The sequence below is a fragment of the Polypterus senegalus genome, chromosome 1 (genome assembly GCF_016835505.1).
Source record: "Polypterus senegalus isolate Bchr_013 chromosome 1, ASM1683550v1, whole genome shotgun sequence".
NCBI classification, from domain to species: domain Eukaryota; kingdom Metazoa; phylum Chordata; class Cladistia; order Polypteriformes; family Polypteridae; genus Polypterus; species Polypterus senegalus.
The window spans coordinates 41,716,612-42,004,969 of record NC_053154.1 but is presented as its reverse complement, the minus strand read 5'-3'; the positions used below and the strand labels follow the sequence as shown (position 1 = coordinate 42,004,969).

Here is a 288,358-nt window from a genome sequence, read left to right as displayed (position 1 = left end):
GTGAAGGGGGGGGGCGGCTGAACACATGCTAAGGAGATGCCGTTGGATCATCTGCTGTCTTTCTGCTGCTGGCGTGCTGCGTGTTCTGCTTGTCGCTTGTCATTGTTTTAAGAGCTGGGAGCAAGTTAAAGTGTCTCTCGCGGGACTTCAAGTTGTCTTCTGAGAAGATCACGTCTCGTCTCCCTAGTCTGCCTTCCCAAGATTTTTTTTATAATAGATATACAGTATATATACAGTATAATCTTCACAGGGACTCAGGGATATTCAGGTGGCATCGCGCTGTAGAGTGTTGGGGATGCAGTTTGTAACAGCTGTCAGGATTATGCAAATGAGCCACTATTTTTTATTTATTATTTTACCATTATTTCAGTGTTGTAATGACCATTGCTATTTTGGGAATTCCTTTTTTGGGTGCTGCTGTTTCACGTATTTCCAATATATAAGGGCATCACCATCTTGTGGAGTATGGTTGCTCTGATGCCCATCTTCTTATATAATACGCTACCGTGGCTGTCCGTTTGTCTGTCCAGGACTTTAAATCACCTGTAGCTTCCAAACCATTTGATCTATTGACCTGACATTTGGTACACATACAGTATACTACGTGACGTCTACTATCCGCTTTTGTGGTGATGGTTGACCTCCAAGGTTATTACTCATTTTATTTTATTGTAGAATCAACTCTTGGCAGCAGCCAGCAGGGTGGCGCATGAGTACGGGTGCCATTCTCATTCCCTACCACCTTTGCCGTCACTTCCCCTACCTCTTCATATCGTAAATCATTCTTGAGGCAGATTGAAGACTTAAGTGCCAGCTTAAGTGAAAAATTAAAGAAAACGTACTAAGTAATTGCAACACAAAAACTAACTTAATCAGTTTTAACGTGAAAAAATGCCAACCATAGAAGAGAAGCAGCGGGCCGCTAGGGTGGAGAAAAGAAGAGCTGCTCAGGAAGTAGCAAGCGCATCAACCTCTGAGCAACCGAAGAGACAGAAAGAGGATGAAAACTAGGAATGCTCAAGTCAAGTGTATTCACTACACGTTATTGTGCAGTACGCCGTTAAATAATGTGTGACGTCATGGTGGCCATGTTATAAAAGATAGATGCGCCTTTTGTAACATGTCCAAACTTTTTTGCAAGGTAAGGGAATGACTTACCAAGGCAAAGGAGTATTTGACTGTAGGAATGACTTACTACGGTAACTTAGCATCTGAGTGCACTTCTGCTTCAGGATCTTTTGGGTACAATTTTGTTACTGACTGATTTCCCTTAAATCTTGACAAATGATCCACTGACTTTTAAAGACTCCACTGTAGCTATGTTTCTGCCATTCAAGTATAGACTTTGGCTGTCTGGACTTTTCTTAAAGCTCCTGTTTTTTTTTGATTTTGACAGCTCAAATGACATCAAACATGTAAACAGGTGTAAGTAAGGAGCTTCTGCAATCCAGAAACGCCACTTTAAATTACAGATCATAAAATGCACAGATTGTTGTCATACATACGTTACCATCAATGTGCCTTTGCATGATACGAGTTCTCGGCTTGAAGTTTTTATTATTGCTACAGTGAGCATACATATTGACAATCTCACATCAAAAATGTGTGTAATATAACTCAAAGCATGCCTCCTTTAAAAGTAAATTACATGTAAAATGTCTTTTTCAGAACTGTATTGTGACTTAAGGATGCAAGTAACAGCAATCTGATATTCAAACCAAAACCAAGACATGGACGTGTAATTCAGAGGTGTGTTTCCATGACAATACTGTCAAAAATGTGTTCTTCTCCTCACAAGACTTTGAATGACCCAGAAAAGCCTATGTGAGGCTGTGAGCTGCGACTTCCTCTTGAGGCTGCCCACTCTTCCTCAACGCCTCAGTGAAATATGGGCTCGGAACACCAGGAAATGATGATGTCACACTTTGATCAGAAGCTTAGGGTGATGGCCCAAATTGTACGGCTCTTAACTGGGTCAGAGTTCATCATTTCCACTATGGCTACAAGCTGAAGTCTTTCTGGTCTACAGGTCTTACCTACAGGTTCTTGAGCAGCTCGGCCTTGCTACCTTCCACCTCTCTGATGAATCACAGTGACAATCAAGTCACCTCTGCAAGGTGTCCCCACCAGTCAATGCTGAAATAGAGAGCAGTGTAGGCCTGAAGGGCCTGGAGAAAGTCTGCTTGACCCTTCAGTCCTGCCATATCTCCAGTCAGAGCAACCACTTTCACCACTGTCACTGACAGATAGATAGATAGATAGATAGATAGATAGATAGATAGATAGATAGATAGATACTTTATTAATCCCAAGGGGAAATTCACAACTTTATTATAACTTTCATAATGAGAATAATCCCTATTCTAGTGTTCTCGCTCTTGCTTTGTATTTTACGATTGTTTCTGGGGCGGAGGAGACGTTTTTATTTAACTCTTTAAGGGTTAATTATTTTTTCTTCCTTTTGTCCCAGGGCTAAATATTTTTCCAAAAAACTCAGTTTTCTAAAAAGCACACAAAGCAATGGTTTCACTCATAAATCAACATTGTCACTCTGTTTTATGTTCCAGGAGCCCCTAAGGTATGCATATTAACATACTTATTATATATGTAATACTTTCTGGTATAAAAAACAGCTTGAAGTAGTCAAGTGGCTGCTAATCCGTAGTGTTCACCAGCAGGACACATCGTTTGGTGAAGTCCAGTTGCTCCCGCAGATCGATGTCTGTGTAGTCCTCCCAGGGCAAACGTTTTCATTGGCGTGTCCACTGCACGAGCGTGTCCAGCACTATGATCAGCTGATGCAAGCACCTGACTTTCATTTTCAATATCCACATCACTTGTATTAAAATCAGGGCAATATTCAGCAATAATATGCAAAAAATAAATAAAGAAAGAAATGATATGCACTGAGTATTTTGCTTTAGGAAGGCTGCATTAGGAGTGGGCAGGAGGAGGAGTATAGGAAGCTAATCAAGGACTTTGTTAAATGGTGCGACTCAAACCACTTACACCTGAACACCAGCAAGACCAAGGAACTGGTGGTGGATTTTAGGAGGCCCAGGCCCCTGATGGACCCCGTGATCATCAGAGGTGACTGTGCGCAGAGGCTGCAGACCTATAAATACCTGGGAGTGCAGCTGGATGATAAATTGGACTGGACTGCCAATACTGATGCTCTGTGTAATAAAGGTCAGAACAGACTATACTTTCTTAGAAGACTGGCGTCCTTCAGTATCTGCAATAAGATACTGCAGATGTTCTACCAGACAGTTGTGGCGAGTGCCCTCTTCTACGCGGTGGTGTGCAGGGGAGGCAGCATAAAGATGTAGGATGCCTCACACCTGGACAAACTGGTGAGGAAGGCAGGCTCTATTGTAGGAATGAAGCTGGACAGTTTAACATCTGTGGCAGAGCAACAGGCACTAAGCAGGCTCCTGTCAATCATGGAGAATCCACTGAACAGTGTCATCTCCTGGCAGAAGAGCAGCTTCAATGACAGACTGTTGTCACTGTCCTGCTCCACTGACAGACTGAGGAGATCATTCCTCCCCCACACTATGCGACTCTTTATTTACACCCTTCGGGTAAACACTAACATTATTCAAAGTTATTGTCTGTTTTTACATGCATTTTTATTACTCTTTAATTTAATATTGATTTTTTTTGTATCAGTATACTGCTGCTGGATTATGTGAATTTCCCCTTGGGATTAATAAAGTATCAATCTGTCTCTCACCCAACGTCGATGCCATTCTAGACATTGCTTACTCTATGCTACTCACAAACACACAGGGTTTCATCGTCAAATCAACGAGTCTAATTGTTCTCCGAGCAAAGAGGGTCTACCTATAATGTAACGGTGAGTTTTATCAACATTTACAGCTTTCTTTTGCCCTCTGCCCCATATATCCATCCTCAACCCCTTGTGTCGACAAAAGTCGACATCCTCCCTAAAGAGTTAAGGAAGGAGTGATTGATGATACAAAAATTATGACAGCACAACGGTGAGCATACATGCAACAAACCTTTACTTGACACAGTATCTCACTTTCAAAAAAGCACACGCTGCACTGAGGCAGACAGAGGACGCACTGTCACAAGGCTGTAAATTCTGTAAACTTGTCACAGATTCTCATCTGCTGTCTAAAACATTTAGGAGTTGCAATTAGGACAGCAATAGTGCCATCTCAAAAAACATAAAAAAAGAAGAAAAATATGTCACAAATCTTAATAAAGATGTAATTTACCCTTTCCACACTTCCTACTTTCTTCTTCTTCTTCTTCTTCCTCTTCATCTTTTCTTATTTCAATATGAGGTCGATGTGCTTGATCAACCTTCTCCAAATAGTTTGGTCCTACACCTCCCCGCCAGTCAAGCCCTTTTCCTTCAGGTCTTCTTTTACTCCGCTTTGGCCTCCCTCACCTTCTCTTCCCCACTACTTCTATTCCCATCACTCTTTTGCCCTCATCACATGTCAAAACCACCTCATTTTTCTTAGAAATTTCTCCCACTTTTGTTTTACCTCTGATTGTCTTATTACTTATTCTGTCCTTTTTTTAGTAACTCCACACAATCATCTCAACATTGTCATTTCTAATTACACTGTAACTACTATGTAATTACCTGTATAAGTACAGTGTAACTATGAGTTATTACTCCATACTTACTGTGTAATACAAAGTAACGTTATAGTTAATTACTCAGTTGTCATTGTTATTCCACAGTTTATATAATTACAATGTAACAATTTATCACTGATCCAAAAACAAGTGTACTTACATAGTTACGATGTATCTGTACTTTCAAATTGTAATAAATCATCAGAGTATGTAACTACAACTATGTGACAAATGCTTGTGTAAGCAAAACATGTCAAGGAGGTGCCTCTCTAGATTTTGGGAAAAAGCGTTAACCATTTTGCAAAGGTGTTTTCACCATTTACAAAAGATCTTGAAATATCATCGAAAACCTGTGCAGCTATCACTGCAATTCTCTATTACAATTGCCCAGACCATGGAACATCTATTACATAGTTGTAGTTACATACTCTGATGATTTATTACAATTTGAAAGTACAGATACATCGTAACTATGCAAGTACACTTGTTTTTGGATCAGTGATAAATTGTTACACTGTATTTATATAAACTGTGGAATGACAACAACAACCGAGTAATTAGCTTTGTATTTCACAGCAAGTACGGAGTAATAACTGATAGTTACACTCTACAGGGTGGTCCAAATCTAATTATGCAGATCCAGATCATCTGGATGACTTTGATTTATGCGGGGACGATTCCAGTTTGGCGTGAAAACGATTCTTTATGTCATCAGTTTGCAAACTTCTCGATGGTCCGGAATTTTTCGGGTGATTTTCTATATAATAAACTTAATAACTTATAGCGTAATGATAATTGCATAATTAGATCTGGACCACCCTGTACTTATAGGTATAGGTAGTTACATAGTAGTTACAGTGTAATTATGGACACTTAATGTAAAGTGTTACCAGTTCTTCTCCTGCGCTCCCTTTACTGCCCATATCTCAGCTCCATACATCATTGCTGGTCTTATTACTGTCTTAAAACCTTTACCTTTAACCTTTGCCTTAATTCTTCGATCACACAATACTCCTGATGCTTTCTTCCAATTGTTCCATCCTCACTCAACTTAATGGGTTATTTCTGCCTCTAGGTTTCCATGTCAGGCTACCGCTGATACTAGATATTTAAATTCATTCATACTTTTCAATACCTCTCCCTGCAGGCTAACTTAAGGATCCTGATCACCGGTATTCTGTCTTCTTCCTATTTATCTTCAGTCCTCTAGTGTGGTGCTGAGGTATCACCTGTTGCATGGCTGCACTCGGGTCCGAATCTGGATCCTGAGTTGGTTTGTCGTGTGGTGGGTGCGGCAATGCACTGTATCAGTGTGTGCTCCTAACCTCATCCTCTATCTTTCAAAGCCTTTCTGTATTCTTCCATCTTTCGCTCCACTTCCGTTTTTCTGGCACTACACAACACAATGTCATCATCAATCAGATATCAATGGGTAAGTGTGTTGTGGGTACCCAAATTCAAAAGTAGTGTTACAGATCTCAAGCACTCAATTAAATCTTTAGAGGAGGAATGGAATTCACCCATTTGCTAAGCATGCCATAATTATACAAAAAATGTTAATCACACATATCTCATTGAAATTTGCCTAAAATGTAGACAGGGCAAGATGTAACCTGTGAATGCCTGCACCGTTAGGTCACGTGTTTTGGGAATGTTTTACCTTAGAACCATTAAGTATTTGCATACTGTATCTCTCAGATAGATTGGATTTAAAATCACTGCTAACATTATAACAGCAATGTGTGGAGTAATACCAGATGGGATGACCTTGAATCAGTTCTTCTGTCCTACTGGATACCACACTATCAGCATGAAGTCAGGAACAACCCCACTCCATTCACAATAACTCAGAGGGGAAGGGATGTTCCGTGTTATCTCCAATGTAAAAAAAAATGTAATTCTCTTTAAAAGGACCTGTTCAGCATTTTATCCAGAAGTTGTCAAGAACTCATTAATATAATTCTAAAGTAAATATGCTATGACTCCTCTTAACCTTTTTATTTTATTCACTGTTTTATTTTTGGCATGACAATATGGCCAATTGTGTTAGCTAATCTCAATCAGAAAAAGCATCCAGCAGCCGGCACAAAGACAAATTTGACAACAACATAAAGCCGTATTTCTCTAATGAACAAATTACACCGAGCCTTGGATGGAAAATTGGAAATTGCTTAAGAGATCAAAGTTGATGGTTGTGATTAACATTTTCATAATAAATTATTAGGGTAGCTCGTTACTTATTTGGCACATCTGAAGGTGCTGCCCCTGACTGGCCTTTGATGCAGAAATACCTTCTGGTTTTACTTCATTTTGGAAGGGGCTTGCATTCCAAATTTCATAGATTGTCTTTGGATCATACTACTCTACCGGCTATGTGATTTTCATTTGCTTGATTGGGTTGTGTTTTATGTTCTGTTTCCTAAATAATGGATAATAATAAATATGTCTTATATACCAAGACCTACTGCAGTGTTCAAATTGCAAACACAAAAGGTCACATCTAAGTTTCTACTGTTATTCAAGAACAGTGAGGCTAAGGTGACAAGACCTAAATGATCTTTATTGTTATACTGTGAACGGCGCTATATAGGCGCCCAACCTGACACAGACTGACAACGGAGGCATGTGTAAAATTAACACAAAGTGATTTATTTGTCTTCACCTGTAGGGCACATCTTCCCCGGGTACCACAGGTACAACACAGTCCCGCACAAGCACACAAACCCAAAATCAAAGCACCAAAATACTCAAGTTCTTCCTCCACTCCTCACAGGCAGCTTCATCCTCCTCCTCCCGACTCTGGCACCTTGATTGGTGGCTGTAGGCTTCTTTTATAGCCCACCCAGAAGTGCTCCAGGTGGTAATTGGCCTAATTTGGCTGCACTTCCTGCCCACACAGGCTTCCCCTGGTGGTGGCCACGGAGCTCCACAGGGATGAGCTCCAGTATAACATAATTGTGGCCCCGATGCAACCCAGAGGGGCTGCCACCAAGTGTTCTGGGAGACGTAATGTGCATCCCATGGCTGTTCCCCAAAATCCAATGCCAAAGGGACATCCTGGCTGGGCATGGGTCCCGGCCGTCTGCCACATATACATTATGGCAATACAGTATGTAGAGTATATGTGATCAGCACTTTAGAATAATCGACTGAAGGCTGGGTCTTCCCTTGGCCATTTTTGTGCATAAGCCTTTGCCACTTTTTGAGTGGGTGAATGTTTGGTCTGGAGTCAGTGTTCACAGACAGCATTGGCCTTAGTCCTGGTACTGCAGACTTTGAGTGTATATACGGGCAATACTTCTCCAGGTCAGTTGGTCTCTCGCAGTACGCCACATTTCTTTTGAACAAAATAAATCAGATACCCACTGCTAGTTTACCATTTAGTCAATACACCCTTGTAATGTGCTCAATTAACATTTTTGTTTAATTTTCTATTTTTTTTTCAGATAATGTTAGGAGTATTTTTAATGTCTCTAAAACAAATGCGCTTTATATGAGCTACTCACAGTATTTATATTGGAAAATGCAGAGTATTGATGTAGAATTGCAATTGTAGTATCACACTAGGTCTTCACCATGCTGTATATACAGTACTTCTATCGATGGAAGTTCATAATTTTGGATTTTATATAATAACAAATAACACAAGAGTTGAGAAGACATGAAAATGAACGGTCTGTTTGCCTGACTGTTACTTTGCCTTCAAATGTTCATGAAACAAAACCAACCACAATATCATGAAAAAATGAATAAGGTATACGTTTTAAAATAAAGATATGAATAAATAAAATGTGTTTAGTTCAAATGCTTATTTCACTATGTCCTGCAAATTATATCATGATGATACAAATAGAAATTTCCTACAAAGATTTTTTTTTATAAATCTTATGCATTCTTTTCTGTGTGTCCCTGGTAGATGCAGAAGTAAGAGGATCGGGTTACGTGCAAAGGAGAGTTACTGCTGTGTAGATAGAAGCATCATTTTCAGTAAAAAACAAAAAAAGACATGAAATCATTGATGATTAAATTGGAAATATTTCTCAGTATTCATCATATTTGGAGTTGATTGACCACTGGTGATGATCTGTGCTAATGATGACATTTTGATGTTAATGCAAAAGTAACAAAAAATCTGAATGAAAAGGAAAAAAAAAAAACATGAACTGTCCGCTACATCATAGCCAGAGAGAGTCAAGGGCTGAAAACAACAGAAGAAGAATTCTCGTAGCAGTGAATAATTATCCTATTTAAATAGCGACTAATTTCAGAGTAATGTCTTTTTAATGTGTCAGAGGCATTGTTAAAGTAGGTGATGTTAAAAACCAAGAACCCCCCCCCACCATAATCTAATCATTTAGGAAATGAATACATGATAATCCATGTTAAAAGCTACCTTGATCTGAAAATATGATTTTTCTTCAGAATGTTTGATCATTACGTAAATAAATGAAAAATAAAAAATCATATACCTGTCCAAATACCACTTTCATTTGTGAAAAGGGGACCCCATGGCAGCATTTCAGCTCAGAATGTTTGCTTTATTTCACTAACACACTGAAGCTACCTCAGACAGTGAGAAGGAGAGGCTTTGATGATGCTTAAAGTTCACCTTTACATGTAGCCAAGAAATTCCGACAGTCTTGAATAAATGTTTTTTACTCCTTCAAACAGCGTTACATAGAGCGTGCATTGTCTGGATGTTCTTTTTTATGGTTCAAAAGTTGTACGAATTAAGTGATTGAACTTTTTACGTGTGGGGCACTGCATACTTTCCGTCCCTCAAGCTACAGGCTTATTTCCCTTTTTCCTCTAGAAAACATAAGTGCAGAACTCCACTTCTGTTCACTGGTTTGCATGATGTATTTACAAATACCAAGCTCCAAAACAGATTTACTGTAGGTGCAAATCATTGTAATTGTAGTATCACACTAGGTCTTCACCTCATGAGTATTTGCTGTTTTTACCAATTGCATAATAGCAAAGGGCTTCTTTGAAATATTAGGAGACAACAGTCAGTAGTGGTATTGTTTAAAGAGTTGATTGGAAAACAGAAAGACATAAACATATGGCCAGACAAACAAATGTGAGCATTTGAATCAAAAAACTGAAAACAAGCATTTTACAATGAAACAGGCAAGAAACAATCAAACAGAATATTAAAAGCATGACCTATGGTTAAAAAACTAACGAGTATAGATAGATAGATAGGAAAGGCACTATATATCATAGATATATAGATGTGAAAGGCACTACATGATAGATAGATAGATAAAAGGTACTACATGATAGATAGATAGATAGATAGATAGATAGATAGATAGATAGATAGATAGATAGATAGATAGATAGATAGATAGATAGATAGATAGATTTTACTGAACACTGAATGTAAATTTACTTGCCCCAATAAACAATCAGAACATAAAGTCAAATCATTTAAAAACAAAGTACAAATTACTATGTACATACAAGACCACGAGTTGTACATGCAATATAAAACTATAGAAACCATATAATAATAATATAGCAATATCACAAATGTTGTCCCAATCCCAAGGTGTCTGCTATAGCTGATTAATGTTAGAAGGAACAAGATCAGAGAAGGAATTAAGAGCTCAGAGAAGATGAGAGAAGAGCTCCAGCACCTCCTCTTAGCACACGACAGTGGACTCACTTGGAGGCTAAAGTGCTCCAGGACAAAACATCGAGTAGAGGATTAGAGAATGGACAGCATTAGCCAGGATGACCTCTAATTTGGCATCATCCCACTCTTGCCATTGCCTCTGTGAGTTCCACGTCAGTCCTAAAATTGTGTCAGGCCTACCTGATCAGTTCATTCCTGGGCTGATTGTAATCCTCTGCAGTTTACTGCATGGAACATTTCATTGGCCATTGGTGGGGTAACTCAGTAACAGACTGTCTGAAGAATGCAAACATCCCATTTAAGTACTATAATTGCTTAGGGCAAAACAAATATTGAAAGATGGGTCACTAACTGTCCAATATGGTACATGGATATTAGTGTATGCATGTATTGTATAGATTGACTACTCCTGCTGAAGAGGCCTTCTGCTTTGCTCTTACTCACTTATCTTTACAAATGTCAATCCCAGTATACTTCAGTGTCTATGATCAAATCAAAACTTTTTAAATTATATATAAGATACAAAAAGGTTGAATGGGTTAAATGGCAGTAGTATCCCTTCACTCTAGGTCATCCAGCTTAATCTTTTATCAATGGAACACATATGAAGAGTCACTAGTACAGGCTTGAACAAAAATGTCAAGATGAATTTCAGGTGACCAAAGTAAAGATGTTTTATTACTTGAAAACACAAATTATGAATAAACAAAAAAGGAGATAATAATATGCATAGTACAAAATAGTGACACAAGACAAAATACTGTCTGTCTGCACAATTGGTACTGACTGAAGAAAAGACAGCAAAAAATTAGAAAATTGGATTGGGAGAAAAGACAAGGCAAAAAAGCAGGCAGTGTCCCATACCAAAGGAGAGCTGATCAATTGTGAAAATAATGTTAATCTAAAATTTGAAGACTAAAGGCAGAAAATGGCTTACTGTTTTTTGATAAAAACCCCCAATAAGTCAGCCATAGAAAATAGCTAAATGAAATCAAATAAAAAAAATATCTGATGCTTTGGAAACCTTTGAGTGGACCTTTATGCCGGCAGTCCAAATGACGTTGTGCATTGCACTCTCCCAGGTGCTGGTGGTATGGACCAATGTAGCAACAACCAGCACTAACTCAACAAATAGCTGGCACCCAATAAACAAAAAATATGGTGTCACTATGATGATGTGGGTTCTCTACCATGCTCTCCTCATCTGTTCGGAAACCCTGAACCCAACACCGTTGATAATGTCACCGAGATGAGCTGACAAATAGGGACAAATCTCTCAAGGCCAGGGGATATTCCATAAAGTACTTTTATTTAAAACAATAATCAAATCAAAAAGTGCAAAAGTGCAGTGTCAAAGTTCAATAAATAAATCCATAAAATCAAGTGTCCAGTGGGGTTAAAACCAACAATAAATAAATCCTTTAAAACGCAAGGTTAATATATGAAGCAATTAAAACGTAGTCTCTTTCTCCTCGTTTACTCTCCAGCCCACCTCCGTCTCTTTCTCCCCAGCTTACCATTACTCGCGGCCAACGGAGACCAACAACCACGAGCTCCTTCAGTTAACCTCCGTCTTGGCCTCCATCAGGAAGTCACTGCCAGACCACCGAGGTCAACTCTCCTCCCTCGATCCTTCGCGCACCCACAGTCGCTCCTCAGATCCTTCGGGAGGGCACCTCTCCTGCTCACCCCACTCACTGGTACATTCAGTGGGGTGAGCTAGCCCCCAGAGCGCAACAGAATAACGCTCCTTCACGGGACCCCAGCTCATGGCACTTCCACCTTCCAGGTGGCCGGATTGTCACCACCTGACTGCTGTTTTCAGCCCTCTTACTGCATCTCTTTTCTCTCTCCATCAACCTTTCACCTTTCTCTCTCTTCCTCTCCGATTTCTCTTATCTTTTTCCACGATTTATCCCTCCCCCTCTGGTGTACCTTCGTTTATAAATACACATATACACCTCTGCCTCCGTGGGCACAGCGTCTTAATTACACACCGCAGGAAGCCAATGAGGCAAACAAGAACGACCGCACCCACACGTGCAAGTGCAACTCGCTCCAATCACCTCATTAACTCCCCGAGGTCGTGCAATTGCGCCCACGGAGAACGACACGGCTATACGGACTTTAAAATACCTGACTTTTTTTCGGAAGCCGCGGACCTGCTATACCACAGTCACAATAAGATGTATTAAAGTTTAAACTTTTTAACTATTGCAAATTCTGAAAATAAGGAAAGTAATAATCAGCCCGGACCAAGTGGGATTGAAAACTTCATAGGTCCAATCGAGGTCAGAAATAAAAGATTTCATAAAGACGTTCAAAAACGTTGGCGCGATACACATGCATAGCAGGTTACAGATTCTGAAAGCAGTAGAATTCGAAAGGCTCAAAAAAAGAAAGTAATCATAATAATACATTTTGTTTATATAGCGCCTTTCCCATTCTCAAGGCACTTACAGAATATAAGAAAGAACGGCAGGGTATACAGTATATAGTAAAGTTCACATTAGCACAAACGGAAATTATTACTCGGTGAAATAACGGAATAGAAAAAAGAGATTGAATATATGGATATAGGTGATATGACAGAAGTATGTAGATATTGTTCAGCTTTAAAGTTCAAGTCGGAGACTTATAGATCGTCTAATTTGTGTTGCCATCAGGGAAAAGTAGTGTTACCTCCCACTGAAGTGGCATATCTGCAAGAATTAAACGATTTGTCAGTGGTGAAAGTAAAAACCATGAACACTACAGGCAAAAAATCAGAGTCAACAATAATCACATTCGCATCATTCAGTTCTCAAAACGTAGATTTACATGATTCAGGACCATACGCTATGAAAATCTGAGGTCCCGCAATAATTAAAGCTACGACAAGTTTAATTTCGAAGAAACCACAATTCGGTCGGGTATTTGAAATTCAAAACCCCAGAATCCATGTAAAACATGCATCCAGCATCATAGAAAAAGCAGGAAAAATAAACAGATATAATAGATTAAGCAAGTCCGTTCCTACTGACCAGCCAGATTTGATGGCACATTCTACTAACTACAACAGCCATCTGTTTTCCATCAAATTACCTTCCATCACCTGCTTTCAGTTACTGGCCCCTTTGATGCCATGCAAGAAAGCCTTTTTTCCAAAATTATATTAGACTCTCCACTTAATTTGGTAATGGCAGGATGGAGTTATTAATGCCCCAGTCCAGGGTAACTTTAAGATCATCCATGAACTCACTCCTGCTGCCCCTAAAGAAATTAGACTCCTGTTTTACTATCATCAGCAGTCCAGATGTCCTCTAACTGGATTGCCATCTAGCTTCTCCCTAGCCTACAACAGCATCACTCCTGTTCTGTGTGTCTCTAGAAAACTGTCTTCTGGAACTCCTTCAGACAATCCAGAGCCGCTCTATCTACAACACTATCTTGCGGAGAAGGTCCTGCTTTTCACTTTGGTTTTCTGTCTTTTTCCAGCAGGTTCCACTAGTATCACAGTACCTTTGTTGCCCCTAACGGCTTCTTCCAACCATACATCATTTGATCAATCTGTCCATTGTCTGGACACACTTAATCTTGTTGGGTTACAGATTCCATAGTCTACTTCAGAAGCTACAGACAAAAGGCTGGAACCAACAGAGCACAGTCAGCTCTTTTATATGCATTATTTTTCCATAGGCATATCATTGTTTAAATCCTATGTACAAATGCATTTCATAACAGTAAATACAAGTATAATTTAATAAACTCTAACGTTTATTTAAAAATTATTACATTGATACAGTTGGCTTTTAGATGTAATTAAAACTATTTTTAAGCATTTGTGAGACAATTTCAAACATGTGCAAATATAGAAATCGGACAAGCAGCAGATCGAATAAATGGTTAACTTCCTAGTTACTTATTAAAACCAGGCCAAAATTGTTATTAACATTTTCCTTTTAAAACAAAAAAAGGACATGCATTACTTACTCATCCCCTTTGAGCAGAACATTCAGATTGTGTATTATAAAATAAAGAATGTAAAAATCCAAGAGAGGCTGAAAACTTTGCTTGGCCATAGTAAATGGTCAAGTCTGTGCCAGTTATGAGAGTTCATTATTAAGATGCCAGTGTTTATTCCCAATACTCAGTATGAATATTTATGTCAGGCCTTCAGTGAAATTAAAACTACTCACAAAAGCAAGAAAACAGTCATTTCTTAATGCAGTTTTCATTAAATATTCCACTCATGCTATTAAAACCTTAATCAAGCCTTCCTTTATGATATGAAAACTGCTAGGACAAACATGGCACTCTGCCTTACATAACTGATATCAGTATTGAAAGAATTGCTTTGTTTAAGAAATCACAGAATCTTTCGATGGCAACAGAAGAAAAAACAAAACCAGTAGCTTCAACAACAGTGTTAAATCAGAGCTAGAATGGAGGCCATCCAGTCGGAAGGGACATAAGGAAAACAAAACTGTATTTTCTAGATGGGGTCCAACAGGTAGCAGGCACAGGTCTCACTTGAGGAAGTGACCCGTAAAGATCCTGGTGATCTTTACTGTGATTGAGCACTTTGTAGTATACAGGCATTAAATATCAACAGTTTGTTGAAGAGAAATAGCTCATTTGTCAGTGGACCTATTATTATGGCCCAAAAAGTACAAAATAAGTCACTCTTCTGCAAACAAATACAAAATGGAAATGATGATGAAGTGATGCAAGAAATTTCTGATTACGGCACAAATTAGATGCCATCTTGTCAGAAAAACGGAAGCGTGGGAAACTACTGGAACACAGTGATCATTGCACATGAGCCTGGAAATCCAAATTGCAGAAGTGGGGAGCACTTTATCGCATACTTCATCACGTTCTGCAGAGACAGCCGCTGCAAAATATCAAGCAATTCAAAAAAATGAGCAGCCCACCCCGCCATTCGTCCTAAACCATCAATAGTGGAGTGGAACACAATCCTGCAAACTAATAAGCGTAAATGACTTTAACCAGATCATCATGAAACCTTGCACACTATACTAGAGTCGCATCAGTTTATTGATTGCTTTCTTTTGCTTACAAAAAAAAACCAGTAAAGTGCAGTGAAAGATCATTAACATGAGCATATAACTCATAACAGAACACAAAGAAATCAACAATTTCATGCCACCTTACAATGTGAACATCTTTTAAAATGAGTCATTGTTATGTGCAGTGTTTCAGGCAGGAAAAGAAGCATCACAGCTGAGGACCACAGCAGGAACATGCAAAGAAGAGCTAGAGGAGACTAGGCATATTAAAAAAGGAAAAAGAAGCACCTTTTACGTCTCAAAATAGTACTAGCTAATCCACTTGTCAGATCAAAAGTCTGGCCTAATGCATAAAGCCATATTCAGTTATTGAATGCAGAGAATGAAGAATCAGCTTTAAATTGTTCTTCTCAGATCTGCCAAAATAAAAATCTGGATAGAATCTTTGTACTTACCTGAACTTAACCCAAAACATTCTGAACCAACCTAATTCATAACTTTTGAAGCATACTGTTACATATAAGTCAAGGTAGGACTAGGGTGTTGTACCTTGTTAGCCACTATGAATGTAATAAGAAATCAAGCAAAATGACCCCTTTTATTGGCTAACTAAAAAGATAGATAGATAGATAGATAGATAGATAGATAGATAGATAGATAGATAGATAGATAGATAGATAGATAGATAGATAGATAGATAGATAGATAGATACTTTATTAATCCCAAGGGGAAATTCACATACTCCAGCAGCAATATACTGATGAAGAACAATATTAAAATCAAAGAGTGATAACAATGAAGGTATGACAGACAGACAATAATTTTGTATAATGTTAACGTTTAAATGGGTGGAATTGAAGAGTCGCATAGTGTGGAGGAGGAACGATCTCCTCAGTCTGTCAGTGGAGCAGGACGGAGACAGCAGTCTGTTGCTGAAGCTGCTCCTCTGTCTGGAGATGATACTTACTGTTCAGTGGATGCAGTGGATTCTCTATGATTGACAGAAGCCTGCTCAGTGCTCGTCGATCTGCCACAGATGTAAATCTGTCCAGCTCCGTGTCTACAATAGAGCCTGCCTTCCTCACCAGTTTGTCCAGGCTTGAGGCATCCCTCTTCTTTATGCTGCCTCCCCAGCACAACACCGCATAGAAGAGGGCGCTTGCCACAACTGTCTGATAGAACATCTGCAGCATTTTATTGCAGATGTTGAAAGACGCCACCCTTCTAAGGAAGTATAGTCGGCTCTGTCCTTTCTTACACAGAGCATCAGTATTGGCAGTCCAGTCCAATTTATCATCCAGCTGCACTCCCAGGTATTTATAGGTCTGCAGCCTCTGCACACAGTCACCTCTGATAATCACGGGGTCCAGGAGGGGCCTGGGCCTCCTAAAATCCACCACCAGATCCTTGGTTGGTTTTGCTGGTGTTCAGTTCATATATTACAATATGCAAGCTTTCAAGGCAACTCAGGCCCCTTCTTCAGGCAAGATGTAATACAGAAACAGAAGTTCCCTGTGTTTATATACACTCTAGGACAAGACACAACATTGGTAAAGCTTTAAATGAGAAATCTTAAATGTAAAAAATGAATAGACCTCTTCAGGCTAAGATTCATTTAACAAGAGAGAAGAACAATGTATGGTCAAGATCTATGGATAAGATAACTGTCCAACAACTTCTCACTCTAAGTCAAAGTAAATCCAATGAATGATTTAGTGATTTATCTGATTTGATAAGCTTCATTAGTGGTTTCTTCTTTAATGGTAACTGAAGGCACTGAAATCCTGGAGTGACTGACACTGACTCCAAAGGTTTAAAATGGCACTTCAAAGGCAGAGTGACCCTTAACACATGTCAAATGCTTGTCTACATAAACCAAGTTCAATCCAGTGTAGCAAGAAAATGAGTTTACTACTTCATAAGAGGTTTGCCCAGAGTGCTACAATGATTCTCAAAAACATAAAATGTTTTGTTCACATATAAGCATTCTGACTGAATAAACAGCACATGCAAACATGCAGAATATGAACAAAGCCAGACAACAAATGAACGGAGAAAGGCAACAAGCCTGTCATTATGCACATTTTGCAGAAAATAAATCCATGGTCTTCACTGAACATAAAGTACTGGCTAGCACAAAACAGCTGGCCACCCACACTGTCCTTCATCACTCTTATATCTCTGAAACTTGACCCCTTGTTGATCACGGAGTAACTAAAGATAGATAGATAGGTAGAAAGGGTGTAAGTTACTCTCACAGTAATATTATGTTTTTAGAAACCCCCCGGTCTGATTTACAGAGTGTTTAGAACCTGCTGCCAATTTCACTGTTGCTTTTAGATAACATGTCTGGTTAGCAGCCTTGTAGCTTCTTCACAAACTGCGTTTTTGGTTCTGAATCAATGTTTTCAACAACAGCTACACTGCGATTTCCTGGTGTGCATGAACTAATTAAGCCTTTTACTTACACCTCTGTTTGCTCCTCTGAATATATTATTGTATGGCATCAACACAAATATGCATCCATCTATTCATTCACAATACCAAGTTAATGCAGTGAGGTCATGGAGAGATAAAGCCTATTCTTCCTGTATTGCAAAAAGCAATAAGCAAAAAGCAGCTCTGAATGAGCACCAGACAACATCGAAATAAGGAATAATACATTTACAATGGCAAGAAAAAAGTATGTGAACCCTTTGGAAAGACTTGGTTTTCTGCATTAAAGTGGTCATAAAATGTGATCTGATCCTCATGTAAGTCACAAGTATAGACAAACACAATATGCTTAAGCCAATAACACACAAACAACTATAATCTTTTATGGCTTTATTGAACAAACCCATAAAATGTGGATAAGTACGTGAACCCATGGATTTAATAACTGATCCAACCTTCTTTAGCAGCAATAACCTCAAACAATCACTTCCAGTGCCTGCGCAACATTCAGGAAGAATTTTGGACTATTCTTCCTTATGGAACGGTTCCATGTCAGCCATATTCCTTAGCTTTCTAGAGTGAATAGCTCTCTTGAGGTCCTTCCACCCCATCTCCATTTTGTTAAGGTTTGGTTTCTGTCTCTCCCATTCCAAATGTCGGATTTTCTTTTTTTACAGCCATTCTGTTGTAGATTTACTTTGATGTTTAGGGTCATTGTCTTGCTGCATTACCTGTTTAATGTCAAGTGTATTGTAGATTCAGTAACAAAGATGTTAACCTGTTCCAATGATCCCTTCAAGTCTTTAACTGTTACTCTAGGGTTTCCCTTTTTTAATTCATTGAGCGTTCAGCATTTCGTGCCATCTTGGCTGGCGTCCGCTTCTTAGGAAAGCACCTACAGTACTAAATGGTCAACATTTAGACACATTCTGTTTAACTGTAGACTAATGGAGATCCATACATTTGAAAATTGCTTTGTAAAACCTTCCTAGCTTTATGCAACACCACAATTCTTGATTATCAATCTTCTGACATCCTTTTTTTGCAAGGTATGCTTCGCATCAGCAGATGCTTCACGTGAATAGCAAACTCAGAACTTTTGATTCTTTTTTTTATTGGTCAAAGAAGCCTTAAGCCACACCTTCAATCCCTTTTCATTGGATGGACTCCAGGTTGGCCATCTCCTGAATCCAATCATCTTTTGACATGTACCTAGGGGTTCACACACGTTTTCCAACCTACAACTTTGCATGTCTGAACGATGTATTTGTTATGTACAAGAACAATACAATAATTTGAGCATTTTTAATTAAAATAGATTGTGGTTGTTCATTATTGAAACTTAGGTGAAGATCAGACCATATTGGATAGTAAATTTATATTTAAATGTGATAATTTCTAAAAGGTTTACATACCTTTCTTGCCACTGTGTATATTACTGTTACTTAAGCTATTACTTGGTAGACGATAATAATTGGCATCGTCACATTCAATACCTGAACAAAGTAAGGCATCTCTGAACATCAGTCACTGCCACACTCAGTGCCACCCACAGTGCCCTTTACCTCGATTCACTCTGCATGTAATTGTGAATATCATTTGTGCAGTGCATGCTAAATTTTACCTCAGGTGCTTATGACTTTCTCCTTTGGTAAACCTGTATGGTTTGCATGTACAAAACATTTTGGTTACGTTCGGTTTAATTTCTCAGGCCTGAATTTGTGAAACTTTACAGCAGGCATGTGTTTTTTTTTCTTGTTTTTAGTGAGAGAGAAGTCAAGCAAAATGCCACCTTTTACTGGCTAACTAAAAAGACTCTTTATACATTCTACATTCATAATGGCTACCACGGTACAACACCCTAGTTTTCTTGTTTTGAATCATCTCTACAGATAAGTTGCACAGGCCTTATATTCAATAGTATCCAATCTTTACTTTTTCCTAATTACATCCAGCTACAAATGTTTGATTTATGTTGCTGTGACAGCTACTAATTCCACGAATAACAACTCTCCCTCTTGCTTTCTCTTCTTCTCCTCCTTCCTCTTTTAGGACCTCTCACTTTTGACCTTTGATATCTGTCTTCTCATTTTCTCGCTCACTGATCGACAAAGTTTTCATTATGCGGTTGAGCTACGCCTTCGAGTCAGAGAGGCTCATCCACAGTGTCCTATTATCATTGTGGGTAATAAGAGTGACCTGGTGAGGTCACGAGAAGTCACTTATGAAGGTATGTGTCATGCTCTCTTCTGCATAGCATTAGTTAATTTGACGAGTCAAATATCAATTCATCCATCCATCCTCTTCTGCTTATCCGAGGTCGGGTCGCGGGGGCAGCAGCTTGAGCAGAGATGCCCAGACTTCCCTCTCCCCAGCCACTTCTTCCAGCTCTTCCGGGGGAATCCTGAGGCGTTCCCAGGCCAGCCGGGAGACATAGTCCCTCTAGCGTGTCCTGGGTTTTCCCCGGGGCCTCCTCCCGGTTGGACATGCCAGGAACACCTCACCAGGGAGGCATCCAGGAGGCATCCTGATCAGATGCCCAAACCACCTCATCTGACTCCTCTCGATGCAGAGGAGCAGCGGCTCTACTCTGAGCCCCTCCCGGATGACTGAGCTTCTCACCCTATCTTTAAGGGAAAGCCCAGACAACCTGCGGAGGAAACTCGTTTCGGCTGCTAGTATTTGCGATCTCGTTCTTTCAGTCACTACCCATAGCTCATGACCATAGGTGAGGGCAGGAACGTAGATCGACTGGTAAATTGAGAGCTTTGCCTTAAGGCTCAGCTCCTTTTTCACCACAACAGACTGATGCAGAGCCCGCATCACTGCGGACGCCACACCGATCCGCCTGTCGATCTCACGCTCCATTCTTCCCTCACTCGTGAACAAGACCCCGAGATACTTGAACTTCTCCACTTGGGGTAGGATCTCGCTCCCAACCCTGAGAGGGTACTCCACCCTTTTCCGGCTGAGGACCATGGTCTCGGATTTGGAGGTCAAATATATACATATTTTGTATCCGTTTGCTGTAACTGTAGATTCCTGTAAGTCTGCAGGTTTAACTTTTAAAGTAAATTCCAATTACACAGAAAGATTTGAAATGTTTAAGTTAATATTACCCTAAACGGGAATAGATGTTCATCATTAATTCCACCTGCACATAAATCCAATTTCTTTCTAGATGCCAGTGCCAATGCCACCCTTTTCCAGTGCCAATACTTTGAAACGTCAGCCGCACTTGACCACAATACATTTCAGCTGCTTGAAGAGGTAGTCAAGAGAATCAGGAGCACAGAAAGGATGGGTCTTATTTCTTCACCGCATCGCCGTCGAGGGAGACGCCGAGAAAGCATTACCCGGAAGGCCCGCCGTTTTCTACAGAGTCTTGTGCCAAGGAATACTGCCACTGGAGGAAGGTTCTTCCGTCAGAAATCTCGGTCCTGTCATGATCTGACTGCTATTTAGAAATCTGTACGCAGCATTATAGTTTCAAGTATAAAATGTTTCTGCTATCTAGAGTGGACAGGAAAAGGAAGAGGCCATCCTCTTCAGTATATTTTGAGTTGGAGATGAAAGGAAATGGGTGTCTGTTTTCATTCCTTAAATGAAGCAACACGAACAGCAGCTACTTTTAGTGTTTTTTATTATGTCAAATCAGGAATTGGACTGTAAACAGCATGCATATATCACGACAGATGGACTTTTTTGTCTGCGTGCCCAGCTTTGCTTGGGTCCAGGCAGCATGTCACACCTGCTAGCTGAAGTTGTCTATAAAGTGAATTTAGGCTGACTGATTTAATAACAGCAGGCATATGTGTTGTCTTATGTTTACAGTGGATTGTCATTTGAATATTATTCAGCCATCTTAATCAGATCATTTTTAACCAAATAATGTTAAACGTTGTGTTTAACTCTGATGTTATACGTGTGCCACACGAGCAAAGGAATAAGGAAGGAAAACAAATGCTGGTCATATTATTTATGAGAACCAGCCTGAAATTCTCCCTTGCATTAATTTAAAAGCAGCAGATCTTAAAAGCATGGTTGTAGACTTTTATTGTCATGGAGACTAAAATAAATAAATAAATAAATACATACACACCAAACCAGGTTGAATGTGTGCTTACTGTTTATGGTATAAAATGGGCTGCTTAGACTGGGATGTAACATGGACTGAACATCCCAGACTATACGGTGGGACCTGCGGACAGACCTGCTCATAATGACCTCAGCAATGCATGAAAATGTCCTCACCATATAATCCAAGGCACCTTTAAATCCTACGTTTTCATAATTGGCAGATGAGAAGAGTTATGAGGAGAAAAGCAAATGTAATTGTTGTTTCCTTGACAACGGTTGCCAGGTAACTCTTTCTTTCCAGCAGCTCACCTTTGAGATGACAAATGAAACGGCAGTAACGGCTCTCATCTGAGTGTGAAACAAGAGGGTACTCGATGCATCAAAAGAAATTGGGCATTTGCTGAAATGAATATGAAAGTAAATTAAGAGTGTAGGTTTTTAATGCATTTATTAATTCAAAAATATTGCCTCCCTATATTTTCTATGTTCAAAGACCTTAATCCGTCTCCTGAACAGTAGTCCTCAGCGCTCATCTGATAGGCACAGCTTGGACTTGCACACAGTGACAGGAGAGGACTGCTTGAACTTTTCTTTTACACAGTTTGATGTCTACATAAGAGAGATTGCCCTGTTCTCAGGCTGTAACAATGATGATGGCTGTGTGTGTGTGTGTGTGCGTGTGTGGAATATGTCATTAGTTACACCTGGACATTTCTCGCCCGTGTATGGAGTTAGTTTGATTATTTGGTGCTAGAAGGTTTCTCCGTAGATAGCAGTATGTTGCAAGCACTTAGTGAAATGAACGTAATGTCACCATGTCAAGTAAATTTACTGTTATAAAACAAAAAACTAAAGGATGGAGGATAACAGAATACTGTTACACATATGGATGTCATATTCCTAAATAATTTTAACAAAATATAGCATGATCAATATAACTGATTCTATCCAGCAGGGGGCACCAACTCTCTGGTTGGAATAAGTTCTTTTGTAATTGCGGCATGTTACATAACCCGAAACTATATACTGTAGATATAATATTAAAAGTGATACGGCAGTAAGGAATCACATAGGAGAAATAACTTACCTGTCTTTAATGACGGTTTACGCTGCATAACAGACGGGAAGCCATGACAAGACCTTGTATAGAGTCTGCCATTTTCGTTGCTGCGTTGGAATGGTTTTCCGGATCGGATGACGGTATCTCCCATCCGTCTGTTAGCTTTAAAGGTGTGCCGGGCAATGTTCCAAGGCTTTATACTCATGTGCAGGCCCCCACTTAGGTCAATCATACCATTCCAAACAAGGCACAAAGGGGATAGATACAATGTCACGCTGACTCTGACACACAGAAATAGTGCACGTTGCTCATTTCGCAGTTGTTCTTAGCTTGTCTTGTCTTCTAATGCTTGCCTAGCAGTTCTCAATAATGAGCCCCTGTGTGCTAAATCTGGATTTGTGTTAGCTGTACATGTAAGAAGAAAAGAAAAGCAGATTTAAAATATTTGCACAGAGCACAGTGACATATTAAACTTATATTCTGATGACACTGATAAAGCATACCCTATTACCGTAACATATTTGTTCCATCTTTCAAAGTCCTAAAAAAATGTTTTCTTCATTTCTCCTGAAACCTTTCATATGCTCTCCAGCTTCCCCTAATCAGTTTCACACTTCTCGTCACCTCTTCATAAATGGAGCTCAAATGTTCTTTTTGTTTCCTTCCTTCAGTTCTCTGTAATATTGTCCCAGCTAACTCTTTGGAGACAAATGACCACCATCTTAAATTCGGCCTTTCCAAGACTGATATGGTCTCCCCCCCCCCATCTTTAGATCTTCCTCTCAGAACTCCAGTGTATGTATGCATTCAAGAGCTGCGTTGTGACCAAACCAGGACGGCTCACAAATTAATTTATTTACTGTTCTCACTTTGTCTCTTCGTTTGGATTAGTGTTGCTTTCTCAGAGGCAGGAATCCCAACACCTCCTCTCTTGTCCAATATTCTATTGCTCTTCAGGAGTTTTCTTTCTCTTAATTTGTTCACTTTGCTGCTTTGCTTGTTGTGTTGGTTCTCCATTTCTACTATGATTCCCGTCAAAATAGATGATGTACAACATGCATCTGCTTCTCACTACCTCCAGCCGGTTTCTCTTCTGTATGTTTCTCCTCAAAACTTCTGTTTTTAAATTTTTTGCTTGCCATTTTACTGTATGTCCTCTCAATTTACTCTTTCTCACTCATTACTCCCAAGATATTTAATGAGCTTCCTCGTCATCAGAGATGGGTTGTTTACTCAAAGACAGCAATCTATTACACATTACTAATTATTTCGTTCAAATTGCAATATGATTACTTTACTCATTACCTCTTGTAAAAGATAATTACATTGCTAATTACTTTACCTTTATGCTACTTTCTCATTTGGAAAGTACAAGGATAACATCCACATGTCCATTCAGTGTTTAACTCTTTGAGGGCTGAATTATTTTTCCAAAAAACTCAAGTTTTCTGTAAAGCACACAAAGCAACAGTTTCACACACAAATCAACATAAAACATCTGTCGCTATGTGCTGTGGCTGCTGTTGGCGCCTGTTTGACATCACAGCAGGAGGGTAGCGGTAGTGGTATCAGTGTGACACAATCTGGTTTGTACCTCTTGTCATCATAAGTGGTGGTCCCCCCAGGCAAATGCTGCTGCAGGGGACCAATCAGATGATGCCAATACCTCACTTTTGTTTTTGATATCCATCTCCAGATCACTTGCATCAAACTCGGAGTCTGACAGTTAAGAGTCCTATTCTACGAAATTACATAAAACAGTATTTTGCTTTGCACATCTGCTTTGGACTCTCGCTAGATGTTGATGCCATTTTAGAGGTTGTTTGCTCTTTGCTACTGCTGCACGCGTAGGGAATCAAGGTTAAATCAGCAAAGCCATGTAACTCTCCTTCTAGCAAAGAGAGTCGAACTTAAATGTAAGGGTGAGTTTTGTCATAGTTTACAGCTGCTTACCGTCCTCTGCCCCTGAATTTTGGCAAAAGTCGACATCAGCCGTAAAAGAGTTAAACAATGAGGATATGGGCCAATAACAGTGAACATGCCCTCAGCAGTTAAACAAGTAACCTACACTGATCAACTCCAACATTAAAACCACCTGTCTAATTTTGTGTAGTTCTCCCTCATGCCACCAAACAGCTCTGACCCAATGAGCCATGGACTCCACAAGACCTCTGAAGGTGTCCTTTGGTATCTGGCACCAAGACGTTAGCAGTAGGCCTCCATGGATCAGACTTGTTTCTCTAGCACAGCCCACAAAAGCTTCATCAGATTGGGATCTGGTGGACTTATAAGCTAAGTCAATGCCTTGAACTCTTTGTCATGTTGCTCAAACCATTCCTGGACAATTTTTGCAGTGTGGCAGTGAGCATTATCCTTCTCTGGTCTCTGCCATCAGGAAATACCTTTGCCATGAAGTGGTGTACAGTATGTGGTCTGTCACAATTTTTGGGTAGGTGATATGTGTCAAAGTAACATCCACATGATGGTTTCCCAGCAGAAGACTGCTTAGAGCATCACAATACCTCTGCTGGTTTGCCTTGTTCTCATAATTCATCAGTGCAATCTCTTCTCCAGGTAAACGATGCACATGTGCTGGGCCAGCTACATGATCTGAAAGGAAATGTGATTCATCAGACCAGGAAAATATCTTCCATCGCTGTAGATCTGATGCTCAAATGCTCATTGTAGCCACTTTTAGAGGTGGACAGGGGTCAGTATGGGCACTCTGACCAGTCTGTGGTGACGTAGCCCCTTATACAGCAAGTTGCGCAGCTCTGTGTGTTCAGACACCTTTCTGTCATGGCCAGCATTAAGCTTTTCAGCAAGTTGTGCTACAACAACTCTTTTGTGGGAATCAGACCAGGTGGGCTAGTCTTCTCTCCTCATAGACATTAATGAGCTATGGGCACCAATGACTCTGTTGCCAGTTTACTGGTTGTCATTCCTGTTGGTAGGTATTAACCATTGTGAACAGCGCACAAGACGTGCCATTCAGGAGATGCTATGACCCAGTCATCTAGTCTTCACAACTCGGCCTTTGTCAAAGTTGTTCAGATTCTTATGATTGTTGACTTGCTGCCCAATATATCCCACCTCTTGACAGGTGCCGTTGAAATGAGACAATCAATGTCATTCACTTCATGTGTCAGTGGTTTTAATCTTGCGGTTGATTGGTGTACATGACTAAATTAGCATGGTGCCATTTCAATCATATGAACTGGCCAAACGAGGTCTTTATCTCACAAAAAGAATTCTTAATAAAAACAAATGGACTCATACAGAATCAGTAAACATTAAAATCATTGGTAGCATGAGTGGGGAGGGCCAGCCACTGGTGTACTTCTGTGTAAATGATGAATGAGACAATGTCTCTGGGACTCTCCCATCTCAGTGCTAGTTACACAATTAAGAATTTTCATTTTTTTAAATAACTCTCTTAACATTCCCTAACAATTAAGATAAAAGATTCAGTTACAACACCTTTACCCAGATTTCCAAAGTTTTGTAGAAGGTTCATGCATTTTGGAACATGGTGATACATTTGATAGCACATGACACTTAAGGTGTTTTCATTTCATTCAATATCAAAGACTTTTGTAAATCCAATTCCTTATGAGCTCTTTATTCAAGAGGCTGTATATTACACCAAATCCAAATTTTATTGTAGCTTATTTGTAAAGTTCTTGAATACACAATGAGGTTCACATTGCTCATCCTTCTTTAAACTATCCATCCATCCATGCATTATACAACCCACTATATCCTAACTACAGGGTCATGGGGGTCTGCTGGAGCCAATCCCAGCCAACACAGGGTGCAAGGCAGGAAACAAACCCCGGGCAGGGCGCCAGCCCACCGCCGGCCACACACACCCACACACCAAGCACATACTAGGGGCAATTTAGAATCACCAGTGCACCTAACCTGCATGTATTTGGACTGTGGGAGGAAACCGGAGCACACGGAGGAGAACATGCAGACTCCACGCAGGGAGGACCCAGGAAGTGAACCTGCAAGTTTCCTAACTGCGAGGCAGCAACGCTACCCATTGCACCACCGTGTCGCCCTTCTTTAAACTAGTTATTATCATATCTTTCAAATTAAAACACAAAATCTCGAGTTTTAGCGTTATTCCCCTTTTTGTTTTTATTTTATTTTATTGTAGAATCAACTCTCGGCAGTGGCTAGCAGGGCGGCCGTGCAACGGATGTGCATGGGCGCCGTTCTCATCCCTACCACCTTCACCGTCACTTCCCCAACCACTTCATATCTTAAATCATTCTTGAGGCAGAATGAAGACTTAAGTGCCAGCTTAAGTGAAAAATTAAGGAAAACATACTAAGTAATTGCAACACAAAAGCTAACTTAATCAGTTTTAACACAAAAAGATGAAGACGAAAGAAGAAAAGCAGTGGGCCACTAGGGTGGAGAAAAGAAGAGCTGCTCAGGAAGCAGCAAGCACATCAACCTCTGAGCAAACAACAACAACATTTATTTATATAGCATAATTTCATTAAAAATAATGTAGCTCAAAGTGCTTTACGTGATGAAGAAAAGAGAACAAAAAAGACAGTAAGAATTAAAATAAGACAACACTAATTAAAACGAATGCTAAACGTACAGAGAAAGAGGATGAAAACTATGAATGCTCAAGTCAGGTGTATTCACTGCACGTTATTGTGCAGTCCGCCGTTACTAACATAACATAGATATCAAAATTCTAGTTAAGTCAAAAAATGTAGATTATTAGCATTAACAGCATCATCAACATCAGAGCTCCCAGCTTAATAACCTATGGGCAACTCTTGAAGGAACATCTCTTCACATGTTATCTTGAAACTACTTCAATTTTGTGCAATTTTCTGCTACTCCAGAATTCGAACAGCTTTTCCCAACCCACTTCACATACCAAGGCTTACTATGACCACATTTATGTCAGACTTCTCTGTCATTTCACCCTGTACTAGATGCAATACTACACTTTTCAGAATTTAAACGTAACAAGCACAAGAGGTTCTGTTCTGCCGGTACGTCTTTTTATGTGTAGTAAGTTTTGTACTATCTGTCATTCCTGGATGTTTATTTTCAGCTGAGCTGTCGCTTGCAGAGACATCCTTCTTTTTTTGAAAGCTAGAAATGTGGAGTGGGAGGTGGAGCCTGAAGTTAGAGTGAGAAGGAGGCAAACACAGGAAGCTCATCTGTTTTCTGCTGGGAGTGAAGTGCTGTTTTCCATCTAATGATTCTCTGTTTGATTATTGGTACATCACGCAGAAACTTTGGGAGGCTAATGCATTGCTGTGTCACTGCTGCAGCTGTCACTGGGACATGCGTCTCACAGCTCAAAACATAGGGCTTTTCCGGAGAATGTGACAGTGTGATATGACTAATCTGCTTTAAATAATCAGGCAGGGTGGCTTCCACAGTTTATCATCTGTCATTATACATTTATTGTTCCTTTTCTTGCAATTTGATCAGTTTAATTGACTCTTTTGAGAATAGTGTTCTGGATTTTTGCTTGGGGAACATATTGTATGATTAGGATTTGTGAATTTTTTGTTAAGAAGTGCTTGATATTTGACAATACATACTTGTTTTTATGATCATGTCTCTTCAGTATAGCATCCAGACTGGACAGGCACAAATGGCATTGGAAGGGCATGTCAGTGGAGCCTCAAATTTACCTTCATTCCCAGACTGATGAAGACCCATCACTCATTAAGATCATAAGTCCTTGTCATCTTGTCACCAGTTCTTAGGCTGGATTAACCTTTAAAATGTATTTGGTGCTTGTTCACTGTGAAGATTACTTTCTTCTTGGAACAGGCAGAGTCAGTTCTCAGGTTAAATCTTATGAGCCAAAGTAAACCCCTGGGGCTGACTGGGGCCACTCTGTCTGGAGCAGTCTGGGACTTGGGGAATGCAACCAAGAAAACGTTGAAGACTAGGCCTTTTTTTGTTATATTTCTACCAACTTAATGTCGTACTAGGATGTTGTACCATGTTAGTCATTATGAATGTAGTGAGAAGTCAAGCAAAATGACACCTTTTATTGGCTAACTAAAAAGATTACAATATGCAAGCTTTCGAGGCAACTCGGGCCCCTTCTTCAGGCAAGATGTGGAAGATGAAGAAGGGGCCTGAGTTGCCTTGAAAGCTTGCATATTGTAATCTTTTTAGTTAGCCAATAAAAGGTGCCATTTTGCTTGACTTCTCACTACCATCTTACTGCAAAGCAGACCTTGAAAATAAGATCCACTTGATGGATCAAGCCCCTTTGCTGTCTATCAGAGATTTTGCCTTGGCATTACACGCTCTTTGTTTGAGATAGAACCTCTCCCAAAAAACCAGGAAGAAATTTTATACAAAAGTTTGAATACCTGAAAAATGCTGAAAGCTGAGCAGAGGAGATTGTGTCCACTATTTATACCATTTTGGGCATGGTGGAAGAAAGGGAGAGGGTTTTCTGTGAAAAATAACATGCTCAAGTCCAACCAAGCAGAGCCAATATCAGGCTCTAGAAAGAGGAGAGGAAAGAAGGGAGAAGTTCATGTGATTTAGTTGCTAATCATTCCTGTGAGGCTTAGAGCACTGTCAGAGGATGCAGTCCTTAATACTTATTGGTTTCTCGTTAAGCCTCATGCAGCACAAACTGTGTTATAAGATGAAGAAAAAATGCCTAGAAGAGGATCCTGACCACATATTCATGCTGGCAGATGGAAGAGTATGAAACTGTAGGTAAGAGGTTTCTCATCTTTCTCTTGTATCACACTTCATGAAATACAGTAATCTACATCTTGAATGCTCCTGGGCCGGGATTTCACAGAGGTAACCAAACTTACGATCAAGGTGCCTCAGAATGCATGTGACATACCTACAGGTGGATTTTACCTGTTTAGGGGGTAATTAAAGGACTGCAGAAGAAGATGACTAATCTGATTTTTGTTGTCTGAACCTTTAAGGCACCATTTCTAGAAGTCAGCCTTTTCCATCAATCAATGGAGCTTTAGTAAATCTTGAAAAGCTTCCTTGATGTATGAATCACTAAAAGGTTATGACGAATATATTGAAACCAAAGTAAGGACAAGGCACTGGTCTAACAGTATGCCTACATTAAATAGCCACTCAAGAGAGATGGCATTGAATAACATCTGTGAAGGATATTTGCAGAGGACATCATTGAGGCATCCAATTCAATCTGGGGTGGTCTCACTCTCTTGGCATCAAATGTAATCTGTCCCTTTCTCTTTGTTAGAATTGAGTAAATGCCAAAACACACCTTGAAGAACAAGTTACTATTCAAAGAGCTTCAATTTTCAACTCTCAGGACCTACAGTAAGGATATCGGTAGTTGAAGATAGTGGCAGACATAAAGAGAAAACTGCTCATCTCATCAGCTTTCAGGTAATGCCTTTTGGGCTTTGCAGTACTGAAGTTGCTATTCTGTACTTTATGCAAAGAGCCCTTGCAGAGCTGAGAGGTTAGGCTTGATAGGTTTATATTTGTGCCTTTTCACCTAGCATCAAATAATAAAAGAAGAATCTGGAAACCGTATTCTACAAAATTCTCCAGCCTCAGTTAACCTCAAACTGTCACCTCAGACAGACCCAGTCTTTCCTTCTGGGGAAGGTGTCTAATAGAGGTAGGCTGGTGGTGGACCCAGAAAAGTTCAAGTCTACTGTGGACTAGTTTAATGTACCTAATGGTCTACTAATTCTGCAAAAGGTCTTGGAAATGATTGCACTGTGTCATATGTTAATCCCATAGTTTGAGGACATTGTTCCTTCTCTTAACATCTTAAGAAAGAAAGCCAATATGTAAAAATGGGCTGGAATTTGGCAGTAACTTTTGAAACTTTGAAGGAGGAGTTTCATAGACTGATCCTTGGCCAGAGACCTTGGGTCACTGCGCATCATAGGAGAGAGAAGGAGAAGAACCATCAGCAAAGACAATGAAAGGGTTGTGAAACCCTCCAGAAGGCTGTGGCTCAAGAGATGAGAACCATGGGGCTGAAGTAGCATACTGTATTTACTATCTGGTCACAAGCTGAGCTGGGTCCCCTGGAGGAGAGTGTAGGATTTTGAAAGATCCAAAACACTTCTAGAAAAGAGTAACATCGCTAAATATGTGACAAAAAGTATCCCAACATGTAATTTACTCACTCACCTACCATATCCATAGTAAATTCAATAACATCAGATTTGGTCCTGAAAAGCAGTGATTCTTAAGATCAGTCCTGGTGGACCCAGGTTTTCCTCACCAGCAATTTCCTCTTTTAATTAAGTAAACTATTACTTCCTGCAATGAGTTGTTTTTTTTTTTAAATCAACCCAGAAAATTACCAAATGGGATTTAGCTGTACAGTATAAGAATTCGTTTTTGGTTTTTAGTGTTTTGTTCATTTTGATATTCTAGTTATTTTATGCCATTATTTACTAATAAGCACACAAATAGGCAAGACCAAAATACAGTAGCTGCCCTTTAGCAGTCAGTGTCACTCTCCTGCGGCCTCATGTATAAATGGTGCGTATGTACAGAAATGTTGCGTAAGAACGTTTCCACGTTCAAATCACGATGTATAAAACGGTACCTCATACCTTGTCGTACGCAAGTTCTGCGCTCGGTTTTGCAGACTGGTGGAACCAAGCGTCAAAGCAGTGCTACTGTTCCTGTGTGATTTATGTTCCTTTTTTAAATCAACATCCCTGACACGGCTTTATAAATATATTGAAATTAACCGCATATTGTTTATTAGTTTAATGCATCTGATTGTAATTAACCTGTAACAATATAATGGTCCATGGAATGGTCAAACTATTCCAAATACCATAGCTGCTTTAGCATTGTTACTCTGACTGCACCATCTTCTTCTTTCAGCTGCTTCCGTTAAGGGTTGCCACAGCGGATCATCTTTTTCCATATTACTCTCACTGCACCACTCTGAGTATTTATATCATTGTATCTGAGTGGGGAATCACAGCAGCAGCTGATCGGAAAGACAATTATCGGTATACGGCATCAAGCACACAGCCAATCATCAGCCACGGCAAAACGTTTCAAAGCCTTTCCTGTCCAGACCTCGTGGTTCAGAAACAGTTTCATCCCAAGAACTATAAACACACTCAATCAATTGCTCCTTGTAGAACTGTTTGTACTTATAAGTACAATTACCCTACTGTAAACTTGCACTACAGTTATAATATTGCACAACCTGTGCCACTTCATAAAGCGCATATTTACATATGATGATGATAACATTTTTGAGATGAAATGCTGTAAAATATGTTGATTATATTATACAGATAAAACTTTAACTTCATTTAAATAATCTGTATTGTTAATAATTAAACATGTGAGGACACGGTGCCACAGAGCTAGCAAGTTCCTGCCTCGCACTGTATATTTACTGAGGCTGACATGACACTGGAAGGATAGACAGATAGAATAATTAAACATGTACTATGAAGATATTTCAATGTTCCTTAAAAGTTTTGAAGAATTGTCGTTGTAAGCTTACAGATGGTTTAACGTCTGTTACAGAGCTGATTGTGTGGCGATTGGGTACTTGGAGAAAGAAAAGGAAGGACAGGAATTGGAGGTTAGTACGTTTGAAAGAGACAGTACTGCTACAATAAATTATTTCATTGAAGGTCGCACACGGCGCAGCACATCTTGTGTGAGACATGAACAATCACTGCGCCATCCTGTTCCCATGTTTAATAACATGCTTTCATTCCAATCATCATGAAAATGATATCAAGTATACATCTCAGTATTTTAATTATTCAGAGAGCTGTAATATCACAAATGTAATGGATTCTGTGCCCTGTTGGAGAAAGAGAAAGAACGGAAACATGTAGTGATTCACACACATAGAGCATCAAATACAAAACAAAGCATTTAACGTGCCACTTTAGTTACGATGGCATTTGAGAAACTAGTAAATTAAATGATTTTAAGATGAAGTTTATGATGTTCTACTTTAATGACAAAATAAACTGCGTGATTAAAGTGGAAATTTTGAGATTAAAGTTGACATTTCGTGCTTTTTCCCCCCACTGTGTGCCTATTTTTTTTCTCTGTACCCTAATAAGCTTTCATATGACACTCAGATGGTGGGCTACAACTTGCCTTTTCACGGCAACTTTGATATGTGACTTCTTTTTTATTTTGGCACTGTGCGACTTTGTGAACTTGAGCTTTTCGAGTTTTTCCGACACACCATGTCACTCGATCAACTTTTCCTTTTGTTAACAGTAATAGTATGTTTTTCCTTTGCCTCCACTTTGTATTCGCTGAAATTCTTATATTTTTCCCCCGTGCTTTTCCCATTGTCTTTTCACAGAACGTTGAGCTTAAGGGCTATTTATATTGATTTGCATATTCAAAGAGGCGTAATTCTAGGAGGAATTGGGGCGGGACATCAGGTGCGTGCAAGTGCGTTACTTTTCACGTTGACCCGGATTTATGTAGTGGAAGAACGTGGAAGTTGGAGTACGCACAGATTCCTGCATCAGGATTTTTCTGTGCGTAAGCATATTTCGGTTTTTGTGCTTACGTCATGCTATAGTGCGAATTCTACACACGGCGTTATGCATGAGGCCTGGTGTCTACCAAGCCTATCATTAATTGTCAGTGTTCAGATATTATTATGAGAGCAAAGTACATTTAAAAAGTCAATGAAAAAGACAATAACAAAGAATGCATTGAAAAATTTGGCAAAAATACAGACATCCCTGAATTCCCCAGAAATGTAAATTTCACACTAAAGCACTTTTCTGAATACAAAATAACAGAAGAAATAAAAAGGGCAGCAAATTAAATAATGAGATCAACTAAATTTTAAAAATGACTCAAGGACTATGAAACTGGCTAGAAGAAACTTCTTCAGCCACAGGGAGCTCCATGACTGAACTTGTGGACTTCTGCTATGGAGTATACCTGTGTTAAACTGAAATATCCTGCTTCAGAGAAGAAGTGCCTGCCCATCTTGCTGGAATGAGTCTGATGTATGGTTAAGACAAACCCTCAACATATTCCTTGGCTTTTTCATTGAAGAAACAATCACCAACACTCATTCAGCCAAAATGTTAAACTTTACACTTTCAAGGCGAGGTACAGAAAAGGATGCTGCAATATGATATGACTGTCAAGTAACTCTCACATGTAAAGAAGACCATGGAGCGGCTGCTGCTTCACCACATGAGGCCACAGGTCTGCCACGCCCTCAACCCTCTGCAATTCGCAGACCAGGAGAAAGTGGGGGCGGAGGATGCCATCATCTACATGCTACACTGATCCCTCTTCCACTTGGACAGAGGCAGTGGTGCGGTAAGAATTATGCTTCTGGACTTCTCCAGCACCATCAACACCAAACAACCTCTGCTCCTTAGGGACAAGCTGACAGAGATGGACGTAGATTCATACCTGGTGGCATTGTGGATTGTGGATAATTTTACAGACAGACCTCAGTATGTGCGTCTCGAGAACTGCAGGTCTGACATTGTGGTCAGCAGCACAGGAGCGCCGCAGGGAAAGTACTTTCTCTGGTCCTGTTCAGCCTATATACATCGGACTTCCAATACAACTCGGAGTCCTGCCACATGCAAAAGTTTGCTGACGACACTGCTATCGTGGGCTGCATCAGGAGTGGGCAGGAGGAGGAGTATAGGAACCTAATCAAGGACTTTGTTAAATGGTGCAACTCAAACCACCTACAACTGAACACCAGCAAAACCAAGGAGCTGGTGGTGGATTTGAGGAGGACCAGGCCCCTCATAGACCCGTGATCATCAGAGTTGACTGTGTGCAGTGAGTGCAGACCTATAAATACCTGGGAGTGCAGCTGAATGATAAATTGGACTGGACTGCCAATACTGATGCTCTGTGCAAGAGAGGACAGAGCAGACTATACTTCCTTAGAAGGGTGGCGTCTTTCAACATGGTGTGCTGGGGAGACAGCATAAAGAAGGACGCCTATTGCCTGGACAAACTGATGAGGAAGGCAGGCTCTATTGTAGGCATGGAGCTGGACAGTTTGATATCCGTGGCAGAGCGACGGGCGCTGAGCAGTATCCTGTCAATCCACTGCATCCACTGAACAGTTTCATCTCCAGACAGAGGAGCAGCCTCAGCAACAGATTGCTGTCACCGTCCTGCTCCACTGACAGACTGAGGAGATCGTTCCTCCTCCACACTATGCGACTCTTCAATTCCACCCGGGGAGTGGGGGGGTAAAACGTTAACATTATACAAAATTATTGTCTGCTATACCTGCCTTGCACTCTCCACCTTGCATTTTACTTGCACTGCATTTTTATCACTCTTTAATTAATATTGTTTTTATCAGTATGCTGCTGCGGGAGTATGTGAATTTCTCCTTGGGGATTAATAAAGTATCTATCTATCTAAAACCAGAAAGATCCAGCCTATCTTGGGGCTACAAGGAGTCTTTCATCCAGCAAGGTGTTCTATATGCCAAGGGATTAGGGAGGACTTGAAAAAACAAAGACAAAAGTCTGGACAAGTCATTTAAGGAGATCTAATGCTAATGTATCCCTTAGAAAATGGAGAGAACCAAGCAACAATTTGTCATCCCTGGACAGATGCAGTTAGGATGATGCACCTACAAATAGACCTTTTGCAAGTCATCTTGGGAAAATAAAGTTCCTCAGATATCTCCTACATTTTCAACGATCTTCTTAAAGTATTAAAATCCACAACGTTGACCCACAGAACTGACTGTTAAGGAGCCTAGAAAAATATGATGTGGATTTATTTGGGTAATGCAAAAAAACTACGTGCCATAACAGCCTTGTTTGGGTAGTAGCAAATTATTACACAAAGAGTGGGTAGAGTTGTATTCTCTGAGAGATGCCAAGGCTCACATCTACTCCATCTTGCGTATTTACATTGTTATCTAATGCAACATCAGAGTGATGTCAGTATTACAAAGATAGCCTTAGAATGATTCATAGCATAAATAGGAAAGACACATGAAGACAGGATAGAACTTTCTGTACTTGTTACATATTAACAACCGCTCCTCTCAGCTGAATGCTAACTTTGAACCCTCAACCTAAATACACAAACATATTAGCACTTGAAATACAAAATATTGGACGTCACTGCAACTTGCAACAATTACATTATACATACAGTAAATTATCACTTGTCATACCAGATAATCATGATGTGCTGCACATACAGCATGCAATATACTGTACATTATACATAAAGAACGTCTCAAAATATGGAGTATAAAGGACGCCATATACTGTAGTATTGCAATATTCAAGTAAAAGAAATTATACCTCATGAAATGTGTTTAACTTATGTGGACATATCAAGATCTGAATTTGATTTACAGCATATATATAGATCAAGAAGATGTAATTGGGGAAAAAAGAGAAAATCTGGCTTATTTACCCAATGGAAAAAAATTTCTGTTTGAGGGATGTCTTACATGTGCAGCCCATTTCAAAACCCACAAAGCATTTTGATGGGATTCAAATCTGAGCTTTGCCATTTCAAAGCCTTCCATTTTTTTTTCCTTCACAGCTATTCCTTGTTGGATTTACTGGTATGTTTAGGGTCACTATTTTGTGGCAAGGTCCACATTCAGTTAAGCTTCAATTTTCTGATGAATGGTCTCACATTACCCTCAAGCACTCTCTAATGCAATGAAGAACTATAATGGATTTTTGAAGGCCCTGATGCAACAAAGCAGTTCTAAACCATAATATTTTCACCATCATGCTTTACAGTTAGTATCAGGTTCTTCTGGTCAAATGCTGTCTTTGGTTTTCACTAAATGTGTCTTTCATTACAGCTGTAAAGTAACTCTATCTGCCTTATCTATCCAGAGAATACATTTCAGAAAGTCCTGGTCTTTGCCTAGATGTTCATCGGGAAGCTTAAATTTTGTCATGATGTTCTTTCTGGACAGAAAAGGTTTCCTAATGGTACACCTCCAATGTAGACATAATTTGTGCAGCCTCTTTTTTATGGTAGACTTTTGCTCTTTGATATCAACAGTGGCAAGAGCAACATGTAGGTCTTGTGACAAAATTCTGAGGTTCTTGGAGACTTTATTCAGCATCTTGCAATGTTCTCGAGGGATGAAGCTGACAGTTGTTTGAAATGTCCTGTATTTGTTGATGATCTCCCGGACAGTGAAGTGGATTATTGGGAAATCTTTCGAAATCCCTTCCCAGACTCATAGGCATCTACAGTATAACCTGCTGACTGAAAACCTTAGTAAGCATGTTCAATCCTGGCATGATGAGAACACAAACTCGAAAGACAAAGAGAAAACCAAACTAAATGTATGAGATTTAAATAAGACAGATGCCTTCTCTAATGATGATCTAAACCAGGTGTCCTCAATCACAGTCCTGGAGGGCTGCAGGTTTTTGTTCTAAGCCGGTTGCTTAATTAGAAAGCCATTCTTGTCAATAATTTAATGTCATGGCTTGTTAGTGCTTTAACTCTGCTATGTCAGGTCATTCTCATATCCTAGATTTTCTTCCCCTTTCTAAGGATATCATCCAAATGATTTGAAGGCTAAAATGGAAGAGTAATTCTCAGTCCTTCACATTTTCTCTTTACATTCCTTCCAAGCAATTAATTAAACCCAACAGTGCATGATAAATACACACAGGAGTAAATGGTAACAAGCTAAATGGAAAACTGCTGCTCTCTTTTATCATTTGCCTCTTATTGCTAATTAGGAGCAACTAAAAATTGAGACTAGAGCTGTTTAAGACTAAAATAAGCAATAAGGGTTCAAAATCGTAAAAAGTGAGACAACTAAAGTGAAGCAGAAGTGTTACTTGAGCAATAAGTGCTTTTTATTAAGCAATTGGGTTGGAGCAAAAACCTGCAGCCACTGCGGCCCTCCAGGACAGTGATTGAGGACCCCTGCTCTAAACTTTTGCACCTAATCTGGTGCACCCAAATTTTAGAAATGTCAGGCAGTAATAAATGTAGGTGTGTACTTACTTTTTCCAGTTGTGAAATTTGCACTTATCTTCCTTTAAATTATACAATGAACAACAAAATGTAAATATGGCATGATGTTTGTTTACTCATTGATACCATTTAAATGAAAATCAAATCCTGATATGCCCATATTGTCTCTCTATTATATAAAAAAATCCTGGAGAGAAACACTAGGGCGTTGAGACTGTCGTGAAGATCACAGAAGACACTTAAAAGAAACCGCGAGATGAAAAAGATTGGCCACAGACCGTCTTACGGGGCACTTAAACATGTGACTTTGTGCCAAGAGATTGACCCAGGACCGTCTCGTGATGACGTGGAACATGAGATTTTTGCAAGAAACGCCCTACATACAATCAGTATCAAATAAGCCCAAACACTCAGTCGTGTAAAGGAGGCTTTGAGCACACACAGATCCAGGGCGTTCAGCATATATAAAGCGTACAAGGACAATATGTTATAAATGAAACGTAGACGACTAAGCTAAGAAGAAAGCAGCGCGGAGAAAAGAGACTCAAAAGCGTTGGAGAGAAAAAAAGAAAAAGAAAAACTTATGTGCAAATTCAGAAAATAAATTATCAGCCCAGAACAAGTGGAACTGAAAAAAAAGCATGTCCAATTTGGCTCAGAATTAAAAGACAGAGAGTAAAAGACAAAGTAGAACTTCATAAATACGTTCACAAACGTTGGTGCTATACACATGCAGAGCAGGTTAGAGATTATGAAAGTAGTGGAATTCGAAAGGCTCAAAAAAAAAAAAAAAAAAAATGCTGGTGTGATACACATGTGGAGAAAGTTAAAGAATATGAAAGTAGGAAAACTAGAAAGTACCAAAAAAGAAAAGAAAGTAAAGATTGCAGTAGCGCAAACAAACGGAAATTATTACTCGAAAAAAGGAAAATAATCACCACGGACCAGGTGTCATTGGAAAAAAAAAGCAGGATAAAGCGAGGTCAAAAATAAAAGACAGAGTAGAAAACAAAGTAAAACATCATAAAGAGGTTAAAAAAAACAAGGGGGCCAAACACATGCAGAACAGGTTAGAGATAATGAAAACTGGAATTCAAGAGACTCAAAAAAAACGTAGGCATGAAACACATGCAGAGCAAGATACAGAATATGAAAGCAGAAAAAAAGACAGTTTCAAAAAATGAATGTAAACATCGTATCACCGCAAAGAGAGATAATTACTCGGAGAAATAACTAAAAGGCGAATAGAGATCGAATATATGGACACAGGTGATATGTCAGAAGTATGTAAATATTGTAAGGCTTTGAAGTTCAAGTCAGAGAATTTCAAAAACGTGGTTTACCTCACATGCATTTATTGGTTACTTTGCAAAAAAAATTATTAACTACTGATGATGTGAATCGTTTTGTCTTTGCTGAAATTCCAAGCAGAGAAACCTATCCTGAATTATGGTACAAAGTCATTAAACACAAGTCTCACTGACCTCATTTAAAAGATTCAGCATATTGGGATTTGAAAGATTCCAAATATTGTTTTTACAGAAGTTCTGAAATAAAAGTGAAACCAAAGAAATAGCAACAATTCAAAGAAATGAAAAAATCTTAAAAGTGTGTATCCGGAAAACCAAACATGGGGATTGGTGAGTGAAGCGAGCAGGGTGCAAAGCCCCCTAGTATGTTAAAAAAAAAAAAAAACATTTCATAGTTTATAAAGGCTGAAATCAAAACAAAGCATGTCAGGCTTTTTTCGCCTTTAATAAGTTCCATGAAACAATTATGCTGAAATAAAAAAAAACAACTCTTATTTTTAGAATAAAAGATAAAAAAATAAAACCACCGTCAATACTTGCACAACATAAGCTTTCACACACTGAAACATTTCATATAAACACTTTTAATTGCAAAAATTAGTAGGTTTGATTACGTCTCTTTGGATTTCTCTATAACATGATTTTACAATTTAGTTCGCTGTGCTTTTCAGACAAATTCAACCAGTCCTCCTGCAGACAGCCCTTAGGTGGGTTCACAGACTTTTCTTTAGGATTGAGATTCACGCTCTGAATAGGTCATATTCAGACAAGTACCTTTCTTTTCTAAGCCATTCCTTGGTTCAATTGGCCATGTGTTTCAGATATATGTTTGTTGAAAGGGGAAATTCTTCTTTAACATGTCTTCAGACAGCAGCCAGTTTTGTCCTAATATATTTTGATATTTATAGCCATGGATATTCTCTTCCATCCTGACCAGAGTTTCTCACCTTGCTGAAGGGAAGCAAGTCAATTGTTTGAGGCTGCCATCACCACCACCATGCTTATCAGTAGGTCTTGTGTTCTTTAGATGTTGAGATGCATTTAAAGTCAAATATATCTTTTTGGAAAGGCCAAAAATTTTAATCAATCAGACCTTAAAACATTTTCCTTTGCTGTTCTAGGAGACTAAATATGTTTTCTTGCAAAATTTTAACAGACATGTGAGAAATGGCTTTTATTTTATCACCCAATCCTGAGCTTAGACTTTGAAATTGTTGTTATGTGCAAGGAATGAACAGTTATTATAATAAATTCCTTATTTTTTTGCCATGTCAGATTTCCCTCACTTCTTAGTGGTGGTCTTCACAGAATTGCATCGTAAAATGTTACACCTTTAAAATATTCCTCACCTAATCTGAATATTTCAGAAATAAGATATTGCAGATCTTTATACTCAACTCCCTGTTGTTGCACTATGTATCCCAGAAAACCTAATTCCACAGAAACAGCTGATTTTTACTGTTCAATCAGAATCACTTCAGTTGAGGTCAGGTGGGAGCAATTACTTCTGATGTGGAATGTCATTAAATCTGAACAAAATTATCACTCCCATTATGAAGGGTGTGCACACTTATGCAACCAAAGTAATATAATTCAGGATCTTAGTGTGGCGATTATCCTAGCAGGACTATGCAAAATGTATGAAACAGCCCTAGACAGGGCACCAGTCCATTAAAGGGTTCACAAATGCTCTTGTTCACACTTTGTGATTATGGAATCACTGGCTCACCTAACTTGCAGTTCTTTGGGGGTGTGAGATGAAAAACAGAAGTACCAGAGAGAGATGGGGGAAAAAAAAAAACAAAAAAAACACAAATGCATGGGGAGAATGCACAAGACCCACAACTAGGACAGTGACTCCAGGATATTAGATCCAGAATGTGGCAGCTTTACCCTTCACCACTGTGACTACTTAGATTTTATTTTTAAACTTTTTTTTCCTAAAAAGGATCAATTTGTTTATCACTTAATTTTTGTTGCCTACTAGGTCTTATTAAATGAGAAAAGTTCGAACAAGATTTACCATGATGTCAGCATTTACATCAACAAAAAAAACTGAATTTCAATAAGAACATGGACATTTTTCATATACACTGCTATGTCACATTCTGTATATTAAGATTAGCACCATAACATATCTAAAGCATGTCATACACACACTAGGATAGCAAGGTTACAAAGTGGTTAGCACTGCCGCCTCATAAGTTCATGATACTGGGCTAAAACTTTGGCATGGTTACATCCTATGAGATGTAAAACTGAGGTCTGGGCACTCTGTGTTCATAAAATATTGCCAGACATCTTTCAAACAGTAGGGTGTACCCTGCTGTCCTGGCTAAATTATTCACCATGGCCTGGTTCTTCTGACCCCCCTAATAATCCTGTGGCAAACTCTCTCAGTCACTTCATCATCACCTAATAACAAATGTGCAGTGTTCGTAGTGACACACATTTGGCTGCTGTTGCATCATTCAGGTGGATGGAACACATTGGTGGTGTTTGAAGCAATTCCCCATTGTCAACGTAAAGCGCTTTGAGTAAGTTATAAAAATGCTGTATAAATTAAATGAATGACCTCAGTCCCCCAGTTTGCCTTCTCGTTTGGATGCTATGTATTTGGTTAATTAGCAACTCTAAACTGGCCCACTGAGTAACTGAGTGTTTACAGTGTGCAACTGTGATGGACTGACATCACATAAAGGACAATTTCCTAACATTTAAAATGATGCAGGCCAAAATGACTAAGCCACCTACCGTATTATCCCAGGACTCAGCTGGAATAAACAGGGCATAATAATATACATATAGATGCCACAATCATTGATTCATTCACACATTTACCATGTATTTTCCATTGTAAACTGGAAAGGACTAGGTCTATTTGACCAGAAAATTGAGAATATACTTTTGTTTATATATAAAAAAAATTAAAACATTATTAAATATGGCATATAAAGTCAGTTATAACAGGAGGCGAGTTTAAATGTTGCAGCATTCTGTTAATAAGTGCTAAGGTGAACGAATAAACAAAATTAAAAAGTGCTGTTTTAGGGAAATAATTGCATAATTTTAAATTAGTACAGCACTCACCAATAGGAGATGAAAGAAACTGTGCAGTGCTAGTTGGCAACAATTCAGTTAGTGCCTTGGAAACCTCAACGAAGAGCTGAGGGTAAAAGCAGCTCTTTATTTGACTGATGAAATTGACGCCATGGTAGAATTTGCAGTGGTGCGCCGGTCAGTGAAAGGGAAGCTTCAAGTAAGGACACGGAAAAGAAGAGTATTGAAGATCGAAACAAACAAATCTGCTCACAGCATTCCAACCAATCAGAGTGCAGCATACACTACACTTGCGCACACAAATTACAGGCAAAGCTTCCCGCAGCTGATGTTGAGCACGTATCCACTGCTGTGCTAGAATAATCTTTATTGGACAGGGATGATGGTAAGTGACTAATATGTAAGCTGATGTGCCCTTTGATGTTTTTAAGTTTACCAAACTTGGTCTGTTTTACTTCTAAGAGGACCAACAAACAGGAAACTGACGCACTTTTAGGTTAGCAATGGAAATGATGGTACTCATATTTTGACTTAATTGCATTGGTAGCTTAACCTGAAGACTAAGGTTGGAGAGTGTGGATGCACGAGTTGTGGAGTTATTAGTTTTATCAATTTCAAAGTTAACATGAACTACACACACACACACTTTGGCGTACACACGTGTACCTAATTCACGACTTGCACTGCATCCGTTGTGGGTGCAGTTTAATATCAGAGAAGGAAGGCAGAAAGGGATGCACAAACCATGTAGTGAGCAACAGCAAAGCGGTGCTTGGGTGAAAACCACGGGCCCCTTCATGGACACACTGTGTGTGTATATGTATATGTATATTTAATAATATTAATAGAGCACAGAATCTTAATGTATAGTGAACACTTCACAGTACATAATATAAATATTCATCATACGAGTATATAGAAATCAACAGCCTAGCCTGAAGACTGTCAACCATGTTTATATAAATTAATCCAAAATACTGTAGGCAAAAATCAGTTGTTTCCTGGTTCTCTCTATGGCTTTCATCAACCTGAGAAAAGAAACTGGTGTTGCGCTCCCTTTCAGAATTCTCTGCACAGCAGACACTGGACAATGCCAGCTGGAAGACAACAGCAGCTGGGCCCAGTTCCAAACTTGGTGGAGGCTGGGGTACCAAAATAGGTATGCTAGTTAGAGACCCAAAAAAAAAAAAAAAAAAATGGCTCTGCCAACAGCTTTTTAGTAATGAAACTAATTGTATGCAAGGATATACATTGGCCCAACCATCCCTTAACTGGGGAAAAAAAAATCAATAAGAAAATACAATCTCATTATTACATCAACTTCAATATTATAGTAAATGTGCACATTTCATAAAATTCTACAGTAAAATTGCATACAAAGTATATAACTTAACATTCTCACGCGTGTCTGATCAAATTCAAAGTCATGGAGATCTGTGAGCATCAGGCACAAGGCCAGTATCACTCACCTAGGTTAATAAGCTATTCTGAATAGGCCGTAAAACACATCTTAGGAGGAAGACCTGCCACAAATAAGGAAGACTGGCAGACTCCATTCAATGAATCAAATCCAGGACACAGGATCTATGAATCAGCAGTAGAGTCTGAGTTACCACAAAGGACATTAACAAATACACAGCATACTTTGAATGAGAAGCATGTTCAGGGTATACAGTGCACTCTTTGCTGCTGCCCATTTGTTCATAATGCAATATACAGGGTTACATGGAAAATAAGGCACATAACTATACTCATGAGTCTAATTTATGAGTTGTCTGTCTAATCCAATCAAGTACAGGACTATATCTACTGTACAATGGAATGAAGTCCCCTACCATGGTGTGCTTACACTTCCCAACTATAAAATGCACCCTATGCCATGCCCTATACATTGCTTGGTCTTTTATTATATATTTTAAAACCCCTGCAATGGCTATACTGGCATTGCCATGTCAATCTCAATCTTTATATTGTAGATGTGGTTGCTCAATCCAGTGTTGCTGTAAATGAAAGATGTGCGTCACTAACACTTTTGAAACACTTTATGTAAATTGTGATTTGGTATCTTTTCCTCCCTGTTCACTGGCACTCTTGTGCAGCCCTGCGGTTTCACCATGTAGTCATCACTGACTTGATCAGCTCCCAGTGCTTAAGGAAAATGGAACTTGCAGACCTTTTGGGCTAGACACAACCTTGACCAGATTTAATTACCTCTTGTGTGTATATTATGCATGACAGATGGAAAGGCAAGCAAAAGGCTTTTGAAACTCAAAAACAATTTCACTTGATGTTATTTTTAAATTCTCCACCTGCTTGCAAAAGGGTATTAAATATGTATTTTTCTGTAATGTTCAAAGGAAAAGAACTCTAAAATATTTAATACAAAACATACAATAATAACCGCTTTAACTGTAATTTCTTTCTTTATAAAGCTCTTTATCAATGGCCAAATTTTTAAGCATTTAATTTTAAGATGAGATTTTCTCAGTTATTTGCACTTAAAACATTTGTACCCTATTTTAAAATACATTATTTAAAGGAATCAAAAATGAAATCCTTTTTAAAATAACTAAAATTGAACAGGATTTTTTAAATATTTGTATTTACTTGCATCACAGGAAGTGGTCAAATGTTACATTTTCTTTATTGTTAAATACTTTAGATTCCAAGGAAGTACTGAACTAATGTATAATAGACTTCAGTAAAGGTTTTTTTTTTTTTAAATAAGATTCAATAATCTAAAACGTGCTTTAAACATAAGTAATTTATATTCAGTGTTGGAAGCATATTAAAAAAAAAACCTGCCAACCTTCATGAAACATAAAAACATACATGTCAAATACAGTATAGAAAAGATGTTACTTGTGACATAGGCTCCATTTCATGGAGTTTCACAGTATGATGGTAACAAGTTGGGCCAGTTCTTCACAGCCTTGTGCGGTAGAAGGAAACAGAATTAAGAAGATCAGAGACCAATGGTATATGAGCGACCGGCTGGATTGTGAATTGCAGAGCACACAGGTGAGGTCACACCCCACTCGTACCAGACTTTCTTGCCATTGTTGCAACGCCAAAATCTGACACAGACATCTGTCCCTTTTGAAAGGGGAATTGGTTGCTGAAAAACAAAATTTAAATTAGATTTATTAATGTATTATCTCATAAAAATCTTATAAAGGGAAAAAACACCTCAACCTCACAATTTTGGTAAAAACAGAGAAAGACTGAAAAGGTCTGCATACTTGAAATTTGTTTACCCAATTTAGTACTTTAGGAGCATCCATCCATGCTTAACTATATGGGTGTAGGAGGTTGAAATCTATTCCAGCATAACCTGGCATATGACATTAATAAACCTGGACAGGACACCAATTCTCCACAGGCACAGTCAAAGGCACACCACAACCATGCCAACTTAAAAATAAAATGATGGACAATGTACTTGGATGTTAATGTTAACGGTGTGGTTACAGTGAGGCATTATAAAGCCATATTGTCGTATCTATGAAGGAGCCCCAGCAGCATTTCTTGACACACTTCAGAAAAATTTGTTGGGGTAAAATTAATTAATGCTAGCACGTCATAGTAAGGTTGTGTAGCCATCCATTTTGTCTTCATTCTCTTCTTTGCTATTACCTCCAAAGAGTGCATCCTAAAACCATGTCTACTTTCTAAAATAAAGGGCTTTTTGTACATTCATTTATATTAGAGCACATAAATTCCAAAAAATTTATACAAAATGGCTGCTCTCCTGCAAACAAAATAAAAGTTTAATAAGGCAGTGTGTTGCCTTGTTTTTCTGACAAGGTTAGACAGGCTGCTTACTTGATTACTAATAATATTCTGGTTTCACAAATTACACCGCAAAGATGTAAAACCTGTTCTATTATACGTGATAACTCAAGTAATATTCACAGAATAATGATTTATAAAAAGAACTGGTAGCTAAAAGTGACAACTAAATACCAGTAGATTTGAGATTCAACAAAAGCCTGTTAGTACAAATTTTCTAATCTTTTAGGACCACAGAATAGTTAAAATATTTGATTAAGCATTCTAAAGTGTATACAAATAGTATACTTTTAAATAAAAAAACATTTTAGCATTTTATGTACAAGACCAAGCACACATTCCTTAAACTAGTCATGTATAATATCTAATATTGCCTAAAAAATGTTATTAATGCAAAAACACCCTAGTTAAAAAAAAGAAGAAAAAAAAAAGTGTTTTCAAATTCATTCCACTCTTCCTGGAGTTCTGGTTATTTAAGCCTTTATTTTCTAAAATGCATGCTTGTAGATATGACATGGAAGCAGTTGCTGCATCTATTGTCATTTGCCCTGGTGTTGTTAACTGCCATAATTAGACTACATTTAAAAGTCTGCAGGGAAAAAAAAATAGGGAAACTAAGTTACATATTTAAAAAGTTATGGCAAACATACAAATACTTCTGTTTCTTCCAAATGTAAATCTTGCACTACTGCAATTTGGTAAATAAAAAAAAATCAGAAAAAAGTTAATAAACAATGAAATCAAGTTAAAATGTCCCAGTAATTGTGAAGGAGGCTGGAACAAAAACCTGCATCCTTAAGCCAGTGTCACATTATGTAACTTTTTTGCTAATGCTAGTACGCCAGAAGTGCTGACTGCAGTCACTGATCTCGTTGCTGCTCCATGAAAATTACAAGACTGAAAATCACAGCCCACGTCACATTTACCAATCTTCCAGCACAGTCATGCTCACTCCTTTTTCTGTCAGCCAGTAGCTTGCTGCCTGATGGAATCTGTGCTGTTCAAAGTCATTTCTTTTTTCCATTTTGTTACGGTATGTAAAATATGTGACATTAGACAGACAAGCAGCTTCTCTTCTACTTATGAGGTCCATAGCCCCTGAGCTGCCTGATAGAGTCAACGCAGTATGAAGGATTTATAGCAGCGATGTGCTCAACTGCAGTCTCTGCCCTTTTTCAAACTGCCATCCTCTTTTAATATGTAAAACACCATACATCAGACAGACAAGCTTCTCTGTTTGTGAGGTTCAAAACATGTTGTCTCTACATTCCATGCATTGTATTTCCAGATGAACATTCATTGGTTGTCAATTCTCCTGCACACAAATCCTGCTCATCCGACTCAACATAAAATCATCCCTATCTGATTTTATCACAGCAAGTCGCAGACTAGTTGGTCTCAGTTGCTGGCTATAGTGGGAGTGTGCCATCAACTGCCTCAAACCTTTTCAGAGTACATAAATGAAGGCTATGACTGAAAATCCCCTGAAATGTCATAATGTGACAACAGGTTTTAGGTGTCTCCAGGACTAAACTTGGAAACAGTTCCATTAATGACATAAAAACATAGGCGGGGGTGTATGCATGCAGGAGTCAAGACAAATCTGTCAAGCACTGGCACTGGTACTCTGCAGCTGCCTTCAATTTTGGAAGGACCGTGGACACTCCATCTTGTGACTAGACCCACTGTGTCTAATTTTCTATAGTAGTGTATCATAGTAATTAACTACTTTAGCACACGCACTTCTAATATAATGCCCAATGTGAGCTGGGAGTTCTTTTGGCTTTAGAAACAAAGGTGGGTTGGTTTGGATTTCATTTTGTTTATTTAATGTAGGTCTATTTTTTCTTTTAACTTTTTGTGACACACTTTGAGCTACATGTTTTCTATGAAAATTTGTTGTAGAAAAACTGTTTTTGATCTAAGTGTGTTTTAAATGGAGATTTGAACTATGATGCATATTACTGAAGGATTTACTACACCATAGTTTAAATGTTCACCTTCAATTAATCTCAATTAGTGCCCATTTCAGACATTTCAATATATTTTAAAAAGTGTAATTGTACTGTGATTCATACAATTATCCTTGAAGTGCATGATCCTGCAATGTAGATGGGCTGCAGGCTGACAGTAGTTTTAGTAATTACTACAGGAAATATACTGGTACTTCAGAAGATTAGACCATAGTTAATAAAATACAATAAGTTAGCAGCGACAATTTTGGCAGCAGTGTATTTCAATGACGTAAGATTTGTGCACTCTTAAGCATGCTGTTTTGATTTTCATTAATTATTTTAATGGATATCATCAATTGCCAGGGGGAATTTTTTCCCAGACTTTCCTTAGCACCTGACAAAAAAAACCCCAAAAAACCTCAATTTCCCAGCCACGTGTACTAGAATATTTACAAAACCTGTAAAGGTATCATCTGCGAAAGCACTATATTAATTGTTTCAAACTGTATTTTTGTGTGTTTTTAATGTGCCTTATAATATTAGCTCAATGAAAGGAGGAAAGTTTCATTGATTTCTAGACTTAAGTTATAAAAGGAGATCTGTATCATTATAGCACACACTGCCACAATGTTAGAGTGGGTTTCTTACCACATTTAGCAACATGAGGGGCTAATTTCAGATTTCCACCTTGCAACAAGTGCTGATGAAACAAGTTTCACCTTATGCTACAAGAGTGGTTTTTGTTGAGGTTTTTCCTCTAAGCAATTGAATTTGGGAGGTTGCCAGATGAAGAGAGAGAAAGAGGAGTCGCCCTTTGTTCATACACAATTTTTAGTACACAAAAAAGTAAAAAAACTACTTTGTAAAATATTGCATGTGCCAGTTTAATTTCAGACTACACACTTGTCCCCCCTCCCCCCCAAAATAACAAACCATTTCTAAAATTTTCTCTTAAACTAAAAGTCAAATTTATACCAGGCAATGTCTGTAGTTGGAAGAACACCTAGTTACTCATTAAGACAATGTGCACTATAAATCCTTCTTATTAACAGAATCTCTATATTGCTAGTGCAAGGGCTTGTATTATTACCAACACAGAATGAAACAGGAAAATAGGAATTGCACTGTATATGTCAGTTAAACTATAACTATGATGTCAATTTATCGTTTAATTGGAAACTACTTTTTTAAAGGATTTGCTATATGTTTTTGCACCTTAAATAGGTAGTACTGCAACATAGTAATGTAATGACATACAATTAATTTTCTTGCACTCAAGCTTAATTATGTTAATATCCTTACAATTTTATATCTTACCTTTATTGGGAAAAGAATAGGAAACCAAGAAAACATCCCAGGAGAGTGAGTTTGTGGACGAATACCTAAGAGTGAACAAAGAGAGAGATTTTGCAGCATCTAAAAAAAACCAAACTCATATGCATTTTTCTTTTAAACCCAATAGTGATGCTTGTGCTTCCAAAAAAAACATTTTTGTATTTCATTTAATTGATACCCTGTCCAGTGGTGTTCCTGCCATGTATTCAGCGATGCTGGGAAAGATACAGGCTCCCCCACATCCACTGAGTACACAGATTTGAAAAAGAATGGATGGATGAAAGACTATTCAAAATTACAAACAATGACTTCTTGACAACAGTGATATTTCCTTAAAAAAACAAAATAGCAACACAGTCATGGATATCAAGACCTCTTTATTAACAGACTAGCTGATGCTCTGCAGCCATTAGCTAGCCAAATATGACTGATGAATTGTCTGGTCAAATTTCCTTTGTATATGTTCTTATAGCAAGACCTAGTGCTAAAGACAACTATAACAAGAAAACAGTGCATTACAATATGGAACTAGCTATAGGGTTAGCTTTGAAGAATCACATATGCCACTAGAGGTGGAAGAAAAACAGGATATTGCAAGACATTTCAACAAGTAGTAAGTTTCTCCCCTCTTTTTCCACCATGCATAGATGTAGCAATCCCTGTAGCAGTGTTTTTGTGCCCCTTCATCTGTGGGAATGCAGAAACAATACTTGTACTGTCATACATGCCCATGCACTGCAAATGTCACCACTGCTGCAGTGATCCCAAATGTACTGTCTTTATTTAAGTAGATTGCTGACATTCATTTTGTTTATGAACAACTGCACAGAAGGAAATGTTTAATGTGGAATATGTAGTTTAATACTGAATATATAATTCTGTATAGTCACAAACCCGTGTAAGTAACCTCTGCAAAAACCACTCATGTTCAGCTGCAGTGTCTACAAGCTCCTGTGTACACTTAGTTTATTCCATTCTGATTCTTCAAAATAGAGCCATAGGCTAATGCTCCAAATAGACAAACTATAAGGAGGGAATGCAAAGCAAAACACAATTTTTTTTTATTTGATGTATATCTAGCCTGAAAATGTATTGGTGTTTGATAATCAAATAGTGTTTAAGAGTAGAAAATTTGTTTTCTAACTTGTATGTTCATTTACACCCTAAAATGAGTATAATTTGATCATATTATAAAGTTGGTTAGTTTAAGTTGCTCTCTGCCTGTTATTTCTTATATATGTCTTTATAACTTCAGGAATTTTCTGCTGTAGTCAGAACAGCCAAGCTTCTCACCTAAAGTTTGCTTGCTTTCCCTCCAGCTGTAATAAAATAAATGTGGATGGAGATAGGTATCAGAGATAACAGGTTTTAACTTAGGCTTGTACCTTTGCCTTTTATGCATTGAAATTCCTCAAGATTTCTTGAATTGTTTAAGGATATTATGTACTGTAGAGGGACAAATATGCAAATCCCTTCCAATGTTTCTGTGAGGAACATTGTCAATAAATGCGTGAGAAAATTATTGAAATGTTTAAAAACAAACTGTTGATCCTTTGCCCATCTTTGCTCCTTAAAGACTCAGACTTTTGTGGATACTGCTTGTGTACCAAATCATGATTACAATCACCTGTTTGAAATCACATCATTAATTATTTTACTTCATTACTGGCCCTAGCTTTTTTTGGTAATGTTTTACAAGCCTAAAAATGCAGGAATGGATGCATATTAACAAATAAAATGAAGTTGATCAGACAAAACATGAAATATCTTGGGTTCATACTGTCTGCAATGAAATAAAAGTCAAAGTATCACTTTTTTAATTTGCATTTTACATACCGTACCAACTTCTTCAGATTTGGGGTTGTGAATAAAACTAAACCTGAGGTTTTATCCATCACAAAACCTAAATAATTCAAACTATAGTTGCCAGAGTTGGAGTCTAAACCAGCAGTAACAATACAAGGAGAGAATCAATACATTGTACAGTGATCAGGAAAAAAAAAAAAAACATTAGTAGATGGGTGCTAAAACCCTTTATACAATGAGAGCCACATCTTTCTGACAAGTGTTTGCAGATTTTGTTAAAAATTGAAGCGTCTTGAAGGTTGCTTAAACCATTAAGTTTAAAACCACTTAAGGGTCTATCAAACTTTTGAACAAATTTGTAATGGCATGTACCTATGTTATGTTCAAGTCAAATTAGTACCAATCATTAAATACAAGAAAATAGTAAAAATGTTTTTTCTTGGTCCACTTACTCAGTGTGACATCCTTGTACAAACATGTTTCAAAATAGCCAGCAAAACCATGAAGAACTGTGTTGCACTGCACTGGAAACTTGAGAACACAGTATCTGTTGTTATCAATGATTGGGTCTGAGGAGACAAGGAAATAGTATGACATGACACATAACACATTATATATTTCAAACAAATTAGAAGACAGAAAGGTTACAGCAAAAACCATTAAAAATCTTACTTTAAAATAAAAGTGTGTAATTTACATCTCACTTACAATATTTACTACTACTTGGGAGTTAAACAATGTTAAAATGCAGTAAAATTTAAGCATGTTGATTCATACCTACTTAATTAGGATAGCTCAACTTTCCATGTGTCAAAATGGAACATAAATTCAGATTAAAGAAACGTCCTCATTAATATTTATCACTGTTTACTGGTTAATTTCTTTATCACATTTTGTTGCCTCTAGGGCTATTTGGATAAATGAACAAGTTTTGTTGTAAACAAATGGATCACTTTCTCTCTTCTTCAAATCATCAATTCAACAACTGCAGGCATCTAAGCCAAAGATTCAAAAGCAGTTTATATATGGAACAACATTTCTAGGTTTATTCTGTAATATCAGATCATATTGAAGAAGGTGTTTTTTGTTTGCATTTTGTGAAATTTGTGATTCAACCTTAGTATGTACTTAAACACGTTTTCAATCAAATCATCAGGTCTAGGTGCTGGGGAACAGATCGGCACAATTTTTAAAAAGCACTCCAAACACACACCACATAAATATCTCAAAATACTCAGTTACTTATTACCACAATGGACAATATTATGCTATCCTACATTTTTAGTTTTTCTGGAAGAATTGTGCTCTCAAGTACAAACTGCATTAAATTAACTACTGAAGTATTTGCAAAGCCAGTTGTACTGAAATACATAAAGGGCTTTTATGAAAATCATGCTCACATCACTAAGGACTGGTGCAAGGGCGGCGAGGGCCTAAAGAGGATCCAATTCAATTCTGAATTGAATATTTTTCCTCTAGGCTCATTCCCACCTCCTTTCCAATTACATTCTACATTGTGTCACAAGGCAACTTAAAGGCATGCGGCTGACAGTACACGAGGCAGCTGTGCTATAAGAAAAGAAAAAAAAAAAAGATGAACAACAAAATAAAAACAAGTGAAGGATGGATATTTCACAGGCTAAATTAAACAGACATCTGGAAATTATATGTATTAAAAACTATAGCCCCTAAAACAGGTAACAAAGGCCTTATACAGTCAAGCTCCCAGAATGACCCAGTCTGTGGATTTTGAACAGATCCAGTTCATATCAGTTTGTGAACTTGATGGCAAAAACTTGTTTATCAGCCCTTTGATTCACTATTTTCTGAACCTGCCTTTTCTATGACAGGGTTATAGAGATTCTTAATTCATAAATCAAGAAAATTATGGATTTTCCCATGATTTGGGAAACAGCAGGAATAAAAGCCTACAGCAGGGATCTCCAGGGCCAAGTCTATGAACCAGAGAAGTGTATTATTGCTGCATCTCTTAAAAGCGAACTATGTACATTAGTCTGGCATATGATTAGCACAGAAACAAATGCAATCCAGACTCCCCTAACCACAGTAAATGCCTCCAGGTACCTCTGGGGAATTCTCCATGTCTAAACACCCGCACTGGGATGCACTCGGTAAAATTCTCTTTAAGATGTCTAAACCACCTAAATTGGCTGCTCTCAAAGCACTGGATCACTTTCTCTACTATATTGTTTTAATAACAAAATGAAAGACATAAAACCCTAAGCACGGATATAATTTTAGCTGCTTGTACACCCTTTCACAAAGCTTATGACCTGTAAGAATGAGGATGCGCAGTGAGTTTTAAAATTAAAAGAATTATAAAAAGACATTATAGCAACTTTATCATCATACTGTAATATGTAAACAAATGACACATTTATATATTAGGGTTCTGTTAAAAAAATGAGTTTAATTGTATAATTCAATAAAAATATGTACAAGAAAGGACTATATATCAATTAAATCTATATATCTTCGTTTGCCTCTCTGCAAAAGTGTGAAGACCCCCTTACAGTTTGCTCCATTTGTCTGACAACTGCTGCCTAGATAGCCTTATTAGTGCTGATTTCAAATACGATAATTTATAACGCCAAACTAAATGTATTCTAATAGTGAAAGAGAGAGAACTACCCTGCTGTTATTTTCAATTCGATACAAATATAGACATATAGAATGAGGCTACGTGTTGGCGTACTGCAGAATGATCTTTTTCTTCAGGACATCTGTGTTATGATATACTAAGGAGCTTTTGGAACATCTGCTGGCACAGTAGAACTGATGGTTTCTTCTGCTGAAAAAATAAAAATGAAAAATGCACATTTCTTAACCTCCCAAAAGACAGTTAAAAGTTATTGATTTTGTCTCCTGTGTGGTGTTATATGATGCCATTCTATTTGCTGTCATTTAATATCTAGATGAAAGTAATGAAACCAGTTTTGCTTGTGTCTCAATGCAGTGAAGAAAGTTGACCCCTTCAACAGTAGAGCATTATTGCATTTATTAGAAAACATTTGAAAAATTTTGCGTTTTTCTTTCAATAAGTGTATCGGCCAGCAAGCAAAAACACAAACATTCAGATATCCAATCTCCACTGCCATTTCTAGGATTGTCATACATTGCAAGTTCTTTTGTAGAAACTGTTCACAGACATCCAAATAAAAAAAGTAATCAGCAATGTCTGGGTCCTCATATTTAAACTGCTATGCTTGACATCTGATATTGCCAACACACATGCAAACATATCCATACTCCCAATGGATTTATCTGAACATTAGCCACAGAGATTTCTTCCTTCATAAAAAAAAAAAAAACAGTACAAAAAAAATGGAATGTCCTTGTCATCTATTTTCTCACACTAGTCTATTAAAGGATAAGTTTGGTATTTTTCAAAAACTGTTATATTCATATGCTTTAGAAACATGTGTTCTAAAGTAGAGAATTATAAATTAAAAAGAAAAAAAAAGCACTTCTCCTCCGACAGATTACAAAGGCAGCTCAGAAAAAAAAGCAAGAAACAAAGGCCTTAATACTTACTTAATATGCCCACTTTAAAGCAGAAAAGGGTTTAATTACAGCACACATACTTCCATGTTTATGAGGTATGTCTATGATATTTTTCAGATTCCTTGCACTTTTTCCTCACAGAAAAACACTCAAGTTTGGGTGGAGTTTTCATGTAAACTGAGGTATGGTCCAAATCAGAAGGACTAGAAAATCTTATCATATAAATAAATGCATGTATATGTAACTGTTTAGTAAGACAGTACCTTCCAGGTAAATTGGCTTGTAAATGTATAGAACCTTGAGGTAAAAGAAAAAAATTATAACCAAGGGAAAACTGACACACAAAGGAAAATGTGCAAACTCCTTACAGTCCCTTGGAAATTTGAAGCTTCAACACTAAGCAATGTGCCACATCAGACAGCAAAATCAATAAATCTACTCTATTAAAGCTGTTAATTTTGCCCTTTGCAGCTTTTATCGCTTCTTTCACTTTAATTTTGGAAAATGGAAAAATGTCTTCTGAGCTCTTTGATTGATGATGGCTAGAAAAACATCCCCATCAATTAACACAAAATGGCAGCCTCGTGAAAAAATGTGGGCTTACTCCTTGACTTGTCTTAGTTTTCCTGAGGTAGTAGCAGTAAGAGAAGTGGTGTGCCATAAATGATAACTCAAGCGATACAATCTATGTATAGCTAATCAAAAACTCGTTATGTCTTGTAAAAGTAACACAGAGCAATTTGTATTCAATATTGCTCACAGTCAATGTCATTAAAAATGATAACAGCAGCTAATGCGATTACATGGAGTTGGCCTAGCCTTTGTAAAAGCAACTTCAAAGATTGCTTCAGTAACTAAGAAGTGGTAATAAGAATACAGAGTGGTCTTGAGTAAAAACGAATATAAACAAATGTAAACAAGATAGAAAGGATGGTCTGCAATAAAATCAAGTGACAAGTTAGAATTGTGGATAAATATAGCACCCTACTGAAATAAGTGGACCATTTAAAATAACTGGTGTCTATTATAACAGCAACTATTGGATGTGTAAAAAAAAAAAAAAAAAAATAAAAAATAAAAAAAAAATCAAGAATCAAATCCAGGTGGAATAAATGGAAGGACCTGTCTGGTGAAATGCATGAAAATAAATTTACATTAAATTTAAACTCCAAGGTGTATAAAGTAATGATTCGACCTGTGATGCTGGTCTGGACTGAAGCATGGACAATGAGGAGACACGAAGAACAACGTTGAAAAAACAGAGATGTGAATGTGGTGGGTTATTGAGAGACAGAAAAAAGAAAAAGCAGCAGCATGCATAAATGATAAACTCAGAATACACTAAGGTGGTTCAAATATATGTGGAGAATGGATGAACAATATGTGGAGTTGAGGATGTGGCATATTACAGTTTCTGGACGAGCACAAGACCAGAAAGGAAGATATGATGTGTAGTCTAGGAGAGATGATGAAAGTCTAGGACTATGATCAAATATGGCAGAAAGTGGTCATTTCTGGGGACTGAGAATTCAACCCTGATGAGAGATGATAGCAGCAAATCTCACTCTGCAGTAAGACACTAGACACTATATTATTTTCCCATTGTGCACCCGCTATTAGTAGTTGTCCTGAATCTTGCTGTAGCTACAGGCACTCACTCTGCAGTAAGACACTAGACACTATATTATTTTCCCATTGTGCACCCGCTATTAGTAGTTGTCCTGAATCTTGCTGTAGCTACAGGCTGTAAGTATTCCTCAGTCATTACATTTCTGTCTATTCATTGGTGTATTTTTGCTGCCAAAGATGAAGTTCGTCAATAAAGCTAAATATTTTGCCATCTTCATAGATACATCCATGGTTTAAAATGCATGTTTATTTGTCTAAATTATTTTAAACAATACATTTTCACAAATAAAAAAAACATTCTGAGGGGACAAATCTCTATCCAAAGTATGAATGCAACTGTGCCATCCATTAAATACCCTTCTCAATATGTTCATGGGAAGCAGCAATAACCATTACTTGAATATGATCACCTATTCAGCAGAACATGCAATAATGTTAGGAATTGACAATTGTTTTTTTAAATTTAGATACATTACAAAGCTGCACTGTGTGTGTGCAGTGGGGGAGGGAATTACATGGTTGCAGCTAGCTGAAAAGCTATAAAATAATATTGCTGGTCGGGTGACTCTCGGCTTCTAGTTATGTTGGTTTCCTCATTTCGAGCAGAGAAGCATCCAAATGCCACAGTTATCTCGAAGGCTTTTTCAGCAGTGTAATGCTCATTGCTAAAAGGCTAGAAAAGTCCAAGTATGGCTCTAGAACAGTGGCTGCAGTTTAACAAAATTGCAACCCTATAGAATATACTGTATGTACATAACACTCAAATGTGGTATTTGAAGTAGATATTCACCACCAGGTACTTTGAAACAACTGTGGGGCACATAGGGACAGTACCTTTCTTTCTCAGTTTCAACACCTTGTCTATGCACGGACTGATGCTGTATTCAGCTGTACCTAATAAACTTGTGACAAAATGTAACTGTAAGCTGATAGTTACATTTAGAGATAAACATTATATCGCTTCAGAATCCATTTGTTAAAATGTGGTACATAGGACAGTGTAAGCCAAAAATATCCTTAAAGCATACAAAATGCAGGGAAACTGACCTTTGTTGGGATGATGAAAGGTGAAGCATGGTTCTGGCTCAGCAAGCTCATGGAAGTTGTGCAAACGAACAACAAAGGGCATCTCAAACTGTGCCTCTGGGTCCCGGTCCTTTTCACGACATGTCCGCACCTCATTGTACAATTTGGAAGATGAGATTGGTGCCAGATATGAGGTATAAGAACAGGGTATACTCACTCCGTCCTCTGGAAAAGAACAATGTAATTAGGAATCTAATGTCATAAATTAAATATTCTTCTAAAATATAATGGAAACTAAAGGCTAATTTGCAGCTAAACAATCACATTTTTGTCTACTTAATTGAGACCAGGTTAATAGTCTAGACCTTGTGTATTACAACAGTAATTACAGGTATATAGTAAGATGACATAAAAGCATCACTGTTCTAGAGTTTGGCTTGTTAGTACTAATACTTTGTTTTTCAAATCTACTTTGTAAACTGAAGAAAATGGTTAGAGATTAAGAACTTTCAAAATGTGTCAACTTTTTAGTTGTGATATATTAACTTACTGTCTTCAGCCATATGTTCTAAATCGTTCACCTATCACCAACCATCATGTTTTCATTATACAAGCCAATTCTCACGTTGTTGAGAATGGATCAATAGCCAGAGCAAAGCTAGGAAGCTATCCAACCAGCACAGCACTCTCTCTTCCTCTTGGGTGGGGGTTGAATTGAATTTAGTTTTGTTAAGTCTGACTTGTTCATATGGAATGTTATTTGCTTTTAATCAATTCAATTAAAAAAAAAATGGAAAAAAAAAAAAAAAAACCAGTGCAGCACTACTAAGTAGGTGAAATGCAGCTCTTAAGTGCAAAACATATCTTTATTCAGACAATGCAATCTTGATTTAACCAATCAATAGTTCTATAATGTTTCCTGAGGTCTTTTCTCATTAATTTTACTAACTGCCTGTGCCACAACAGAAGAGCTTAAACAAAAAAAAAGTACGGGCTGCCAATTATAAAAAAAAAAAAAAACACATTCTGAAATTAATATAGTACATTCTTCATTAAGGAAGTTGGTATAGAAACAGAAAAGAGTTCTAGTACAATTTATTTTCAGTGATGTGAAATTTAAATAAAAACTATTATGCATATAAATATTTCTCCATACCTTTAAGCAAGTGTTGAGCACCATCAAGACATTCTGGAGATAGCTCATTATCACCAAATGATCCTAAAAGCTCACTAACAATAATGTCAGCTTTTTCAGGTGCTTCCCACTCACGCATGTCACATGATACAACTGTTACCTGATCACCCCACTCCTCAAAACGCCAATTCTCCAGCCTGCATGAAGACAAACAGAAGTCACCAATATATATTGTTTCTGTAATAGTACCACTCTGTTTTCTCAACCGGACACTTCTCACATATATTAAAAAAGAAAGATGCAATACTTGTCAGATGGAATTCTGAACCAGTTTATAGCAGGGTGATTGCAGAACTCTATGGAAGCCTCACTGTTAAGACAGTGGCCCCATGCTATATCAAGCTAAGTTTAAATTTTTTTTCTTAAAGCCTAAGGAATCTTAAGACATATACCAGCATCTATGCAATTCTTTAGTCTCATCCCAAAAAATGTTAATGCAAAGTCACACATAACTTACGTTACTACAGCATTTGGGTTTTTCTCCACAGCGTACACTTTAATCTTACGATCAGCTTGCTTAGCAGCTCTTAGAGAGGCATTAACTAATGGTCCTCTGCCAGCGCCCAGTACCATTAGTACCCTACAAAATAACCAATCAGTTTTGAAATGCATACAGGCCCAAAAAGCTCAAAGTAAATATTAGCTGTCTCACTACTCACTGTGTAACACTGTCCTTTTGTTCTTCAGGTACCCTGTCAAGCAGACACTTGTAAACAGCCTGCAAAATCAATAAACCACATTTTATAACATGCACACACATTGATAGTATTGGTAATTTTTTTCACCAAATGTTTTTGTGGGAAAGCACAGTTTTGGTCTGCGACAAATATAGTTAACACTGAAATAAGGGAAATTTACCTGTTGGTATTGTGAGTACTTTATAGGGTCCTTCTCAAATACTTCATAGGTTTGAGATTCTAGATTATCCATAAGAGGCTAAAATATTAATGCAAAAGAAAGGCATTCAAAAGGTGAAGGAAAAATTAATCTTACATACATAGTATTAACAGTATATGGATAATTTAAGATTTTTTAAAAAACAGATATGCTCCTGAACCTATGTTTACTAGCACAGCAGCATATTCCAAAAGTCCAGGATGAGTTTCAAGCCCGTTTCAAAGAATCTTACAAATATCTTGCCATGTACAGTTTCATAAGGAGTCAGCATGTCTTTGGATTATGAGTAGGGGAAAAAACAACGTCTCCAAAGGAAAGCCATGTAAACAAAGTACACAAATGCAAAAAAGCTATGCTGAAACAACCTGTATTATTTACATATCCTTCTATAATGGAAACAGAAATAGCTTGTACAAATTATAAAGATTTAGTAATTGCATAGTATAAAAAGGAATGCATTCTACAAATATCGGACAATTTTCAGATACAAGCATAACACATTGATATGTCATTGGGGTCCTTTGATCATACTGATAAGTAGCAGGGCCTCCAAACTCAGTTCAAGCATAAAGAAACTGTTAAAACGTTTCATTACAAAATTGGTAAAATACAGTTTATAACTGAGGACATGATAACTTCTAATGGCTGTTCTTTAATTTTGTTAGCAAATAATTCATAAGCAGTTTCATTAAATGGAAAAAACTGTAACAGATTAGTTACAGTTTAATACAAAGCAGCACCGTGCATACAAATGTAAATACATACATTTATATAAAAATATTAATATTAAAAATACATTTAATTCTTCACAATTATCAAAATTAAAAAAGTAAAAATTTGTACTGCTACATTGTAAAAAGGTTTGTTAAAATGAATAAATAACAAGTTTCAAATAAAATTGATTACTTTCCTAACAAAGTGATGTTAACGTGTATTCTGTTAAAACCGGGCCTGTAATAATTTGTTATACATAATGAAACATAACATAATGAAAAGTAAAATCTCAGGTAATAAATCTAAGAAAATGGATTACATAAATTGAAAACTATTGTTTAAAAAGATGCAGCTTTATTATTTTTACTTTTTTTTAACAGCATTTTATTTTATTAAGGTCACTCTATCCTATAAGTCTCAGAAAGAGAAGAGAGGAAAAGAAATAGGAGCACCTTTATTTTCAAAGCATTAAAACATTTATTATGATGGACTAGTGTAAATCAGTAGAAGACACTTAAACATGGGACAAATGTTACTGGTGTGATGTATCTATCCTTCCCATTAACTGACTGTAAAACAGCAGTAACCATAAGGACAAAATGATCAAGCACTTTGTACTACAATATAATAAAAATGTTGATTTTTCTTTTATTAAAATTATCAGTATGCATTATTATAAGAACTGAGTATATACAGACAGCAGCCTACTTTGTCACAGGTAGTGTGACATGCGGAGCAGTGATAATGATCCCAGCTGGGACTTCCACTTCCACTAGACAAGATTACAGGTCTAAGTCCAAGAGGGAACTGACTTACAGTAGGGAAAACCTGCTATATTTCAAATATAATGGGGTTTGGGGTCGGGAGAGAGAGAGAGATGTAAGTAGTACAAGTTGTTGTTATAGCACTTGTTACATGTACAAAATTGTGAAATGTTAAATTGTTACTGGCATTTCCAACCAACATGAATCACATCTCCATTAGTTCTTCCATCATGTACAACAGACTCCAGTTAAAATTTATTCCAACATGTCTAATGCAATTTATGGATCTACTGTGCTATTTTTAAAACATCATAGCCAAAGTAGCAATTATAATTTTTAATGACAATATTCATTAATAATTTATAAAGGATGATTTTTTTTTATTCTTATATATTAGAATAAAAAATGCCTTTCAACAATCTCAACAAAGGATTGTATTTGCAATAATATCTATCTATCTAATATAAAATATATATAATTTCTTTAATTGATTAAAATTATACATACCTGAAGTGGAGACTGCAAGTAATCTTCATAACCTTTGGAGAAAAGCTCATAAGAATTGGGGGCTGGTCGATTCTGGTTTAGGTACTCCAGGTATTGCAAGTATGAGCGGAATTCCTTATCTGAATGCCTGTTTGTACCCGTAAAAATAAACTGAGTCTCTAACTAAACACAAGAAAAAAAAATATATAAAATATTGTATGGATTAATGTTTACAATACCTTTGAATTTAATGACATGCAATAAATGAATGAGAAACAGTTTTGTACCAAATGTCTAAGGCCTTTAAAAATTCTAAACACAGTTTCTATAAGGAATAGCCTATTCAGAATAGGCAAATATCTTCCAGTTTCTAGTATTCAAACATTTTTCTGGTTTCCAATATAAACCTGGGGAATTATGTTCTAAGTCCAAGGACCACCACCCTTCAATTAAAAAAAACATTCTGATATGGCTTATATTTGCTTTTAATTGAAATTACTGGTAACTTTTCTACTGTCATGTTGCAAACGTATTTCAATTGAAAAGAGTGTTGTAAATTTTTAAACATGACTCACCTTAAATAACCTGAAGATAATTTTCTGGTGAGATTTGGATAATACAGGAAATCCCTTTTTATTGGTCAGAAAAATGTTGGTAGACAAGACAGCAGCTTTTATTGGTTCCCCAAGCCACTTGTCAATCACAGTATCTGAAGGCAGATCAGGACCAATCTCTATTGCTAAAAAAAAAAAAAAAAAACACTTTGAAAATTAGTTTATATCACACAGCTGTCTTTAGTTTAAACAAAAAATCTGAACAAATTCTAGATCTATGGTCAATGCAGAGGAACAAAAAGTGCAGGTACAGCAGCTGTTTCACTCTTAGGTAGCAGGAGTGTAATGTTACTGACTTTTGTCTGTTCAACAGTAAACAACAAAAGCATCAGTGTTATGGTGTGTGTACATACTGCCCAATTTTATGCCAAAACTTGGAAGAAACAACTTTCACACAGGATATACAATAACAGACTAGAATTTTTATATAGTAAATTACTGTTTGTCGCATCAAATATATGCTAGATATTTACAAAGGTTTTGAAATTCAGCCCCTTTCCACATGACTTTAATTGATCTAATTAATTGATCCAACTGATCTAATCTGGAAGGAACAGGTTTGTGATTGAACTCACCATTCTTACTTGCATGGACAGAACATCCCATTTCAAACCACACCAGGGCTTTGGATTTAAAAGTAACTATCCATTCATCCATCCATTATCCAACCCGCTATATCTTAACTACAGGGTCACAGGTGTCTGCTGGAGCCAATCCCAGACAATACAGGGCGCAAGGCAGGAAACAAACCCTGGGCAGGGTGCACACATACCCACACACCAGGGACAATTTAGGATCACCAATGCAACCAAACCTGCATGACTTTGGACTGTGAGAGGAAACTGGAGCACCCGGAGGAAACCCAGTCACGCGGAGAACATGCATACTCCATGCACGGAGGACCCATGAAACAAACCCTGAAAGTAACTATTCAAATATAATTCACATTTATTAAAAAGGGTCTTATATGAAGGTGACACTATTGTAAAAGAACAAATCGTTTTACCTGCACTAATTCTGACATTGACTAGATGTGTTAAAAACAAATCTTTCAACAAGAAAAAAAAAAAAAATGTATAACAGAAGTAGGTAAATACCAACATACATAGAGTAGAAAAGGTATGTCTAGTGTCCACTGCTGTATTTCTAGATTTAGTATATGTCATTTGTGCAATACATTTTGAAACACCAACATATGGCCCAATGTTGCAATCGGGACAGTTGACTGTTACTTTGTGCACTGTTTTTATATTTTTTTCACTTGCTTGCACACACGGGTAGAATGTCAGTGCCAGATTACAGGCTAACACAGTGCCAGGTTCAGTGACTTCCACATTTCCCCTGACACGAACATTGAAGGTGCCGTATTGTGAACGATACGTAGAGGGTGAAGCTTTACGTGACAGAATTCAGTGGGCATATCATAGTAGTTTGGTCACATACAGCTGTATCATGCATCAGTTTCATTTTCTGTGTCAATGTCTGATGACTAATTCACTTCGACATTGCCACTGTTTGATTCAAGCAAGAGTTCAGTTTTAGCTCATTCTAAAACTGCTTTGATGGCTTTTTGATTGCCAATGTGTTTGTTGGAGGTTCCGCCCCCTTAAATATTCATGAGCTACCACAGTGGCAAAACACATAGAAATATCCATGTTGTTTTGCACCATGATGTTATTTCATCCTCTACATCGCAGCAGAATTCTGTCCTGAGTGTTATTTGGGCTTAGAAATGTAAAGCAGATCACTACACATCAACCTGAGTGTGACTCATGGTTAACTATAACTGCACAGAATTCTAAGCCCAAGTCACACTTGGGGGGTTAAAGCCAAAGAGATTAAAGCTAAGATGTTCTCATTAAAGCAAATGGGAAATGACTGTTATAATTCTGATTTTTCTATTATTGCACAAATTTAAAATGCCTATTTTAAAGAGTCTACATGCTACAAATAGTCCCAAAAAAATAGTACCCATTTTAAGTGGCTGCTGGTTTGACACATAATGCCAAAAACGATGACGTTAAAAAAAAATTATATATATATATATATAAATAAATAAATAAATAAATAAATATAAAATATATATATAAATAAATATATATATATATATATATAAATATAAATAAATATATATATATATATATTTTTTTTTAGGCCGCCTTTATTAAAATACTGCTGCATTTGAAAAGGAGAAAAAAAAAAAAAGTTGTCAGATTGTGCGGCCCATGACTTGATACTGTGATGCTTTTCCGGGTGAGTCCATAGGGGTCAACTGGCTTTTTACTCTGAATGCTGCAAGATAAATGGCACTCAGCCATCCAAAACACAAGTCCACTTTCTATATGCTTGCCTCTTGCCTGCTCTTTTATTCGCTCACTATTCTCAGTGTCATGTAATTGGAATATTTAAGCCATATTTTTTGGTTAATTTGGCAGCCCTAGGCAGTACTGCAAACAAAGAAATTTGCTGCGGATGTTAGACCACCCTTTGTAAATTAAGATTAAGAAAGTATTATCTTTGCAAAGAGAAGCAATGTCATATCCACACAAGAGGGGTTCATAAATGTTTTTTTAGATGTTCACATTGCAGCAACACATAAATCAATTATTAAGAAATATGTTTACCCTGTCAAATCCAAATCCAAACCATTGTCCAGGTTAAATAATCTTACTCCCCTTGCTTAGTTTTTTTCAAGTTTATTGCCTATATTTATGTACAGACAGTCCCCGGGTTATGTACAAGATAGGGACAGTAGGTTTGTTCTTAAGTTGAATTTGTATGCAAGTCGGAACAGGTACATTATTTTAATAAATTCTATTGCTGACCGACTGTAATCAAGTGCTCTGCAAATGAATGATGGAGTTTCACCTCTCTCTGAACTTATTATTTCTACTTTATTTTCCATGGTGATGGTTTTTCTCTTCTTTAGTGTATCACCAGCACTTGCATCATATTTGTGTTTCAGAGACATTGTTGAAGACAAAAGGTTAAGATGAGCTCTTCTATACAGCACTGTACACGCTATGTAATTGTTTTGTGACTGTTATGAGTGTTGCTGTCATCAAGGATTTGATTACCATTATTTCTTTCAATCAGGTTCGTATTTGGAGGATGTGTTGCGTTCAAGTTACATTCCGTGTTTGTCAGCCATTGTAAGAATAATAGGTTTCATTCATCAAAGTGTTCACTACCCAAATCGGTACTCGTGAATCTAAGATGTTTAACAGGCATTCCCGATATTAAGTTGTGGATTTGACTGAGAATATTTAGCAGCAGCGTGTCTATGAACTTAATTTAAACTTAAGCTTTACACCTTGCTTTCCTATTGATATGTCTACAAAGGCTTGTTCAGCTTCAGAGGGTTGTTCCTTTCTTACTGCATAAATAAACAGCTCGTCTTCCTCTTTATCTGAGACATGAAACACTGCATGCACGGGTTTACCTTTCCCAGTCCTGCAAATTTTAGTGAAGTGGTTCAATTTACCACATTTTTTACACTGTCTTCCTTTGGCTGGACATTGACTTTTTCCACCGCATGCTTTGTTTCCGCAGTAGCTGCACTTATGAATATGCTTGTATGCGTCACACGCTTCATATTCTTTTGCTGCTTTCTCAATTGTGTAATGCGTTTTTTGTTCAGCGCTCTTTGGAGCTCTTGCTTGTTGTCTGCGTACTGCATTCACAGTCAGTTCACGTGTGCTGCTCGGAGTACATGCATCGAAGGTTCTCTGCTGTGCTTGTGCTATCTCGTGCTATCTTGTGATGTCCACAGCTTTATTTAATGTTAGCTCAGACCCGGCACTTAAAAGTTTCTCTCGCACTTTCGCGGAGTTTGTGCCAAACACTATTCTATCCCTGACCATCTCATCTTCATTTGCATAAGCACAGTCCTTCACCAGCAATTTTAACTCTGTTACAAAGTGATCAAAAGTCTCGTTTATACCCTGCGTCTTCTCATTAAATTGTATCTCGCGAATATCTCGTGCGATCTTGCAATGTACACGGCTTTATTTAATGTTAGCTCAGACCCGGCACTTAAAAGTTTCTCTCGCTCTTTCGCGATGGACGGCCTTATAAGGGCAGGCACTCGATTACGTGGGAGGCGTGGGTAAGGGGAACGTAATATAGGCAGGCAGCCAACTACATGAGAGGCCTGGTGATAGGTGACGCAACTCCGCCTCACATGGTGACCGAGCTGCATATGGCTATATGTATGTAAGTGGGATTCAGTTATGACTATTACACGTAGAATTACCTGCTTAACTTTTGTACGTAAGCTGCAAGGAATGAGCCTGCCAAATTTCAGCCTTCTATCTACGTGAGAAGTTGGAGAATTAGTGATGAGTCAGTGAGTCAGTCAGTGAGGGCTTTGCCTTTTATTAGTATAGATAACTACATTCCACCTCCTTTTTGATTGATATTATACTGCTAAAATACAGAGAGTTTTTTCTTTGGGTCATCACTTGCATTTTCTGCAATATTTCTCTCCAACTACCTTTTAACTTTCCTAATATTCTTTTCAATGATTAGGCCCATGCATTCATAAGACCTATGGTTAGCACTAAAGGTATCTGATTTGGAAGCATTATACAGCTGGATTTTCTTTATAACTATTTAGCTACTTATTTATCCTCAGTAAAGTTCTATTTAATTTGTTACTGTTTGTTAATGTCCAGATAAATTTGTCCTGAATTAAATGGAAAATGCCACTGTCTCAACACTTCAAAACTTGCCCAGTTTTATCCTTATTAGACACTGGCACATCTGTTCAACATCTGATCTGTTAATGTTAACAACAACTACATATGAATGCTCACTTCAGTATTTTTTTGCCAGACACCTGACTGATTGGTATTAAAAAACCCCCATATGTGATATACATTTCATTTTGACATGTAGCTATGCAAAACTTCAAGCTTTTTGTGAATTACTCCTATTTCTTGCCCTCTAGCCCTGAAATCATTTGTTGGCCATTTTGGACCATACTTTTGTAGGAAATTAAACCCTTATAATTGTAATTTTAATATGTGCAGGTACTTATGTTTTAATCTTGATATTTCTACTATTAAGGCAGGTCATTTTTAATGTATTACATTTTGTCTTTGGCATATTAAAATTTCAAAATTATTGTATGCGGTAGTGGAGAAGAATAATGTCACCGAGATCTACAATTTAATAAGCTCATATAAAGACCTGAATATGAAATGTTTTTACATATACAATACATATTTTATCTCCGCTTATTTTTATCATTACGCTAAAGTGCTTGCTTTTTCTTTTTATTATGGGCTCTTGTTTTGTTTTTATCATCGTGCTAAATACCCGTAAGTCTATGAGAAAAGATTTTATTTGGGCTGTTAGTAAGAGACCTAGAAAAGGATGTGGTGAAACACCAATTAGTTTATTGTACCAGAACAGTATTATCTTAAAGTTTCTTCTTCTTTCGGCTGCTCCCGTTAGGGGTCACCACAGCGGATCATCTTCTTCCATATCTTTCTTTACTCTGCATCTTGTTCTGTTACACTCATCACCTGTATGTCCTCTTTCAGCACATCCATAAACCTTCTCTTAGGCCTTCCTCTTTTTCCCTTACCTGGTAGCTCTATCCTTAGCATCCTTCTCCTAATATACTCAGCATCTCTCCTCTGCACATGTCCAAACCAATGCAATCTCACCTCTTGACTGAGCTGACCCTCTAATGTACTCATTTCTAATCCTATCCATCCTCGTCACACCTAGTGCAAATCATAGCATCTTTAACTGTGCTACCTTTAGCTCTGTCTCCTGCTTTCTGGTCAGTGCCACCATCTCCAGCCCATATACCATAGCTGGTCTCAGTACCATCCTGTAGACCTTCCCTTTCACTCTTGCTGATATCCGACTGTCCAAATTACTCCTGACACTCTTCTCCACCCATTCCACCCTGCCTGCACTCTTTTTTTCACCTCTCTTCCACAATCCCCATTACTCTGAACTGTTGATAAGTTAAACAGTAAATGTTCTAAATATGTATTTTTCGAACTCTTCACATGTCTGGAAATGGATAACCTTCCAGTGGTACCAGAGACTAGTAAGGAGGTACTGAATGATTTAGAAATTGTAAAGCTTGTTGGTTACAGTCAAACACATCACCAGAATTAGATACTATTTGAGTGCTTAAGGAGGTTAGTTAGCATATGTTAGTGCACTGGGGAGACTCTGAAGGACTGGAAAACAGCAAACATTATTCTGTTATATACAAAAGGTGATTGGGCAGATCCAAGTAACTACAGGCCATTAAGCTTAATATGCACCACTTGTAACTTACAGACTGAATTATTAAGGAAAATACTGAGCAACAAGTGGCAAGAATGGGAGTTTTACTGAAGAGTGAGCAAGATGAACAAGAGCAGACAATCAGATTGTTGCATGTATTATGTATCTCGACTTTTAAAAAGCATTCAACAAGTTACCAAATGAGAGGTTGAGCATCAAACTAGTAGAAGTGGGAGTTCAGGGTGTAGTATGTTAAGGGGTACAGAATGGGCTACAACAGTTCTCTCAGTTACTACCTGCAGCTTGTGACCATAGGTGAGGGTAGGAACGCAGATTGACTGGTAAACTGGGAGCTTTGTCTTTACTCAGCTGTTTTCACAATGATTGACCGGTACAATGTTTGCGAACTGCTTGCGACCTTGCTCCAATCTGCCAGTCTTCCACTTCCTTCTTCCCTCGGTCATGAACAAGACCCCAAGATACTTAAACTCCTCTGACTGTGGCATCAATTCATCCCCAACCTAGAGAGGACACATAAGCCTTTTCCTACTGAGAACCATGATTTAGAGGTGCTGATCATAATCTCAGCTATGTCACGCTCAGCTGCTGACCACCCCACTGAGAGTATAAGGTCACAGCTCGATGAAGCCAACAGGACCACATCATCTACAAAAAGCAGAGATGTGATCCTGAAGTCACTTAACTGGACATCCTACCCTCCTTTGCCATGCCTAGAAATTCTGTCCATAAAAATTATGAATAGAATCAGTGACAAAGTGCAGCTTTGGTGGAGTCCAACCTATCAAGAATGAGTCTAATTTATTGCTGTCAATGTTAACCAAGCTTTCGCTCCAGTTGTACTGGGACCAAACTGCCCATAAGAGCATGTCCGGCACCCCATATAGGACACCCTAAGGGATGTGGTCATATGACTAAGTCCACAAAACACATGAAGACTAGATAGATATACTCCCATGAACCCACCAGAATCCTTAAAGGTAAAAAGCTGGTACAGTGTTCCATGACCGGGATGAAATCAGCATTGTTTCTTCTGAATCTGAGGCTCGATCAACATGAGAATCTTCCTTTGCAGAACTCTGGCATAGGCCTTCTCTGGGAGGTGGAGATCCCCCTAAAGTTGGAATAAACTCTCTTGTCCTCCTTTCTTAAAAGATGGGGACCACTACCCAGTTTGCCAAAACAATCCAACAACATCCAGAGCCTTTAAGAATTCAGGAAGACTCTTATCCACCTCCACAGCCTTGCCAATAAGGAGTGTGCCCACTCCAACATACTGTCACCTTCCAAGTCTCTTTGCATGTTGGTGGACTTCAGAAGGTCCTCAAACTGCTCCTTCCACCTATTTATTCAGGTGAGGTCAGCAGCACTTTATTCCTACTATAAACCACATGTGTGAAGCACTGCTTCTTCCTTCCGAGTTGTCTGACAGCTTGGCAGAATTACTTCAAGGCCAAGAGAAAGTAATTTTTCTTGGCCTCACCAAACTTCTTCCACATCCAAATTTTTGCTTTTGCAACAGCTATTAGCGCTATCAGTTTGGCCCATTAGTATCTGTCAACTGCCTGTAAAGTCCCACAAATTAGTCAGGTTCAAAAGGCCTCCTTCTTCAGTCTGATTGCTCCTTTTATGGCTGGAGTCCATCACTGAGTTCAGGGATTACCACTGCAACAGGGAGCAACAACTTTACGGCCACAGCTCTGCGCAGCAATGGAGGCACAGAAGATGGCCCATTCGGGTTTGATGTACCCTGCTTCTCTCGTAATGCAAGAGAACTCATTTGGAGGTGCAAGTTGAAGACCTCCTGGACGAGGGGATGATGCAGAAGAATTTGTTTAATTAAACAGAAAATCACAAACTTGAGCATATGAGTGTACATTAAAGGGAAGTGCATTTAAGACTGAGGCCACAAGGCACTTCTCTTCACACAAACTGAGGCAGAACTTTTAAAAAATGTCTGGGTGAGACATTGAGGCAGCTTAGCTATTAACTAACCAAACAAGCTTGATGGACTATATGGTTTTATTTTATATAAATTTCAACACACAAAATATGCATTGAAATGTAAACTTGATATTATTTGCAATATCAAATACCTCAAATAACAATGATCATTTCTGCTAGAATTGTGGACTGTGTTCATTTCACTTTTACCAGAAAATTAAAAAAATCATTACATACTACTTACCCAAGCAGATGCGCTTGTTATAATCACACAAGGTTCGAAAAGAGTGCCACCTGAAAGAAAACAAAGTAATCAATGTCTCGATCAAATTTAAAAAATTTAAATCTGGCACCTACTTTTCACCAAAGAAAAAAATTAAAAAATGAGGACACTCGAAGCAGAAAAGCTAAAGAAACCCTGCCTGGTTAATGCAAACAATTTGGCAAATACAATCATAGTACCAGAATCTGACCAGAACTATTTTGGCTCTACAAAGCATCAGCAAGCACAGTGTTTGTTGTTAACAGTACAAGAACTTTGTTTAGTTTTAAGCCAGATCTCATACTAATAAACAAAGGGCAGTTGCCTCTCAGGAGTAGACACAGACACAGCTTTACAGTCATATGAAAAAGTTTGGGAACCCCTCTCAGCCTGCATAGTAATTTACTCTGCTTTCAACAAAAAAGATAAATAGTGGTATGTCTTTCATTTCCTAGGAATATCTAAGTACTGGGGTGTTTTCCGAACAAAGATTTTTAGTGAAGCAGTATTTACTTGTATGGAAATAAATCAAATGTGAAAAACTGGCTGTGCAAAAACTTGGGTGCTCTTATAATTTTGCTGATGTGAATGCATGTAACTGCTCAATACTGATTACTTGTAACTCCAAATTGGTTGGATTAGCTCATTTAGGCCTTGAACTTCATAGACAGGTGTGTCCAATCATGAGAAAAGGTATTTAAGGTGGTCAATTGCAAGTTGTGCTTCCCTTTGACTCTCCTTTGAAAAGTGACAGCATGGGATCCTCAAAACAACTCCCAAAGTATCATGGATTAGGGGAAGGCTGCAAAAAGATATCTCAGATGTTTAAATTGTCAGCTTCAACTGTAAGGAATGTAATCAGGAAATGGAAGGCCACAGGCAAAGTTGCTGTTAAACCCAGGTCTGGCAGGCCAAGAAAAATACAGGAGCGGCAAATGCGCAGGATTGTGAGAATGGTTACAGACAACCCACAGATCACCTCCAACGACCTGCAAGAACATCTTGCTGCAGATGGTGTATCTGTAAATCATTCTACAATTCAGCACAATTTGCTCAAAGAACATCTCTATGGCAGGGTGATGAGAAAGAAGCCCTTTCTGCACTCACGCCACAAACAAAGTCGCTTGTTGTATGCAAATGCTCATTTAGACAAGCCAGATTCATTTTGGAACAAAGTGCTTTGGACTGATGAGACAAAAATTGAGTTATTTGGTCATAACAAAAAGTGCTTTGCAAGGCTGAAGAACACCGCATTCCAAGAAAAAAACCTGCAACATACTGTCAAATTTGGTGGAGGTTCCATCATGCTGTGGGGCTGTGTGGCTACTTCAGGGACTGGGGCCCTTGTTAAAGTCTAGGGTCGGATGAATTCAACCCAATACCAAATTCTTCAAGATAATGTTCAAGCATCAGTCATATAGTTGAAGTTAATGCAGGGGCTGGATATCCCAACAAGACAATGACCCAAAACACAGTTCGAAATCTACAAAGGCATTCTTGCAGAGGGAGAAGTACAATGTTCTGGAATGGCCGTCACAGTCCCCTGACTTGAATATTATCACAAATCTATGGGATGATTTGAAGCAGGATGTCCATGCTCGGGAGCCATCAAATTTAACTGAACTGGAAACATTTTGTACGGAAGAATGGTCAAAAATACCTCCATCCAGACACTCATCAAAGGCTATTGAAGGCGCCTAGAGGCTGTCATATTTGCAAAAGGAGGCTCAAGTAAGTATTGATGTAATATCTCTGTTGGGGTGCCCAAATTTATGCACCTGTCTAATTTTGTTGTGATGCATATTTTCTGTTAATCTAATAAATTTAATGTCACTGCTGAAATACTACTGTTTCCATAAGGCATGTCATGCATGAAAAGGACGTTGCTACTTTGAAAGCTCAGCCAATGATAAACAAAAAATCCAAAGAATTAAGAGGGGTTCCCAAACTTTTTCATATGACTGTATTTGATTGGGCTTATACATCACACTGCAATGAGTAAAATATGTTGAATTTGAAACACTTAGGGCCAGTTTATACTTCACATTCAGAAGACGTATGAGCATGCATCACGGCTATCACACGTTCCCAGCGATCATTTGATGTTTCCCCTGAGCATGTCCTCAGAAATTAAATTAATGAGAAGCATGTATGAGTTGCAGTACCAGCAAAATAACTGGGAGGCGCAGTGTATTCAGCTTTATCCTTAGCATCCTTCTCCCAATATACCCAGCATCTCTCCTCTGCACATGTCCAAACCAACACTATCTCGCCTCTCTGACTTTGTCTCCCAACCATCCAACCTGAGCTGACCCTCTAATGTACTCATTTCTAATCCTATCCATCCTCGCCACACCCAGTGCAAATCTTAGCATCTTTAACTCTGCTACCTCCAGTTCTGTCTCCTGCTTTCTGGTCAGTGCCATTTCCAACCCATATAATATAGCTGGTCTCTCTACCGTCCTGTAGACCTTCCCTTTCACTGTTGCTGATACCTGTCACAAATTACTCCTGACACTCTTCTCCACCCATTCCACCCTGCACGCACTCTTTTTCACCTCTCTTCCACAATCCCCATTACTCTGTACTGTTGATCCCAAGTATTGAAACTCATCCACCTTTGCCAACTCTACTCCCTGCATCCTCACCATTCCACTGACCTCCCTCTCATTTACACACATGTATTTTGTCTTGTTCCTACTGACCTTTATTCCTCTCCAGGGTCTTCTCAACCTGCTCCCTATGATCACAATGTCATCAGCAAACATCATAGTCCACAGACCTTGTCTGTCAAGCTGAACATCACCATTACAAATAAGAAAGTGATCAGTGCCGATCCCTGATGTAATCCCACCTCCAGCTTGAATGCATCTGTGACTCTTACCGCAGACCTCATCATTGTCACACTTCCCTTGTACATATCCTGTACAACTCTTACGTACTTCTCTGCCACTCCCGACTTCCTCATACAATACCACAGCTCCTCTCGAGGCACCCTGTCATATGCTTCCTCCAGGTTCACAAAGACTTAATGCAACTCCTTCTGACCTTCTCTAAACTTCTCCATCAACATCCTCAGAGCAAACATTGCATCTGTGGTGCTCTTTCTTGGCATGAAACCACACTGCTGCTCACTAATCATCACCTCACTTCTTAACCTAGCTTCCACTACTCTTTCCCATAACTTCATGCTGTGGCTCATCAATTTTATTCCCCTGTAGTTACTGCAGTCCTGCACATCCCCCTTATTCTTAAATATCTGCTCCAGTACACTTCTCCACACCTCAGGCATCCTCTCACTTTCCAAGATTCCATTAAACAATCTGGTTAAAAACTCCCCTGCCACCTCTCCTAAACACCTCCATGCTTCCATAGGTATGTCACCTGGACCAACGGCCTTTGCATTTTTCATTCTGTTCATAGCGGTCCTTACTTCCTCCTTGCTAATCTGTTGCAAATTCCACATCATCCAACCTCTTCTCTCTCTCGTTCTCTTCATTCATCAGCCTCTCAAAGTACTCTTGCCATCTGCTCAACACACTCTCCTTACTTGTGAGTACATTTCCATCTTTATCCTTTATCACCTTAACCTGCTGCACATTTTTCCCAGCTCGGTCCCTCTGTCTTGCCAATCAGGTCCTTTTCTCCCTCCTTAGTGTCCAACCTCTCATACAGCTCATCATATGCCTTTTCTTTAGCCTTCGCCACCTCTCTCTTCACCTTGCACCTTATCTCCTTGTACTCTTGTCTACTTTCTGCATCTCTCTGACTATCCCACTTCTTCTTTGCCATCCTCTTCCTCTGTATACTCTCCTGTATTTCCTCATTCCACCACCAGGTTTCCTTTTCCTCCTTCCTCTTTCCAGATCTCACGCCAAGCACCCTTCTTGCTGTCACCCTTACTACATCTGCTGTAGTTTCCCAGCTGTCTGGTAACTCTTCACTGCCACCCAGTGCCTGTCTCACTTCCTCCCTAAACTCAACCTTGCAGTCTTCCTTTTTCAACTTCCACCATTTGATCCTTGGCTCTGCCCTCACGTTCTTCCTCTTCTTGATCGCCAACGTCATCCTACAGACCACCATCCTATGCTGCTTAATTACACTTTCCCCTGCCACCACTTTACAGTCTTCAATCTCCTTCAGATCAATTCTTCTGCAGAGGATGTAATCTACCTCTATGCATCTTCCTCCACTCTTGTATGTAACCCTATGTTCCTCCCTCTGCTTAAAATACGTATTCACCACAGCCATGTCCATCCTTTTGGCAAAATCCACTATCCTCTGACCTTCTTCACTCCTCTCCTTAACACCATACCTACCTCCTCGTCTCCACTGTTCCCTTCACCAACATGCCCATTGAAATCCATTCCACTCACCACTTTCTGTCCCTTGGGTACACTGTTCATCATTTCATCCAACTCACTCCAAAAATCTTCTCTCTCACCCATTGCATACCCAACTTGCGGTGCACATGCACTAACAACATTCATCATCACATCTCCAATTTCCAGCTTCATAATCATTACTCTGCCTGACACTCTTTTCACCTCCAAAACACTCGACATACTGTTCCTTCAGAATAACTCCTACCCCATTTCTCCTCCCATCAACACCATGATAGAACAATTTGAATCCACCTAGCCTTACTCCCCTTCCATTTAGTCTCTTGCACACACAATATATCAACGTTCCTTCTCTCCATCATATCTGCTAATTCTCTCCCCTTACCAGTCATACTGCCAACATTCAAAGTTCCTACCCCCAGTTCAAAACTCTTTACTTTCCTCCTCTCGTCCTGCCTCTGGACAAGTCTCCCCCCTCTTCTTCTTATTAATAATGTTAATAATCGCACATGTGGGGGTGCAGCACGGTGACAAAGAGGCAGCGCTTCTGCCTCGTAAGGAATCATGTCCCTGGTGTTATCTGCTTGGAATTTGCATGTTTTCCTGGGAGCTTTCCACAGTCTTCTCCGGTTTCCTTCTAAGGAAGTGCAAGTTTGGGGATTTGGTGATGCTAAAATGATGCTACTGTATGCGTGCACTTGTATTCATTCACCTTGCGATAAGCTGATGCTGCGTCCAGGGATCGTTTCTGTCTCGCACCTGTTGCTTGCTGGAACGGGTGCATTTCTGGATTGATGGATGTAATCATTAACCATCTTTTTCAGAGATATTGCAGCAATGTGTCCTGATAATTTAATGGATGTTTCAGGCAATTCATAACACAGCGAAGCTGAACATTACTTTCTTACTGTGATGATATTTCACCCTACCACCTGGTGAAATCTTCCAGATTTATGTGAAGTACACAAAAGTATAAACAGTACACCACTTGTGTAGCAGTAGACCACGTGTTGTGTCATGTTAAGAATAAACCTGGCCTAAACTGCTTTTAAATAACACAAGGCTTTACTTTTCCAGTGAATTATGGAAGATGGGTTTCATTTCCTCCAGAGTAAGATGACATGAACGACGAGCAATGAAGTGTTGAAATGCAAGTTACCTTAAATTGCAAACACCAGTAACTCAACATTAGCAAGACAAAAGAACTGGTGGATGGACTTCTGGCATGCCAAAGGGCTTCTGAGACCACTCACCACTTGGGGGAGGATGTGGAACTGATGCATAGCTACAAGTCCGGGGGTTCACATTAACAGCAAATGGTCTTTCTCCAACAACACAGAGGTGCGTTATGAGAAGACTAAACTTCCTAAGGAGACGCTGGTGTTTTGATGTATGCAGCAAGCTGCTGGAAATGTTCTATCAATCCAAAGTTGCCAATGAATTGTTATAAGCTGTGGTCTTCTGGGGAAGCAACTTGATGCACAATGCCTGAACAAACTTATCAGAAAATTCTAAGGTTCTACTCCATCACAGTGCTAAGACTGGTCACACTTGAAGTGGCTGTGAAAAGGAAGATGATTGCAAAATTGGATGCCATCATGAAAAATCTCCTCCATCCCCTCCAGGGAGAGCCCTCTTGAAGCACCTTTAGCTAAGGACTCATTCCACCATGATATGCCAAGAAGCAACTCTGTTTATCTAATCTATTTTTTGTTTCATCATGTTATTCTACCCACAGAAGAGTTCAATTTACCACCAACACATGGAAAAACAGCCATAGGCAGGGACGGTACTTATCATTTACTGCCAATTGGGTCACCCTCCTAGGTGCAGAGGAGGGTGCCATTATGGGGGCACCATTAGAACTGGTGGTACCACTGGGGGGAAATCAGGTGGAGACTACACCCAATCCCCTCCTCTGCCACCTACCTCCTACTTCTGCATATCTACCTCCAACCCAGACACAAGCTGCACTGAGCCATCCACCAAACACCCCTGCACTATTCTAGGGTACTGCTCAGCAGGTGTCCGGCTGTGTTGAAGCTGATGTATTTTGGTGAGAGAAGCCATACTGGGCCTGCAATCCTGGCTGCCAACCAGGGTCTGGTCCCGAGATGGATGACGCATGGCAGCTCCAGGCGGGCAGTGTAGTGTCAGACAACGGCACCAACCTCCTAGTCGCCTTTCAACACAGCAAAAAAAATGGCGGGTCTGCAGCCATTTACCCTAATGCCAGCATGGTGCTTGCAAAAATGCAGCAGCACCACCACCACAACAGAACTCCACCCTGTAAATGGTGGAGCAGCCGTGGGAACAGTGACCCACTGACTGGTGGAGCAGAGTACCATGGGCCAAGCACTGGCAATGGAATATTTTACTGGAGACCAGCAGCAGCCGATGTGGCAACTCTGCAAAGTGACGACTCCTTCCAAGCAGGCCTTTAAGTTTGTCAGCCGTGAGAATGCTGCCCAGTAGGGAGCCCGGCAGGGCAGGGACACAGCAGTAGGAAAAGCAGAAGGCGGCATGTGGCTCACAGCAAGAGGATGAGCAGGTACAGAGGGCAGTGCATATTGTCAGGGGATTAAGGGACGCTGAGCAGCAGGAGGAAGATGATAGGTAGTGGTGGACAGACGGCACCTCTACAATATGGCTGCTCGTTTGCTGCAATGCCTTAGGAGGGACCACTGGATTAAAGCTATAAAACAGAGGAACGATTACTGGGTAACCACCCTACTAGGCCCCAAGTACGAAGCCAAGATCAGGAACTTTATGGAGCTCAACCAGCAGGAATGGAGAATGATTAACCTTCATTCTGTTCTTACCAGCAAGCTGCTCAAGTCATACCTCCACCCTTGCCTCCCTGCTACCTCTTCACACGTCTGTCAGAGCTGTCAGTAGCAGCAACAGCAGCAGCAGGTGTGGTGGTGGAAATCTGATGGATGTGTGGAGAGACTTTTTCCAGCCTCAACGACCCACTCTGACACAGGGCGACAATAGCAGCAGTCCCTGCCAGTGGCTGGACAGCATGATAAGTGACTACCTGGAGTGCGTCAGTGCAAATGATTCTATGAGCACTAATGAGCCCATGGAGTTCTGGGTGATGAGGCTGGATTTAATCCGGAAGCTTACTCAGTATGCACTGGAAGTGCTTTGTTGTCTGGATTCCAGTTTACTGTCTGAGTGGATATTCATTGTTGCAGGTAGGGTGATCACAGACAAGGGGTTGGTTGTTTAAAGATTCTATTGACAGACAGACCTTTAAAAAAAAAAAACAAACTAATGAGTCCTGGATTAGCAACAATTTTCAGCAACCTTCTTCTGATTCTAGGGACTAGATGGGTTCTTTGACTATCGCTTTCCTTCTGTTTTTTGTAAATCTTACACTGGGCTTGTGGGGTCCACACCTCTGTGAATTCATGCTACCTGCTCCTGTTGTCACTGCCTACTACTACTGTTGCTGCCTCACAGCTCAGGTCACCTTTTTGGCCAAAATACTTGGTCCAGCATATTTGGGACACTTTATATAAATAATATAAAAAACAAAAAACAAAAAAAAAAACACTGAGATTCGAACTCCAATTCTGCATTTTCTCATTGTTTACTTAAAACATAGGATTGCTTTCTGTTTACGAGGCTTGCGCATATCTCACAATATTCTTTCTTCTTTGTTCTCATGGAGGCATGCAGTGAGTGGCACTATGAAGGGCGCACGATCGTACTCAAAGTTAGTATCTAGTCTACTGGCTGACACACTGCAGATTTGAACACTGGGAGAAACTCGAGGTTAGCAGAGAAAACTCGTGCAGATATAAACAGAGCATGCAGACTTCATGGAAACCAAAGATGCTAAGGCAGCTGGTGAACTACTATAGCATGAGTATTCATACCAGTCTTTTACTTTTTCCATAAAAACAAACGCTATAAAATGTAAAGCCATAAAGGCACATTAATACTGTATATAGCATGTGAACTCAACTTAAGAAGCAGATTAGTAAATAACACAGGTTCTTAAATTTTATTTTTATGAAACAAATAACAGCATAAATATCTCTGCTTGTTGCCAAATGTGCAAGTCGATCTTCGAGTTCCATGCCAATAGAAGGAGGAGGAGGTGCGTGCCCTATGCATGCATAACTAGCCACATGGCGAGTGAAAACAAACCATGAAGGAGCCTGATGTCACCCACCCTCCCTTATCAAAACAGGAGAATCTATGAAATAACGACGATAGATTTATTACTATTTACAAGATGTGTTTATCTTTTTGACAGAGTAAAAAGTGCAAAGCATCAGCACAGACAGTTTGGTAGAGCCTTCTGCACGACTTCAAAAAATAAGACGAGCCAGTGGCTTCAATCATACGGCACTTTGAATTTTCTGCATTTAACATTTTTAGGGCTGATTTGTTTTTCTTTTTTCCTATGCTCCCAGGGCTGAATATATTAATCAAAAAACTCAGTTTTCTGAAATAACAAAGCAATAGTGTCTCAAATAAATTCAAATAAAACATCTGTTGCTGCATGCAACCATCTCTTGCTGCATGCAACCATCTCTTGCTGCGCAGTGGCAGTGTAGTAGGGACAGGGGCAGAAAAGCACACAAAGCAACAGTTTATCACATAAATCAACATAAAATGACATTTTTTTTCAGACTTTTGACTACGATTTCATCATTTCCACTTTGTTTTGATAAAATCCATGTTTGTGCGTTACTAACTGCGTTCTTTCTTCTTTGATCTCACAGAGGCATGGTAGTCAAGTGGTACTCAGGTCACCTTTTTGACCACAATAATCAGTCCAGTACAGTTTGGCAGACATTTCCCTAGCCCTTAGGGACACTTTAAAGATGACTGCACCATTATAATCCAATCAATTCTAGTTCAGTTAGTCCTTCTCCATTAACTTCAGTGCATTTTGCAGAGCTCTGCAATATTAGCAAAAACACTTCCGTGATTTCTACAAACTCGAGGCAAAGCGAACACCTTGGAGTTTGCTTGTCACTATTCATAATTTTTGAGGTGGAATTATAAATACTTGTTTCTTATCAAAAAATATGCTGTATGACACACAGAAACAAATAATAAACAGTATAAATCTTTAAAAAAGCCAAAAATGTATCAAATGTTCCCAAGTTGTTTATCAAGAAGACACAAGACTAATATGCAGAACAGGTTTATAAGCAAGACACATTTTGCTATTAAGGTAACATTTTTCTATTTCAAATTAAAAATGTAACTAAATTCTAGCTATCTAAAATAAAAAGGTCTGAATTTATTAAAGAAGCTTTTCTTGCTATTTGCCTAATTGCATAGGTGGACTCCTCCAATTCCCTTTTCTCAGTTTATTACTCCGCTTTCTTTAAAGTAAAGTATAATATTCCAATCATCTCTCGCAAAACAAGCCTCAACTTGATGCTCTTTGTTTACACCACAGGAAACTTGCTGCAAAAAAAAAATGCTGGCTCAACTGACATAATATTTGGCATAAATGAGCACTGTAACTAAATTACTGTAAAGCTTAGAAAAAACAGGGGCTGAAAAGATAGTTTTTTTTTACATCGACCAATGTACCGTTCAAATCTTTTTTAATGTGAAAATCAGCCAATTTAGTAGGGATCACAACATCCCTACTTCTTGTATATAAATGTGCTATAATCAAATGTTTTAAAATTCATGCGAGTTGTGTGTGTGTGTGAAAGTATGTGTAACCTTCAATATCAATTCTCAGCTAAGACCATATAGCAGCAGCTAATAGTATTATATGAAGTGCACTTTTTGTCAGCCTTCATGGAAAAGACAGAAAAGAATCAGATGGGATTGGTCTCAAAAGGGATTTCTCTTGCATGGACCTTTATCACGAAATTTTCAAGTTTAATGATAAAAGCCCTCAAGAAGCAGAATGTTTCATTGTTTCAAGGTCCAGGTTTTCAATCATCCTATCTGATCTAACGTGTTGGTGCTGACACATCTGCCATGTTTTCCATAATCTTATTATAATTACTATTCATTACTCACTGGTCCAGTGTATCAACACACTTCAATTCTCACAAAAAAAGTGTACGAAAAGAATCTGCCGTTTCCAACAACATGTCATGTCACCACAGAGTTAATCTATACCATAAAGCATGGCCCATATCCCCCAGAATTGATTAAGTTATACAACTACACATTAATTTTAACCTTACTCAATATAGTTCAGTTGTAGGCATTGATATTTCAATTTTCATCTCAAAATGGTCAATCTGCCATTTCCAAGACTTTTCAATTATAGCTTTTCAAAGACATACAACATTGCCCTGTGCATTCAACAGCACCTGTGCAACAATGACGCATGGTTTGTATAGTTTTCACATTAGAGGAAGCCCTAGTATGTTTATTTATGTCAATATCAGGCATTCAATGGTTTTTTTTTAGACCATCAAGAAATGAAATACTCTGGTTTTTAACACTTCAGATAATAAAGACAAATGAGTCATTTTGAAATCCAACCTGAGGCTGTGCCAGGGTGTCCAAGCCAGGTTATATGCTGTGGCTGCATCAGTTCCAGGTTTTGCCTATACTTTATCCAGTCATATACTGACAAGAGTTTGATATATCAGAAAGTAAAGGCTAAATTAAATCATAACTTCATCAATTTATTTTAAAAGTTTAAAAAACAGACTTCACGTGTTTAGATTAATACCACACTGGATACAATTGTGCATGCGGTTAGTTCTTTTTAACTTAATTTGCTTGCTAAACTAAAGACATCTGGTCTGTTCTAAGGTTTAAGGTATGGCATGCAGTTTTTAAATGTGTCATTAAATTAGTTCTCCATAAAAGAGCATAACAAAATTAATCTGAATAAAAAAAAAATATTTTAAAGGTATGAGCAATGAGATTAAAGGGAATATGTGACTAAAACAAACTACACAGATGATTGAGTTGAAATACACTGTAAAAGATGCTGGCATAGCAGCAGTATGGAAAGTATGAGCTAGGACAAATTCTGTAAAAAGCTTAAAAGAATCAGACATAATATGGGGTAGTTGGCAATGGAGTGGTCTACCAAAACTAATTGCTTCAGTTGTTCATTCTAAGTGAGGCCACGCAAAATAGTGACATATTTTAAAAACCACAACCTATTCTTGTTACTTTTAATTTATCAATGTTTGTGTTTATTCTAATGCTATATAGTATTTTCAGAACCAAATAGATTACTATCTATAAAAAGATAGTAGGTTGGCTTAATATTTTTGCACAGTACTGTATTTTATATGACATTTCTGACTATTAGTCCTCCTAAGATATAGAAGATGGTCATATTACTGCCCAATAAGGGTAACACGTTGACAAATTATTTAAAAACAGAGTTAAAATGGCAGTTATTCGTACTGGGCAACAGTAACCATCATTGCTATTCAAACTGAATCTATAAAAGCAGAGCTGGGTACTTTGCATAACTTACCACATCCATGTTTTCTCCTCATCCACTGTGTTGTCCTTAGAAGATATAGGATCATTTTCAATAACATCATCACGTACATCTTCTGATGCCATCAAAGGAACACGAACCCAGAACTTCAAAAGGAAAAAATAAATAAATAAAACATAGTGTGAAAGTAAAACAATTTCTGCCATGGTTAACATGACTAATCACAAAGAAACAATAAAAAACGAAAAAAAGGCATCTTATTTGCATCAGTTTAAAAGACATTCTTACTTACATAGCTTAAACTATATAAAAATAATTCAGGTGCACTCTGAATGGAGTTGAAATGATAGCTTTGGCAAAAAGCTACATTATAGAAAAGTATAGTAGGTGATCACTTCATTACAAACAAACTACTCAGCAAAAACATGCACAGATGGGAAACATTTTAGAATGTAAGGAAAGCAGATTTACTTCAATGACCCATGGCTGCACAGAATAATCACTTTGGTTCTATAGTTTTTAGTTCAAGTTGGGGCTTGTAAAGATTAAATGTATTAACTTTGATTTTTAACTTGACTTGAAGGTATGCTTTCTACAATATATAAATTGCTGCTATATTGAGGGATATCCTTATGGGAAAGGGAGAAAGCATGTGCGATTACTGTGCTACAGCATCATTTTCAGGATGTAAAACTGTCTTATGCTGACTATTCTAACGAACATGGTGTGGGAATATGTGTGTGTGTGTGCACAAATCTATCTATCTACACACACATATATACATACAACCGGTTAAAAGTTTTAGAACACTTCAGTTTTTCTATTTTTTCTTTAAATTTAATCAGTTGAAACACAATGAATGACCTAATGAAACTGACAGAGGTTTAAACTTAAAAAGGTTAGGACAACAAAAACTAAAAAAAGGCCATATCAGATTACAAACAGGCGTTCTTCAGGGAACAACTAATAGGTTACAACCTACAGATGTTCTGCAACAATTAAAATAAATTAAGTCTTACAAGTTGAAGCAAACAATTTTCACAGGTGTCCAAACTTCTGTTGATTACTTTAAAACTGTCTTAAAGAAGAGTTGGAACAGACTGTGTTACTATACCCTCTGAATTACTACTTGGACAATATTCCAGTGATAATGGTAAGAAAATGGCAATTAGCAAATGAAACGAGACAGACCATTAATACCCTTATATGTGTAGGTTAGTAAGTATGGTGTACTACACAATCCAAAAGGTAATTGGAAAGTGGAAGAAGCTATGATAAGAAGAGATCTGGCAGACTTAAAGTCACAATCCGGCCATGGGAAAAGTTATTACATAGCTTGTGTAATATGTACAAAGTATATTATAAATACAACAAAACATTTATGTATGCCCAAACATGTGAGATGGACTGATTAGCAAACATTCCAATGCTATACGATTTTCACTCATATTTGCCCTGACATACAAGCATCAAACAAGTGTTTCCAATATTTCTTCATTTTCTACCACTATCATTATATAGTTAGCTCATGTTGCAGAATGTGAATAAGCTTGTCAGCTCATTGCTCAACAAGCTATGGCATTTAATTTTCACTTAATCGGTGGTTAGATAGTTAGCCAATAAAATAATTTATGGTATATAACCTTTTTAGCTTGTCAGGCTGTTTGTTAACTTTAATAACATTTGGCACAACATTCACATGATACATTGTCAGCCAGTACTAGTTGTATCCCTTCAAGAATTAGAGGAAATTGAAATTATTCATCTTATTACTCCAACCAAAGTACTAAAATCGTAAAAACATTTTTCCCTTAGCTGCTGTGTAAATCCGAGTCACTGCTTATGAGGTTCTATTCATGGCATAGACATTGTATGCCAGTGCAGCAGTTAATGAGTATGCAGACACACTCCTCTCTCTTTAGGAAAACTATATTAAGTTATTATTTGCCTACATATTGGCAAAAAATGATCAGGCAGATGACTTATCAATTTGTTTAAAATATTAACTATGCATATACAGTATTATTGCCTAGCATATTCTGATGTAGTTTTTATAAAGCTTAACTGATCTATTATAAGCATTATCATATACATAATATTCACAAGCACAATTAATCCAGTTCAGGATTGCAAATGGCTGGACCCTATCCTGACAGCACTAGGCATAAAGAAGGAAACAGACCTGGAGAAGCAGCCCATCACAGGTCCACTCATGCACAGAGCTGCCATGGCACAAACTGTTTCATTGCAGGGTGATGAAATCTGTGTGCTACTAACATAGCTACATCATTAACTAAAAATTTGAAAACAAATTGTACCAGTCAGTCATTCAAAGAGAAGCCTGCATATATAGAGTTAAAAAAAAACACATTACAGCTAGGGATTGAAATAGTCAGCAGCAATACTAATATGGCAAATAAAGCTTTGAAAATGGATACAACAGATTCATTATTCTAAACTCTCTATACGCAGCAGGAAATTCTCTATAACTCTATGAGGAACTCCTCTATAAACATGCACAGTACCCCCAATTTGGAAGTTAATACAAAAAACATATCCCTTACACTTTATGCTATCCACAAACATTTGAATAATAAAAACTACTGTGCCGGACTCCTGTTTATAGATTATACAGTAACTCCACAATTAAAACTGTTGTACCAGCAAAACTGAACACCAAACTCCTTAACTTGGGAATTAGTGCCACCCTATAGAACTGGATTTTGGACTTCCTTTCTGGCAAATGACAGCAATGTACAGACCAGCAGCATCACATCTCCACAGTGACTCAACACAGGCACTCCACAGGGAAATGTGCTGAGCCTCCATCTATACTCCTTGTTCACTTATGACTGTAGATTCAGGGACATATTCTATGCATATGCTTTAAGGTTATTAAATATATAAATCAAATATTATGTGTGTTTTTACAAGTGAACTTACAAAACAGCTATTATGTAAAAATATATTTTTATATTTGAATGTATGTATGTACTCAGTGTCTTATTTTGGGACTAAATTACTGTCACTGTTCTGCAAATACATGCAATTAAGAATTTTATTGTACTGTGGACAAGTGACAAAAAACCTGAACTATAGCCTCAGCCAAGATATTCTGTGGGGAAATGGTTCATAGACAAACACAGACAGACAAAATTCTGCATGAAGTACCTAATAGTAGAGGCAAGACTTAAATGAATAGGAATGATGAGGCTATCAGATTGTACTAAGACTGGACTAAAAGTGATGTATGCTAGGTGCATGCAAAACTCTCCTCTTCTATTTACTGCCCTGTACCAACACCTTCATGAGATGATTATGCCTGGATTATGGAAGGTACAGTGAACAAGAGTAAATACACTTGTTAAATCAGTACCAGATTTTAAAACTGCTCATGAGAATGGTTGCAACAATTTTTACAAATGATGCCTCAACAGGGAGAAAATACAGACTTGGTCTGGACCCACTACTTGAAAAAATGTAAATGTTAAGGGTAAAATGTAAAACGATTAGTCATTTCCAGACACTTACACATGAAGTAGGCAAAATGATGTAGCAGATTTATCCCAAAGAAAATTGACTGGGGAAAGGCTAAATATAAGTATACAAAGAGGGAGGGAGGAATACTGGGACAGACTGAAAACAGATTTTAAAATAATTCCAGAATAAAAAGTTTTGTTGATTTGTTATTTGTAAATAGTTGAGAGAGCAAACAGAAATGGATGGAAAAAGAAAGAGAGTGATAGGACTTTATATGTCCCCAGGGCAAAATGTGGCCTTTTACAGAAGCTTTTTAACCTCCTTATCGTCAGACCCAAATATCACTTGGACTGTAAAAACAGTGCTAAATGCGTTAGTCCTGGGAGTTATTTGGGCAACAGTATAGACACATCTCATGTAAGATCCAAGGTTTACTAAGACTGTAAAAGTGCCAAAAGTATTAGTGCCGAGCATTACTTGGGCAACGGTATAGGCCAGAGGTGGGCAATGTCGGTCCTGGAGGGCTGCAGTGGCTATATGTTTTCATTCCAACCCAACTGCTTAATTAGAAACCAATCCTTGCCAGTCTTGCACATTATTTAATTTTATGGTTTGTTAGTCTGCGTAATGTAAGGTTCTTATATAGTAGATTTTTTCCTCTCCAAGAATATCATCCAAATTATTTGAAGTCTAAAACAGATAATTTTCAGTCTGTCACATTTTCTATTAAGTGTTTTATTAAATCAAACAGTGCATGATGAACACACACAGATGTAAATGAAAACAAACTGGATGCAGAACTGCTGGTTGCTTTGCCACTTACATTTTATTGCTAATCAGGAGCCATTAAAAAACTGCATGCTGCTGTTTAAGACTGAAATAAGCAATCAAGGGAGCAGAACCTTAACAACTGAGACCACTAAAATGAAGCATCAAAATGTCACTTAAGCAATAAGTGTTTCATCAGCAATAATTGTTTTCTCATTAAGAAACTGGGTTGGAACAAAAACCTGAAGCCACTGCGACCCTCCAGGACCGATATTGCCCACCCCTTGTATAGGCATATCTCACGTAAGTATCAGACCAAAGTGTTACCTGGGTAACAATGCAAATGCATGTTCTCCTAGCCTCATAATGGTGTTTTGTAAGAAATGCCTCTCATCGCAGTGATGAAGTGAAACTGTCTTCATGCAGAGAAATTGAAACAGACAGTAAAACCAAAAGTGATTCTGTGCCTCCAAAAGTGACACTCGTGTCACTCGCACGTGTGTAGTGTGCCGTTTATATTATCTGTATAATAATTATACTTTCTACGCTTCGGACTCTGTGTTTTGCAATTTTTAAAGTAGATGATGTAATTTTTCAAGTCAAAAAATACAACTCTTTTTACATGTTTTTTAAGAAAACATGCAACACTAAGGAGGCGACATAAATAAATACATAAATAGGTAGATAAAATATATTTAAATTTAAATATATATAAAAATAAAAAGTAATAAATAAATATACATACACTCTTTGGTCTGAGCACACAACAGAATGACTACAAAGCAAAAAAATTAAAAACAACAAAAAGGTCTGACTTGGCTGTCACAGACACAGTGAGGGCATTATGCAGACATATTGCTGTTGGTATAAAAGAGCCTCAGTAGTGTTTCTTGTCACACTCCGAGTGAATAATTTGTTGCCTGAAAGTACTCAGGGAGTCAGAAAGAGGATGTGAAGCACTGTTCCTTAAGACACTCAGTTTTGTTTTAATCCTCTCCTTTGCTACTACCTCCAGGGGGTCCAGAGTTTGTCCTACAACTGAGCTTGCCCTTTTAATTAGCTTGTTGATTCAGTGGGCCTCCCTTGAAGTCATGTTACCAGCCCAGAACACCACAGAGTAGAAAAATTCCACTGGTCATCAGAGAATTATAAAAGATTTGAAGGATGTCACTTAGAGAACATCAGTCTGCTCTGCCCCTTCTTATACTGTACTAGCTGTTCCCTGCGGCTCCAACGTAGTAGTGAAACAGGACCAACTTTAAAAATCAATATAAAAAATTTAATTTGTATTGAGAAGAATTTATTTTGATAGCTTTCCTATCACAGGGCCTGATGATATACAATAGTTTAGATTTTGCTATCAGAGCAAGGAGATATAAGTTTCTTGGGGAACTAACCCAGGAGAAAGTGACGTAAAAGTGAACATGCGAAAAGCCTGGTGAGCCAAGATCAACTCCTGCCAACTCGAATATCTGTCCCTGGACCCTGTTAATTGACATTGCAAACCAAAGCTTCACCAGGAACTGTAATCTCTTCAATTGAAAGGGCATGTCCATTGTAATTAGAGGAATGCAAGGGATTAAAACCCTTTCGCCAATGCCACATCCTGTGATGATTTATCACTTTCTATGATGTTGCTCTGAAGCGGACAGACCTGGAGACAGGTACCATTGCAAAGTTTGGGTGGGCTCAGGTTTCTCAAAAAGAAAATCGGTTCTCCTACTTTCAAAGGTAAGTTATGGGATGGCATGCCAAGAGAATTAATGGAATTTAAAAATTCTGTAGGATAATGAACTGAATTTGCGGTCTTCTGAAACTGTATTTATTGAAGTGTATGTCCGAGATAGCATGTCAAATAATTTGAGCATCAATTGATTAATTATATCAACAGCGTCATTTCTTAGAGCGAGGATAGAACGTTCCCCAAACTAAGAAAGAAGACGATCTAGAATCGAAGGCATGTCCGGGTATACTGCAGTAATAAGTTTGTTCAAATCTTGAACTGAGGTGTACAAATCGTCATTATTTATTGCAATAGCTGTCTCTAATCTGTAAGGAACCATTCCCCACTTCCAGTAGTAGCTAGGGCAATGTTGTGGTTCCATCCCAAAACTAACAGGTACACATATTGACGATCAGTAACAGCTTGGCAACTTCAATCCACATAAATTAGCACTCATGGCACACATCCACCTCGTCAGCGTGAGTTTGTCTTTGGATGACGGACAAAGCCTGACAGAAGTCTCCTGCAAAGAGAACTATATAAAAACACATGTAGCTCTGATCTCGCTCTCAAAAAAGTCAAACGTTACTCCTTAATCTCCAGATGGTAATGTCTGCTGAACAAACACGTATCGATAGCTAAGTGGAGGCAAGGTATGCTCCAACGTGTGCAGAGAGGTAGATCAACTCGAACTGAGTCTGCTGCATGAGTGAGGAGGGCCCCATCCTGCTCCCCACTCCTGAGGCCCTGCATCCCCCTCCCCTTGGCTCACAGCCTCTCTCTCGGATTCAAGCAAATAAATCACTACCAAAAGCAAACTATGGTACTTAGCACAATGAGAGAAGTCGCAAAACCAACCGGAATGTTCAAGCAAATCTATACTAATAAAAGGCAAAGCCCTCACTGACTCACTCACTCATCACTAATTCTCCAACTTGCCGTGTAGGTAGAAGGCTGAAATTTGGCAGGCTTATTCCTTACAGCTTACTTACAAAAGTTAAGCTAGTTTCATTTCGAAATTCTACACGTAACGGTCATAACGGTCGACAACGTCCGCCATGTTGAACTTTCTTATTTATGGCCCCATCTTCATGAAATTTGGTAGGTGGCTTCCCTGCGCTAACCGAAACCGATGTACGTACTTATTTCAGTGGTATGACGCCACTGTCGGCCACCATATTGAATTTTCCAACGTCACTAATTTTCCAACTTCCTGTGTAGGTAGAAGGCTGAAATTTGGCACGCTCATTCCTTACCGCTTATTTACAAAAGTTAAGCAGGTTTCATTTTGAAATTCTATGCTTAACGGTCATAACGGTCAACAACGTCCGCCATGTTGAACTTTCTTATTTATGGCCCCATCTTCACGAAATTTGGTAGGCGGCTTCCCTGCGCTAACCGAAACCAATGTACGTACTTATTTAGGTGGTATGACGCCACTGTCAGCCGCCATATTGAACTTTTCAACGTCACTAATTCTCCAAATTCCCGTGTAGATAGAAGGCTGAAATTTGGTACTTATTTCGGTGGTATGATGCCACTGTCGGCCGCCATATTGAACATTTCAACAGTCTGTTACTTATGGGCCCATCTTCAAGAAATATGGTACGCGGGTTCCCAACGCTAACCGAATCCTACTTACGTACATATATACGTCCATAGCCTGCAGCTCAGTTACCGTGTGAGGCGGCATTGGGTCCCCCATCCCAACACCTCCCACGTTGTTGGTTGGCTGCCTGCCTATATAAGGCCGTCCGTCGCTCCAGTCTCTACATTCCCTTCCTTGCTTCGCCAAGGGATTCACGTCTCCCTGCTGATAACTACAGCCTTTTTATTTAATCCACGGCTTCTCCGCTGTTTTATTGGTTATTTATTATGATTATAGTTATTGTGTAGGTATTTTAGACTTACTTTACATTGTTCGGGTACCCATTTCCTTTATCATTCCAACCGTACCCGCATTAACATATCTATCGAGGTGATCACCATCGATCAAAGAACTGTCACTTACCAAGTGGTTTCCATGCCCGGAGATGGCACCTATCTTTTCCATTCTCTTTGTTACATATTGCACGGCCATATCAGGCTCACTCTTGATATCTGGAGAAACATTGTGTCTTATGTATTGAATGACTGGGACAGGTTCAAGGTGTAGACTGATGATGGTACAGGAGATAATTATACTACACAGGAGCACTATAAGAGTGAAATGCTTAAGCCCTTCACCTATGCATCTGAATGTGAGTTGATGGCTACCGCTAAATTGTTCGGTTGTCGCTTTCAAGTGTACCGAAATGGCAAAATATTTTACACCTTTGGACAACTGCCAATGCCTCTTAAACATCTTAGATTCACAGGTGACGATTTCAGTAGTGGACACTTTGATGTTTGTGAATGTTTAAACTCTCAAAAGCTGGATGTGAAGTTATCGATGAAACCGGTTGTATGCTTACAATGCTTGACAGATGCCGAATGTCACTTCAACACAAGTCCTACAAATACGGTCGTATTACTATTACTACTCGTAATTGAAACAAACCATGAAACTCAAACCAATTATGACAACAGCAATCCAAGCTGTGAGATTTGAAACAAGATTACTGTTCACATGTATGTTGTACATGCTGTACGTTGCATACTTAAGAGTAAGCTCAGCGCATAGCTTGGTCATATTACAACCGGAGGGCCGAACTCACAATGTGATATACAAAGAGATCCTTAACAAATAATTATTGGTATATTTTCCCTCAGTTTAAAAAGGTTTAATTTTCTTCTTAATAAAACTTTTAAGGCAGTACTTCGCCGCTGTGAAGCGCGGATATACTGTATATATAATGTGTGTGTGTGTGTATATTATATATTTTTAAATATATTAGTTTTAAAATGTGATATTGAATCAAGCTGACGAATATGATAGGGAAGAGAATTCCAGAGTTGAGGAGCATTATGAGAGACGCTCGAGCTCCCATAGAACTGAGTTTGATGTGTGGTACAGAAAGTAGAGCTGCAGATGAGGATCTGAGTGAGCGAGAGGAGTGTAAGTCTGAAGGAGATCAGTGAGGTAGGGGGGAGCAAGGTCATGGAGAGCTTTAAAGGTTAAGAGCAGTATTTTGTATTGTATTCTGTAGTTAACAGGGACCCAGTGAAGTTGAGAGAGAATGGTTGTAATATGTTCAGTGGATTTATAACATGTTATTATCCTGGCAGCAGAATTTTGAATAAGTTGTAAGTGATGGATAAGTTTTTGTGGGATGCCAGATATAGATTACTGTAATGCTATTCTATGTGAGGTGACTTGGGCATTTACCAATACTTCAGCACTATGTTGGGTGAGAACAGGATGAAGTGTAGATATGTTTCGGAGATGGACGAAGGCAGTCCGAGAAACATTACTTATATAGGAAGAAAAAGAGAGAGTACTGTCAAGAATAACACCCAGGCTCTTCACCTGGGTAAAGATGTTTGTGTTAATATTGTTAATTAAAATAGAAGACTGGTTAACCTTAACAAGTGTGGATTTAGAACTAATGAGGAGCACCTCAGTTTTATTGCTCTTTAGTCTTTATGTCTTGGAGACATGCCATAAGAGTATCTGGAGGGAAAACCGAATTGATTTATTGGATAGATATAGCTGTATGTCATCAGTGTAACAGTGAAATTTAATACCATGGTGTCGAAAGATATTACCTATTGGAAAGATATAAATGAGAAAAAGAAGTGGCCCCAAAACAGAACCCTGGGGGAATTCCCGGAGTAACGACTGAATTCTCAGATTTAAAGCCCTTTATTTGAACAAATTGCCTCCTATCAGTGAGGTAGGAAGAAAACCATTGGAGGACAAGGCCACAGACTCCAAAACTAGCTAGTTGCTTCAAAAGTATCTGATGGGATATGGTAAATGCGGAGCAGAGGTCAAGATGCACAAGAATTGATAAAATTCCCATATAAGCTGCCCGGAATAGGTCATTTGTGATTTTGACCAGGGAAGTTTCTGTGCTGTGTTTAGGATGAAACCCAGATTGAGACTGTTCAAAAAAGTAATTTTTTTGAAAGATGGGACTGGAGTTGGGAGGCAACTATCTTTTCGAGACCTTTAGATATGAATTGAACATCTGAAATAGGCTGATTATTGTTAAGGATATTTGGGTCTAAACCAGGTTTTTTCAGAATTGGAGTAATTGAGGCTGTTTTTAGTGAGGGGGGACCATGCCTGTAGTAAGGGAAGAGTTAACTATAGTAGTTATCATGGGGGAAATATGTGACAGACAGGACTTAAAGCTTGTAAGTACTGGATCTAATTGGCAAGTGGAAGAATTAGATTTCGTTATAAGCTCCGAGATATTTTTAGCTGATAAACTGAAATCTGAGAATAGGGTGGCTGGTGAGGGAATATGGGTGATAGTGGAGAGCATGTCATTTTATGCAGAGATAGAGAAAGCAAGTTGCTGGTGGATTTTTTTCAATTTTTAGTTGAAGAAATCCAAAAATATGCAGCAGTATTTAACAGAGAGGTTATGGTGAGTGACATTTTCTGGTGGTGTAATTAGCCTTTTCATTTAGAAAAAAGACCTCTAGTATTTTTCCCTCCTGTATTGATAATGTTAGAATAGTATACAGTTTAAGCAGCAGAGAGAGCATTTTGTATTTTAACATATGATCTGAATACATTTCCTTGAGTACAACAAGACCCTTCTTTTTAGCTGGACGCTCCAGCTGTCGGCACATGGCTTTGAGCTGACAGAGATCAGATGTAAACCAGGGAGCAGTGAGAATAAAACAGTCAGTGTTTTTAAGGGAGCTAGTGTATCAAAGGCAAAGGACAGAACAGCATTGTAAAAGGTCTACTAATTCTGATGGTGTGGTAGCAGAAGGAGAAACAGGCTAGGACTGCAATAAATCTATAAGGGTCTCTGGGTTTACATGCTTGACATTACGAAATGAGATTACACACTGAACCTTTAATTTACTGAGAGGTAAGATAACATCAAATGTGATCTGAGATAGGTAATTCAATAGGAATACGATTGTGTGGTATGATACCAGAGCAGCAAACCAAGTCTAAAATATGACCTTTGTTAGGAGTCAAAAAGTTGACATATTGAATTAAATTAAAACAGTCAAGGATTTCATTAAAATCATATGTCAGTGCATCAGTTGGCACGTCAACGTGTATGTTAAAATCACCCATGAGGATGACATTAGTAGACATTGCACACAAAGTTATTAAAACAGTAAAAAGTTCTGCAATAAAAACACTTGATAGTTTAGGAGGTCTATATAAAACAGCAATTATAATAGACAGAGTTTGCCAGCTAACAATTCCAAGGATGGATACGGTGGAAGATGTATTGGTGATAATTTTAGGTCTTTGCAGTGTATTATTGCGAGACCGCCTCCCCTCCCCGAACGACGGGATTTCGAGATGCAAGCAAACTCTGGAGGGAGAGCTTGATTTAGATGAAAATAATCACCCAGTTGCTGCCAAGTCTTTTTAAGACATAAACAGTTCATCTTAGTGTCTACGATAAAATCACCAATCAGCAGAGCTTTGTTAGAGATTGATCGAGTATTAAATAATCCAAAATTAAAGCGTCTATGGACAGATATTCTGGTGATTTTACCAGAGGAATCAGTACATTATGATCAACACATCGCTCAAAAATATGTGGACAAGTGCATCCTTCCGACCAAAATGAAGGAATAGACCTCCTGCTACGCCTGTTGATACAAAAATGACGACGAGAACCCCGGACGTCGAAGAATGCTGCGGTGCAGCAGGAGATCAGCAGGCAATTCATAGTTTGTTTGAAGTCGATACAATTCATCTGGTGAATATTTTAGTTTTATAGATGTGACTGCATTAGATAGCAAAGTAGACATAGTAATCCATGACAACCAATTGAGGTTTATCATAGTAGATTTCCAGAAATCACCCAAGCAAATTCCAGACTGGAAGCAAAGCAACATACCCCTTGTGCACCTACTCGGCCCAATTAAATTAACACATCAGCCAGTAGACTGTCATCACTGGGATTTCCACAAGTACTCTGCAATTGAAAAGGGGCAGTTTCAACCACCTATTCATCAAAGCTAGTTACTTGAGCAGAGAATCAGTGAGAAAGTTTTCACTTACCCACACAGGTTGCAGCCAGCAAAGAACAGTTCTATGAGGGCTCGTGTTAAGGCAGAAGGAGGCAAGCGACGCAAATGTGTGTTATCAGTTTACTAGTTAACTAGTAAAAGTACACAAACAGAGCGCTGGCAAGCAGCGGCAGACAGAAACGCCAGAGTTCACTTGCGGAGTAGATCGATAATTTCATTCTCCACTCCAATTTGTGTCTGATATAGGCTGTGGCAGTGTACTATTACAAACAAAACAAAAAGTAAAGGAATAACATAAATTGTTTTTAACTAAATAAACCCAGTAATTCACACCACAGCCTAAGGGCCTACATACAGATTTTTAAGAGCGGTGTATGGGTCAGGGATGCATGCTGGCCTCAATTATATTTTAGAGCACAAAACCCAGAAACAGACCCAGTTTTATTTGTGGAGAGATGGAACAAATTAAATATGACATCTTTCATCAGCGCTTCTTCGTTTGCTAATCTCTTCTGTTTTCTCTGTTTCTGTGTGACTGTATTCGTTTCAGGGAAACCTGGTAGACTGACTGACACTAGAAAACTTGCTCAGACTGAAACCATCAGAACTGTCATACGTTCTATTATTTTTGACTTGCAGAGGTAGAAGGAATACGCACCTGTGTCCCAGAGACTGTCCAACAACAATACTCAGATAGAAAAGAATGGTTGTACTCTAGCAGTTCTGTTTTCAACAGGAATTTCACTAAGTCCTTGGACCAGATCTCCTATTAAAATAAGGATGTCAACCACAGTATGTTGCTGAAGGAGTAATCACCCAAGCAACTGAGGCTGGTAGAGTATCTTTCTGGCTTATTTTGTCCTTAGGAGAATATTGCTCTAGTAATTTAGAAGTAGTTACTTTAATGTGAGAAGTGTTGTGATGATCTATGCTGAGCACTAAGCAGCATCTTTTCCCAACTAAAGGTAAGCAAGCATGTGCCTCATAACCACAATTCAGCTGAAGGTATTGCCAAACTTACATGTTACTGTCAATGTGTGTCTGTTTGATTTTGTGGTTGTCATCCTCCTTTCAAGTCCACATGCAGTTGTTGCTGCTTATTTGGCATATCAGTCTGCCCAGGGTTTAACTCCTTCTCACTCGGCCATATCACTAATCCCTCATTCTAAGGATGTTGTTCTTACATTTTTCACTACTCAGCATTTCATCAAATCTTACCAGGCCAAATAGAAAATTCCCCTTTAAGTATTCAATTCTAAATTTCCATAAAGAGAGACCTCCAACAATGACCAGTCAGGGTCGGAACTGGCAGAGACCTCTGCAATTCAATATTGTGATTTATGACCAAGTTTTTTTTTGTAATTGAAAACAGAATCTCTTTCTAACTTGATAAGTTCAAGTCATTGAGGGTAATATACAACAGTGTTTCAATTAAGTCAAGAAGTAAACGTCATAACTGTATCCATTATAATAGAAATATATGGAATTAAGAAATTTCACACTGGCAGTATACCATGTGTACTGTTCCACCAGGCTGGCATACTGGTAATCTGCCTGTGCTGTGCAAGATCCAAGAATTTCTGCATTTGCTACAAAGCTTGAAGGCCTTGAGTGCTTTTGTTAAAAAACTCTTTGATGCATCTTACTCTTCTTTGTGGCCAGTAATTTGAGTGTGAGCTGAACTGTCAAGTTTAATGTGTGGGCACAGTAGCACTTAACGTGAGGAAAGCCAACCACCTGAGCTGCAACAAGCATGTTTGCCGCATGGTCAGTGACAAACACTGGCTCTTTTTCTTCAATTCCTCATTCCTGCGACATTGAGAAGTAGTTCAGACATATTGGCACTGGTATGACTTTCATGTACGACTACGGTTGGTAGGACATATGAGGGTAAGCACCATTCATCAGTTACAGTATATATGTGATGTTAATGTAACATAACACTGTGTGTTTCTCGAAGTCCATGAATCACATGTTAGGGCAACTCTTTCCGCCTTACAGAGTAACTGTATTAATTCCAGTTTAGCATCATTGTGTACAGCTGGAACTACTATTATCTGAGAGAAAGAACTGCAACGGAATAATGTACCTCGGCTTGACAGTATGAAACATGTTGTGGAATCCTGCATTCTCAAATAGAATTTATGGATGAAAATCCTTGCAAATAAATATATGCAATATAGTTTGTTATCCATTTTGCCTTACCAAAACTGCTGGGCAATTTATTTAAAGTTGTGTCCAGAGTATGCTACTTATTTGGCATAACTGTGTGCATGGTGCCAGAGTTTATCTTAGGGTGATGTTAAGTGATATGTGCACAAATATTGGTGATATTACCACAATACATGACTTTATCATGGTAAACTTTGCATATGGCCGTAGTCACCCCAAATAGGCCGGTTTACCTACTACTGGACCTGTAATCTTATCTGGTCTGGCTGCCAATTGCTCACAACTGCCAGACTTTACACAACATATTTGCAAAAAGATGCGAGACGGGCCAATTAGTTGATACATTTAAAACATGCGCCGACAGCCTTTCCCAAGCCATGAGGATCATTTGTACATTCTGTCCAATCAACTAAGCAAATGCAGTAGTATTGTTTGGGGTATGTAAATGGAAACAGTAAATGAAGACAGGCCTTCCCCTGCAGGAGAGCCAAAGCAGAGACTGAGGGTAAATAAACTCTGTGCTAGCTATGTGAAAGAGGTACACATTTTGTTAATAAAATACTTCAAGGTGTGTGCAAGGGGTACAAATCTGCCAGCAACTTCATTATGCTTATTATCCAAAACCCACAAGCATGGTAGAATAAACAAATGCTGCTCTGAAAAGTAAACTGGCAAAATTCTGAAATGAGCCAGTACTAAGTCTTGCCAGTCAGGATGACATTTTTCTGAGCTCTATGCACCTACAGGTTAAAGGAACATTTCAACCAAAGCATTTTTTTTTGTTAAAAAAAAATTCTCATGTTTTCTCATGACCAGAGAGAAAGTTTCTGCTATAGCACAAGCCAAAGGTGACCAACTGTGGAAAAGCAAACAACATCAAAACCATTCACAAAAAAATTCACATTCCTTTTGTAACATAATTCACAAGTCAAGTCATCCAGCTGTATGCATACACTGGCCTATACGCATGCATTTTTACTAAAACATTGTTAAATGAACCAATTCTGGAAAATGCTCTTGTGAATAAGAATGGAACATGCTCAAACAGGAATGAGTACTCGAATTGTAGATCCGTTGTACTGGTCCATGGTGGAAAAATGGGAGGCGAGTTTAAAGACAAAGCCCTCAGTAAACTGGTGGACGTACAGGCCTTGTACTCGGCTGTGGTCATGACCTATAAGTAATGACTGAAAGAACGAGATTGTGAATTCAAGCAGCAGAAATGTGATTTCTTTGCAAGGCCACTAGGCTGACACTCTTTTATAGGATGAGTCGCTCAGCAATTCAGGAGATACTCAGAGTAGAGTTGCTGTTGCTATAGATCTAGAGGAGTCAGTTGATTAGTTAAAGTGGTTTGGATGGGTTGTAAGGATACTCCTTACCAGCTCCCACTGGAGCTGCTCTAGGAATCTCCTAGTGGATGGAGACCACACAGCAAATCCAGGACACATTGGAGGGATTAAATGTAGTGGATGACCTGGGAACATGTGGAAATTGCCCAAGAAGAGTTGGAATCTGTAGCTGCCAACAGGGAGCTTTAGGCTTACTTACTGCAGCCCTGACCATTCTGCCTGCTGATCTGTGCGCTGTCATACTGGTGGGACCCTGCATTTTTGTCAGTTAATAAATGTATTTATAAGAGACTGATAGTGACACTGCCTTAAGTTTTATTGTCAACTACAAACAAACCTTACATTCTCTTTGGAAAAGGGCAGCTTCAAAATTTCCCGTTTGTATTTTTTATATCAATAAATTACTTTTCATTAAAGATGTTAATGACTCCTGCCTAAGCAGAACATTCTAAATGCAACTCAAACCAGTACCGTCTATGAATCAATCTATACTAATAAAAGGCAAAGCCCTCACTGACTGACTGACTCACTGACTGACTGACTGACTGACTGACTCATCACTAATTCTCCAACTTCCCGTGTAGGTAGAAGGCTGAAATTTGGCAGGCTCATTCCTTACAGGTACAGGTTCCTTACAAAAGTTGGGCAGGTTTCATTTTGAAATTCTACGCATAATGGTCATAACTAGAAGCTATTTTTCTCCATTTACTGTAATGGAGTTGAGCTCGAAAGCCGTGTTTGGGGGTGGGTGGGAGTTTCGGTGTGACATCATCACGCCTCTCACGTAATCATGCATTACGTAGAAAACCAGGAAGAGCTACAAAAAGTGCTGAAGAAAACATGCATTATATAATTAAGAAGACAGCGAAACAATTAGAGGCGAGCGAGTGACATATAAAACCATATTCAGCGGCTCACGTGAACTGACGCAGTGCGCAGACAAAAAGCAACAGTTCCAAAGAGTGCTGAACAAAAACCGAATTACACTGCTACGCTCAAATAGACAAACCACACGCCGTGGCTCAATAGTAGAGCCTTCGCCCGTAGTGCCGACGTCTGAGGTTCGATTCCCGAGAGGGGATGCACTAAGTATGTACGCGCGCTTCTCGATTCATTTTAGCCTCGCATCCACTTGGTTTGAGACGTATGAAAACATATGCGGTTAACGCAGAAAGACAGATCACCAATTGAAGTTTTATGAATAATGGATACTTTATTCGCGATCAATGATTGTTTTGGTAAAGCCATACTCAGTGTATTCATTAGATGAACGGTAAAAAAGTAAGAGCGAGGGGAGGGTAACTTACTGAGGCACACAGGCAAAACCATAGCACGCGGGCTCGATGTACTGTAGTGCGCGTCAACTCGATCTGAATTGTGCGATCACATTCGAAAAAATATTTCTTTTCAAGTTCTATTTAGTCCATATGTGTCAAACTCAAGGCCCACGGGCCACATCCGGCCCGGCGTGCAATTATATCCGGCCTGCGAGATCATTTTATATACTGTATTATTGTTATTAATGGCCCGGGGAAATGAAGCGCTGGTAACACAAACTACACATCCCATAATGCAGCGCTTCAGCTGCCTTGCCGAACACTTACCGCGTTAATCAAGTCTAGCTTATGATGCTGCAAGTTATTGCGAAGCTAGCCCACACGATGCCAAAGAGAAAAGGCGATTCTCAACATAGAGCCTTTAAAAACCGATGGGAGTCTGAGTATATGTTTACTGACATTGCCGGTAAACCAGTGTGTCTCATTTCTGGAGCTAATGTTGCTGTAATTACAAAATTTTATCTAAGACGGCACTATGAGACAAAACATCAAGATAACCTAAAAGACCTGAATGCAATGCACAAGATACAGAAAGCAGAAGAGTTAAAGAAAAATCTGACACTTCAACAGACTTTTTTTATCCGTGCAAAATCACAAAGTGATTTCAAGTGAAGCTACTTTTATGGGAGACACAAATGCACCAGTGCAACTTGCCCCACTTTCCCTGTTGCCAAGTAATGTTGAACCAAGTCGGTACAACAGTGTTCACAAATACGAACTTTACTGATAAACTGAGCGCACTGCACACTGAGTTCGCACGGCGCTTTGGTGGCTTTGAAGAACAAAAAAAGAATTTTGAGTTGTTTCGCAACCCATTTGCCGTTGATGTGGAAACTGCACCTGTGCACAGTTTATTCACTCCATTCCCGCAAAAATGCTCCAGCTCCGTCTACATGCGGCTCGAACCTTGTGCATGTTTGGTACCACATATCTGTGTGTGAAGCTCTTCTCAGTCATGAAGACTAACAAAACAGCACACAGGAGTCGCCTCACTGGTGAGCACCTGCAGTCCATCCTGAGAATCTCCACAACACAGAACCTCATACCAAACATAAACGAACTTGCCAAAAAAAGATGCCACGCGTCCAGCTCTGATAAAATGACATAAGAGCAAAGACAACTGAATGATTTGATTTGTTATTGCTGAAAAGAACAAATTTTATTTATATTTCCAGGTTTTGTTATGCACCATGTTCATATTTTAATTTGTATAATTTTGACAGGATATATTTTTATGGAGAGCAAAATATTATAAGTTATTTAAGGTTTGAGTTGATTTATTCTGGAATAATATTCTGTCGACTAAATAAAAATTCCTTCTATTTAAAATTTAAATAGAACTTGAACAGAAACGATAGTTCATAATATCCACGCAGACTTGCACGCAAGAGCGGGAGTCATCCGTTTTAACAAGCAGCGAATTGCACTGATACGAAATAGCCTGCCCATTTAATTATTTAGGAATGGATAAATAAATTATGATTTTGTACAAATAATGTTTTTCATTTTTCTTCCTTCATGGATTTTGGCACCCCCAGCAACAGTTGCTCGCATCCCAAAGACTGTATATTATATATATATATATATATATATATATATATATATATATATATATATATATATATATATATATATATATACTGCTCAAAAGAATTAAAGGAACACTTTTAATCAGAGTATAGCATAAAGTCAATGAAACTTATGGGATATTAATCTGGTCAGTTAAGTAGCAGAGGGGTTGTTAATCAGTTTCAGCTGCTGTGGTGTTAATGAAATTAACAACAGATGCACTAGAGGGGCAACAATGAGATGACCCCAAAACAGGAATGGTTTAACAGGTGGAGGCCACTGACATTTTCCCTCCTCATCTTTTCTGACTGTTTCTTCACTAGTTTTGCATTTGGCTACAGTCAGTGTCACTACTGGTAGCATGAGGCGATACCTGGACCCTACAGAGGTTGCACAGGTAGTCCAACTTCTCCAGGATGGCACATCAATACGTGTCATTGCCAGAAGGTTTGCTGTGTCTCCTGCACAGTCTCAAGGGCATGGAGGAGATTCTAGGAGACAAGCAGTTACTCTAGGAGAGCTGGAGAGGGCCATAGAAGGTCCATAACCCATCAGCAGGACCAGTATCTGCTCCTTTGGGCAAGGAGGAACAGGATGAGCACTGCCAGAGCCCTACAAAATGACCTCCAGCAGGCCACTGGTGTGAATGTCTCTGACCAAACAACCAGAAAGACTTCATGAGGGTGACCCAAGGGCCCCATGTCCTCTAATGGGCCCTGAGCTCACTGCCCAGCAGCATGCAGCTCGATTGGCATTAGCCATAGAATACCAGAATTGGCAGATGCACCACTGGTGCCCTGTGCTTTTTACAGATGACAGCAGGTTCACCCTGAGCACGTGACAGAAGTGAAAGGGTCTGGAGAAGCCATGGAGAACATTATGCTGCCTGTAACATCATTCAGCATGAGCAGTTTGGTGGTGGGTTAATGATTGTCTGGGGAGGCATATCCATGGAGGGTCACACAGACCGCTACAGGCTTGACAAAGGCACCTTGGCTGCCATTAGGTATCAGGATGAAATCCTTGGACCCATTGTCAGACCCTATGCTGGTACAGTGGCTCCTGGTGCACGACAATTCCTGGCCTCATGTGGTGAGAGTATGCAGGCAGTTCCTGGAGGATGAAGGAATTGATACCATTGACTGGCCACCACACTTTCCTGACCTAAATCCAATAGAACACCTCTGGGACATTATGTTTTGGTTCATCCAATGCCACCAGGTTGCACCTCAGACTATCCAAGAGCTCAGTGATGCCCTGGTCCAGATCTGGGAGGAGATCCCCCACAACACCATCTGTCATCTCATTAGAAGCATGCACCGATGTTGTCAGGCATGTATACAAGAACGCAGGGGCCATACAAAGTGCTGCGTACAATTTTGAGTTGCTGCAATTAAATTTTGGCAAAATGGACTAGCCGGCCACATAATTTTTTCACTCTGATTTTTGGGGCGTCTTTGAATTCAGGGCTCTGTAGGTTGATCATTTTCATTTCCATCAAACGATGTGGCATCCTTCGTTCCTAATACATTACCCAGTCTATATCAGTATAGATATCCAGGAGGATTTCTTTTCCCATTGAGATCTGATGTGTTTTCAAAGTGTTCCTTTAATTTTTTTGAGCAGATAGATTAGATAGATCGATATGACAGAAACACTCATAACAGTGATAAAACAATTACATTGACAATCATGTTACGTTATTTTCAAAATGTTTCCTTTTCTTTTTCATTACTTCTTTAACACACTACTTCTCTGCTGCGAAGCGCGGGTATTTTGCTAGTATCTATATAAAAGCCAAATACCACTGACTCGCTCATCACGAAATCTCCTGAACCATGAGGACTTGGGACTTGAAATTTGGAATGTAGCTTACCCTTGGACCATAGGTGCATGCTAAGAAACGTTTTTAAAAATGGTCCAAGCGCAAAATTTCTTATAGTTTTTTAGACCCGAATGTATGCCTGTCCGCTTTTCATGAGAGAACTACTTAACGGATTTAGATTGGGTTTTTTTCTATAATTTGCTTGAACATTCCGGTTGATTTTGTGACTTCTCTTGTTGTGCTAAGAACCATACACTGTGTGCACAATTATTAGGCAAGTGAGTGTTTTGACCATATCATCATTTTTAATGCGTATATTCCAACTCCAAGCTGTATTAACTTGAATGCTTATTGGATTTAAGCACGTCAGGTGATGTGTATTTGTGTAATGAGGGAGGGTGTGGCCTAAGGAGATCAACACCCTATATCAAGGTGTGCAGAATTATTAGGCAGCTAGTTTTCCTCAGGCAAAATGGACCAAAAAAGAGATTTAACTGACTCTGAAAAGTCAAAAATTGTAAAAAATCTTTCAGAGGGATGCAGCACTTTTGGAATTGCTAAGATATTGGTGTGTGATCACAGAACCATCAAACATTTTGTTGCAAATAGTCAACAGGGTCGCAAGAAACGTGTTGAGAACAAAAGACGCAAATTAGCTGCCAAAGATTTGAGAAGAATCAAACGTGAAGCTACCAGGAACCCATTATCCTCCAGTACTTTCATATTCCAGAGCTGCAACCTACCTGGAGTGCCCAGAAGTACAAGGTGTTCAGTGCTCAAAGACATGGCCAAGGTAAGGAGGGCTGAAACCCAACCACCACTGAACAAGAAACATAAGTTGAAACGTCAAAACTGGGCCAAGAAATATCTGAAGACAGATTTTTTTCAAAGGTTTTATGGACCGATGAGATGAGAGTGACTCTTGATGGACCAGATGGATGGACCTGTGGATCAGTAATGGGCACAGAGCTCCACTCCAACGTGGAGGTGGGGTACTGGTATGAGCTGGTATTTTTAAAGATGAGCTAGTTGGACCTTTTGCATTGAAGATGAACTCAAAATCAACTCCCAAACCTACTGCCAGTTTTTCGAAGACACTTTCTTCAAATAGTGATACAGGAAAAAGACCATGATTTTTATGCAGGCCAATGCTCCATCACTTGCATCGAAGTTCTCCACTGCGTGGCCAGCCAGTAAAGGCCTTAAAGATGAAGGAATAATGACATGGCCCCCTTCCTCATCTGGCCTAAACCCTATCGAGAACTTGTGGGCACTTCTTAAACGCTAGATTTACGGGGAGAAAAACAATACACCTCTCTGAAGAGTGTCTGGGAGGCTGTAGTCACTGCTCCACAAAAAGCTGATCGTCAACAGATCAAGAAACTGACAGACTCCATGAATGGAAAGGCTTATGACTGTTATTGGAAAGAAGGGTGGCTATATTGGTCATTGATTGATTGATTTATTTTTTGAAATGTCAGAGATGTTTATTTGTAAATTTTGAGGTGTTTGTTTATTATTCTCACTATAACAGATGAAAATAAACAAGTGAGATGGGAAAATTTTAATTTTTCCTTTAGTTGCATAATAAATCTGCACACTAATAGTTGCCTAATAATTGTGCGCACATATGTATTCCCCTGATGATGTTCACACTCACATTTCCGTTGTGAAACATTCAGGTTTCAGGTTTATTAACATTTTGGATTGACTGATAGCACTGTGTTTGTTCCATATTAAAATTAATCCTCAAAAATACAACTTGCCTAATAATTCTGCACTCCCTGTAGTTTGCTTGCAGGAGTGATATATTCGTGCTAATCTAAGACAGAGGCTGCGGACTGAGGGGAGGGGGAAGAGTGATGTCAGAAGTAGAGAGCTGGGCGGGTCCCTCCTCACTGTCCTGTTTCATTAATACACAGGCGAAGCTGCGAGGGATGGTGGGTGTTAGAATATGATGCATGGGTTTGGTGCAGCTGGCATCACTACCTTGAACGGAGGACATCGACTAGGCAATGAGGACATACAGTATAACAACAAGATTGGTGTAAATCTGCAAGGTACGTAAATTCACAAAGTGTTCAATAAACAATAATAAATAATTAAACTAATAAATAATCTAACAATAAAACTAAGAACAAAATCATCTGTCCTTTAAAACCATCATGAGCCACAGTACTTTATGTCTCTGCTGCTCACCATAACGAGGTTTGCTCAGCCCTCACAGGAACTAAATAGAAGCATCTTAAGCATGGGGAAGGTGCTATATAAATAAAATTAATTATTATCATTAGAAGCTGAACTACATTTACAAGCTCAGTGGTGTCATTTTTCTTTACAGCTTTTACTGACAGAACAAGTACCAAAAAGCCTTAATGCAAAATAAATTAATGAATAATTTCAGTTATAAATGGCAAAACATGAAACTGAAAAATTCATTTTAACAGCACATAGCAGCGAAAATATCTTCAAATTTGGTTGACAGTATGAATAAAGATTCCTAATCAATGCCTAATTTTAATACTAACATTTTTGGCATAAATCGTTATTAAAAAAACAAGTCTAAGCAGTTGCTACACAATAAAAGAAAAAAAAAAAAAAGCATATGTGTCAACTGTAAAGACAAAGAAAGTCCACATTTTAAAATGTAGTACATGCAGCAGTTATATTAAAAAAAAAAAAAGTTGAAATATATCTAATAAGGAAGAACAGCATGTACCATGGAAGAATGGTGCCCTGTATGAATGTGGTTGAGCAGCAAACGTGCCAGATTGGCATTGTTCTCTTGTCGGAGTGTGATCATAAATGCTGGAAGCCCGAGGTATGCAGCAAAATTTAGCTCCTGGATGAGAGCCTGTCAGACGAAAGGAAACACATTTTACATCTGGAAATTAATACCACAAGTAAAAGAACAAGCAATATTATCATTAAATTAACAGTAGATACATAAAAATATCTAAACTAACAGTAGCAGTTTGAACTGGGTGCATGCGTAAAATCTCTCCAAATACAAACAAGTGTTACTCCAAATGAAAGCCATTGAACACTATACCCAATAGATTGTGTAAAACCATCATTACATGCACAGTTATGCATCATAACAAAAAAGATCCAATAGTTGAGTGTATTTAAAAAGAAATAACTTACAGCTTCAGAGTTCTTCCGTGTGATCTCTATATCTGAATCAACTTCAATCCAATGGGACAGCTTTCCAACGATAAGAGTATTCCAGTCTGTTTCAAAAAGAAGGTCCATGAAAAATAGTTTAAAAAGTATTTGAAAGGTAAAACAAACATATTAAAATAAAACTTACCTCTTCCAGATAAGAGCAAATCAGACCTAGTCTGGGCACCAGGACGAGATTTGCCTGGATTAGCAGTAAACTCCCTCTGAAAACGAGGATGAAATATGGGCATGCAGAGAAAATCAAACCTAAAAAACAAAAAATATATTGACAGTTTAAAATTACAAACAGAATAACTGAAGAAGGGGCCCGAGTTGCCTCGAAAGCTTGCATATTGTAATCTTTTTAGCTAGCCAATAAAAGGTGTAATTTTGCTTGACTTCACACTACAAACAGAATATGCAGAATGTCTCGAAATATGAAACAGTTTTCATTTACTTGGCACCACTGGCCTTTATTGTGAGTACTACCAGCAGATATTTAAATACCAAAAATAACAAGTACTCTGCCTGAATACATCATGAGGAATGCATAAAGCAAAACTATGTTTATTTAATTGAAGAAAAACACCAAAGTGCTGGTTTATTAGAACAATTTCAGGTCACTACCTAGAGGTTTCATTCAGACATCTCAGGGTCTCAAAACAGAAAACTCCACTAATATGAAATGTGTAATATGTTACTCACCCCTGAGTTAACTACTTCTCATTAACACTGCCATATAAGATCAAGAAAGGCAAAATATAAATGTGACACCTTCATCTCCCTTCCAAACAATACACAATAAGCTAATAAACAAATTACATCATTCTATTAAGGGAAACAGGGAGGCTTGGGTAACAAATAATGAATCTGCAAGAATCTAACATTTTCTCAAAATGCCACTGGTAATGAACATGGACAAAGCATAAAATCTCTTAATTGTGTCTGTGAGAGTCTGAGTGAGTGTAAAATGATGAATAGTAAATTGCATACAAGCACAAAGAAATTCGCATTACAAATCAAAAACTGGTGCAAATTCCTTGGTGCAATGTGATGCTGTCTCCAAGGTTACAACTGACAAAAGGTTCCAGAATCTGAAGGCTGCTGAGCAGTATATACTGTACTAATTGTAGAAATTTTCTGAGACACTATAATACAATATTGTAATACTTGGGTTTGACAGATACAGTATTGTGTCCTCCCCCAAAGTATTCGGATTTCATCCTACAAAACTGAAAATGCAATATTCCTGTTTTAAAATAAATTAAGTTAAAGTTCTGATCAACATTAACCATAAGAGTTCACCAAGGTCACTCAAAAAATTCAGTGTAAGTAGATAAAATCTCAGTTGTCACCACTATAAGACTGATATTCATGTATGATACACTAGCTACGTTACCTGATGAAGACAGGTAATAAAATACATACTTAAAAAATGATACCACTTGTCCTATGTGTATCTTCACTGCCTTTCCTCTGCATTCTTGTGTCTGATCCTCTCTTGACTGCCGCTCGCTCTGTGAAGCAAGTTACCGTAAAGACTGCTTTTCAGACACTCATTTCAAAGTGCCTTGCAAGCCCCTGTCTGCTTTTATACTTCTCCATCTTTGAAGGTGACTCTCTGCGTTGCTCCATTGTCTTTACTCTCCCTTGTATGCCTCACACTCGCACTTCCTCTTTTGATTGTGTCACCAAAGCCAAGCTTACCAATCAAATTGCTCAGACGGACTGGACGCAAACACACAGATCTTAGCATTTTATTATATAGTAAAAAGATAGCACAGGCATTTATATATCATCTAAAACATAGTTCTGGGCAATGGATTTTGAGATGAGGCTTTATGTTTGTAATACATTCCTTAACCAAATTTTCCATATTTAAAATTGTGGGCTTCACAAGTGTTACTTATCATAAGAGGTACATTTCCACAATAAATGTGCAGTTTTCACAATAAATTATTACAATTTCATACTCCCAGGTCATGGCAATGTTAGCAAATATGTGCGACATGTTAAACACTGTTTAGATTCTCAAACACTAATAAAACTTCAACATTAACCACTCTCAAAAATGACAAAAAAATACTTTAATGCTGAGCATCAAACTCATTTTTATTATTTTTTTTTATTTAAAGGCATTACTTTTCTTTCCCTTTGCTACATTTACACTTTTTCATAGCTGACAAATCAAGAAAGCAGTGATAAGCACCTATTATGGATGTCATGATACCCAACTTATTCAATACCAATACCAGTAAACTTTTACAATACACAACACCTCTCAATACCACGACAAAAACAGAAACCCATTCAATGGCTTTTTATTAAAGTATTTCCATTTAGGGAACAATATTGGGCTTTTTTTTTCAGTAATACAATATACAATATATAAATATCGGTAACAACAGCTTTAAAAAATTGGTATATCTATCAAATAGTTACTCAACTATCATTTAAGTAAACCAGTATTGACATTCATAAATATCAAAATACAAGGCTTGAATTTTAATGTGTGGCAGAAATGTAGGTTCCCACAGTGTAACAACAAATTGGGTTATAATCTTGGAGGGGATTTCAGCATAGGGTTTATAAACAATGGTAAAATCAAAAACTACCTAATTTATCTTAGCATGTACACATTGTAAATTTATTCTAATATTGTCCAGTAACTGAAACTACTGATTTAAATCCATTTAAAATACTGTATAAAACTTCAAACATTATTATACCTGTACTGTTGAATTAGTAAATTCCAAGTCTGGGAGCATGCACTGGTACAGTGTATTGCCGCACCCACTACACAACGAAACAACTCGGGATCCAGTTGGCAACCCCCCAGGCAGACACACGGTCCAGTCCCACCCTCTGGAAAGGACCCTCTATCTGCTGCAGCTAGGTGTTACGTGGGCAATCCCTTGGCCTGGTCCAGCCACTCGGGTCCCGAACAATGAGGATCCTACGAACTGGATCAACCTCTGGGAAACACACCACATAGCCATAGTGCTGTAACTGACGCTCCCTCACAATGCAGGTAATGTGCCTCATTCAGGACTCCATGAGCAACCTCTCATTTGACACAAAGTTAAACCAACAATACCCAAGGATTTTACGGAGAAACACAGTACCAAAGGAGTCCAGAGTGCATCTCAGGTCACTGAATAGCATCCATGTCTCTCAACCATATAGCAAGACATAGAAGCACTAGGACTCTAAAGACTCAGACCTTCGTCCTTTTGCATAGATATCAGAAGCGCCACACACCACTTTCCAGTGACCTCATGACCCCACATGCTCTCCCAATCCGTCTACTGACTTCAAGACACATGATATCCGATATGGTGTTCCACAAGGCTCTATCCTGGGTCCGCTGCTTTTCTCAATCTATATGCTTCCGTTGGGTCAGATTATCTCAGGTTACAACGTGAGTAGTTACCACAGCTATGCTGATGACACACAGCTGTACTTATCTATAGCACCTGATGACTCTGACTCTTTCGATACACTAACACAATGTCTTACTGGTATATCTGAATGGATGAATAGTCATTTTCCCAAACTAAATAAAGAGAAAACTGAAATTTTAGTAATTGGCAATAATGGATTCAATGAGGTTATCAGAAATAAACTTGATGCACTAGGGTTAAAAGTTAAGACAGAAGTAAAAAATTTAGGGGTAACCGTTGACTGTAATCTGAATTTTAAATCGCATATTCATCAGACCACTAGGACAGCATTTTTTCACTTAAGAAACATAGCAAAAGTTAGACCTCTTATATCTTTGAAAGATGCTGAGAAATTAATTCACACTTTTGTTTTCTGTAGACTAGATTACTGTAACGCACTCCTCTCAGGACGACCCAAAAAAGACATAAATCACTTGCAACGAGTGCAGAATGCAGCTGCTAGAATCCTAACTAGGAAAAGAAAATCCGAACACATTTCTCCAGTTTTGATGTCACTACACTGGTTACCTGTGTCATTCAGGATTGACTTTAAAATTCTGCTTATGGTTTATAAAGCCTTAAATAATCTTGCGCCATCTTATATATCGGAATGCCTGACACCTTATATTCCAAATCGTAACCTTAGATCTTCAAACGAGTGTCTCCTTATAATTCCAAAAGCTAAACTTAAAAGAAGTGGTGAGGCGGCCTTCTGCTGTTATGCACCTAAAATCTGGAATAGCTTGCCAATAGGAATTTGCCAGGCAAATACAGTAGAGCACTTTAAAACACTGCTGAAAACACATTACTTTAACATGGCTTTCTCCTAACTTCACTTTAACTTAATACTGATACTCTGTATGTTCAATTCATCATAATAACTATTCATAACTGCTGATGGCTGTACCCAAGAGGTAATTAAAGGACTGGATTTTGTTTTTTAGCCAGGACACTCGCAAGCCCAGACACTCAGACTCTTCGCTCAGTCTCCAATCAGAGCCTCCATTGACTCCGCAAAGATCACAACATCATCAACAAAGTCAAGATGACCCACAGCTGCTGGACCCCACAACCTTCCCCAACACCCAGTCCATACAAGCATTGAACAGAGTAGGAGCAAGAACACACCCCTAACGAACCCCAGAATCAACTGGGAAAAACACAGAGGTTCGGCCTCCACTCTGTGTGGCACTCACAGCACCAGTGTATAGAACGCTCATGATATCTAGAAACCTCAAGGGGATTCCATGAACCCTCAGGATATCCCACAGGGCAGCTCAATCAGCTGAGTCGAACGCTTTATTAAAATCAACAAAGGCTGCAAAGAAACTCTGCCAATATTCGTGTTTGAATGAATATTCTTGCTGTTAGCTTTTAACCCTTGTAACTGTTAACTCTAAAACTGAATGTCACCCACCAATAGCCGCCCACACATAGTCATCCAGTGAACACCGGCTGGTGACAAAGGGTGGGCTTTCACACAGCATTTGTGGTGACAGAACGAGCTGAATACAGGCATGTAAAGGCTGTGGAATAGAAAGCGATTTATGTGCCACCTTTCTTTGAGCTTTTTGTATATTGAGATGTAATTCAAACGCCTGAAATTGGAATGTGGTAGTCAACAAAAGCTTTACCGTATGGACAGAAAAATCCAGAGTAAGAGTGAGTAACGTTTCAGTTTGTTTCTCAGGTGCCTGCTTTTTGCTTACAGTAATTCACCTGCTACTTCGCACGCAAAGTATAGAGAAAGTATAGTAATCATGGAAAAAAAAAAAAAAAAATCGACCTCAACATTTTGATGAATCTTAACATTTTAGACCTGCCCGAGTCCAAAAATACTGTTTTTTGGAATTGTATGTGTGTGTAAACATGATAATTCAAACTTGCAATGAGATTGATGGATGAAAATTGGCATCTGGTTGTTCCACCACAATTGTAGATCTGTATTAATGTTTGGGCCAAATCCATCAGCCGGAAGTGGTACTTTACCTGAACACATACTCAATTTTTTTTTATTAATGCAGCTGCAGAGTCCAATTTATTCAATTTTACTTTTATAATAATTGTTCAATATATTATTAATTTGATTTGCTGTTGCTGGTTCTTTAATGTACATAATATAATAATCATTGTCATGCGGTTTACTCCTCAAATATCCATCCCCATAACTGAGTACACAAGAAAGTCGAGAGGAGACCACTCCTGATTTATGAAAATAAAATAGCGCTGATTGAGAGACTGACAAGGTCATCGTACAATCACTTTTGCTTTAAAAATATAATTTAAAAACAAAGCAATACAAACCTTGTAAAATTCCCGAGTTGGCAACGTCTCTACTGAACTACAGGTAGGTAGGCGAAGACAGTCTGCCAAGTGATGAAAAGCTAAACATACTAATGTGTTTTTGTATTTATGCTATATTTATTAATCTTTTTTTAATTAATATTCATCATTCTTAACACCTGATATTGTGAAAACAACCCAATAACAGAATTATGTTTAAAAATATCTGACCCCATTTTTGCAATGTTTCTCTCTCTCTCTCTCTCTCTCAAAACAGATAGTTAAAATCATATTTTTTTTTGTTGTTAACATCCACCATATCATACATATTGCATACCAGGGATTTTCCTTGCGTTGTATTAAAAATGATAAAATTGTGCAAAATTGTTCATATTCAGCACCTGATTTTGATCCAAAACCAAATAGTAAAGTATGTTGTGTAGTAAGCTTCCACTAACATTAAACTTGTATCCAAAACCATTAAGTGTACAGTTCTGTCTCAATATGGCACAAAAACTAAACTCCATAGTAGCTCTTCAACCATACCATAATTACTAAAACTAATAGATATAAAATAAGATAGAAATGTAAAATAAAAACTGAAAATACACGATGAAGGAAAACTAAAAATAAACTGAATTTCCAAGTATGGTCAGAAAAAATACAGAAATAAAAACTAATATAAAAAGGCAAAACTATAATAACCTTGATTCACAGTCTCTTTTAAATTGGCATAATCTAAGTTCAGTAATTCTCACAGATTGTGCTGCATTCATGTGTCATAATTAAGTCATATTTATTTGTGTCTTCTAATATCTGAAACACTGAGTTGAAAAAGTACAGAAAATACCATTCCTTTAAATCTGAAATTTCAAGTGATAAATCATAGATTATAATAATATATCAGATTTATAACAGTATGTTACTGGCTGTGTTATCTGGCTTTGCTCAGGAAATTTCCTAAGACAATAGGCCTCAGTCATAGTGTGGCATGGAGTAGGCAAACTGGGAGATCTGGTTCAGGTAAAGAAAATTGCTGCAACATCTCCAAATTCTGTTGGGCTTAGGGTCCTACTGTATTAGTCCTTCTAATGTATAAGAAGTTCAGTGTATCTAATTGAGTACTTTTCTGTATGTAGTACTGGTACTTTTTTTTTTTTTATATATAAACACCAGAAGCTTATTAGTTCACTTATTAGCTCCTTACTCTTGAACACATGATTTTACTGCACAATAGCCTTTAGGTAAAACATTCCTTCCGTTAAGCAATTTGAGCTTTTCCTAGTGACTTGGCTTTTGTTATTGATTATTGCAAAATAGAATTTTAGAGGAAACTGTAGAGTTTTGAATTGAAACAGGTAATTAGCAGGAATAATGAGAACTAAAAATTCTCACAAATAAATGAAATAAAGGTAGAAAATGGAAAATGATGGAAAGCCAAATAAAAACTAGAGCAAATTGAAAACCTAAACTTGCAAAGCCCACTATATGCATATCATAAAACAGTATCAAGCCAGCTGAACTATACTCAACTTCAGATGTGGGTTTTACCTTGTACACTCAAGAATTTGTTTTCGAGTTTATCAGCTGTCATATATTCACTTTTAGAGGATGCAGTAGTATAGTACTACTGTAATTTTTTTTTTTTTTTAAATATTTTATTAATTTGGCTTTGTTCTGAAAGCCAAAGGCAGGCAATAAAGTTCTAACACTAAATCGTGTTTTACTTTAACTTATTAAATACAGCAAAGACATTTACAGGCTGTAAATTTACACGGTCCAGGCAATGAACTGAACGTTTTAAGAATTGTACAGAAGAGGTGAAAAGAAATAATAATCATGAACTTTGTACAGTGTCCACCCCTCTCTCTGTTCTGGCTGTGAGCAATTCATTAACTGAGCTGAAGTGAAGCAACAAAAAAGTTAAACATGTTCCTCGAATGTTATGAATTAAAACAAAATAGAACTTTTGTCTCCCAAGTAGTGTAAAAAAAAAAAAAAAAAAAAATTAAGTGACACTTAAAAAGTAAATAATGGAGAATGAAACTAATTTAATGTTTTATATACTTTGATTATAAAATTTGATGTGTAACAGAAAATGTGTTACTTTTGCATTCATTTTTCTTTTTTGAAAGAAAAGCTACACATTTCACCCTCAAGCATCTATTATTAAATCCCAGCCTATACCTGAATGTTCATGAAAAACAACAAATGAACATTTTGAGTGCAACTGCTTTAAATGTGACCTACCGATTCCTGTCATGTGGCTAAGTTCGACTGCCTGTATTTCATTTAAATATTTGAACAAAAAATCCTCATAACAGTTCTAGGAACAGGAATATTTTTGGATTTGCCTGCTAGTGGATTTTAGAAGACACTCTTCATCACCTACACCTCAAGTTATAAATTGGGTCACTGTGAAAAGATTGTAATCATTTACATTTCTTGAAAACTATCACTCACAAACTGAACTGGGATGAAAATATAACTGCTCTTATCAAAACATCTCAGCAGCATATGTCTTTGCCCATCAACTTAAAAAGTTTAACCTGTTCATATCATTGCTGGTACAGTTTTATTGATCTGTTAGCATCTTCTCACAAACTACAGCGTGCTATTCAAACAAAAAAAGATTGCAGACCTGAAACTGAACTCCATGGAGGACACATCAAGGGTCAGAAAAAGTGTCAGAAATATAATCAGACTACACCCACCCAAACAACCATCTCTTTCAGTTATTAAAAATGAAGAAATGTTAAGTCACTAAAGGCAGGCAGTCACTAGACATTTAAACAGTTTCTATCTCACCACAGTCGCTATGTTTAAACACAATCGAAGATTAATGTCTGTCTTTTCACGATTTTGAATTACCTTTAATCTAAATTTGGTTTACTTTGTGCTTGTTGTTATGAGGACTTACTTGAAATACTACTGGGGAGGAGTGCAATTCTACATTAGTATATTGCTCTATGTTTTTGTGCAAATATTTTTCATTTGTATTGTATATAAAGACATGATGGTGTTGTGCACTGTAATATTGTGTTATATACCATTGTATTGTATTTACCTTGTTATGTGTATGAATGTAACACCAAGAGAAATTTCAAGTAAAGTATGTTGCCTGGCAATTAATAAAGTACATGCCTGCTATCTATGAATAATATTATCCGAGCTCTGTTTATATATATATATATATATATATATATATATATATATATATATATATATATATATATATATATATATATAGTCCAGATTTATGCTGATCTTAAAAACACCTAAACTTCCACTTTTCACTAATATTTAGTCATCCTTCATGTCTCTGGATGCTTACTCACCAAACGGATCTTTAAACGTGTGCTTTCTAGTTCTGGCTACGCTGTAGCATGTCTCCTACACAGCAGCATGAGGTGGGAACCATCAGTGCCCAGGACGGCTGGGAACGGACAATAACGCCAGCCTTTAAGATATAGTGGAAAAACTATCACTAAATCTCGAAAGCATATTGTTAAATAATAAAAATAACTCACCTTACAAGAAGGAATTATTTACAAATCGCTTGAACGTACTGGTTACATCTGCATTTTCAATTAAAATACCTATAAACTGCAATCTGATGTTGCGCAATTAAAATATCTGTCAATATCATGGGGGTATCACTAGACCACTCACTGTGGGGAGTATTTGAACGGTCTTCCTAATACTGTATCTGAAAATGTAATGAAATGCTATAGCTAGCTGAATAAAAACTTATTTTAAGGGCTACATCCTGTGAACTCAGCCTTTTATTACGTGTTGTATCGTTCTCTCAAGTCACAGAGTAACTGCTCCACTGTTGAAAAAAGAGGCAAACTTCAAATAATGAAAATAGAACTATGAACCGAAACGGACATGCTATCGAAAAAAACTACAGGCTAAAATCAAACACCCTAAAAAGTGACAGGCAGAATTAACGAGCACGTGTTGAGCAACCACCCTGTTTGAGAATCGGAATTAGCGTCTAATCTTATATTCCCACCTTCCATAGCCGGCTTGCAAAAGGTCAAAACCGGCATCTGTACAGCCACGTGCGAGAGAAACAAACAGAAAATCACATCCCGTTCGTTGGAGTTAAACCTCTCAGTCTCTTTCTACGGACGCCGCTCACTTACCCAAGGCGTGCAACAGCTCCCAGGGTATCTCCCACTTCAGGAACAGAGCTCAGATCCCGGCCGCTTGACACTCTACTTGACGTTCCAACTGAAGCCATGTTCGCAGACTTTCATCCACAGAGCTCACATACAGGTGTCTATCTGCAGTGTTCGCGGCACACAAAAGTTCGCCTCTCGACTTCCGGTTCCGTAGTGATTTGTGACGTCATTGTTTTGCGCTGTGCACGTGCCGGGCGCGAGCAGGGTAAAGCCCACGTGGGACTTCATTCATTCATAGTCCCAAAGAATAATACTAAAAATTAGATCAAAGAATTCAAAAGACATAAGGGAAAAAATGACTCAAGCGGCTAGATAACACAGGTCTGTAAAATTAAACTCATAAAATCGTTTTAATTGTCAGTAGTTTTTTTTGTTTCGTTCATTAAAAAATAAATGTACTCATTCAAAATAACAATATAAATGTATAATGTTTTCATCACGTCAAATTTCAGTACAAAACTGAAAAGAAATTGAATTAGACAATTACAAGTTATTCATGTACTATATAATTTTGTTCACAATTAATGTATCAATTTAACATATAGTACGTGGGTGTTGTACCGTGTTAACCATGATGGATATAGTGAGAAGTCAAGCATGGCTAAGTAAAAGATTACAATATGCAAGCTTTCGAGGTAACTCAGACCCCTTCTTCAGGCAAGATGATGTAAGGGGCCTGAGTTGCCTCGAAAGCTTGCATATTGTAATGTTTTTACTTAGCCAATAAAGGGTGTCATTTTGCTTGACTTCTTAATTTAACGTGAAAATATTTAGTCGACCTAATATTAATATATATAGAAAGAAGATACATATAAAGAACAATATTCATTAATTTACATATACGTTCTTTAGTTTTTGTCACTTAATAGTTTTTTTGATCCAAAACGCTGTTCGTTGGCCCGTCATTTATGCACTTTTTTGATGTGTCCCTATGAATCATCCTGCAGTAATCCGCCATCATGCAGACATCCCAAAGTCCCTGGTACCTTCTTTCCATTTTCTTGATATTATGATGGAGTCACTCACCCTGCTCTTAACTTACTGCTCCAAGGTTTTCAGGGCGAAATTCCAAATGCAAATCCAAAAAGTGAACTTTGAGACTTAAGGTGCAACCCAATTCATTACACTTTTTTCATAATTTCATAACAATATTTTCATAATTTTTATAATTTGGGTCATTATTATTAACGACAAACTTAGAAATTTCTTTTTTAAAAGATGCCCAAACCTCTCAATTCAGGTCATCCATTGCACCATCAAATTCTGCATCAGAAATCAGCTTTCTAATATCAGGTCTGTCAAAAACGCTCTCTTAGTTTAACCTCAGACAATTCCAGTTATATTCTATTATTGAATAAAGCACCTATTTTAATTTTAATATTACAAAATATATAATTTAAACAAATGATCATGACAATAAAATTTGATATTTAATTAATTGTAGTGCAAAAACAGTAAACAAATCAGTTTATAGCAAAGAAAGTGTTTTGTGAATGTTACATGATGGAAAAGAATGGTTTTCATTTTTTTAACTCAGCACCCAAAAATGTATAAAAATCATGTGAAATAATTTTCAGTGTATAGCTGTGAATGGGCAAGATGTCATAATCTGCAATAAGTATAATAGTTGTTTGGTACTCCCTTGTCATTAAATAATAGTTTTGTAGTAATTAACATTAAGGTATTTAGTTTCATAAACAGCTACCAAAGTATTTACTACAGAGTAATATTACTAATAAGTTATTCTGAAAAACTGTGAAGGTTAATCAAGAATCAGGGTAAATGATACAAATGATGGCTTGCGTCAGTGTAATTACAGTTAGTCAGTCACGGGAGTCTGCTGGAGCCAATCCCAGTCAACACAGGGCGCAAGGCAGGAACAAACCACAGACCAACCGCAGGGCTCACACACACCAAGCACACACTAGGGACAATTTCGGATCGCCAATGCACCTAACCTGCATGTCTTTGGACTGTGGGAGCACCCAGAGGAAACCTGCGCAGACACAAGGAAAACATGCAAACACAATGCAGGGAGGACCCGGGAAGCAAACCCAGATCTCCTTACTGTGAGGCACCAGTGCTACCACTGTGCCACTGTGCCACCCCAGTGTAATTACATATTACACAAATGTTTAATTGATGACACAATTGCTACCTGCAATTGTTATTTGAAGAGGATTAGCAAAAGTTAGAACTCTTATATCATTGAAAGATGCTGAGAAATCAGTTCACGCTTTTGTTTTCAGTCGTCTAGATTACTGTAATGCACTCCTCTCAGGACTATCCAAAAAAGATGTAAATCGTTTGCAACTAGTGCAGAATGCAGCTGCTAGAATCCTAACTAAGAAAAGAAAATCCGAGCACATCTCTCCAGTTTTGATGTCACAACACTGGTTACCTGTGTCATTCAGAATTGACTTTAAAATACTGCTTATTGTTTACAAAGCCTTAAATAATCTCCCTTCTTCTTATATATCGGAATGTCTGACACCTTATATTCCAAATCGTAACCTTAGATCCTCAAATGAATGTCTGCTTAGAATTCCAAGAACAACACTTAAAAGAAGTGGTGAGGCGGCCTTCTGCTGTTATGCACCTAAAATCTGGAATAGCTTGCCAATAGGAATTCACAAGGCTGATACGGTGGAGCACTTTAAAAAAATGCTAAAAACACATTACTTTAACATGGCTTTCTGATATCCTCACTTTCATTTAATCCTGATACTCAGTATATTCAATTCATTATAATAACTATTCATGATGGCTCTAAAATCCGTACTGACCCCTACTCTCTCTTCTGTTTCTTTTCCCAGTTTTCTGTGGTGGCGACCTGCGGCATCACCACCTAATCAAAGCACCGTGATGTCCTACATTGATGAATTAAAAGCCAGAAGTCTACATGATCATCATCATCAAGTCCTTCCAAGAGAACCCTAAATACAAAGAGGACTGTTTTATTTATGTTACGTAAAATGCCCAGAGGGGTCTCATGGCCTGAAATCCCTGCAGATTTTATTTTTTCTCTCCAGCCATCTGGAGTTTTCTTTTTGTTTTTTCTGTCCTCCCTGGCCATCGGACCTAACGCTCTTTCTTTGTTAATTAGTGTTGTCTTATTCTAATTCTTACTTTGTCTTTTATTTCTCTATCTATCTATCTATCTATCTATCTATCTATCTATCTATCTATCTATCTATCTATCTATCTATCTATCTATCTATCTTTTCTTCATTATGTAAAGCACTTTGAGCTACATTATTTGTATGAAAATGTGCTATATAAATAAATTTAGTTGTTATTGTTGTTTTTGTATCCATCCATCTGTATGCCATTCCATTGTTACTATCCTCTAGAGTTTTTTTTTTTTTTTAAATTAGCCTACCTTGTATGATTTAGCTCACACGCCTTAGTTAAAAAAAAAACTAGGTTTAAAAAATTATTTACTTAGCTAGAAAATTTGTGAAAAGGAATGTAGAGAAATTTTCTTATTATGCCATATGCTATAAAACCTCTAGCAGTCAACGCTGACTAGTAACCGTTCCCAACAACTGTTTGATTACTAGCCACTTCATTCATTTCATTGCACATTTAGAGGTTATTTCCAAAAACATCTACAGCCCAGATATTCTGTTTACTATAATATTATTCAAAGTGCAAATTGTTATGGGGCAGGGACAGCACTATCCCCTAGATAACAATGATACTAGTTCTAGCTATACAGGCTACAGAAGATCTTCTTTAGTACAATTGGAGGTCCCTTGTATGTCTAAAGATTGTTTTTTTAACTGAATTTTATGAAAGGGCAAGCAAACAAATGCACAGAACAGAATTGCATCATAACATAACTTAGTCAAATATACAGTAGATTACACATTATCAAAATGGCATTGTCAAGTTAAAGCAATGAGATTATCTCTATTATTATCTATTGATGTTACCCAAAACATTAATTAATTAAAGGGAAAAGTCAAAACATAGAATTTACATAGATCAATAATGCAATCAAACTAAAAAGAGGAGAGTCTTTTATTAGTAACTAGCAAAATACCCGCGCTTCGCAGCGGCGAAGTACTGCCTTAAAATGTTTATTAAGAAGAAAATTAAACCTTTTTAAACTGAGGGAAAATATACCAATAATTATTGTTGAGGATCTCTTCGTATACCACATTGTGAGTCGGCCCTCCGGTTGTAATATGACCAAGCTGTGCGCTGACCTTACTCTTGCGCATGCAACGTACAGTTGGCCATGTGAACAGTAATCTTGTTTCAAATCTCACAGCTTGGATTGCTGCTGTCATAATCGATTTGAGTTTCATGGTTTGTTTCAATTCCGACAGTATTTGTAGGACTTGTGTTGAAGTGACATTCAGCATCTGTCAAGCGTTGTAAGCATACAACCGGTTTCATCGATAACTTCACATCCAGCTTTTGAGAGTTTAAACATTCATAAACATCTAAGTGTCCACTAATGAAATCGTCACCTGTGAATCTAAGATGTTTAAGAGGCATTGGCGGTTGTCGAAAGGTTTAAAATATTTGGCCATTTCGGTACACTTGAAAGCGACAACCGAACAATTCAGTGGCAGCCATCAACTCACATGCAGATGCATAGGTGAAGGGCTTAAACATTTCACTCTTATAGTGCTCCTGTGTAGAATAATTATCTCCTGTACTGTCATCAGTCCACACCTTGAACCTGTCTCAGTCATTCTGTACATAAGACTCAATGTTCCCCCTGGATATCAACAGTGAGCCTGATATGGCCGTGTAATATGTGATGGGGGACCCAACGCCGCTCCACACGGTGATCGAGCTGCAGGCTATGGACTTATATATGTACATAAGTAGGATTCAGTTAGCGTTGGGAACCCGCATACAAAATTTCTTGAAGATGGGCCCATAAGTAACAAAGACTGTTGAAAAGTTCAATATGGCGGCCGACAGTTGCATCATACCACTGAAATAAGTACCAAATTTCAGCCTTCTACCTACACGGGAAGTTGGAGAATTAGTGATGTTGGAAAGTTCAATATGGCGGCTGACAGTAGCGTCATACCACCGAAATAAGTATGTACATTGGTTTCGGTTAGCGCAGGGAAGCCACCTACCAAATTTCGTGAAGATGGGGCCATAAATAAGAAAGTTTAACATGGCGGACGTTATCGACCGTTATGTGTAGAATTTCGAAATGAACCCTGTTTAACTTTAATAAGTAAGCTGTAAGGAATAAGCCTGCCAAATTTCAGCTTTCTACCTACATGGGAAGTTGGAGAATTAGTGATGAGTCAGTGAGTGAGTGAGTGAGTCAGTCAGTGAGGGCTTTGCCTTTTATTAGTACAGATAACATATGCAATTATAATAGCCAAAATAATAAAAATGAAAAACAGCCACACCTTCCAAATCCACTGAATAATAGTCAGTCAGTGACTCACTTAGTCCTGTGCAGGGTCGCAGGGGTCTGCTGGAGTCTATCCCAGCCAGCACAGGGCACAAGACAAGAACATACCCTGGACAAGGGCACAAGTCCATCACAGGGCAAACACAAATGCACACACTCACAGAACCCAACGACACACTACAGCCAATTTAGCACCAGGAATGCACCTAATCTACATGTCTTTGGACTGTGGGGGAAAGTGGAACAGTCTGAGGAAACATATGCAGACACAGAGAGAACATGTAAACTCAGAGCAAGAAGGCAGCAGTGTTACCACTGAATAATTGTTAAAAGTACAGTAACAGAGCCCAGATTAACAGATAACTTGAGCAGGTAATTAAAGTAACATCCTTGTTTAATATATAGGTTTTTATCCCAATATAACTGAGTCATTTCATGTCGAGGGAAGGAGTCATTTTTAATTGCAATAATCTTTTCAAAAGACACGCAAAGGGCTATTTTTCTAAGACCTTAGGAAAGTCTAAAGCAATAGGAGATTTCTAATTCTGTGCTATAACCAGTCTAACTGCAAATAAAGTTTGTAAGATAAGAGTTTGGCATTTATTGTGTGTGGATAACTGTGTACCCCAAACTGAGCACAGTTAACTCAGGAGTTAATTTAACATCTACTATTAAATAAAATGAAAGAAATTTTTGAACCGCTAACCAATAGTGATAAAATGACTTGCAAGACTACCAGATATATACAGTACAAGAGAACAATTTCTACTACTGTATATTGCCTCTAGCATAGAGGAAAAAGGTTTGCATAAACTGTAGCTATTTTCATAAGAGTGAGATACCATCTATAGACCAGCTTTAAACTTAGCTCTATAAGCTTAATACTGTATCTATAAGTAAAATACTGTGTGTAGTCTTGTGTAATGTAGCTAAAGTCAAGAGCCATTGCTAAGCAGAAACAGACATGGTCCAAATCCCTTTCCAACCTTAAGATAGGTTTAAAAAGAACTTCTGTTATCTAAGGATGAATAAAGCACTTTTATTCCTTTAGTTTTATAAGGAGGATCTATAAACCATTGTATGTGAAGTATAAAAGTAGAGCTTTCAATTGGAGAAAGAGATTGTAACTTAATGTATCTGCATACTTGGAGGTATTTATAAACATTCTTACGTGAAACATTAAAGTATTCATGGAGATATTGAAAAGAATAAAGGCTGTTGCTAGAAGAAAATCAAGCTAATGTATTTTGAACCCATGTGTATAGATTTAATTTTGAGAGAAAGTGCAGAAATACTGTTTAGCGAAGTAACTTGAGGGGAAAAGAGAGAAACTTATTTTCATGGTGACAAATACTGCTAAAGAAATTGAAGTTAATAAAAAAGAACATAAATTACACAAAAGTCAAACAAGCCAAAGCAGATACCAGACAATTAATATCTATATAACATCCTTTGAGGGCATTGATAATAATATGCCCAAGCATAATATTGATGGATTTTCCCAACTGTTTTTAAATTGAGCCTTCTCTGAAGTAGTTATACTGAGAGCCTGATATTTTCTTTTATTAATCGTATAATAACAAGCTGCAAACTTAGTCAACACATGTTGAAGTGATTCCAAGGAGCCAATAGGGTCTGTTAATGCAATTAAAATGATATCTGCATAAAGTCCAATTTAATGTACTGCAGGTCAAATTTGAACATCCTGAATCCCCTGATGAGCACTGTATTTGCTCAGGAAAAGACTCCATAGTGAGAGTGAACATTAAACGTGACCCTGTCTAGTTTGATTTAAAATATCTAAGGGGCAGACAACAGCCCCTATGTACAAACTCTAGCTGAAGATTGTGAATACAGAGTCAGAACAGCATTATAAATAGGTCCCTTGAATTAAATTTACTCAAAACTTCAAAGAAATGTAATGAATAAACACAATTGAATGCTTTTTCTGCACCAAGAGCTGAAAAATGAGCAGTGGTAAATTTAGATTCAACATTTTCAATAATATCAGTGAAATGTCTTGTACTGTTTGACACCTGTCCTGCAGGTACTGTATAAAACCAGACTTTCAAGTCACGCCCTCCTCTCAACCATATTCAACCACGCACATGGCCCCCTCACCTCTCAATCATGTGAATGCTTTTGACAGACACTGTTCCTGCTCTCTTAGCTCTTATAAATTTTTATGTTTTCATCACTTTAATTTCCCAATAAAAGAAGACTTATTATGTCCACATCTTATTGAAGAATTTCATCATTCAAGGGTCATCAACAGAAGAAATGAATACACAGGCAATCCTAGCACCGAGAAATGATGAAGTCAAATGAATTAAAACGAAAATTGTCGATCGGTTACATGGCAAATTGGTTAAATGCATATCAATAGTCAATGCTGAAACAGTTGGTGGTGATCATGCGGTAGACGAAAACATCAAATTACAATATCCCGAAGAATATCTACAACCATTAACACTATATGCTCTTCCACCGCCCGAATTTCTGTTGAAAGAAGGATGTATCAAGAAAGGTAATGTAGTACATCTCCCACAGATAACATTAGACACTAAAGGAGATTTTGATATGCCATTCATATTAAAATGCTAATAGTTTCCCATTACAATAGCTTTTGCAAAGACAACTAGCAAATCTCAGAGACAAACATTCGAAAAAGTTGGTTTATTTATTAGAGAGAAAGAAATGATATTCACTCACGGGCAGTTATACGTTGCATTGTCAAAATGTAACTCCAAACACAGAATCAAAATACAAAATGATATTGATGAAAAGTTAACCCCAAATGTTTTTACTGAAGTTTTACAGTAAAAGTGTAAGTTTAAAAAGTATTTGCATGTTAATTTCAAAGCCAAACAGATTAAAATCGTAATATGCAACAAATAACTCTAATGCAATATGAAACATAATTTTCTTTCAAATTTTTACGTTTTACTATTTTTTAATATGGTTAATTATTCACTGTGACGTAAAATAGTTAGTTTTATTATGCATACGTAACAATTCCCATGAAAATAACAATCTGTTGAAATTGTACATCTGCATCCCCATATGCAAGCGACATAAAATGGGGACATTGGATACAGTCACTACAAACATTTTTTAGGAAATCATGCATTTAAAATAGCTTAATTGAAAGTATCACAAAGAGAAGAGACAAACTTGGCTGCATATTTCTTATAATATTCATTAGTAAATCCCTCAACACCAATCAGCACTAAGAACTTTGTTATGTTTAAGTTATTTTATAGTAGAATCAGACTTTCTTAAAAAAAAATAGGCTTTCTGCTCATAACCCTAAAAGCAATACATTGGAGAGAAATTCCTAAATAAAAAAAAATTTGGTTCTGGAATTTAGGGTTTCTGCTTTAAATGATATGATCCTTTATATAGTACGCTACCGTGGCTGTTCGTTTGTCTGTCCAGGATTTTAAATCACCTGTAGCTCTCAAACTGTTTGACCAATTGACCTGAAATTGGGTACACATATACTACGTGACGTCTACTATCCGCTTTTACCTCCAAGGTTATTCCTCTTTATATTTTTATTTTATTGTATTGGAAAATCAACTCTCAGCAGCGGCCAAGAGGACGTAAGCATACGGGCGCCATTCTCATTCCTACCTTCTTCGCCGTCACTTCCCCTACCTCTTCATATCTTAAATCATTCTTGAGGCAGATTGAAGACTTTTAAAGAAAACGTACTAAGTAATTTTAACACAAACACTGACTTAATCAGTTTTAACATGGAAGGATGCCGATGAAAGAAGAGAAGAAGGGGGCTGCTAGGGTGGAGAGAAGAAGAGCTGCTCAGAAAGCAGTAAGCGCGTCAACCTCAGAGCAAACAAATGCTAAACGTACAGAGAAAGAGGATGAAATCTAGGAATGCTAAAGTCAAGTGTATTCACTGCACGTTATCGTGCAGTGCGCTGTTACTGGTTTAGTATAATGTGATCAAAATTCATATGCAATAGCAATCCTCTTGTCCCCATTTCCAGTAATTAAAAGAATTTTAGTTTAAGCCATATGAGATTTAACCATATTAGCTAACATTTTATTAGGTTTTCCATTTTGTGAATATTAAGTAAATTTTACCTACTGCTAGCTAATTTGTATCTATTGAGATTAAACTCATTAAACTGTCTACGCTGCTTTATTTGATTTAATAATGTATGGGGAAAAGACCACCAATATGTGGTACTGCTTAAATCTGGAACAACATTAATATGAAAGAATCTGGTAAGAGATAGTATGAGAATAAGTAGCAGGAAACCTGGAAGAAAACAAAGTCTTTTTTTCCTAAATGTAAACACCTACAAGCAACAATATACAGTACAATGATTAATTAAAACTAAGAAGTCCATGGTAGTTTTCTGTATCTGACTATTAAGTAAACTGCTGTCATTAATGTACAATATATGGTAATAAGAGCCTCAAACTTCTCGGATGCTTAAAAGGACAACATGAAGAAATGTGAATTAGTAAAAGAAATCTGATCAAACAGATGGCAAGGGTTAGAATTGATAGTACAAGACGATAAAGGTCATTCAGGATATTCAGCATTGGCATTAACTTTGTGTAACAGTATGAGTATTTAGAAAAGAAACAGAGGTTGAAAAAAGTAACAACAAGTTGAGAATAAAGAGGATGGGGGCCCAATGTGGAATCCCCATTTATTTGTCAGAAAAAAGCAAAAGATCAAGTCTGAATATAAAGACAGTCACGATGCCCTAGTTCCTGTGATGGGTGCTTATATGTGTTGTCAGCTGAGCAAAGTAAATTGAGAGTTGCAGTGTCAGGTTTTGAATTTGTTTCCATTTAAAACCATATCTTTTTTAAATGAACAAATTGTAGTACTGTAGTATGAACATAGCCTTACTCTGAAACTGAAATCACTATATTTTACCAATACAATTAACCAGTAACAATGAAACCTGTTCATAATTGCAGATGAAGACTTTATTCCTTAATGGTTACTTGAATTGATTTTCATAGGGACACATAATATATCCAGATATATCTGTGGGAACACTTAGGGAAAACACTCAAAAAGGGACAAGTCCTTTTTTATGTTTTACACAAAAGCAAACTGAAAGCTAGAAAAATTAGAACCAAAATGTAAAAGTGATCACAGATATGCAAACTCCCTCAGTGATGTGCTCTATAAACATAACGCTGTCTTTACAGACATCACTCAGTATTCTGATTACAAGAGAAACACAGCGACTCATTTTTAATCACATCATTTAAATCATGAAGACAGAGAAAAGGGTACTAATATTTTAACAAAAAACACATAATTGGGAGTCTGAAATGCAATTGTAGAGATTAACATTGCAGTTGCAATAAAAGTTAGTGAACAAAAAGAAATCTATACTAATAAAAGGCAAAGCCCTCACTGACTGACTGACTGGCTGACTGACTCATCACTAATTCTCCAACTTCCCGTGTAGGTAGAAGGCTGGAATTTGGCAGGCTCATTCCTTACAGCTTACTTACAAAAGTTAGGCAGGTTTCATTTTGAAATTCTACACGTAACGGTCATAACTGGAACCTACTTACGTACATATATACAGCCATAGCCTGCAGCTCGGTCGCCGTGTGAGGTGGAGTTGCGTCCCCCATCACCATGCCTCTCACGTAATTGAGTGCCTGCCCATATATTAATAAAGTATCTATCTATCTATCTATCTATCTATCTATCTATCTATCTATCTATCTATCTATCTATCTATCTATCTATCTATCTATCTATCTATCTATCTATAAGGCCGTCTGTCAGCAGCAATCCAATAGACACGCTGCCGCTACGCGGCATTTGTCATGCCTAAGACGAATATGATTTTCGCAACAAACAAATTTAGTGAGAAAACGCAAGGTATAAACGAGACTTTTGATCACTTTGTAATGGAGTTAAAATTGCTGGTGAAGGACTTTGCTTATACAAACGAAGATGAGATGGTCAGGGATAGAATAGTGTTTGGCACAAACTCAGTGAAACTGCGAGAGAAACTTTTAAGTGCCGGGTCTGAGCTAACATTAAATAAAGCCATAGACATTGCAAGATCGCACGAGATAGCACAAGCACAGCTGAGAACCTTCGATGCATGTACTCTGAGCGGCTAACGTGAACTCCAAAGAGCGCTGAACAAAAAACGCATTACACAATTGAGAAGGCAGCAAAAGAATATGAAGCGAGTGACGCATACAAGCATATTCATAAGTGCAGGTACTGCGGAAACAAAGCACACAGTGGAAAAAGTCTATGTCCAGCTAAAGAAAGACAGTGTAAAAAATGTGGTAAATTGAACCACTTCACTAAAGTTTGCAGGACTGGGAAAGGTAAACCCGTGCATGCAGTGTGTGATGTCTCAGATAAAGAGGAAGACGAGCTGTTAAGAATGGAACAACCCTCTGAATCTGAACAAACCTTTGTAGATATATCAATAGGAAAGCAAAGTGTAAAGCTTAAGTTTAAATTAAGTTCATAGACACGCTGCCGCTAAATATTCGCAGTCAAATCCACAACTTATTCACGAGTACCGATTTGGGTAGTGAACACTTCAATGAATGAAACCTGTTATCTTTACAATGGTTGACAAACACGGAATATAACTTGAACACAACACATCCTCCAAATACGAACCTGATTCAAAGAAATAATGATAATCAAATCTTTAATGACAGCAACACTCATAACAGTCACAAAACAATTACATTGACAATCATGTTATGTTATTTTTAAAATGTTTCCATTTCTTTTTCATAACTTCTTTAACACACTACTTCTCCACTGCGAAGCGCAGGTATTTTGCTAGTAACTAATATTTTATGCAAATGTATAAGTGTACAAATCAAATAATAATGAAGGGAAACTTATGACAACAAATTTCTCAATAAATATAAAACTCCCACAGCTTGACACACTATTGAGGCTTGTCAGAATCCACGTAAGTATAAATTCATTAAAAAGCAGGAAAGCTTTGTTGATCCAGGTGAGAACTTAGTGGAATTTTATATAATTAGTTCAGTTAATGTTAGTTATATCTAAGGAAGCTACAGAAGATAATATGCTGCCCCAAACTCTACATCAGACATCAATTACTGTTTTTCCAAAACACATGAAGTGCATTACTTAAGGAAGAGATTCCCTCCTCCATATTCTCTGTATATTCCAGTCCTCTGGAAATGCTATGTCACAGTACACAACTTTTCCAGTCAGGGACACTTGTTGGTGTGCTTTTGTTACTGTTCATGTTCTGCAATAAGGAATAAAGAACATGAGAGTTTTGAACTTTACAAACAAAAGAGAGGCATTCATACAGCACCAGCTCTGTCAGGCAGCACGTTACTTACTGGCTATCAGAATAAAGGACGAGCTTGCAATACTTTGGAAATGTGAAACTGTGCTGGGAAGTTGCCATGGAGTCATGGGATGTAATTTGTCATCCCTGGTGATATTCTAGTACGTGATCTGATCTTCTGAGGGCACAAGATCAGAAACATCAGTCAATAAGTCTGACGTTCCCTTTGACTACAAGTTGTGTAATGTGCCACTGCCTTTAGAGTGTGGGAGATCCATTATCTTAACTGCTCAGACAGTTTCGGACCTTGTGGAAGTAAAAGCCTACTCCTGCGACAACAGGCGCAAGATGTCCTGGATGAGTACATCAGCAAACATTACTACCCACCCCGGCAGTTTAAGGATTCAAATCAATGTGGCTGCAAAGAATGCAAACTTTCAGCGCTGATATTTTTTATTTGCTGCTTTCCATTGTTATTGTGTTGGTATTACTTTACTCATTGGCACCTTTCAGTCCAGAACAGGTTCCAGCTTTCCACACTATTTTATTGAAATAAGCAGGCTTGAAAAATCAACAAATGAATGATTTGATTGTATATTTGTAGTCTTGTTTACTCTTTAAAGTGCTTTGTAATGGTGTAACTTGTTATTGGCAGGGTATCAAGCAAAGGTTATCGATTGATCTATGATGGGCTGGTGGCCCATCCAGGATTTCTTTCTATTTTGCAGCTAGTGCTTCAGGGTAAGTTCCTCCACCTCATTATTATGTACTGAACAAAATAGCTTCAGGAAATGCATATATTAATAAGTGATTAATACATTAATGGGGCAGCTCTGCTCGCAACCAAACAGTGGTGTAAGTGCTGTTCATTGACAGGTCTATTCACTATGTCACGACACTCATAACAATTCATTATTAAATTTACAGAAGTGCTAATGTAGATGTTTACATTCAGATTAACTAAGGATTTCAGTATTTCTTTGTCTCACTACTTTATAGTCAGTGTAGTGAATTCAATTGATTGTACCAGGTTCTGAAAACCAAAAGGAGTTTAATGGGAATTATCCAGCACCTTATAACCCACAGGTTTTCTTGACTGCTGAAAAAATATATATAAAAAAAGATTTTTAAGTGACATGATTTTATTCAAAAATGCACTAAAAAGTAAAAAAAAAAAAATTTGTTGTACTAAGATTTTGTTAGTCATATGTGACTAAAAATAAAATTGTAGTAAGTTCATAAAAGAATTAATTTAATTCAATGAAAATGCATAGATTATTTAAAGTGAAATTTCTAACCAGCTTAACTATGGAAAGAAAATGACACATCATATAAAAGTTGAGTAAAGAATGTAAGATGATTGTGATAAATGGAGGAATTTTCCAACTATAAGAGTTTTTTTTTTGAATAATTTAAAAAATCTATACATTTTAAATTAATTAAGTTAATTCTTTTATGGGCACCCCATGATTTTATTTTTAGTCACGTATGACCAACAAAATATATAACAAAAAAAATTACTTTTTAGTGTATTTTTAATAAAATCGTGTTATTTAAAAATCTTTTTTATATATATATTTTTAGCCACGCTACTGCCACACAGTCCTCAGCATTTTACAAAAATCTTGACTTGGGTGGGAAGGTGATTTGGCAGAAAAGATATTAGCAACAAAGTGGAACTGAACCTACGATCTTAAAGTTAAAAATAAAATTCATTCATGTTTATTTCTCATTTCAGAAAATCCTACCAACAATGAAACCTTACATGTGTGAAATACTAGAAATGTGTGTTTGTCTAAGCCCAACACTTTATCCAGTGAGCCAACATCGCCAAATCACTGAAAGGAATATTTTCTCAAATTTTTACATAAATAATGAATAATTGGTAAAATTAAAAAAAAAATTAGCTGTTTACATTGGTCTCGAACCTTTGACCATTTCATTGAATGTCCAACACGCTAACCACTTGATCAGTACTACGTAACTGTCCTATTGAAGTAATTTGACAAAACTTCAATATCAGTTAATCAAAATGATATATATATATATATATATATATATATATATATATATATTTTTTTTTTTTTTAAATTAATTTGTCTACATTGGTCTTGAACCTTCGACTATTTGATCGAAAGTCCAACACGGTAATCACTTAACCATCACAGTTAATTTTTCATATATATGTGTATTGGGTAAAAGCATCATATATATGTGTAATCACTAAAAGTTTAAGGAAATGATAAATTTAAATTTGACGTAATTAATGTACAGAATAATAATTATAATAATAACAATAATAATAATAGACTTCACAGAAATGCTGGGGAACATTACTTTTAAAAGTAAGTAAGTTACATTACTCATTACTTACAAACAAAAGTAGATAAATAAGTTGCATAGTTACTTATTATAAAATGTAATGCATTCCACACAGTGTATTACTTTTCCTTTACTTTTTCTTCTTTTGAATGAAAAACTGCATATTTTGCTGCATTTGTTATTAAATCCTAAACCCATGAGCCTTTATGAAATTGACCAGAACCACAGGCACATTTGATTATTTTCTTGTTTTTTATAGTACTAGGGTGTTGTACCGTGTTAGCCATTATGAATGTAGTGAAAAGTCAAGCAAAATGACACCTTTTACTGGCTAACTAAAAAGATTACAATATGCAAGCTTCCGAGGCAACTCAGGCCCCTTCTTCAGGCAAGATGTAATCATTTGTGTTTTATAAAAACTGTAGTTCCCCAGGTCTGGATCTAAGAGGGACACACTTCTCAGGTGGCTGAGACCTGTCTGAGGGGCAGGAGTATGTAGAGGAGCTCGCTATAAAAAGCAGCCCCCTTAGCAGTGGTGGGGTGATGGTCACGTGCAGACATAGCACTTAGAGAGCACTTCAGTTGTGTCTCCCAGCTGCTGAAGCCCTTCAGCTTCTTGTCTTACACGCAGTGCTGCTGCGATGATCACTGGCTCCCTGTGACCTTTAATTTTACCCCTGAGCAGGATTAATTTTATACTTATAACTTTTGTTCATTTCTTCTCACTTGATTGCACACTATGCACATACTTAACCTCTTCATCACTTGCTGTCATACACAACACGCCCATACACAATGTTACACAGAGAGCAGCAGGCAGCACATTTGAGGAAAAAAGATTTGTGAAATATTGCCTTAATATTTTATTTGAAATGGCACTATTAGTAGTTCCATACTGATGCAGTAATGCAGGTAATTTTAGTATTGCATTACATCACTCACTACTTTAACAAAACAATTTGACACACATAATGTAACACACATTACTTTTAGCATGTTACCTCCAACACTGCCAAACAAGCATGACAGACTGTGTCCGCTTGGTTATAATTTTATAGGGTCATCATTGACACCTGCACAGAGTAGAGTGAAATTCTTACTTGCTATGGCAGACATCTTGTGTTGCTAAATAAATGGCCACCATTTCCTGCACAATATGGGCCCGGTAGCAAAGAGTATAATTTGAGCCTCCTACTCCATCTTTGTGGGAAAATTACTACAATGGATCCAGAAAATATTCAGACCCTTTTACTTTCTACACACCTTATTGTGTTGTAGATGTAATTTTAAATACTGTAGATAAAGAATCTACTTTGAATAACACATAATGACAAAGTGAAAATATGTTTTCTGAAATGTTTTCAAATTGATTAAAAATCAAAAACAGAATTCTGTCATTCATATAAGTATCCAGACCCTTAATTCAGTCATTTGTAGAATGGTAGCAATTATAGCTTTGAGTCTCCTTGGGTAAGTCTCAAGGCTTTGCACACCTGGATTTGAGTAGTGTATCCCTTTTTTTCCTGGTAAATCCTTTCAACCTCCTTTACATTGGATTGGAAGTGCCTGTTAATTGCCATCTTCAGGTCTCTCCACAAAAGATCCATGTAGATCAAGTCTATACTTTGGCTGGGCCACTCAAGCCCAATCGGAGGTTTGTCCTGAATCCATTACAGCATCATCTTGGCTATATGCTTTGGGTTATTGTCATGCTGGAAGGTGAACTGTTGCCCCAGTTGGAGTTTGCCTTCACCCAGGGGCAGATTTTCTTCAAAGACCTCTCTGCATTTGGTTTGGTTGCATTCATCCTTACCTCAGGTATAACCTGTCCCTGCTGCTAAGAAGTACACCATAGCATGATGCTGTCACCACTGTGCCAAACTGTAGGGATGGTGTTAGGACAGTGGTGAGGAGTGTCTGATCTTTTCCTAATATAGTACTTTGAGTTCTGCTCAAAAACATACTCCTTTGTTGCATCAGACGAGAGTCCTCTAAATGCCATTAGGCAGACTCCATGTGGGCTATCATTTTAATCAAGAGTTGCTTCTCTCTAGCCAAGCTACCTACCATAAGTGCCTGATTGACAGAGTGTTGCTGATATGGTCGTTCCTCTGACAGGTTGTCTCATCTCAGTTGAAGACTCTGCTACAGTGATCATTGTGTTTATGGTCACCTCCCTTACCAAGGCTCTTCTTGCCTGGTTACCTAGTTTGTCCAACTTTAGGAAGAGTCCTGGTGGTTCCATACATCTTCCATTTCATAATTGTGGAGTCTATTATGCTTCTGGGAGCACTCCAAGCTTTCAAAATGGTTTTATCCTCTCTTCCTGATCTATTCCTTACCGCAATTTCACTGTAGAGGTCAACAGAGAGGTCTTTGGACTTCATGACTTGGTTTTTATCCTGATATGAGGTGTAAATCTATATACACAGGTACATGGGTATTCCTTTCTAAACAATATCCCATCAATTCCATTTGCCACAGTTGGACACAGTCAAGTTCTAGCCATATCTCAAGGATAATTAAAGCAAACAGTATACATTGAGCACAGTTTAGAATGCCAGAGCAAAGAGTTTGAATACTTATATGAATGAGGGATTTTCACTTTGAGTTTTAATACATTTCCAAACCTTTCTGAAAAGATGTTTTCACTTGTCATTGGTGATTATCGAGTATAGAGTGATTGGCAAAATAGCAAATGTATCAGTTTAAAATTAAATGTACAACACAATAAAGTATGCAGAAAGTGAAGAAGTCTGAGATCTTTCTGAATTCACTGTACATATTTGAATTCTAACTTATTTGATGCCAATACAAGCATTGTTTTGTTTTTTTGTTTTTGGTAAAATAGTTTAAAGAAGAGTGACTGGAACAAATAGCTCACTTCCTGTAAAATGTCTTATATTATCTAAGTGTGGGCCCCATGGGCTGCTCAGACAGACACAGTGAGAGATGTGCTTTGGCTTGGCATGAGCTATTGGAGAGGTATGCTGGGATGTGCAGGTGCTACCTTCAAAAGATACAGTGAGCTTCATAGCACCTGAACTCAAAACTACAAATAGCCTTTTTAGCTAAGGAAAGTTGCATGATTTTACTTGCTTGTATGTGCCTGTGAAAGGGGCAAAGTAGAAACTGTGCACAGGAATACAGGATAAAATAATCTAACATGAGTGCCCAATATTATGCTTTCCACATTTCAACATTAGTTGAGGGGAGGCGATGGGCACTAATGAGAGCTGTCTGAGATATCACACGCTCCCTTGTTAAGGGCACAAATCGTACATTCTGCTTTAATTTAAGCTTCTTCAGCCTTGAACAGAAGGTATGAGGTTACATATTCTCTTTCACAGAGGAGAGCAAATAAATAGGTTTTAGCTGAAAGATTAAAAGAATTCTGCTATAGAGAGCATGGAAAAATTCAACAAAACCTCCTCAGCATTTCCTGTCTTCAGCAGATTTACTGGTAGTGCTTTCAAAGCATATGCCTGTCTGCTTATCCTCTGTTAGCATGCTGTGTACTTTAAGCCTCTCAAAATGGTTGCACTTTCTAAAATACCTTTAATGCATTTCAAAGCAATGCAACAGGATGTTTTTACTCATTGAGAACAGGAGTGGATTGCAAAGTCCATTTCCAGTATTCAAAAGGGTCTTTCTTTGTTCCTCTGCAGGACATCTGTTCATCCATATACCTCCTAGGTAAGCATCTTTAATCAGCAGGAGTAATTTGCACTTCAGGTTGAGCTCTTTGTGTCAAAATGACACCCCTGGACTTCATTTTTTGTCATGCAGGACTTTTAACTTCTCAGAGCACTAAGCCTTGGATGGCAACTTTCAAATAGGTTTTCAAATTATGAATAAGTATATTAGTATTTACATTTGATTAGAGTTTTTTATTGTCACATACATTGTAATAGCGTAGTGAAATTATGTGCCACAATTGTGTGGAGGGGGATGAAGGGGAAAGGAAGCATGTAAAAGGTAAAATACTTTATGGGAAAACAGTAAGTTAATGATGTATAAATAAATACAATAAATAAATAAGAGTAGTAAAGATGGATAAATCAATAAATAAGAGTAAATAAAAAGTAGATGGCAGTACACATGTAACATACACTACAATTACACATAAGCCAGCAGGTGTTTACAGCGCAGGTTACCTTATGGCCTGGGAGAAGAAGCTGTCATTGAAGAGAGTGAAATGAGTGCTGAGGCTCTGGTAGCACTTTCCAAAAAGGAAAAAGTGAAAATGATGAGCTGGGTGGCTGTCTTCAAGTAAGATATTCATCTCTCCTTAAACATCTGGTTCAGCAGATGGTATGAAGCTGTGAAAGGTCAGCCCCAATGATTTTAGAAGCTGTATGGACAATCCTTTACAAGAGCTTGCAATCCTGGCAAGTCAAGTTTTCAAGCCATACCTCAATGCATCCAGTCAAGATATTTTCATTGGTGCAGTAGTAGAAGTTCAGAGTAGTGTTGTTTGCAAACTTAATGACTCTGTTCCCCTCATGCTTTGCTACACAGTCATAGGTGAACAGACCGTATAGCAGTGGGCTGAGGCAGCAGCCTTGCAGAATGTGGATGCTGGTGAACACCATGGAGGAGTTCTATTTGTCAGTCCTCACTTACTGGGGCCAATTTGTCAGGACGTCAAACACCCAGCCAAGGACTCTGAGCTTCAGCACCAGGCTGAAGGGCACAATGATGTTGAAGGTGGACCCGCTGTCAATGAACAGCATTCTGACATAGGTGTTTTTCACCTATATATGTTCCAGAGCAACGTGCAGGGTGAAGGAGATGGCATCATCCACAGATCTGTTATGCTGGTATACAAAGTGTTGAAAATCCAGTTTAGCAGGACTGGTAGGGTTAATGTGGCTCACAGCCAGTTCAAACAATGGGCTGATGATCATTCAAGTGGGAAACTTGATTTTTTGGCACAGGCAGAATTATGTTTTTCTTGATACCCTGAGGCATTGTACACAAAGACGTGGATGTCAGTGCATACCCAGGCATATGCCTTCAGGACGTGGGGCAGGATGCCATTTGGGCCATTGGTTCTGAGGGTTTAACCTGTTTAAGGGTTTTACACATGTTGGCCTCTGTCACCTGCAGAATGACTCTGCTTGCCAATAGCGTTAAAAACATAGCGACACTCATTCTGAGCTGCAAGGCTCAAAACGAGCTGAGCTATTTGCATATTTTGGCACAAAACCAAATAAAAGTTTAATGTCCTTTAAAATTTGAAAAGCTAAGATCCTTCCCTACTCACACCTGGTACAAAACCCTACTATATATTTGTAGAGATGAGAGATTATTGACTATAAAAGTGAAGGAATATTGACTTTTTTATTTTTTCATGTTGGTAATAAGTAAGAACACTTCACATTTATATAATCAAAACCAGACAAAAAGTTTATTATTTAAGCTTTAAAGTGCAGTAGTAATGTTTTCATTCAGTCTCTATCTGACTCTTGAATGCTTTAAAGAATATGTTAACCCAACATGCCAGTATTAATAAGAACTAGCAAAATACCCGTGCTTCGAAGCAGCGAAGTACTGCCTTAAAATTTTTATTAAGAAGAAAATTAAACCTTTTTAAACTGAGGGAAAATATACCAATAATTATTGTTGAGGATCTCTTCGTATACCACATTGTGAGTTCGGCCCTCCGGTTGTAATATGACCAAGCTATGCGCTGAGCTTACTCTTGAGCATGCAACGTACAGTTGGCCATGTGAACAGTAATCTTGTTTCAAATCTCACAGCTTGGATTGCTGCTGTCATAATCGCTTTGAGTTTCATGGTTTGTTTCAATTACGACAGTATTTGTAGGACTTGTGTTGAAGTGACATTCGGTATCTGTCAAGCGTTGTAAGCATACAAATGGTTTCATCGATAACTTCACATCCAGCTTTTGAGAGTTTAAACATTCATAAACATCAAAGTGTCCACTACTGAAATCGTCACCTGTCAATCTAAGATGTTTAAGAGGAATTGGCAGTTGTCGAAAGGTGTAAAATATTTGGCCATTTCGGTACACTTGAAAGCGACAACCGAACAATTCAGCGGCAGCCATCAACTCACATGTAGAACCATAGGTGAAGGGCTTAAGCATTTCACTCTTATAGTGCTCCTGTGTAGTATAATTATCTCCTGTACCGTCATCAGTCCACACCTTGAACCTGTCCCAGTCATTCAATACATAAGACACAATGCTCCTCCGGATATCAAGAGTGAGCCTGATATGGCCGTGCAATATGTAACAAAGAGAATGGAAAAGGTAGGTGCCATCTCCGGGCATGGAAACCACTCGGTAAGTGACAGTTCTTTGATCGATGGTGATCACCTCGATAGACATGTTAATGGAGGTATGGTTGTTAAAGGAAATGGGTACCTGAACAATGTAAAGTAAGTCTAAAATACCTAAACAATAACTATAATCGTAATAAATGAACAATAAAACAGCGAAGAAGCTGTGGATTAAATAAAAAGGCTGTAGTTATCAGCAGGGAGACGTGAATCCCGTGGCGAAGCAAGGAAGGGAATGTAGAGACTGGAGCGACGGACGGCCTTATATAGGCAGGCAGCCAACAACATGGGAGGCGTTGGGATGGGGGACCCAACGCCGACTCACACGGTGACCGAGCTGCAAGCTATGGATGTATATATGTACGTAAGTAGGATTCAGTTAGCGTTGGGAACCCGCGTACCAAATTTCTTGAAGATGGGCCGCTAAGAAACAAAGACCGTTGAAATGTTCAATATGGTGGCCGACAGTGGCATCATATCACCGAAATAAGTACCAAATTTCAGCCTTCTACCTACACGGGAAGTTGGAGAATTAGTGATGTTGGAAAGTTCAATATGGCGGCTGACAGTGGCGTCATACCACCGAAATAAGTACGTACATTGGTTTCGGTTAGCGCAGGGAAGCTGCCTACCAAATTTCGTGAAGATGGGGCCATGAATTAGAAAGTTCAACATGGCAGACGTTGTTGACCGTTATGACCGTTACGTGTAGAATTTCGAAATGAAACCTACTTAACTTTTGTAAGTAAGCTGTAAGGAGTGAGCCTGCCAAATTTCAGCCTTCTACCTACATGGGAAGTTGGAGAATTAGTGATTTTGGAAAGTTCAATATGGCGGCTGACAGTGGCGTCATACCACCGAAATAAGTACATACATTGGTTTTGGTTAGCGCAGGGAAGCCACCTACCAAATTTCGTGAAGATGGGGTCAGCCTTCTATCTACACGCCAAGTTGGAAAATTAGTGACATTGGAAAGTTTAATATGGCGGCCGACAGTGGCGTCATACCATCAAAATAAGTACGTACATCGGTTTCGGTTAGCACAGGGAAGCTGCCTACCAAATTTCGTGAAGATGGGGCCATAAATAAGAAAGTTCAACATGGCAGACGTTGTCGACCGTTATCGACTGTTATGACCGTTACGTGTAGAATTTCGAAATGAACCCTGCTTAACTTTTATAAGTAAGCTGTAAGGAATAAGCCTGCCAAATTTCAGCCTTCTACCTACACAGGAAGTTGGAGAATTAGTAATGAGTGAGTGAGTGAGTGAGTGAGTGAGTGAGTGAGTGAGTGAGTGAGTGAGTGAGTGAGTGAGTAAGTCAGTGAGGGCTTTGCCTTTTATTAGTATAGATGAAGCTATGCCTCTGAAATGCAGAATGAACAGTTGCTCCGGTAGATGTGTGTTTTATTACTTGTAACGTTCATATTAGCAGAAGCTCCATTTGCACCATGGCAGTTTTTTATCTTATTTATTCTGTCCTTACATTTTTAACATCTTGCCTTTTTCCTACCATTTCTACATCTGCTTTTACTTTTATCCTACCTTGTCGTTGTCTGTTGCTGCAACCATTGACAACCCATTGATCGGGTAGCAATTCATGGCATCAGAGTTCTTTGCGAAGTGTGGGAGGGTCAAAACTGTTGGCAGCATTCCTGAAAGATGGAGTTGGATATGGAAAATAAAAAAGACAAATTGGAGAAAAGGTCATGTGAGATGAAGGTCAGTATACCCTGTAACTGAACAAGTGAGAAAAATGAGCAGCAGGGTGTGGGAATGGGAAAAATTATAAAATGAAAGACACAAGCAATGTGTCCAGAGTACAACAAACTGTAAACAGACAAGAAGGTAAGAAAATCTGACCCAAAAAAGTCATGTATTGATATATATGGAAGCTGCTTAAATATTAAAGAAACTAAGATTCACTTTAAGGTCTTGGCCAAGTCATTGTGGCTACCCCAAAATGGCATGAGGGATTGATGACAATAAATGAAAAGCCCGGTTTAGATTTGCTTGAAGGATAGTTAGAAACAATGGCTGTACTCCTCCTCTTTTCTTTCCCTGCTCCTTACAATGATTCTGCAATTCTAAAACAGATCTTATTTAATATTCAACATTAGACAAGGATCAAGGAACCAAAGTGCATTGGTTTGAACCATGGATGCTGACAGACACGATTGCTTTCTATTTTATATTTATCCAACAATGTCTTTTTAGGATCTTGTGATCATTCACTTTTGCATGTAGGTTATATTTCATTGTACTAAAATTTCACAGCTTCTTTGCATTTCAGTGTACTGAGAAATTCCAAGATATCTTTAACTACAACGTGTGTGTGCCACATACAGGATAGTTAATGAACTAGGTGATGAATAATCAGAGACTGGCACACTAAGTAATGGAATGTTAGTGCTTTAAAACTGGCACCGTGCTGCTTACCCAACCACACAACCTTCTCTTTGTGTTTTAACTCAGCAGCCAGCTACATTCTCGCAAGTGCTTACTTCCATCTCTCCTTCCAGTTAATTGGGATGCAGGGGGAAGTGAACATTGACAGTGATTTTTTTTTGTCTTCATAGAGACCTTGTGTTACCAAGTCTTATTACTCACAGACCCTGCTTGCACTTTAATCTTATTTATAGATTCAACTACCCAGTTCTAACAAATCACACATTTAGTTCAAGGGTGCTAGAAGCAGCAGCCTATCTTGACAGCAGCATCTTGGGCACATGGAAAGAAGCATTAGATCAGACAACCATAGCCACATAAACACATACGATAAGCCAGAGCTGCTTACAGTCAACACTTAACCAAGCAGAAGATCTTTTGTAAATTCAGAAAGAACATTAACACTCAGAAGTCACCCTAACCAAGAATCTTTGAACTGGCCAAGCTGATTTCCGTGTCCACACTTGAATACTTTGGCACACTAACCTAGCCAGCTTTGGGCACATTCTTGGTTGTTTTCACATCAGGGCTTTTATCTTTAGATCAGCATCTCATGAAAGAATGTTTCTCATAAAGTGAAGAGTCCAGTTCAGTTGAAAATAACCTGGGATGGGGTTCTGTCATACTGGCTAACAAAAAAATGTGATTTGTGTTCCACCGGTAGTGCCCAGAGGACTTATTATATTATCTTAAACCACACCCATTTTATTTAGTGTATTTGGAAGAAGGTAAAAGTCTTCATATTCCCATGGTTTATCTGCTGCCGTTAGCAGTTTAGGGGCAATGATTCTGGTTTCATTTGCTACAGTAAATTTTACATTTAAGGGTCATGTAAAAACTGGGTGAAATAATGTAATAAAATTACCTAAGAATTCTCTCACTGGTAGACAGCATTTATAAGGGTATTTGATATGAAATCTCTCGAAGCAAGTGAATTCAGCATAAGCCGTATCTCTGAGTTTCTCTGATTTCTCCAGATTGATCTGTCCTGCAATACTGAAGCTAGGCAGAAAGCTGACTTACCTCTGGACATAAGTAATCACATATGCCATGTGATGCCACGCACACTTTGTCTGCTTGTCTCATGTTGTGCCGGCCCTAATGATACTGTTTAATGCTATGACTCTTAAAACATTTTCAATAATTGAGAGTTTATTTTAAGAGAATGCTTGGACCGCTTGTCCCACTCCAAATGAATACCTCTGTGGGTATGTCATAACCTTGCCACAGGAGAACAAATACAAAAACATCCTCAATTCGATTCAACTCAGTTCATTTAACTTTATTCATTGAGTATAGGTTCAGAGTGCTAGTGTGAGAAAACCTGGAAAGGTTATGGCACAAAGGGAAAGAGAACATTAGAAAATAAGATATGGAATACAGTACCTGACATGATATTTGGAAACATGTGGACCAAGATGATATTGGATAAGCCTCTAGATCCCTCATCATGGCCCGGTAAAGAAATCTATACCAGTCAATCTAATATTAAGAGGTTTTTTGTAGTACATGAGACAGTTATGAGTGTCTGGTATAAAATAAACGCATCTATAAAAATTGCAATTTCATTCTGTTCTGGTAGGGGACTTGTGTTATCACACCTAAAAACAATGGGTTGATGAGTAGGTCCAGGATGATTGCCATTGAGCAAACCTCTGCTATCCTTAAATTGGAAGATCTCATGGCAGTGTAACTGTTTCTTAAAAATATTGCAGAAACAACGCATTCCGTTTATTCTTTTACAAACCACACTTCCATCCTGTCCTTATGAGTTGTTCTATCTTTGTCCCACATCTCAGCATTTCCTCTTCTAACTGTCCCTCTTTGTTTCCCCACTTTTCCAGGACCCACAGAGACCTGCCAGCTTTTCAAATTGGGGTCCCCAATCTTCCATTGCATCTCTGTCAGCCTCGACATCTCCATTCACATTATTTACCGCACCTTCACTTTGAGATCCCAGTGAACTCAATGAACCAGCTAGCGAGCCTTGTCCTTCAAATCCATATATCTGTACTGAATCGTATGGTGGCACAGAAGTGTCATTGTCCACCTGTGAAAGTCTGAAATGCAAGAAGCCTTCCACATTAAGGGAAAGCTCGCAGGCTTTTTGGAGGCCATCCCCAAATGCAACGTTAAAAGCATTAGGTGTTCTCTGTAGAAGCACATAGTTACCATGGGCATCAAATCCTTTGCATTTGTTGGGAACTTTCATGGAACCAGTTGGGCCATCTGTAGATTTCACCTGTGATTTGCCATCCTGTTGTGCCAGAAAGTAACCCCCAATGATGCCAACACCAAAACCTTTTTCACCTACTGTAATGTTGGAGGCATTTCTTCCTGTGTAGGGAAATGCAGCTACAGAATGTGGAGTGTAGAGTGGCAACGTTTTACTCCAGCCTCTTTCTTCCTTATGGGGATGAGATATAACATTTGTTTGGTGACTCTGTATGTATTCTACTGAACCAATTCTGCTGCTGTGTTGATGGGCAAGATTCTGTCGATAAACATTTTTCCTTTGTGAGTCTGAGGTTCTAGGTTCGCCTCCAGCACCCCCCGTAAATGAACCTTGGAGATGTAACGGTGACAGATTTTTACGAATTGCTGATTGTGGGGCCTGATCCAAAGAGCTCAGATCATGAGGTGTTCTCACAACATTAGTCCCTTTGGTGGTTTGGCATTGGAGAGAGTTATCCGGTTTCTGTAGGGCAGCTATATCAAAAGCTTCTGTGTCCTCTTCGCCCCCTCCTTCGTCGTCATAGGTAATAATATTTTCCCGAATATCTTCTTCCTCAAATACTGTAAATGAGTCAGTCTTCTGCCGACGAAGGGAGATGAAGAGGGTTGTGATCACTGATGAAAGAAAATAGGGACACAAAACAGAACTATTAGACAAAGGCACAGTATCGTTCAGAAGCTCGTGACAGTTACTGCAAAATTTCCTTCTGCTACCTTCTCTTCAGATGCTAGATATTTATATAGCAAAGGAAGAGAGAGGGAGCTTAATATTTCATCCAAATAAAAGGCCTTAGAAGGAATTGTGACTAGTTTTCTTTCATTGCTTAGCATTATGCAACTACTTTCACTGAGAGAAATGTGCTAATTTTTAAATTATGGACTCTAGTTCATCCATAAGCAGGCGCCATCTTCAGTCTCTGTGCAACCCTAATCAAGAAACAGCGGGTGTGGAAAATTACCAGATTTTTAAATTTGTTTCATCTATGCAGATTCTTTACAGTAACTACTCAGCATTTATAGAACAGAGATGATAATAAAACTGACTAAAGGATATTGAATTGTGATTTCTATTTTTGAATAAAATGTAAAAAAAAATCCAAAGAAAATTTTTGCTTTATAATTAAATGTCTAAATGAAAAACTTGAATTGAGCATCAGTAAACAACAAGGTAAATAACTTCATTAATACATTCTGTTTGAATATTATAATAGCTGCATGATAAGGAGTGTTATTTCCAGACTCAGAGATTTGCATTTTCACATCACTTGCCAAATCCCAGTGGCTTTAGGCACTCGACAGACTCTGATGTACACTTGACATTTTCATGCAGCATGGATGAAAACAAGTATTACTGGATTGTTATGCCTACTTGTACAAATTAAATCAAAAGAAAGAATAATGTTTATATGCAAAACAAGATTTCTAATTATCCATATTATTTAAAACAGTATTTTATTGAACTTCAGCTGTATCTTTAATATGCTGTAATTGACATTTGGGACTTGAGGAATGATTATAAATAGTTGCCAGGCAGCCATATAGAAATACACCAAGATGATATGTGAGATCCTAAAAACCAAAAGAAAAAGAGACAGCATACGGTCAATATGTCTTCATTATACAAAGTGCACCTCATTTAGTCTACATTTTTCTCCTTAAATTGACACTATAAATGCAAATTAAGATTTAGTGTGGAGGCCTTAGGGAAAATGGTGGTTCTGCATTAAGTACTGGTTGGGAGCATGCGCTGACAGCATGCTGCTGCACCTACCACACGACATACCATCTGGATTGGGACCCAAGTGCAGGGTACCAAATGTGAAATAAAAATAACAAGCTTATATCAGTAAGTGAACTTTTTCTTAAAATGTTTATAACAACACACAGCCTTTTTTTCAATTTTATATCCTGAGTTTAAATTTCTTATCTAGGAAAAAACTTGCTTTTCATAACATGTGAAATGTTCATTGATCCAGTCTCCTTTAAAAGACTGCTTTGGTGTTGGGGCTAATTATTGGCTCTGCGGTGTTCTCTGTACCATTGAGTTTGTGTGCATGTTGAACCTTCCAGTTTGGCAGTGGGGTTTTGCTATTGATTCTGCACTAATGGGATGTATCGATATGGGAGATGAGACAGAGTATAGGAGTCAGGTGGAGAATTTTGTTTATTGGTGCAAAGAGAATTGTCTGCAATTTAATATCAGTAAAACCAAGAACTGGCTAACAACTTTCACTGTTCCAAAGAGCCCCTACGCCTAGTCACTATTCAGGGAGTAGATGTGGAGATGGTGCATTGCTACAAGTACTTAGGAGTCCCCATCAATTAACAGACCAGACCAGATGAGTCTGAGGCGGTCTGGCGCCCTGCCCAGGGTTTATTTCCTTCCTTGCGCCCTGTATTGGCTGGGATTGCTTCCGGCGGACCCCCGTGACCCTGTAGTTAGGATGTAGAGGGATGGATAATGGATGGATGGTTGGACTGGATGAGTAACACTCAGGAACTGTGGAACAAAGGGCAAAGCAGACTCTTTTTTTCTGGGACTACATTCCTTTAATGTGGTAGTGGCAGCCTTTACATCTTTGTGATGGCCAATGTGACTTTTTATGCTTTTATATGCTGAGCTGGTTATGTCACTTCAAGAGGGACCTATTGACATCAACAAGCTGATTAAGAAGTCGGGCTCAACTACAGGATGAAGAAGGATAATGCAAAGGAGAAAATGAAGATAAAACTGAGTGCCATTATGAACAATGCTGCTCATCCTCTTTTTGACACACTAACACTGAGGACTTTCAGCCAATGAACAATTCACATCAGAAGAAACCCTACTTGGACTCCTTTATACCAACAGCAACACACTTGTATAACTTACTCAATGTAACTACCCTTGTACCATTAGTCAATTCAGATGGTTATTCTTTTTTTCATAGTTCTTGTGTGTGTTTTGTTGTCGTTGTTTGTTATAACATTTCTATATTTATCAGACTCTGTGATAAATATAGTAGGAGCCAGCTGTCTGTCTCAACTGCATTTGCACAAAATCTGAGCAGATATGCAAGTAAGCATTTCATGATGTTACAAGCCCTTGACAATAAACTTGACTTGACTTTAAGATCTGAACCAGACCTAGATGATACACTAGGCCAAGAGTTCCCAAAGTGGTCGATATCGACCCCCTGGGGTCGATTTGAACTTTCTAGGGGTCGACAGTTTCAACAAAAAAAGTTGGGGGTCGATGACACCAAAAATAGACCCCCTTACTACTGCTATTTGTTTGTTACTTCAAAATATTTATGATTCCAATAGGTACCTAATTAAGAAGTAAAATAATTAAAAAAAACACTTTTTTGATAAAAACACATTACGTAACAAACTTGCGAACGAAAAGGTAAAATGTATCATTAAAAGAGTCACACGTAAGAATGCATGAAAATACATGTAGCACAAACATGTCTGTGCATTGTCTTATCGAACGTATCAAAGCAAGTGCGGACATGAGAAACCGTTGCATGTCCGCGCTTGCTCACGGTGGGACGAGATATTTAATATTAGCAGAATCTATCAGTCTTGTACTATAAATTGGTTTGTTTGATGTGACACGTACTTATTTGTGATTTGAACTTTGAATATAATTATTTATTGAGGAGCAGTACTACAAAATAGAAAATCAGAGAACACAGTTTATTTATTCAAGTTTGAACAAAAATCTTCTGTTTCAAGTAAGTACACACTTTATTGTTTTTTTGTTATCACAGGAGCTGTCGAAATTGTTTGTTAATAAAAGTTTTTATTTCTTCAGATAATAATATGACTGAACCAAAAAAGAAATGCAGACAGTAGAGTCTGGACTATTTGTACTTATTTTGAATTTAGATATTTATTTCATAAATGTCAAAAATGTAAAAAAAACTCTGCTCGTATTTTTTTGCTTTAATTTCCGTTAGTGCAGGTTTCGGTACTAAATGTTGCACAAGATAATGCCATATTCCGTAGTCCTTTTATCTTTTCATTAATTACAAGTGATTAAAATGAAGTTTGATATTTAGTACTGTACAAATTTATTAATATGAGTAAGTAAAGTAAATGACTGGGGGTTGACGGTTTTAAATGTTTTGGTAAAGGGGTCTGCAGCCGAAAGAAGTTTGGGAACTCTTGCACTAGGCTATCACAAGGCATAAGCTATCACTGAATGGCCTTCACTTTTAAAGCTGTCATGGCTCAGTCATGATTCACATTGACATCTTTTACAGCCACCACTCCATCCATGTTACCATGATGGTCCTGTTCAAGGTCACAGGGAGCCAGTACCTATCCCTGCACCATTGGGTGGAAAGCAGGGGCCATTTATGTTGGTAGAAAAGCATACCTACAGTAGAGAGCATTAACATGATAAGATATATAACTGTTGTTTTTAAAGTGACGTCATGAAGGACGCTAACTAAAAGGAATATAAAAGGTGCCTGTTACATGATTGACCCCAGATCCACTTTGTACAAGCCTAAGAAACACTTGAAGTGGCCATTATTAGATAGGCAGCCTTTTAAGACATCCTTTAAACAGCAGCTTGGGACAGGTTATTATTAATATTATTATTATTGTTGAGGAACACAGGATGAAGTATGCATAGATGATGCCCCATTTTACTAAACTGCACTGTTTGCAGAAAGCATAATTGCTCTTCTGCCTCCAGCATCTTGAAGTAGAGTCAATTAATATCACCCACAGCAATACAGTCACCTCTCTAGCTATTTAACCTCAAAAACTGAGCTCAGGGAAACAATGGAGGGATTGAAATAATTAGTTTGTTTATCAAATTAAAAGACTGGTAAGAATGAATGCCTCCAGCCATTATAGTAATCCTGGGAGGAGTAGGCCATTGTCTGTCTGGCACAGAGAGTAAAACATGCTATTTGGTATTCTAGAAATTACTAAGTAAAAATATTGAAAGGTTCATATTTGAATATGGACTTTTTTGCAAAACAATATTAATAAAATACATAAATATTTATATTTTTGTATATTGTCTAAAGGTGTATTTTCCAGGTATAGGTTACATAGATCTGAGCCTATGCCAGCCAGCAATAATAAGTAAAATTATGATGCATAATTGCGGGTGGGCTGCCTCTCGACCGGAGGGCACAGAAGCACATTTATTTATACTAGGCTGACTCCGTGTCACCAGTGGACAGACGACTTGTCTTTAGACTGTGTGAGGAACTCAGAGTTCCACGATGAAACCTGTGCAAGCACAACACAAAGAGAACACGCTTGCTTCACACCACAGGGGACTGAATTGGGATCCATGGAATGTCGTAACCTACTGTTAAACTGAAATAAACACGATGTTTAATTGTTGATAACATTTATTAGAGGCGCTCAGAAGCTTCCTCGCTCCGTCTCATCCCCGAACACCCACAAGCCCCTTGCGTAACCTCCACCCCACCTTCTCCCGGAAGCACATAAGCTGGGTTAAATAGTGCAGGTGAGATGTGATATATTAACACCTACTGCACCGCTTTGCCACCCATTTTATTGTATTATTATTTACACAATCAAATTAGTAACAAACCTTGCAATGTTTCAGGATTGTTATATAGAAATTAGTATGTTAGTGTGTTTTAGGAAAGCATAATGTAAATTTCTAGGAGTTTTGCTTACTTTAGAAATGGATCTCCACAATAAATTTACTCATTCATCTGTACATTACATTATTGTGTACATTTACTGTGGATTTACATGTTTTCACATAGTGTCCAAAGGGACTTACAAAAGAGGTCAACATAACTGAGTAACATCAGTCCACAGGCTGTTTAGGAACAAATGTTACAGGACAAGGGTACCAAATTGATTTCCACAAGTGAAAAGCTCAAAACAAAATATAAACTAGTTACAGTTCCCAGATATACAAAACGTAACAGCTATCCCTTAGAATTTTACCAAACAAGAGAGCCTTCAAATGCTTCTTGAACACATTCAGGGAGTCTGAGTTTCAAATGAAAACGGGAAGCTCACGTCTTAGAACGTAAGAATGTAAGAAATCTGACAAACAAGAGGAGACGATTCAGTCCATCAGACTCACTTGTTTAACTAACAGCTATGCTGTCCCAATACCCCGTCCAGATACCTAATGACATTGTCATACTTTCTGCTTCAGCTATATGTACCAGCAGTTTGTTCTCTGAAGAAAACCTGTCTTTGCAAGTTACTACGGGACCATTTCAAATAGAGCTTAAATACTAATCACCAAGGTAAATACTGAAAAAGATATTGCATCATTTCGTAACAGAATTGTGTTATTCTACAAAAGTATTGTATTGTTTGCCAGAATGATTGTGTTATTTCACAGAAGAACTCCATTATTTTGCAATAATTATTGCACTATTTGCAATGCCTGAAGTGGAAGCAAATAAGTGCCGGTACTCTCTGTTTTTGTCTACTTCTTAGTCCTCCTCTAGATCGGTTGCAACATTAACGCAATGTCTTAATTGAACGAGTGTGAGGGTGAGATTGATTCCCAGTACAGCGCAGTGAAAACTCGAATGCTGATGGTACGCCATACTGCACTGAACCTCTCTTTCTACACATGTGCTCAAAGTTACCGGCATCAGCAGGCAAGATCTTTGAATATTGGAAATGCACCAAGAATACTTCACAATTTTAATAAATAACATCCATCCACTTTTCTCAATTCCCAACATGAGCCCCTTAAGTATTCAAGGTATGAATAGTGGCTTCTGAACCACAAGATCTTCTTCTTCTTCTTCTTCTTCTTCTTTTAGCTGTTTCTGTTAGCAGTTGCCACAGCGGATCATCTTCTTCCATATCTTTCTGTCCTCTGTATCTTGTTCTGTCACACCCATCACCTGCATGTCCTCTCTCACCACATCCATAAATCTTCGCTTAGGCCTTCCTGTTTTCCTCTTTCATGGCAGCTCTATCTTTAACACTGTTTTAAACGGGTAAAGTCATCAGCCAAATAAGAAATCTCTCTATTATAAAAAAAAAATCTTGGACGGCTTGAAAGGAGACAAGACGTGATTTTCTCGGTGACACTTTAACATCCCGCGAGACAAGGCAGTGAGACAAAAGGACAGCTGCTGTACAGGTTTTTAAATGTTCAAAGCGCTGCAAGACATGCAGATCACACAGCACAGCCGCAGCAGCAGCAAGCCAGCAGCTGATCGAGCAAAGAGGAGGTTAAAAAAACTGTACATTGGAATCTCGGGTTACGAACGTCTCGGAACACATACAAATCGGGTTATGACCAAAAAGTTTCACACACACTCAGGTGACGAACAAGCCAGTTTCCCTTCCGGTTCGTACGCGCCAATGATTTCGGCATGTGTTCAGTCTCTCCCTGTGCATTGTTCTCGGTCAGATGTGTGTGCATGCAATGTTAGTTTTCTTGGTTGTTTATGGTTAGTTTTTTTTATACATTAAGGATTTTTCAAATTTTCATTTTTTTCCCAGTGCTTAAAATTCATTAAAAAAAGTGTTTACAGCGAGCGTTTCGTAAGGCTATAGTGTGAACTCCTGCAATGTTAGTTTTCTCTGTTCAAGGTTTTCTCAGTGTTATTCAGCGACACGAGCAGAGGGCAAATCCCCCTAGTAATAATAATAATAATAATAATAAATAACTAGATTAAAACTAAATAATTATGGGCTTTTATTATTGATTTGCAAGCAGAACACTTTTTTCTGATTGGCACAGAAAAAAACTGCCTTGGCATTTTATTTGCTGTCTACATGTGACCCCTTAGAGGGCAGATCTGGGTAAAAGTGGTGGCCATAATGTGATTAGAGTTGGAGGCAAGTCTAACCATGCCCGTTATGATGGCAGTTTAGAAAGAGGGGACCGTCCCTCTCACTCACACAAGCAACAACTCCATTGTCATTAAAAATTTCCAAGTAGGAACCGCCCTACAAAGACTAGGAGCAAGCAATTATCAAACGAGTATACTGCTTATAAAAACATCATCATCAAACCGGGTCTTTTTCCAGGCTCATTCAAATTAGTCAGTGACTCCATTACATGCATTACAATCTCAGAGCAGGTTATTATATGCTTTGGGTTGGCCACTTCCTGTTCTGGGACCACTTTGTTCTGAGAAAGAAAGTCACATAGCCTTAAATTAAGCTATCAGCCATGTACTGACCTGAGTTCCTAAACCTCAGACATGGATGCTGTCATTCCAATAAAACGGATGAGTGATTGTATATAATCATAATAATCTGAATCTTTCAGAACTTTAAACAACAGCCTGGTCAGATCGCTAAATTCCCCAAGTTTACACAGCCTGTTACAACCCAATAATTTATTCTGTTGTTAAACTGATATAATCGATACTACTTCAAAATAAGCTGCAGCTGACTTACCTAAAAGTGTAGCAATGCAGGCCAGAATGGCAAGCAGGGCCCCTGTGCTTAATCCTGCAGCTGAAGAAAGCATTTGTTGTGGCAGACACATCCGTGGATGACTCTCTATGGACCTGTCACTGTGAAGGATATCCCAGCCCTGGCCACAGTGACACACCGAAACTGTCAGCGTACCTGTGCTAGAGAGTGGAGGGTGTTCATTGTCCCATACGAGTACAGGGACTAGTAACAGGTCATAGATAGGCCGATTCCATATCGAAGAGTGAAGAAACACGCTGGCAGTGTTGTCTGTAGAGACATTGGAGGTGTTCTTTAAAATAAGGCACATACTACAAGCAGAACACACACACGCACAAGGAAAAGGAAGCTATGAGAAAGACGGATACAGAGTACAAAGCTTATACATTTGAACAGAACAAAGCACAAATTACACCACTGGATTATAAATACATGCAGAAAGTTGTGAAATAAAGATGATGGTCATCAGCCACATGAATGCGCACAACTAATCATTAAAACTTATCTTGATGAATGCACCTCTGTTATCTGTGACAGTAAAGTTCTGATCCCCCCTAGATTCTGGAGCAAGGCTAAAGTGAACCTGTGTTTCATTACCACGTTCATCACGATCCACGGCTTTGAGGACGTGCACCAACTAGAGAAAGGCAAAAAAAGATATAATGAGGGAAAGAAAAAAAGAATTAATGCTTATTCATCTGACTTTTTTTGCCGATATAAACATAGTCCTACCGTCCCTGGCTGATCAGTATCACAGATGGCTGTCTGGTAGTTGTACTCTAACTCAGGGGGGTTGTCATTTATATCCATGATTCTTATTGACACCACAATACGAGAAGACTGGGCAGGGTTGTCTGCAAGTCAAAAACAAAACACAAAAAGTAATATGAGAGTCTTAGGTGAAGTAAAGTTCTATCTGTTCATGTTCTGCACATGCTTATTGAAGAGCAGGATGGCAGGGGTCTGCACCAACCGGGTGTAAGGCAGGCACTACAGACCACATTTATCCATGTAACCATTTTTACTCACATTGATCTAGTTTACAGCACATAACCTAATGCACCAGAGTTCCCATTTAAAAATGTGGAGAGTATGCTAATTCCAGGCCAAAGAGGACCTAGTCTCACTCTATCGGGGTCAGATGGGAGTCTCAAATGAGAATACACGTCAAAGGATAACTTGTTAAAATGTGTGTAGCTGCATTCCTTGGCTGAGGATGTTCACATACTGTACATACCCAAATGTTATCATTCTGTGCCAGTTTAGAGCCACCACTTAATATAGTTGTGTTGTTTATAAGGCAGTTAACAACAATTTCTGGTGCTTATTTAAAATATTTACAAATGTACTCTTATACATAAATTAGCTGTGCTACCCGGCTTTTAAGTAATCTATATATATATAATTCACTAAGGCAAGACAACCATGGAAAGCACACTGGAAGGGGCGTGGATTCACTGAGCCGCCGACAAGTAAGACACCTATGGCCACCTCCGAGCCACGTTGACTGTTCATAGAGGCATGTTTCTCGCGGAGGTGAATCGCCACATGCAGCGTGTAAAACGGTTTCCGAGGGGTATACCATGGGATCCTTAAAACAATCCTTTACAACTGAGGTTAAAACACAATGAAGTAAGCAGTCTTTAAAAAACGAGTTTTCAGTTACGACGCACGACTGAGTGCACCATAGCAAACTGTTTTACACGCTACATACAGCAATTCGCATCCGCGACAAACATGCGTCTTCTTCACTCACGGTTGTTGCTCTCTCCAGAGTTCCATCTTTTCATTCACTTTCTGTTGTATCCTCAAACCCTCCCTTTTTAGACAACTGTGTCTCTTCAGAAGTGTTCAACCATCAATAAATAATTATGTGGTGTTTGTTATGCCGCGGCTTCACTATTGTGTTGTATTTTGCTCTCTCCAGAGTTCCATCTTTTCATTCACTTACTGTTGTATTCTCACACCAACCCGTTTTAGACAACTGTGTCTTTCCAGAAGTGTTTAGCATTCAATTAATAATTATGCATGACATTGAGCATGTGTCTACCAGGCGCAGACAGGAGTGGGTAAGCTGTTGAACCCCATTCGGGCTGCAAACCATGGAATTCCCACTAAGTGCGACTCATACGCTCCCACTGGTTGTGTCCCTACCCTTTGTGCACACCCCCCTCCCACCTTGCGACTACTGTGGTCGGGTGTCTTGGTGGATCATATATAGAAAGCAGCCAAAACCGCACAGAGCAATGAAACGTCTACGTGAGTCACAGATGCATCTGGACTGTGTAAAGACGACAGCAACTCCAGTGACGAGTTGGAGGTGGGCACATGAGCGAGCAGTGCATACTGAATGAGAAATCAGCAGACTAGCATGACGGAGGGAGCTGAGTGGACGTCCTTCTCCTCTCCTGCCGTTCCACACGCGCCTGAGCGCAGTGCACTCACATCCCTTCGTCTGGCAGAACAAAGCAAGATGGCGGTCCGCCAGTTTTCAGTCATGGACGATTGTGTGTTGGTTCGTTCCGTGCATTGTTACAATGTTGCTTTTCTTGCTGATTTATTACATTACTGATTTTACAAATGTTAATTTTCTCCCTGTGCTTAAAAATCATTAAAAAATCGGCCTGATTATGCGACATATGGTACGCCGTGGGCTGGCTAGTAGTTAATAATAGTTTAAATAATGTGAGATTTGAGAATATATTATTTTCATTTGTTTACGCTGTTCACTCAAGTGCATTATTTATTTTCATGTTTTTTATCAGTTCTTTTAAAGTCCACAGTTGTGAATGTACAATATATTCAAAGCAGTGCTTGAAGTGGATATACATAAGTGCTGATATTTTACACCAATGTGTTAACGTGAACAGCGAGGACTGTGGAGCAGTAGCCTTGAGTGGCTTAGCACAACTTTTGTGGCTTCCCCATTCAAACTTCTAGTGTCACTATCTAAGGACAATGCAGAGGTATTGTACAATTTAAGAGCAAGCTGAGGTCTCCACTGGAGTTTGCAGAACTCCAGTCAAAGATGTCGGCACCCCTTGTAGTTCTCAGTTCTGTGACTGGTGGCTGGAGGTCAACAAAGTGGAATGGATAACCAAGATGAAAGATGGTACGCATCTAAGAGTGCTGCTGGTTAACAGCAAAAAATATTGCCTTTTAACCGTTGAGCTTTACATCTTCCTCGAGCTTCGCCAAATTTTCTTTTTCCATCTCACAATGTGAGCATGTCTCTTTTTTCCTGTCCAGAGCGTTGCCCTGTCTTCAGTCATCTGTTCTCCCTATTGGTTGGTGGTGCTACTCCTGTAGCCTGTCAATCACTTCTGCCGCCTCCTTCATTTGCATAAAGCACACACTCAGTGCAGTGCAGAGCATGTAAGTTACCATAATATTAATACAAATAAAAATGTATCGACAAATAAAAAAAATAATTTTGTTAATTTCATTTTTTCTATAACATCACCAAATTTAATTAGAGTTTAATTAAAGTCAATTAAAGCATTTTTGAGATTTTGGGGTAATTACTCTTTCTATTGGGTGGGGGTTACCCTTAAATATTGATACAGTATATATCGAAATGTCCTTTCTTAGCAGATACCGACTGCCCTCAATGGACCGTCCTACCAAATTTCTGTTTTTTAACTAAACAGGAAATAACATTTTTATTGATAAGTGAGTGAGTCAGTCAACTTTACATTACACACTGTAATAATAGGGATAAGTTGTGAAGAAGTCAAATAGGCATTGAACAAATTGAATAATGGGAAGCCAAATGAAGTAGATGAGATACCAGCTGAAGCATGGAGGAATCTGTGGAAGAAAGGAATAAATATGTTATGGAAGCTGATGTTAAAGATCTTTTGTGAAGAGAAAATGCTGGATCAGAGGATAAATAGCAGATGTCACATGCAAGGAAAATATGGTAAAGTATAAATGATAAAAGGCTGAGAAAAGAAACAACAACAGGAGAAGAATTGTTTTGATTTATGCCAAAAAAGGTACAGCAGATGACATTTTTGTCTTGAGACATATTATGGAGAACTATATAGAGAAACAGAAAGGACTGAACAAGGTATTTAAAGATTTAGAAGAAGTATATGATTTTAACAGCAAGAAATGTGATGTATGAGAGAGTGCAGAATACCAAGGAAGTATGCAAGAAAAGTTAAGGATATGTATGAGGAACATACACACATATAGCGTGTGAATAACAGATGGATTTGCAGGTGAAGTTGGATGACTTCAAAGTTATTGTTTAAAGGAGACTGGAGAAGTGGAGAAGAGCTATGAAGGATAAATACCTTAAGATTAGTAGGAAAAAGACCAAACATCTAAGATTTAGGGGACTAGAACATGATAGAGAAGTAAACCTCCAGGGAGAAAGGCTTAAAAGGGTGGCAAAGTTAAAATATCTCAGATCAAGAATAACAGAAGATGAAGAGTTAAATCTAGAAATAAACCATAGGAATCAACCAGGTTGAGAAAACTGGAAAAATGTATAGATAGATAGATAGATAGATAGATAGATAGATAGATAGATAGATAGATAGATAGATAGATAGATAGATAGATAGATAGATAGATAGATCTTATTTTAATGTCTTTTTTGTGTATTGTATAGAAGTGAAGGGTAAATTGTATAAAACTATGGTCAGACCAACATTATTGTATGGATTGTATGGATCAGAAACCCGGGCAGTTAAAAAAGGCTATGAACAGAAACCACATACTGCAGAAAGGGTGGCTGCGTGGTGTAATAAAGCTTGATAAGATAAGGAATGAGAGAATTAAAGTTAATGTTGGGGAAATCTCAAAGAAAATAAAGGAAAAAAGGTTAAAGTGGTATGGGCGTGTAATGAGAAGAGAGGTAAACAATGTGAGGAAAAGAATCATGGATATGAAGGTGACAGGATGGAGGATAAATGATAAGGACCAACGTCCCACTGAATTATTGTGAGTTTAAGGGTTGCTGGGAGATTGAGAACACTTTGCCAGAGAACAGTCAAAAGGCACGAGCAAGAAGTTAGAAGTCAGAAAGACAGAGAAATACTGAGAAACTGAAGCAAAAAAGGGAGAGCTGAGAGCTTTAAATTGAAAAACAAAAGGAGAGTCAAGAAATCAAAATAGCCAATTGCCTCCTAACTCCCTAATTTTCACACTAAATTCGCCACTAACCAATGAACAAAGGTTTGTTTTTATCCACTGAGGGGTACCGCACATTGCTGGCATGACCATATTTATCCTGGTGGATAACTGGCTTGACATGATGTCACACAGACAATTTCAACAACTCGGGAGCACAAAACACTGAGTTGCCTATGTAACAGGTTATGTGCATGGGTCAGGTTATGTGCCTGTCACTTTTCCGTGCATTTTGCAGTCATGTGACATGTAAACACTGAAAAAAATAAATCAGCCAGTCATTTTCTAACCCATTTAGTCCAGAACAGGTTTGTGGGGGTCTGCTGGAGCCAGTCCCAGCAAGCATAGGGAGCAAGACAAGAACAAACCTTGGACAGGTCACCAGTCCATCACAGGGCCAACACACACATGTCCACATATACACCCAAGCCACACACTAGGCCCAATTCAGGATCACCAATTCACTTAAACTGGATGTTTTTGAACTGTAGGAAGAATCCTGAGCACCCACACAGACATGGAAAGAACATGCAAACTCAACACAGGGAGGACCTGGGACACGAACCCTGGCCTCCTCACTGCGAGGCAGCTGCACTACCACTCCCATCAAAAAGGTAAATAATAAACAAATATTACATTAAAAAACTCGCAGATCATAATAAGAGCAACCAACAAGGCAGTGGATGGACTGTGTGAAAGAGGGTTTTAGGGAGAAAGGAGTATCAGGCGAAGAATTAAACAACAGATAAGAAGAGAGGAGGCTGGTCCAATACAGGAACCTCACATGAAAGTGGGAAAAGCTTTAGAAGAAGATAAATATACAATTTGATTAGTAGCTTATAAGTAGGCTATCATCAAAAGATGGAGGTACAGATCTGATAGACCAGGGGTGGCCAATTCCGACCATGTAGAGCTGCAGTGGCTGCAGGTTTTTGTTCCAAACCAGTTGCTTAATTAGAAGCCAATCCTCACCAGATCTTATTTAATTTCATGGCTTGTTAGTGTTTTAACTCTACCATGTCAGTTCATTCTTAAATCATAGATTTTTTTTCCTTTCTATTGATACACGTGTCATCCAAGTGATTTGAAGCCTAAAACAGATGAGTAATTTTCAGTTATTGATTTTTTCTTCAGTTTCCTTCTGAGTAACTAAGCCAAATAGTGAATGATGAATACACACGGGTGGAAATGGAGACAAGCTAGATGTAGAACTGTTGGTTCCTTTGTCATTTGCAGTTATTGCTAATAAGAAGCAGTTAAAACAATTAATACAGACTAAAATAAGCAATCAAGAGTTCAAAATCTTAATAAGCAAGACAACTAAAATGAAGCAGAAAAATGTCACTTGAGCAATAAGTGCTTCATCAGCGATAAATGATTTTTAGTTAATCAACTGGGTTGGAACAAAAAACCTGACGCCACTGCAGCCCTCTAGGACCGATACTGCTCAGCCCTGATTTAAAGAATCGGAGTCTTAAATAGCAAATAAATTCAATTAAGTTATTTAGTAGAAAAAACTAGTCACTAATTAAGAAAAATATTAGAATGAGAACTTGTAGCCACCATGGCTCTCCAGGATCGCAGTTGGCCACCCTTTTATAGACCAACAGACAAGGTATGTACTAGAGCACTCACTTCCTAAATAAACTTTATTGTTTTAACACTTTTGTCTTAATTTTCACTTAACATGTGTTTTGTGAGAATTTATTACTTCATATGCATGAAAACGTTACCCATGTGCACACATTGCCACAGGCATAGTCTTACAAGGCCAGACGTATGGTATATATGGCTGGAGACAACAGTGAGTACATTTTGCTTAAAACTGGGTTAGTACAATTAGAGGACTCACTATCTCAACATGAATTTTAAGATATCTGGAAATGCATTTTAGATATCTCAAATTGAATTACAGATATCTAAAAATGCATCTATTTTAAGATATCTAAAAAGCATTTTATGATATCTCAAATAAATTTCAAGATATCTTTGAATGATATGCTGTACATTTTGAGGTATCTGAAATGCATTTCGAGATATCTTAAAATAACTTCATGTACATTTCAAGATATCTCAAATACACTTTGACATATCTCGAAATCACATCCTGTAAAATGTCCTATTCTTTCATTGGGACTTCCTGTCTATTTTAAGATATCTCAAAATGTATTTGAGATACCTTGAAATGCACAGGAAGTTATGTTGAGATATCTGAAAATGCATTTCAGATATCTCAAAATGAATTTCAGATTTCTTAAAAATAAGTGGGAAGTTATTTTCAGATATCTCGAAATATAATTAAGATATCTTAAAAAGCATTTAAGATATCTTGAAATTCATTGTTGTTTCAGATATCAGAAATACATTTTTAGATATTTAAAGTTAATTTCATGATATCTTAAAATGTGTCTCTGTTCCATTTCAGATATCTGACAATGTATTTCAAGATATCTCAAATTGTATTTCAAGATATCTAAAATACATTTTAAGATATCTTTAAAAGGACACTCAGTTATAGTATTTCAAGATATCTCAATAGCTTTTTCAGATACTTACAATACAATTTAAGATATCTAAAATACATTCTCAGATATCTCAACATCACTTCCTGCTCATTTCAAGGTATCTCAAATACATTTTAGGATATCTTATAATAAACAAGAAGTCCAATTGAAATAATAGGCAGTTTTACAGGAAATGATTTTGAGATATCTTGAAATGCATTTAAGATATCTTCAAATGCATGAAAGGTCAATTTAAGATATCTGGAAATTCATTTGAGAAATCTTGAAATGCATTTGAGATATCTCAAAATGTATTGCAGATATCTTAAGATGTAAAGGAAATTATTTTAAGATATCTCAAAGCGAGTTTCAGATATCTTAAAAAGTAAATTACATTTTAAGATATCTGAAATTCATTTTGAGATATCTCTAAATGTTAATTTGGCTTGCCATAAATCGAGTGTCTCATGAAAGTGATTTTAAACTGCAGAGCAATGGTGATCTCGCTAACGTGACCCAATAGACAGCAAGCTTCTGATTACAACAGGGTACAGTCGAAAAGTCTCCTAAAAAGTCCCCTATTAAATGTATGTCGCATGGGCAGAGAGAACATCACACAGGTTAAAAATAATCATAACCTGTGGCAAGGGAAAAACCTTTCTATAAACTCAGATTATACATTGACATTCCAAAATATCAATGGACTAGTAAAAGCGAATGATATGTTGTCACAGGTGCTGCGTGCTCTCTGTTGTTCACAGTTCTAATAATAATAATAATAATAATACATTTTACTTATATAGCACCTTTTCCTTGCTCAACAAAATGTTATGACAAAAGGATAGGAGTCGATGTAAGGCTGAAAGAACTGGCAGCTATGTTTGTGGAAATATGAATTGCAAAATATGTAAATGGTGTGTCACATTCTGTGAAAAGGACTGCCATTAAGAGAGCTGATAACGAAGAGCCACAGGAGATGAAGATTTCAGCCCTGAAAACACCCGAATCAACAAATCTGCGTAACAACACCAGTAGATGCACAGATGAAGTTGCACAACATTGACTGCAAATCTAAATGAATATTTAAAGAAATTTAACATTACTGTCCCACTAGAAATGCAAACATACCATGCCAAAATATAGCCATGATGTTTTATCACAAAGTATATCCATAGACCACAATGCTTATCTGAACTTGACTTGCTGTTGTTATGCCATATAGTGATACAATTGTCAAAATGACAGAAACATATCGTAGCAGCAGAGGTGCTTCTGGGACGCATGGAGCCAAATAACTTGCAGTGGTCTACGTGTGCGTGTGTGTGTATGTGTGTGTCTACTCTGTCACAGCGCTCACTACAATGTACAAACTAACCGTTTAGCTTTATTTACCTTGTAGTACTGAGTTTCTGAATTGATAACTGCAACTTTAGCTTTTTTTCTTCTCTCAGGGTCAAGCCTTTTGTGCAGTTTCTTTTGCTGTCTCCTTGACACCTTTGGGGACTAGAGGAACTAGGGGAAGATGAAGAAACCCTGTGGGTGTAGGCTTTGCAGTACAGGATTTTGCTGTGTAGGTGCCCAGAAGGATGGGCAGACATTCTGACCAGGATAAGAGAAGGATTCATATCTGGCCAGGAAGCCATAATGGAAGGATCGGGCAAACTGGCTCTCCAAGATCAGTTCATTCCCCCATACAGCAGGTGGCAGTGTCTTTCAGAGCTAAACCCAATCGGGAAACCACTGGGTGGCATGGGAGTTGGAGTCTGGAGACACAGCCCTGTCGGAATCTTTAGGGACCACCAGAGGGTGCTGTTGGGGGATGACTGCCCTGGTTTCTGCATGACCTGGAAGCACTTCAGTGGATTTGGATAGGAAACCAGAAGCGTTTCTGGGGTCAACTTTAAAAGGAGAGTGTGCTGTCTCACTTAAATTAAGTCATAGTCAAGAGGCAGTGGGCAACGCTCTGTTGGAGGAAGAAGGAAGAATTGTGAATGTTAACAGTATGCAGAAGGCACTTTGTCAAATAAAAATAGTCTATTTGAACCTGGAATTGTGTTGGGTATTGTGGTGTCTGTGGTTTGGGGCTCAGTGGCACCCCCTAGTGGTTACAAACCTTTTAGCAGGTTGTCCACATATGTGTGTTCTTGATTGACAATCACATCTGGCCCCAAGCGACTACTATGAATTGTGTTGCGGAAATTACTTCTTCTGATGACCAGCCACGGGCATTTTGAGAAGCCACTAGTATATAAACACACTGGCTTCCTTGTGCTTTAACTTATTCAAAAAAGAAATAAAATCTGTAACCCTAGAAAGTGGTAATACTATTTCAAAATATTTGTTGACAGGTTTGCTTTAAGTTCATTCTTTGGTAGTTTAGTTTACTAATTCATAATTTTGACACTAACAATCATTTTCTTAGTGAGAAGTCAAGCAAAATGACACCTTTTATTGGCTAACTAAAAAGATTACAATATACAAGCTTTCGAGGTAAGTCAGGCCCCTTCTTTCCTTGAAAGCTTGCATATTGTAATCTTTTTAGTTAGCCAATAAAAGGTGTCATTTTGATTGACTTGTCACTACTTTCATAATGGCTAACACAGTACAACACCCTCATACTCCATAATTAATAATAATAATAATAATAATTAATAATTCAACTCCTGCTCTTCTCCTCCTTGCACATGCATCTGGCCCTAAATAGCTTCATTTTCCTTCAAGAGCATTTTTGTTTGCATTAAAGCCCTGTAGCCTGAATGCAGTTGAGTATTTTACCCACTAAATTAAAATTCACATAGCCTTCTTTTATTAACAAATTACATTATGCAAAGATTCCGGCAGATCTGTATGAACGCATTTTGTATGCACTTTTTATTGCTGCTTACCGTGAACTTTGTCATTTGTTTTCTTTTTTTTCTCTCATTTTCTTTACTTTGCTGGACACAGATTTTCTTCTGCTCCAGTATTATAGTCAAAAGTCATTTAGTTAGCCATATTTCAAATATTTCACACTTTTTTTGCTTATTTCTTCAGATTTTTTTTATTGGCTGCAATGAAAACAAGAGCCTGAAGCTGGAACAGTGGTGTGAAATAACTTGAGTTTGCCTCAGGCTGAGGAGATGAGGGCGCAGAGACAATGTTCAAAGGCCAATGCAGGGAGAATCAAATAAAGTCTTGAGTTAGGAAGCACATGTGGCATCAGCTGGCAAAACCAAGACTTATAAAACTAAAATTCCAATAAAATGCTCTGAACACTTGGTGAAGAATATCTTAATGACACGAATAAAGTCCTTTGAAGATAAACAGCAGTTTCCTTACTGGGCTAACAGAAGTGTGGAAGATGCTCTGCTGCTTATTCTACATCGGATGTTCATGATATGTATAATGCTGTTAAAAAATGACCAGGATTTAACAGTATGCTAAATACAACTCGTAATATTTATTTGTGTCTTTTATTTTAGAATTATTCAGCTAATGGCTCTTAAAGTGTGGGCTCAGGGCTTATGTAAAGCTGACATTCTGTAATCAAAATGTTCTGTAACTGAAATTGCAGGCAGGTACAAATGAGCTCATTAATATTCATGAGGTAGCTTTCCAAGAATGCTGAATTTGGAAGTAGATACAATTTGGGGGTATATGCAAAGCAGACATAAACAGGAATTCTGGGAAAAAAGGCAAAACTTGTTAAAAGAGTGTCATTATTTATTAGAAAGATGTATAAGTTTAAGGTTTGATAAAGTGACCCGTGTGTGTCTGCTTGTACGGATATGTGAAATGGAGGCTTGGAACTTTAAAATGTTTAAAATAAATACCTTGATTATCAATCGACCAGACCATGGGAACATACCAGTTGTTTTTTGATTAATGCAATATCTTGCATATGGCAGCAAGAATGACTCTATCAATTCAAAGGATTTTTAAAAAGTAGCATTATGAGGAGAGAGAGAGGGGGGTGTGAGAAGAAATAACTGAGAAGAACACTTGGTCAGACTTTGCTCCCTGCAGTGGTGAGGTGGCCTTCTGCTGTTATGCACCTTGTGGAATATGGCTGGCCATTCCTCCTGGCCAATACCCCCAGGCCGCCAGGTGGAGCTCTCCCTGCAGCATGGAGGTGCCCCGAAGACCAGCAGGGAATTCTGGACAATGGAGTTTTTATCCACAGCCCTGCTGGATACCGTGGGGGCCACTAGATGACGCTGCAGGGAGGAACGACATTTATTTGCCTTACTCCCTGGAAGTACGTCCGAGTCACATGGACAAGGGGAATGACATGCTTCCGGGGTGAAGAAAAAGGACTTTGTATCTGACCTGGAAGTGTTCCTAGTCACATGGACAGAGAGAGCGAAACACTTCCAGGTCAAGGACTATAAAAGAGACTACAAAACACCAGAGCATCGAGCTGAGCTCGGTGGAAGGGTGGCGACACGTCTGGGAGTGGAGGATTTTATTATTATTGTGTCTTGGTGTAATTTAATGAGTATTGTGGAGGAGAAGGTGCTTTGTGCACTGAGCAGAATAAAAATAGTCTACTTTTGGACTTTTATCTGGTGTCTGATGTCTTGTCCGAGGGTTCAAGGGAGCAATAGCGCCCCCTATCTGTCACAACCTAAAATCTGGAATAGCTTGCCAATAGGAATTCACCAGGCTAATACAGCGGGGCACTTTAAAACACAGCTAAAAACTCCTTATTTTAACATGGCTTTCTCATAACTTCAATTTAGTGTAACTCTGATATTCTGTATATTCAATTAATTATCATTATTATTCAAGGTAGCTCCAAATCCATACTAACCCCTACTTTTTCTGCTGTTCTTTTTCCAGTTTTCTGGGGTGGCGATCTGCATCACGACCACCTGATCAAAGCACCGTGATGTCCTTACATTGCTGGATTAAAGGGCAGAAGTCCACATAACCGTCATCATCAAGTTCTTCCATGTGAACCCTGAATACCATGAGGACTGACTGAGGTCATGTATGTTAGGTAGAATGCCTAGAGGGGGCTGGGTGGTCTCGTGACCTCGGGACCCCTGCAGATTTTATTTTTTTCTTCAGCCATCTGGAGTTTTTTTTTGTTTTTTCTGTTCTGCCTGGCCATCGGACCTTACTTTTATTCTATGTTAGTTACTGTGCCCTAATTCTATTTTCTTATTTATTTTGTCTTTTTTCTCTTTCTTCATTATGCAAAGCACGTTGAGCTACATCATTTGTATGAAAATGTGCTATATTAATAAATGTTGTTGTTGTACAGACCGCCCCTCCGCTGCCAAGCATCACACTCGGTTGAAGAGAACAAAGACGGCAACAACCAAAGCTAACGCCAGCTGACACAAAGCGTGCTGCGTGTCCCCGATTTCAGGTTGTATGTTTTCATGTCTAACATTTGCACCTCGTTTCTCCATCAAACAAACAAAAAAAAAGTCATGACTGAAATAATTTTGAGCTATCTATATCTATATCTATCTATATTTTGAGCTTTGCTGAAGTTGTCCTGCTGTTTACTGACATTTGGTAATGACTGATGATTGTTAATGAGACAAACTGTATCCATTCAGGTTACCTACTGTCAGGGGTAGCGATGAGCTCTTGGCTTCTGCTAAGTTTGTGTAGCTTTTTCAAAGGTAGCCATGGGGGATACAAAAACTCGACAGGAGTAGCGGTTCCTGGCTTTTGCTTGGGTGTTCTGAAGTGTAGCCATTTCAGCAATCTGAAGACAGATGGACACATAAGCGATTCCCAGCAGGGACAACGTGGAGTAGAATGGCTTCAAGCTCCTGCTAAGGTGTCGAAGTTGAGGTTGTTAGCCTCGGCCAGTGTTGGGATATTCTTGTTTGTCTTTGAGCTTATTTGTGCTGAGTGAATGTTCAGTAGATACATTTTGCAGGATGTACGTGCGAATCAAGGCTAGCAGTTTAGGCATTTGCTGTATTAACTTGTCCACCAATATAAAAAGAACCTCAGAGGTTGAAGTGCTTTGCGGACACCTTTACATCACAGATCTGATCGACCTCACATACTGACTGAGAAATTGAACAGCATGAATGCCTGCTCATTTGTAACATTATGAATCCTGGACTTTCTTTTCAATTGTTCATGGATAGTCAAAGTGCAAGGAACTTTTTCAGAAGTCATTTTCTCAGACAAAGATGTCCCTGAAGGCTGCACACTGTCTCCATTACTATTTACACTTTACACAAGTGACCTGAGACAGAACAGTGACCACTGTTCCATTATCAAGTATGATGATGACACCATGCTGACATGACACATATCTGGAGAGGATGAAAGCCATTATCTAAACCAAGTGGACTATTAACAACTATGTTACTCTGAATATCAAAAAGATCAAAGAAACAATATTTGACTTTTAAGAGGGAGAAATCTGCATGTTCACCCATCATTGTTCAAAAGGGAGAAGGTAAAAATAGTAACTAAATATAAATACTTAGGAACTGGTCTAGATAACAATCTTAATTGGAACATTAATAGAAGAAACCATAAGGGCGGAGTGGTGGCTCTGAGGCTAAGGATCTGCTCTGGTATCCCGATGGTTTCTGGTTCGAATCCCCGTCACTGCCAAAAGAGATTATATTTGAGCAAAGCCCTTAACCTTCAATTGCTCCAGGGGTGCTGTACAATGGCTGACCCTGAGCTCTAACCCCAAGAAGTATGTGAAAACTAACAAATTCCTAATACGAGAAATTGTATAAGCTGAAATCAACAACAACAAAACAAAATGACCACAAGGGGGGACAGAGAGCCCCAAACCTCAGACACAATAATACCCAGACAGACTTCCAACTGAAATACAAGCATTTATTTACTGCCAATGCCTTCTTCACAGGAATAACAACAAAGTAAAGCACCAAGCACAATCCTCCTTCCACCTCAAGAGCCCACTGCCTCCCGACTCTGACACCATCCAAATGAGGCAGCCGGATTTCTTTTTACCCTGACCCATGAATTGCTTCTGGGCTCTTGTCCCAGTCATCTGGTGCACTTCTGGGTTGTGTGGAAACCAGGGAAGTCCTCCCACGACAGCGCCCTCTGGTGGCTCCCAAACACCCCAATAGGGTTGCATTTCCAGACTCCATTTACCAAGCAACCCTATGGGTGTCTTAATTCGGCTTAGCCCAGAGGAACGCTGCAACCTGCCATGTGGGGGAATGACCTGCTTCTGGTGAGTCCATTCTCCCAAGCCTTCTGGCCGGGTATGAAAACTTCTGTTTCAAAACACACACTCTAAATGCAACAACCCCTTATTCCTTCTCCTTAAATTCCGACTTTTTAAAGTTGATAAGGACCTCCTGCTATCCAACGTTTGAGTGTGAGCCAGTTTCTTGAGACCTTCTGTTTTATTGTCTGATTTATCAGTCTGAAAAATAAAGGTTAAAAAAAAAATCTCCAGTAATTACAGAAGATGAGCTAACAATACTGGGGTTGACGTAGCTGATTTGCTAAGTGCGTATCAGAGGGCAATGTTAAAAAAACCTGGAAATCATCCCTGCTAATAACAGACAGCCATTACACACAGAGCTCAACTTCAGTAAATCGGGGAGGACAGTCGCTTTAAAGACAAACACAAACCAGTGCAGAAATTCCTGTCTTTCCAGTGCCATCCATCTATTTAATAAGGAATATTGGAGATTATACAAAGTTTTTCATATGCATCATATAACCATTTATGCAAAAACCTGTTATCAAACTGCTACAAGTAGTTAGTAACAAATTTGTTTCCAAATGATGTAAGTATTTTAGAATTCTGCATAAGTTTACACCTGTCTTGCCTTCTTTACTTCATTTTCTGTCTGTTATTGAATGCATCTAAGAAAGCAAATGTCCAGTTTTCTTGTGTAAAATCAAAACCTTAAACCTTGAACTTAGTCGCAGTCAATTTTGAAGCAGGACAAACACTTCTGTTGTCTTTGATAACTAATACTGAAATATATCTAGTAAATGGCCTGTTTTTGTGTAACACATATAAAAACAGTGCATTAGGTAATGCTACTATTGTAAATTTGCAAAATATAAAAGCACATACTTGCCTCACTGTGTTTTTTACGAGTCTGATGGGGAAAAAATAAGGTCTGTAATGGGAAGACAATAATCTAATAAATAAGCTTGGAGCATAAAACATCCATCCATCGATTATGCAACAAGCTATATCCTAACTACAGGGTCTTGGGGGTCTGCTGGAGCCAATTCCAGCCACCACAGAGCACAAGGCAGGAAACAAACCCTGGGCAGGGTGCCAGCCCACCACAGGACACACCAAGCACACACCAGGGACAATTTAGAATCGCCAATGCACCTAACCTGCATGTCTTTGGACTGTGGGAGGAAACCGGAGCACCCGGAAGAAACCCGCGCAGACACGGGGAGAACATGCAAAATTCAGAATTCAAAGAAGATTCGGACACCAAAAGAATCTTAGGAAATCAGCACCAAAATGTTAGACAAAAGTCACAGTCAATTAACAAAACAATTCATTTCCTAAAAATCAGATGAAAACAATCACTAGAACAACAAGACGTCTTTTCTTTGTTGGATCTACAGACCTGCACACCCAGAAAGTGCTGGCCTTTCCGCGTTTGACCCAATGATGTCATACTCCACACACTTCTGCTTGACCTCACCTCGCAGCCGTCAACAGGAAATTTCTAAAAGGCTGGCATTCATAAGATAAACAGCTTGGCACCATGGGAGAACGCATTTCATTGAAGCATCATTAAAAATTCTTTCAAACAAAAAATTAACAAAATCATTAGATATCTTGGCACCCAAACCCCTTGAAAAGATATTTAGAACATTTTTGGTGACCAAGAAATATCTGGAAAAAAATTAAAACTGCCTGATTAGACCATTAGCTAGGCTCTCCCCTGTTGTACACCGTCCTGTCTTTCACTTCTGGAAGCGAACCCATGTCAGTCAATCTCTAATGGTCAGCCAATGGTTCCCCTTGTTCTTTTTTCTACTATAATAAATAGCATCACAGGCTTATTTATTATGTTGGAGCCTTTCAGCATTTTCTTTGTGAAAAATGCTGCCACCTGCTGGCCACCAGTGTGTTCACATTTTTTGAGAACGTCAGCAGGTAAATCTGCTGTTGAAATAATTCCAGTACATTCCCTGTTGGGAGTCGGGACCCTGACCACCTACAATCCTTTGGAATCTCTCAGGGATCCTAAAATTCACCCTCATCTTTTCAGCCTATGGCACTATACAGTGTAAGAAGAACATAACTCATCATTCTAATCACATTTCTAATCATCCTAGGTCAACCAGTTGCTGTGATTGCTGGTTTTCTTTCTCGCCAGTTTCTTAAAGTGAAGTCAGTTGCTGGTAACTGAATGTATTTTTCATTTTTATGGCTTGTTCCAGCAGTCTGTGATCTCAAATAAATAATGCAAGAAGCTCTATGCCAGTGTTTCCCAAACTCGGTCCTAGGGACCCCCTGTTGGCTGCAGGTTTTTGTTCCAACCAGATTCCTAGTCAGTGACAACACCTGATAACACTGAGATCATTTAATTAGTTGGTATTATTTTTTCTTTTATTCAACATTCAGAAAAGCATAGCAGTATGATTTTACATTTATAAGACATTTATAAATATTTCTGCTTTTGCTAGAGATTTAAATGCTTAACTCTCTTTTGTTGATTTCATTATACTTTGCCCTTTCTCTGTGCAGTTTTTCCCCCTTCGTTGTATCTTAATAATGACAATTTAAAACAAGCAGATCAGACACCCAGGCAAACAGCACTTAATAATCAAAGGTTGTAACTACTTTAGCGTCAGACCCACTAATTAGTAAATAATGGATTAATTAAACAATTAGAACACCTTGAAAAGTAGAATGAAAATCAAGATGAAAACACTGTTAAAAAGAAAAAAAACATTATTCCTATATAACTGCTTGGTACATTTTAATATTATTTTTTTAGCAAACTTAGTTTTCTAATTTCTGTATTGTTCCCAAAACACAGAACTTGGGAAATATCAGTTCACTTAATTAGCCCAGGAGTTCAATTAAAAACAGAAGCTGGTTGGAACAAAAGCCTGCAGCCACAAGGGGTCCCCAGGACCGAGTTTGGGAAACACTGCTCTATGCCTTCATGAAATCAGAAATATACTTATTGCTGTCATAACATGTAGTACACTTAAACCTGACTTTTACCAGCCTTTACACTTTCTTTGTTCAGTTTTCATTCCATTCCTTGTTACCTTTCAGAGAATTTCTATTTTTCTACCCAGCTGCCAAAACAAATGACTCACAAGTGCCATCAGTAGTTTTTCAGTATGTTCTGTTAACAGTACAGATTGGCATCTAATAAAGAGAGTGGTTGGAATGAAGACCTGATGGCATGGCAGATCACCAAGGCAAGAATTGCCATCCCCTCTTTGTGCTGCGCTGTATAAAAAGGCAATGCTGACTTCATAGCTTGATACACTCTATTAGAAAAGCAGGGCATACCCACTTCTGTTGCCACCACGGTGATATTATGCCAGAGTGCAGCTTCCCGGTCCAGAGGGGTGGTGGTGCTGATTATTCCATCCTGAGGGCCAATGATGAAGAAACGCTCTGGGTCTGAGCGTGGATCAATGGAGAACCTGAATCACAGAAATGAGAGCAATTAAAGACAATGCATGCTATGTGATTCAAGCAGATTCATTCTGCATTTCTTTACAACCCTTGGACGTGACATTTGGAGATTTCTATTGTCCAGACTACTTCTATATTCTGATGTCAATTCCAGTTTAACAGAGGATGATTCTCCAATGGTTGACACTTCATCTCAAGCTCTGTTTTGGTATCTCTTCTCATGTCTTTCCTGTTTTTTTTCCCTTACAATTCTTTCACCCCGTTGATTTTAATTTTGGATTATCTTTTGGGTTATGTTTTGATATGCTGCTGTCAACTCAATCTCTGTTTCTTTGATTGCGTCTGTGATTTTGAATTCCCTAACTGCTGAGTCATTAGACTAGCTTGTGCAACATGCACACATAAAAGGTTATGTTTGTGTGTTAAAACACAAGTCAATGTAAGAAAATATATAAAATAGCTGAAATATAAACAGAGTAGCCAGTTCATGTCATACATTCCTGTAGTTTCGTTAAGGTTGGCATGTGGGCAGCTTCCCTGGTGGGCAGCCTCCCTTTGTTCTTGAGTCATCAATACTGAAGGGTTACCCTGATCTTTGCTACAGTAAGTTCTGCTGGTGGAATATTTCTCCATGACATAATGATGGTTACCAGTGTTCCATGACATACTGCATGCAGTGCTGTCCAAATTCTTTTCTATTTTGCCCAATCTATACTTTATAACAAATAATTGTAGATATTTAGTTAGCTCCTTGGACACCATGGTGGTCTCTGTACCAGAGTCAGTTTTATTTACAGCTAATCAGAATCACTTCAGTTGAAGTCGGGTAAAGTCAACCTTAACTTTGGAATCTGGACTGTGATCTGCACACTGTTATAAATGCAAAAGTCAACCTACTTAATGCAGTCAAAGCACTGCAAATCTTTAATGATTGTAACCTAAAGAGGTCAGACAGCTGAAACAGTAAGTGACACCACATAGGATTCATGGTTCAAGAATGTGGATATCTGGTGAAAACTCAGCGTGATTTGTGTTTCACTTAAATCAGTTTGAGTATAGCGTCTTGTTAAAGGTGGAAAACGTTTGCATACAGCCACCTCACCCAGGGAATAAATGAGTGCCATTCTTAAACCCAAGGAAAATCTCTAAACTGACTGGGATATCCCCTCTCATCTTGACTGAACGTCTGCAAAAAAGAGTGGGATGAAATTTTAAATCTAGATGTCTCGAGTCGATAAACGTGTGTTGAACACTCAAAGTAGGATGTGCAACCAAAGCATTAAGTTTTTATATTTTAATCAGTTCAGATCAGTTTGCTGTAACTATAATATTGTTAGATTTTATTAAAAACTAAAAAGCTATTGATATCTTTATTTTAGCCTATGTGTCAACAAAAGCAGCAATTTCATGTCAAGCCAAGTGACTTTGTACCATTCATACACAGTACTGCAGCCTACAGTTGCATTAATAACGTCTCCTAAGACTGCAGTGCATCGTATATACAGACAGCAGGGCCGTTTGTGGGTATAGGCTGTCTGGGCAAGGGGCTAGGGCACCCTCTAGTGGCCAGGGCATACTACTGCAGCCCTAGAGGACCTGAGCACAAAGAGACGTTTATATTGTGCGTCTCAGCAGCGCCGCACTGTCTGTCTGCACTTTGCACAGCACAATCTCTTGCCCAGAAACGGCCCTGGGTGACACAACATTTTTTTAAACAATACAGACCTGCACACACTCAGACTCAAAGTAAACGTCCTATTATATTGTTTTTATATTATATTTGCATACTAATGGCGTTCGGTCTTTACGTCTGACGACCTACACAGTCCAACAATAACACAAACAACAACAACAATGATGATGATACCAATGAAAATAATAATCCTCAGATTGTAGCACAGAAGACACAGACATGTGTCAATCAAAATGGCAACAGGACTGTAGCTCTTGAGTGAATTGCTAAAAGCTGATTTAACTCAAACGATGATTGTCATTAAAACTTGCATTAAGACTTAGCAAATATCGTCCTCTGTTGCTTATCACCATTTCTGAATATCACTCGGGGCACGCTGAAGCAGTTGTGTGCAGTCCATCTCTTACTGGAAAAGCTCATGCATTGATTGGATAGGTAGAATGCGTTATTTGCATACAGGAACATACGGTTAGAGGAATTGTGGGAAAAGATGCCTATTTAAAGATAATCATTATATTTTCAGTTTCACTCAATGTTGCTATTATTGTAATATTTACATTAATTTTGTTAATTTAAAGGATATGTATATGCTGCAGTGATGTCTTAGTTAAGAAAAAAAAAACCTTATATCTAGACTGTCACCATCCTCAAAAGGCACACATTTATTTGGTGGGTTAATTAGGGAACTATAGAATCCACAGCCCAATTTTAGTAATTACTTGGGGATGAAAGATTTATTAAATTTTTCTTTGGAGAAATGTCAAAAAGCAATAAATAAAGACTACTAATGCAGTAAGATTCCAAATTAGTTTTTGAAATTGCAACCCTCCAAGAGAGTATTTTACAGTATTAAACAGACGTTGCTATAACTCAACACTGGTCCTAAATACTTCTCTGTACCCAGTTCGATCTCCAGGTCTCAATGTACAGGTATGACGGTGATGGTTCCTCTCAAAGAAATGAGGGTGGCGGGCATCATCTGCAACTTCGCCCAGGGCAGCAAAAATCCTATAACTGACTCTGACATAAACACAGGACAAGTGCGAGACAGGTAAAGAACTATAATACACTATAAATAAATAAATAATGGAGGTAAGTAAATAGATTGTAATCATTTGAAATGTATAGCAGTAAATAAATAAATGATAACAACTATTAAAAAAAAAACTACAGTAGTAACAAGTGTAACAAATGTACTGTACTAGGAGGAGATGTGAGGGCAGGAGGCAGCACAGAGTTCAGAGTCTGGAGCGCCAAGGGGCAGAAGCTGTTGCAGAACCTGGCAGAATGTGGCAGATGCCACAGTTCCTTCTGCCAGGTGATCCTTCACAATACTGTCGCCTTTGCAGATGCAACATATTATAAAGACATCTGCAATTCAGAACAGAGGGTCCCCAGTGATCTTTTCTACTGTGTGAACTATCTATCCATTAGAGCACCTTATAGCCAAAAAGGATGGGTAAACTTTTGACGCCTACAACAGGTTAAAGTCATCAAGGATTGAACCAAGAAGCTGCACTCTGCGTTTGTAGACAAGTAAAGGCTTAACCGACATCATACAGCAGTTCATTGGGACTGTGAGTACAGCGGACAAACAGGCTGTTCAGTTCAGCCAACCCTAGCTCAAGGCGTAGTGCCAGCTGGGTAAAAAAGAAAACATTGAAGGGGCATAGCAGTTGGCTATTGATTTTTAACACCATGAAAACATTTTTTTTTTACTTTAGCCCTTTTTTTGAACAATTTTCTCTATTTACACTTTGGCAATTAAGAACAAGTTGTGAACAGCATTCCACTTTGCTGCATTAATGCCATGTTGATTTAAAAAGGATGAAAAAATCAGTAAGGTCACAACTATTCTGTAATCTAAAATAATACAATCAAGCCTTAAATATGGATTTTGTTTTAAATTTTTTAAGACTTAGTCATCTGACTAACTATTGTAATAAATTGAATTAAACTTTATTGCCAGGCAACGTAGTTGCTAAGAATTTTTCTTGGTGTCACACAAGAAAAGTTAATCAATCAAGTCAGTTGACAGCACAATATACAATACATGACACCATCCCAACATTATATATAGTCTTGGAAAATAATAAGATGTGCGCAAAAACACATTAATAAACAATTTAATGATGCAGGAATTGCATTTATGCCCATTAATATATCAGCAAGCCTTTACTGTATATAGTAAAAATCATTTTGAGATCAGGAAAACACAGACGTGAATCAGAGACTGACTGTGTTTAACCAGAGTGACTACATTAGGAAAGAAACTCTTTAGTGTTATCCTGAAGTATGAAACTGTCATGTTTTGAAACTACAGACTGCTTATATTATTCATTTTGCTCAGTTGAACCAAGACGAACTCTAGGGCAACTTAACTACTGTACAAAGAAATTTACAGGACTCTCCAAGCAACTTCACTACAGGGTGATTTACATTAAGAGTCTCCTCTCTTATACATTTTCCTTGTATTGGATCAGAAATGTATAACTTTAATGCATCTGTGTCAGTAATTTTATAACTTAATGGTAGAGGGAATGGAAACCAATGTGCATGTGCACAAAACCAAAGCCTTTGAGGAGAGCCATCCATCAGAAGGACAGCTAGCCAGTTGATTGTGTGTAATGTGACATCTCCTGGAGTCCCTGTGTGGAATTTCAGCATAAATAATGGCCTGTCTGAGGGACTGGGAAGCAGAATGACATAGGAAGTGACATCAGAGACCAAGAGACATCAATCAATAAGAGAGAGAGTGACAATTCCGTGGAACGTCGGCAAACGTAAACTTGTGTATCACACCGAGTGCTAAATTAAAAAGCCATCAAGGACCACATCTACCCGTGACATTGCTGATTTTTCAGTAAGCCTTTTCTAAAACTATATCCAGACTTTGCCATCCAATTTATTTTCTGGAATACTTTCTTCTGTTGGTATTATTGCACTTCAGTAAATACCACCTTGCTTTTATATTTATATTTATTGCTTTTACAGTTAGGTCCATAAATATTAGGACAGAGACAACTTTTTTCTAATTTTGGTTCTGTACATTACCACAATGAATTTTAAATGAAACAACTCAGATGCAGTTGAAGTGCAGACTTTCAGCTTTAATTCAGTGAGTTGAACAAAAAGATTGCATAAAAATCTGAGGCAACTAAAGCATTTTTTTAACACAATCCCTTTATTTCAGGGGCTCAAAAGTAATTGGACAATTGACTCAAAGGCTATTTCATAGTCAGGTGTGGGCAAGTCCGTCGTTATGTCATTATCAATTAAGCAGATAAAAGGCCTGGAGTTGATTTGAGGTGTGGTGCTTGCATGTATATGCGGTCAAAGGAGCTCTCCATGCAGGTGAAAGAAGCCATCCTTAAGCTGCAAAAACAGAAAAAAACCCATCTGAGAAATTGCTACAATATTACGAGTGGCAAAATGTACAGTTTGGTACATCCTGAGAAAGAAAGCAAGCACTGGTGAACTCAGCAACGCAAAAAGACCTGAACATCCACGGAAGACAACAGTGGTGGATGATCGCAGAATCATTTCCATGGTGAAGAGAAACCCCTTCACAACAGCCAGCCAAGTGAACAACACTCTCCAGGGGTCGGCGTATCGATATCCAAGTCTACCATAAAGAGAAGACTGCATGAAAGTAAATACAGAGGGTGCACTGCAAGGTGCAAGCCATTCATAAGCCTCAAGAGTACAAAAGGCTAGATTGGACTTTGCTAAAGAACATCTAAAAAAGCCAGCACAGTTCTGGAAAAACATTCTTTGGACAGATGAAACCAAGATCAACCTCCACCAGAATGATGGCAAGAAAAAAGTATGGAGAAGGAATGGAACAGCTCATTATTCAAAGCATACCACATCATCTGTAAAACACAGTGGAATCAGGCAGTGTGATGGCTTGGGTGTGCATGGCTGCCAGTGGCACTGGGACAATAGTGTTTATTGATGATGTGACTCAGGACAGAAGCAGCTGAATGAATTCTGAGGTGTTCAGAGACATACTGTCTGCTCAAATCCTGCTAAATGCAGTCAAATTGATTTAGCCGCGTTTCATGATACAGATGGACAATGACCCAAAACATACAGCCAAAGCAACACAGGAGTTTATTAAAGCAAAGAAGTGGAAAATTCTTGAATGGCCAAGTCAGTCACCTGATCTTAACCCAACTGAGCATGCATTTCACTTGTTGAAGACTAAACTTCGGACAGAAAGGCCCACAAACAAACAGCAACTGAAAGCCGCTGCAGTAAAGGCCTGGCAGAGCATTAAAAAGGAGGAAACCCAGCATCTGGTGATGTCTACGAGTTCAAGACTTCAGGCTGTCATTGCCAACAAAGGGGTTTCAACCAAGTATTAGAAATGAACATTTTATTTCCAGTTATTTAATTTGTCCAATTATTTTTGAGCCCCTGAAATAAAGGGATTGTGTTAAAAAATACTTTAATTCCCTCACATTTTTATGCAATCTTTTTGTTCAACCTACTGAATTAAAGTTGAAAGTCTGCACTTCAACTGCATCTGAGTTGTTTAATTTAAAATTCATTGTGGTGATGTACAGAACCAAAATTAGAAAAAAGTTGTCTCTGTCCAAATATTCATCCATCCATTTTCTAACCCGCTGAATCCGAATACAGGGTCACGGGGGTCTGCTGGAGCCAATCCCAGCCAGCACAGGGCACAAGGCAGGAATCTATCCTGGGCAGGGTGCCAACCCACCGCAGGACACACACAAACACACCCACACACCAAGCACACACTAGGGCCAATTTAGAATCACCAGTCCACCTAACCTGCATGTCTTTGGACTGTGGGAGGAAACCGGAGCGCCCGGAGGAAACCCATGCAGACACGGGGAGAACATGCAAACTCCACGCAGGGAGGACCCGGGAAGCGAACCCGGGTCTCCTAACTGTGAGGCAGGTCCAAATATTTATAGACCTAACTGTATATCTGTGACTGAAGTAACAAAGTAAATATTAGGGCACCTAGTGCAGTGGGGATCGCCATTTGCTCATTCTGCAGGGTTAGTCAAGGCTGAGAAGTCACGCCTCAATAGAAGAACAAGTGCGGTAGAAGTAAAACCCCAGTTTGGTAAGTGGCGTATAATCAAAGGGTGTGGACTATTCATGCATACTGGGGGCATACATATGTTTCTTAGTGCTGGTGATCGTGAGTCTGAGTGTGGAGTACTGAAGGGTGACAGGCACGAGGCATCCATCTTATGGGGTTCTGTGTGGAATATTCCAGAGTGACTGGCAGTTTGGCATCAATGTGATTAGGGTTTGTGTGTTAATCTTAAGATGTGAGAGTAGACCAACCTAGTAAACAAACTTGAAAAGTCTCACAGATGATACACACATCTAGTACTTCCTGCTTTTAGTGACCATTAATGCTTCCTTGGTGGTAATAGCTGAAACAGATGGCTAAGTACTGTATATGGTTGTCACCTTTATCCAAGCTGATATACAACATTACAATTCTGATAATAGTTTGGAGTGTTCAATGGAAATGACTGTTTATGTGGGCCATTATTAATGAAAGGAAGGGCAGACCAGCAAAATAAGAAACCCATGCTGATTCCTGCTTGACAGTCAATAATTTGCCCTTAACCTCCTTAGCATTAACTGCAAAAATAGTGCTCAGTGTTAGCCCCAAGCATCACTCGGGAAACTGTATAGATGTGTTTTGCGTAAGCATTAGACCCAACGATTACTCGGGCTCTAAAGGTGCCAACAGCAAACCGATATAGGCGTGTCTTACGTGACCAAAAGGCCTGAGTGTTACCCAGGCAATAGTGCAGGCACGTCTTCTCCTAGCCTCATAATGGTGTCTCATAAGAAACGTTTTTCAGCAGCCCAGGTGTTGCACGCTATTGACAGTGATATGAGCAGTGATGATGAAGTTAATTTGTCTTCAGGCAGTAAAATTGAAATGAACAGTGAAATCAAAAGTGGTTCTGATGAATCCAAAAGTGACACATGTCAAAGTAATTGTTTTGTCACTGTTATGAGTGTTGCTGTCATATATATATATATATATATATATATATATATATATATATATCTACATATACACATATCTATGTGTATATATATACAGTACATATACACATCAACATATATATACACATACATATACATACATACATACACACACACATATACATATATACATACATACAGATAAATATACATATATATACACACATACACATACATACATACATACATACATATATATCTACATATATATATACTGTATATAGCAAAATCCCCGTGCTTCGCAGCGACAAAGAACTGCTTTTAAATTTTTATTAAGAAGAAAAGAAAACCTTTTTAAACTGAAGGAAAATATACCAATAACTATCTGTTAAGAATCTCTTTGTATACCACATTGTCAGTTCAGCAGTCCGGTTGTGATATGACCAAGCCGTGCACTCAGATTACTTTTGAGAATGCAACATATTTGTCCAGGAGGAAAGCAATGTTGCCTCAAATCAATGGCAACCTTTTGTAGGGTGTGTCCCTGAGACTTATTAATTGTCATCGCAAAGCAGAGCCTTACTGGAAATTTGAGGCATTTGAATTGAAATGGGAGATCAGAGGGTATAACGGCGATGCGAAGAATACATTCAGAGTGTTGCGCTCTGCTGTTTTTTTGTGTAGCTGCCTTCACACAGCTTCTCCGCTGCTTTATAAACGAACGCCATATAAGGCCATCGTTTCTCCTTGCTTCGTGGTTCTGTACTGTTTTATTGTTCGTTTATTACAATTGTTATAGTTATTGTGTAGCTATTCGAGACTTACTTTACTGTTCAGGTACCCATTTCCGTTATTTAATCCGTGGCTTCTACGCTATTTTTTGTTCGTTTATTATGATTCTAGATATTTATTGATTCCCTTCTTTAGCTGACTGCATGATCATATAAGACGCTCCGCTGGTTTTTTGTGAAGCAGCCTTACACAGCTTCTCCACTGTTTTATAAACGAATGACATATAAGGCCATCCTTTTTCCTTGCTTTGCCAAGGAAGCTGCCTTTTTATTTAATCCACGGGTTCTCCGCTGTTTTATTGTTCGTTTATTACGATTATTATAGTTCTCTTTATATACCACGTTGTCAGTTCAGCACTCTGGTTGTAATATGACCAAGTTGTGCAAGCTCACTCTTGAGAATGCAACATATAGTTGTCCAGGAGAAAAGCAATCTTACCTGAAATCAATGGCAACCTTTTGTTAGGTCTGTCCCTGAGACTCATTACTTCTCATCGCAAAGCACAGCCTTACTGGAAATTGGAGGCATCTGAATTGAAATGGGAGATCAGAGGGTGTAACGGGGAAACGAGGAATACATTGAGTGTGGAGAAACTCTAGAGACAGCGTGTGTATTAACTTGTGGATTTTTCTGTGAGTATTTGGTGGCAGTGTGATGAAGTTGCTTCCGCACGACCACGTTAGCTGTGGAGCTCAGCTCGGAGCATATTCTTTTCCCACCTTGTCAATTGTGTAATGCATTTTTTGAACAGGTTTGATGCATGGAAGTGATCACTCGTACTGCGTTCAGTCAGTTCACGTGAGCTGCTCTCTTGTGTGATGTTGCAATGTCCACGGCTTTATTTAATGTTAGCTAAGACCCGGCACTTAAAAGTTTCTCGCTAAAGCAATTTTAACTCCGTTACAAAGTGATCCAAAGTCTCGTTTATACCTTGTGTCTTCTCATTAAACTTGTATCGCGCGAATAAAGTATTCGATGTTTTTCTTCAGCGCTCTTTGGGAGCTCTTCCTTCTTTTCTACGTACTGCGGTCACAGTCAGTTCACGTGATTACGTGGGAGGCGTGATGATGTCACACGCAGCTCCGCCCCCCACGGCCATCGACCTAAAGTCCATTACAGTATATGGAGAAAAATAGGTTCCAGTTATGACCATTATGCGTAGAATTTCGAAATGAAATCTGCCCAACTTTTGTAAGCTGTAATTTCAGCCTTCTACCTACACGGGAAGTTGGAGAATTAGTGATGAGTGAGTGAGTGAGTGAGGGCTTTGCCTTTTATTAGTATAGATTACGCCATAGAATGCACAGTGTAATAGTAAACTAATGTAAAAACATTGAATAACACTGACACAAAACACCCAGGCTCCCTGCTCAGCTGCAGGAGCAGGATCGCTCTTTTTCTCTCTCTCAGCAGCACACACCCTCCCCCTCTGTCTCAGCAGCACACACCCTCCCCCTCTCTCTCTTTCTCTCTCACATGCAGGCAGGCAGGCAGGCAGGCAGGCAGGCACGTCTGACTGAGAACAATGCAACACGTGAGGAAATCATCGGCGCGCACAAACCGAAAGGGAAACTGGCTTGTTCGTATACCAAGTGTGTGGTCGTGAACCGAGGCAAAAGTTTGGCAAACTTTTTGGTCGTGAACCGAGTTGAAAGTGTACAGAGACGTTCGTGAACTGAGGTTCCACTGTACCCCACAAACGACACAATTTGACAGTATATACACGATACCAGTAATGGCACACTGCATGATACCGTGCAGTGAATGCACTTGACTTAATACTCTTTCTCTGTACGTTTAGCAATTTTTTGCTCAGAGGTTGATGTGCTGCTTTCTGAGCAGCTCTTCTTTTCTCCACCCTAGCGGCCCACTGCTTCTCTTCTTTCGTCTGCATCTTTTCGTGTTAAAACGGATTAATTCAGTGTTTGTGTTGCAATTACTTAGTTCATTTTCCTTAATTTTTCACTTAAGCTGCCACTTAAGTCTTTAATCTGCCTCAAGAATGATTTAAGATTTGAAGAGGTAGGGGAAGTGACGGCAAAGGTGGTAGGGATGAGAATGGCGCCCGTATGCATGTGCCGCACAACCGCCCTGCTGATCACTGCCGGGAGTTTATTCTACAATAAAATAAAATAAAAATAAAATGAGGAATAACCTTGGAGGTCAATCATCACCCTGAAAGCGGATAGTAGACCCCAAGTAGTATATGTGTACTAAATTACAGGTCAATAGGTCAAACAGTTTGCGAGCTACAGGTGAGTTAAAATCCTGGACAGACAAACAAACAGCCACGGTAGCGTACTATATATAAAGATAAGCATTATTATTATTATTGTTATTATTATTATCATTATTACTATTATTTGTATCATTATTATACATCCTACACTTCTAATTTTGTACTCTTACAGTAAAAAGATGAGATTTAATAAATTTTTATAATTTTTCAAGCCAAAAAATGCAAACACTAAGGATGCTACAAGATAATCAGGAAAAGACATTGGAAGTTGGACAAACTTGACTAAATACTGAAGAGAATAAGAAACCTTTTAAATCTGGACTATGAGCTGTGTGTAACGTGTGTAAGGAAACAGAGAGGACATTTTGAATTATTATTGCTTCATGTTACATCAGAATCAGTTGTTTTTTGTTACTTTGCTATTAGCAGATAAAAATAAGATTAAGGAGATTGCATTTATTGCTCCAGGTGCTAACAAAAAAATTAATTCACATAACTTGTGCCTAAATGAATTAAACATAGGACTACTTAGAAACACTCAGGCCATAGATAAGAAGTCAATTAGTTCTGGTAAAAGTGAATAATTTACCTTACAGCTTGCATTCACTGCATGGCATGTGGGAAAGATTATTTATTTTAAATTAATTCTCGCCGACACCTTATTGTTCTTGATTATCCATGGGCACTTCACCATAAAACATAATCCTAAAATTAATTGGCAAGACAGAGAGATAATTTTATAGGATAAATCTTGTTTTAATAATTGCCTTGAGGTTTAAACCATAATTAATTTTGAATGCTCCTGTTACCACTGAAGGCATTTCTTCTGAGTTTTCTGATGATTTTAGAGAGCAGCAGGCATTAATATGGCACCCTGGCTGAGGCTGAGACTGCCCAATTGATTTGTTGCCAGGAGACTAAAGGATGGTCTCCTGGAGAGAGATATGTGCTCTATCAACTCCTGTAATTGATTCAATATAAAAATGATTCATGACGATATAGATAATGGCTTTTACATTTACTCTATCACCTGTAGGAGTGAGCTTTTTCTCCATTAGAAAGAAAGATGAATCACTTTGGCCTCGTATAGATTACAAGGCTTGAAAAACACTGTAAAGGATAGCCACCTACTCACTTTTATTTATTCCACATCTTGTATGAGTAACACAATCAAACACATTTCAGAAGAGGGCTGCTGAGTAGTGGCAAGACGTGCTGTAAAAAGGGGCTGCAGCTGGACAACCACAGAGACCTACTGTACTGTATAAGACATGCAATTCTAGAAGGACGACCAGGGTGTTAAAACCCACCAGGAAAATAAAACACACAGTTACTCCATTTGGCCAGATATAGATTTTATTTTATCATATTTGTAAAGGTTTAATCTGTTTTTCAACATTTTTTATTAATTTTATCATTATGATAGTGACATCAGCACACTGCCATTTTGTGAATATTTTCTAGCTTGGGCTCCACCATTTTGCATTTGCTGTAATGTGATGCGTTATCACCCTATGCCTATAGAAGTGTTGTGATTCCTGCCACTCCCAAATAGCACAAAAGGGTACAGGCGATCAGACAACAAGCCAAAGCCAGACCTGCCATCCGAGGAGGTAGAACCCCAGGAAACCAAGCCAGAAACTCAAAAGACAGGCTTATGGCTTGCACAGGCCAAGAAAACGGACCTAAGGTTTTTTAAAGCACTCATTTTTAGAATGTCCAGAATGGAGGGGGCTCCTTTATAATTAAAGATGTTATTATTAACAATTCAAAAAGGAATCACAAAAATGCAAGGAGAAAAAAGGAGCAAAGCAGGCTTTTAAAGTCAGATCCTGGAAGGCCACAGTGGCTGCAGAACTTTATTCCAGCCACTTTGTTAATTACTGAATTGCTATTGACAATGAAACCCAGTTCTTTTATCTTAATTGTAGTTGACTTGTTTTTGAGATCTAGAAGTCTTAATTGCTTTTTCCTTAACAAGCAATCAAATAATAATGATATCCAAAGCAAGCCCACACAACAAGCTAACCCGATCCTGTTTGCACTTGTGAGTCCATCGGGTGAAAGTCTAAAAAATATCGATTTGTTTAAGTCCACGAAACATTTTGATGGTGCCCTTAGAAAAAGAAAAATCAACATTATTGAAAATGTTTGGTGTAGCAAAATATGAGCACCAATAAGCTATGGATTTAAATAACTGGTTTCACTAGCAACAAGAATTGGCTTCTAATTATGAAATTGAAATTATAAACTCCTAGTCTATAAAAACAATTAAGAGATCTGAATCTTAACAAGCAAGTCAATTAAAATGAACTAAAAGAAGTCTGTTCAATTAGCAGCAGTAACTGGTTACTAAAGTAGTAAGAAGCTGAAACAAAAAACTGCAGCCTCTGTGGCTCTCCAGGATCTGAGTTTGATACCCCTGGTTTAAAGCAAACACAACCAAAACAAAAGCAGTAGACTGTAGAATGAAGCTGGGACAAAAGTCAGCACACCCAATTATCAAAAAGAAGCAAAAGTCAAAAACTGGAATTGAAAATAAAGACTTATGCCAAAGCCGCTACAAATTTAGCTTGGTCAGTCCTTAAGGCTGCATCATCTGGTGGCCCCACCTCCTTAGGCTCCACATAAAGGGGACATGATCGAAAACATTAAACTAACACATATATTATTAATATAAAAATAATTTTAAAAGAACACAATATAACTAAATATCATAATATACATTAACTTGCATAATGAAACACGGGCTTAATAGTATAATGGTAAGTCCGTCAGTTTTGATTGCATCATGTATTTATGAACCACTGTTTACCAGATTTCCCTTATATCTTTCTTTTGTTGAACGTCTTGTTGCCTTTTATTATTGAATATTCCAGCCCTGTTGTGGACACTGGATGACGTGATGTATGCCACACAGTCTATTATCTAATGCCGCCCTCTTGTGGATGGTGGATAACATTACACCTGGGCACAGGCACAGACACGGGCACAGACACTGGAAGAACGGACATCTTATCACTTTATACAGATTTAATAACATGACATAAAAATATTTCATCTAGGAAAGAGAACCTGGATGAAACATGACAATAAGATGATGGTGCAAAGCAGCTTGTTATCTACTCATTGGATGAAAGATAAACAAACAAAGACGTTTAGTGTTATTATGGGAAAAAAATTTTACTACATCTATGGGGTTCCGCCCCCTGCTCGCTTCGCTTATGTTGGTGTCACAATTTCCCAAAAAGTAAAGGATAATCAGGAAGCTGGGAAGAGAGAGGACATAGCCATTCTAGCAGCTGTAATGGTGTACAACAAACACATGGGAGGTGTTGATCTTTCAGATGCACTGATTTGGTATTACAGAAAACTTAAAAGTGGCAATACTGTAGACTCATTCCTTCAGTTTTCTGGACATTGCCATTGTAAACAGTGTTCTACTACACAAAGAACAAGCAAAGACCAAGCAGCAGCTACGACTTTCCCAAAAGGCATTCAGGGAGCAGCTGATGAATTGGTGGATCTTACTAAACCACAGAGTGAAAACCTGGAGCAGTCAACCATGCACGTGCCATCATTTATTAGGAGGCCACTGCATCAGGAGGCAGGAGAAGATGTGCGAATTGCTACACAAAACCCACAATCTATTGTACAGAATGTAAGGTTTCTCTCAAAATCGTTCAAAGGACTGGCATGAAAAATTATATATATATATATATATATATATATATATATATATATATATATATATATATATATATACTGTATGTGTGTATGGTCTGAACGACTATGTAATTATATGCATGTTGTGTTTCATGGACCGCTACGGGGCTGATGGTTGCAATTCTCCGGCAGACCAGGGGTGGTCGCTGTTGCCTAATGTGTTTTCTTTTCTTCACTCTGCAGAATGTCACTTCTGTCATACTGTATGCCCTCCTGGATCCGCCTGTTTCTGCATGGATCCCATATAAGCTCCTCCTACATCACATCATGACAGTCTGATCTTGGACTCCCATCTGGAAAGACGTTCAAAGCTTTGTACAACTTGTTTTTTTGTTTTGCAAATTATACAGGGGTCATGAAAGTGCCACCACACTTTATGCTTTGTCTTGGTTACAAAAATGTTTACTTGCTGCTTCAGAGTGATATATAATGTGGATATGTGTACAGTGTATATGTACTAACAGCAGGGGCTGGCGATGCTCGGGTAAGTATTTTTAAGGTAGAGCTTTCTAACTTTTGTTTGGCTGCAGAAAACACTTTGCCAATTACAAAGGAGGCATAGTTTTCACCAAAAAATGAATAAATAATAATTAATTCAAAAAGAAATACAGGTAAAATTCTGTTACAGCGAATATCTTTACAATGAAATTTTCATTACAATGAAGTATTTTTATGGTCCCGATAGTTTCCCCATATGACGTGAGTCTATAGAAATCTCATCACTACGAAGTACATTCAGCAGATACTTTCATTACAACGAAGTGCCCAAAAGACCTTGAAATGCCTGAATGAATCATACACAGAGCAGTTAGTTCTGTGGCCGCAGCTCAGTTGTGCACAACGATCCCAAAACAGAAACATTGTAATTTTTTTTTCTTTCTTCGAACTTTCCTTCTGCTGTTTTTTTTTTTTGCCTTTTTTGTTTCCTGCGGTTTTCAGTGATACCTTTTGGTTATTGCTCGTCAACATTTGAAAAACATCCATTGGAATTTAACTCATTGTCACCCTCCTATAGAAACGGCAGACACGAAAAAACGATAACAGTTCATATTAGAAAAAAAAAACTTTTCACTTTTGCGACTCTTGATTGCAGCAAAAAGAAAAAAGACGTTGCCAGTGAATTCGGAATTTTGCCATTGACACTGTCAACTTTCTTGAAAGACCGAGCATAAAAAGAAGAAAAATCTCGGGTTGCAAACGTATGTGAACTGCTGCATTTGAAGACGTCAAAAAGCAGTTTTCTATGGTTCAGTGATGCTCCTTCAAGAAGCATTCCTATTAATGTGGCACTCATTCAAGAAAATGTGAGGTTTGTAAACTCTCTTGGGACCTCTCCAAACTGAACAACACGTCAAAGAGCGTCCCGAAGTCTGGAAGACTATGGAAGACTGTTTATCTGTTGCTGGGGCAACAGCAGGCTCAAAGCTATGCTGCATCTCTCTGCTAAAGCAAACAGAAAAGATCTCAATGGGTGGTGCAAGGTACATTGTAAATGCAGGTAACAGGATTACTTGATCACTGATCGGGCCACTATCCTGCCTGACTGCAGATCCCGCTATAATAAATAAGTGTGCCGTTCCTGCTTCAAGCTGAATAAAGCTGGTTTTGCTAAAGTACTGAGACTCAGCCTTGTGTTTTGGGGTGCAAGACAGGAACTTATAGCACGACCCCGATCTTTTATGATTTGCTTCTGTGTCACTTCACTGAAGTGCTGTGAGCCTGCTATGCCCTGCCCTGGCAAAGAACAAACAATCTTACACAAACGCTGCAATTACACTTCGGGACGCACTTCAGCGAGATGTTCCTGTTTTGGGATGGTCTTAAAAGAGTTCAGAAACCTCACAATATGAAGAAGAAAAGGATGATTAGGCTTCTGATTAAGAACTGTGCTGCACACAACATGCTTCCGCATTTAGATAATGTTCGCGTTGAATGCCTCCAAATTGCACGGCAGTGCTTCAGCCATTGGATTTGGGCATCATTCACACCCTGAAAGTGTATTATCGCAAGGAAAAGCTGAGAGAAATTCTTATCAGCATAACTTTTAGGCAGGAGGAGATTAAAATTAACGCAAAAGAAGCTATTGAAATGATTGCAAATGCCTGGACGCATGTGAAAAAAGTGACAAATACAGAATCTCATTACAACAAAATGTTCGGTACAACAAAATATTTTTTAGGTCCCTGGGAGTTCGTTGTAACGGAATTTTACCTGTATTTTGTTATCATACAATATAATAATATATTATACTGATATAATATAATGGATTTTGAGCTCTAGAATACATTAAATTAATGGCACTGTCCTTAAAACTCACTGTAGTAAAAAGAAACCTCAGGGTCAGACTCTTTGTTGAGATTGGACTAAGGGTGTGGAATTATATAAAGAACAAACACACATTGAGCTCTATATGTAAGATATATATTTGTTTAATATTTATTTTTAACTATACAGTATAGATGGGCCTGTAAACTAATGTGTTGTGTGTTTCTAAAAAGTACAAAAACTGTAACTGCAGCTGCCATACTTGTTTTGAGAGATTATTTACATGTAAGGGGCTAAACTTCTAAAATGGGACACTTTGTGCCAAACAGCATCATTTTTAATATGGTATGAAATCTAAACTTGGTACAACAATGGCTGACAGATAGTGACCCTAAACAAAACTGTGCATCATGAAAAAATCTTGGATAAGTACTGTAAATTGTATTTTAGGATAGAAAGCCCACAAACACCTCTGTTATTATTAAAAGTGTTGTACGTAGTTGATGTCAATATGAAGCGAAAGTTGCTTTCTTTTAAACATTCGGAGTGGTATACTCACTACTCATCAGCCATTTGCAGCTCCTTTATTACATAAGCAGAATAATAACTATTAAAGTTTGAATTTAGGCAATAACCTTTAGGGCGTAATTAAAAAAGAAAAATTAAAATATAAAGTAACATTCAAAATCATAACAGATTATTGTGCAAGTTGTTACGTTACAAATTTTTTTTGCAGGTGTAAGGAGTAAGATTACCGTATGGCAGCAGTGCCTCCGCTGTCGGGATCCTTGGCTGATACGTGCCCCACAATGGCCGGTGCAGCGCTATTCTCCAGTACGTTAAAGGTATATGATGACTCTGAAAACTGGGGCGGCTCATCGGCATCCAACACAGACACTTTCACTGTGGTCACGTCCTTAAAGGGACCTCTGCGAAGGTAATGCGGGTCAATGTGTGTGTTTGTGGCTTCCACACGAAATGTATAAGATTTCCGATGTTCAAAGTCCAGAGGCTAAAAACAAAATAAGAAAATTATAAAGGCATGTGAGATTTTGAGAGTACAGAACAACAAAATGTGTGATAAAGTGAGTCTGCTTGCAAAGAAATGTAGTGAAGAAAGTGATAACTAAAAATTAGTGTGTAAATAAATGGCACATTTATGCATGCAGTTTAAAACCTATACAAAGAAAAGCAATCAAGAAAAAGCTTACTTAAGAATCAAAGTAGAAAACACAGTGTGCTATCTCATTCCGGATATAAAAATACAACAGCCACTCCAACATGTAGCCTCGTTAAAATGCAAATACAAATTCTTTGACTAGACCTAACTTAGTGCTTTCAAATTGATTTATTCCAACTAAATGTCGTGGATAGGACTGGTGGAAAAGGGAGAACAAAGCAGGAATCTGCCCTGAAAGAGAAACCAGTCCACTGCAGGGCCCATTCCACCAAACACAGCTCCTCTAGGGTTACCAACTTACCAAACACAAACGTCTTAGAGATGTAGAAAGAAACCTGCTTTACAAAGATGAAAAGCCAGTCAGCCATGAGGAGAAGATGAAAGCTCCACACCCAGCCGGCTGAATGGATAACACAGTGATGCTAAGCACTGCTCCGTCATGTTGCTCATGAACTATCCTTCTAATGTAAATGTTATCGTTTATATTGATCAGATTTGGTTGACTGAGTATCGCAAGTGGGCAGTTCAAATAAAAATCACTCATTTCTGCCCCAAATAAGAGCTGAAAAATAACTATGCAATAATATGATCTCAGAGTGTGACTTTCATTAAATGATGTTTAGTATTTAGTTAATACTTTTACAGCAATAAACTGTGTAATATTTGCAAACTGGAGCCAAACAGACAAATCTTTCTAGGCAGCCGTGACCCACAGAGGCCTAAAGAAGTTGGTGATTAGAGCAGGTACGCTGTTCCATTTTGACAGAAGAAACAGGTAGCGGACAGAAGAACAAGCATATACAGTAGCTCTCTGAATGTGCTAACCTGCCAGGAACATCAGATCCATGCATAGCCCTGGTCAGTACAAAGTGTTTATTGCTACTTTTAAAAGGAGTGTATATAAATCTGTCAAAGCATCAATAAGCCAGAGGCAAGTTCATCCGATCAGGTCTGCACCTCAGAGAAATGTCTCCCAGCTCCTTTGATGATGGACTTACAGCTGTCAGAGACTCCACTGAAGAACCATAAGACAATTGTGTTGTTCCATGGCTCCTCTTCAACCATATGTATGTATATATATTTAATAGAATATATTGCAACAAAAAATTAGGAGTGAGAGCTGCATTTAAAAAAAAAATTAAATCAGTCCTTGAAATGGGAAAAAAAAGTGGTACTCAGGTTGTTTCTGCATTGTAAACCAAATGGAGATGGATAGATACAGACCAGGAGACACTCCAGGATTCATGGACTTTAGATCTGAAGACCCTTCATAAATTCAGAGCTTCCAAGATACGTGCAATTAATGGCATGAGGAACATGTAGATATTGGCCCGATCACTACATCACCCGGCATTAAACAACTGTACCATTAGAGCACTGGGAGGTTGTGAGTACCAGCTGACCACAACACACTGCTGGTATGTATGTAAAAGCTAATGGTTCTCCAAACAGTAAAATAGAGAAATGCTGGAATGGATGCTGGTTCCTGCTAGCCCAATTCTTGTACTATATTTTCTCTTGTCTTAATGTCTCCTCCACGGCCACTGGAAAGGCATATGTACAGGTTAGGTGAGCTGCACTTCTAGAAGAACAGGAGGCATGTTCCTTGTGGGATACATAAAGTATACAGTATATGAAACTTTACACATATATATATATATGATGTGTGACAGTTTAATTCCTGGAACGGTTGTGTAGTGTCACCCTGGGCCAAAAAAGTTTGGTGAGGATGCTATGAAAAAGTCAAATGTCTTTGAGTGGCACGAGAGGTTCAAGGAGGGGTGAGAAGATGCCCCTCCAATGCCACAAACCTCAATTACTAAATCAGATCCTCCACTCTATGCTCCTTTGTGCTTTCTGGCTCTTCCCAAAAATAAAAACTGCCATTAAAAAAAGGACAAAGATTTTGAGACATTTTTGATTTCTAAAACTCAAGGGTGTTCCAGTAACAGATTTCCAGGTATTTCCAGGTTTCTATCTGTGGGAATGTTGTCTAACTAAATGAATAGCTGCAGCAGGAGATGACTTTGAAGGTGACAGTAGCCACCAGTATGCCAATAGCGTACATATTTTTTCTACAGGTTAATTCCAGGAAATATTGAAAGACAAAAGTGGACAAATTTACAAAATGCATTCCATGCCCCGGGAAGGAGAAGCAGAGGGCAACATCAGAGCCCGGAGAGCAGCAGACTCTAGATTTGCTTACCCTGTTGAGAACGATCAAGCCATCCCCTCGGTATGCAGAGATGTTGAATGAGTCAGAGTGCTCTTCATCCAAAATGGCATATTGCACCTCTGCATTTTCTCCAATGTCGGGATCTTCAGCTCGCACACGACCCACATGGGCCAATGGCTGTGCCAACTCTGATACTGAGAAGGAGTACAAACCTTGAGAGATTTTTAAAAAGAGGACAAAATTAGAGGTTATTCTGTCCTATTTGTTAAGACTGGTGTCATTTTATTTTTTGTTATATACGCTTACCATGTTTACAATGGATTCAGACCCCATCACCTTTAAAACAATTTGTTATGTGGCAGCCTTGTGCTAAAATCATTTAAGTTCATTGTTTCTTCACATCAAGCAACAATGAATACCTCAGAATGAAAAAAAATTAAAACAGTACTATAGACATTTTTGCAAATTTATTAAAAATAAAAAACTGAAATATTACATTGACCCAAGAATTCAGACCATTTGAAATTTGGCTCGGGGTGCGTCCCATTCTATTGATCACCATTGAGATGTTTCTGCACCTCATTTGGTTGGACATGATTAGGAAAGGCCTGTCTATAGAAGGTCTCACAGCTGACAGTGTGTATCAGAGCAAAAACCAAGCCATGAGGACGAAGGAACTGCCTGCAGAGCTTAGAGACAGATTGAGTCAAGGCACAGATCTGGGGAAGGCTACAAAAACAATCCTGTAACACTCCACCGATCTGGGCTTCATGATAGGGAGGCCAAATAGAAGCCTCTCCAAAGTAAAACACACACGGAGCCCTAAAGGACTCTCAGACTGTGCAAACCAAGATTCTCTGGTCTGGTGAAACTAAGATTAGCGTCATGTTTGGAAGAAACCAAGTATCACTCATCACCTGTTCAATGGCATTCCATCGGTGAAACATTGTGGTGGCAACATCATGCTGAGGGGTTGTTATTTTGCAGCAGGGACTGGGAGACTAGACAGAGCGAGGGGAAGCTGAATGGAGCAAAGTAGAGGAATATCCTTAATGAAAACCTGCTCTAGTGAGCTCTAGACCTTAGAATGGCCTGAAGGTTTACCTTCTAAATGAACAATGACCCTAAACACAAAGCAAAGACAACACAGGAGTGGCTTAGGGGTCAGCTCTGGGACTGTACTTGAGTGGCCCAGCCACAACCTGGACATGAACCCAATCAAACATCTCTAAGACTCCTGAAAATAGCTGTCCATTGATGTTCTCCATCCAACCTGACAGAGCCTGAGACGATCTGCATTGGAGAATGGCAGAAAACCCCCATTTCTAGGTGTGGAAGCTTGTCTCATTAGACACATGAAGACTCTAAACCAACTTTTGTCAACGTGATACTTCAGTTTTTTTATTCTTGATTAATCATTAAATAATTTCTAAAATTCTATTTTGATTTTGTCATTCTGGAGTTTTGAATGTTGCTTGATTATAGAAAAAATGAATTGAAATCATTTTAGCCCAAAGTAGCAACAACAAAATGAGAAGAAAGTTGAGGGGTCAGAATACTTTCAGAATCCACTGTAAATTCTGCACTCTTTATTGCTTAAATAATAAGTTAATGGATAGTTTTCCATTCTCTGGTTAACAGTTAGACTAACACAGATATAACAAAAAGGAAACTTATAATTGCTTGTGTCAGTGTTTCCATTCAAGATTACATAAAAGATGTCCCAGCATGAAGGGATTTGCCGTTAGCATAAAGCTGTGGTTGTAGTGACTCTGTGGTGAGTCACCACAAATTCTACATTTCTGGACAACACGCTTCGTAATTCTTGAAAAACAGCCAATGCAGCTTGTCAGAATATAAAGGACAGGGGCAATCCTGTTCCTGGAGGGCCAAAATGGCTGCAGGCTTTTATTCCAACCAGTTACTAAATTAAATGTCAATCCTGTTTTTAACTGAACTCTTCCGTTTATCAGACAGCCTGCTGTAGGCCTCTGTCTATTGACTCAGAAGTAATTAATGATAATATGGCTGTTAATTCTCTTTGATATTCACAAAGATGCTTACCACTTTTTTCCTTTTGTAATCTGCTTTTTATTCACCTTCTTGGGAAGAATTGTACTTTATTATTTAGATTACTAGGGGGCTCTGCCCCCTGCGCGCTTCGCTCGCCAACCCCTGTGTTTGTTTAATTGGATATACAATTTAAAAAGCATTTTTTTTTCTTTGAAATCGTTGCTTTAACTGGTGCGGGACCACAGATTCTCATAGCGTATGGTCCATTGCTGTGTAAATCCACATTTTGTGCATTGAATGATGCGAAGGCGAAAAGACTTTGTTTTCCACTCTTTATTTCTGACCTCGATTTGTCCTGCTATTTTTTCAATTACACCTGGTTCTGATGATGAATCACCTTTTGTTTGTGCCAATGCGATCTTTACTCTGTTTATTTTTGATACTGTGTGACTGACGTAATAAAGTGTCACAAAAGTTCTACTTGAACAATCGCCGACTTCGTAACCCCAAACTCAACTTTCTAGCACCCTCTCCAACCCCTCTTCCCCTGGGTCTCGCACCCACTTACCGCATCAATCAGTACCTCGCTATCAGTCTTCCGTGCTGTACTCCACCCACCCGCAATCGGACGTAACATTCACTTAAAACAAAAAAGGCTTCAACTTGGCTGGGACGCTACAATACTTTCGAATGTTACTGCTTTTACTTTAAAGCTTCACTAAAAACAATATTTGGAATTACCTTCTCTTCAAGGTCGCAGTGAATTTTGATTCCATCTTTGGAGACACATTGTGACAACACACCCTCTCCAACCGCTCCTCCCCCGTGTCTCGACCCCCTTACCACATCAATCAGTATCCCGCTATCAGTCTTCCGTGCTGTAATCTGCCCTCCCTCAATCGGACGTAACAGTGACTCTAAACCAAAAAGGCTTCAACTTGGCTGGGACGCTACAATACAATACTTTCAAATTTTACTGCTTTCATATTCTGTACCTTTCTCTGCATGTGTATCGCGCCATTGTTTGTTTGAGCCTTTCGAATTCCACTGCTTTCATAATCTCTTATCTGCCTTTTTCTCTCTCCAGCGGTTTTGGGTCTGTTTTCTCCGCGCTGCTCTTTCTTCTTTGCTGAGAGCACATGGCTCTTTTTTGATAAGAAGGGCGTGTCATGTAAGAATCTCATGTTCCACGTCCCCGCAAGATGGCCCTGAGACAATCTCTTGGCACCAAGTCTCATGTTTATGTTCCTTGGCCAGTCTTTTTTGTCTCGCGGGTCTTTTAAATGTCTTCTGAGAAATTCCGAGAAGATCACGTATCGTCGCCCTGAAAATGTCCTTTCCAGGATTTTTTTTATATGTACAGAGAAATGAAAGACAGTTAACTCGCAAATAACTCTGGAAACCGCTGTTAATCAACTAAATTGATAACATTTTAATGTGTATATGTGTTCGTCATCAAGTAGCTGTGGTTAATGCAATGTCTGGACAATCAACTGAAAAAATCCTAAAGGATTGGGGGGTTCTAATCCTCTAGTGGCCATTTTGTTGATTTTTTTGGAAAAACAAAACCCAGGCTTGAAAGAATTTTGGAACAGCAGAATGTTCACAGCTACAAGGAACAAAATATCAAATTACATGGCGCATTTCATAAACTAAAAGAACTAATTTGTTTGGAACAGAAGCCAACGTAGCCTTTCAGAATTATGATGGCCACCCTTGAACTGTAAACTATCAATGTACCCTGTGTAAGGTTTAAGTCAGAGTTCCTCCCGTGTCTTATGTTTTAAGTACTTTTTTATGTCTGTTTTGTTCATTTATTACAGTCATTTCTGTTAACATTGCTTATTTTTGTAATTTGTCTAATTATGTATTCCCTGTCAATTTTATTTTCTGTATCTATTTACTTCATTGTGGTTAATGAAGTTTTGTTATGTTCCTAGTATTTTGTGGATGGAACCTCCAGGGACAGGACCTCCTCTTGCATCATTGCCAGGGACCGCCCCCGAGGCCATAAAGAGCAGGCAGGAAAGTGAGTGCCTTGTGGTTCATTGAGTGCATTTACATGGACACACAAAACCAGGGTAAGGTGAAGTAACCCGGTTATAGAAGAAGCTTGGTTTCTTCCGAATACCCACGCTTTTGGCAAAACACTCCAATGTCAGAAAAATGTGATAAAAAAAATTAAACATCATCAACGGCCGCTCTGAATCCAAAAACAAGCATGGAGCTTTTGTTTCTTGAGATTGTCCTGCTGAGCTTAGCACTGTATGTTCAGCTCATCAACATAAATTTAGTTGTTATGTATAGATCTGTATTTTTCTTTAATTTATGTTTTATTGTTGTTTCTGAACTATTATTTATCATATTGTTATGTATTTTCCATTATGTTTAAATGTAGGTACTGTGTCTTTAAATATGATTCCATTCCTTGAGCTTCATGGTTGGGGCCCCAGGAGGCAGGACCACCTTGGCATCCCTCCTTCTGAGGCTTCCCTCTGGCTATTTAAGGACACAGCTGAGGAAGCTTAAATCAAGAGGATATTGTTTGTTTGTCAAGGGGGTTGTAAGTATTGTTATTTGATTTAAATTTTCAGGATTCTTGAATTATGCTGCTTCTGTCTCTGGTTGTTTCTTTAATTGTGGCATTGGACTGGTTTGCTGTAGGATTGCCTTTTTGGCAACTACTTTTTCTCCATTTTTTTAAATAACTTCTCTGTTTATAAACATTCTATTTTGTCCTTTTTGTTTACAAGCCAGAGGCTGACATTGACCCTACGTTTTGTTATTTGTTGTTTTTTTATTTATTATTGCATCAGCTCACCTGGTTTTGATAACTGTTTGCTTTAGTTTATTAGATTTTCTTTTGGATTGTGTTGGGATCTTTCAGGCAGCATCTTTTGCTCTTTTGAGATTTTTCTTGTATTTTGTTCGTTTCTTAACTCTTTCAGGGCTGATGTCAACTTTTGTCAAAATTCAGGAATAGAGGACAGCAATCAGCCGTAAACTGCAACAAATTACATTTTAGTTTGACTCTCTTTGCTAGAAGAAAAGTTATGAAGCTTTGTGTATGTAACCTTGATTCCTTATGCATGCGTGAGTAGCGAAGAGCAAATAACCTCTAAAATGGCACCGACATCTGGTGAGAAACCAAAGAGAATATACGAAGCAAAATGCTCTATGGAAGTTTTACGTAATTTTGTTGAATAGGACTCTGACTTGTCAGACTCCAAGTTTGATGCAAGTGATCTGGAGATGGAGATCAAAAACGAAAGTGAGGTACCAGCATCATCTAATCAGTCCCCAGGTGATCGAGTTGCTGAACACTTTAATGTAGCTGACACCTACAGCAGTGTTTGCCTGGGAGGACCAGCACTTATGATGACAAGAGGTACAAACCAGATTGCGTCACACTTTAACTGCCACTGCAGTTGCCCACCATGCATTCCTGCTGACCATCGAGGTGCCACCAATCCAGCCACTGCCGCCAGAGATGCCCAACCTGCACCAACAGCAGCCACAGCAAATATCCTCTATTATAAAGATTGTTTGCTTTTTCATCTACAAGCCAAGGGTTTATGGTCACCCTTCCTCTTGTAGGGCTTGGGCTATATTTTGGAAAATTTCTGGAACTCCAAAAGCCTGTTTGTCATTTTGAGGCCTAGTCAGGTCTGGAGCCTCCCATTTACCTGAGGTCAGACTTTGTCTTGTGGTGAGACCTGTTTTAGACAAGTTAGGATTCTAGGCTGTTTTTGTGGGTGCTTTGGCCTGGACTCACCATCGTCTGCTATTTTGGTTCTACTATCATAACACCCTGTGTTTAAATTGCTTCACTTCTGTGAACATTTCCCTGTTCCAAGTCTTTGAAAGTGTGCTGATCCAATATGATGGTATAGTCAAATCCTTTGCTGTAACCTATAATTATATATATATATATATATAAAATATTACAAGCCACTGCCTCCCTTGGTGGAACTCCTGTTCTTGCTGTGTGATAGGACTCTCAGAATTTTATTGTACTGTGTATGAACAGGAGAGAGTAGACAGCGGGCATTGTGAAACAGGTTACACTTTAATAGAAGTCAATAAGCGAATCTATGAAATGGAAACTTTACCTATCTTGTTTAATGCAGCAGTTGGTTAATGGAAAATGAGTTTAAGCTGCCTGTCAAATAAGGCACTGGGTATAATAAGGGTAGAACAATAAAATGTGGTATTTTGAGTGGCTTGAATAGAAAACAGATGGATGACGACTGAGTGAATAAACACAACCGTGTTTCCTCCTACCAGTTACTACTAATTGCATCATCTGATGATAAGTAAAAGGATCATTAAAATATTTAATTGAACTGCAGTACTATATTAGACCAACAGATGACAGTATTCTAAAAACAGAACTTAACAACACAGCACGGATTTACTTTATATGACCATTTATAAAGATATGTTTTCTAAAAATACTTAATATTCATAAATGATAGTTTTATTAAGCTTTTATTATTTTAGAGCTAGAAATATTATGAATAGTATAAAGGAGAAATCCTTGAAAACTCAAGCTGATACATCATTTAGGTTCTTTTTAGCAGCCTCTGGCTCAGTTTTTGGACTTAAATCCCTATTGAGAAGAATGAACTGCATCTGGCTTTGGGCTGGTCCAGAGTTTTGGAGAATTCACATCTGTGAATAAGTGTGAACAGGTGTATTACTTATATGATACATATATTCATGCATAAATGCACTTTCTGTACCCCACATGCAATTCAGAGTCAAGTGGTTAAATAATCTAATAAACTCACAAAATGAAAAAGATATTCTATAAAAAAGGAAAAAAGAAACTGGTAGCACATTTCAAAAATGGAGCACACTGAACATACGTCAACAGATTGGAATAGTGAGATACATTTCATGCTAATCAAAGACTACAAACCAACATCTATTCAGGACTCACTCTGTGTGAATTTGGGGGGATTGTCATTTACATCAGTGAGAGTCACTGTGATTGTTGTTGTCCCAGACAATCCACCCATATGACCCCCCATGTCCTTTGCTTGAAGCACCACCACAAAGTGGTCTTGTGTCTCACGGTCCATACTTGGAATAGCTGTTCGGACCACTCCTACAGAATGACAGAAGAGAGGCAAGGACAGACTGACTTCAATTGACAATATTGTTAGCCAAATTTCACATAAATTCAAGAAGAGGGGTGTAAACCTCTAAAATACAGCAGTAGGAGAGTTTGGGAGCATGAAACCAAATGAAAAAATAAATCCCACCAGTTCAATAGCCAATGTCTGGATCTACCCACTTTCTACCACCTTCCATAATTTAGGACATCTCTACTGAAGAAATATTTTCTTTTTTTCCCGCACCACCCTACTCACATATTTTTGGCCTCCCTTTGGTGTTACCTCTTGACCAGCTAGGCCTCACTGGTATATGCTATATACATCCTCAGAGACCTGCCTTTTTCTTCAAACCGTTTTTACACTGCCCTGTATTTTTCTTCTTTCTTTGTATGTGCCAAGTTCTGCTATTTGGCACAAGTCTCAGGAGGATTTTCAATTGCTTGGTCAGTATTCTTTAAAAAAATCAAAGTTAGCTATCACATTTCACTCATTAATATTAGTTTTGATATCTCAGCAGTTGCCTCAGGTTCAAATGATTGTTATTGTAAATGAAGCCCCTGTGCATCTGCTGCAACAACAACAACAACATTTATTTATATAGCACATTTTCATACAAACAGTAGCTCAAAGTGCTTTACATAATAAAGAATAGAAAAATAAAAGACACAATAAGAAAACAAAATAAATCAACATTAAATAACATTGAATAAGAGTAAGGTTCAATGGCCAGGGGGGACAGAAAAAACAAAAAAACTCCAGACGGCTGGAGAAAAAATAAAATCTGTAGGGAGTCCAGACCATGAGACTGTCCAGTCCCCTCTGGGCATTACACTAGAAGATTTTTTATGACATTTTGTTTATTGTTGTTAAAACAGAGAAATATTGTGGAAAAAGTGAAAGATGACCCAACGAGATACTTCCAATATTTTATACGTAAAAGAATGGTCAAGGAGGAGGAGGAGAGTTTTTGTAACTGTAAAGGTGAATTAGAACATAAAGTCATTGAAACAGCAAATGCTTTGAGCTTGCATTGTATTGAACTTTATATGTGTAAAAAAGTCGATAACCTTAACCTAAAAAGTAACAGGGACTACTAAGGAGTCACTTAGTGCTCTGGAAAATGCAGAAAGAGAAGCACTACCTGGATTAAATAGGCTGAAAAGCAAATTATCCCAGAGTGCCTAAGGAAGTTTATGAGTCCATATATGAACCCTTATTTGAAAATCTCTGCACCCTCAGAAAATTCCTAAAGACTCCAGACTAGGAGATGTTATCCCAATGTCTAAAATAAGTGATCAGGCTGATTCAAATTACTACAAGCCAGTAAGCTTAACTTGCATCACAGGTAAATTGAAGGAAGGAAATATTAAGGAAATGCTCCAGCAGAACATCACAATTCAGTTAACAATGTAACACAAAACAGGTAAGAATAAGCTACACTTACAAAAGGAACTAAAAGAAGATAACGAATGATTGTGAAACAGCCAACAGAAAAAAAAATAAACAGAACAACCTAATAAAAGTGAGAAAAACAAAATACAAAATCAGTCAAAAAGTAAAACTGGGGGTCTAGACAAATAGCAGAATACTCCCTTATTTTTAACCAAGAAGTGTCGAGCGAAACAGTTACGTTTTGTGTCACATACAGTTTTGAGAAATTCACACTACAGTTGTTTGTTGCATGCACTTTCACGTACATGAAATATGAAACTCAGCAAAAGGAGGTTTGTGGGTCCGTGTACTGCTTGGTATTTGAAATGTCATTTTAGAAGCAAAAACAAAAAAATGAAAATTAAAGGAATTTTCAGATTTAGATTTTTGATTAAAGAATAAAATGATGGAAAATAAGGTATTTTTAAATTCTATGGTAACAATTAGCAGTCATCAACTTAATATTACACATCCTTTTCTGGATTTATTTGTGATTCAAATAATGAAAGTGTAAAAGCTCAAAAACAACAGACTCATTTTCATTGACTGAAACCAGAAGTACTTCTTCTGTGCAATTTGTAATGATACATGTGAACAGTCCTCCTCACAACACATCGACCGACAGCTTTGAAGTTACACTGCATGGCATCAGCAGAAGATGGACCGTTATGTTGTTTTTCAGAAAAACCCAAATAGCAAATCAGGACAATCTAGTCAAGATAACCATTGTAAGAGTTCTAAAATTAACTGCATCTTCACAGAAACACTTTTAGCTTCTATTAACAATAAAAAGGTTGGAAGTGTTTTTTGTAAGAGATCAAATACTGAAATGCAATGATGGCGGGCTTTCTTATACAGGTAGACCAGGCTGACAGGACGCATCACATGCAATAATAGATACAAAATGGTATTGACGGGGCGGTGGTAGCGCTGCTGCCTCGCAGTTAGGACACCCGGGTTCGCTTCTCGGGTCCTCTCCGTGTGGAGTTTGCCTGTTCTCCCCGTGTCTGCGTGGGTTTCCTCCCACAGTCCAAAGACATGCAGGTTAGGTGCATTGGCGATTCTAAATTGTCCCCAGTGTGTGTGTGTGTGTGCCCTGCGGTGGGCTGGCGCCCTGTCCGGGATTTGTTTCCTGCCTTGCGCCCTGTGTTGGCTGGAATTGGCTCCAGCAGGCCCCCGTGACCCTGTAGTTAGGATATAGCAGGTTGGATGGATGGATGGTATTGACCATCCTAAAACCACAGCCAGAATAAAGATATATAAATACACAAAAATAAATATCTAAAAATTCCAACAACGGCATATAATCACCCCAGCACTTTTGGTATTCCATTAAAACAGTCTTTCATCTTCTCCTAACAAGAACCACACTTATGCCTTTCTGTTCATAATATCTTGCTGTCTTCTCACTTGCCAATTGAGGAAATGTTTAATTTTATAAATAAAAAGTGCATTTGAAATGGTACTTTGCACATACTGTAAATTTTCAATTAAATATGATATTATTTCACAAATGTCTAATTGTCCTCCTTTCTCCAATGCTAATAACTCAAAACGTAGCTCTCTTACCGGTCTGAGGGTCCACCGAGAAGTATGGCTGGCCTTGGAGCACAGTGTACACAAGCTTGGCGCTGTTTCCATATGTTGGGTCATCTGCATCGGTAGCTGTGACTTGAATGACTGACGTGCCTAGAATAATAATAGCGATTTACAGTATAGAGTTACAAGTAGATGTGCCAAAACCACATAAAGAAAATAAATATAAAGTGAAGGAGTACGTCACGTTCAAAAACAATTTAATACTTTGAGGAGTCCAAAGCTGGTGTTTAATAACTGGCAAGTTTGTTGCAGCCAATTAAAAAGTGAGACTTAATGCGTAACAAGAATAAGGCTAAGGTTTGGTCTCTATGGTGGCGCAGTAGTTAGGGCTCTGGATTACAGTTCAGTTCCTAGCTTGCTCTGTATTAGTGTGGACGTTTCAGAGTGTCTGCATGAGTGTGTTTGTCTTGCATCTCAAAGATGAACCTTTTGGGTTGTTTAATAAATCTAAACTGAGCGTGGCCATAATCATTTGGCATCCATCTTGTGTACTTATGGATTAAATTAGGAGAGAAGCTGCTATGAAGCACAAAGTGTAAACTATTCTTGTGCTAATACGAGTGCACTACAAACCTGCCAACAATTTATTCTGTATTTTATTGATATCACTTTTTTTGGAATGTCCTTTATCTCCTGGGTATTCAAGATAGTGAAGGGCGGCTTGAGACACATACATCTTAATAAATGTCCTGGCACAAGCAAATGTCATTAAGTTAAGTGAATGGGCTCAGTGATGGACTGGCACCCCACTCAGGGTAGGACTGACGCTGCTGGGATTGACCTTGGCCTCCTTCGCCATGAGCTGGACCGGGCAGCGTCAGCTATGAATGGGTGGAAAAATCAAAACACGTGGAGAATGTTTTACACCAGCAGACTAGTTTTGCCTAATAGGCACATTTTGCCAGAATCAACTGTTATACTAACTTATTATAAAACTAGCTGTGCTATTTATCTGAGATAGATTGATATCTAAGTACTCTAATTATATAATATACTCGCGGGTAAGTTCTCCTATAGATAAGATAAGAGATAAGGCTTGATTTTATATATAATTCCTGGTATTTTATAATGTCGGTCATATAAGTCAAATGCAGAAAACCCACGCAATTGGTCCAAGAGATTAGGATATACTAACACCCACCTGAGAAAGCAACCATGGAGCACACAGCCTTTTTTTCTATGTATTGCGTGAACACATTGTAAAACCTGAACTATTCCAAAGCGACGATTGCACTGATTTGTGTTATTTGTGTCTCACACCCTCATACACCTTTATCGTAAGAGCATCCCTTATCTACGATGGAGCGTTCAATCAGAAGAAAATATGAAGCTGGTTTTAAATGAAATGTCGTTGAAGTAGCGAAAGAAATTGGTAACTGCACTGCTGCAACAAAATCCGATGTGTCTGAGGTTGAAGATGCATTTTTGAACGGGCGTATAAGTCAGGGTCCGATTTTATGATCGATTTTTCGGATTTCAAGACCTGACTTATACGCGAGTTGTGGCCCGCGGCTGGGGGTGGTACCCAGCCAGGACACCCAGGAGGACCGGAGGAGGGCTTGCGCCTTCTCCAGACCATGAGGGGGCGACCGCCCTGGTTGCTTTGGGGGCCACAGGTGCAGAGCTTTGAAGCTCAACCCTGTAGGGGCCTGAGGTCACCGCCAGGGGGCGCCCCAATGCCTGGAAAGCCCTGGACCTCAAGAGGAGCAGGGACACCCGGAGTGCTTCCGGGGATACAGCTGGCACTTCCGCCACACTGGGGCGTGTCGGTGGAAGATTGCCGGAGCTTATAAAAGAGGCCGCCTCCCTTCATTCAGGACTGGAGTCGGGTGGAAGAGGACGAGGTCTGGATAGAGAGAGAAGGAGGCAGTCTGAAGGAAAGGCATTGTGGACAGAGGCCTGGACTGTTGGGGTGATTGGTGCTGCGGCACTGGGTTTGTGCACTACTTTATTGTGTAAATAAATGTGTGCTGGACTTGAAATGATGTCCGTCTGTCTGTGTCCGGGCTACTTCCCACAGAGTATATACGGTAATCAATGCAGACTCCAATGTTAACATTTGCAGTGCACCTTGCCATGTGTGTGTCTCTCTTATGTGCCATTTGTCATGGGATTCGTAAAAGCACTGTTAATGTTTGTGATGCACCATTTGTTAGAATGACAGAGACATAGTGACTGCACAGACACTTCTCCTTTCATCAGGGTGTTCACTTGTTTCTGCACTTGAACTGTTATAAAGCAGACAGCGATAACCTTTACTTTCTAACAGATGCATGTTCATCACCAGCCAGCTATGCCAATGCTGATGTACAGTAAGTACAACAAATATTTCCTTTATTAAAGTAGCCAGGTTCTAAGGTAAGACATGTTAAAATTATGATTACTATTTGGCTGGCAAAGTTTTCCAAGCTGAATTACACCACCTGAGATACAACTGGTTCCATTTCTTTTGTTTTTCAGGTCAATCTATCTATCTATCTATCTATCTATCTATCTATCTAAAGCACCGCCAGGTGAAGTGATTTGTTTGTGGTCGCAAAGCGTGACTAGTGGGATTTGATCTCACAACCTCAGGGTTTGAGATCCAAAACCTTAACAAGTCCACCACACTGCCTGCCTTAATATGCCGCTTACCTTGACTTGTTAAAAATAATTCTTACTTTAGTGCTAACCCTAACCTATAATTTATTTAAGCAGAACTGTTTTCTGTGTCTTGTGATAGACCACTAGCCCATCCATGGCTGCTTTCTGCTAGGCATTCAGTGTTGTCAGGACAAACACCAGCACTGTGCATCGCAGGACTAGATAAGTTGGTTAATATAAGGATAGATGGGTGGGAGAATGGATGAGATGTCCTCCTTTGTACACAGACAGTGTGACATCTAGTGGCACGAGCTTGTTGGCATAAGAATAACAAGACAAAGTCATACGGTGGGAAGAGGAGAATCATTTGGGTATTTTTTTCACAAAGAATGTTGACGGGTGATTTTTATTTTAATGTAACCTTTGCTAAAAATGTGTTCAAAATTGATACAAAAGTTCATTCGGTTCACTTGTCCATTAAAATGCACTGTGATAGATGGCTGGCCGTTCAGCCCGACTAATACCCTCACGCTGCCAGGTGGAACCCTCCCTGCAGCATGGAGGTGCCCAGAATGCCAGCAGAGAATTATGGACGTTGGAGTTTTCCTTTAAAGCCCTGCTGGATACCATGGGGGCCACTAGAAGGCACTGCAGGGAAGAAGAAGAAGTACATAGGAAGAAGTACATATGAACAAGGGGAATGACGTGCTTCTGGGGTAAAGAAAAAGGATTTTTATTTGACCCGGAAGTGTTCTGTCACGTGGACAGAGAGGGCAAAACACTTCCGGGACAAGGACTATAAAATACTGAGAGAGACACCAGAGCGTTGAGCTGAGCTGGGTGGAAGGGTGGCAACGTGTCTGGGAGTGGAGGATTGTTTATTGTATTTGTGATTTGTGAATTTAATGAGTATTGTGGAGAGGAGGGTGCTTGGTGCACTGTTGTTAATATATATATACAGTAATCCCTCGCTATATCACGCTTCGACTTTCGCAGCTTCACTCTATCGCGGATTTTAAATGTAAGCACATCTAAACATATATCACAGATTTTTCGCTGGTTCGCCGCTTTCTGCGGACAATGGGTCTTTTAATTTAGGTTACATGCTTCCTCAGTTTGATTGCCCAGTTGATTTCATACAAGGGACGCTATTGGCGGATGGCTTAGAAGCTACCCAATCAGAGCACGTATTACATATTAACTAAAACTCCTCAATGCTATAAGATATGCATCCCGCGCTGTGCTTGTTTGCTTCTCTCTATCTTTCTCGCTCTCTCTGCCTGACGGAGGGGGTGTGAGCAGAGGGGCTGTTTGCACAGAGGATAGGGACGCTCCTCTACAAAATGCCGCTTTATCGCGGTGCTTCTGTATACATAAAAGCATGTATTGATTTTTTGATTGTTTGCTTTTCTTAGCTAGCGCTCTCTCTGACATTCTCTGCTCCTGACGCGCTCCTTTATGACGGCTCTCCTTTGAAGATAAGATATGTTTGCTTTCTTTTAATTGTGAGAAAGAACTGTCATCTCTGTCTTGTCATGGAGGACAGTTTAAACGTTTGACTAAAGGGTGTTATTTCAGGTCTAGAGGGCTCTAATAATGTTAACAGGGTGGGAGAGTTTATAAGGGCTTAAAATATATAAAAATAACCATACAAACATATGGTTTCTACTTCGCGGATTTTCACCTATCGTGGGGGGGTCTGGAACGCAACCCCCGCGATCGAGGAGGGATTACTGTAGTCTACTTTTGGACTTTTATCTGGTGTCTGGAGTCTTGGACAGGGGTTCAAGGGAGCAATAGCGCCCCCTATCTGTCACAGCACATTGTCTTCTAATGAAAAATCTTTAGATATAACTTATTCAAAAGTAAAGCCCAATTCAGATTTAAGCACAAACTTTGTTTTTATTTGTATTCTGTTTTAAATTAGTGTATTGTTAATAGAGATACGTAGGTGGTTAGCACTGCTGCCTGCAGGGAGCTCATCTTTGTGCAGTTTGTACATCCTCTCCATTATTTATTTGTTCTTTTAACCCAAAATGTGGAGGGTAAGTTAAATGGCAGCTCTACGTAGAGAAGTTAAGAAGTATTCTGTGCAAGTGTCTGTGACTTTAGGGACTTTTTAAAACTTGACGTGATGTTATTTTGGAGAAATTAAATGGATGGGACTGGTGATCTTTGTTGAGCTTAATGGCCTGTTCTCGTCTAGATTGTTCCAATGAGGTGTGTGTGAGTGTGTGTGTGTGTGTGTGCATCCAGTGGTAAAATTGAATCCCATCCAAGCTAAATATTTTATTTTGTTGGGAGACTGGATTCCTGTAACCCTGAAACGAAAGAACATATTCAGAAATGGCAATTTGTAAAATAAATGGAAATGATGGATTAAATCATATTTTCATCCTTATTCATTAGAAACACAGTGTAATGTCCTAATATTTTGGAAGTTAACAGAATTTCCAAATGCATTTCAGTTTAATTGAAAAGAAAAATCCATCCATCCTTTTTCCTTAGCTTGCCTGGTCCAGTATAAGTGCATGAGGAGGACAAGCCTATCCTGGAAAAACTGGGCAGCTTTAAAGAGCGGACATGCAGATAATGCCCAGGGGACAGCCAGGTTACTCAGATCACTCTTTCCCAGGCTACGGAGGTAACACAACTGGAAGCGATGGTGACGGAGGGACATCAGTGTTCACCCTGATCTTCCAGACCTCTGGGCCTAGCACCTGGTGAGTGGCTTCAGCAGGTTCAGTTATCTCTTATAGGTTCAAAGCCCCTATTGTCGTGTAGTTCAGACCCTACTGTTTTATCTTGGTAGAGTAATATATTGCTCTACTTTCATCTATTGTATTATTAATATGTAGCCTTAGAATGCCTAATCTCACAGACTTACCACTGTTTTTAAGGTAGTATTTTTTATACAGTGTATCCAGAAAGTATTCACAGCACATCACTTTTTCTACATTGTGTTATGTTACAGCCTTATTCCAAAATTGATTAAATTCATTTTTTTCCTCAGAATTCTACACACAACACCCCCATAATGACAACGTGAAAAAATTTTACTTGAGGTTTTTGCAAATTTATTAAAAATAAAAAAAACTGAGAAATCACATGTACATAAGTATTCACAGCCTTTGCTCAGTACTTTGTCGATGCACCTTTGGCAGCAATTACAGCCTCGAGTCTTTTTGAATATGATGCCACAAGCTTGGCACTCCTATCCTTGGCCAGCTTTGCCCATTCCTCTTTGCAGCGCCTCTGAAGCTCCATCAGGTTGGATGGGAAGCGTCGGTGCACAGCCATTTTAAGATCTCTCCAGAGATGTTCAATCAGATTCAAGTCTGGGCTCTAGCTGGGCAACTCAAGGACATTCACAGAGTTGTCCTGAAGCCACTCCTTTGATATCTTGGCTGTGTGCTTAGGGTCGTTGTCCTGCTGAAAGATGAACCGTCGCCCCAGTCTGAGGTCAAGAGCGCTCCGGAGCAGGTTTTCATCCAGGATGTCTCTGTACATTGCTGCAGTCATCTTTCCCTTTATCTTGACTAGTCTCTCAGTTCCTGCTGCTGAAAAACATCTCCACAGCATGATGCTGCCACTTCTGAGGTGTTCAGAGACATACTGTCTGCTCAAATCCAGCTAAATGCAGTCAAATTGATTGGGCGGCGTTTCATGACAAAGATGGACAATGACCCAAAACATACAGCCAAAGCAACACAGGAGTTTATTAAAGCAAAGAAGTGGAAAATTCTTGAATGGCCAAGTCAGTCACCTGATCTTAACCCAACTGAGCAGGCATTTCACTTGTTGAAGACTAAACTTCAGACAGAAAGGTCCACAAACAAACAGCAACTGAAAGCCGCTGCAGTAAAGGCCTGGCAGAGCATTAAAAAGGAGGAAACCCAGCATCTGGTGATGTCCATGAGTTCAAGACTTCAGACTGTCATTGCCAGCAAAGGGTTTTCAACCAAGTATTAGAAATGAACATTTTATTTCCAGTTATTTAATTTGTCTGATTATTTTTGAGCCCCTGAAATAAAGGGATTGTGTTAAAAAATACTGTAGTTGCCTCACATTTTTATGCAATCGTTTTGTTCAACCCACTGAATTAAAGCTGAAAGTCTGCACTTCAACTGCATCTGAGTTGTTTCATTTAAAATTCATTGTGGTAATGTACAGAACCAAAATTAGAAAAAAGTTGTCTCTGTCCAAATATTTATAGACCTAACTGAGTATACTTTATACATAAAATACTTGTTGTTGTACCTTGCATAACTGAATAACCTTTATGGCATAATAACAATTCAATACATTTATGGTCACTACAGTATTTGGATTTAATAATCTTCATGTGGGAAAAGGCTGACTCGCATAAATAAGTAGAGCCGAATAATGCAGTCAAGGAGGTAGCACATTTCCTCGTGTTTGGGTACTTTTCCTCTGTAAGTTCCAATACTCTCCATGATCCCCATACTTTAGCTGAATGTCATCCTGTAGTGTCAAAATCTCATCCTCCACTGTAGAGGAGTTTTAGGTGAAACAGTGTTGCAATTTTTGATGCGGGTGAATCACCCTCAACATCTTCCCTAAATGGATAGCACTTAAATGTAGCGATTGGCTCAAGTACAGCTGAGTCTTGAAACTGTCAAAGTCTGACAGACAATTTTCAATCTGCTCTGCGTAGCGTGTGCTGTCAAGTTGCGCACACGCCTTCCATTACGTCTCCAGCTCTGATGCGAGGTTTTGGATTTTCCCCAAATCAAGGCCCTGTAGCTTTGAGGCCAGATGTTGATTTTTTGTTTGAAAGCATTAACTGAGCTAATCATATTGACCATGGTTTTCTCTTTTCCTTGTTGCTGTAAATTAAGCTTATTCAACATGTTGGTCAGAGCGGAAAAAAATGGCAAGTCTAGCGGCCATTGATCGTTATTAAGTTGCATGTATTCTGCGTGTATAACGACAAGGAGAAACTCCTTTTTCTCCGGCCAAGGGTCTTGAAATCTCAGCAGGAATTTCTCCCTAGCCATCTACCTCAATGAAGGCATCTTTTATCATCTCTCCATCTTGGAAGGACTTCTTATGCTTAATGATCGAGTGACTCACCCGGAACGATGCTTTGGTGTGTCTGCCTTTGCTTTTGAATTCAGCCGAGTGAAAAATGACGGCTGTCCAATTAACTGCGATTTTAGTTCCCTTTCCTTTCTCTTTCTCAGATCGCTTTTTGGAAGGAAGTCAGTTTCATAGTTTTTATGAACAGTTCGAAAGTGCCTTTCCACATTTTCCTTCTTTGGAATAGCAATGATAGATTGACAGATCAGACAAATGCACTTCGATTGTCACATTGTGAGAAAAAAATCCCTCTTCCAATTCCACATCCAGCCCATACCCTCCCCAAATTTTTTTTTCAATCCCTTCTTTAGTCGATATAAATTGGAAGGCTAATTAGATCACAGCCGGAGTTTTGCAGTAGCTCACGCGTTTGATCGTGTATGCAGGATGACCAGTGTGTTAGAAGAGAAGAGATCTCAGACTGGCCGCCCTGTATGTCAATCAAGTGGCAAATGCCATTGGAGGATATATGATAGACTAACGTTTAAAAAAAATGTTTTTTTGAATGCAACGCGATCTACCTGCACTACCTTTGCGATCTACCAGTCGATCTCGATCAACGTATTGGGCACCCCTGCTCTAGGATCCCATGGACAAGATATGGAACCCAAAGTTTTGCCCCTGGGGTCCCAGTGGGTTTTTGTTTTTCCTGTGTGCTGCTTCTATCTACTGTAATATAAAAATGAATATTGTGTGCTTTTGCTGAGGCTTGATTGAAAGTGGAAGTGCAGCACAACGCAAAGGAGAATGAAAGGGTGGTTGTTTAACTCTTGCTTTCTAATGCTTTTCTTCAAATTTTAAGAATTACACACTGTCCACCTTGAACTAAGTGGGCAAATCAAACATGACAGCATTCATGGTTACAACCCAGCAAGCAGTTACTGCAATTCCGGAAACCAATTGGACTAAAAAAAAAAAAATTCTCAACTCACGAGGGCGGAGACAATGATAGAGAGGCAGTGTGGATTACAAATGAGACAGCTAGGAATAACAACAGGTCACTATTTAAAAACACAGAAACCTTTGCTTTATTCCTTTAACCCGTTATACAGATATACCCAGGCAACGGCGGGCACTTCAGCTAGTAGACATATAGGCTGGGAGCATGAACTGCCACACCCATCACATGCTGGACCACCTGGATTGGAACCTGAGTGCAGCACCCCACTGGTACATTGTCAGGTTTTTTACGGTGACTGGAGTGCCAATCCTGCCACCAACTGCCAAGTTTTCCCTGTAAGTTTGAGGCCTGGCTTGCTGGGCTGGGTGCAGATTAACGTCATACCCAGGATGCAGGAATGGCAGGTTAAGGGTCTTGCTCAAGGGAGGCATTTCTGGTGTTTATGGGATTCAAACCAACACCATATGAAACACACAAAAATGACATTTTACAGTATATGATTGTAATACTACATTTTTCTTTATGTCACTGTATCTGGACAGTACTGTTATGAGTTTTATTCACATGTGCATGTTAACTGTGGCACACACGGGCTCAGCAGTTAGAATTGCTGACCAAGCATTGGATTAGATAGCCAAAGACAACTGGAGGCTTGTATAGTCAGTTTAAACACAGGTTAGGGTATTTCTGTCCTCTATCAGCACAAACCTTCTTTCCTTCTTGTGAGAATGAGAATCGACATGTAAGCACTATGATATTTCTGTATTTTGTGGGAGAGGAATTCGGCCCTTGTTTGGAGACGGAGAAGACCAGCAAATGAAGCAAGAACCATATAAAAGGTCTGGACAGTGGCCAGACCCTTCGAGGCTGCGTCGACACAAAGAGTTGTCGAAAAACCTCCCAGCGTAGGGACGGAGAAAATGGCTGACTGTGTTGATCCAGATTCCCACCTGGATAAAGTCTGTCCATATGCCTCCCCGTCTGTAACTGCGTAAAACGTCAGTAAATGTAAGCTAAAAGATATTTTGTCTCATGTGATTCTTGTACCGCCGTAATCACTATGGGAGGGATATCGCCTTTTCTGGTATATTATGATATTGTTTAATTATTTAATAAGCCACAATATTAAAAGAACACATTTCCAAGAGAGCTAATGCCTCTGCAGGAAACAATGATGAAGCTTTTTAATTACATTCCTTATATCCTATCCTAATTTTAGCTATAATTTTCCAAAAGCTTCACGCCTATTATATAACTACTTTAAATGACTTCCATATTCACTGCTTAATTAAATATTTCAAAGTAGACAGCTTCAGTTGTGGCCATTTTTAGCTCAAGAGTTCATTTAAGCTACAACTCACAAAAGAGAAACTTTATTGCTGAGGACTTTCAGAGCTGCTCCACTCATGATAAAACTCTTACTTGTTTCTGTCAATCTTTTGATTATCTCATTGAATTTTTATAAATTCATACATTAACTTTTGCTTTCAGGCGTTGAGTGTCAACGGTTCATTTCTGATTGGTTTTGGCTCTTTAGGCTGAGTGTCTTAATGAGATCTGGCTTGTTTTCTTCACAACCCCTGCACTCATTCCCTCCAGGCCAGGTAGGATTCACCAGCTAAAGAGAAGTGGAATGAAACTGGGACACCAGAAGAACACCCAATCGGTCATCTCTGCGACATGGAGACTCATCACAGATAGTGACTGGGCTGAGAACCAAACCCGGGACCCCAGTGCTGCGACTGCACTCTCACTGAAGACAAATGAGGTTATTGTAAAACTAGCAGTCATTGTTAGTAAAGAAACACATTAAATGAGGTGAAGTGAAGTCAATTGAAGTGAAGTAACATGAAGTGAAGTGAAGTGAAGTGAAGAGATGAAGTGAGGTGAAGTGACGTGAAGTGAAGTGAAGTGAAGAGAGGTGAAGTGAGGTGAAGTGAAGTGATGTGACGTGACGTGAAGTGAAGTGACATGAAGTGAAGTGAAGTGAAGAGAGGTGAAGTGAGGTGAAGTGAAGTGATGTGACGTGAAGTGAAGTGAAGAGAGGTGAAGTGAAGTGACGTGAAGTAAAGTGAAGTGATGTGAAGTGACATGAAGTGAAGTGAAGTGAAGAGAGGTGACGTGAAGTGAAGAGAGGTGAAGTGAAGTGATGTGACGTGAAGTGAAGTGAAGAGAGGTGAAGTGAAGTGACGTGAAGTAAAGTGAAGTGATGTGAAGTGAAATGAGGTGAAGTGACGTGACGTGGCGTGACGTGAAGTGAAGTGATGTAGACTGAAGTGACGTGACATGAAGTGAAGTGAAGAGAGGTGAAGTGACGTGAAGTGAAGTGATCTAGAGTGAAGTGAAGTGACGTGAAGTGAAGTGAAGAGAGGTGAAGTGACGTGAAGTGAAGTGATCTAGAGTGAAGTGAAGTGACGTGAAGTGAAGTGAAGAGAAGTGAAGTGAAGTGAAGTGAAATGAAGTGGCGTGAAGTGAAGTGAAGAGAGGTGAAGTGAGGTGAAGTGAAGTGATGTGACGTGAAGTGACGTGAAGTGACGTGACTTGAAGTGAACTGAAGTGATGTGACATGAAGTGAAGTGAAGAGAGGTGAAGTGAAGTAAAGTGAAGTGATGTGAAGTGAAGTGAAATGCTGGCCATTCTTGTTCCAACCCACTAGGTAAACAGGTGCTGGTCTTTGCATTCAGCTCGACTGCCAGCATCATTAGAGATGATTTGATGTTCATATTGCACATTCAGTGTCCCTGAACACAAACACCCAATTAATACTAAGAAATATGTCAAAGGTTTCAGTGTTTCGCTCAAAAAGAAACCGATTAATGTGTGCTTGCATACTTGTAAAATTTTAGTTTTCCTCTTCTTTTTGACATTTCGCAACAAGTGCGCAGATGCAAATGGAAATTTAAGAGCAGCTCCAGTTCAAGCGAGCCTGCAGTTTGTTGACTTCTGTAATGGATTGGGGGAAACAATTGACAGGAAAATAAATTATAACCACCGGAACAGGAATACAGGGAATGAATGAAGCGCTGTACTGCACAGTCAAATCATTGCCAAGAATACACCGATTGATTTTGCTATACAAGAACTGTTTCTCTTAGTCAAAAGTGTTTACAAGTTCTTATAAACGGTAGTTGCACAATGAGATATGTTTCAAACTATAAAAACAAAAAAGTAAAAATAAAGTATAAAAAACAGCCAGCACAGTAAAACCCAAGCACAGAATTTTAAGTCGTATTTTTTGGATGCTGTGGATGTCTAATCTGTCTTACAGCAGCAGTGTTACCATCGAGTGTACTGTATAAAGCGGTATGTGCTTTCTAAAGGACCAAAATCAACATGATGACATTTAAAAGCAGCAAATGACTCATTGCTCTTACATTCCATACCACAATATTCAAATAAGATGAATATTAAATCTTATCAGCTGAATAGTGGCAGAGTTCACTTGCTATCTTTCTCTAAAAATAAGTTCAGCATTTTTCTAGGTGAAGTTATCCATGACTGTGAAAAATTAGTTTGACTTGGAAAAAATGCTGAACATATCATTTTAGAACTTTCCAAAAGAAACGTCAAGAATATTTGTTAAGATTAAAACACCTGTCACTGTACATAACAAATGTTTAAAGGATAGAACCAAAATAATAGTCATGATAAACCTAATCAATGGATACGTGTCTGTATTGTCCATCCAGTTGCAGTATCTATGTCTTTCCAATAGATGGCGCATGACACACATTTTTAATAATAAAATGTGTTGCATTTGTCATTCCAACAGATGGTGTATCACAAAGATTAATGGTGCTTTTCAAATCCTGTACCAAGTGGCACAAAACACAGATATGTGCACCATGGCGAACTGCAAATGTTAATGCTGAGCTCTACATTGACTATTTACACTTCAGCCCATCTTAGGCGGGTAGCACAGCTAGTCCTTCATACAGCACAAGTGTTTTGCTAGTTGTTCCTTTAATATTCTTACATGTGGACACTGTTTAATGCAAAGGGCCATCTCATATACTGTATCATGGCAGCCTGTATTCATAACCGGTCAGAACAAAGGTTAAATGCTAACTAACGTAATTAGACTTCAGCATGTTCCTGATACATCTCAGCTACTGTGCTGCTAAGTACAATACGTTCAGATGCCTGGTATATCAAAAGCCCAGCAGGGACTTCTCACTCACCCAGATTAGCCATCTCTGGTATAGATGCAGTGTAGGGTCCGTTAAGAAAGACCGGGGGGTTATCATTGATGTCTTGCACTTTGATGATGAACTGTGAAGGAGGCTCCAGCGGACGTAGTGTCTGCCTGTCCACAACTTGTGCTGTTAGCATATACTGGGCCTTCTCCTCTCGATCTAAGCTCTTGGTCACGTGGATATTGCCACTGTACTCATCGATGACAAAGATGGTCCCTGCCCCTTCTCCACTCAGCAGATACTTTGTACGTCCATCCCCTCTGTCCATATCAGTATGGAGCTTAAAAGGCAAGGAAGAAACAAGCAAATTAAGAATGAAAAAAAAAAACCAAATAAGAGCAGAAGTAACTGTAAAACACCTCATCCTAAACAGATCTGGCTACATTAAGCCATTCATATTCCAGGAATTCTTTTTTCTCGGGTGCTTGTTTGACCTCTTAGCCACACCCCTTTTGCACTTGACATTAAGAGGCACCTGAGGCTTCTTTTGTATTTCTGAAGTCCTCCACTGACTGTATAATTAACAGGATATTTAAGCAAGCAGTTTTAACTGATGGACTCTTCACACATTTCTCATTTTCTGATCTTGGTGGCTCTGAGGTTGGGATCTGCACTGGCAATCGCAAGGCTGCCGTTACAAATCCCATAAATGCCAAACGTGACTACTTCATTGGGCCCTTGAGCAAGGCCCTTAACCTGCAATTGCTCCGTCCTGGCTATGACGTTAATCTTCATCCAGCCCTGCATGTAGGCCCTCCAACCTGCAGGGAAAAACCTGGGGGGTGGTGGCAGAATGGACTTACAGAATCAAAAACATGCATTTATATCCAAAGCACACACAGCTCTGATAAAGCAATCAGCTTTGACGACAATGTAACTAAAGCCATGCTAGCAGAGGGTGGAGGAAATTAGATAGAAAAACAAAAATCACTAAAGAAAAGAAGCCAATGGGGATCCTCAGATCTTTGTGGTAAGTTTAAGTGACTTCATCACATCTGAAAAGAGTGCCGCAGCTCTGTAGTCATTCACACAGTCCACTTTTATTTTCTTAGGCACAGAGTTAACTGTCCTTTGGAAGAAGACAGGGACAGCAGATCTTCTCAATCCGATATCAGCCCCATCACTGAAGATGCCCGCTAATTGATTGCTACAGGTTTTTAAAACACGACTTGAAATTTCTTCTGGACTGGATGTCTCGTGGACAACATTAAGTCTGAATGACAAGTGAAACTGAGGTTAATCTGCAGTCGAGAGGAAGTGAGTATTATGTTTTCAGACTGTATCTCCTAAGAGCAGCCACGTTCTGAGCCATGATTGGCACCATGTCTAACTTTAGAATGTAACAATGGAGTATTATCACGTTTTTGTACATATCGTAAATCACACATTTACTGTGACTGATGGCCCAACGTCAATTTTTGTTTCATGTAAATTAGATGTTTGATGATGGGGGTCAATCATTTATTTGCTATTGTGTCAAGTTCTGATTCTGTGAAGTCTAAAACATCGTGAAAAGTTGTTATTCTAAGTCTTAAAATTACAACTGTTGTCAGAATGTTAGGCTTTTTCTTTCTTTTTTTTTTGCATTTTGTAGTGGTCCTGGATGACCACATCCTTCCAAGATATCTGCCCTGAACGCTGCGACCTATGTACGATAACTTCCAAAACTCTGGCTGCACCGTGTTTGTCTTGTCACAGGCTCCGGGCCTATCGAGTTGGGCCCATTTTGGCCCCGTACTCATCCGCATACCCTTCAAAGGCTGTGCCCAATGATAACTGCCATAGAAATTACTTAACTTAACTGAGAGTTTTGCAGTCAGTATGGCAAGGGAGGGCATTTCTGCACAGCCTGAAAGAAGCTAGGGAAGCCAGTGTATCTAGAATTTAGTTTTTATTATATAAAGCAAAGTTTGTAAATAAGAACCCAATATTACACATCTGTATTGCTTATTGAACCTTTTGTACTTTAATCTCCACTATAGGTTTCTGTTTTCCCTGAATCCCTTTGGACTCTGGTACCTCTTGAAAGGCTCGGGTTTACATGCAGCCTTTGTGCTGAAGACACACCACATTCTCACCTATTGCCAGATGTGCCCGATAGTGAACATTAGGTCGGACTTCCTGCCAGACCCCCATGGCGCTGCTGCCTATCAGATGGTCACACATTTCTTGTTTTTGTTGGTCTCACTCCATGCCTGAATAACACACCATATCTATCTATACCCTGTTCTCCTTTCTTCGGCACTGGCACCCTTCCCAAGCATCAAGCCTAAAGGGAGTCTGCCACTTAGAGGGTCTCCAGCTTTCCTACATTTGCATATTCAATCTCTTCTTTCTTATGAAGGCCTCACATAGGTCTTTCATCTGATCTGTGCAATTTTGGTGGTGCCTGTTGTCCACTGGACAGGCCCTAATAATATAAAATATTGTCATTTGCCAAGAATTCAAACCCCATTCCAGTATTTATGATAAGTCCTGCAGTTCTGCAGCTGATTGTATATGATGGAGGTATTGAATGATATACTGCCCTGCACAGGGGAACAGGCAAAACACACAATCCACAAAACAGATTTTCACTAAGCAAATTGAAGCTTATGCTGGGAATCACTTAAAGCATCTCTGCCAGCTTCAAACTTATGATAATCTGACATAACAGGATTCTGAGGATAACTGTCACAAGGTGACATGACTTTGCCATTCCTCACATTGCTGCCAAAGCTTCTAAAACAAATCAGCAGTTATGCTTTGCAATTTCAGAACATCCATAATGCATTCCTGACCTCGCTTTGTCAGATTGTTATTTGTCTGGATCACTCAAAGGTGCTTTCAGAGGCTTTTGTTTTGCTAGCGAACAAGAGCTGAAAGAATCGCTGCATAAATGACTTGCCACCTCCTGAAGAAAATGTTTTTAATATGAGATATGTGAGCTGGACTGGCCATAACCAGCTTGTGCCTAGTGCAGCCCATGACTCTGCCTGAATTGGATAAAGCAGGTATGGAAAAAATTATATGCTATATATATATATATATATATACATACACACATATATATATTGTGGGAAGTGTCTGGGGGTGGCACCCAGCCAGGATGCCCGGAAGGACCGGAGGAGGGATTATGCCTCCTCCAGACCATGAGGTGGTGACCGCCCTGGTGGCATTGGGGACCACGGGAACTGAGCTTGGAAGCTATACCTATACAGGCCCGTGGTCACCGCCAGGGGGTGCCCTGCTGCCTGGAAATCCCTGGTCCTCAGCACTTCCACCTCACCTGGAAGTGCTGTAGGGAAGACGTCCAGGTGCACAGCCGGTACTTCCGCCACATTGGGGAGTGCTGCCGGAAGATTATCGGGAGGCACTTGGAGCACATCCGGGTGATTATAAAAGGGGCCGTCTCCCTCCGTTCAGTGGCTTGAGTCGGCAGCGGAGAAGGGCAGAGCTCAGGAAAAGAGGAAAGGAGGCGGCCTGAAGAAGGAAAAGGCATTGTGTGAGGCCTGGACTTTGGGGGAGTTTTGGGGTTGTGTGTGTCACTTTATTTGTAAATATGTATAATAAGCGTGTGTGAGTGTTTGAACCATCGGTGTCCGCCTGTCTGTGTCCGGCCACCTGCCACTATATATATATATATATATATATATATATATATATATATATACAGTGACCACCAGGATGCTCCAGCCACCCCAAACACCCAAACACACCAGACACAGGCACAAGTGCTGCACAGCATACTCTAATTTCAGTAGGAAATAATTTTTCCATTGCTCCCCACAGCAACACTGCACAAGAAACAAGCACAATTCAGCACTGTCCTTTCTTCTCTTCTCTCTTTTTCTCTTTTCACCGCCACTCCTCCACTGGCACAATTTATCTGTCTTCCTGCCAACATTGGCTACCCGAGTGAAGTGAGGTGGCTCCTTTTATGCTGCTCCTGATAGTGCTCCAGTTGGCTCATTAGCCAGATCTGGAATCACTCTCAAGTGTGGTGGAAGCCCAATGCAGGGCTCTGCAACTCACCCTGGCAGCCCCCACGGAACTCAACAGGGCTGTTCCAAACTCCAACTCCCATGATGCCCTAACTGAATTCATTCAGCCACTGCAACCTGCGGGGCTGCCCTCTATTGCTCCGGTGGAGACAATGTCCTGTGCATATCTGCTCTACCAGGTCCTTCTGGTATATCAGCCTTCCTGACGGGCAAGGACCACAACTGTCCATCACTATATATATCCTATATAATTTGTGCAGCAGGGCAGGGTGTATTATCATGCTGACAAATGCCTCTTCCATTGGGGGATATCACTACCATGAAGGGCTGTACCTGTTCTGCAACAATGTTTAAAGAGGTGGTACACATCAAATTAATGTCCACATAACTCAGGGTTTCCCAACAGGTCATTGCCCAAAGCATCACACTCCTTCCAACAACTGGTCTTCTTCCCACAGTATATGCTGGTACCATGTACATGACATAAATAGGCAGATAACGAAAGTGGGAGTCATCTGACCAGGGTACTTCCTTTCAATGATCCAATTTCAATTATCTTTGATTTGTCTACAGTAGCCCTTCTGATATTTCATGCCAAACTGAATAGTCTTGGTCGACTTCTTCCATCAATGAGTCTTGGTCATCCAACACCCCTGTCTGCAGCTAGCCATCTGGGCATAACAATGTATATACACGATGTATATACACTACATTTACAGTATATGGATAGATAGATAGATAGATAGATAGATAGATAGATAGATAGATAGATAGATAGAGAGTCAGGCAGGCTAGCTTATAGTGTGTCTCACAGCTATGTGGTCTACTTATATTACGGGAAAGGATTTGAATGTAACACCAACTCTAACCAAGTTTCCATTTGCTTTAGAATGGAGAACAACCTGGAAGACCAATAATATCACTCCTGCCAGGAACAACAATGCTCCACCCCTTCCCTTCCAATCCCTACTTAAACCACTTGATCCAGTAATTCCTCATCATGCTTGACCAAACCCTTAAGAAGGACAGATGTCTCTGGAAAATCGAGAGCCAACATTTCAAACTGGTACAACGACTTTTTTATGATTTATTTTTATTAACTTTACGGTGGTGACATCATCACGGTGCCATTTTGAGATGCCTTTTGCCCTGTTCACCACCATTTTGTTGTGCTCTTGATTTGTTCGGCAGCCGTTTTGACAATAATGTCCTTGGTCAAGCATGTGATAAGTGTCAATGCACACATAATGTCTCAGACAGTAAAATGGCAAAGTAAAGGAATTTGTAAAGGACCAGAAGATGGGAGCAGTGAATATCGTGGTTAAAAAAACAAAAGAAACGTGTCAGAAAAGCCAGGAGGTCAAATTTACACTACAGATAGGACCAAAAATTGAACTCTAAGTAAACACATATAAAACCTTTTAGACTTGAAAAATCTTTAAGCAAATCAATTCTAGCAATACAAAGAATCTTTTCACAAATACCCAAAATCTTAGAGACCATAGAGTAGCAGGCCACAGCCTTAAATACCTTCTGGGTAGGCACTGCACGAAATGGCCACCATCATGATAAAACAAAATGTCAGTCGACAAATAATAATAAATGACAAAATTCATTTCAGATCACAAAATGAACAATAATAATGCATTAGAACAATGCCAAAACGAAAATGCCCTCAAACTACTGGAGAAAAATCCTTATAGTGCAATCCTAGATGGGCTGGCATTACACTACGTGACTATTCATCAATTTTCAGACATAGATTTCACTTGCTTAATTTTAGTACATCATGGTTCGTGTTTTAGTACAGCATGTTTATGTCACCCAGTTACAGTATGTAGTGTGACATCACATGTGACTCAATCATGGCACACTGTGACTTGCCACAACAGAATCATAGTAGTTGTGGCAATGGGCTCGCTCCTGTGTGAGTGTGAGAGTTGACAACCAGTGAGCACTCAGGAAGAAGTATAATACTTGTAAGGCGCCTACATTTTGGACATCGCAGACGGACGAGGCTCATCGGTTCAATTTCTCATGCTTGTCATACCAAAGCAGAGCTGAAAATGGAAAAAGACGGAATGAGACTGTGGTCTATGGCCGGCTTGTCATCCTGGCCAATACCCCCAGGCTGCGAGATGGAGCCTTCCCTGCAGCATGGAGGTGTCCCAAAGACCAGCAGGGAATCTTGGACAATGGAGTTTTCATCCACAGCCCTGCTGGATAACCCAGGGGCCGCTAGACGGAGCTGCAGGGAGGAACAATGAATATCATTTGCCCTACGCCCTGGAAGTACGTCCAAGTCACATGGACAAGGGGAATGACATGCTTCTGGGGTGAAGAAAGAGTTTTGATCTGACCTGGAAGTGCAAAGAAGTCACATGGACTGAGGGTTCAGAAGCACTTCCGGGTCACGGACTATAAAAGGACTGTGGCAGCTCCCAGACGGCAAGCTGAGCTGGGTGGAAGGGTGGCAACGCGTCTGGGAGTGGAGGATTGATTTATTGTAGTGTATTGTTTAATTAATGAGTATAGTGGAGGAGAGGGTGCTTTGTGCACTGAGCTGTGAGAATAAAGTCAACATTTGGACTTTTACTTGGTGTCTGAAGTCTTGGACAGGGGTTCAAGGGAGCGATAGCACCCCCTATCTGTCACAAGACGAACTTGCTATACTAGGAAAACATTTGTACAGCCACCAGTGCTGTCAGGCAGCAGCACATTAATAGGCTGTCAAAATGCAGCGAGTTGACAATACTTTGGGAATCTGAAACTGTGCTGAGAAGCCACTAGGAAGTCATTTAATCCGCCCTCCCCTGCGATTCCTCAAGGCAACAAGATGCGGCAACTCCAGCCATTAGGTCTGACAGTGTTATGTCAGCAAGCTGACAAGTAAGTTTAGTGAGCACCAGAAGAGAGACATGAGACAGAAAAACGAGTCAAAACCAGGAGATCAAAAGTCCCGATCATCAAGCTAAGACATGACAACAAACACTGCGGCCAAAAAATGTAGCAAAAAGTTCAGTACCACAAAAAATTAAATGAGAAAATTTTAAAGCAAAGGATGTAGAAAAGGGAACTGAAATGTGCAACTCAGATAAGGGAGTAAATGTTACCTAACCTTTCAACCTGTTGCCTCAATTTCCCAAGGGTCATGACTGACATTTATCCAAAATTACGGCGATTATTAAAACTGACAATGATGTCCAAAACACATCCAAAAATTAAAGAACACATAAAAGAAATGATAGAATGAAAAAGTAACATCAGAAATGAAATCTACAGCTTGAAAACAAGTGTCAGATCTTACAAACTGAAAGAAAGTCAAACAAAATATAAAGGGAAAGCAAATCGTAATGGAGAGGCTGTCTGACTGGAAGTCGTGTAATGCGCCGCTGGTCTTACTTTGGTGAGGGCTGAGAAAGACAGGCTAGTCCAGGGTGCTGATCTACCACCAGGGATATCTGAGTGTGCACCCAGGAGCCCCCGACAACAAGCGGCCCCTTCAACTTTGACCATTTGTGAAGACAATCGAGTGTCCTTGTGCCAATGGGGTTTTAGTGCTCTGTGCCAACTTGTGCCAACATAAAGATTGAGCAGCATGAAACAGCCAGGTGTCCACGCCCTTTAAAGAAGGTTCAACTATCTGTTAAGGAGCTCAGTTCATCAAGTTCTCCAGGGGCCTCTGGGGGTCTTAATCCAGCCTTGGGCGCTTATTAGACTTTTCTGGCTTAAAGAAAAAGTCATGTTGACTACATTTCTGCTTAGCATCTTTGTTTTGTTTTGCTTTATAATTACAAGTAAATGAAAATTCCTAACTACATATTTAATCTGCTTCACTTAAAAACTTGCAATTTTTGCTAATTTTTATTTCATCCATCCATCCATTATCCAACCCGCTATATCATGACTACAGGGTCAAGGGGGTCTGCTGGAGCCAATCCCAGGCAACACAGTGCACAAGGCAGGAAACAAACCCAGGGCAGGGCGCCAGCCCACCAGGACGAGAGGGGGCACTGCTGCTAACATTGTCTTCTTTTTTTGTCCCTCGCTGTCCTGAGAAACCGCTCAATGCAGGCACCTAGCCCTGCTAGCCCCTTCCAGTCTGACCACCATAAATTCCGGGTGTCCCACAAGGAGACATCACTTTTGGACCCAGCAAGCTGCCAGACAGAGCTCTGTCTATCCAGACCAGGTGGAAGGACTCAGGTACTCCATTTTTGTTCTGTTTATTATTGTTTTTCACTCGTCCTCGGAAAGAATAAAGGGGACGACCCGGTTGGTGTCCTAAAATTTCACCCCGCTTGAGTGTGTCATTACTGCACCGGACCACACGTTTTTTTTGTTTAGCACAACCTCATCTTGTTTTTTATGTCATCAAAACATGTTCACAGGGGCATTTTGTGTCTTGATGTTTTATGTCGTCATGACACATTCTCATTGTAGGATGTCATCTAGGTGACGATACACCACCAGACATCTTCAAAGCATTCCTTGTCTAAGTTTGTGAATAGATTCCTAAAATCTTTCAAAAGTGCTTTCTCTTTTCATTACTGGGATTAAACCTCCTTTGCTTTTGATTCTTGACCATGACTTTTGACTGCATCTTGGGCTTTGTCACATGTTAGTTTGACCTTCTAGTTGCATTTTGGGTTAGGGATTTCATTTTCTGGTTCGACTTACTTTGCCCTTGTGGCCTGTTATTTTCCAGTTTATATTTCTGTTTCAGTTCCAAACTTGTCATCTGCATTCATAATGGAGTATGTAGCCACGTTAGGACTGCCTTCGTCTGAGGTCTGTGAGTAGACAATGGAACCGAGTGCTCCAGAAGTGTAGGCACTGAGCTATCCAGACGGTTATGGGGATAGGCAGGAGGTTTGGAGAATTTCTCCAAATTGGGTTATTGAGAACATGTTATGGGTGTTTATGTGTTGAATGGCACGTTTCTTACACTCCTTTCTGAGGTTTTCAAGGTGAGGAATCACATTTTGAGGTCAGTTTTTTGAATCCTCGCTTACTTAATGTGAATTATTCTGCAGTATCGTCCCTGCCATTTTTATTTCTTTATTTTTTTACGGACACTGCTTCTTGTTTCTTCCCTTGTTAGGTCAGCTCCTGCATTGTTAGGGACATTCCCTCAAAGGCAGTGACCTCCAGATTACGATGAGAAAGTGTTCTGTACGCATACTAAAGTTATTCTTTTTTGCGTGCTGAGTGTTTTTTTGTTTCAGGCAATGTTTTGTTTCAGTTTTGCACATTTTGTTTCAGGTGGCATAGAAGGGTGCCCTGTGCCAATCATGTGAGGGATTACAGGGATGATTAAGAGTGTGACACCACCACCACTAACACAATTTCCACTTGTTTCCCTAGAGTCGAGGAGAAACCCACAGAGGACAACTGACGTCATTTCCTATGCAACGTCAGATCCTCCTGGTTATCTGAGCATATGAACCTTCTCACACTGGCAAGTCACATTCGGATTGGGACCACCTTGAGACCCGGGCAAAGCTCCTCCAGTCTTTTGCTCTTTTGTAATGGTTCAGTTTGTCGTTATTTTTTTGCATAGTACATGCTTTTCTTTTCATTCTTTGGACACTGTTATTAAACGGGGTGCCCCCCAAGACCCCAACATTCATTTGACTGTCATCTTATTCTTGTTACACCAACTACAAAATATTTATGAAGGTTTCATTATAGGGACAAATTTAAATGGGGTACAGAAGGGGTGCAGTCACCTGGCGGCAGGTGGTCTCTTTTAGTGAAAATGCAACTTTGGAGGGCTAGCTCGGTCCCGTGTGCAGTTCAAAGGCTAGACCTGACCTGCCTGGATCTTCTGCAAGTTAAATTCAAGTTGCTCCATTTTTTACAATTTTTCCACATTTTGCTTCCTTCAAAATTAATTTGATGGATTGCCTTTTTGGACACATTGTTGATTGTGTCACCCTATTCAAGTTGCATTTTGTGTCCAGGGATGCTTTTCATTGTGGTGGTTTGCTGTACATGCATAATGGATGACGTGTCAGGCATAATCTTATTTAAAGACAAGTACATACAGTTTTGTTAAAAATTGAAGCCTGCTAGTTAAGCACTGTCGACTACGGTTCTGTTTGTTGACCAATTGAATTACCACCGCTTGTCTCAAAAATCCATTTTCTGTTTAGCTTGTGCTAACCTCATCCATCTAGAAGACATTTTGAATAAAATGCTCTTTTCTTGGAAGATTGTACTTGATAATCACATGACATGGGTGAAGACATGAACATCTGACTTGAAAAAAGAGGGACAGAGAAGAAACAAGCATCAGAAACATGCCAGGGCCAGCACACTTTATTTATTTCTAAAGGGCGTGCCCTGCAAGGGTGGTACTCTGTGTAAAGACCCTACAACAAATAGATAAAGACAGAAAGATCAACAGGTCCCCTGCTTGGTAAGGGACTGCCAGAGCAGAAAGGAGGACCTCAATTAAAGTAAATGCATAGACTCAGACCCCATGTGTAAGAGGAGACTTAGGATCATGTGGCCTATTTACAGAATTGTAGCCAGTCAATGTCAGTCGCGGCAAATTCCAGTGAAGCAGCCTCATAACGTGACGTACCCAGCGACATACACCATCTTAGTTAGTGGCTCACTCCGTAAAATCAAGCCGGTTTCATTTTGCCTTTAGTCGAAGAGTCGGGCTTGATGGTGTATGAGGGCTGATAACCAATGAATGCTCAAATAACAGCATAATACAGAAAATGCCGCTATGAGGTATGAGCAGCACGGGTGTCTCGAATCTCAAAAACGGAAGAGAAGCTCGTCTGTCTGATGTCTTGTGTTTTATGTACCATGACAGAATGGAAAAAAAGGCACAGACTGCGACTGAACTCACTGTACCTGATAACTCTTTGTACAGCAGGTAGCTATTGGCTGCCACAAAAGGGACAAGCAAGAATGTGCTGGAATGTCGGCAAAAAAGACGATACTAAATATGAACTGCCCAGCGATTTTGAGTCATTTAAATTAACAAGGCCTGGCGACAAGCTCGTCAGCTGCTGCCGGCAAGTCTGACATACCCCATGACTACAAGTTACGCAATGTGACATCAGCTGTAGAGGTGTACGAACACTAGTGGAGTTATAGCCTGACATCACTGCTATTATTTTATTGTCTTTTGAGATTTTTTTAGATTTTTGTTATTAAACAAGTTCTTATTTTTCTGTTTTATTTTTTATTTCTTAACAGGTATTGTCTTGTTTATTAATGACTAGCAAAATACCCGCACTTCGCAGCGGAGAAGTAGTGTGTTAAAGAAGTTATGAAAAAAAAAAGGGAACATTTTAAAAATAACGTAACATGATTGTCAATGTAATTGTTTTGTGACTGTTACTGAGTGTTGCTGTCATCAAGGATTTGATTATCATTATTTCTTTCAATCAGGTTCGTATTTGTAGGATGTGTTGTGTTCAAGTTACATTCTGTGTTTGTCAATCGTTGTAAAGATAACAGGTTTCATTCATCGATTCGTTTCTTACTGCATCAATAAACAGCTCGTCTTCCTCTTTATTTGAGACATCACACACTGCATGGACAGGTTTTTTTTTACACTGTCTTCCTTTAGCGGCACATTGACTTTTTCCACCGTGTGCTTTGTTTCCGCAGTAGCTGCACTTATGAATATGCTTGTATGCGTCACTTGCTTCATATTCTTTTGCTGCCTTCTCAATTGTGTAATGCGTTTTTTGCTCCACGCTTTTTGGAGCTCTTGCTTTTTGTCTGCGTACTGCGTTCACAGTCAGTTCACGTGAGCCATTCGGAGTACATGCATCGAAGGTTCGGAGCTGTACTTGTGCTATCTTGTGCGATGTCCACGGCTTTATTTAATGTTAGCTCTGAACTGGCACTTAAAAGTTTCTCTCGCAGTTTCGCTGAGTTTGTGCCAAACACCACCCTGACCATCTCATCTTCGTCTGCATAAGCACAGCCCTTCACCCGTGAATATTTAGCGGCAGAGTGTTTCTATTGGATTGCCGCTGACGGATGGCCTTATATTGGCAGGCACTCAATTATGTGGGAGGCATGACAATGAGGGATGCAACTCCGCCTCACACGCCGACCGAGCTGCAGGCTATGGCCGGTATATACAGTATGTACATAAGTAGGTTCCAGTTATGACCGTTACGAGTAGAATTTCGAAATGAAACCTGCCTAACTTTTGTAAGTAAGCTGTAAGGAATGAGCCTGCCACATTTCAGCCTTCTACCTACACGGGAAGTTGGAGAATTAGTGATGAGTCAGTGAGTGAGTGAGTGAGGGCTTTGCCTTTTATTAGTATAGATTTTATATTACTGTTGTACGGTGATTGTATTGGTAATGTTCCTTGTCTTTTATCTGCTGAACCTAAGGGGGCAGGTTCACCCGAGAGTATAAAATTTAGATGCCTCAGTATTATTGTGCAGGCAGTCCTAATCTTGTGTTTGTTGTTCAGCTCACATTTCTTGAAGTTTTGATCCTTTGTTGTAGATTTATAAGATGTCCTTCAGGTCATTGGGTTTGTATCCTGCTCTTGTTTCTGAATTTTGTTTTTTCGTTTCATATTTGGTTTTTGTTTCATTTTGTGTTGCCTCTTTGAAGTAACAGGCATTGGTCACTTTTCATCAGTGCAGGCCGCAAGCCCACTTGAGTTTTGAGGCCCACTTTTTTAGGTGAAGTCCTTTTTTGTATTTTGTAAGCCCTGCAAATCTTACTAGCTGGTGTAAAAGCAGAGACACTCTAAATCAATGCACATTTAAACTTCTGGTTTTTGAGCGTCTGTTTTGAGAATTGTTTTCTCCTTGGTTCATGTTGATTATTAACTTGGGTATAGTGAAGTGTTTAGCGTCGTGTTAAAGTTTTTTGTTTCTAAATTTTATCTAGTTCTTATTTCTGTGCTTACTCTGGTAATCAGTCCACATCTTTTGTTCCTTTGGCTACCATTTTCAGTTTATGTCATTTTAACAAATGCTGCCTTTTTGCTTTGTTTAACTAATTGCTTCGATACTCACAGTTATGCTTAATCAGCTGCTCTGTATTTAAGAGCTCTTCAGTGCTGTCACAAAGAATCAACCTACTTGGGTAACGATCTGCCTGCGCAAGACCACTGACCTAGGCTGTGGATACCTTTCTCCAACCAGGTACACTTTTTCTTTTTTTAACCCTATTGTTGTTCAGCATGTGCCTTCAATACACTCCTGTGTTTAACACTAGATGTCTCTCTCATCCCATTCACAGGCAAAGTTGTAATACAGAAAACCTTCAACTGCTTTGACAAGCCACCCCCATCAGAGGATTCCTTCTCCTGTAGAACTGTGTCAGTCTTGCCAGCATTTGCTACCCAAAGTAGACTCCTAGTTATGGCACCGATTGAGATGTGGATCTGTCCTGGAAATACGGCATCACTAACCAACCCTTTCCTCCCGATTCCCCTTCTCTCATAGAGGTCGGTCTGCTAGAGGAGTTGGAGGGAATGGCATGCTAGTCTCCAAGAACTGAAGATTCAACTACAACTACATCTCTTTTGAGTACCATGCAATCGCTGTCTCCTTCCCTAATAATTAATGGTGTTGTTCTCTAACACAGCAGTTCTTAAACATTTTTCCTTGTGATTCACTTTCACCTTTTGCATGTATTCAAGACCCGCAATTGCCAGGAAAAGACATCCATGGGACACAAACCCCTTGCATAAGCTTCACTGATTGTTGTCTATCCCACTTGGAGAAAGCCGCCAATCATCTATCCTCTTTGGAGAAAAGCTGTTGAGCAATGTCCGGATGCCCTTTGAGAACTGCTGCCCTTGCAAGCGGCAATCCATCACAAGGCATTCTGCAGACCGTTCGTGACCCTTTCTGACTCTTTTATACTTCACGACTCAGCACAGCCCATAGACAGACATTGTACGTCCCATAGTTTAAGAATAGTAAACATTGCTGTAACACCCTCCGGACCTGCTGAAGAACTTCCTCGATGAGCTGGTTGTGCTGCTCTCCTCTGTTTCAGTCTATGGCAGTCTACTTGTAATCCTCTGGGACCTCAGCATCCACCTGGACAGTCCTTCTACAGACTTCCTTCCTTTCTCTTCTGTCCTCTTTCAGCCTGACACAGCTCCACACCCCACTCACTCACAAAGTTGGTAAATTTCTGGATCTCACTCTCTCATGGAACTGCATTCCCACTAATGCTACTGTCACTCCATTACATGCATCCGACCATTTTTTCATTCAGCTCTCTCCGCTCCTTCCCTATTTTTCCACTTCTGTTTGCCCACTGTGTCCTTCTGCCATCATCTTTATTCCCTCTCCTCTTCCTGGTCTTATGTGCTTTCCCTCCTCCTGCCCACTTGTTCTTTCTTGACACTAATACTGCCACTGAAATCCTAAACTAATCTCTTTTCTTTTGCCTTAATACTGCCAGTTCTCTCTCTTCACTAGGTCTGCACATGAAAGACCATCATGTCCGTGGCCTTCAGAAGGTCTACACAGTCAACGTCCACAGATTAAGACAGCTGAAAGAAAATGGAGGAAGTTAAAGACCCAGGCTGTCCTCGATAAGTTTCAGTTTCTTCAATCTTGCTTCTCTTCTGCTACCACCAACACTAAGGCAAGTTTCTTTCAGGACAGAATCGGCAACACTTCTGATACTCATGGCCTGTTCTCTGCTTTTACCAGTCACCTCAACCCTCCACCACCACCTCCTCCATCATCAACCTCCTTGACTGTTGATGACTCTAAGGTGTCTTTTCAGAAAAAACTAGGCTGCCATCAGCAGTCAATTCTCATCACCCATTTCAGCCAGGCTATTCCCTCCCAAACACACCACAACATTCTCCTTCTTCTCTCTTCTCTCCACCACTGATGTTTCCAACATCCTCTCTAGTCCACCCACTACCTGTGCACTTGACCCTGTCCCCTCACATCTCCTCCATTTAATCTCTCGCTCATTCCTTTCTGCAGTTACACATGTTGTCAGCACCTCACCCAGCACAGGCTCTTTTCCTGCATTGTTCAAACAAGCCATTAATAACTCCTCCCCTCACTTGAAGACCAGTGTCTCTCCTCTTCTTTCTTTCCATAACAGTGTAATGTACGGTCTCTAAAGAGTTTCTTCTTTTCTTCTACAGAACAGACTGCTTGATCATAATCAGTAAGGATTCAAAACGTGTCACTTCACTGAGATGACTCTACTTACTGTCGTTGACACATTACTGCACGCCAGAGCTCCTAGCATGTCATCTGTGCTCATCCTACTAGATATCTCCTTTGCCTTTGACACTGTCAACCACCAGATCTTCCTTCCCACCCTTTCTAACCTTGATGTCACTAAGACTGTCCTTGGGTAGTTTGAGTCATCCTATCATGTGTTCTGATGTGTGGAGATACTCCAATGCAGCTGCACATCTTCTATAGTGTTCAACCAGCCAAGATGGGGGTATCACACACCTCTCTTCAGATTACTACACAGGTTTCGTTTAACAGCAAACATTAAGCTCAAATCCTTGATGCTTGTCTACAGTGATAGTCAGTGGGTCTGCACCTATAGATGAAGACTCTTGTGAGGTCCTCTGCTCATTCTCAACCTCTCGGATCTGCTGTTGAATGGCATCTGGTGGTGCCTCCTCTGCATGGCATCAAGTCTCAATCCAGACTCCTTTCATGTGTAGTTCCCAGCTGGTGGAATAAGCTGCCCACCTTCGTTCAAAATTTGGACTCCCTCAAATTGTTTAGGAAGCGTATGACGGTTCTCTTGTTTGGCGAGTTTCTGTCTAATTGGTTTTAGCTTAGGAACTGTAACCACCTTGTATTTTGTTCTTAGCTCTTCTCTTATGGTGGTCAATTTAATAACCTTGTCATGTAACACTTGTTCCCAAATGGTCAACCAGACTGATGTTTGCTCCATTATGCTGACCTATTTTGTAAGTTACTTTGGATGAAAATGTCAGCTATGCAAATACATGTAAATGTATTGGTGGAGTGATATGTTGCATATAATTTGATAAATATTTTGTACATCTTTATTTGCAGAATTCGCATTATACTGCTTAAAATGTTTAAAAGGGAAGGAAAATGGACAAACCAGTTTTTAACTGTACCTCCAAAACTTTAGGAGTGCTGTTTTTTGAGACCTGTGACAGAGATGGCTGATTGTATTGCTTAATGCCTTGCATTTCCTTTCTTGTTTGTTTGTTTGAAGGCTGCTGACAAGAAACAAAATGACTGTGCCTGAGCTGTTCTTTTGGTGAATTGACAGGAGCTTCTCAAGAAAGAGAGAGAGGCTTTCAAAGGCCATGCCCGCCGTCTGCCATGTTGTATCCTGATAAAAGCAGTGCAGATGATGAGCTGAAGGAAGCAGGAAGGACTAAATACAACTTTAAGATATCGGCCCACCTGATACGACACATCTAGCACTATCACTAATTATTAGAACATTAGAACAATCTAGACGAGAACAGGCTCAAGAAAGCTCGCCAGTCCTAGCCACTTATTTCTTCCGAAAAAACATCAAGTCGAGTTTTGAAAGTCCCTAACGTCTTACTGTCTGCCACACTATTTGGTAGCTTATACCAAGTGTCTGTCATTCTTTGTGTAAAGAAAAATTTCCAAATGTTTGTGTGAAATTTACCCTTAACAAGTTTCCAACTGTGTCCCCGTGTTCTTGATGAACTCATTTTAAAGTCAAAGTCTCAATCCACTGTACTAATTCAATTCATAATTTGAAACACTTCAGTTATTTCACCTCTTAATCTTCTTTTGCTTAAACTGTAAAGGCCCAGCTCTTTTAATCTTTCCTCATAATTCAACCCCTGTAGCCCTGGAATCAGCCTAGTCGCTCTTCTTTGGGCCTTTTCTAGCGCTGCTATGTCCTTTTTGTAGCCTGGAGACCAAAACTGCACACAGTACTCAAGATGAGGCCTCACCAGTGCATTATAAAGGCTGAGCAGAACCTCCTTGGACTTGTACTCCACACATCATGCTATATAACCTCACATTCTGTTCGCCTTCTTAATGGCTTCTGAACACTGTCTGGAAGTCGATAGCTTAGAGTCCACTATGACTCCTAAATCCTTCTCATAAGGTGTACTCTCGATTTTCTGACCGCCCATTGTGTATTCAAACCTTACATTTTTACTCCTTATGTGTAATACTGATATTAAATGTCATCTGCCACATATCTGCCGAAGCCTGTATGCTATTCAAGTCCTTCTGTGATGCAATAATGGATTCCAAATTCTCTTATAATAAAGCCAATTACCTATAAAACATAGTTTAAAGTGTAAAGCTTTCTCCTGCTTGTTTTTCGCTCTGTCTAATTGCCTGGGGGTAAAGATAAAGAAGGGGGTATTTGAAGAGCTGTACTGATGAAGTCCATCTGACCCCAGAGTGCTAAGAGTATGGGATTTGAGGCACTGTGGGTAAGTCTGAACAACACAAAAAGAACACAAAGGCGGACATAGGGGCACCATAGGACCCTACACGACAAAACATTAAAGTTCTTTTGCTTTCTGCCTGAGGCTGCTGGGATAGGCTCTGGTCCTTGTGACCCTCTAATGCAGGGGTTCTTAACCTGAGGGGGTCCATGATGGTCAGATAAAAAGTAACATTTATATTCCCTATACAGCCTGATACTGTTGATTTAGAGTAGATGTAGTAGTAGTAATGGTAGTAGAACACGTAGTAGTAGTAGATCTGTTTTGATTTGCACAAGAGGATTATATTTCATAATTATAATGAGTGGCCGTTACTTTTTGCATAGATTGTTTACTTTAAACTTTAATAATACTTTGTGTATGTCATATATGTATGAGATAATCAAATCTCGATAAACAAAGAACATTATATTCATTGCATGCAAAGTTGTGTTTATGTGAATGTTTTTCGGTTAAGGGGGTCCATAGCTTTCATTAAATTCTTAAAGGGGTCCGTGACTCAAAAAAGGTTAAGAATCACTGCCCTAATGAATGGATGATTAAATAAGACATCCAGTTACCATCCTCTGATTAGGAACAAAGCCAATTTCTACAGAGATTTCTCCATCAATAACAACGTAAATGACCGCTCGAAACTGACGACGAGTATTGACATCTGTCTTTTCACATCTGTTATTGCATTAAGGATTTTAGAGTTAATAGTGCAATGCAATTTTTGTTGAATAAAATGTCATCCCTCACCTTGCCAATAAGTACGGGTTCTGGTCCAGTGTACTCCTCAATGACAAAGAACTGGTTCCAGACCCAACTGCGCCGACTCCTGGTCCGGGACCGCTCTCTGCCAATTCTGGAGGGTCCACTTTGAGTCCATGGTGTGGCAGGTGCTGAGTCTTGTTGAGACCTGCTGTTTTGTGCCAGCTCTGAACTTGCCCAATGACCTGGTTTCATTTCCACTTGGGCTTCAGTGTCCATGTTGTGTATTGTTGGGGTCCAAAGGGATGCAGTCTGGTTGCTTCTAGAAACAAGTTCATGGACTGAGCTGAAGCTTTCCATGGGATTAATGCCATCAGACCTGCCTGCAGACTCAAGAAGGGCTCTCCTTGCTCTCGGCTTCGCGTGTGCATTACTTTTAAAGACAGGCCACCCACTGCAGTTTGGACTTTGTATCTCTGCAAATGGTGGCTGCTCTCCAGTCAAAGGGTGTATTAAACTGAAAATCAGAGCGAGACGTTGAAGGCGCACAAGTGTCATCCTGAACGACATTGCTGTTTTGGTGGGATTAACGTAAAGGCGGCTCCTGTTGCTGGCGTTCAGTGGAATCTTCTTCTCACTCTTCCAGCATGTGTGTCTTCTGCTTGATTTTTTTCAAGGTTGAATTCCACATTTTCACTTGCACAGTTCTTCATCTCTGCACTTTATTGTGTTATAATTTTGGCCAAATTCCTATAACATAAAATGAAAAGAGTGTTACTGACAAGTAAACCGTCATTATAAGTCCAACATTAATAACCAGCACTTGAATCAGGGACTTTGGAACAAACCATAGAGCCATGGAGGTGAAACGGAAGCCTTGACAACCTCGAAGATGTCTCTGATTTTGGAGACTTTGGGGCAGCTTAGTTATCAGCTAAACTAATGAGCCTGATGGACTGAATGGTCTCCTCTCTTTTGTCAAATTTCTATGTTCTTTCATTTGCTGATAGGAAAACACAAATATAGTCTTGAGCCTCCGTCACGTTTTTCACATTTATAATATTGCAGCCTTGTGCTAAGATCATTTTAATTCATTTTTCCATCATGCAACACTCAATAACCCAAAATGCAAATTTATTAAAAATAAAAAACAGAAATATCCCATTGACACAAGTACAGTCGAGCCTCGGTTCACGACCATAATTCATTCCAAAACTCTGGTCGTAAACCGACTTGGTTGTGAACCGAAGCAATTTTCCCAAATAGGATTGTATGTAAATACAATTAATCTGTTCCAGACCGTACGAACTGTATGTAAATATATTTTTTTTAAAGATTTTTAAACACAAATATAGTTAATTACACCATAGAATGCACATTGTAGTAGTAAACTAAATGTAAAAACATTGAATAACACTGAGGAAACCTTGAACAACAGAGGAAACTAACATTGCAAGAGTTCGCGTTATAGCACTACGACCCGATCGCTGTAAACTCTGTTTTTTAATGAGTTTTATGCACAGGGAAAAAAAGGAACATCTGAACAAATCCAAACTTTATTTAAAAGCCCACCACAAGCAACAAAGAAAGTAACATTGCAGGAGTTCATGCCAATAGCCTTACAATCCGATCGCTGTACTGTACAGTAAATACTTTTTTTTTAAATGAGTTTTAAGCACAGGGGAAAAAAATGAACATTTGAAAAAAAGAGAAAAGTAACATTGCAACAATTCACGGTACGAACTGAAAAATTAACATTTGAAAAATCTGTAATACAAAAACTAACAATAAACCACCAAGAAAACTAACCTTGCATGAGTCGGGTTCTGGCATGAAGTGAGGAGGAACTGGGTGGAGAGGAGGTTACAGTTTTGAGGGAGAGACCCGCTCCGCGATGGAGGGATGTTTTCCTTCAGGTGTTTTCTCTGTTGTGATTTCTTTGGTTTCTGGTTTTTTTAGCTGTTTAGCTGGTGGATCAGACTTGGAGGGTGTGCCGGTGCACTGTCCATTAGAAGAAGGCATTTTTCAGGTAGGTTATTCTCTTCGAGATATTGCTTCACAGCGGGAGCGAAAGCCTCATGCAGCCATTCCAAAAACAAGGTCCTTGTGACCCAGCCCTTCGTGTTTGTCCTCCACATCACAGGCAGTCTGGCTTTGTTTACACTGTGCTGCTTGAAAGCATAAGGGTTCTCAAATTGGTAAACGAGTAGCGGCTTGATTTTTACGTCGCCACTATCGTTAGCACACAGCAAAACGGTTAACCTGTCCTTCATTGGTTTATAGCCGGGCATAGCCTTCTCTTCCTCGGTAATGTAGGTCTTCTTCGGCATCCCTCTTCCAGAACAATCCGGTCTCGCCGCAGTTGAAGACTTGTTGCGGGATGTAGCCTTCGTCCTCCACTAATTTTGTGAAATTTTTCATGAATTCTTTCGCAGCTTTAGCGGCCTCTCCATGCCTTACCACACTATGAATGCCACTTCTCTTGCGAAACTTTTACTGGCTTTAAATTCCTCACTTTCGCCACTCGTAGTTTTGCAGCAAATCGCCATGAATCTTCCTGGCTTTCTCGCATAACATCGCCTCGCTTACGCTATCCCCTGCAAGGTGCTTCTTGTTCAACCACACTAGCAACAGTTTTTCCACCTCTTCTAGCACTTGAGGCCTCTGCCTGGTTAACGCTGTAACTCCTTTTGCAACATCAGCTGCTTTAATAGATTCTTTCTCCTTTAGAATAGTCGAAAGCGTAGATTTTGACTTCTTGTACTCGGCAGCAAGATCAGTAACACGAACGCCACGCTCATACTTTTCAATAATTTCTTTCTTTACTTCGATTTCAATTTTCTTCAAAACTTTCTTCTCACCACTCTTCACTTGCTTTGAAGCCATAGTTAACTGCAAAAGCACACAAAATACTGTAGAGCACAAAGAGAGCACAGGTAAAGCACGCACTTCTGACTTAGAACAATGAACAGGGAGCGGCTTAACACGTCCGTAAATACAGTAATCGGCGCGTACGAACCAGAAGGGAAATGAAATAGAGCACAAAGAGTTCACAGTGAAAGCACACACGTGCAAGCACGCACGTCTGACCGAGAACAATGCAACACGTGTGGAAATCATCGGCGCGCACAAACCGAAAGGGAAACTGGCTTGTTCGTATAACGAGGGTGTGGTCGTGAACCGAGGCAAAAGTTTGGCGAACTTTTTGGTCGTAAACCGAGTTGCACGTGTACCGAGACGTTTGTGAACCGAGGTTCCACTGTACTTAGTTGAAGCCCCTGTGGCAGTCACTCTAGTCTGGAGTGTTCTTGGGTCTGATGTGACAAGCTTTGCACACCTGAATTTCAGGATTTTCTGCAGATCTTCTCAGGTTCTGCCAGGTTGGATGGCGGCCATCAGTGGACAGCTATTTTCAGGTCTCTGCAGAGATGTTTGATTGGGTTCAAGTCCGGACTCCGGCTGAGCAACTCAAAGAGTCAACCCCAAGCCACTCCTGCTCATTGTCCTACTGGAAGGTGAACCTTCAACCCAATCTGATGCCCAGGTCACTCTGAAGGAGGTTGTCATTAAGGATATCTCTCGACTTTGCTCCATTAGGCTTTCCTTCAGCTCTGCATAGTCTGCCAGTCTCAACCCCACAACATGATGCTGCCACCGCCATACTCCAAACTCCACAGAGGAGAGGCGATTCCTGGTTTCTTGCAGACATGATGCTAAACTTGGTTTTACCAGACCAGAGAATCTTATTTCTCATCGTCTGAGAGTCTTTTAGGTGCCTTTTTGTAAACTCCAATAGGGCGTCCTTGTATATTTTTGTAGCCTTGCTTCACACAAGCCTGTCTTTAAGCTCGGCAGGCGGACTCCAAACAAGCGGTAGAAACATCTCAGCAGCGATTAGCAGAATGGGATGCAACTGAGACAGACGTCAAGTGTCATAGCAAAGGGTCTGAATTCTTGGGTCAGTGTGATATTTTTGCGTAAATTCCTAAAATCCGGTTCTCTCTTTGTCATTTTATGTTATTGAGTGTTGCTTGATGTGGGGAAAAATGAACTAAAAAAATTTTAATGCAAGGCTGCAATATAACAAAATGTGAAAAATAAGTGAAGAGGTCTGAGTCCTTTCTGAAGGCACTGTATATATTCTGTGGCGTTTATTGAAGTTTTGTTTATCAGGATCCGTTTGTAAAGACAAAAACATTTTCTGTTAATGTAATACGTGATATCCACAAGATTGATCTCATTGCTATGATGTTTTTTATAAAGAAAGTGGAAGTTATTAACCTTTTTGAAGTGAATAAAGATAGCGATGTGGGGTACCTGCAGGGGGCGCTCCCTCTGTCTGCCTTGCTTTGTCACAATGTTAATCACCCAACATGCATCTGAAGTCTAATACTGGGAAGTGTTCTTTGAAATTAGCCTACGGTGTGTGCTTTAATAGTAAGATGGCACAAATATGACCTCTGATGTGGAGATCACACATCAGGCAAATGTCTAATATAATCCACAAATATTCAGAAGATATTCAGCACAGTTTCTCCTTTAACCTGATGCCACTTCACCACTAGTGGCAGGGACCAGACACAGCCTGACTGAGCTGGATTCCTGTTTTGTTTCCATCACATTTCAGGAATTGAATGCCAAATATTGCAGCTCAGTAGGTTCAGGTTCAATACATGAAGACTGATATAGAGCAAACAACAAAAATGACGATTAGTTTTATGGTAATTTCCTCAATTTCAATAATGTCAATTAAGTTTAGGTAATCAGTTTATAATTTAACACTTGCTTTTAATTAAAGTATACCTGGAGCTGGGCTGCCAGCCTTGTTTTTCAGATCCTGGTGGTGTTGGTGGCATGGCGACTCAAGTCCATAAGGCTTCTGCTAAAATTACTCACTCTTCTGCCTCAAGAAATGATGCTTGCTGGGAAATGTGAGCGTACACATTAATAGTGATGATGTGACATCATCTCCTTGACAGCAGTTCACAGGGAAGCTCTCATTTATGAGTACCAGGGTCTGAGGCCGAGCACATCATTTTTTATTCAATTTGCATGACACTCATACTCAATGGAGACGAGTCAGAGTACAGAAAGACATGCAAGACTTCGACTGGTGGTGCAGGGACAACAACCTGCAACTCAACATCAGCAAGACAAAAAGAACTGGTGGTGAATTTCCAACGTGCCAAAAAGCCTCTGAGGCCAGCCACTATTCAGAGAGAGGACATGGAAGTGGTGCAGGGCAGTACCTGGGGGTATATATATATATATAAAATCCTACATCTGTCTGTCTGTCCACTTTTACGAGAGAACTACAGTAATTAGCAGATTTAGGTTTTTTTCTATAATTTGCTTAAACATTCCGGTTGATTTAGCAACTTCTCTCATCGCATTAAGTATCATAGTTTGCTTGCAGTACCAATTTATTTGCGCAAATCCGAGAGAGTGGCTGCGGACTGAGGTGGAGGCGGGACCTCAGGAGTTGGGAGCTGGGCGGGGCCACCCTCACTCACGTGCCAGCCTCTGTTCGAGTCGCTCTACCTCTCGCCACGTGTTGGAGTGCACCTTGCCTCCGCTTAGCTAGCGATACCTGTTTGTTCAGCAGACATTATCACGTACAGATAGTTAAGGAGTAACGTTTGACGTTTTTGAGAGAGAGATCAGAGCTCCATGTGCGTTAGAGGGTAGATACTGATTGGCAGAGATATCATGGCCACGTGTTCTTCTCCCCACATGGGGGATGCTCTCCTGTCAAAGCTGAACACGATCAGATATAGTGCCAGCGTCTGACATTGGATCGTACCTACATTCAGAATTACATTTTTTTTAAAAAGTTTGTCCTGTTTCACTACTACGTGGGCGGAGCCGTCTGGGACAGCTGGTAAACAATAAACTGGACTGCTCTGACAACACAGTGGCACTGTATGAGAAGGGCCAGGGTAGACTGGACTTGCTAAGGAGACTCAAGTCTTTTGATGTGTGAAGCAAGCAGCTGTGTTGTTTTACTCTGCAGTCTCCTGGGGACGCAACCTGAGCACAAAAGAAGCACAATGCCTAAACAAACTTATGAAGAAAGCCTGCTTCGTCACAGGACAAGCCCTGGACTCAGTTGAAGCTGTTGTGGGAAAGAAGATGATAGCAAAATTGGATGCCATTATGAAAAGTCCTCTCTATCCCCTCATGGAGGTGTTGTCCTGAAGCACTTTTAGCCCCAGGCTCATTCCAGCAAATGGAGGGCTGCCCATCTCCATTTGAAAAAACATTGAGGGTGTCAGAGTTTCGAATGGAGGGGGGAAGCTTGTTCTACCAGCCAAGAGCTACACATATAAGTCTGAACTGAGATTTGATATCATCCAGAGGTGGCATCACCAGATGCCATTCATCAGCAGATCTGAGTGGTTGAGAAGGAGCACAGAACCTCACAATTGTCTCCATATATATAAGTGCAGACCCATAGACTACTCTGTAGGTAAGCATCAAGGTTTTAAGGAAGGTTTTACAGGAAGACAGTATAGTGATCTGAAGAGAGGGGAGGGCCATGTGCCCGCCTTGGATGGTTGTACACCAGATGTGCAACTGTAATCATGCAGATTGGCCCCACACTACGGGGTCATTCCGGTGAGCCACTTGAACCCACCACCACTGAAAACTTACTCGAGGATGAGCCAGTGGGAAAGGACACTCACACGCAAAGCAAGGGGTAGGTGCATAAAGGTGCCAAGTGGTTTTATTAAAAAACAGTCCAAATCGAAGTGCACTCAAATCAAATCATGCTGGAGGGAGTCTTCCCTTGAAAATCACAGACTCCAGTGCTTCCCTTTAAAGCAGACATCTCTCCAGCTTATCCTTTTCACAGCATGGAGAGATGTCAACCAACAGGCGCAGACACCTGTCAGCCCTGCACGGGTCCCCGCTGCCCATCCTATGGCGATCCACGGGGTATCACCGAGCCTCCACCCCTTTGATTCCTGCTGCCTCCCTGGACTGACAGGGAGAGCCTTCAGGTGTTGTTGTGTTTGCTCCTACTCCCCGGCGGCTCAGCAAGAGCAACCCTCAGAGCTCTTGAACGCTGGCCGCATGCTCCTGTCCCTGGGGCTCCATTCCTGTGCGTCTTCTTCCTTCCCATCACGATGGCTCCCTCACACTTCTGCCCTCTTTCTCTCTCCTTTTCATTAATCTCTGTCATTTTTCCTTTCATTTTGTTTTGCTTCTCCTTTCATTTTTTCCTTCCTTCTGTTTTCTCCTCCTCCTTTTCTCATGCTGGCTTATCCTTATATGATTCTGTGGGCTCAGAGTATCAATCATGCACTGCATGAAGCCAATGAGGAAATCGAGACAGACCGTACCCTCAAGTGCAGGTGCATCTCGCCACAATGACCTCACCAACCTCCCACAGCTGTGCGAGCGCACACACCCACGGAGATCGATCTGGAGATTCAATTAATTATTTATTTAAACAGGCTCCTGATTCTTAAGACGCAGACCCGCTATACCACAGCCGCTGCATTTTGAATCATCTGCAGTGGCTTGGCGGCACAGGCTGGTGCTGCTGCCAGCAGAGAGTTGCAGTAGTTCAGCTGCGACAAGAGCAGAGCCTGGACCAGGAGGTGTGCTGCATATTCTGTCATATATGGTTTGATCTTGAAGATATTGTACAGAGTGAATCTGCAAGAAGGAGAGACCATAGCAACATGGTCCTGGAAGGAGAGCTAGTCATCGATCACCACCCCAACATGTTAGTGATGATAAACCAAGCTGAACAGAGAGGGGTTGCTACATAGATGGACGAGCTGGGATAACAAGAAGGTCCATCCTTGCCAGGTTGAGCTGGAGATGGTGTTCCTTCACCCAGGCTGACCTGCAAAGATTTGAGTTGATACCGCGTGGTCCACTGGAGGGAATGACGGGTATAATAAGGCCGAATATTCCGAATCAGATATCGACTCGTTTAATTGAACTGCGTAATCTGCACTAATTGTGGCTCCTGTCATGTAGAGTAGCTGAGTATTGTCTCTAAATGAGGGGCTGTCTTTAACTCAAACCAGGAGCGCGAGTGTGAGTCCATATCTCTGTTTGTGCCCGAATCAAGCTGGTCACTGAATCCCCAGCAAAGGGTACAATCTGTTTCTCCTACTTAAGAGTGCTGCTGTCCTTTTTGTGCACTGCTCAGTGTCAGATTTAGCAAACTAGAGAAAACAGGAGCATCGGGGGGGAACTATGAGGGTATCCTATAAAAAAGAGTCTGTGGTAGTCTGGAAATGACGAGGAACAAATGATCCTCAAACACTGAGAGGGGAGTGCGAAAGGAGTCAGGTGAGGAGCGACGTCTAGCTGGCGGGAGTGGAGATGTCTGAGGGCGAGAAGAGACAGATAAGCCCCTGTGCTAAAATGGACACGGTGCATGATAACGCCACGTCACAGGATGATCAGTGATGCCCACTGTTTGAAATTTTTATTGTCCAATTGAACTAATTCTTTAGGTGCATTTTAACAGGAGATATCCGGCTTCACTCGTTTTCCCTAATAACCTCACCATGTCAATCCCTCTTTTCCTTAATCCTTTTAATCATCCCCCCCTCTGTAGAGATATTTGAGAAGGTTTGAAATAATCTGTGGTAATCTGCTTTATTTGATTGCATCTTCCCTCTAAGGAAAGTCTGATGGAAAGAAATAAAAGAGGACATTCGACTGGGAGAGCAGCACTGAAGAAGCAACACGAATAGTAAAAGGTGCAGGTTGTCGGCAGGGGTAAACTCAAAGATGGACGAGTCACGGAAAGACAGCCAGCCAGCCATCCATTCATTACTGAAGCGGCCAAGTCCATTGCAGGGTCGAAGGGCACAGACAGACAGGCTAGTAAAAATAGCCGGTCGCCATGTCTTCATTTGTATTTATGTAAGAAAGACAACACACTTTGAACGCGAAAGCCGTCATTCCGGTCTGTGTGTCAGATTCGCATACAGCTTTCCTATCTCATTTAATCCCAATCAAATTGAAACATTGGCCATTTTGGTTGACTGCTTGTCACAGATTAATAACTGGCTTTTCTGTAATAACTACTTGCAGTTGAACTCAGGAAAGACTGAGGTTCTAATTGGTGCTCCCCCTGACCTTCACTCTGAGATTTGTCTCAAGATGGCGTCTGTCTCTCCAATCGCCAAATCGAACTTACACAATCTGGGGGGCATTTACATTCAGGCGTTAAGCCTAGATTTACATGTAAGGTCTCTTAGCCACTCTTGTTTCTTTCATTTACTAAACCTCTTTAAATTGAGCTCTGTAGTTTCAAGACCAGAATTGGAGATGCTTGTGTAATCAGAATATAAGTTTAATATGTCACTGTGCTCTGTGCAAATACTGTATTTTAAATCTGCTTTTCTTCTCTTCTCACATGTACAGCTAACACAAAGCCAGATTTACTACTGGGGCCCAGAATTTAGAACTGCTAGGCAAGCCTTTTAAGACAAGATAAGTGAAGGACAATTGCAAAATGGGCATTGTACTATTTCGGTGTGTTAGAGTCAGCATGACATTGGATCGTCTTTGCTTTGTTTGGAATGGCATGATTTACCTAAGTGGGGGGCCTGCACATGGAGAAAGAGTATAAAGCTTTGGAACTCTGCCTGGCACACCTTTGAAGCCGACAGACAGATGGGAGATAACGTCATCCAATCCGGAAAATCCTTCCAGCACAGCGTCAAAAATGGCAGATTCTACACATTGGGCCCCCACTACCTGAAAGGTCATGGCTTCCTCGTCTGTTATGCTGCGTAAACCGTCATTAAAGAAAGTTAAGTTATTTCTCCTATGTGATTCCTTACCGCTGTATCTCACCTTTTAATATCATATCTGTATAGTTTTGGTTTATGTAACCTGCTGCAATCACAAAAGAACTTATTCCAATAAGGGAGCTAGCACCCCCTGCTGGATTCAGCTTATACCTGCTTTTACATCCTCTTGTCTTGACTACTGCAATGCCCTGCATACTCACCTGAAGGAATCCTCCCTTTCTCAGTTACAGTTAGTCCAAAATGCGGCTGCTAGGCTTTTAACTCGATCTCGCCAGAGGGCGCATATCACACCCATTTTGTATGCATTGCACTGGCTTCCCATTTATTAAAGAATTTCTTTTAAAATTTTGGTGCTTACCTATAGAGCTCTCTGTGGACAAGCATGTCACTGGCCTCCTGCACCGCCATACGGGCACTTAGGTCTGGGCACAGGGCCTCTTAGTCATCCCTCAGTTGAGTAGTCGCTGCTTGGACTGTTTGTTTATTTCCAGTTTGTTCTTATTCCTCTCTTTACGTTTCTTGTTTTTTATATTTGGATGGCATTTTTATGTGTTTTTTCCTTGTTGTACAGAGCTTTGTGATGTCATGTCTATGAAGGGTGCTTTATAAATAAATTTTACTTGCCTACTTACTTACCTGAATGAGTCACTTAACCCGCCTGTGGTCCAAGTCTAAAACTGAACCGTGTAAGGAATTGTAACACACTGCTCTCGCTGTAAAATGCCCTGGAGGGGTTTTCAATCCAGAATGTCGCTATATAAAAGGGTAAAATGTGCCAAAATGTCCGACACGGAACAGAAAAAGTAAACAGCAAACTCCACTCCATGAACCTCTCTGCATGTCCGTAGTCTTGTGTTTCACTTCCTGGTTGAATTCTTTTTCATTCATCTTAGATTTGCATTTTTTTACTCAGCTGTGACTCTGTCCACCAGTTTTCTTCTGGACGTTCTTTCATGTCCATCTTATTCCTACACTAACTGTATGATTAAAGGAATATTTCACCAAAACGTACATTTTGTATATATTTTACTTATCCCATGTACTTTGTAGTGGTGGCCAAGAAAAATTTGTAATCATATGTTTTCATGAGGGAACTGCAAAGGGCAAACGTCTCCTAAGAATGGATTTAGGCCTGTTCACGTGGACCTTCTCCTGGGGAGGTGTCCATAAAGTTCATGTCATATTTGACGACTTTCACACATAGCCTTCATTTATATAATCTTAGTGAGTCAGGGGTATTCAGTGTCATCCTCCCATGAAGGCCCATCACCAAATGTGACACACCCAATGACAGAGGCCAACTCATCTGTGACAGGTTTGATTTCGCCTTTAGTCAGACGGGTGGGCTCTGTGTTCATGAGAGCTGGAAGCCAATGAATGCTCATCCAGACCTTCAGTGCTCAGAATGTGTCAATGAGGAATAAGGGGCATGGGGGCTTTGGACCTCCTAAACAGAACAGAAGATCATCTGTCTCATGCTTTGTGTTTTATGTACCGCAATGAAATGGAAAAAAAAGAAACAAAGGGCTGAGAGCTCATTATACATGTTAACCCTTCATACTGGGCCAGCTCCATCAAGCCGTCACAAAAAGGGGACTGTGCTGGGAGTCAGTACATGTGACACGGGCAGCGATTTTCAGTCACTTCAACTGACATGGTCCAGTGACAAGATCAGCCACTGCAGTCAACAAGTCTGACAGGCCTAATGACTAAAAGTCTCGTAATGTGACATCAGCCTCATGGGAAACGGGAAGAGAGAGGATGACAAGGAAGGGACAGAAATTACTACTTAATGCTGCAGAAATGGAGTCGAGAGAGGAGCAGAGGCAGAAAGCGGAGAAGGAACTGATCGCCAAAACTAAATTATCTAACCGTCAAGTCGAAATCCTGAAGCCTTGCACCAAATCGGTGGGATTTGTCCCTAACTAATGCAAATGAAGTTGGATAAGCCAATGCTGGGATTTCATGGGGGGGCACGCGGCATTCATGATGGACAATGTCGTTATAACTAATGTGGTTACAGAAGAAGTCAGCTTCATAAAGATAATAAATAAGCAATCACTATAAAACAAAAAGCTCAAATATACACAAAAAACAAGAAGCAGAACAGTTTAATAGAGTGAAAGAGAATGAAATTCAAAAGGAAAAGCAGGCAGCGATCAAAACACTGGAATCTCGCGTTACGTTAAAACCAGGGCATAAACCGCTACTTTAGTCAAAAACAAATACTTTGTAATTCCATATTTTCTGAGGTGCTGAGTGTTTTGCAAGGTTTTTACTTTGCTTTGCAGTGTCGTGATAATGTGACTCATTGTTGGCACTTGTGATGTTGCCACAAACCAGAAGGTGGACCATGAAAGACAACACACAGAATGATGACATTCAGAGAAAATAAAATAAAAATTAAATGAAACACAATACAAGAATGGTGGCACAGTGGGTAGTGCTGCTGCCTCGCAGTTAGGAGACCTGGGTTTGCTTCCTGGGTCCTCCCTGCGTGGAGTTTGCATGTTCTCCCCGTGTCTGCGTGGGTTTCCTCCCACAGTCCAAAGACATGCAGGTTAGGTGCTTTGCCGATTCTAAAATGTCCTTGGGGTGTGTGTGCGTGGGCTGGGATTGGCTCCAGCAGTCCCCTGTGTTAGGATATAGCGGGTTGGAGACAGACTGACTGACTGACAACACAAGACCAGTTCCCTTTAAAAATATCGGGACTGGTCTCCCCTCGACTTTCTCATATACACAGATACGGGGATGGATATTTGAGGAGTAAATCGCAAGACAACGATTATATTTTTATATTATGTACAGTAAAGAACAATCAACAACAAATCAAATCAAATCTATACTAATAGATTCACTCACTCACTCATCACTAATTCTCCAACTTCCCATGTAGGTAGAAGGCTGAAATTTAGCAAGCTTATTCCTTACAGGTTACTTACAAAAGTTAAGCAGGTTTTATTTTGAAATTCTACACGTAACGGTCATAACGGTCGACAACATCCTCCATATTGAACTTTCTTATTTATGGCCCCATCTTCATGCAATTTGGTAGGTGGCTTCCCTGCGCTAACCGAAACCGATGTACTTACTTATTTCGATGGTATGACGCCACTGTCGGCCGCCATATTGAACTTTCCAACATTACTAATTTTCCAACTTCCCGTGTAGGTAGAAGGCTGACCCCATCTTCACAAAATCTGGTAGATGGCTTCCCTGCGCTAACCAAAACCAATGTACGTACTTATTTTGGTGGTATGAGGTCACTGTCGGCTGCCATATTGAAGTTTCCAACGTCACTAATTCTCCAACTTCCCGTGTAGGTAGAAGGCTGAAATTTGGCAGGCTCATTCCTTACAGCTTACTTACAAAAGTTAAGCAGGTTCCATTTTGAAATTCTACGCATAACGGTCATAACGGTCAACAACGTCCGCCATGTTGAACTTTCTTATTCATGGCCCCATCTTCACGAAATTTGGTAGGCGGCTTCCCTGCGCTAACCGAAACCAATGTACGTACTTATTTCTGTGGTATGACGCCACTGTCAGCCGCCATATTGAACTTTCCAACGTCAATAATTCTCCAACTTCCCGTGTAGGTAGAAGGCTGAAATTTGGTACTTATTTCGGTGGTATGATGCCACTGTCGGCCGCCATATTGAACTTTTCAACGGTTTTTGTTACTTATGGGCCCATCTTCAAGAAATTTGGTATGCGGGTTCCCAACGCTAACTGAATCCTACTTACGTACATATATACATCCATAGGCTGCAGCTCGGTCACCGTGTGAGGCGGTGTTGGGTCCCCCATCCCAACATCTCCCACGTTGTTGGCTGCCTGCCTATATAAGGCTGTCCGTCGCTCCGGTCTCTACATTCCCTTCCTTGCTTCGCCACGGGATTCACATCTCCCTGCTGATAACTACAGCCATTTTATTTAATCCACGGCTTCTCCGCTGTTTTATTGTTCATTTATTACGATTATAGTTATTGTGTAGATATTTTAGACTTACTTTACATTGTTCAGGTACCCATTTCCTTTATCATTCCAACCATACCTCCATTAACATGTCTATCGAGGTAATCACCATCGATCAAAGAACTGTCACTTACCGAGTTGTTTCCATGCCCGGAGATGGCACCTATCTTTTCCATTGCCTTTGTTACATATTGCACGGCCATATCAGGCTCACTCTTGATATCCGGAGGAACATTGTGTCTTATGTATTGAATGACTGGGCCAGGTTCAAGGTGTGGACTGATGATGGTACAGGAGATAATTATACTACACAGGAGCACTAGAAGAGTGAAATGCTTAAGCCCATCACCTATGGTTCTTCATGTGATTTGATGGATGCCGCTGAATTGTTCAGTTGTTACTTTCAAGTGTACCGAAATGGCCAAATATTTTACACCTTTGGACAACCGCCAATGCCTCTTAAACATCTTAGATTCACAGGTGATGATTTCAGTAGTGGATACTTTGATGTTTATGAATGTTTAAACTCTCAAAAGCTGGATGTGAAGTTATCGATGAAGCCGGTTGTGTGCTTACAACGCTTGACAGATGCCGAATGTCACTTCAACACAAGTCCTACAAATACTGTCGTAATTGAAACAAACCATGAAACTCAAACCGATTATGACAGCAGCAATCCAAGCTGTGGGATTTGAAACAAGATTACTGTTCACATGGCCAACTGTACTTGCATGCTGAAGAGTAAGCTCAGCGCACAGCTTGGTCATATTACAACCGGAGGGCTGAACTCACAATGTGGTATACAAAGAGATCCTTAACAAATAATTATTGGTATATTTTCCCTCAGTTTAAAAAGGTTTAATTTTCTTCTTAATAAAAATTTTAAGGCAGTACTTCGCCGCTGGTATTTTGCTAGTTAATAATAGATTGAACAATTATTATAAAAGTAAAGTTGAATATATCGGACTAAGCAGCTGAATAAAAGGAAAAGTAAGATAAAGGTAAATGGTAAAGTACCATTTCCGATTAGTGGAAATAACCCAAAAGTTGATAGAAATATGCGTTTTGTTCCTAATACTTGTATGCAAAATTTAAATGACCTACGTAAGTGAAAGCCTACTCAAGTGATTGTGTTTACACACACAGGCATAATTTCAAAAATGGTATTTTTGGACTAAAACGTCAAGATTCATCAAAATCTTGATATTGAATTTTTGAACGATTACAATACTTTCCCTTACCTTCATATGCGAGAAAAAAAAAATGGGGGATAAAGTGACAGCAGGGTTCACGGGGCTGTGATCTGATAGAAACTGCAGAGAGAATCAGCCCGGGAGGTTTGTGGAGCTAAACCTGTAGTGAAGTTTAAAAGGCCAGCGACGGGAGGAATGCAGTCAACATGGAGTTAATGAGGAAGGCGAGGAGTTCACGCTGAAGCCGATCATGTCAGGTAGCGACCAACTGCAGCCAGTCTTTCAGGGGCACCCAACAGTTTTTCTTTATGCTCCTCTGTTTTTTGGTAATATAAAAATTGTTTTTTGCTGTTTTTGGTATGCCATGCACATATATATGGTGTAACGAGTCAACTAGGCCAAAAGAAGACTTCAAAAATACCGGACCCATCCTTTAAGGAAATCAGAAGACTAGTGAGCCATCAAAGGGTTTGGCATCTCATTGATGGAGATAAGATGAGCGAACTAAAAGAAATGAATTAGCATTATGCTGAGTGACCAAACCGTGAAGAGAGCCTACTGGGGACACCAAGGCTACATCCACAGCACTCTGTTTCACTTTAAAAAAGTGACTGTAAACGAAAATGATGACCATCCGCACTAGCGTCTCCACATCTTTTGTGAAAGTATCTCCGTCCATACTGAAATGACCACAAAGGCTTGTGATGTAGACATTTGCCTACACTGGGCGTTCGTACATCAGCAGAAAAATCCTTGAAGAGATGGTAGACACAGGAATCACAGGATTTAACTCAAAACTGTAGCGACTGGTAAATTATTTGACTTTTATGCATGTATGCAGCATTCACACTGTACAAAACACAATTTAGAGGCATACAGGTAAGAAACAGAATAAGAGCCATGGTAAGCAAGTCTTCTATGTCCTCAGTGTTGGAATATGTTTTTCTTCCATGAAGGGTGACATTTCAGTGAATGAGATGTTGTAATAAGAACAATCCAGTCAGGAAAGGACTACGTAATCAACACAAACAAATCAGAGCACGATTATGGTCTGCATGTTCAGGAGTTTACATTTTTATCTGTCCACATTGCTAGTGTTTATACAAGTATACATCTCTGGACAGCATTTTCAAAAGTCTCCATTTTCCATGGGTAGTGTGGATGAAAGGCAAAAATGGAGACAATATAGTAGTGCAGCTGTAGCCTAACTAGCAGACAGTACATGAAATAAGAGGGGCTGTTTGTGGTGGCACTGCTGCCTCACAGCTCCCGGGACCCCAGTTCCAATTCCAGGAGGGGCACTGCCCATGTGTAGGGTGTCCTGTCTTCCTGTGTCTGTGTGGGCTTCGCTCTCAAATCTCAGTCTTAGGGGTCTCCCATGCGTCTCACTCACACATCCTAAAGACCTGCATGTTATTCTTAAACCTAACCTGCCTTTCCGTAGGGTACCTGTGAATGTCCACTACAGCACACAGGCGCTTCACCCACAGTCGGCTCCAGCCTTGCACCAGTGCTGTTGGGATGAGAGCAAACTCTCTAGAATACAGACTTGTGTCAGATCAGTAAAAAACATGCAGAATGAATCCATTTAATATGGAGACAAAAAGTCATTTTCCAAACAACCATTGGCAAAGCATGAGAGGGCACAAAGACACGCGTGCCGTCATCGTCAGTCCCAGATCACCTTTTATGCCTGCCATACGGCAGTGACATCTGCTAGACGGGAGGCACACATGCATGGAGAAGCTCAAGCTGACAGACATTACTCAGGCGTCTGGACAAAGTGCTGGAAAAAGTTCAGTTTGTTGAGCTGCAATGTGCCGATTGTTCTTCTGCTTGTTTGTTTGTGCGAGGCAAGTGACCAGAAGGGGATTACCAGGACAGTGTGGAGGAGAAGAGGAGAACAGACCTCTCAGGCCAGCAAAACTCACCGCTCCGATTCACCTTAATTCTGCACATTTTAATGATTGACGCGGGAATATACAGTATGCAGGGTGAGTCAAAATTATGTTAACATTTAAATGTTGGAAACAATTTATTCACAAAACATACCTTATATGTGCAAAATGATTTCCAGTGTGACCCGACATTTGCGCGATAGACATATGAGCGCCGACAAAATAGCGCCGATTAAAATGCGCCGTCAAAATCGCGCCAACAAAATCGCAGACAAAACTGCGAAAGTTTCATTAAATATGAATTACTAGTTTCAAGCATATTTAATAAATGTTTATTTTAGAAGTCAATATTATGAGACGCGGCATGCCATCAGCACGGCACGCAGATAGTCCTTAAGATCACGCCCTGCACATGTAGGAAGAATTACAGTAAGGGCGTCCCACTCTCTTGGCCTCTCTCGTGATTTTGTCGAAAACCAGTTAGCGGCTTTGTCGGCGCTCATTTGTCTGTCGCGGTTTTGTCGGTGAACCGATCTCCAGGAACGTCTCAACCTGTTCACCATCATGTTCAACACATTGTACCATATGTGGCACATAAATTGTTCACAAATATTGTATAAAAGTATATACACAGCAGTGCCATTAGTGTTAACATAATTTTGACTCACACTATATATATCTACATATTATATATTGTTATAGATGGACGCTGTTCCCTTACCAGCATAATGGATGATCAGAAATGGGGTGGCATTCCCTATCCTGGCCAGGAGGCAGAGATGGAGGGGCAAGCTGGTGGCATCCCAACAGTAACTGATGGAAATCCCCTACCACAGTGAGGAGAGCACCATAGTGGAGAAGTGACCTGGATGGAGGAGCATCCTGACCAGGATGGTTAGCAGTCTCTTTGCTGGTCAAGAAAACAGAACAAATGATGGACACTGGGAGACTGAGCTCGTGCCCCATACAATGGGTTCCAGCATCCCTTGTGGATAGCCCCTGTTTGGGCCCCCACTTGCCCCCATAGGGCTGGCCTGTTGGATTCCATGGGTGCAGCCATATAGCGTGGGCCAGAGAACAAGAAGAAAAAGAGTGAGGGCTGTGAAGTGTACATGGTGACGCAGCTTGATCATAATATCAGGACCGTTCTTAACAGTTTGGGGGCCCGATGCTGTTCAGAAATGTGGAGCTCAGGAAGGTGTTCTAATAAAATGACCAGTAGGCCTACATGTACGCTTGTGTGTATGCAGAGTTGTAAAATATTGATTTTGTTCTGGATCTGGTAAAGGCCGGGATATCCAGATATTTCATGATTTTATTGGGATCTCTCTGAATGAATCTGAAACGAATCTCTAAAATTAACGTGCATTTGGCAAAGATGACGTGACAATATTATTCGGGATTTAGGTGAAGATTGCAATTTGGATAATAAATTACCATTGTGAATAAGACTAAGAGATGACCATTCCAGACTGAACGATCACTATTTATACATTCCCAGTCCCACGGCCTTGCCCCCGGTTCCCTGCCTGCTGCCCCCTGCTCCTACCCTTCCCCTCCGAATTTGACTCAGAACAATAACATTTTGGATGAGGAGGGTATCGTGACATACCACATGAGGGACTGGCACAGACGGCTGCAGTGCCAGGGGCATGACAGGGGCCCCAGGCCCACAGCCTGACAACAAAAAATATATAAGTGGGGGCCGGGCCGAGCCAGGGCCCCCCTCACGGTCGGGGCCCTACCCGGATGTGTAGTTCGCATATGCCTTAGAATGACCCTGATAATACTAGTTAACACTCGGACCTCTGGTGCTCAAAGAAGTGCCCATCTCAACACACAGCCCCCCAGGACACTCTCCCGAGGTTATGCAATGTCCTCCACTGCTGGCTAGTGTCTCCATGGCTCTTTCCCAGCGTTGGCTCTTTTCAGAGTGCTGTGACAAGTTCACGCAGGTAGCCACAAATACAGACTTTATAAATGGCTAGTAATTAACAAAACGAGTACACACAAAGACGACGATGTGTTTAAACTGACAGGAAACAAGGTAGTTGGCAGCTGATTAGCATAAATGGCGCCCGGTGTTCTAACGAAACATCCTACCCATTGAAATGATCTACTCACTGATACTACGCATGCGCTCAGAACACCGGCACTCTCTGTGCAGTAATTCATTGTTGGACTTCGGCTAACGCAGGCCTGGCTGATCTAAAGATGAAGCTCAAATACATTGATGGCCTGGGAGGGAGAAGCCATTCCTGAGCTGGAGTGCCAAGGTCTCTTTCTCGTTCTTCGTTCAGTTGTATTTTATGCATTCCACGGTACGACTTATCTCTACAGCCGAGCTCGTGCCCCCCGCTTGTGCCCCCTTCTGTCGGAGGACGTTTGGTTCGCTCCGTCGGCTGTGCGCCTTTCAGGTAAATCCGTGGGTTTTCATTAGAATTGTAATCACGCAGAGACCCTCGGACGCCCCCATCGTGAAAAACAGATGAACACCGGAATTTAGTGAGGTCTGAAAGAGGACGCTCAAGCTTTGATTTAATTCTCAGACTAAAACATGTCACACATCCTCAGGTCTCACCCTTTTAAAAATTAAGCTCCGAGGTCACCGGTCCGTCTCTGCGAATGTAAGCTGGTCATTGAACTGTGAAAAGGATGCAAACACCAGGTCGACGGAAAGGCGCTATATGAAGGTTTTTGTTTTAGTTTCACTTTTTTTTTTTAACTAACCCATAGAAAACGCAGAGACTTTGGGAGAAAGCCCCTTATGGTGGGAATTCGCCATTCTTTGGTTCGTTTTCTGCAGTGAAAGCTCTTGAGGTTAACGATCACTTTAAATTACTGATAATATCAACAAGACTTTCGGGTGGGCTGTATCGACACACCGATCGGGTGGGGTGTGCACGGTCCTTCCACCCCCCGACAATGAGATTGGTCTTTTATGTCGTGGACTGGTATCCCGTCCAGAACGGGCCGCTGAATTGCGATGCTTTTAACAACCCTAAATGCCTTTCCTCCATAATGAAGAACTGATAAGGCTTTTTAAAAAAAACAAAAAAAAGAAAGAAAAAGAATGGAGGCTCCTCTCGTATAAAGTAAGGGCAGGAATCACATAGCAGTGGATTGCCGACATGGGCGATCTGGATTTCATCAAGGATCCAACGGGGATTATCCACTCTTACTGTCATCGGCTTTAATGACCTGTGACAATACTTGTACTTATTAAGATCGAGCGCGCACTTAAAGGGATACACAGGGCTGCACCGTCATTTTCTGTTTGCACGTAGACTGATGATCAATAACTTTTGAGATGATCGGCAATAACGGACATTAACCCCACATAGAGGGGGCGTGGGAACGAAAGGCTCCTGTGGTTCGGAATGAGGGGCACTGCCTGCACAGTATGAATACACGGCGACATTCAGCGTGCAGCATTAAACGGCATCATAAAAACATTGTGGGTGCCTTCTTGATCATGTTTGATACCCAATATTATCTTTGTTGTTGTTTTCAGGTCGTGTGGCAGATTGCCAATGCGTTGGGCTGTAAACCACAAAGCTGCCGATTCAGTCCTCTATTAGCTGAAAGTTTTAACCCAAGGCAAGCAGTTAATTCGCCCCTTAAAATAATACGCTGACATCGTACACTAGAGCGCCTTCAAAGGACGACACTTCCTACAGAAATGAGCCACATTAACTAGCTCGTAGCGGCACACTGACGTACGCAAGCAGATATTCAGGTTCAAGTCCCTCCTCCCAAGTCACCTGACCCCGCTCACTGTCCTTCGAACGACTTGAGACTCGGCTTATCATGAAAGGCGCTATATAGCAAGCAGACGCAGATGTCATATGAGCGCGGTGGTGCCTGCCTTCCCGAGCGCGAAGAACTTCTTCATCTCACGCTAGGCGAACGTGCCAAACAAGACAGAGAAATCCGGTGCCAGGGTTGGCAGGAGATGGCAGAAGAATCCGAAAGGCGAAGAAAGTGCGTCAAAGAGAAAGCCGCAAGAGAAGCGAGGACTCCCACCCCGAGTCACCAGGTGCCAGCTACAGAGCGGCAGGATACACACACTGGCACAAAATTACATAACCGTGTGGAAAACGCGCTTACAGCGGCAGGACAAACAAAAGTCAACACTTTGAGAAACTGTGGCTGGGTAGCGTAGCGTATAACTTAGCGCACGCAGCCGAGCCGAGCCGCACCGCACCGCGCTGCTCACCTTGATGTGCCGGACCGCTGCTCCCTGAATCCGAAAGGCTGGCGATGCTGGCAGGAGAGGAGTCGGGCGAGAAGAAGAAGAAGAACAAGAAGAGCAGAGTTCGCTGTCTGAAATCCCCCCCCCTCTCACCCTCCGCCCCCCACTCCCCCATTCTATCCGAGACTCTCTGCGCGCTCGTCGGCTGCTCCGAGGTGCCGTCCGTCAGTGGCCGCTCGCAGAGCCTCTCTGACTGAAGCCGGGAGGACCGAACCGTCATGTGAGCGGAGCCTCTACACACCAAAAAGAGGAGCGTCTCCCGGGAAGAGCGCCTTCATTAATGCCATTGTCTTCATCTGTTTTGTTCTGCGGCATTTTAATCAGCAACTCAAAAAAAAGGCTATTATGTTATGAAGTGGCGTAAATACTTAATAGAAGGCAAAAGATTAAAAGCCCCTCTATTAACGCTAATCAGGGCAATTCGAAGGGCTTGCATCTAAGTGGTTAAAGACGGACAATCTTTATATATTATTCAAGCAGAGCGCAGCGCATTAGACTTGTCATTGTAACTTAGAGTCAATTATGTAACACTGGAGGAAACAACAAGGCTGAAAGAGAGAACACGTTCTGCAGAAGCCCCCCTTACTCCCCTCGGCTGTAACGCGGGATTTAATGCTAAAACGCCCAGCGATCCCAGACTGGCCCGACTAAGCCGGGTCTATCAAATAATGAGGCCAGTCTGTCAGAACAATCCACGATCTGTCCATTACCAAACCTGTTTAAGCCAGTTCTGGACCACTGGGAAGTCAGAGCCTGTCCAGCATCATAGAGTGCAAGGCAGGAACTGACCTTGGGTGGGATGCCAACCTGTCCATCATATGATTATTAAATGCTGAGCCCACTTTAGAGGAACTTATCACGTCAAATCTAATGTTGAAGGACCTGTCATCTTGAATAAGGCACAAGTTGATACAGGCAATGCACCACAGAACATGAACTTGGTATATAGGAGGCGACCTAGCCTATAGGGTCACACATTAAATAACATAACTTTAAGTCCTGTGACCCTAAATAACGAAGTTAGTAAATCTAGAAGTCAGTATATTAGAACTATCAAGGACCTGTTATCTTAAATAAGGCTCAATTCAACAAAGGCAATCTGCCACAGAACATGAATTTTATATATAAGAGGCAACATAGCCTACAGGGTCACACATTAAATAACAAAACTGCATGTCAGCATATAGAGCGCTATCAGGAACTCTAAGAGGACTGGTCATCTTAAATAATGAGCACAGTCTATTAAATATTAATGCCAATTTACACAGACTGTGCACAAGAAACAATGGGTGTCTTCTTAAATACTTACTAAGATGCCTCACTTTTCAGTGGCTCTGGTCTTTGGTACGGGGCTGATGTTGTCAGATAGCATCCATCCTTCCCTGTGTGTTTTGACCCCTAACCGTGACACCTTCTGGTTAGCGGGTCAGCCAAGTCACTGCCTGTCAGCTTCTGATCTCCATCCTAACTCCTGCCTTTTAGTTATACAACCAGCAGAAGGTTCTTTCTGCTGTCCCTCCAATCCTGCGAGCAGCCATCTTTCTTTCTTTCTTTCTTTTTTTCTTTCTTTCTTTCTTTCTTTCTTTCTTTCTTTCTTTCTTTCTTTCTTTCCCTGATATTCCCAGGGCAGTGAGTACTGACCACATCAACTGCGTAGGGGAATCTTCTACAGCTCACCTTGGCAGGGAGCAGCCACGATTGCCACTCTTTGCCCTTACACTCATGGATCAAGCCTTAGTACTTGATGGCCTTCCTCTTGTGAGTTTCCTCCAGCAGGACAATCACTTTGATTGGGATGATCTTCCTCAACTGCGCTGACCAAACGACAATGACAGCCCTTAGGGTTGTTTGGATAATTGAGGATGAACTGCAGTGTCCTTACCAGATCCAACCTCATCTGCTACCCTTGTGCGTTCTGGACGATGTTTCTTCTTGTGTTTCTTTTGGATGATGGTCTATCCCCCTCCCCATCCCGCCATGATGAACTGGATAGAAGGTGCTGGCGTTCCATGGATTCCCAGAGGCCTCTGTATCATCTGCTCCATGAGGTTTGATAGAACCGTGGGCACTTTCTTGTCCTGCCATCTGAATCTCCCTTGAGTCAGGGCAGTGTTGCAACCAGCCAGGACATGGGCCAGGGTGGCTGTCTTACTACAAAACTTACCCAGTGGGTCTTACTTAAACACCCACCTTTGCAGGTTCGCTGGTGATGAGTTCATAAGAAATCTGACATTCAAGATGGTTTGTTTAGCTAATAGCTAAACTGTCTCAATATCTCATCCAGATTCTTCTTAAAGGTTGTCAATGTTTCTGCTTCAACTACACATCTCAGTAGTTTTCCAGAGTCCCACAATTCTTTGCATAAAGAAGTGCTTTCTGGCTTCAGTCCTAAATAGACTTCTGGAAGGAGAGCGTAGAGAAAGACAATCCAAAATGGCTCCATCCTTATCAGTTCAGCCCATGAGACTTTCCTCCTCAGGAGGTACCATTTGAGATAAGTTCCCTGGAATGCCAGCTCAGCTGCTATTGCAGTCCAGCATTCCCCTTCCAGATGTTGCATTTTGTCCCAGACCATTTCACTCCTATGGCCTGCATCTGCTTTCGACCTGGTGGTTCCAAGCGCCTTGTCTTCCCATGCACGAGTTGTCCTCTAACTTTAGTGCACTTTCAGCCTGTGCCATCATAACATTGACTGCTTACTTGTGGCCAGTTTTGGTTGTCATGCCTGCACATCTGACCAGGTCACCACTAGAGTCTTTGAACACCATCATGACCCTGCACTTTGCCACCTCTATCACCACAGATGAGAACGGGGGGCTAGAGCTGACCTGATTTGATGCAGAGACCTACTGATGTGAAGCTAGGAAGATCTCCAAGTCACCTGTGCGTATTTAGCCATCTCTCCTCACCTTCCACTACAGTCATCATCTATCATCACTAGCCACATCAGTCTCAGTAGCAGTGTGTATTGGTTGAGCCAGGACTCAAACGTGCCAGGAAGTCCTGACCTTTCAGTCTTCCACAGCCATTCATCTTCTTGCTGTTCCACGTTAACAATGTGGTCAGTCGCCATCATACCACAGCCCCCAGGCATTTGATTGGATTCTCCTTAACTGATGGGATGACCTCACCCTGGACTTGGAGTTTGAATGCTTTGGTCACTTTACCCTTCATTATCACCACGCTCTTTGACTTCTTGGGCCTGAATGTCATTCACACCCATGATGCCAAATCTTCCAGCGTCTTTGTACCCCTATATGTATGTGCCCACCATTGACATATACCCAGAAATATACTTCATGGGGGACAAGGAATGACATGAATCCTAATTATCATCTATGATCAATCAGTTGAAGCAGTCATGAAATACTTTTTGGGGTGGGTTAGAGGGGGGGAGTCAATCCTCAAATCCCCCCTGACCAACTCTGCCTATGCCTACCATCTTAAATAGTTAACCTAGTTTTTTGATACTTATTATTTTTAAACAAATTGTCAGAATGCAAGATAACCAAACTCGCCTATAGGGATATAAAATGATGAATTCTTTCTATAAAGATCTGTTATCTTAAATAATTAACCAGCCTATAGAGAGCTGTCATATTAAATAATGAAGCCAAGTCTTACAGAGCTATCAGCTCAAATAAATGGACCCTCTCCATATGGACCTGCTGTCTGACAGAATAAGTGACCCAAATTAGTGACCCATCATCTCGAATCACCAATCCCATCTGAAGTGACCTGCTGCCTTAAAGGATTACCTGAGTTTATTGGTGTCCATCAGCCTGCGTTAGGAACGTACCTGTCACCATAAATAATTAATCAGTCTATACAGGTCTGCCTTTTAAGTCTTTGAGAAATGAACACCTCAAGTGATGACCTGCTCCACGTAACACACATCCCTCCTGTATTGACCCAGTCCATAATGGTCTTTGCTTAAATGACAAAATTAACTGCTTGGCTCCCATAATATAACATACAAAAGCAAAGTGTATTGAGACTTGATGTGTTAAAAGACCAATCGAGCCCACCAATATAATAGTGGACCACCTTTCTATTTTCAAATCCACCTAATCCAGTTCAGGCTCACGGTGGCCAAAGCCAAACCCAGCAGCATTGGGTGCAACACTGGGAGTCATGACAGAGCCCAGGTGTGCTCCCCAGTTTATGTATCTTGTCCTTTTTTATGGTTATCCGTGTAATCTGTAGGTGAAACTCCAAGAGACAGGGCCACCATGATGTCACTTCAGGGGAACCACCAGGCATCTATATATTCTGCGGAAGGAGCTTCATTGCATGTTGTTGAGTGCAAATTTGAATTTGCTTAGCAGATGCGACTTACAAAAGAGGTCAACATAATCGAGTAACTATCAGTCTGGGGGTCTGTTTGGGAGCAAGTGTTACTGGACAAGGTTACAAAATTGATCACTACAGGTAAAGGACTCCGAACAAAACACGAGTAAGTTACAAAGAAATTCACCAAAAATCAGAAGTGGTCTCCCCTAGGCTTTCTCGTATACTGTATTCAGATATGGGGATGGAAATTTGAGGAGTAAAGGGCAAGACAATGATTATATTTTTATATTAATACATTAAAGAACCATCAACGGCAAATCAAATCAAATTAATAATATATTGAACAATGATTATAAAAGTAAAGTTGAATAAATCAGACTCTGCAGATGCATGAATAAGAGGTAAAGTACCACTTCGGAAATACCTCAAAAGTTGATAGAAATGTACGTTTTGTACTTTCGTACTTTGTACTTAATACTTGTATGCAAAATTTGGTTGACCACAGTGAAAGTGTGCTCAAGTTATCTCCAGGTTCTTCTTTATATTAATTCCACGTTTCCTTCTTCGACTTCAGTCGTATTAAATTGTTGCTCTTCTCACACTTTAGGTTTCAGCTCTGCTTTTGTTGCCTTAACACAATCTTTGTTACCTGATTTCATACAATGTGCTTACCGTACCATCACCTTGCTCTGACGTCACATCTGATGAAGACCATGGAGCGGCTGCTGCTTCACCACCTGAGGCCACAGGTCCTTCATGCCCTCGACCCTCCGCAGTTCGCATACTAGGAGAAAGTGGGAGCGGAGGATGCCATCATCTATATGCTTCACCGATCCCTCTCCCACCTGGACAGAGGCCGTGGTGCTGTAAGAATTATGTTTTTGGACTTCTCTAGTGCTTTCAACACCATCCAACCTCTGCTCCTTAGAGACAAGCTGACTGAGATGGGAGTAGACTCACACCTGGTGGCATGGATTGTGGACTATCTTACAGACAGACCTCAATATGTGCGTCTTGGGAACTGCAGGTCTGGCATTGTGTGCAGCAATACAGGGGCGCCGCAGGGACTGTACTTTCTCCGGTCCTGTTCAATCTACTGTATATACATCAGACTTCCAATATGACTCGGAGTCCTGTCACGTGCAAAAGTTCGCTGATGACACTGCTATTGTGGGCTGCATCAGGAGTGGGCAGGAGGAGAAGTACAGGAAGCTAATCAAAGACTTTGTTAAATGGTGCGACTCAAACCACTTACACCTGAACACCAGCAGACCAAGGAGCTGGTGGTGGATTTTAGGAGGCCTAGGCCCCTCATGGACCCTGTGATCATCAGAGGTGACTGTGTGCAGAGGGTGCAGACCTATAAATATCTGGGAGTGCAGCTGGATGACAAATTGGACTGGACTGCCAATACTGATGCTCTATGTAAGAAAGGTCAGAGCAGACTTTACTTTCTGAGAAGGTTGGCATCCTTCAACATCTGCAGTAAGATGCTGCAGATGTTCTACCAGACGGTTGTGGTGAGTGCCCTCTTCTACGCGGTGGTGTGCTGGGGTGGCAGCATAAAGATGAAAGACGCCTCACGCCTGGACAAACTTGTTAAGAAGTCTCTATTGTAGGATTAAAGTTGGACAGTTTAACATCTGTGGCAGAGCGACGGGCATTAAGCAAACTCCTGTCAATCATGAAGAATCCACTGCATCCACTGAACTGTGTCATCTCCAGGCAGAGGAGTAGCTTCAGTGACAGACTTTTGTCACTGTCCTGCTCCACTGACAGACTGAGGAGATCGTTCCTCCCCCACACTAAGCGACTCTTCAATTCCACCCGGGGGAGTAAATACTAACATTAATTTTATTTTAATTTTTTTCATTTTTATTACTATTTAATTTAATATTGTTTCTTTGTATCAGTATACTGCTGCTGGATTATGTGAATTTCCCCTTGGGATTAATAAAGTATCTATCTATCTATCTATCTATCTATCTATCTATCTATCTATCTATCTATCTATCTATCTATCTATCTATCTATCTATCTATCTATCTATCTATCTATCTCCTCCACTCTCTGTCCATTTCATTATATCCTCATCATCAATTCTTGGAAATCCTGTTTCCTGCTGACGACTACTCTCTCTACTTCTGCATCCTTCTGGACGTGATGTCTAACCACACAACATATTCTCCGGATTGATGGCCCTCTGTTGGTTTCGAACTTCAGGTAGCCTGCACTGTGGTGTGACCTAACTGAGGTCCCATCCACTCCACTATGTTTTTGTCTAAAGATGCAGACATTAGTCTCAATTTTCACCTTTCATCCACACTACCCTGGTCATTTTAGACACTGAAAACTGAGACTTTTGAAAATGCTCTGCAGAGTTGTGTGTTTCTTAAAACGCCAGCTCGGTATTGCAATGTAGATGGGGTGAAAATGCAGTTTTTCAAAAACACAAATTTATCACGCACTGATTGGTTTGTGTTTATTACCTGATTGGATCCTGCTCATTACATTTCATTCCCTGATTGATCACCCTTCATGGAAGAAAACCATATTCTAACATAGCAGAGACATAATAGAGCTGCATTCAACAGAGCGTCTTGTGTTACCTGTATGTATCTAAATTGCATTTTGTACAATTTGAATGCTGTATCCATAAGCACAAAAGGCAAATAATTTATCAGTTGCCATAGTTTTGTATAAATCCCATGGCTGGCAGCATTACCATCACTTCAAGAATTTTGCCCGGTGCAGTCAAACATCTATTCTACGTCATATGCATTTTCAATTAGTTTTAGTGTGAACGGGGAAACTTTTGTAAATGATATGAAAACGCTAGTGTGGACGGAGATCATTTTCATTTAAAAACAGCATTTTAAATAAAATCATGGTAGTGTGGACACAGCCTTAGTTAATACACATCACTGGCTGTCCCTTGTAAAAGACCCCCACATCTGAGCCCTCCATTTTCATCACTACTAGTAGGTGTATTGCTTACTCATCCTGTCTCAGGTGTTGTCAATGCTGCATCACTTCAGTCCAACAGTGTGTCCATCACTGGCCACAGGTCAGTTGCTGTCATGGTTTCAGCTGAGCTCCATTCTTGGCTTCAGTATCTTCCTGGTTCATTTATTTGCTTTATTTGTAAATCTTTTTGTCTTTTATGCTATTGAAAGTGTTTATATATTCTTTTTTTATATTGTTGTCATGGTCCTGCCAGGGTTATTTCCCTGGCTCAAGTGTTTTTCTGCTTATCTAACTGTTTTGTTGTTTTTTTTTTTTTAATTATTACCTATTATATTTTGTCATTAATTCTATTTGTGGGGATGTTCTACCTGTGTTATATTATGACATGTTCTGTAGTTCATTAATTATTTTGCTATTTTGTATTGCATGCAGTTTTTATCTGTTTTCTCCCCTGTGTCCAGTGTGTGGAGCCCAAGGAGGCAGGGCCCCCGGAGATGAAGCTGGAGAAGCTGCTGTCTGATTGGGTAGGATTCTTGGGTGTTTGAATTGTGATTTATATTTAGTTGGATTTCCTGGCTTCTGACCCATGCATTTTGTTTAAGATAGATAGATAGATAGATAGATAGATAGATAGATAGATAGATAGATAGATAGATAGATAGATAGATAGATAGATAGATAGATAGATAGATAGATAGATAGATAGATAGATAGATAGATAGATAGATAGATAGATAGATAGAATAAAATACAATACAGTTTATTTTTGTATAGCCCAAAATCACACAGGAAGTGCTGCAATGGGCTTTAACAGGCCCTGCCTGTGTTCGTATTTTCTTGTTCTTGTAATAATTCTTGCAGCCGTATTTTGGATTAACTGGAGGCTGTATAAAGAACAGTTTGAACATCCAGTGAACACCGCAGTGCAGTAGTCAATCCTACTAGAGATAAATGCATGAATTAATTTCTCATAATCCTGTTTATTTAGAAAGCGCCTTAATTTCCTAATATTTTTAAGATGGAAGAAACATGTTTTGGACAACTTTGTAATATGTGCTTTAAATGACATGCTAGAGTCAAAGATAACTCCTAGATTGCGGGCTGATTCAGTAAAATTAATTGGGATTCCAACTGAGTTAAACGATGACAGGATATTGTTGTGATCGTCATTCCCTCCAACAATTAACATCTCTGTTTTATCTGTATTTAAAGACAAGTAGTTCTCATTCATCCATTCCTTTAATTCACTAACACAACTAATTAAAGACAACATCGGAGAAACTTCATTTGATTTAAATGAAAGGTATAACTGGGTGTCATCTGCATACGAATGAAAATTAACATTATGTTTCCTAATGATAGATCCAAGTGGAAGCATGTAAAGTGAAAACAGTAAAGGTTCCGGTACTGAGCCCTGCGGGACACCATATTGAACTTCTGTGTATAATGATGGAGTTCTGTCAGCACATTTCTTGTAATCAATTTGGTAAATAAGAACTGAACCAAGCGAGCATGGTGCCAGTAAGCCCAACATCGTTTTCTAGCCTGTGCAGTAAAATAGAATTGTCAGTGGTGTCAAATACTGCACTTAAGTCTAGCAACATAATTACAGTGGAGTTTCCTTCATCAGAGGATATCAGAATGTCATTTACAACCCACGTTAGTTCAGTTTCTGTACTGTGACCAGTGCGAAAACCAGACTGGAATTTCTCAAATAAATTGTAATGCATAAGGTGTGACTGAAGCTGACTGGCGACTACTTTTTCTAGTATTTTAGAGAGAAATGGTAAATTTGAAATAGGCCTAGAATTATTTAGTGTGTGTGGGTCTAGGTCTGACTTTTAAAGTAATGGTTTATTGACTGACACTTTTAGTGCATCAGGTATTGTGCCATGCAATAATGAACTATTGATAATGTTTAGAATAGGCACTGCAAGAACATCCATTGCACTTTTTACTAGTTTTGTTGGCACTGGATCTAGAGAACAAGTAGTGGGCTTCATTTTAGAAATTAAAGTTAAGACTTCCTGCTCAGTTACAGGATTAAAATTACTAAAGTGCTGAATGCAATGTGCGACAGGGTCTGCTAAGCTAGTATTTGGTTTGTACTGTGATGCTGAGATCTGGGATCTTATATTTTTAATTTTCTCATTGAAGAAGTTCATAAAGTCTGTACTGCTAATATCTGTTGGTATTTTGCACTGTTGATCTGAATTCCCATTTGTTAATTTAGCCACTGTTCTAAACAGTACCCGAGGATTTTTATTATAGCTATCTATTATTGTAGAATAGTATTCTGAGTGAGCTTTAAAGAGAGCTTTTTTATATTTATTTACACTCTCTGTCCATGCAATTTGAAAGACATGTAGCTTTGTTGTTCTCCATCTGCGCTCCAGTTTTCGACACTCTAATTTAAGAGCTCGAGTGTTTTCATTAAACCAGGGAGAGTTTCTATGTGCTTTGATCACTTTTGTTTTAAGGGGAGCCACTGTGTCCAGAGCATCTCTCAAGGTCACATTATAATGTGATACTAGCTGATCTAAATTGTTTTCCACGTTTACATTTGATGTTAACTGATCTAAATGGTTTTCCACAATTACACTCGACTTACTCAAGGTATCTATAAATTTTGAAGCAGAATTACAATCTAGATGTCGCACTGTCTTTGTTTTAATCTGTGAGTGTGCTGGCATGGGCAGAACTAAATCAAACATAATTAAGAAGTGATCGGAAATAACTACATTTAATGGAGTAATATTTAAATTTTGAATTTCAATTTTGTAAGTTATAATTACAGTAATGCCTCGTTTATCGCGGGAGATAGGTTCCAAGGCCGGCCGCAATAAATGAATTTCCCCAAAGTAGGGACACTATATTTATGTAATGATTTAATGTGTATTTGGACATTTTTAAACCCTCCCTGTACTGTTTACAACCCACCCTTTACTCTATTAATAACAGGGACAACTGTTAAGCAATATGAAATCGGTAGATAAGTTTACAGTTACTGTATAGCAAAGTACACGTACCTATATATGACGTGATGATGGTGATGAATATGCTGTGCAGTAAAAATGATGATGATGAAGGTGATGATGACTTTTACTTTTGACCACGGTTTCTGAAGGTGTATCCGTAGTAGTAGTAGGAACTGGCTCTTTTTTGCAAGGCTGCAAAAACATTGTGATCGGCAGCTGCTGCCGGTGCTTCTTTTTCCGGTCGAAGAGCAGCTTGTAGGCAGTCATGACGTCGTCGACCTTGTTGCAAAATTGGACCGATCGAACCATATCATCGTCCCATTCCTGTGACCGCTCTTGCAGATCCTTAGCCAGTCTGCAGCCACAGCCGCGAACATTCTCCCTTCCTTCAACATATCCAGAAGTTTCACCTTCTCAGCAATCGTCATCATTCTTCGTTGGCGTTTAGGCACAGCACCAGCAGAAGGAGCACGTTTGGGAGCCATTGCAGGGGGTGAAAATTGAAGCGAAGTTCAACACAAAGAAACCACAAAAAAATCACACACAGTACAGTGTAAAGTAAACCGCCCGTCGAGAAAGCTTGAAGCGAAATGGCCGCGACAGAGAGACAAGAGGAGATGCTGTGGGATCTGGGCATCAGTCAAAGCACCAATCACGGGCCCGATTAGAAAGCGGGAAGCTGTGATTTGTCGTCTCCCTCCCATGTACCAATCACAGCCAGTGTTACAGCACACTTAGTCACTGAACTTGTTTTGTTGTTCTTAGACTAGGAAATACTACTACTATATTTAAAAACCTGTGAAGTCGTGAATCCGCGAAAAGTGAACCGTGAAATAGCGAGGGATTACTGTAAATCTAATGTGTGGTTATGATTATGAGTTGGACCTTTGATAATCTGACAAAATCCTACTGAATTTAACAAATAAGTAAAACATTTGCTAAAAGTGTCAGTTTTCACATCAATGTGTACATTAAAATCCCCCATCAGTACAACGTGATCATAATTTATAGCCAAATCAGGCTATATTATATTAATTATTATATAAGGTTGCTAAATTCAGTCATGAACAATGAATGTGGCCCTGGTGGTCTGTAGACTAGCACTATAATTGTGTTGGAATATGTTTTAATATTTAAAATGAATGCCTCAAAGGATGTAAAGTTACCTAAATATTTAGAAGTGATTTGCACTTATAATAGATAGATAGATAGATAGATAGATAGATAGATAGATAGATAGATAGATAGATAGATAGATAGATAGATGATAGGCACTATATGATAGATAGATAGATAGATAGATAGATAGATAGATAGATAGATAGATAGATAGATAGATAGATAGATAGATAGATGTGAAAGGCACTATATAATAGATAGATAGACACTATATGATAGATAGATAGATAGATAGATAGATAGATAGATAGATAGATAGATAGATAGATAGACACTATATGATAGATAGATAGATAGATAGATAGATAGATAGATAGATAGATAGATAGATAGATAGATAGATGTGATAGGCACTATATGATAGATAGATAGATAGATAGATAGATAGATAGATAGATAGATAGATAGATAGATAGATAGATGATAGGCACTATATGATAGATAGATAGATAGATAGATAGATAGATAGATAGATAGATAGATAGATGAAAGGCACTATATAATAGATAGATAGATAGATAGATAGATAGATAGATAGATAGATAGATAGATAGATAGATAGATTTTGCGGGGTTTCAATTCCCCCTTCTCGTTATTGTGGACATTTTTTGGAAGACTAAAGGGCTTAGTCTGATTTTGAGGCTGTGCAGACCTGAAAGGCTGTCTTTTGAGTTTGGGGCTAGGCGGCCTGTGTGTGAGGCCTTTCAAGTGGGCTCAGATCAGAAATAATGGATGGTCTGGGCTTTTGTGTGGTTGTTCCCCTATGTGGTGATTCTATGTGGTAGATATCAAAACAATTGTATTATACTTTAACTAATGCAGTACGTTCTTTTTTATTAATTTTGCTTTGCCTTCTTCTAATTCTTCTTCTTCTTCTTCTCCCAGTTATCTTGCTTGTCTTTTGTATACTGACCCAAACAATAATTGTGCAACTGCTCTCAGCCACAGCACTGGTGCTAAGCCATTAACTTACCAGCTCAAGTTGTTTGTCTCTCCCACTTCCAGATTTTGGATTTCTGGGTTCCTTAAATTTGCCCAGGAAGGGGTAGGTGGTCAGGTGGGCAAGATCTCCAGGACTATGTCTCCATGTGACTTTGTCTTTGAGTTTCTCTCTAACAATTGACCATGGACACACAAGTGACAACCTTGAGCACATTCAGGAATTTACAATTTGCAATGGTCAGCTTTATCAAACCGCCAATTTCACTCGATTAAATAATAAAGTAAATCTTTGCATGTTTACAGTGATGGCAGCAGCTGCCATCTCTGGTGTGCGGTCGACAAGCACTGATGCTTGCTGGAAACAATGGAGTCTTTGTACTGCCTGTGACATGAGCAAAGAGAAAGAGAAAGAAAACACGGGACCAGGACATGATACAGAGTTAGAGAACAGAGGAGAGTCAAAACTGAAAGTCAATTGTAAACCGATTGAAGAGTGCAAACCAGGAATTGCAGTCAAAATGAGAGGTGAAGTTACAGGATTAGGAAAAAGTAAGAGTGACGCATATTTACTTTTGTTATCTAAACCACGGAGAGTCGCAGAGAAGCTGTTTGTGATGAACCTAACTACACCCCCACAACCTGAAATGGTGTCCAGACAGCAGAGTCCACAAGAGGGCAGCATCCATGGAACGTAATGCTAAATAATGTTCTACAAACCCTAAAAGCAATGTTTCCAAACTGAACTATTTAATATTGCACAATAAATTAATTGCACGGAATACTCATGATGGTTTTGAGCAGAAAGATGGCATATTACAGGAGAAAAGTCTGCCAAAAACCTCATGGTGATATTTCATTGGGGCTGAGAGGGGCGTAGGTCTTGATTGGTGAGACTGAGTTTGTGTAGAAAGATGCCATCTTGTCACTTAAAACTTTGCAAACAAAACAAGCAGACAAGCTAAGGGCCCGTTAAGGAGCAAAGTGTGGAGGCGGCTATCGTGATTGGAGAACTTTACAGTCAATTGCATCCTGAAGTCGAGCCTGAGGCCCACACCTCACTTGGATGAAGCGTGATGAGAAGAAGCGACGAGCGAAAGGGCCAGTTGCATTTCATATTCAGTTTCACAAACCTGACACTAAAATTCGTTTCATTGGCAATTTTTGTACTTGCAAAATACGAAACTCACTAAAAAGGATATTTTTGGGGTAGAAACCAAGGAATACCTCCCCCTAAAGCCTCGTCCACACTTCCGCGTTTAGTTGTGTTTTTTGGCAGCTGCGTAATGCAGGTGTTGGCACAAAGCCCGTCAAATCCATTCTGCTTATGACACACCAAAGTGCCCCATCATGCACATTATTGTGTTTTCTCTGCAGTAAAACTTACAATACAGAAATCCACTTGCTACCCCAAGCCCCCCATTATCAAGCAATTGACCTTTCCTGTTTCCTGGCTCCTGCAGATGAGGAGTGACTTACGAGTCTCAAAGCACACAAATCCCAAGAAGTTCCAAAAGCGCCTCCAAAACTGTCCACTAGAGAGCGATATAACAGTCAAACCCCAGCTACTAATAAGGACAAGAACTGAATCTTTAGGAAACAAAAGATGTATTCTTCACAATACGTATTCCAATCATTATGGAGCTCCTGGGAACACAAAGACAAAATGAAATGACGTAAAAAAAAAAAACAATCCAAAGCAAATACGTCCCAATACAGATAATCAAACAATTAATAAAAACAGAGTAAAAACTCATAAAAAATCTAGAAATCCAATTATTCTCGAAAAAACAATCGCAAGTACATTCAGCAACTCTCTGGCACATTTGTGAACCACAAGGAACTGTGGAAGACCCCCCATATTTATAAGGTGGAGAGCAATTCCTGGAGGTTCACCCACAAAACACAGGGGACATAACACAGGCAGCTTAAAGGCAAGACCAATAAAATAAAATAAAATGCGCACAATCAACAAAAGCAACTTTAACTTAAATAAATGGCACAGACATGAAGAAAGAAGAAAACAAGACTGTGAACCTCAAACAGGCGAGGAACCCCAGCTGAGTGACGGCACGGCGTGTCACAGAGCTTCAAGTTTCATTTCCGTCTTCACTGCATCTTCAGAACTGCAATCACCAAGCCCGTCATCATCAATGGCAAAGTGGGCATCGTCTTACCAGAACAAACACAACACGCCTGTGAGGGCTCAACAAAATGTCTGCGCGTGACAGGAAGTGAGTGCCGTGATTTTATACTTCACTAAAGATCGTCATTTAAATGTTAAATGACAGACAGACAGATGCAGGATTAGTGAATGAAGAAGCTTCCAGAAAGGAACTCAACACCCTTCTTCTTGCATCAAGACCCCATTCGGACGAGATTAGATTTACACGAGAGGTGGGGTTAAGTAAAGATTACCAGAGAACCTCTGTGATTTCGGTTCCGTCCAAATCGCTCGTCAGTAACTTTTCATGGACTCTGCGTTCACATCTCAGAGACGTTTATCTTCTATAAAAAGACCCCGGGATAAAGTGCGGTGCCAATCGACACGCCATATGAACGACACAGACGAGAGGTCCTCCAGTATTAATCACTTTACTCAGGGCCTGAAGTGGAAAACACAAATTGCTGGAGTCCTCCATGTTGTTCTGACTAAATAACGGGCGTTGGGGTATCCCCTTGGAGGTCCGATATGCACACTTTACATGAATAAGCCGCTGGATACACTCGTATTGTAAACGGATCTATCGTTGTTATAAATAGGGTTGCCAATGTGTTGCAAACTGACGGGACTCATACATGACGTACTACTGCCCACCTCCAGTGCTGACTCGATCCCACCTCCTGGTGTAAAGCCAATCCTGTCCAAATAAATCTGATGGCACAAATATTCATGCATTTCTGTTAAAAGTTGTTTTGTGAGGTGAAACTTGTTGTTTTGAATTCAATGTTGCTTGAATTGTTTCACACATCATGATGAGGACACGAAGTCAGAAGGGTGGTCTTCTCATTACAGCTGCCATCTCAGCCCAGCTTAGTGATCCGGCCAGTCCAGTAGAGTATGAAGGTGATTTAAACTTCTCATTTCAGTGTTAGGTTTCCTGCCCTGTTTATTGGGGTCCCATAATCTGCACTGTCACGGCCCCCATAACATCCCGACTGCACTTTTTCTTCATTTACGCTCCCATTTTTCAGTAGAATTCTTCAAAGTGGAGCAGCTTGCCCAATTTTTGATGGAGAATCATTATTGAGGGGCCCACAAAGTCCTCCCAGCAGGTGGCATCTTCACATGAGTGATCTTCCTCCCCCTCCTCCTCCTCCTCCTCCTCGTGCCCCTGACCTGTTAGGTGGGACGTGTGTCAGTTCAGAAGTGAGTGCCTAAAGAGCTCCAGAGGCAGGCTGCCGAGTGACACGACTTCCCCGAGCGCGTTACGTAATCCTGTCACGAGGACTCAGCTGCGGATTTATTATTAATGTTATCGTCCTTCCTCTGGAATTTCTTTTTTCCATCTAATTGAAAGTGTTGGTAACTTCATTTGCCCTTCAGAGTGAATGTGACCCTCATTCGGATTATGGGGGTCTGACCAGCCTAACATTGTGTTCTTGTGTCACATGCCAGTCCACCACGCCTCTTGCCCACCAAGCTGCCAAGTCTTTTTATTTACATTTAAGATTCCCTGAATTGATTTTTGGATGGATGATGCAGGGGCTACCACAGATGTGGCACCCAATTCTCAAGTTCTGTGCCCTGTGCCAGTTATCTGTGGTGAGTTTGCATGTTCTGTCCATGTCTTTGTGTGTTTTCTGCTGGGGCCCTCACTCTTTTTCTCACATCCTCCAAATCATGCAGCTTACCCCGACTCTAAATCGGCCCTTGTGTGGTGTACATGAATGTGGACCCTGTCATGAACTGGCGCCCTCGTTGGGGTTGGTTCCTGTCTTGTGCCTGGTACCGCTGAGATAAGCTCACCTCCCATGATATTTGTGTTATTCATTTGTTTATTATTTTAACAAACCTGCTTTCTCCACCATCGGGCCACAGAGACACTGCAAGCAGGATTGGAGACAAGAAAGGAGCCTGGCTGTGGTGCCAGTCTGTCGCTGGGCACACTCAGTTAAACCAGGCTAGTTTATAGCCAACAATCCATCTGACCTACCACAGGAGAAAACCAGACATGGATTTGGGAAACCCTAACCCTAACACTAGGTGCCATACTGACCAGGCTCAGATTTCAACCCAAAATAATGTGGGCACAAAACAGGAGCAGTCAGTGACTGGGCAAATTACTGAACTAAATATACATGCAAAAAGCCGGTGGCACATGACATGACTTCTAGTTGGAGGGGATGTCAAACGTGACGACTGCACTGCTGATCTTATCGCCTGAGGATGTCAGATTCAACAACTAGCAATCTCAGGCTCTGACAAATTACACGACTGCATGCCAGCTTTCCAACATGGCTTCCTATTTCCCCCTTATGGTGGGCTCACCCATTTTTATGACAGTCGATAACATGCCACCCGACAGAGCTGTGTCTGCACGAATGCATTACGGGGACGGCGAGTTCAGGCCTTCATTTATTTTCTCTATTCTGTCACCTTATGTAAACCACATAACATCAGGCAGTGAGCTTCTCTTCTGTCTGTGAGCTTCAAAACAGCCGCAATTCTTACTTCTTACCTGTTAGACTGTGTCTGGGTGAGTCGCAGACTGGCTTGATTGAGGCACTGGGTACGTCAGACTACATGACTAGTGGTCTCTGCAGCATGATGATGTCCCCCGACTTACTAAGATTAAGTAAATGAGGTCAATGACTGAAAATCAATGGAGAGCTGAGTAATGTGAGGAGACCTTAAAGGATGTACCAAGAGAAGGCCCGATCTGTCATACAGCACAAGTCTAGGCTGGGATTTGAACCCGGGACTCTGAAGCAGCCGCATGCACGGAGCCATTCTGTACAGGGCAGTAGGGACGCTCAGCTGAGAGGCTAGCGTTGACCCGACAGGTGCCCACCTCTGGGACTTTAATTGAGATTGTGGTGAAGTGATGTGAGAGTAGAGGAAGCGGTGCCAAAGATGTCTCCCCTGTCTAGCGCACCTTTTCAGAAGACATCGATTTTTCTTTTATGCTAGCCACGAGGTCTTTAACAGAATACATCTAAAAATATTTGGTATCTCTTGCCCCACGTGTATTTTCAGCATTCCTCCTTAATCCCCACCCTCAGTATCCTCTGAACCTTTATAACCCGACTCTTCCTCTCTCAAACGCATCCCCCTTAAGTCTGCTTCTCAGACCCTGTGACACTGAGGTCCTCCGCTCGCCTCCTGTCTGTTTATTAACTGCCATCAATGATAGATGAGGCTGTGAAAACATCATTCATATTCTTGTAAATAGCTCACATATTTAAAGGCAGCTCTCATCGTTCCTCCTGTGCCTTTCCGCTGTATCTGCGTGTCTCTGAACTTCTCTTGCCTGATATTTCATTTCTTGTCTGCATTCCTATAAGGCCTGCTTCTCAGATTCTGTGATTCTGAGACGCCTTGCTTGCCTCCTACCCGTCTGATTACCACCAATGGCAGATGGGCCCCGGTACCCGCTGTGAAAACATCATTTGAATTCTTGCCGCGTTTGAAGGCGACTCTCAGCATTCCTCCTACCCTTTCAATGGTATCTTTGTGTGTCGACGGATACTTCTTTGCCTCTCAGACTCGTCTCCTGTCTGCTTTTTGACAATCACCAGCGGTAAATGGACCCCCATTTCCGGTGTGTAAACATCACTCATATTCTTGTGAACCTTTTAACGTGCTTGAGGTGGACTCTCGGCATGCCTCCTACTATTTTTTCTGTATTCTTGTGTTTCAGCTTCTCTTACCCAGCACTTCCTCTCTTGATCACATTTGCTTGAGCAACCAAAGCCAAACTGATTAATCAGATTGCTCAGAGGGTCCGGTCTCTCACACACACCCAGACTGACAGTAGCGTTTCATTGTATAGTAGATAGCACCATTAACAGCCAAGTGTCGTGGCCTAGTGGTCTGGGTGTTCTGCAGCTTCCTGAACTCCAACTCACCGACTCACCAAGGCTCCAATTCTAAAACATACTCTGAAAGCCAGCAGGTGTCAGACCAGACAGCGAGGGGATCTGCACCTCAGCTGAGGACACTGCCAGACTGGGACAGCAAACCAGTAAGAGTGTGCTGGAGGACAGTGTGGGATACTGCTATGATCTGGAGTCTCATACACAGGCAACATTGGTTGAGGCCTCCAAAAACAGCCATAAAGCACGACAGGACCTTCACTAGCCAGCCCAGAGGAGATTCACCTCAGACCAGCTTGTTCCAGAAGTCTACCTGCAGGCTTCAGCCTGGCAAGGCCCAAAGGGGGGAAAACTGGCTAAACAGTTTACAAAGTGAAGAAATATCCTAAAATCAGTGGCATAGCTAGGGACGGGTGGAGGGGGCGGTCCACCCCGGGCGGCACATTTTTGGGGGCGGCATTATTGGTCAAAAGGCTCAGTACAATTCGTGTGTAAGCAGCAGGGGTATCACTCATGAATGAAAAAAGTAACATTTGCTGATTTGTATCCACAAATGCTTCAAAAATCATTTTCAGACATCCTTCCGTGACGGCATCAGACACAGCAGTTGAAATTTATAATATAATATAATAACAAAAATAAACATAAACATTACACCAATGATAATTACTAGGAAGATAAACAACTAATTTACAATTTATAATTTCATTTCGTTATCAGTCCAAATGCGTTCTTGCTCTGCGCAGAAAACATCCCCACCTATCACTTGTACCCTACACTGGTTTTCACAGCGTAATTATAGTAAACTAATAATAAGAACATGGCTTACAGTATCAGTGCGTCTATACTATATTCTTGTCTAGTTGATGTATATAAATAATTATATGTGAAAAATGATTGCTGTTTCTCTATATATGAATAAATCTATGCAAAATTTATCTTAATTTTTCTCTATACGTCATTTTAATTTTCTAATTAAATAGGTTAACATATTCAGATATGTTGGAGGGCAACAAATTGAAGTACCGCCCCGAGTGGCACGAACTCCAGCTACGCCACTGCCCAAAATAAAGTGAAATCCTGACAAGTAAAAGGAGGACCACAAACCTTCAGCTAACATATGATAAGGGTAACAAAGAATCTTTATAAATAAATGATTTACTAACAAATAAGTAAATACAAACTAAATACTCAAAAGAGTGAAAATAGGTGAAAAGGAGTTGCCTAAAAGTCAGTCCTACAGCAAACAAAACCCTAAAACAAAACTCAGAAATCACAATCCTGTAAGCTAAAAGAAGCCAACAGGGCTTACAGAACTCAAACACATCGATCTCCTGAGCTGGGGCCTAAAATAGCCAGGGGGAGGGGCTCAGAAGGAGTGATGTCAGGTGGCCCCGCCTCCTGGGGCTCAACCAAAGCAACAAGGAATCAACAGCACATAAGAAACACCTGATTAGTGAGGCTAACAGAAATATCATAAAGCATGAACAACTCAGAATTAAAAAAAGGATTAAGCAAACAATACACATGACTTCAAACTGATCCATAAGATGGCTTTGTGCCGAGTCCCTGGACAGGTGCCCACCAAGTGGGAGATGGTGGTGCTCAGCTGTACCCCTCTTTGTACTGACCAGCAGGTAGACGGGACCAAGGCTAAGGCCAAAGGCTAAGCAGCAGGCAGGCATTGTGGCTTTGGCCTTCAAACACTGAAGTTGTGGGATCAAATCCTGCTACTGACACTGTGTGACCACGAAAGGCTCACTTCACTTTGTATCGCAAATGTTGGATAAAAGAGTCAGCCAAGTAAGTAAAGTAGTTGGGCAGGAGTGACCATCTGGTTGGTGAGGAGGGCACAGTCATCATTTTCGCTCCATTCTCAGATACTTTACCTTCCCCAGTAAATGTGTTTTTGCTGAGCACTATTCTGGGCATTGGATGAGCTCAATAGCGCCCCCAAGCAGTCACAACAGATATAATTCTCAGCTCAGAGTCAAGGGCTAGTAGAGCTCATCCCGACATCATCGAGCTCAGACTATCCTATCGGAGTGTGAGGTCACCTCAGGAGGAGGCGCCTGCCAAATACGCCATCATTTGGATTGTTGTGCCTTCAAGGTGACATCACACTGCCCAGACACAGCTCGACCAGAGATGGTCCCAGGATCAAATAAACCATTTTTATTGAACACAATACCTTGTCACAGATTTCTTCACCCAATCAGCACAATCCAATGCACACATTGTTTCCTTTGTTTTCTCCTCCACTCCCCCTAGTTGATCTTTGTCCTTTTTCCTCTCTCAATTACAACTCAACTGGACAATAAGGTGGGCTTCTTTTTCAAATCTGACCTGGAAGTATTTCCAGTCCCAAACCATTGTCTCCAGGAAACTTTCTGGGTCAGGCAGAGTCACCCTAGATCAAGGGACTCACCGCCTGACAGCTTCCCCTCATCGCACCCAAGTAACACATTAGGGGACCAACAATGCTGACCTGTGGGTGTCCAAACGGCAGCTCACTAAAGGGGATACTGCCACCTAGTGTGCTGGGGGATGAACTGAGCTTGGGAGACATGGTGCCTCATTTCTACTTGCCTCCCAACCGGGAAAGGAACTACTAGCCAACTCGATCAGGATGTTCTTCCATCGAGGTCATCCCTCAACTATGTTGGCCTCCATGGCTGGATAAGAATTTCCCTCCATCACTGTTGGGACGCACCCTCTGCCCCATTGCCCCTCCATGCCATTCTCCTGGCTGGAACAGGGAAAGCCACATCTGTCTTTCCAACCACCCATTATAGAGGCATCCCAGCCAGGTAAGAGAAGGGTGGTCTGTCCCAGTTCAGATGCCAGTCCATCCATGAAAGCGGCCACTGACAAGCACCCTGCCCCTGCTGAGCTCTACTCTCTTTGTAATGAAATATCAAAGTTCTGCATGGCCTCCACTCGCTCAGGCATTTGTTCTCCATTGTCAGGGTAGTCGGCCCTCCTGGAGTTGCTCCAAGCTGTCTGTGATGTCCTGACACTCGGCAGGCCGGATGTACCTTCTGTACAGGCCTGTTATGACAGGCGGCGGCCATCGTGCTTTTTTAAAAGCTGTCCTCCCGATGGCTGCCACCGCGGCGAGTGTCATGAGGCTGCCTGTCACAGGCAATGACGCCACACTTTGTGGAGCTCCCCGACACACCTTCGGCATTCCTTTTAGTGTCAGCTTTATTTTAGGGCTGCAAATGAAACGAGTTGATAAAAAGCTGTAATGGCCTTTCTGGCAGGGAGCGAGGAGGCCAACTGGCCTGAACACTTGGGGCTGTCCTCCACCTCGCCTTCGCCCCCTTGTGGCCGGGACCCTAACAGTGGCCTTCACTCCTTCATTTTTATGTTCTCTCCTTCCCACGCAGTCTGTTAATCAGTCAATTCCTGCCCCAAGCTGCGGTCACTTCTCATTACCGTCGTGGGCGATGACGATGAGAGTGGACACCAGAGGCAGCAAGTGTCAAAGTAATGAGTGGGGAGCTGACCGCTGGGCACTAGGAGGGCAGCGGCGGGGGGAATCTGAAAACACAGGCCGACACTTGCAGATGCCTGGACAAACCCTGCTGTTTGCTTGGCCAGCCGAGCTCCAGTATAGGGGGCTGTGAAATGCATGCGTGTGCGCCTGACATGTGTTACCATGGAAACTGACCAAAAAAAAGAGAAGAAGAAAAGAAAGAAATCCCCAGTTGCTAAGTACAACTCGATAACATCACATTCTACTTGGTTAAATGGCAAGGCCGCCTGCCCCCCCAGGGGTGACGCTTAACTTCAGGGTCGGTGAGCAGTGCACTCTGGGATTATCCGTACAAATGGCAGGCCGCAGCTCCCAGTTGGGACCACAACGTGGAAACTACATCAAGTAGTGGAGGTCTTCTGCAAAGAGTCCACCCCCACCACTGCACTGTAACTAGAACAGATGGCTAAGGCAGCTGCTTGAGCACAGACCCTTCAGGCCATAACAACTTCAGAGGAAAGCATCTCATGGAGGGATGGACTGACGTACCCCCGTCCCACTTCATTCTGCTGGAGCTCTGCCCAGTTCTTCAGCATGGGGCGCAAGTCCCATCACCACCTTACAGCTCTGACCTCCCCGATTTGACTGCCAGCCTGTGTGTGGATTTCACCACTTGGCATAGCTTACACAAGAAAATTTGACAAATTAGAGGAGACCATTCAATTCAAAAAGCCCCTTTGTTTAACTAATAGCTAAGCTGTTCCAATATCTCATCCAGATTCTTCTTAAAGGTTGTCCAGGTTTCTACTTCAATTCCATGTCTCTGTAGTTTGTTTCAGAGTCCCACAACTCTTTGTGTAAAGATGTGCTTCCTGACTTCAGTTTTAAAAGCACTTTCTCTTAATTTCCACTGATGTCTACAAGGACATGATTTGCTATTTAATTGAAAGAATTCTGCTGGACCTACTTTATCAATACCTTTGAAACTTTTGAAGGCCTGGATTAGGTCTGCACATCCTCATAAGAACATAATAAATTAGACAAACAAGAGACGACCATTCGGACCATCAAGCCTGTTTCTTTGTTTAGCCTTTAGCCAATATCTCATGCAGATTCTTCTTAAAGGATGTCAAGGTTTCTGTTTCAACGCCATGTCTTGGTAGTTTGTTCCCGATTCCCACAACTCTTTGCATGAAGAAGTGCTTCCTAGCTTCACTTCTAAATGCAGTTCCCCTCCATTTCCCCGCAGTGAGAGGACGACATCTGGGTGCTGATATGGGCCAAACAGAACTGTGTGTGTAACCTCCACTGACTGTACATGGAGGGCCAAAAGGGCTGGGGGTGTCCTCTGGCAGACAAGTGAGACATTCATGTGGGGATGTCGTCCTTACCTAAGAATGAAGTAATTCAGAACACGAGAGCACAATGTAAAATGGAGCACCACGATTAACTGACATGTGTGACATTTGGAAATTCAGATGACACCGATGCACCTTCTACTTCGGTCATCTGGAGACTGATGTCATACTGTTGGGGGAGAACAGCAGGTGCTGTCACAGTCCTTGTTCTTCCTCTGGGTCCTGTGAACGGACTGGGCAGTCAGTGTAGACGGGCAGACAGAGAGACAAGGGGGGCTCATAAACGCTTGGGGTTCTAACCTGGATACTCCGTTTAGTAGCCTAACAGGCTGAAAGGATATGAAACTGAAAATTAAATTGGCAATTTTCAACCTTTTTGACATGTGGACTGGGTTAGGGTTAGGTTTAGGGTGCCACATCTTCAAGGACTAGGAGGGTGGAAAATATAATAAGCTTATTTGCTCTGTATGATCATTTCAGATTGACTAACAAGGTCCTGGGGGCGTTTGGAGTCCGTCTTGGAGTTTTGAGCATCAAGAGTAACTAACAATAGATCAAAAGTGCAGGTCCTCCTTCAAGTGTTGAACATCTAGCTCTACTATTAGACTGGAGAGTGGAGGGGTTACATGGATGCCCTTGGAGTTTCAAGTGTCAAGATCCTGTAACATTACATCGGAGGCACATGTACTCCTTCAAGTTTTGATTGTCTAGATTTACCAGCACTAGATGGGACAGTGGAGTTAGAGTTGCTCCCTTGGAGTTGGAAGAATCCAGATATTGTACGATTTGATCAGAGATCGGGGGGGAGGGAAGGATGGATTAGGTGACACAACAGGATTTTTCATTTGAAATATTATCTGGAAAGCAGTCAGAGTAATGATAAATCCTGATCTGGGAATTCACTGAGTGTCGGCAGACGGCAGTTAGAAATTTCTGATTTAGAGGGTCCTCATCATAGCAGTGCCTCCTGTGCTGTCTGAACAGTAAAGGACAACAACGCTTGATGGTCAGGGAGGTGGAAGCTGTTGAGCGTGGGACGAGGGTCAGGGCAGAATGTGGGACAGCATTGGGGTAGGGACAGAAACAAGGTCAGGGGGGGTCTGCAGCCTCTGGCTCTTCCAAGCTAAGAATGGGAAATAAGAAAATAAAATAGATACCAACAGTCTAACCAGAATATCAATCCTCGGTGCACTCTGACAATTTTTTGCTAAAGAAGACACGCCTCCCATGCTGTAACAATGAAAACATCGGTGTCCCGGCCAAGTTGCCCTCTGCGCTGGACCTGAAAGTAAAGTTCCCTCTGAGGACAAGCTCGGCACAAGCAAACATTTTTCTTTGTGAGCAAAAATTTTTTTTTGTGAGTGCTACTTATTATTGTGCAATATAATTATCTATTCATACGTAAAAATATTTATGTATTACAGAACACATTTGAAAATGTGTTTATTAAAATGGCATGTTCATTTAAACTACTGGAGTTTATTCATTCAGTCATGAAGCTGGACAGGTATGCTGGATGTCACTCATGACTGAAGTTAATAAAATTAAATATAAAATTAAAAAAACAAAATCATAAGGAGATTCTGTAACATAAAAAACATAAAATACTGTAAATGAAAATACACACATGAAACATGTTAATCGTTACACCTTGACATTTTTATTCTGTGAGGCGAGTAATTTGTGTTTCGGTTTCATGGATGTTTTGTTGTGGTTTGGTGTTTGTTCAGTGCTGCTCCCCACTCAGGCCGGTTGTGCCAGCAGACTTGCCATCTCCTCTCTCCATAAAGGCACAACTAACAGTATAGTTAACGTGAGAGACAGATACTGTGTGAGTTAACACGACGGATGTCACTGCACGTCTCTGGTCAGTGGACTCTGTGACGGCATCTGCTGCTGCTTAGTATGCACAACTTGACAAAACTCCAATCTGATTACATTTACTTTTTCCTAATAAGTTAGCCGGACATTTAAATGTCGTATTTAGGCGCGCTTCAGGGCAGGAACTCAATAACTCACATACAACAAACATGATAAAACTTTTGAAAACAATATGAAGATAAAAATGGATAATGGATAAAACAAGGATCAAATATGGTGACATGGTTTATTTCATATGACAACACCCCGACATCTGTTGAAATGGACTGATTAACATTAAATATAAAGAATGAAACAGTCAGCAAACAGGCCTAAGAACGTTCAACTCAGCCTAGGAATTCTAGAGGAGGTCCTACATGACTGTTTTAGAGCCTTTGTCCAGTTCTGGTGATTTCACTGTGCACTGCTGCTCCTTACTTTGCAAATTTCCATTTTTGAAGGAGAGAGAAGTATAATGTGAACCAACATGATCCATCATCAGCAGTTTACCAGTTGATGCGTCACTTCCAGGCTGAGTGGGTCACTTTAACGTCAGTTTTCAAAGGATTTATTCGCCTATGGGCCATTGTGCCATCCATCGTGGGGAATCTTCACCAGGTCAAGGTGGATTTTTTGACTCGCTTCTTTGTGTGCTGAAGCCCCTCAGAGGGCTCATGGCCTGTGGGAGGTGTGCCAGACTCGACTGCTTGATGGCATACCATCTGTTTTATTGATGTTTGCTATTCTGTGTGCCATCTGCTGCAAAGTTTGATGTCATGGTGGCCGGCTAGTTAGCTGTGTGTTAAGGATAAGTTATTTCTTCACAAACATGGTATACTGTATATGCATTTGTCACGTTGTAAGAGCCGACTTCCTACCCAGCCGGCAGCCACACTACCAGGACCTGTAGCCTGGATGAATTACTGAGAATAACCTATCAATACCAAGCCGTACCTCTAAAAAATAATCATTTTTCCCTCCTCCCCAATCGACGGTTAAAGACTAGCAAATGAAAGCAAATGAGTAAAATATGTGTGAAATATATTAAATCCAATACAATGACAAAAAAACAACAATATAAATCTGTGATGTAAAATATATCTACTTATATACTTTGTAAATATATATACAGTATATCCCTCTACCAAAGCAGCTAAGTGAAACAACACCAGTACAATAACAAAACCTCCCTTGCCCCTGCAAACGTATAACAAACACAACACACAAATAATAGCGGTGCTTGAGTACTGAATGACAATGAACGTGAAATTGAGTCCGGGTAAAATCACTGCCCAGAATGCGGATGACTGATCAAAATGGATGTGTTTGAATCTCCCGAAAAACAGAACAACCTCACCGTGCTTTCTCGGCGGATGGTGGAGTATAATGTCCAACCCCGGGGTTTCTTGGCGATGATGGTGTTGATGTGATTTCGGCGGAGTGAGAATCAAACTGGAACCAGGTGTGATGAAAAAACAGCAGAATGATGTTGATCGGTTGTCGGAACTTGAAACCTCCGTCTCTCTCCTTTTTTTCTTCTTTCCCTCCTGATGGTTTTTAAAATGATGAACCGGATGTAACTGTTAAAATCCCAGTTCTGACGTGTCCAGGGGACGCTGCTTCCCTGCAACACCTTTCCCCGTTTCTTATTACGGGAACGACATTTAAACAGACACACATTAGTTTAAATGGGGTGCTGAGACGAGAAGCGACTGGGTGCAACACAACACACAACAACACCTAAGTGGCCCCGCTACAACGTGAAATTGTATTCTAAAGTTAAGCGATTTCTATAAGTAAAAAAAAAAATGTATTGCCCAAACTGGCGCTTTACAATGGAGGCTATGGGGCATGGGACACACACGGAAAATAAAATCCTAAAAATGTACAAAAAAAAAAATTTCAATATAAGAAAACATGCCTTAGATATCTCCGATGCATGTTTGTGATAACAAAACAAAACCAACCAAGTGGCACGAAACGCTTACTGTGATTTGGTCTGTCGGGAGGAAATCGCAGCTCGGGTGTGAAATGTTATTGCAGTAGAATGGTGTGCACACAGATCTTCGAAAATGGACGAAATCTCATAATATTTTTGTTAAAAAATGACATGTATAAAATATTTTACATTGTGGGTGTAATCACAAGACACAGATCAACACTCGCCAAATATCTTTGATGGACTTGGTGAGTTTTTAAGTATTTGTTTCTCTCAGGTGCCCCATTAGCCTCGATTGTGAGGTGCCAGTGAGGAGAAGGTATCTTTATAAAAGTTATAGAAAACGCTTAACTTTAAAATAAAATTCCATGTGGCAAATGCATATATAGCATATTTGTGAGGAAATAACATTGACTTGGAAAATATATAAACTTATCCTTTAACGGGCCACCAAACCGTTGTTTGTTTTAAAAGTATACTTTGAGTTCAAACACAGTTTTGATCCTTGATGACGTCTCCCGATCTCAGATCTTCAGTGCTTCACATTTCTCGGACTCCTCTGCCCTTGAACGCCTGCCATTCAAATTTCATGTCTCCATCCAACAGTCTCCACATGCAACCAAGTCTGCTCAAGTCTTCACGTTGCAGCAGTAAACTGGCCAGATTGAGTGTGCCCAGGTGAAATGCCATCCTGTTCAGGCAGATTAACACACTATGGGTGCAGGCAGAATCACAAGGTGACAATGTGGTTAGCGCTGTTGTCTCGCTCTTTCATTCCTGGCTGTGTGGAGTTTGCTTGTTCTCCCCATGTCCATGTCAGTGGGCTCCAGGTGCTTTGATTTCATCCCAATTTTCAAAGGTATGTGCAGGTTGGGGTCTCTAAATTGGCCCGGTGTAGGTGACTGAGTGCCAGTTCAATGCTGCCAGGACAGACCCCCATAGGGCTAAATAAACTGGATACCAGCTGCTCCACCCAGCTTCACTCCGAAGTGTGATAAACGAGGATTACATGCTTAAAATATATAAAAAGCACATCTGACATTTATAACCTCCTCATTGTGGCACAGGGTTGTGTATTTATTTGTTATTATTTAGAGCCTTGTGCTTCTGAGCTTAAATCTTTTGAGAAATTTTACTTGTAATTAAGTGCAAGAATTAGAGAAACAGAAGCAGCAAAGAACAAATCACACAACAGCAATAAAAAAACGATCGCAAGAATTTAGTAATCATATTGTAATGTTGTACACCGTGTAGAATAAACGTAATAATAATAATTCTTTGCATTTATATAGTGTTTTTCTCACTACTCAAAGCACTCAGCAATTGCAGGTTAAGGGCCTTGCTCAGGGGTCCCTTTTGGCATTTACGGGATTCGAATCGGCAACCTTCCGAATGCCAGTACAGATCCCTACCTCAGAGCCATCACTCCACCTACATACAACTTGACGGCTGAGATTCAAATGAGGGTCAAGCTCTGGGTTGTCACATTTGACAGGCACTTTATAATCCAATCAAAGTCAAAATCCCGCCCAGTCCTACAAACCTGCCCCATTATTGGTTAGCCCAACAAATTGACACCCAAATAACCTCCCCCCACCACCCTCCATCAATTGTAAACTGCAAACATCAATGGTGACACTTCTTTGATTGGTCGACGGGCAATTAATCAGTAGGCGGAGCCAGGCAGTTACATTTCATGATTAATTTTCCAAAATGGCAAAAAGGGCTACAACTACAGAGCAAAGCCCTTAAATGGACGTCTTAAATTAGCGGAATAAAAGACAGAAAAAAAACATCATGACGACAGCCCTTTCGGCCTTACCTGTTGCATTATTTTTTACTTTTCAGGTGAAACAACATAAGAAAAAGGAAAAAAAAAGTTAATAGGTCATTTCCACACTGAAAAGGAAGAATGTAAGAGCTGCAGTGTTTCGGCTGCAGAGCCTTCATCAAGTGTGCCACCATAATGCTGCTTCGCTTACCTTCTTTCCTCTTCAGTGTTGAAGAGAGATGTATGGCACCAGTAAAACCCAAGCAGCACAATTACAAACAGCACGATGAAGTACACATTTTCTTCACACAGCAAACCATCCTTTAAAAAACTACTACTGTACTTTAATGTTTTATTTTAAATGTAGCACTCAAATAAGAAAGGACGACTTACCAACCACACCACGGCCTTTAACCTTCATGCTGCCTCAAAGAACAGAAGTGATTGATTGTTTCCAATCAGAATTATCTTCCCATACCTTCCAGTATGTTTTTTATTTTATTATACTTTTCCCTCAAAATTACAACACATTGTTTGACAGTAGTGGTTATCCCACCGTTACCAGCTGTGATTTTCAGACCCCAACAGCAATGCCCACTTTTATCAGTAATTGGGTAGCAGTAGATGTGACTGTCTGGAAGAGCTACAACTGTTAAGTGGATGGCTTTAAACTTTAAATGTCGGACACTTCACTGCCATAGGGTGGAACTAAAAAAACAGGCCGAAGTGGTGTGGAGCTGCAAAGACATTTTTCTCTTTACAAAATCACGCACATTTATCAGCTTTTACACTAAGTTTAGCTACACGTTAAATAACCACAAAGTTTTGTAGAAATGCAGTACATCCGGAATGTATTCACAGCGCATCACTTTTTCCACATTTTGTTATGTTACAGCCTTATTCCAAAATGGATTAAATTAATTTTTTTCCTCAGAAGTCTACACACAACACCCCATAAGGACAACATGAAAAAAGTTTACTTGATGTTTTTTTCAAATTGATTAAAAATAAATAAACGGAGAAATCACATGTACATAAGTATTCACAGCCTTTGCTCAATACTTTGTCGATGCACCTTTGGCAGCAATTCCAGCCTCAAGTCTTTTTGAATATGATGCCACAAGCTTGGCACACCTATCCTTGGCCAGTGTCACCCATTCCTCTTTGCAGCACCTCTCAAGCTCCATCAGGTTGGATGGGAAGCGTCGGTGCACAGCCATCTTAAGATCTCTCCAGAGATGTTCAATCAGATTCAAGTCTGGGCTCTGGCTGGGCCACTCAAGGACATTCACAGAGTTGTCCTGAAGCCACTCCTTTGACATCTTGGCTGTGTGTTTAGGGTCGTTGTCCTACTGAAAGATGAACCGTCACCCCAGTCTGAGGTCAAGAGTGTACTGGAGCAGGTTTTCATCCAGGATTGTCTCTGTACATTGCTGCAGTCATCTTTCCCTTTATCCTGACTAGTCTCCCAGTTCCTGCCGCTAAAAAACATCCCCACAGCATGATGCTGCCACCACCATGCTTCACTGTAGGGATGGTATTGGCCTGGTGATGAGCGGTGCCTGGTTTCTTCCAAACGTGACGCCTGGCATTCACACCAAAGAGTTCAATCTTTGTCTCATCAGACCAGATAATTTTGTTTCTCATGGTCTGAGAGTCCTTCAGGTGCCTTTTGGCAAACTCCAGGCGGGCTGCCATGTGCCTTTTACTAAGGAGTGACTTCCGTCTGGAAACTCTACCATACAGGCCTGATTGGTGGATTGCTGCAGAGATGGTTGTCCTTCTGGAAGGTTCTCCTCTCTCCACAGAGGACCTCTGGAGCTCTGACAGAGTGACCATCGGGTTCTTGGTCACCTCCCTGACTAAGGCCCTTCTCCCACGATCGCTCAGTTTAGATGGCCGGCCAGCTCTAGGAAGAGTCCTGGTGGTTTTGAACTTCTTCCACTTACGGATGATGGAGGCCACTGTGCTCATTTGGACCTTCAAAGCAGCAGAAACTTTTCTGTAACCTTCCCAAGATTTGTGCCTCGAGACAATCCTGTCTCGGAGGTCTACAGACAATTCCTTTGACTTCATGCTTGGTTTGTGCTCTGACATGAACTGTCAACTGTGGGACCTTCTATAGACAGGTGTGTGCCTTTTCAAATCATGTCCAGTCAGCTGAATTTACCACAGGTGGACTCCAATGAAGCTGCAGAAACATCTCAAGGATGATCAGGGGAAACAGGATGCACCTGTGCTCAATTTTGAGCTTCATGGCAAAGGCTGTGAATACTTATGTACATGTGCTTTCTCAATTTTTTTATTTTTAATAAATTTGCAAAAATCTCAAGTAAACTTGTTTCACGTTGTCATTATTGGGGGTGTTGTGTGTAGAATTCTGAGGAAAAAAATGAATTTAATCCATTTTGGAATAAGGCTGTAACATAACAAAATGTGGAAAAAGTGATGTGCTGTGAATACTTTCCGGATGCACTGTAAGTGGGTGGTTTTCAAATTATATGTAAACAGACAAATAAAAATTAAATTAAATGTTTTCACAAGATACAAGGTAGTCAGCTTGTAAATAAACAAAGTGACGTTCCTTCTGAGCAATTTGAGTAAAGCACACTATTGACCTTCTACCATCCAGTGGGGATTTAGTGCTTTTTATTTTAAAATTATTTCCGCTTGTAAAGGCACCTTTTAAGAAAGGCTGTCACTGTTTTTGTTTTTCCAAATATTTATACATAGAAAATCTAAAATTTGATTTATTCTATATTAGACTACACTGGGGATAACTGCAAAGTATTCTAGAAATAAGTGCAGTGGTTTCTGCTTGATGGTCAAACAGACAGGTTGGGAGCCTGCACTGATAAAGTGCGTTGTGATACCCACCACACAACAAACCACCTCCGGATCTCAAATTGAATGGAACAGAACAGTGTGAGGCTCTTCACAGCAGCAGAAGTGTCAGTCCTGCCACCAACCCCTGATTTGTCCGTGTAAGTTGGAGGACCAGCTTGCAGGCCTGGATGCACGTTAATGTCATACCCAGAATAAAGGAACTGCAGGTTAAGGGCCTTGCTCAATTTCCCAATGGAGTGGTTTGCGAGATTCAAACTGGAAACCGTCAATTTGCCGGTGCAGATCTCTAGACGTTATATGTACATTATAAGGGAATGGCTAGATGGCAAGAATTGACAAAACACAAAGTGACACCATAGTGGAACTGCACAGGAGCAGAGCCTGTCAGGTGTAAAAAAAAGAAACGTATATATTAAGATGAAGAGGAATGGCACCAGTGTGTGCAGACTGGGGTCACCAGGGGGCAGTGAGCACTATCTCCAGCAGGGGTGTTGAACTCCAGGCCTGGAGGGCCGCTGTGGCTGCAGGTTTTCATTCTGACTTTTTTCCTAATCACTGACCAGTTTTCACTGCTAATTAACTCCTTTTCCCTTCATTTTACTAGCCCTGTTTTTAAGGATTCAGTCCTCTGAATGGATTCTTTACTTCATTAAATGACAGCCAAAGAGAAATTAGATGTGAAACGAGCTAACAGATGACCAGTTAAACTGAGATTTCAAACTCCAACCAATCTTTTAATGAGAAGCTGATTCTTGCTGTTAATTAAACCCGTTATTTAATTCCATGGCTTTGTTGCTGCTCTCATTCTGCCACAGCAGACATTTTGAAAACTGTTAATTGTTCTGTTTTTTTCTAAGAACGCTGTCAAAACGTTTTGGTGACCTGAGAGATCAACCTTACTGAGACCTTCACCTTTCTTTATTTTCAGCTACTGTGTGATGAGTACAGGTTAGCTGGTCATGTGACGGCTTGTTTTGTGTCTCATTATCGTTTGGCTGCTAATTAAGGAAAAAGAGAAAACTAAGGGGCCCGAGTCAAGTTAATTAAAACAAAGGCAAAAGAAGTTAATTAGCAGCAAAAACTGGCCACTAATGAAGAAGATGCTTAGAATGAAAACCTGCAACCACTGTGGCCCTCCAGGCCTGGAGTTCGACACCCCTGATCTCCAGTATTTTACTAGTAGTGCTCTACACACACTAGGGTATACTGGTACCGAAGACAAGTATCACAAAATCCAAATTTTAAAACACCATGGCAGCAGCATTTCAGAATTTTCGATATTGCAGCTGTAGAAAAATATCCGTATCCTACATTGCACAAAACAAAACTTCACACTTGGACACAATCAGAAATTCATGGGAATTCCTCTCCGTATTGCTTTGATGCAATTAGGACTTCATGGGAGCCCATCTCGCAGTGGCACTGGCCACTAGGGAATCTGGATTAAGAGGGTGGCAGTTTGGAGTTAACTGTTATTTGCTTCAGAACCATTTTGGTATCAGTTCTGAGGTCCAAAGGCTGGTATTGATCCCAAAATCCAAATTTTAGTACCAATCTAACACTAATGCACATTCACCAGAAGTGAGGGGAGCTCTTTGGGATGATGGGAGGAAGCTACAATTTCCCTTTGATGGTGGGAGAGGAGAGACAAAGTCCCACATACAAATGAGAGCACAGTGGTCTAAAAATTTAGTGTGGGGTTATGGGATCAGGGATGAAATGGTCTGCATGGCCACGAGATTACACTGTAGCTTGGTGGTGACAAGACGTCACAGAGGTGATTTTAGGAATTACCCAGAACAGAACACTAGACCAGGTTTAAAGTGCACCCCTTGAGTCCGAAGTGCTGGAGATGGTTACTGTGTGTTTGGCAGACACCGATGTGATTTAGAAGACAAGGAGATATGTGACAACCTTGTGACTTAAACTGCTGCGTCTGGGCTGTGAATTAAGTGAAGGGACATCGGCAGATAAAGAGTGCAATAAGGGGAACTCCTGGAGCTTCATATGCAAGGCTTACTTACACTCAGAGACATGCATGAAGCATTGATTATGCATTAACCGGGAATTCTATAACTTGATGTTGGGGTGAAAATTGGCTTAAAGTTATGGAAAGTTTGACCATCATAAATCCTATGCAGACTTTTTTGGTGTTGGCATTTTCATGGACTCCAAGCAGCAGAACAGTGAAGTGAAAAGAAAATCTGATTTCACTGCACATCTGAAAGATGCATCAGTCACATTTTGATATCTGTCCATAGTTTTTCTCAACACGGTTGTTAAAACCTGTAACGTAACCGGGATCACGCGATATCAGCACGATGTTCTCTGCAATGTGGGCTCCAATTCAGCACACAAATCCAAACTGCACATACCTGAGATGTATACATCAGTTTATACAGTATGTCGTCAGTCATCGACACAAAGGTCATATTTTAACTGTGACAAAAGAAGCCCTTTCTTATTTTATAAGGGTAAAACACACACACATACCAGAATAACTATGAAGCAACAAAATTTAAAAAGGAACTTCTGACTTGACTGTCCCAGTCCCAGTGAGGTATTATGCAGATGTTTTAGTGTTGGTTTAAAGCTCTGTTTTCCAAGACCAGTCCAAGTACTTGTAGGAGCAAACCACCTCTACATCCACTCCTTGAATAGTTAACAGACTTGGAGGCTCTTTGGTGCCGAACATTCAATAATCAGATGCTTGGTTTTACTGACATTACAGCAAAGTTCTCCCCCTGACTCCTATACTCCGGTCTCATCCCCTTTATCAATACACACCAGCAGTGCAGAATCACCTTAGAACTTCTGCAAGTGACATGACCCGGTACTATATTTATAGTTAAGAGATGTGCAGAGTGAACAGAAATGGAAAAAGGACTGTTCCTTGTGGTGTTGCAGTGTTGAACTAACCTGTAAATGCAAATGAAAGTTGCTTTGGGCAGGACAGATTATAGTATTCATTGATCCGTTCACCTTCTAAACCCACTTATCTGGGCCAGGGGACAGCTGAAGCTAACTTTGCAAGCAATCAGCGCACAAAGGAACAAACCCTGGACAAAAGAACTGGTCCAAGGTAAGGTGAACATGAACACACACGCACACATTCGCTCACTCACTCAGGGCCAATTTAGCACTGCCAATTTACCTAACATGTTTTTGGGCTGCAGGAGGAAATCACCACAAATTCATATGAACCACTATCCAAAATGAAGGACTCCTTACCACAAGGCAGCAGCGCTACAGCAGCATCACTGTGAACCTATTGGTTGATTATCAAAATATTTACATTAAGTGTAGCCTTAAAAATTGAGGAAAATTCCCTTTGAGACTTGCACCTTCAGGGGAATGGAGGGGTTGAAGCAGGCCCCCTGGCCACTACTTACACTCCACCAAATGTCAGGAACACCTCGAGTTCAAATTCATTGAACTTTCAGTGTTCTCCCATCATTTGAAAGTAAAGCTGTCACTTGGGAACACATCCAAATGTATATGGTAATTAGTCAAGTTAGTTAGTTAGTTAAGACATACATGGTTATTGAGGAGGGCACTGGAAGTAGCTGAAACCAGAGTTATAATCTCATCTGAGATTTAAGAAACTTGGCAACTTGACCAGGCATCCATGAGGTTTTTTTTATTTTTTTATGCATATGGCAATTTTCCTTGCTGGTGTAAGCAAAATATTTTTTAAAAATTGCTTAGATTCCATGTTAATACGATGGCCTGTGTCTTTTGTTTTTCTTTGACCATTTCTGTTTCCATTTCCCCGTCCTCCTCTGATCCTCCCTGCCCTGCTTCATTATCTCTTTTTGGCATTTCCTGGTCTTCACTGTAGGTGACCAATAGGTGGCAGCCCCTCTAACTTATAATTACCTTTACATTTTAATAGCCTGTAATTTGCATGCTATTCCAAATATTTTCCTAGATCTGCTATCTACTCAGACATTGTTTTACTTGACTGTACTCACTATAAAACACCTTTTACGTTAATTCTAAATTGCTAATCAATAATGTTTAACAGCTACTTCACACAAAATTTAATGCCCAATGCTGTCACACATGTCATTCTCTAATAAAAGGTTATGTGGTGTAAACAATGAACTTATCTTTTCTTATTGTGCCCATTAATTCTGTATATTTTGTTAAGCTGCAGATCATTGTAACACATCACAGTTAAGTTTTAATTTTGAGAAAACAATTTTTTCCAAAAAAAAAAACATTGTAGTAAACACAAAGTCCAAAATATTTTATTTTGACTTCTGACTTTTACAAGTGAATGCAGCCAATAAAAGATGAGAAAGCAAGCTTCAGGGAATGAGAATAAAATACATCTGTACAACACCTAATTTCAATTACTTTGCCTCATCCAGGTATTTCCTATGGAGATCAGCCACATCATTCTGAGAAACGCACACCCAGCCATCACTTTTGACGTGATATAGGTTGACCACTCCTCCAGAGTACGCATCACGGTATGTGGCCTGGTAAATGGCTCGTCTTCCCAGTTCACAGGCTTCTTCTACAGACAAATCCTCCCGACGGCCACGGTCCAACACACCGTATGCATAAACAGAGCCTGACCCCACTGAGAAGGAGTCACCACAGACACGATTTCCTTCAGAGTCGACATAGTACAATCCTGTAATATACCAAAGACATCACCAGGGGATTACAATTCATAAGGTCCTCAGTTCAAAAACATTACTTACATAAAAAAAAAAATCCAATTGCTCCAATGTGAAGATAAAACTATACACACTTTAATGGAAATTAACTTCAAAAGCTATTTCACATTTATAAAATTATAAAAATGAGAATAGCATGAAGGTACATTTTCTTTAAATGGAGCCTGCCATGGAGATTAATCATACACATCAGCTGCAGATGGCATCTTCCATGTTGCTAGAGGCACTGGGAGCCAACTGAACAGTTGGAGGTGACTGACCAAACACAGTCATTGTTGGGCATGATGTGTGCATTCTAAGCATTTTCAGAATAAACCAATTAGGAAATCAACACAGGAGGAGAGCACAGAAAATGTACTTACAGAAGTCATTACAGGCAAAATACAACCAACTGGCTGAATGTGTCTAGATTCATTTTTGATGTCAAATTACTAAAGTTAATGACAGGACTAAACAATTGCAGATCTCAGGTTTATAAATAAATGGGACAAAAATCAGATGTGAAATGATACTTTTAGATCACTGGAGAAGCATTTAGAAAAACAGCACTGAGTACGCTAGTGACGGATGCTAATCAATATGAATTCCCAGTTTTAAGCAAAGTGAATCCTATTGCACTATTTTAACAAAGCACAGATTTCAAAATAACTGAATGGCAGAGATGCCAACATGTGAATCAATCAAATGTAACTGTAGAGATGACTGGTTAAAAAAATAAAAAAAAAAAAAAGGTTGATGCAAGTTTGAGCAGCAGATGAGCTCACATTAGCTGAGCAGACCTCTCGCTTAAAAACCACACAATAGTTAACCAAAGAACATTAACCCAAGTCCACCAAAATAAGAAAAAAAAAAAATGTGTACCACAAGAAGATTCCTCTGTATTTGTTTGGTGCAACTTCGTTAGGATTGTCTGTGCCCAGGTCATCCAGAGTTGTCGAATTTGGTGCGTCAAGTCTGACTATTTAATGTTTTTATCATTAAAAGGCCACTCCTAACATTTGACAGCTGAATTCAACTGTCAATATAACAATATTTTAGTCAAATATCAGGTAGTCATGTAATCAATGGGAGGGAGCAATGTCCTGCATTTTGAAATATGTACAATGTAATTTTTTGAAATTGGTGACTTTGGGCGTATACACAACCTCCTGCTGAAGGGAGTGCTGAGTTACTGTCCGCACCGAATAACCAATTTGGGTATGATATTTCATCATACTTCACAAGGAGGGCACCTATTAAGCACAAAGAAAGTCCACTAATTAGCTCTTTGTGAACCTACAACTACATACATAAAGTATAAAATACTTTATACAAAGAGTATTTTACCCTCATTAAAAAAATTAATGGATGACACTAGCAATCTCATTGGATGCACCAACATTTTTAGATTAAAGAGTAGAGCAGTGGGAAAGGGAAAAGGGGGGTAAAAACTGTGTTGAAGGGATCTTACTAATTAAAATAACTAGCTAAACATGGCATACTAGGTGTAACTCAATGACAAAACTAGTGCAGGAAAAAAAACATTTTCTTTTACAATGTCA

At 39.6% G+C, this 288,358-nt stretch overlaps 4 protein-coding genes across 5 annotated transcripts in view; 1 reads left to right on the top strand and 3 right to left on the bottom strand.

Moving 5' to 3' along the window:
• rem2 (RAS (RAD and GEM)-like GTP binding 2) overlaps positions 1-21,819 on the top strand; it is a 34,326-nt gene extending 12,507 nt beyond the window's left edge. For both annotated transcript variants that reach the window (XM_039747996.1, XM_039748004.1), the window contains exons 4-5: positions 19,766-19,943; positions 20,895-21,819. In XM_039747996.1, coding sequence (XP_039603930.1) covers positions 19,766-19,943; positions 20,895-21,178 — 462 coding nt within the window. In that variant the 3' untranslated portion in view covers positions 21,179-21,819. The remainder of the gene's footprint in view (positions 1-19,765; positions 19,944-20,894) is intronic.
• Positions 21,820-44,942: 23,123 nt separating this feature from the next.
• On the bottom strand, positions 44,943-115,726 carry prmt5 (protein arginine methyltransferase 5). The gene is made up of 16 exons (XM_039747984.1): positions 115,535-115,726; positions 105,806-105,924; positions 105,640-105,725; positions 105,212-105,346; positions 82,198-82,310; positions 70,393-70,442; positions 61,893-62,056; positions 61,339-61,500; positions 59,315-59,392; positions 59,116-59,174; positions 58,914-59,036; positions 58,418-58,593; positions 57,283-57,486; positions 51,534-51,650; positions 49,258-49,322; positions 44,943-45,311 (listed from the first exon to the last, which is right to left on the bottom strand). The coding sequence occupies exons 1-16, from the start codon at positions 115,630-115,632 to the stop codon at positions 45,159-45,161; spliced, it is 1,902 nt and encodes a 633-aa protein (XP_039603918.1). The 5' UTR covers positions 115,633-115,726; the 3' UTR covers positions 44,943-45,158.
• Positions 115,727-140,649: 24,923 nt separating this feature from the next.
• On the bottom strand, positions 140,650-250,551 carry LOC120525567 (cadherin-24-like). Its single transcript, XM_039747970.1, has 12 exons — positions 250,440-250,551; positions 229,410-230,111; positions 211,236-211,530; positions 198,438-198,557; positions 195,260-195,427; positions 188,332-188,513; positions 185,701-185,957; positions 168,108-168,244; positions 150,726-150,847; positions 150,513-150,630; positions 149,976-150,263; positions 140,650-142,214 (listed from the first exon to the last, which is right to left on the bottom strand). The coding sequence occupies exons 2-12, from the start codon at positions 229,929-229,931 to the stop codon at positions 141,175-141,177; spliced, it is 3,249 nt and encodes a 1,082-aa protein (XP_039603904.1). The 5' UTR covers positions 229,932-230,111; positions 250,440-250,551; the 3' UTR covers positions 140,650-141,174.
• Positions 250,552-286,357: 35,806 nt separating this feature from the next.
• psmb5 (proteasome 20S subunit beta 5) overlaps positions 286,358-288,358 on the bottom strand; it is a 5,232-nt gene continuing 3,231 nt past the window's right edge. Inside the window, exon 3 of the mRNA XM_039747959.1 lies at positions 286,358-286,771. Coding sequence (XP_039603893.1) covers positions 286,485-286,771 — 287 coding nt within the window. The 3' untranslated portion in view covers positions 286,358-286,484. The remainder of the gene's footprint in view (positions 286,772-288,358) is intronic.

Excerpts from the sequence above, each read along its gene's own strand:
- prmt5 (XM_039747984.1), bottom strand. The coding sequence starts at position 115,632 with ATGGCTTCAGTTGGAACGTCAAGTAGAGTGTCAAGCGGCCGGGATCTG. Across the intron at positions 82,311-105,211 it reads CAGGGCACCATTCTTCCATG|TTCTGGGTTCGTGTTCCTTT; the intron begins GTACATGCTGTT and ends TTCCTTTTGAAG. Across the intron at positions 49,323-51,533 it reads GTACAAGGATGTCACACTGA|GTATTCGTCCACAAACTCAC; the intron begins GTAAGTGGACCA and ends GTTCACTCTTAG.
- LOC120525567 (XM_039747970.1), bottom strand. The coding sequence starts at position 229,931 with ATGTCGTTCAGGATGACACTTGTGCGCCTTCAACGTCTCGCTCTGATT. Across the intron at positions 185,958-188,331 it reads GCTTGATCGTTCTCAACAGG|CCTCTGGACTTTGAACATCG; the intron begins GTAAGCAAATCT and ends TTTTGTTTTTAG. Across the intron at positions 150,848-168,107 it reads CGTGGTGGCAACAGAAGTGG|ACAACCCTGCCCAGTCTTCT; the intron begins GTATGCCCTGCT and ends TTTGACTTGCAG.